A 288,358-nucleotide genomic window follows, 5' to 3' on the forward strand; every position below is an offset into this window, starting at 1 on the left:
CAATTTTGCAGTGAGATTTGATCACATTATCTTTTAAATTCAGGATTAGTCTGCAGAGCTGTGATTCTCAAAGTGGGGTTCTGGGACAGCCAGGAGTTTTTGAATGTTGGAAATCATAATCTTTTACTATTAAAGTTGTTAGAGTTCTTATAGTATGTATTATATATATATAGTTTTCATAGTTTTCACTTACAGACACTTCAGATGGCCTTGTGATTGTGTAATTGCATGATTGTTGTGCTTCTGAAGTTTTTTTATTGGGAAAGTGCAGTCTTGCTCTAATGTTCTTTTTAGACAGCAAAGGCTTTTTCCTGGTACACCTCATGTAGCTCATGCAGCTCATTACATTTCTAATAAATAAGATTAAACTATAGAGCACCGTGTGTATAAGATATTTGGACAAAAAGGTAATTTTTAGATCAGCAGGTCCCAGTTTCATGATAATTAAAAAAGATAACTGTTTCTTAGCCATCCACTGTGACGTGTATCCTGCAGTGGGATTATGTACGCTAAAAATAACCACATCAAAGATGTAAAAAGACAGTGTTTTTTTTTCAATTAAACACAAAAAATATTGGCTACCAACAATAAAAAATATTAACAGTGATAGGTTTGATTGTACAGTCCAGATGATTCATTTACATTACAATTAATTTAATTTACATCACTATATATTGATATCCTACATTATAATACAGATAGCACAAGATTGGCAGTGTGAAGTTCATGGAAAGCACTTTGTGTGTGTGTGTGTGTGTGTGAGAGAGAGAGAGAGAGAGAGTGAGAGCGGACAACCTACATGAAACATAGTATTATCATCATTATAAAAAAGAAAATAAAATCTAGTGGCTTTATTTTCCATTTGATATCAGATACTTTCAGGTTTTTAGTAGAGATGCACTGATACTAAATTTCTCAGCCGATATCGATAACCGATTATTCAGTGATATTGACCGATACCGATAACCGATACCAATAGTTCTGCCTTTTCTGCCTTCTTTTAAATTAATAATAATTAATTCCACAATTCTGAAGGAAATGAAAATAAAAACTTTATTCTCTCCATTTCAACAAGTTGTTTCACAGTAACTGGTCTCATAAACAGAAAACACATTACTCTAATTATCATTAACACATTAACTAAATTCTGGAGATTAAATTAAGATTTCTTAACTTATTATTAAGTTATTATTGTTATTAATTCATATTGACAGAATTAGTTGACTGAATTCTAAAAAACCTCATGTTAGGCTCACATTCACTCACTACAAACAAAAGCATTTATCATTCATCAAACAGAAACTTCATAATTGAACATCAAGTAATATGATTTTATATACTTTTTATATATTAACATTAACTGAATATGAAATACACTACTCTACAAATATATTTTTCTGTGCAATATATACTTTTTTGTCAACTCATCTGCACTTAAATCTTTCAACGGTGTACTGGCCCTTTAGTTCAGCGCGAGCAGCTCGAGCAGCGTGGCAAAAAACTTGACGCCTAAACTCCTGCTTCACTGCTGCTTACTTCCGGTGTAAAATTTTAGCAGTGCAGAGATTACAGAGATTACAAACTGCAGTTTTGTCGTCATTCCACACAAGAGATATCATCTTTACACACAGCACGAAATCGATATGTTTTCCCGTCCTCTTTTGATTGACAGGATATAATTGGCCCTGATCATCTGATGTTTTTAAACTATTGGCCAATGGCCCGTAGCATGAAAAATTGCCTTTATCGGCCGATACGGATTATTGGCTGATACATCGGTGCATCTTTAGTTTTTAATCAAGTTGACCTATGCTATCTGCATCCTTTTCATCACTAAAAGAAGAGAGGAGGAGAGTAGAGAAAACAGGGGAAAGGAGGAGAGAGACAGACAAAGAGAGGCAGCCATACACAAGACATTGTGCCCAGGGGCCTCTGAATTCTTAATCCGGGCCTGGGAAGGACATTACCGTTGTCTTCTCTTATTTGTTGTTTTTATGTTGTAATGAATGTGAAACGTTCTCCAGTATTGATGCAATATTGAAAAAATATTTATATTAAAAAATAGGACATTGCCTTAGCAGACACATGTTACTATTACTATATGACTCAAATGCTGTGGACTAATAATACAGAGGCTGCTGAAAAAAAAGCTCAGATAGTTTATTTTTTTTTAAAATCCTGGGCCATATGCCATATTTCTAATGGCTTTAACATACACCGATCAGCCATAACATTAAAACCACCAAGCAAACATTAGGTCCTCTTTCAAACAGTGTCTATTAATGAAGGTGACACACTCTATCAAATGTATATATATTATATATGTAATATAAGATTTACATTTGGTAGTAATTTTCATAATTTAAATTAGCAAAAAAAAAAAACAATAGCTCAGTCACATGGAAAAAGTAAGTACACCTCTACATTTATCACACCTTCAAATCAATAAAATTAGCATCAGATGTTCAAGATTGGGTGGCAGTGATTAGAACCTGCTGAGAGAATGCAGGTGGAACCTGTCTTATTTAAACCACACACATCTAGTGTCTGGTGTTCCCTTTGTTATTGAGGTGTGTGGCGTCATCATGCCAAGATCTAAAGAGTTCTATAAGGCCTTCAGAAAAGGTTGTGGATGTCTATGAGTCTGGCAAGGGATTTAAAAAGGTCTCCAAATTATTTAACATACGGCATTCCACTGTAAGTAAAATCATCTACAAGTCTTGCCAGACTCATAGGCATTCACAACCTTTTTTCTGAAGGCCCTACAGAACTCTTTAGATCTTGGCATGATGTTACCAAATGCAAAGGGAACACCAGACACTAATTATGAGGTGGGTATAAATAAGACCGGTTCCACCTGTACTCCCTAAGCAGTTTCTAATCACTGGCACCCAATCTTGAACACTTGATTGTATTTTTATGGATATGAAGGTGTGATAAATATAGGGGTGTACTTACTTTTTCCATGTGAGTGATTTTTTTTTCTTCATTTAAATTGTGAAAATTACTACAAAATGTTGATTGTATGTGTCATTTGATAGAGTGTATCAACTTTATTAATAGGCACTGTTTCAAAGAGGATCAAATGTTTGCTTGTCCAAATATGTCAAAATAAATGGGGTGTACTTATTTTTCCACATGACTGTAGCTAGTATACATCAGAATGAAATGTCATTTCTCCAAGACCATGGTGCAACAAAGAACAGTATGCAAGACTACATAAAGTGCACTACACAAAAGTGTGAGATGAGTGCAGGAAAATACAGTGGGGGAAATAAGTATTGGACGCGTCAACATCTTTTTCAGTAAATATATTTCCAATGAGGTTATTCACATGTAATATTCACCAGACATCAGTATTAACTCAAGAAATCTGGAAATATAACAAATTTACAACATTAAAGTCCGTAAATAAAGTTATGTGTAATAAAATGGAATGACACAGGAAAAAAGTAGTGAACACACTGAGAAAAAGCAGTTCTCCAAGGCAAGGTAAGGCAAGGAACCAGCTGAAATCCATCCGTAATTATACCCCCTATCTGTGCAAATTATTATCAGCTAGTTTAGTAAATTGATGGTCTATAAAAAAGGCTTTTCATTACCAAGGTGTCACACAAGAAACATCTCAGGATGGCTAAAAGCAAATAGCTCCCCCAAGACCTTTGCAACCTTATTGTTGCAAAACATATTGATGGAATTGGATACAGACGTATTTCACAATTTCTGAATCCTCCAGTAAGCATCATTGGGGCCATTATCCACAAGTGGAAGCAACGTCACTCCGTCATCAACCGTCCACACTCCTAGCAAGATTTCAGACTAGAGAGTCAGAAGAATAGTCAGAAGAGTAGCCCAAGAGCCAAGAGCTCCAGAAACACTTGGAGGCAGCAGGTGCCATTGTCACTGAGAAAACAATAGGCAATGCACTCCACTGCTCACACTCATCCCGCAAGACTCCATTACAAAAGACAAGGCATGTTGAAGCTTGGTTGAAGTTTGCTACAACTCATTTGGACAAGCCTATGAAATACTGGGAGAGCGTAGTCTGGTCAGACGAGAGCAAAATTGAACTTTTTGGCTGTCATACTATACATCATGTTTGGAGAAGAAATGGCACTGCACATCACCCTTAAAACACTATCCCAACAGTGAAGTTTGGAGGTGGAAGCATCATGGTGTGGGGCTGTTTTTCATCGCATGGTACTGGCAGACTTGAACGATGATGGAACGGTGAATGGAGCCCTTTACCGGGAGATTATTGAGAAGAATCTGATGCCATCCACCAGGATGATGAAGGTTAGACGTGGGTAGACCTTCCAGCAGGACAAGGATCCAAAGCATACAGCAAAGGAAACTCTCAATTGGTGTCAGAGAAAAAAAATCTAAGCATTAGAATGACCCAGTCAATCACCTGACTTGAATCCAATTAAACAAGATTTAAAGACAATATGTTTAGAAGAATGGGCCAAAAATCACACCTGAATACTGCAGCCGATTAATTTTTTCATACAGGAAACATATTGAAGCTTCACTAAGTATTAAATAAGTTTCAGTTTGCATGTTCAATACTTTTTTCCTGTATCATTCCACTTTATTACACAGAACTTTATTTATGGACTTTAATGTTGTTAATTCTTTATATTTCCGGATTTCTTGATTTAATACTGATGTCTGGTGAAAATTTCATGTGAATAGCTGTCATATTGCAGCAAACCAGCGACTCTGTTTCCCAGAATGCACCACCAACGACAAACATGGCCGAAGAGGACTAGACTTCCCATTTACACTTGACATCACACCACACATAAAAGAGACTGTTTGAACACAATGTCTTTGCGAAGTATACGCTCAGTTGCTTTTGTCTCTCTTCTAACCAAGCCTTTCTAAGTGTTGATATTCTGGTTTTTGACTTTGTTTTCTCTTTTGACCTCTATTCTCTGCCTAGCCTAGTTTATGCCTGTTTGCCTGATCTTATGACCCTTGCCAGTTTAACGTTGTGGAATTTGGAATTACCCTTTGGAATTACCCTTTTGGATTAAACTACATAACACTTGCTTCTGTCAGTGCCTCCTTTACGTGACAGAATACTTCGCCTTCTTATGGAAGCAGCAGGTAAGCCGAAGTGGCAACAAGCCTTTGACACCCATGGACGGCTCATGGGCGATCGCCACCAACAACAGAGAGCGGCACCACCGAGAGTTTCGCTGCTTTTACTGCGGAAAAAAGAACCATCACAAACCCCGAGGACTGGTCCAGATTCCTTCCCTGGGCTGAGTACACCCAGAACTACGTCATTCAGCCATGCGCCTCATCCCATTCCAGTGTGTTTTAGGCCGGAATGGGATGAGGCGCATGGCTGAATGACGTAGTTCTGGGTGTACTCAGCCCAGGGAAGGAATCTGGACCAGTCCTCGGGGTTTGTGATGGTTCTTTTTTTCCGCAGTAAAAGCAGCGAAACTCTCGGTGGTGCCGCTCTCTGTTGTTGGTGGCGATCGCCCATGAGCCGTCCATGGGTGTCAAAGGCTTGTTGCCACTTCGGCTTACCTGCTGCTTCCATAAGAAGGCGAAGTATTCTGTCACGTAAAGGAGGCACTGACAGAAGCAAGTGTTATGTAGTTTAATCCAAAAGGGTAATTCCAAAGGGTAATTCCAAATTCCACAACGTTAAACTGGCAAGGGTCATAAGATCAGGCAAACAGGCATAAACTAGGCTAGGCAGAGAATAGAGGTCAAAAGAGAAAACAAAGTCAAAAACCAGAATTCCACAGGAGTGAACAAGTTTGGGCAAGTACACACCAATGTCTTGTACAAACCTCACACAAATACAAACAAAAGACTGATCGTCATCGCAGTGAACAACCCCAATACCAGCCAGGTGACAGAGTCTGGCTCTCCACCAAAGATCTCAAGCAGCCATTTCCTTGCAGGAAGCTCATCCCAAGATACATTGGACCATTCAAAATCATCAAACAGATCAACGAAATCACGTAGAAACTGGACTTGCCTAGATACAGCTGCATAGCTCCGTCATTCCATGTCTCTCATCTTAAATCAGTCATCCCCGGCCCACTAGCCACTGAAGTGCCACTCGATGCCCCTCCTGCTCCGTTAGACATTGATGGTCAGTCGGCATACCTGGTGAAGAACATACTTAACTCCAGGAGCAGAAGGGGTACGCTAGAATACCTCATTGAATGGGAGGGATACGGGCTGGAGGAACAGTACTGGGTGCCTTTTCAAGACATATTAGATCCTAATCTATATAGAGATTTTCATGTCCTACATCCAGAATATCCAGGACCACGACCCGTTGGCAGACCCAGAAAGAACTCTGCTACCAGAGTGAGCCCTTCCAATAGCCTTATTGGAAATATATTACTGAAAAAAATGTTGACGTGTCCAGTACTTATTTCCCCCACTGTAGATACAAAGGGCAGTGAATACACAGAACATGGGCTGTAAACTTTTAACTATATTGTAGTGTATCAGCAATAAGCATAGCAGCAATATTGGCAGCAAAAATTTGTTCCATAATAAAAGTGACTGATGCAGCTTTGTAAGGTGCAGGTGTGCAATGTTTTTGAGTGATACTAGGTTAGGTGTTTGACTAGCCCTGGTAAGCATTGACAGGCAGCAGGGTGTTGAGTAATCTGACTGCATCAGGGAAGAAAGTGTTACAGAGTCTGCTGGTGTGGTATGGATGCTCCTGTAGAGTGCTGTGAAAAAGTATTTGCTGATTTCATCTGTTTTTGTCTATATCTCATAATACATTGTTTCAGAAATTAAACAACCTAAGTAAACATAAAATACAGTTTTTAAATGATAGTGTTATTTATTGAAGCAAAAAAGTTATCCAATATCAACTGGGCCTGTGTGGAATTGTATTTTCCCCCATAGTTACAAATTCCACAAATCTATGAAACTGCATTCATAATAGAGTTCAGCTGGACTGCACACAACCAGGCCTGATTACTGCAAACCCTGTTCAATCAAATCAACACTTAAATACAACTTTTTCAACCGCATGAAGTTGGTTAAAAGGTCTTAGCCAGTAACACACTATGCCAAAGAAATTCCAGAAGTGATGAGGAAGAAGGTGATTAAAATACATCAGTTTGGGAATGGTTACAAAGCTATTTCAAAGGCTCTGAGACTCCAAAGAACCACAGTGAGAGTTATTATCTCCAAATGGAAAAACTCAGCACAGTAGTGACCCTTACCAGACATGGCCAACCTTCCAAAATTCATCCAAGAGCACAGCAACGACTCATCCAAGAAGTCACAAAAGAGTCAAGGACAACATCAAAGGAACTACAGGCCTCTCTTGCATCGATAAAGGTCACTGTTCATGACTCCACTATCAGAAAGACACTGGGCAAAAATGGCATCCATGGAAGAGGTGAAAACCACTGCTAACCCAGAAGAACATTAAGGCTCATCTGAATTTTGCCAAAAACACCTTGATGATACTCAAACCTTTTGGAAGAATGTTCTATGGACTGATGAGTTGAAAGTGGAACTGTTTGGAAGACAGGAGTCCCGTTACATCTGGCATAAACCAAACACAGAATTCCACAAAAAGACCATCATACCTACGGTCAAGCATGGTGGTGGAAGTGTGATGGTGTGGGGATGCTTTGCTGATTCTGGGCCTGGGCAACTTGCAATAATTGAGGGAAACATGAATTCTGCTCTCTACCAGAAAATCCTAAAGGAGAATGTCTGGTCCATAAGTTGACACTCAAGTGCAACTGGATTGTGCAGCAAGACAATGATCCAAAGCATAGGAGTAAATCATAGTTATAGAAGTAAGTTAAAGACTGATCTCCAGTTATTGGAAGTGTTTGGTTGCAGTTATTGGTGGCACAAACAGATTTTAAGTTTAAGTGGGCAATTAGTTTTTAATGGGTGATAGGTGTTGGATAACATTTTTTGCTTTAATAAAAAAATAAATAAAATGAAAACCATATTGTCTGTTTACTTTGCCTTTGTGTTATGTTGTATTTCATTTGAAGATCTAAAACTATTAATATACATTGTTAGGGTACCGCCGGCAGATGGCGCTGTGGCAACAACGTGCACGAGCAGCTTGAGAACGCGCAAATGCACGTGATTGAAGTGCGCATGGACACTAAAGCTAGGTTAAGTGTTGCCAGCTGTCGGCAATCAAGAGACTGTTTACTTAAACCCCTCACGGTGCTGCGCACATCGCGCGGCTTTAAAGTGTTGAAGTATTGAAGTATTGAATTAACATAACGTCCCGTAAAGCAACGTAACGTCAAGCCAAGTAAAGTAAAGAGGAGATGAACTAACAGAGAAGACGACGGAATGTATGATGGTGCCAGTTAAAGGAGAACTGTTTGAGTTAAGTTTCACGATCTTTGCTTGAGTTGGAGTTTTATGTTTAGCTCTGGTTTCCTGCCTCCTCGTGTGTTTGAGTGGCACAATAAAGACTGCTCTCCTGCGCTTACTTCCTGTCTCCAAGTCCTGTTTCGTAACAAAATGCCGTGCCCAAACATGGAAGTAGCAGGAGAGCACCTGGTCGGGAGGCGCTCGGACTACTGGTCGCAGTACAAGTCCGTGCAGTTTCCACAGAGTACGGCTGCCGAACACTGGAAACACCTGGATGGGGAGACTACCCGCTGCTGTTCCTGTTCCACAGCCAGGTGTACTTTACCAGCCTGGTGCCCCCCAAGCCTACCAAGAAACAGTGGCTGGCTTCCTAGCATCCCGGTTTTATGGCCCGGCCCGAGATTGGGCAGAGCAGATGGCCCGTTCAGGGTCCAGTGCCCTCTACGACGTCACCCAGTTCTCTGAACTTTTTCTGAAGGAGTTCTCGCAGCCGGGGCAATCAAACCGCCTGGATGTACTAGAGAGGGGATTCGAAGTAATTGACAAGGATGACTGGCCATTCCACCTCTATTACGCATGGCTGGACTGGACAGAAGCAGCAGCTTCGCTTCAGGTTCTGGTTGACGTGGTGGAGAGGACGTCTAGATGCATGACTGAGGGCTGCGAGAGGGAGACCAAGCTACAACCTGCAAAAAATTGGGTCTCCAGGAAGCATTCTACTGCTCAAACGAATGCTTCAAGAGCATCTGGCGGGAGCATAAGAAACTACACCGGAGAGCCCGTGCGGAGCTCCAGCCCGAGGTTAACCTGGCGACCTCTGGGCCCCTGTCTGAGGTCAACATGGCGGCCTCAGAGCTCCAGCCCGAGACCTGCGGGGAGGTCTCAGCTCCGGAGCCCCAGCCCGAGGTTAACCTGGCGACTTCGGAGCTCCAGCCAGAGAACCGCGGGGAGGTCTCTGCCGCTGAGGAAGCTGTCCCGCTGCCCTGTCCTGCCGAGGAAGCAGTCCCGCTGTCCTGCCCTGCCAAGGAAGCTGTCCCGCTGTCCTGCCCTGCCGAGGAAGCTGTCCCGCTGTCCTGTCCTGCCGAGGAAGCTGTCCCGCTGTCCTACCCTGCTGAGGAAGCTGTCCCGCTGTCCTGTTCTGCCGAGGAAGCTGTCCCGTTGTCCTGTCCCACAGAGGACGTCCCTCCGAGCTCCAGCCCCACAGAGGATGTCTCTTTGCTTTCCTGCACCGCTGAGTAGGCCGCTCTCTTTGACTGCTCCGCTGAGTACGGGATTCCATTTGTCTGCCCCACTGAATACAGTGCTCTGTTTGCCTGCGCCGATGAGGATGTCACTCTGTTTTCTTGCTCCGCAGAGGAAGTCAGTCAGCCTTCCAGTCCCGCTGGGGACGTTGCCCAGCCTTCCAGTCCCACTGAGGATGTCGCCCAGTGTTCCAGTCCCGCTGAAGATGTCGCCCAGCATTCCAGTCCCGCTGAGAACGTCGCCCCGAGCTTCAGTCCCACTGGGGGTGGTGCTCCGCCTGTCTGCTGCCCAGGGCCCAGGACCCCCGTTGGAGGGGGGTTTGCCTTTGGAGAGGGGTTCTGTTACGGTACCGCCGGCAGATGGTGCTGTGGCGACAACGTGCACGTGATTGAAGTGCGCATAGACACTAAAGCTGGGTTAAGTGTCGCCAGCTGTCGACAATCAAGAGACTGTTTACTTAAACCCCTCGCGGTGCTGTGCACATCGCGCGGCATTAAAGTGTTAAAGCGTTAAAGTATTGAAGTAACGTAACGTCCCGTAAAGCAACGTAACGTCAAGCCAAGTAAAGTAAAGAGGAGAATGGACTAACAGAGAGGACGATGGAATGTATAATGGTGCGAGTTAAAGGAGAACTGTTTGAGTTAAGTTTCACACTCTTTGCTTGAGTTGGAGTTTTATGTTTAGCTCTGGTTTCCTGCCTCCTCGTGTGTTTATTTAAGAGGCACAATAAAGACTGCTCTCCTGCGCTTGCTTCCTGTCTCCAAGTCCTGTTTTGTAACATACATAAAAACAGAAGAAATCAGGATGGGGCAAATATATTTTCACTGCACTGTACCTTTGCCAGAGGGTGAAGAGTCCATGACATGGGTGAGATGGGTTGTCTGCAAAAGTGGAAGCTTTGTGGATGCAACGGTTGTTGTGTGAGTTGTCAATACTGGGTAGAGAGACTCCGATGATCTTTTCAGCTGTTCTCATAGTTTTTTGGTCTTTCAGTCTGAGACTGTGCAGTTCCTGTAACACACAGTGAGACAGCTGGTCAGAATGCTCTCTATCATCCCTCTGCAGAAGGTGGTGAGGATGATACTGGGAGTTCAGCCTCTCTTCAGCCTCCATAGGATGTGGTGTTGATGTGCAGTGGTGAGTGTTCTACTCGGGTCCTCCTGAAGTCAATAATTATTTCTTTATTCTTATCAACATTAAGAGAGAGATTATTGTCTCTACACCATGCCATCTGGTTCACCTCCTCTCTGTACGCTGACTCATCATTGTTGCTGATGTGGCCTACAACGCCTTTTCTGTATCTGGAGATGTGGAGTTATAGTTTTTTTTTGTCATTTCCTATTTGAGAGTTTTATTAATTTAAACAGTCTACATTAAACAGTCTCCTTTGATAAATCCAGTTAATTCTTAATGGATTATATGTGGAGTGACTGTTTCAGTTCTGGTAGCCATTGCCTTCATAATTTTGATGTCCATATTGATGAGTGAGAGAGAGTGGTAACTAGAGGGAAGAGTTTTTTCAGGGGGTAGTGGGGGTAGTGGAGGTAGTGCATTTTTTTGTGTAACCTCTGGTGGCATATTAATAAATTGTGGTAAGATTGTCTGACAAATGTTAATAAAAAACATCCAGAAGTCCTGGCATTTTGTTTTTGGCATCTTGGTGTTTGTTTTTTTTTTTTATCAGTGATCAATTTTGGAAGGTCAGTGTTTTCCAGGAACTGTTTATGTTTTTTAAGTTAGGTTAATGGTCTGGAGTGTATAATTTACTACAAAATGCTTGAAATTTTTATTATTTGTTTATTTATTTATTTATTTTTGTGTGGTGAGTATATTGTTTCTCCTTTAGTGTTTTTAATTGCTGGGACTAGTGATTTTTCTTTGTTTCATTTATGAGGTTTTCCAAGTATTTATTTAGATTGGCAAGATTTATTGTTATATATGAAATTATTGCATTTGTAGGCATATTTATTTGAATAGCTTTAATTGTTTTCTTTTTCCTGTTCTTTCTTTTTCTTGAATGTTGAATATTATATGTAAGGTGGTGAGATTTCAGGTGAGTTGTTTGTTTGTAAGAAGTTGGTCCATTCATTTTTATGTATACTTCAAAAAGCCTAAAGCGGATAAGAGGAATTGAATGGACCCAACTAGATGGACGACATGTTACTATGTTGTGCAATATGTTTCTACAAGTCAAATAATGTTCAATGCAGGAAGTAAGTAAAGAGGAGTCACTATTGCTATTACTAAGCTCCAGAAACTGAAAATGGTGAGTGGTCAATACTGTTGTCTGCCTTGTATGCATCTATCCATTGTTAACTTCTTTGAGGCATATAGCTATAGTAACAGGTATATCGTTTGTCAACTTGAGAGCATTTGATACTGCCATTTTGCCTTTTAGGCATCTTAACTGTCTAAACATCTCTGAGTCATATAGCCACTTTAGCTTAATCTCCTCATCACCTACTTCAGCACATACATAATTAGTTGACAGCCTCTGAGGCAAATAGCAATAGCCACATATTTTAATAGAATTGGTTGTGGTTGGCTTTGGCTTTAGCAGGAATTGCACTTCCTTTGAAGAAATGCTGCCCTTCAATCCTTCCTTAGGGCTAAAAACACTGTTGTGTGTTTAAAAGTGACATGCGTTAATGTGAGGATTGTAATGGGATAAGCATCCCAGCTATTTACATGGTCAGGTTGGGAGGTAAAATATATAATTGTAATTTTTAATTTTAAATTAAATTTTTTCATTTGCTATTTTAGTAACATACTGCATTAGAATTATATGCTGCAAAAGACCATATGACTGTAATCAGGGGTTAAATTGGGATTAAGAAATTGGGAGCCCTACATCCTCCACTGGTACAGTTCAGTACCAGTAACAGAACAGTTCAGTTGATGTGTATTGTATGGAGATCCTCACATTGATATTGTAGAAATGTAATTTCAACAAACTGTAAATACACCATCTGTTTCTGAACAAACAGCTTGATTTAAATACAAACAATTGGATGGCCAAACATATTCTGGCCTATTCTGAACAAAGATACAACAAAGATTTTAAAGTGTATATACATAGAACTTAGCAGTTACATTGATTGCACAAATACTTTCTACAAGGCATTCCACTATAAAGCAATGAAACCCTGTATTATGTAATCTTTATTATTACCAACATTATGCCATGCTATGATTTAGACTTCCATCAGCTAATAGTACAGAACAGCTCCACTTGCTGTTCACATCAACTAAAGGTGCAGCTCCATTAACATGATTCCTGTTAATTTAACCCTGGCTATTATGCATTATGCCTTATCTAATTTTGAATAGGGTATTGTGAGAGAAGCAGAAGGCCAGTGAGCAGTTAGCCTGGTCATGAAGCAACAGTCCATGACTAATAAACACCCATAAAGTGACTGCCATCTAATGAACTAAAATCACTACCTAATTGGAATCAGGTAAATGGCTTCACTAAATATATATATATATATATATATATATATATATATATATATATATATATATATATATATATATATATATATATATATTTTTTTTTTTCTGGGAAAACAGTAGCAGTTATTTTTCTCTCTTCTGTTTTATCTCAAGTCAAATTGGTCTGCTTTTTGTCTCTTTCATCATTTTAGCTCTGTCATTGCAACATATATTACATAAGGAAAATGGTATCACTCTCCTTGCTCTCCTGGGCTTAAAAGCATTTATTCCAGGCCACAAAAGCACAGCTCTAGTGTAGTAAAGCACAGCTTTTATTTTTACCTGGAACATTTTGTTGCATGTCACTAGCATCTATGGGCCTTGTAATTGAGTCACTCAGGTACATTGCATTTAATTAAACAGTATAACCAAGCACTCACTCAATCCAGCTGCAACACTAGGCTTTAAAGGTGGTTCATTGAAAACAGTTACAAAAAGGTGACTCATTTCCCCCATACATGAACAAGGTGAAAAGATTTCACAGCAGAAGAAAATATATGGACCATGGTTTTAAACATGTTTAGCTGAGGAGTGGATGAGTTAATTTAAGAGCTACAGTGACACATCAGTTCTTTAGTATGGCTATGTTTGCAGTCTTGGCTACGCCGGGAAAGTATTTGGTTCACATTTGGACTTTGTAGTGTGGCCTAATTATCCATCCGCCCGTCCTTGGCAAAAATATACAAATAAATCTGTAAACATAAGAAAAAAGGCGCATATTGTCCACAGTCCCTCACTGATAAACATCAGGTAATTATCTAAGCAGTCAATAAAGTAAAGCTGAACAAGACACTGAGTTAAGCCACTGCAAGAACTCCCTCAGTACCCTTTCCAGGCATGTTCTCTTCTTTACTGTACATGGCATTTCAGGTTTGAAGTTATTTGAAATTGTTTGACCAACGTTATTATGCCTATATGCATTGCCATATTATAATTGATATTATTGTTTATTAATATTCATATTGTAAGTTGGTCTTTGCCACCTTTTAATATTGTAGTAAAACTGGCTGCTTTGTGACTAGACTTTTTAGCACTGTTGAGTATTACTGAGTATTATTAGTGCTTACTAATTCCTACATGTGTTTCTGGTCATTTGGTAAAACTGTGGCATTGGTATCACTATTCACTTTTCAGCTCCTTTGACAGTCTGTCTAGATTGTACTGTTTCACTTTTTTGGTTAAAATATGTGTAACCTTGTGCTAAACTGATGAATGTAAATGTTTGTACTGGGATCTGAATGTTTGAACAGCAATGGTTATATCTATCCATCCATCCATCTATTTTCTGTACTGCTTATCCTTCACAGTGTTGCAGGGAGCCTGGAGCCTATCCCAGGGAACTCAGGGCATGAGGCAGGGGACACCCTGGACAGGGTGCCAACCCATCACAGGGCACAATCACACACCCATTCACACACTATGGACAATTTGGATATACCAATCAATGTACAACCCAGATCTTTGGACTGAGAAATGAAACTGGAGTACCTCGAGGAAACTCCTGAAGCGTGGGAAGAAAATTCAAACTCTGCGTACACAGGGCGGAGAAAGGAATCAAACCCCAAACCCTGGAGGTGTAAGGCAAAAATGCTAACCACTAAGCCACCATGCCCCTGGTTATTTAATTAAATTAAATAAAATTTTGTATAGTGCTTTTTACAGTGGATATTGGATGTTTTACATAAATATATCAATTTTTAATGTATAAATTGAAATTTAATTTTAAATCTTGTATATATTCTTTTATAAAACTATTAGCCCCATTTGTTAGAAACACATGAAGAGGCACAAACACTAAATGCTTTGTTCTAAACACAATGGTTTCTCATGATTACTTTGACTTTTATTTGAAACCTGCCAATACAGCTACCCTAAGTATTCATATCCTTTTAAATGAAATTAATATGACAAAGAAATTTAATTTAGCAACAATTTGGTGTATATTAATACATTAATATTGAAAAAAAACAAACAACCAAAAATAAAATAAAAATTATTCTGAATATGATATAAATATTCTCTAACTTTACAGCTATTTCATTTAATCTGAACAGTTTCAGACCCTCTCAGTTATAGTAATATTTTTGTGTCTATTTTGCAGTATGTTTTGTTGTCTTATTGCAGGGTTTGCCCATGCATTTTTAACACTGTGGAAAACAATATATAATATAATATACATGAAATAGTGGTACATTTTCATTTTCTCCATTTGAAAACCAGGGGGAATACAAACATTTGCCTGCAGCTGTATACAATATAATTTATGTATATTATCTAATTTCTGAACCATGTGGTTTCTATTAGATACACACACGCTGCATAAACGGAATGCATACAAATGCATTGAGGTGATGGAAGGTTGGCAGCATTTCTTAATTTCGGCTGCAGTATTTACCTCCAGGACTGTGGAAACAGCTGTATACATAAATAGTTTTAATGAATCTAGGGGACAATATAACACAATATTTCTAATGTGACAAGGGAAACTTTTAGAAAAAAAATTGTAGCTGCAAGCAAATTCTGTTGCATTCTTTCATTCTTGCACTCATTGAACTGTCTATCCATCTGCTTATGCTCATGCCTTAAGATTTATATTGTTGACATATGAATTGATTGATTGTCTTTCCTTCACAGTTAATTGCCTTTCCTTCTTAAATCCTAATTTTTCTTTCCATTTGATGTCTAGATTTTATTTCTCATGTCCATTAATAAGCATCTGGCCTTTGTCAGTATTGCAAATATGTGTTATCTGCATTCTTTTAACCCCTCAGACTTCTTAAGGCATATTCAGTACTACGAAATATTTAGTAATAACACTGAAATTAATCTGTAGTTACAGGAGTCAGGACCGTAAATCTGATATGTCCTGGACATTTAAAGGGTTAAAAAGGAAAAATGTCACAGTCATATATCTGTGGGTACAAGTATAAGTGTGTGTGTTTGTTCATTTGTGTGTGTATTTTTGACACCTTGCTTCTCAGCCCACATTCATTAATAGCCTAAATGAAAACTGTGTTTGTGGGGTGTATGAAGATATTAAATAATGCAACAAAATCTACAAATTATTTATTTATTTATTTATTTACCTTTTGTGAATAATTAATAAAGTCAGAGCAGATAAAAGGAAATTATATTTTTGCATTGGCAACAGAGTAACAGACACTCAGTGCATCACTGAGACTGTCCTGTCACTGCTTGGAAAACTTACCCTTCACCTGGACAAATACACAGGGCACTGTGTAGGCAGAGGAGGAGCCTCTTAATGCTGACCACTGCACAACAATTTATTGTGGACTGCACTCGTTTTACACTCAGGACTGTCTTCAGGTGTTATGTTTGCACAATTATTATGATGCTAATGTTGCTCCTGGCTGCTGTACTGTGTACTTACTGTTCTTGCTCAAAATTGTTTGTTGGAATTATTGTTGAAACTGAAGATCAGTCTTACACCTTTGTCTTAAATTTGTTGTAATATATGTTAACCAAGAATTGATTGAAAGGCAGTTATGTTGACTGGACTGGAGTATCCTCTGCCCTTCAACTACATTCAGTGTCATCAAACCATTATGTCAACAAAAAATTTTAAGTCTTCTCTAGTGTAGGTTTGAGAAAGCTATTTTAAGATTTTTCAGTGCCTCCAATATAATCTTGAAAACGTTTCTGTAAAACACGATAGCCCCATTAAATTATGTGAACTTATTTCTTCTCTTTAACTCCAGTTGTCATGACAAGTGTTAATATTATTTTAGACAGTTTTAGATATTGAACTCAAGTTAATAAATTTTCAAAAATGAAAGTAATCCATTGTCTTGACTTTTAAAACTTGTAAAAACGTAACTTTCTGAGTAACATCAAAAAGAATCTTGAGTATCTTCAAGTTGAGTTTACTCATGTTTTTAAGGCAGCGGGTGAACTTTCATTTCCAAGTTTAACCACCTGAAATGTTTTATAGTGTACTGTCATCCAATAGATTTTTTTTATCAGTTCTGTAATCTTTGATTTTTTAAAATAGATTTTTGATCAGTACATGTATTAAATGTATTAAAGCAAGGTGGTGGGTAAAAGGCAGATATGAAATTCTTAGTTAGTGTTTCTCTGAGAACTCACTTTAATCTCCTCCAGTCAGGAATGTACAGTATTACACTACAGCTCTCTTCAAAGATTATGTGGTGGCTTTGAGTGATTTGGATGAAGGACATCATAATATACAGTATTTCACCTCCATTTTCAAGGTGCTATTGATCTCCAATGTGTCATAGAGCCAATGTGGGTTCAATTTATTAAGAATCAATTTGGGAAATGTCATGTCAACTGTACTATTTGTAAGAAAAGTTTGTTTGTTTTTTCTTTCCAAAAGCACTATAATTGATGAGTCTTGATTTCATTTTTGTGCATGTAGGGTTTAGTGGCTTCTGCTGAAAAGATTCTTGTTATTTTATGGGAAATATATTTTTATTAACAACAGGTGGACAAGGTTGGATAATATTATATGATGTGCTATTATGCAAGAGATTGAAAATAGTAGAAAAACTGACACAGACACTCTGAGAGATGAGTATTCCCACAGGGCAACTGACTGTAGGGATGTATATTGAGTGTGATGTATGCCCAGCTGTAGCAGATTTAGTATTAAAGTATGACTATGACTGTATTAGTGCAGAGAGGGATTCATGCTTCTGGTGAAGAAGCGCCTCCGGCAGTGCCGTTATACTACTTAGCCCTGCACACACACACACACACACACACACACACACACACACACACACACACACACACAAAGTCTGTTTACATTTTTGTTATTTTTATTTTATATAGTCTCTAGTGTGTATCTCCATTTTGGGGAAGTGGCCCAAAAATATCTCTGAATGTTAATGCCTGAAAGAGTGTGTGCATTGCCATATGTATAGTATGTGCGTACTCAATTTGTACACCTGTGTGGGTATATGTGTTCCTTTTTGAGTAACTGATCCAAATGGCATAGAAAAATACACCCTCTGCTCCTCTATGGTTAAGCTTCACTACACCTGTCAGTACAGGTCAGGCCCTCTAGCTCAAAGGCAAGACAGTGTGGGCGAGTAGCCAGCCATTACATTGCAGTGCTGGAAGAATAACCTACAAATAGAACTTGCATCTTCTCACTCTGTGCCAACCTGGTTTCCTTAATCAAGCATCCATAAATTTACAAGCTCACTGTTAGGAGGATCATCTCGCAGCTTCTTCTTTTGATCCAATATTCTACATCAATTAATAACCTGTTGACTTAAAATGAAAACCTCAAGTTCCAGGAATGGTTTTACAGCTGATATTGTCAAGGTGACCGAGCAACCAGTATTTTGCTACATCTGCTATGACATATGCCATAGCTATTATTAGCTAAAGAAGAAGCTAAATCTGTCCTAAACTTGACCTGTTATGAGCCAAGTAATGTCATTCACCTCAATTAAATGACCATGCCATTCATACCACATGTCTGTGGAATGATTGGGTGAAAGTCTACTTGATGAAGCATTGGTTCTGTGAAGCACAGCTCAATTACAGGATGGGAATTCTAGGATTGTACTAATATCATTAAATAGATTTGCAAGTCACATTTGATGAAGAATGGCTATTTTTAAAAAATTAGATTTCTATTATATTAGATAATGCAAAAACAACCCCAGAGTAATGTTTGGTCACATGCTTTTAATTAATTTTATAGCTTGATGTTTGTATCTAAGAACTGGGAAACAGGGTGTCTTCAAAGAGAACACATTCATTTTAATATATGATTCTATAGATTTTGTTATGTGTTTTTATTAAGTGGTCAGTTGTAGTAGATTGAAAAATATTGGAGTGAGATTTACTCAAGAAAGGCATGGTAACAATTTCCACACATAGTCTTAGTACATTTAACAGAGCATATTTTTATTCTCATAAAATGTAACTAGCAGCTTTTCTTTTTTTTAATATGTAAATGTTACTCAAATTTCAGTTAGATTGCAGACATGAAACAAGTAAATCAAACATTTTCCCTTTCTTTTAAGAAAATGAGATAATTTAAATAAATAAGAAAATAATTTATTTCATGCAAAAGAGCTCAAATGAACTACATAAATCTCAACACTGTAAAAAGTACACATCATATAAACATTATAATTACTACTTAACAGCCCCTAATACAGCCCCAACCAGGAATTTAGGCCCAAATTTAACCTATTACCCAAAGACGCTTAAAATTCAACATAGAAGCAAATACTCACATCTGTAAACCCAGTTGGAGATAGAAAAAAAGACACCAGCCGTGAGTGAGAAGAAGCAAGGGTCCAGATTTATTGGTTCCATTCCACCACATGAGATCCACACCGATGAGAATTCTCAGAAGTGATCTGACACATGGAGCTCAAGCTCCAGTATTTATACTGTATTTACACAGTAGATAACCAATATATTTTAGAAAGACTATGATATCAATACCAATAGGGTTAAAAAAGAGCTCATCTACATTACCATGATGTTTAAAAAGAGGCTTATCAAATTTACCATTATGTTTTGAAAGAGGACTTTCTGACTACCATTATGTTTTGAAAGAGAACTTTCTGACTACCATTAGGATTGAAAGTGGGAGAGAGAGAAAACAATTATAGAGAGACCTTAGTCTCATGTTGTTATCTCATAATGTTATGTGTGTGCGTTGGGCCTTTGTGTGTGTTATGTCTGCACGCCTGCCCTTGACTATACGAGAGTGTGTGTGTTTCTCAGCCTGCCCTCCTCAGCTCTTATATTTCTCTGTGACTAATAAACCATAGTGTGTTACTCTTAAAGATCTTAAAGTGTGAATCCAACCAGTCCTGTGAATTTTCAATAAAATGACATATTACTCATACTAGGTCTCCCTCCTATTTATTTCATGTCATTTTTATCCACAACATTCCCCCATCTGAGGCTATAAAGCCTCATAAACTACCTTAATTAAGCGGGTATCTGTGGTGAAACTGGTTCTGCTGCACCCCATGGCCGTCCCCCGCTAGCTGTTGGAGGATTACTCTAACGAAGCCATAATTCCTGTGCTCATCCTCGTAATCAAATGGGTCCCTTACAGTAACCACTTCTATGCTACACTGATCAGGATTGGATCTACATGTCCCTATCTTTCTCAACTGGGCCTGTCAGCCCACAGTTTTGTATTTGTCGGGACCTGCAGAGTCTTGCTTCCCCCCAAAAAAACAAACCCCAATCCTTCGCAGTCAGGGGTGGGCGAAAAAACCTCCTATGAGGAAAAATTCCCACCCTGCCAGCACTATGTGCTCGACAGCACCATTATACTTTTCTCGTGCCTGAGTGCGTCACACTTTGTTGCACATCACATGTCACGGGTCATATCACAAACATTTTATAACAATACAACTTGACAGTCTCTGTTGGCAGTATCTCTCTGTATGCTGGTTGTCTTCAGCTCAAGCACTTTACGTACTGTAGAGAGCCACCCTTTGGGGAGAGGTTAGGCTAGCACTTACACCCAGGGTATGGATCATCGCATCTTCTCATCCTGGTCTGCCATTGACTTGAGAGTTCTACGATAGACGAGAGTTCTCTCTCTTGAGGGCAGACCCCCCGTTGACAGCAGCTTCGTACCGGACCTTCACGTGTTCCCCACCACCTCGTCATTGGAGGACCGAGCATCCTCGGGGATCGGGGGTCGCATGTTCTTGTAGTCAGCTGCTGCCTTGTAGTTCTTGTAGTCAGCTTCAGCTCCTGGTCTCCCTCCTCCGGGTGAACACCTCCTCCCGTTGAGGCGGTAACGCCTCACCCATAACAATGCACCGAGCTCTTTTCCTGTGAATAGATAGCTTCATACATAACAGTTAGTTGTCTCATATATGTTTTTTGATCCATCTGCAATTACTCCAGTGGCAGTCCTTCATAAGGAACAGACACAGACATGGGTCGACCCGTAAGCATTTCATGCGGTGTTAGATACATATTGCTGTTAGTCTGCATGCGATAGGTCATTAGTGCAAGAGGTAGAGCATCTACCGAAATATGTTTAGTATCAGCACAAATTACGTTATACTTGAGATGGTATGCCAGATCTAGGACCTATCCCTGGTCAAGGAAAAAATTTTTGAGCACAAATATCACACTCAGATTATCCTCCACCGTTGCCTGTAAGTACAGAGATCATTCCTCTACCTTCCCCCTCGCACACTGGTTAAAATCATGGGCATCTGTAATACATACAGTGCAAAGTGCAGAAGGTACAATTAGAATTCAATTAACTATTTGCTCGGTATGTTAAAGTGGCGTTCCAACTTATTCTAAAACCTCACTGCATTCGCACAACTCCAAACCGATGACACAATCCATGGGCATAAACGTCAGTATTTATCTATATATTTATATATTAGCAATTCTACCCTTAACCAGGTTGCACTCTGTAGTGATAGCTTTTAATTCAGCCAATTGGGCAGATCAGGGTGCTCATAATGTTTGTGAAATTTCAGACTCGAAACTTCAGACTTTTAAGCTCGAGGAAATATGAATTTCGGCTAGGCAATCGTGAGTGTTCTCAGTGACTGGCTCCACAGAATTAATTAGGCAATACAACACTACAGTTGGTGTGTTAGGCACACTAATAGGTTTAAGAGTTTCATTTTGGGTGGCACATAGACTAACCCCATATCCCCATATCCTGTTCTTTCAAAATAGAAATGACCTGGTGTGATGAGTGTAAGATCGATGTGTGAGAGAGCAATTTTCACAGTGATCTGCACTAAGAGAGCATCTCCAGCTGCGGCACGCACCGTGCTGGCAATCCTTGTGCTACCAAATCCAATGTTTTCAATACATAAACTACAGCCCTGCAAGCGCCCCACACTCCTGAGCCGGGACCCCCCCAGCGGTGCCCCCCCTCAGTCACATGTAAGACACAGTCTTTGTTGATGTTTGCCAGCCATAGTACAGGTGCAGAGCATAAGTCCATTCAATGTCAGGCTGGTCCAAAGAACACCCAGATCTCAGGTTTTTGTCATGTAGAGAGCAATCAGTGATCCACTGCAGACCATACTTGATAACGTCCAGGAACATTTGTTGTGCTTTATGGGGCGGAGGATGACCCCAATCATGTCCTGTCGGCCTTGGGAGCATGCAAGGGAGTCTATGACCACAGAGGAGTACACCGCAGGGGAGCCCACAGCCCCCGAAGGAGACGCTCTCAGGTGTACTACTGATCTAGGAATGTTAAGGGGAGTAACGGCCTTGAGCTCTCACATGCAGTCACTTGGAAGAAGCGCTGATCAATAATAATATCATGTGGAATGGAATGGGTTACAGTAGGGACATCTTATATATATATATATATATATATATATATATATATATATATATATATATATATATTCTATATACAACATACTATAAATAATGGAGCTACTGGGATGACTAGTTAGTTGACTGTGCAACTTTTGTGTAAAATACCATCCTCTTCCAGCCATAAACATTGGTTACTGGGTGGGTTGTATTGCAGAAATTATCGCAGTTGTTATCACAGCTTGCTGTAATAATGCTAGACTAAGTGGGCATGTTCCTTCATCCTTTTCTGAGGATTGTTTACAGGACACAGGATGACTATACTTCACTTTAGCTTATTACAGTGTACATGTTACTTGCTGTGCTTCAACCTTATGCAGCCCATAATGTGCCAGGTTTGTTAGCGAGTTCAGGATGAGGGGTGCCATCATCACTGTCCACTTTGGAAACTGGAGACAGACAACTGGGAACACACAACTGCAAAACCCATCATTAAATGTTCAATTTATGCCCCAGATTTGGCCTATTACAAATGGTGAATACTTTTCAAGTGATTCACTGTATACTGATTTTAATAATGCAGAAAGCCATTAAACATTCAAAATGAGGAGACTTCTGATGTTTACAGAGCACACACATTGTTCAATATAAATCAATCACACGGCCCTGACTGTGTGGAGTCTGTATTTCTAAACTTAGCAGCTGATATTATTTCATCTCTTTTGACTTATCTATTTAATCTTTCATTAGACAAAGGGGTTATACCAGAAGTTTGGAAATCAGCTTTTTTGTTTTTTTATTAAACCAGGGAAATCCCACTATATTAGATCATTACAGTCCAATCCCAAAGCCTCCTGTCGTATGTCCCTTTTAGAAAGCCTTTTCAGTGAACCGTTGACATGTTATCAGTTTGCAAAAAAGTCTAAGGTCATATAAACATATCAGCACAACAGATGTTTTGAAAGTCCTAAAACAATGTCACGGTACCTTCTGCACTTCCCTGTCTGTCGATTTATAAAAGGCCTTCGACACAGTGGATCATGAAATATTGCTGCAGAGATTAAATAATGTTGGTCTATCAAATCATTTAAAAATTATTAAAGTAATCTCAACTTCTCTAATCAAACGAATAACACCTCTCATAAAGGGTCTTCCACTCTCATGTTTAGTTAATCTGTAAAAGAGTTCTAGTCTGTTGACTTTAAAAATACAAACCCAATTGGCAAAGATTCATTCTTATCCCTTCCTGATTTCCTTTCTTAATATCCTTCTGGTGCATGAAAAACAAAATCCTTTAGTCTAGGACTATTTGTGATGTACACTAACCTAACATGTTAATATCCCATCTGTGCTAACGAGTGATAATCCCAACAATACAGAACTAAAATAAAGTAAATGAGGTTGAGATCTAGACATGTATTTACAGTTCTCTAGTCACTTTTATCCCACTAATTTTTATTCAAAACAACCTAGTGAATTTGGTTTTATGTGTACAACAATAGTGTTTAGTCTAAATGGTAGACATGCATGCACCCCTTTGTCCCTTATTAACTTATAACTGTACCACACTCAAAATATCACTCAGACCCTTCATACATGACATTTAAATTTTGTTCACTTTATTTTAATATATCTAATTAGGAGTAATGTGAATATGTATTTAACTTAGTCTAAAATAAAATTGATCATCTATGAGCTTTGTTTCAATTTACCACCAATTTGTTTCCCTGGCTGAGCACCCATTTGTGAAAAGGCATAAGATTCCTTCTATAAATGTATCCATTTCATTTAAACTGTATTTGACCATATTAAGGTAGTGTTAAATCTACTCATGTCACAAACCACATTTCCCATCCTGCACTGTGGTCCACAAACATGGTTGCCATGGACTGCAATTCCCAGATCACACACACACCTGCATCCAGTTCACAGCACAGTCACAGCTACCGTATAAAGATTTATCAATTCACTTCACAGATTGTGCAGTATATGCTCCACTCCTCAAGTTTGTGACCACTGCTCTGTATTATTTAAATATTGCAACTCGTATACTTTGTATGACATATCCATAACACACCGTATAATATATATATATATATATATATATATATATATATATATATATATATATATATTTGTATATTTACACAACTACTTTATTCTATTCACCAATCTACGGTTCAGAAAAGAAACAAATCACTTCAAACTACACTGTTGCAAAGAGACTGTAATTAAACTAACTCACAAACTCCCATCAGCACAACATGTCAGCAAAAGGAACCATTATGCAAGGCTGCCTAATCCAGATACTCGTACTCCCTGCAAAACCCGAATTCCACATTAAGTAATCACCACCTTATTCTAATGTTACGGACTCAGATATCACATCTGTAACAGGCGTACAACACCTTACAGAGAGTTCAAAATGTGCAGACTACTACTGCCATCTGATCTTACTAATTATTCATCACTGGACATAGCATTTAAAGAGAAAATATGCAGAAATTATTCATCATTATGCAACATGAATACCACACACCAGAAGAACTCACACTTACACTGCTTAACAATGTATAGACACGTACCCGTATAGGAATCACAGATACACAAATTAGTTATGGTTATTCCAGCTCTTGTTAGTGAGTCAGTTCACTTGACTTACTTACATTTAATACTGCTGTGAAGGTACAGTGCTCTCTAAAACCAAATGTTTAGGCTCAACATTATCTCAACAGGGGGGATGTGACTTAGCCTGATACGGACCACATTGCACATGTCTCACTTCGGTCCTTGTGATTTGGCCTCAGAGTTAGGCAGAGACTGTAACCTCGGGTCTGTTTTACTTTTCAGGGTTTTTTTCATTAATTTGTTAAGTACATCACTCACAAGGAACAGGTTCAAATGTCAGCTGATCAATTTTATCATTAGTCAAGCAAAGATGTCGTTATGCCTGTGCAGAAGAAACAACGTGGCACAACACATAAACTACCATTAAAGTTCTCTCCGGACTGATAACATCAAAAAAAAATAATTTTTACAGAAATATGTTTAAGCATTTATATATATATATATATATATATATATATATATATATATATATATATATATAGAGTCACCTTGACTTTAATATGTAGTGTGAAATTTGATAACTAAAAGATTGTAAAAACGGGAAGAAAAAAAGGAGAAAAAAAAAATCTCTCGCACGCGCTCTCTCCCTCTCTTGCGCGCTCTGTGTTTAGATGAACGTCATCATGGAACTCAAAACACTTTCATTCAGTTTCCAAACAGGGAAACACACGGGATTCAAATTAAAATTAAAAGAATGATTCGGAGCTCCGGCGCGCCTGCTTCTGACCAGCCGTGTACCCAATCTAAATATAGAACTGTATACAATCCGCTCAACACGGTCTCAATCCAGTCTGGTGTCATGCCAGGAGACTGAGGAGCCGGGCTGGACGGAGAGCCTCCCTCATAACTTGGAACACGCACAGTAACACCATAATACTAAACAAACAATAAACACACATAAAACTCTGTCAGGCGAACCACACAGACAGTTTTGCAAAACACCAATCATTTTTGAGTTATGACAACTTTAAATTAATTTCAACCAACGAACCACACTGAGTGGGAGAAATCACCTTTTCCTCTACAGTCAAATGTATTCAATTAAAACTCATTTAATAATCTGTATAATAAACACAAGTTTTTAACTTCATTACTCATAAAAATCATGTTGTTCCAACTAGTTTTTCCACATTATTTAAAAGGAATTTAAGTGTTATGTACTTAATTACCATAATTGTGAACACAATTTTTTATAACTTACTAACTTCAAGTTGTATAACAATAGTTACTAAAATACTACAAATATTATACCTAACATCTCTGCAGGATTTATAGACAAGGCACTGAATGAAACGAGCAATATAGACAAAAAAGAAACACTCTGTGTCGACTACTTTTTATCTCCCATAGAACTATCCACAGTCCAAAGGCTGCTGAAAGAGCAAGCTAACTACAGTTGAGCTATTGAGATTATAAGGCTGTATGTGTAAATGACAAACCAAACCATGTATTCTATAATCTGGGCTAAGACCTCCTTTTAGGCCTACAGAAAACTATTCCTTTTTTTTTTTTATCTCTCTGCTCACACGTCATAAAAGAGAAACCCTTTATTATAACTTAATTTATGGAATATAAATGAAAGGTCCAAATGGACTTTCTCCTCCACATTTCGAGCGTCTGACTCACTCACTTCTCAACAATGGCTTCTGGGGCCTGAAAATGCACACTTTTTTCCACCTTCAGTCTTCCTTTTTCCCTGGATCACACAGTCTGGGAATATGTTTTTATATATTACAGGCCTAGAAGTTCTGATTTACACAACGGGCAATCAGGCAGATGTCTAAAATATTTACAATGTTCTTGACTGCTCCCCAATTTTTAAAACATTCATACAGCAGTTATTGATACCAAAGTAATTATAATACAAACAGTCCCACCCGACTCACACAAAGTCTGTACCAAATTCAAAACATTCATTGAAAAAGCAGAAATATCTCACAATGTTCTGTGTTACCCATCTCAATCTGAAGAGCACACACATAGTGTTGTATTTTTTTTCTTGTTTTTTTTTTTTCCCTTTCACACAGAAACAGGCCTGCACAGAAAAGAACACACACTCACTCACACTTATCTCCAAAACTAATTTTTGGAGTTTATCACACACGCATGCAAGCTCTCACACCAATATTATATTCACACACTGTTATACCTATTTATATTATCACACACACATTTGTTAATACACATTCATACACCGGGCACGCTTCTCTTGACGGGTCCTTTCCCCGAGTTGCGTGACCCGGACCTGGGCCCAGGATTTAACCCCTCTCTATCCAGCCCTGGAATCATTCACCAGCGGTATTAGGGGTCCCCCACCAAAGCAGCCACCACCTCGAGTGGCCGGTATCTGGGGTTTGAGGCCTCATATCCACCTGCTTCCTATCCAGCCCTGGAATTTTTAACCAGCGGTATTGCAGGACTTTCACTCACACAACACATACAATTTCATTAAACAGTCTTATGAACCTTATACATAGCCCTTATACAATTACAATCGGTTTACACTTCTATTACCTCTTCTCACTCACTCAAGGTTCTTTTGGAGAACAACTTTAGTCTTTCTTCCCACCCCAGGGGCTTCCCAATCGTAACAACAGACCACTAAGACAGAGCTTTGAAATAACAGGCGTCTGCAATGCCTTCTTCCTACATGGCCTATCTGTTGCTTAGAGAGTGAAGTCCCACGGGAGAGATTACAGACATATAGATCTTAACCCAGTCCCTTCGTGGTCACCAAATGCTGGCCCAAATTTAGTCTATTACCCAAAGACACTTAAAATTCAACATAGAAGCAAATACTCACATCTGTAAACCCAGTTGGAGATAGAAAAAAAGACACCAGCCGTGAGTGAGAAGAAGCAAGGGTCCAGATTTATTGGTTCCATTCCACCACATGAGATCCACACTGATGAGAATTCTCAGAAGTGATCTGACACATGGAGCTCAAGCTCCAGTATTTATACTGTATTTACACAGTAGATAACCAATATATTTTAGAAAGACTATGATATCAATACCAATAGGGTTAAAAAAGAGCTCATCTACATTACCATGATGTTTAAAAAGAGGCTTATCAAATTTACCATTATGTTTTGAAAGAGGACTTTCTGACTACCATTATGTTTTGAAAGAGGACTTTCTGACTACCATTAGGATTGAAAGTGGGAGAGAGAGAAAACAATTATAGAGAGACCTTAGTCTCATGTTGTTATCTCATAATGTTATGTGTGTGCGTTGGGCCTTTGTGTGTGTTATGTCTGCACGCCTGCCCTTGACTATACGAGAGTGTGTGTGTTTCTCAGCCTGCCCTCCTCAGCTCTTATATTTCTCTGTGACTAATAAACCATAGTGTGTTACTCTTAAAGATCTTAAAGTGTGAATCCAACCAGTCCTGTGAATTTTCAATAAAATGACATATTACTCATACTAGGTCTCCCTCCTGTTTATTTCATGTCATTTTTATCCACAACAGTTCCAGTGAGATAAAAACATTACATCAGCCTCCATAAAGAGATGACGAGTCCAAAATGACTACTTGACAGACTTACTGCACACACACAAACCATACATCTGACTAAGAAACACAAAGAGGGCGAATCAATAAAAATTTACTGAAACTTGATCTTTACATTTACATTTATTCATTTAGCAGACGCTTTTATCCAAAGCGACTTACAAATGAGGAAATACAAGCAAAGCAATATGTCAAGTGGAGAACAAGTACAATACAAGTAGTGCTACCATGCAAGATTTATAATTGAGTTCTAGAGAAGCAAAGTGCGCAGAGTAGAGGTGTAAGACTCAAAGTAAATTAATTTTTTTTAAAAAAATAATGTGTGGTTGGCATTTTAGGGGTTAGTTAAATGCTCACAGAAGAGATCTTTCGAAACATTTCAGAATAGATTAGCCTTAGGCCTTAAAGCCAAAACAAAACAAGGAATATTGACACCAACCCATCCATAACACTCAAAATGAAATCAGTTTAAAGTTCTGCAAATGCATATGCAAATTGAGTTCAAAAACCATGCCCCCTACTTTAGTATACAGTCGGTTCAATTAAACTTTACTTGTGTTTTTCTAATTTTGTGAGTGCTTCAAAATAATATTAAAGTAACGTAAGTAAAAATATACACCTTAGATTTTAGCTGCATATTTACATTAATTAATTTAGTACAAAAATGTAAGTCATTTAGTAATTCTAATAATTTTCTTTTTTGCATAAAAAAAAAAGACATATTTACTGAACCCTTGAATCATTTTTTTTTTTTCAGTGTACTGTACTTCTGGTTACCATAAACCAACAATTTATTTTAGGTTTTATGAAGTTACAGGTTATTCCTTAGCTATTTGATTCAAACACAAAGAAATTAGACGTTTATGTGTTGGTTGAGTCACTTTACTCCAATACTAATTGTATTCTTTGCTACAGACCTAAACATTATATTACATAGGTTTTCCCCCAGCACATAGCCTGCCACTGATTTTAGTTCCAATCTAATTTTACACATAAGGGTGAAGAAAAAAATGAGGATGATTCATCCATCATATTTGCATAAAAGTGCTGACAACATGACAGACTTTTCAATTAATTTCAATTTGATTTTTTACAGAGGCAGGAGAAAAGTCACAGAGGTGCAAAGAAACCTTGGCCTCATACAATTGTTCACTGCAGATGTGTTCCAAAGTAGGGAGTGTCTTAATTAAGGACATATACACACACCCACATATTCATTTTCTCCTCTTGTCTCTGACACCCTTTGTTTCATCTCAAGAAAATTCAAATAAGAAGTCACAAAAATAAATTATTAATTGTTTGCAAAGAAAGCTTCAGGAGAGAAAAAAAGAAGTTGTCCTGTCATGTCCAGGTAAATTGAACTATATTAGAATGTAAGTCTTAATTTTTTCATTTCTCACTGAATCTAAAAATCTAAAAATCTAAAAATCTAACCTTGTAAATTTATTCCACAAAAATAACACAAGTTTTTTTTTTGTTTTTTTTTAAACAAAACAATTTGTCACAATTATTGGCACTTCCAGAAATTCTTATCAACAAAATGTACAGTAACTGAAGTGTGTGCTCATTTTACTTTTTAGGATCAGCCGAGTCTTTAGGAACTCTTAACTGGTCAGCCTTGACTAGGATAAATGACTGTAATTCACTGCAATGGACCAAGGTCCCATGTTGTTACCTGATATCATGATATACTAAAAACCAGACAACTGTCTGCAGGTTATACTGTGAATTTCTCATAACATTGCACACCCAGCACACTCAGCACACACAGCTCTCTCTCTCTCTCTCTCTCTCTCTCTCTCTCTCACACACACACACACACACACACACACACACTACAATAGCAAGAGGGAGGGATGCAGTGCAACCAGTGCCTGTGACATTTGCTTATCAAATCATTTCATATTGGACCAATACATCACAGTCGAGCCATCTACTGTATTATGTGGCAGGAATCAAGAGTGACTTGTGACAGATGTGGGTGTGGAGAGTGAGGGAGCATCAGCCCGATTTATGCCACCACCTCAACCACAATCATTTCCCAAAGATGTTTGCCCTTTTATTCTTATCTCCAAAGCTATCTCTGGGCAGCAGTGTAAGAGATTAACACAGTCTGAGAGTTGTCATGGTGATTTAGACTTGGCTAAAGCACTATCTCCCCAAGGTGAAAAAGGCAGCAAGTAGACAGACAGGGTGCATACATCACTTTCTCAGTGTCGTAATGGCATTTATAGTGTCTGAATTTCCACTTGATTTCTTTGCGTTAGTTCTTTGCTGTGTAAAGTAAATCTATTTGTCACATTAGGATTACAGACATTGGTGCAAAAGCACACTCTCTCTCTCCAAATGAATGCTGCTAGGTGTGTTCTTTTTTGCTGACCTACTCTTTTGATTGATGTCCCTTCTTGCTTACATGCATTATTTGGCACTTGATTTCAATGTTGTCTTTGTCAACTTGTATACAAGAAAACTGCTTCATATTTTGCGACTACTGTTTGTACAACTATAGCTTTCTCTGTGTTTCTCTGATTGGTTGTGAATCTTTCTGTTCTTCTAACAACAAGCTATTATTATTTATGCATTTCTTTCTGGTTAGTTGGTGCAAACTTAGTCTGGTATTGCTGCTGGCTGCTTTAACATGTCTATGCCTGGATTGGATTTTGTCTCACTCGTAAGCCACTTTAGGACAAAAATAAAAATGTAAACAGACTTTGTGTGTGCGTGTGTGTATATGTATATATACACAGTTATGTATACATGTGACAGGGAGTGAAGTACAAGAAGATTACAAAACCTCCAGTCAGTACAAGTGATCTATGTGTCCAGGAAGCGGGGCAGGACATTTATCATCAGTACACAACCCCACAATTCCCAGCAACTGCACAAATCCTATGCATATGGGAATTTTACATGATTCCCAGCGTATGACAGTCTTTTTCATAAATAATCGCCCAGCCATGGTCCAAAGATAATCTTGTAAATGATGACCAATAAATGACAAAGACTGTCTAGAGCTAGTCTGATCTGCTCATGAACACAAATAGCCCATGAGAGTGTCAATCTGGGACAGACTTACGTCTAGTGGGAGAGACCGAGGCATAGCAAAACTTAGGAAGGTGGTAGAAAAAAAACAAATGGTAAGAGCAATAAAGAATATGAAGTTTAGAGACGAAAAAGTAGGTGACAAGAAAAGCAGAGGAGAAGAATGTTATTTTCTAACTGCCAGTGCAATTCTGGGAAGTGTCTATGTATCCAGCTCAGAATGAAACTAATGCATTAGGGATTTCACTCTGAAATTCCTACCAGTCTGAGGAGCTCTAGGTCACAACTCTAGGTTCCCATGTGTAAAGTGGACACAGTTGTTCCACCAAATATTGACAGCATCATTAGCAATGTACGAAAGCATTTAGTTTCCGGCAGTACAATACAATACATACAGATAACATTTCACAACATTTAGCAGATTATACAAATCCTAGTGTAACTATAAGTTTCTAAAGAATACTTGACCTAAAAGGTCTGTGGTCAATATAGTCCACCATTATGTAATAAATAAATTATTACACTGATGAGAAAAAAGAAGGGGAAGTCAAAGAATCATAGACGCCTGGTGGTTTGGACATCACATTTTGTAAAGAATAATTGTAAATTAACAATTAAGACTGACAAAGATTATATGTATATGTATTTCACATATATGTATATATACTATACACAGTGAGTGCACAACTACACATTCACTGCACTTATCTAAACAGCAGAGCTCAATGCAAAAAAACAACAACAACAACATGCAGATACAGATCAAGAGTAGGGCAGCCCTAAGCAGTCATGCATTATAAAAAAAAATTGTTGTTGTTTTCTCGTGATCTCAACTTAATTTTCTTGTGTTTTCGACATAACAGAAATTAAACCAAGTTCACGAGAAAACTACTTTTGTTAGGTCGAGATCACAAGAAAGAAAAAAATATAATGCATGGCTGCTTAGGGCTTCTGTACAAGAGCTTCAGTTAATGTTCACATCAAACATCAGAATGAAGAAAAAGTATGTCTTTGATCATGGCATGGATATTGGTAGCAGAAGGTAATTATTGGTAATCATCAATATAGGTAATCAGAAACTGCTGATCTCACACACCACAGTCTCTAGAGCAGTAATGCTTACGCTTCTATGACAAGAGATCTACTTTTTCATATTATTATTATTATTGTAAGATGCACCATGTAAAGTATGCATGCCCACTCTGAGTTTGGAGCTTGAGAGATTTGTTTCATTTCTTTTAGACAAATTAGCACTCTACCAGCTTCTGCTTCATCTGCCATTTTGAATTTGCCACTGTAATATGCTTTAACTGCTGCGCAGCTGCTGTACTCGTTATTGGTTGTTATGGTAAACATACAACCTCAGAAACGTATGATCACAAGAATATGATGGCAGAGCGTTGGAGATATATTTTATAAATCAATAGGCCTATGGATAGGAATTAAAAGTGATCTTGGAGATTGTTTTATTATAATTAAATGTATGTTTTTAGTTTATTTGTGTGTAGAACCCTGGTGAGTGAGGGCATGGAGGAAGACTAGGGAGACAGGTAGAATTGTTACTGAGCTCCACGCTAACGTTTATTTAGTCCGCACTTTGCAGCGCACTTTCAAAACTCAACAAAAACAACAATACAGTTACAGGAAACCAGTACGTCCTGGTCTCACAACTTTCATTCCATCAGGTTTAAGTTCACGCTAAGTTCATGCTCACGTGTGTGTCTTGCAAGCTCTGCCAAGCAGTCTCTCTCTCTCTCTCTCTCTCTCTCTCTCTCTCTCTCTCTCTCTCTCTAGTTATGGGAGTCACTGAAAGCATGAAGGGACGGGAAGATTGACCAGTGGTTGTCTTGTGATCAATGTAATGAGCACCCCTGTTTTATAATTTACACAGAATGGTGCAAAAAACAAAAATCATTGAGTGAGTGACAGTTCTGTGGATGGAGATGCCTTGTTGATAAGAGAGGTAAGAGGAAAATGGCCAGAATGGTTTGAGCTGCCAGGAAGGAGATAGTAACTCATATAATCACTCTTTACACTCAGGGTAGGCAGAAAAGCATTACAACATGCACAAAACATCAAACATTGTGGTGGATGGGCTACAACAGCAGAAGACCACATTGGGTTTCACTCCTGTCAGCCAAGAACAAGAATTTGAGGCTATCATGAGAGGTAGCACAAAGTATTGACTAAAAAGGTGTCAATAACTGTTGCACACATATATTTAACAAAGTACTTTTTATATATTTTTTTTATAAACCTGTGTTTTGTTTGAAATTGTTTGATAACAGAGTATTTTTGTGAATTTATTGAACAAAAGATTAAAAGGTTAAACAATAAAGACAATTTTTCACAGCTTTCTTTGCTCATATTTACCAGGGGGGCCAATATTAGTGGAGGGCACTGTATATATATGGCGTGTTCAATACTTTTTCCTGTATCATTCCACTTTAATAGACATTACATTATTTATGGACTTTAATGTCGTGAATACTTTATATTTCCAGTGTTTCCAGATTTCTTCAGTTAATAATGATGTCTGGTGAAAATTTCATGTGAATAGCCTCACTGGAAATATATGTACTGAAAAAAATGTTGACATGTCCAATACTTATTTCCCCCATATATATATATATATATACCGGTCAGCAATAACGATAAACCACTGACAGGTGAAGTGAATAACATCGATTATCTCATTACAGTGGCACCTGTCATGGGGTGGGATATATTAGGCAGAAGTGAACAGTCAGTTCTCAAAGTAGGAAAACTGGGCAAGCATAAGGAGCTAAGTGATTTGACAAGGGCCAAAATGTTTTGGCTAGATGACTGGTTTAGATCATCTCCAAAAGGGCAGGTCTTGTGGGGTGTTCCCAGTATACAGTGGTTAGTACCTAACAAAAGTGGTCCAATGAAGGACAACTGGTGAACCAGTGACAAGATCATGGGAGCCCAAGGTTCACTGATTCACTTGAGGAGCGAAGGCTAGCCCATCTTGTTCGATCCCACAGAAGAGCTACTGTAGCACAAATTGCTAAAAATGTTCATCCTGGCCATGATAGACAGGTGTCAGAAAACACAATGCATCACAGCTTGCTATGTATGGGGCTGCATAGCTTCAGTCCGGTCAGAATGCCCATGCTGACCGCTGTCCACCGCCGAAAGCACCTTCAATGGGCACGTGAGCATCAGAACTGGACCATGGAGCAATGAAAGAAGGTGGCCTGGTCTGATGAATCACATTTTCTTTTACATCATGGGGATGGCCGTGTGCATGTGCATCGCTTACCTGGGGAAGAGGATGCATTATGGGAAGAAGACAAGCCGGCGGAGGAAGTGTGATGCTCTGGGCAATGTTCTGCCGGGAAACCTTGAGTTCTGGCATTCATGTGGATGGTACTTTAACAGGTACGAGCTACAGTACCTATACATTGTTGCAGACCAAGTTCACCCCTTCATGGTAATGGTATTCCATAATGGTAGTGGTCTTTTTCAGCAGGATAATGCACCCTGCCACACTGTAAATATTGTTCAGGAATGGTTTGAGGAATATGACAAGATCAAGTTCAAGGTGTTCACTTGGCCTTCAAACTCCCCAGATCCCAATCCACTCAATCATCTCTGGGATGTGCTGGACAAACTGGTCCGATCCATGGGGGCCCCACCTCACAACTTACAGGACTTGAAGGATCTGCTGCTAATGTCTTGGTGCCAGCACACCTTCAGAGGTCTGGTGGAGTCCAAGCCTCAATGGGTTAGAGCTGTTTTGGCAACACAAGGGGAACCTATACAATATTAGGCAGGTGGTGTTAATGTAATGGCTGATCGGTGTACATGCACATGAAATATATCTGCTTTTATACAATTCCAAAAGGTAGAGAAAAGTTCCCTGAATCTTTAACTTAGTCTAGCTGCCATCACACTAAATTATTGCTGTTATTGTGTTCTTAATAATTATTAAACCTGTTTTAGCCTACCTATTTATACCATGCTCATACTGTTGTGTCTCTGTATGACTACACTCATACATACAGACGTTTATTCATTCATTCATTAGTCTGGTGTGTGTGTGTTTGTGTGTGTGTGTGTGTGTGTGTGTGTGTGCGAAACACAATTATGTACGCATGCGTCAGATAGTGACAGAGAAATACAAGAAGCGTACAAAGCCTCAAGTCAGTACAAGTGACCTATGTATCCAGGAAGCGGGGCAGGACATTTATCATCATCAGTACACAACCCCACAATTTCCAGCAACTGCACAAATCCCATATGGGAACTTAACATGATTCCCAGTGTATGACAGTCTTTCTGCCCCCGCAGAAAGAGTCTAGAGACTCTATATGCAGTGTGTATGTATATATATATATATATATATATATATATATATATATATATATATATATATATATATATATAAATAAAGTATAAGCCACTTCCCAGTAGATGGCTCATGACGTCAAATGCTCGTAATGTGTTGCTGCTAGCTTTAGTAGAATACCCAGAGTCAAGGACAATGAATTTCTTCAGTTTACTGTTTATGTCAACGATACCTTTTATACCCAACATGAGCTCAGTCACCATCAGATGGAGGCGTAAGGCCGGGAGCATGTTATATTAAATGCCACGGAGAAGACTGTAACCTGTAAACTTTATAAAGCTGAGCTTGTGTAGCACAGAAGCACGACAGTGATGCACGAGTAGAAATGTCTAATTAAAACACTATTATCAAAAGTAAACACAAGTAAAATAATATGTCTAAAGGCAGGGAGTATCAGAAACCACAAGGAGCAGTGAAAGTCAAATTTTATTATTAATTTAGGACTGTAGTTTAATTATCTGTGCTTTTTTGTGCATCCATTAAAATAATACATAAATACTTATATATAATATAAACGAATACATACATACATACATACATACATACATACATACAGTGGCAAGAAAAAGTATGTGAACCTTTTGGAATTTCATGGTTTTCTGAATAAATTTGTCATAAAATGTGATCTGATCTTCATCTAAGTCAAGTGTATTGACAAATGTAATGTGTCTAAAATAAGAATACAAAAAAAAATCTGATCTTTCATGTCTTTATTGAGAACAACCAAAAAAAACCTCATAGTGCTTGTGGAAAAAGTATGTGAACCCTTGAGTTAATGACCTCAAAAAAGCTAATTGGAGTCAGGTTTTAGCACACCTGGAGTCTCGTTAAAAAAATGAGTTTGGAGGTGTGGACTACAGTTACTTTGACTGATAAAAATCCCTCAAAAATTTGTTTGAACCCACCCATTTTTTCAAGTGATCAAAACTATTGGAGGATGTGACTGGTAGGTGTCACTTGCTGCCCAGGTGTGCCCTGTTAAATTGATTGTTTAAAGAATATATAGTCAAAAGTTCTGGAACCAAGATTAACCTCTATAAAAGTGATGGAAAGGCCAAAGTGTGGAGGAAGAATGGATCTACTCATGATACAAAATTCATCAGAAGCGCATCAGTCAAGCATGGTGGATGGAGTCTCATGACTTGGGCTTGCAATACTGCTTCTGGAATGGGCTCACTAATGTTGATTGAATTTATTGATGAAGTAACTCATGATGGTAACAGCAGAATGAATTTAGAAGTCTACAGAAACAATCTGTCTTCCAATTTACAGAGTAATGCATCCAATCTAATTGGGAGGAACTTCATTATGACGCAAGACATTGACCCAAAATGCATGCTGACACAACAAAGGACTTCATCAGGGGGGGAAAGTGGAAAGTATTAGACTGCCCAAGTCAATCACCAGCTTTTAACCCAGCTGAGCATGCATTTCACCTCCTGAAGAGGAGACTGAAGGGAGAAAAACCCTCAAAACAAACAACTGAAAGGAGCTGCAGTACAAGCTGTTCCTAAATTTTTGCTCACCTAAAAATTTGGTGGTCTACCCCAAAGGTGCCACGATTTAAAGCGCACCTATTATGGTTTTGAAACATGCCTAATTTTGTTTCTCATACAATTGATTTACATGGATCCAAGGTCAAAAACCACTTTAATGTGCTCATAATTTAAACTGCAACATTACCATTTTTTTCCCCAGTGTCACAAATGACTTGTTAAATGATCTGTTGTAAAGGATTCATTATAAACTCCTCCTTTCAGAGCACATACTCTGCTCTGATTGGTCAGATGTCCCAGTCTGTTGTGATTGGTCTACCGCTGTCAGCAAGCAGCCACTGAAGACCAGAGGCGGGGTTTTTAATTTTTTTTACCTACCCAGGTAGGTTTGTACATGAAGTAAGTCTGGTATTACTGACTACTTGTTTCAGCTGTTAGTTCCTTCTTTTGTCGTGCGCTTTGATTTTTGAAACTTTGCAGATTTTTTTACATTCACAAACAGCTCTATAACACAGTACATGAAAGGTAATATTTGAAAAACCATAATATGTGCACTTTAAGTTATTTAACACATCTCGATATTGTCTTATATTCACATTTTGATCTCAAACCCAAATGTCTTCAAATGTCTAGAATTGGGCACTGTATATATTTGCATTTGCACAACTTCAAAAGGTAGAGAAAAGTTCCCCACTTCTAACTGCTGCCACAACACTAAATTATTGTGGTTATTATGTATAAATAATTATAAAACCTGTTTTACTCTTTTCACAACTCCTATTTATGCCATGCTCATTCTGTCATGTCTCTGTATGACTGCACTCATTCACACATCCATTTATTCATTCATTCATCTCCATAAGTGCTTTATCCTGGAATGTGGTGGATCAGGAGTGTTTCGAATTCCCAACCAATATCCCACCCCTCCAAAAAAATTTTGTCAAAATTTTTTTTAGTACATTGTCCATGGTTTGTGCAGTGGAATGTGATGAGTGTAGTTGAGTTGCCACTAGACAAGAAAATAGAAATCAGGATTTCAAAAATGGTAGGAAAAAGGAGAGAGAGAGAGAGAGAGAGAGAGAGAGAGAGAGAGAGAGAGAGAGAGAGAGAGAGTAGTGGTAGTAGTAGTAGTAGTAGTAGTGGGAGTAGTGAAGGGACACAGAGTATTACCATTTTCTTTTTGAAGTGTTTTAAGTGAAATACCTAGAGGTGTAGCTAGCTCCATTAAATAGAAAGAAACTATAATAGTGGTTTGGTAGCTGCTTTTAGTTTGAGTGCTAATCTCCAACTTGTGGAGCATTTTGAGCTTTGTTGCAGATGCTTCACTATTACATAATAATACATAATAATTAAAGGATCTCTTGAAAATGTGGGTTCATGCTATTGGCCCTTTCATGAATGTAAAGGAACAGAAAACAAAGGAAATAAAAACTTAAATTAGTAACAATGAGTTAAATGAGTACATGAATAAGTAATGAAAAAAAAAAGTTACTGCTCAATCATACTCATATGAGAAGGATACAGTTTCAGTTCCAAGTATACATGTCTGGGGTTTCCAGAGGACTCACCAGTCACTTAACTGGGAACTGGGTGGATGGCGGGATGCCACTATTCCTTCATATGCTATGAACCTTTAATTATCCAGTTAACCCCTAAAAAATAGAATATTGACTGGCTTGATGTGTGGTATCAACTTCAACATACGGTTAATTATTTTCTTCTTAATACATGGAATTTAGCTTGGTCTTAGAATTTGGCACACTCATCGAAAAAAGAGAGTTCCTTAAGGGTTCTTTGGATTATTAAGGGAACCATTCCATTTTAGTGCTGTACCTAGAATCTTTAAGGGGATCTTTACAAAGAAACCTCAATTTAATATACATTTATTCATTTAGCAGACGCTTTAATCCAAAGCGACTTACAAATCGGAAATACAAGCAAAGCGATATATCAAGTGGAGAACAATACAAGTAGTGCTACCATGCAAGATTTATAATTGAGTTCTAGAGAAGCAAAGTGCACAGAGTAGAGGTGTAAGAGCCAGAGTAATTATTATTATTATTTTTTTTTTAATATTTTTTTTTGTGTGTGTTTTTTTCTCATGGAAAGAGGTGGGTCTTTAGCTGTTTTTTAAAAAAAATAGTAACAGATTCTGTGGTCAGAATTGAGGTTGGAAGTTCATTCCACCACTGAGGAACAGTTAGTTTGAAGGTTCTGGAAAGGGACCTTGAGCCCCATTGAGTAGTGACTACTAAGCCTCAGTCCTTAACCGATTGCAGATTGCGTGAGGGAACGTAAATCTCAAGGAGAGTGTTGAGGTAGGAGGGTGCTGTTCCAAACAAGGTCTTGTACATGAGCATCAAGGCCTTGAATTTGATAAGGGCGTCCACAGGAAGCCAGTGGAGGGAGATGAAGACGGGTGTTATATGGGTTATTTTGGGCTGGTTGAAGACGAGGCGTGCTGCTGCATTCTGAATCATTTGAAGGGGTTTGATGGAGCTGGTTGGGAGACCCGGTAGTAGTGCGTTGCAGTAGTCCAGTTTTGAGATGACAAGAGCCTGGACTAGTAGCTGTGTAGCTTGTTCAGTGAGATAGGGTCTGATTTTCTTGATGTTATACAGAATGAACCTACAGGATTGTGCAGTTGTTGAAATTAATTTAACAATAAAACACAGACATTGTAAGCTACTTATAAGCTTTATAAGGCGTCACTGTACTGAATCACCGTCTGTTTTAGAGGTGATGGAATGGAAGCCCATAGAGATGGCCAAGAGCCACGTACTGCAGGGTTGCCAGATTTGGCGCATATCCGCCCAACAAAGCATGTTCAAACTGGCATCCCCGAAAGTGGTGGATGAAGGGGAGGAGAACAAGAGCACCGACTCGCTCTGCTGTCAGCCAGAATGTGCTGGATCCCCCAGCAAATAATATATTTTCAGTATAATAACTTAGGGAACAAGCCCACTTGACCGAACTTGGTCACCGCTTTCTTTCAAACCCTCACTGCAGTTCGCCTTCGGTTCCTCAGAGTCCCAGCAAAGACCACATCAAGTGATCTGACACGTATTCAAATGACAGGTAAGCGGTTTGATTTTGGTAACCATGTCTATCCTTTACAATACGTGTTTAGATGAACAGGCTAAGAGATAAATACGAACTCGTTTTCCCGCGCCGAGGACGCTTTCTTGATTTTAGTGATCATTTGGCAGGATGGACATGGGAAATATTATACCTAGGCTGTGTGACTTACAGTTTCATGTACACGTAGTTAAAATATATTTATAGATATTTTCACGTGGAAAGCTGATGGTTGATAGACTGTTTAGTCTATGTCGGATTTTCTGTGCCATAACAATCGATCGATTATATCAAGGTTCAGTACCGAATTTGAGCACATAGCCTATAATTTGTTTGGCATATAGTCACGTGATATTCATTGTATTGGATCACAGTCGCAGTTTAAGTATTAGATAGTTTCTGGTTTGTATAACAAACATCATTTCTACACTGCCACTGGAATTTTCTGTGATCACTCAGGGTTGTATGTATTGAGCTGTTTTGGAGTTTGAGGTGTACAGGTCTTTTTAATGAATGAGTGTGTATTTTTAAACGATTCCTCGAATAACCTTAGGAAATCTTTCCTAAACACGCACACCACATGAAAACAACGGAGCCAGACAGTGCACTAGAGAAAGAGGCGTTCTCCTGCTATAATAAGCCGATTGGCTTGTTGCACGAGTCACGGCCAAATCCTCATACAGCCGAACTAAATAGTATGTTAAAACAATAGCAACAAGTACAGAGCAACACAGCTTTCTGCTTCAATCAGATCTATGTGTAGTTTATAACCTGGAGTCTGAGTAATGTACACTCTTAAAACAGATGTGTTAAAAAAGGACACATCATGTGTAAATTTTGAACGCACCTGTGTGTCTAGTTAAGGACAACACATTTTGTGTTGCTTTCAGCACAGTCATTGTGTCAGTACATTTAGTTAGTTAGATTAGTTCGTACATTTCCACACAAAGATGTGTTAAAAAATCACACAAAATACCACAGTTGAGTTGCTTATATGTTTTCCCCTACAACTATCCTAAAATTCAATTTGTTTGTATGCTAAAATGCTATAAAAAATGCTCACAAAATAAACAAACAATTGCACTCTAAAGAAATGCTGGGTTATTTTTTTCTACCCAAACACTGGGTTGAGCCTTTTGGGTCATTTAATTGGGTTATGTTCTCAGTCTTGGGTAGTTTTTGGGTAGTTTTGTGTAAACCAACCATTGGTTTAGTGGCTGGGTGATTTTTAGTGAAGGTTGAATCAATGCACTCCTCTCCCATCACGACACATCAGCACAGCTCCATGGGTCAAATCAACTCAATTTGACTTCACCTCAGGTGGAGGTCACGGTTTTCACATGGCCATACTGTTAAATTTCTCTGGAGAAACAAGGTTTGTATCAACATATTTATATCCATAAAACCGTTACTGTACTGTTCAATATCAGTCCAGTTTACATGACAATAAATGCACTGCTATCTTCATTAGCTTTGGCTAACTTGTTTGTAATGCCCACTGGATCGTAAGTTGGTTACTCAATTTTTTTGCATGTTTTAAACGTCTCCTTTGATCAAAATCTGACGTTTTCATCTTAAATATATGACTTATTTGAGTCATTTACTTCAAAGTCTATATATAAACACCACTTTAGCAGCTCTCACAATACATTTATGAACACCTTCTTGTGTATAAATAAAGGATATTCACCATGTTTACATATTTGTTTGTAATGTGTTATATTTACATTTATTCATTTAGCAGAGCTTTTATCCAAAGCGACTTACAAATCGGAAATACAAGCAAAGCGATATATCAAGTGGAGAACAATACTAGTAGTGCTACCATGCAGGATTTATAATTGAGTTCTAGAGAAGCAAAGTGCGCAGAGTAGTGGTGCAAGAGCCAGAGTAATTATTATTATTTTTATTTTGTTTTGTGTGGGTTTTTTTTTTTAAAAATGTGGGGTTGGCATTAACCCTGTGGGGTAAAAATAACCCTGAAAATATGAACCCATTTATGAAATAAAATGAACCCAGCGTTTTTGTAAAAATGAAACCATCTTTTGGGTTGAAAAACAACCCATTTGCTGGATTAAAATTAACAACCCAACCTGATGGGTTAGTTTAGCCCAAAATGTGTTCTGTCCTATATATTTACCTAGCCGTTGGGCTAAAAATATCTAAATTTAGGTTGTTTTAACCCAGTGTTATTTATAGTGTGCATGAAATACAAGTGACATTTATTAAAATAATTTAAAAATTTTACAGATGTAAGAATTGGAGTTGCATCTTCTTACAAATCTCACTGCCATCTGGGAAGTCAAGAGTCCCACTCCTGTTCATTTGAAAAGCTTTAAAAGAGCAAAAAGGGTGCTGGTTAGTTGTTAGATACAAAATATGGACAAATGCCTTTTGGCTTTAACTGAGAAATTGCGTTACAGAATCCCGAATTGTGTAATTTTGGAAATGTGACCTCCACTCTCATAAGGAACAAAATTGCGCTGTAGACTCACCATCAAAATTTAGCTAACTTGCGAATATTTATTTTCCAGCCTTCCATCTAATTTATTTTCCAACCTAATTAAGTCAACCAACATTACAGAGATAGTAGAAAGCATTACAATCTAAATCCCATCCACTTTTTTTTGTCACATTAACCTCTTGAAGAACTTTTGGTCTCGACATTATTGCGCTAGATAAGTTCCTTTAGCCACTGACTATCTGCACCTTTTAACCAGCATTAACATTCACCGAATACATGAAGAGACACAACCCTAACCCATCCTACTAATGCTATGAAGTTAATGTTAAGCCACTCTCTCTACATCATGGTAAATGGCTGTAATGCTAGGGTATAGTTAATTTTCAAAAAGGGAATGGGAATGTCTAACATTACCATAAGTTGTATGCTAAAGTAATGTTATCAACTCAGGTGAGCGTCTAGGTTTGCATCACTCATCCCTACTGTGATTGGTGACAGCATCCAACTAGCTAACCCTAACACGGAGCCTCAGATAAGATGCACACCCAGAGAGTTGTAGAATAAACTCTGTCCATATTTCACAGCTAACATAAACACATGACACTAGTAGAGTAACACCAACACTGAGGAAGTAGTACATGGTATTCATTTTGAAGCCTTCAAGGAAGATGAAGTTAATTATCAATCACTGAGTAACTGTTTTCCAGTGAATACATTTTTGAGCGCACCCTGCCTAAATATCACAAACTCAGCCAGGCATTTTCAGCAGCATTAACGGTAAATAGTCTTACTTACCTGTGGTCATGTGGTTTCCTCGCCTAAGTACTCTGACTCTGTCCTCGCCTCAGGAATCCGACGCTGTCACAATCAAAAGTTCAAAGCAACAAACATTCACTTTGAGGTGAGTTCAGAGTTGGATGATAACGTCGGTACCGCAGTCCGCAATGTGACTGGACAATAATTTAACACATGTTGTGTTGGTCACCCGTGTGATTTTTTTTTTCTATTTTTAACACATGTATTGGATAATTTAACACAACATGTGTTGAAATAGTAATAACACAAAACGTGTGTAGGATATTAACACATCCTTTCTGAGAGTGTATTACCTCAGATATTACATTTACATTTGCACTTGCAACTACAAGACATTGAATGAGAACACATTTATTTCAGGCGAAATGTTAAGCCTAAATGGGTAAAAACCCTCAAGGATGTTTTCGGGCTTTATGACCTTCTTTCAAATCCCAAAAATCTGATCCTATAAATGTTATTATTTTGATATAATATAAGTAGTGCAGTACATGGTAATATTAGGTCAAAATAATTAATTCAGTACTGTATTGTATTTAGAACTGTAGCGGCTTTGAATGTACCTACTGAGAAATCAGTACAAATGTGTATTTTCTACAGAATCCCAGCACCAAACATAATGAGATATAAACTGTCAGACATGACGATTTAGGTTAAATAGTTAGGAATGTACTCATCTGTGGAGTGTTCATATCAGTGGATTCAGTGCAGATTCATGCTTCTAGCAAAACAGAGGAAAGACACAGTGCTTACTGCATTGTAGTGCACTGTGGAATAATACAATTATTATATCATAAAAATCTGCATTAGAAAAAAAATCATTGGTTATCTTGGCGATTGACACTCTCTGTCGCTGTACATAAAATAAGGCATACCCTTAGCACCCATGGCAGAGAATAAATGCATCATTAAGATAGCTGGGCATATCCCGGCACTCCTGCACTTTCACACAGCATTTTCTAGTCATAGACTAGCACTTTGAATCAGAAAATGCTTAATTGCCTGAAAGCCTTTCAGCTGATTTGCGGAAGTCGCAGTACCCTCCAAAAACCCATGCTACATCGATATTGTTTCATCTTATCATTTCACCCAGTAATGGTCAATAAGAAGTCAATTCCTCTCTTTTCATTACACCCATAGCACAATTACTATTGATGTCAGAAGGGACTGCAGCCATCAGTTTAGCACAATGTTTAAAAGATAAAAGATGCTGCAGAATTGGCCACTGTGCACCAGTGTGATAAACACACTACACAGTCGTACAATTACAAATGCATCTCAAAGAGTGCATTAGGATAACTTTAAGATGATTATTTCACCTGGACACCTCTGAATCCCTTCCACCTGTGATGAATAACCAAGGAAACATCCTGCAGGGCCATCTAAATCTGAAAACATAAACTGCTTGTATATCGTGACACATTTTTTCACCTGCTCTCCCTTCCAACAGTGCCCACTTTCCTGAAGAGTGGGCAGTGCTAGGTGAAAGCATGTTGGGCTAAGCTTTTTAGGGAGAGGCAATGGCACCCCAGAAGATAGCAAATAAAGGAAGCAAAGGGAGAAATGAAAGGCAGCGTGGCGGTTTTACTCAGTCAGCTTTGGTCAGCTGAGCCAGACAGTCAGAAACTGCTGTTATGACAGTGCAGATCCCCCACTCAGCTTGCTGGGGAAACGTAAAGGTCACGTTTTGGTTAATGCTGTGATGGGAGAATCGGAGACTGGGAAAAACAGATAGAGCAAGACAGTGAAAGAATGTTACCGGTTTCCACCTTCTCCATCTTTGGATGTGTTCCTAAGACTGCTGAATGATGGCATTCAATCTGTTTCTTTCTGTGGTGTGGTGAAGAAGGAGTGAGAGTAGTATTTACAGAAAAGTCCCAGACATTGTAATACGAAGAGGGGGGTGAATGTCATCTGGAAATAGCATTCAAATTATTATTATTATTATTATTATTATTATTATTATTATTATTTCACTGTGAATTATAGTAATCTATTATTATTTGTTCTTTATAATCTATAGGTAAATACAGTCTTAGCCTCACACTTGGGCTGTCAGTCTTGGGCTGAGATCCACTTTTATAAAAGTTTGACACTGTACAAACTAGTCTATATATATATATATATATATATATATATATATATATATATATATATATATATATATATCTTTATTTTAGATGTATTTTATTGGTTGTTTAAAATGTTGACATTGGTTGAAACTGACGTGCAGTAATGCAGTTATGATATTGATTTGTTATAAATGTTTTCTAAAGTGCACCTGTTTTTGGGTGTTGTGATAGAGCAATTAACCTGTGAAACATAAAAACATGCTCTTTAATTTCTATGAACTATGAACCAAAAATAGGTTGCCTCTAATTGCATTTCAGCACAGAGACTGTAATATAATAGTTATAATGCATTAAGTTTTTAAAGCAATTCATCTTTTGGGATTACAAGAAGTGGAGACAGATTGTAAAACATTTCTGTTTAAAACTATCACCTCTGAACCTTCCAGCTGGGGGGTACTGGAAGTGTTTTAGTGTTTTCACACCCTTTCAGAGACCTGGCAAAACTTTTAGTAAAGGCCTGGGCACGTCTATAATTTAATTATAGGAAAACCTAATTACTGGAAATTAGGGCTGCAACTAATGATTATTTTGATAATCGATCAATCTGTTGATTATTTCTTCGATTAATTGGATTAAAAGGTTGTTTTTATTTTATGTATTTCGAAAAAACTTTATTTCACATTCTGCCCAGCATTGTGCTTCAAACACTGTGCAAATTGAAGGCTATGAAAAAGGTATTAAACGTATCTATGTGGGCTATGCTATACACTGTGAAAAGGATTTTTAAAAATATTAACATTATTTTTTGAAAACAAAAAACAACTGATTGTCCACAAGCTTTAAAGCAGAAGTTAAACCACTATATTAAAAATGCGAAAAAAAGAAAAACAAAAGCACAAAGTGTTAACCGGTAAGTGGATGAATGTTCTGCAGTAAGACACACATTCACACATTTGAACACAATAACATGTTACTTTATTCTGTAAATGTATGACACTTCTTACATTTATATTAAATTACATATTATAACCCCATTACAGTTACTGCTCTCATAAAAAATACAATTACTTTTGGTTCTAAATATAGCTAAATATAGCATCAAACAACATATTTAATCAAGATGAAAATTTTAGTCAGAGCTTCCTTTCTATTGTGCGCTGTTTTCTTGACATGCATGTGTGGACTCAACCTCATTCAGTGAAGTTTAATAGAGAATCGTTTGCTGTCAGGACGAGCCTTTACGTAAAATGGAAATACAGGCGTGAATTTCTAAAATTTACAGATAAGGATATAAAGGTAAAAATGTCATTTCTGCACTGAAGAAAACATGTCTGGAACACATTAAACAGTTCACGCATCTGTCGCAGCATCTGACACGACGAGCCACGTTAATACACTTACGAGTTTGTTTAAAGTGCTTAATACAAAACGTTCTCATGTTTTGGACAACTGATATCAATAATTATTGATAATTATCAAAATCATAAAATTTAACTTGAGAAATGGTGTAAAGCCTGCATGTACTGTCACTGCTATGTTAATCAATAAAGTTGTAATCTGATGGGCAGTTAATTTTGTGAGATCATGGACAAAAATTGCATACAGATGAGAGGAATATCATTTCGTCCTCTGGAGAGGGAAATGAACCGGCTCTGAAAATGCTAATGGATTTTTACAAGTATCATCCTTGATGCCTCATCTGGCAGCAGGCATGCATATCGCTGCTGAAATCCATAAAATTCCACTGTCAGTGTGGATTTTCTAATGCCATTGCTTTCAGTGCATGTTTTTCTATGGTATTTGCTTTGACACACTAAAACAGAAGTGCAATTATTAAAGCCATAAAAATGTATTTATCAGACTATCTATCAGACTCTGTCAGACCTTGACCCTGAAAAAAATTAAATACCACTTTCTTCTTAAATAACTGTTTTATAGAAACCAGATATTGATTTTACAATGACAGATATGGTATGTCATCTTTAACTAAACAATATATTCAGCTATAATCGCAAAGGTACACTAAAGGCAACATATATTTATCAGATTGCTCCATATCTCTATTGTATGATTTTTCCTCTCTACATAAATGAATTTTGCTGTGTAAAATATCTTTTGTAACAGGAAATGGGAACATTTTACATTTCTTCAGTTGACAGGTTTTCCCATTGGAAATGTAACTGTTTAAGCAATATGTATGTGAGTAAAAAGAAAGTACAAGAAATGTTCATTGTTATATTTAGCTTTGAGTTATTTAGCTTATCAAGCAGTTCATTTCTATAAGACCAGAGAATTTCATCCACATCACTCAATGTATTTTTGTGAGCAGTGCACCTGGGGAAAAACACAGTGAGCCCACATCTGTGTTGACACAAGCTTCCTCCATGGCCTGTAGAAGTCTTATTCTGTCATATGACTTGATTTTATATGCTTTTTATCTCCAGGAAGAGAGTAAATCAAAGAGTAGAGTTGAATATTTTCTCCAACCACCATTAACAGCCTTAATGCCAGTTGTTCCTGGCCTTATTGATGTGGAATAAGGATGTCATGAGTTCAAAAAAGGAGGAGACTTGGTCTATGGTTCCAATACCATAATAGGCTATCTCTTTCCAGCTTCTCTTAGGGAGAGACCATGGATGTGGACACGATCAATTAGTGTGGGTCTTATCTCATTTTTTTCTTTTTTGTGCTGTTCTTTGATACTCTCTTCCTCCTCTTCTTCTCTCCCCATTACCTGTGCTCTCCATCTTTCTAAATATATTTCTACCTCTTCCACTCTTTCCTTTCATATATCCTCCTTTTCTCCTCCATTTTATTTTCATAATAACCACTTTCTTCAGGCTTTATTTATAGTGTGTTCATAATCTAGGGTGATCAAAGCACATTTTACAATACAAAAGTCTGAGATGTGTGTGAATTTAGTACATGGCACTTCCTGTCTATGCTATACTACTACACCAATCAGCCATAGCATTAAAACCATGTGCCTAATATTGTGTAGGTGCCCCTTGTGCTGCCAAAACAGCTTTCACCCATTGAGGCATGGACTCCACAAGACCTCTGAAGGTGTGCTGTGGTATCTGGCAGCAGATCCTTTAAGTCCTGAAGGTTCCGAGGTGGGGCCTCCATGGATTGGACGTGTTTGTCCAGAACATCCCACAGATGCTCGATCAGATTGAGATCTGGGGAATTTGGAGGCCAAGTCAACACCTTCAACTGTTTGTTACATTCCTCAAACCATTCCTGAACAATTTTTGCAGTGTGGCAGGGCATATTATCCTGTTGAAAGAGGCCACTGCCATTAGGGAATACCATTGCCATAAAGGGGTGTACTTGGTCTGCAACAATGTGTAGGTAGGTGGTACGTGTCAAAGTAAAATCCACATGAATGCCAGGACCCAAGGTTTCCCAGCAGAACATTGCCCAGAGCATCACAGTGCCTCTGCCGGCTTGTCTTCTTCCCATAGTGCATCTTGGTACCATCTTTTCCCCAGGTAAATGAGACATGAACCTGGCCATCCACACAATGTAAAACTGTCTTCACCACTGTAGGCGCTTTCAGCGGTGGGCACTATGACTGGTCTACAGCTACGCAGCCCCATACGGAGCAAGCTGTGAGCCACTGTGTGTTTGGACACCTTTCTATCACAGACAGCATTAACTTTTCCAGCAATTTGTGCTACAGTAGCTCTTCTGTGAGATCATAACAGACAAGCTAGCCTTTGTTCCCTTGCACATCAATGAGCCTTGGGCACCCATGACCCTGTCAACAGTTCACCGGTTGTCCTTCCTTGGACCAATTTTGGTAGGTACTAAACACTGCTGGGAACACCCCACAAGACCTGCCGTTTTGGAGATGATCTAAACCAGTCATCTAGCCAACACAATTTGGCCCTTGTCAAAGTCACTCAGCTCCTTACACTTGCCCATTTTTCTTAATTCGAGAACTGACAGTTCACTTCTGCCTAATATAACCCACCCCTTGAAGGGTGCCACTGTAATGAGATAATCTATGTTATTCACTGCACTTGCCAGTGGTTTTAGTTATGGCTGATCAGTGTATGTGTATACTATACTACTGATATCAACTTGGAGGAAAATATAAATAAGTTCTGTTGAAATAGAATGTAAACTTTATAAAAAGTTTTGTTTGTTGTGCTTGGAAAACTGGAAACTTGGCAATTTTCTTTGTGAAACTGTGAGTGAAAAGTGTAAAAATCACTCTAGGTTTTAATAACTATATTAGGGGTTCTAGGTAGCTTGTATTTCATCCAAGACACCCCAAACCAAGTATCCATGTCATCAAAACATGGACATGTCTACGATTTCACATAAATTTGTAAATTGTGTGCGCACACACACACACACACACACATGCGCGTGCACGCACGTGGATACAGTGAGTTCCAAATATCTGGGTCATCTGATTTCTGTCTACATGTGTTTTAGGGAGGACAAACCACTGGCGTAATCTCTATCACAGAATACCTTAAGTGCCCTATCCTGGAGCCAGGCCAAAAAATGACTTGCCCTTTGTTCAAAAATAGCTGCCTGAAAAGTTCCTGCCAACAGTTATTATGCAACAGTGAGTATGTTGTAATTTATTTCATCAAGTATTTAGCCCATTTGTGCTCTGTGTGTCATGAGGATATTCTGGGAGCCATTAACATAGCAGTGAACAAGTATACAATGCTTTGTCGAATTACATTAAGCGTAAAGTAGCATGAAGCAGGAAAAGTTTTGTGTCAGTGAACACTTCCAGAATTAGAATGATCTGAAAGCTGACGATGATATTGAAAGTATCCAGATGCAAAAATAGTTTATTCAAAACACGCCTTTTTCTTGCATTTCTCAACTACTTCTGATGACCAGCTGTGTCTGATTGTGAAGAATGTAAAAACACTCAAGAGAAATGTACATTTCGTTCCTGCTGTTCTATATTGGACTTTAATGTGTCTGACCCTATTGTACAAGATGTTTAGTTTCCTTTATGTATTTCTGCATATACCGTTAATTTTCCTGAGTTCAGGTAGTTAAAAATCCACTAATTTGAGACATCATGTCATACTGAAAGACCACAACATGTATAATTTCCATTTGTCTCTTAATAGCTTTCAGCTGGAGATCAAAATGTAAATGCGCCGATGCCCTTGGACTGCAGTTAGCTCAGCACCTGACATTTAAAATCATGTTGCGGACCACTGAAAGCAATCTGCAATGATAAGACAAAGTAAATGAGTGAAGTGTGCCTATTCATCAGACCATCACCAAATGCCCAAACATTATGAACACATGATTCCTGTTGGGGAGAACATGAATCCATGGATTCAGAACTGCACAAACTGTAGCCAAGCCCTGGTAATGGAGCTGAACATCACAAAGGCCATTGTTCTGAGCTTTGTGCTATCTGTTTTTGTTATATTTGGAGTACTGGGCAACATCTTGGTCATCCTTTCAGTGGCTTGCCACCACAGCCTTCGAACTGTCACACATTACTTTATTGTAAACCTGGCAGTGGCTGACCTCTTGCTGAGCTCCACTGTGCTTCCATTCTCTGCCATTTTTGAGATGCTGGGCCACTGGGTGTTCGGCAGGGTTTTCTGCGATGTCTGGGCCGCCATGGATGTGCTTTGCTGCACAGCATCCATTATGAGCCTGTGTGTGATCTCTGTGGACCGCTACATTGGGGTTAGTTACCCACTACGCTACCCAGCCATTGTGACTGAGAAGCGGGCATTGTTGGCACTTATGGGAATTTGGGCTCTGTCCATTACCATCTCCATTGGACCACTATTTGGCTGGAAGGAACCAGCACCAGAGGATGAGTACATGTGTAAAATCACAGAGGAACCTGGCTACGCCATTTTTTCTGCAGTGGGCTCTTTCTATCTCCCCCTAGTGGTTATCCTGGTTATGTATTGCCGTGTGTACGTGGTGGCCCGCAGGGAGACATACAGCCTTAGGAAAGGTCACAAGACGGAGAAGGCACACCACGCAGAAGCAGTGACTTTGCGGATACACCGAGGCAACACCACTGTGGTGGAGGATGAAACGTTGAGGAGCCGCACTCACTTCACAATCCGCCTACTTAAGTTCTCCAGAGAGAAAAAGGCTGCGAAAACCCTGGGCATTGTGGTTGGGTGTTTTGTTCTCTGCTGGCTGCCATTCTTCCTGGTTCTGCCTATTGGTGAGTATCAGATTTCTTAGACCTTCAGCATTGGTCAAAATGTTTCAAATTTCCCAGCTTAATATTTAGTTACTCCTGTAAAATGTATCATTTATAATAATAGTATGAATTACAGTATGAATTATTGTGTGGCGAAACTTATAAAGGAACATGTTTATGAGAGTGAAGAATGTAAGTCTGGAAAAGATAGTAGTATTTTTAATTTGTTTTAACACTTGTTGGTCACTGCACATTTCTTGTGTTATGTGTTGTTATGTGTTTTTTAATGTCGTCACTATTATTCTAAAATATGTCTTCTATAAGTAGGTGTGACCATTCTTTTGACTGTATATAAAAATAAGGATCTTTCATGGAAAATGGTAAATAGTTAATTATTTTCTGCAGCATTTTCTGAAAAACACATGCACATTCAGATCCCAAGCGTACAGTACAGTGACTCGGTGCCTCAAAGTGACAAATTAGTTCCTTTTATGAAGGTCCTTGATTTCTCTTGGATAAATGTGTCTCTTGTTTATGCAATAAACTTTGACTGTATTCATTAGGCACTAATAGCCACAACATTTCCCTTGTGCACTAAATAATGGATGTCATACAAAGCAGAGCTCATCTGTATTCTCCACATGTGGAACGTAGCGATTGTTACTCATCAGAAAAACAAGGTCCTCTAAGTCCTTGAAGGCCATTCTGTTCAAGGTTACGGACAGGAGAACCAAAATATATATTAGTAGTCAAACATGGGTAAATGCAGCAAATTAGATTAACCTATGACTGGAAACCTAATGAAAATAAATAAATTGCCTTACAAACATGTATCCAGTATTTTTCTTATATTTGAGGTCAGAAGTATTAGGCCTGGGTGCATAATACCAATCCCAACACAAATATTTCCTTTAATCAGTATGCAAACATATTCGCTAATTAAGATGAAGCATAATGGTAACATAATGGAGCAACTGTTTATTAAAGCCTATGGGATTTGCTATTTGCATGCCTCTCATGGGGTGTTGATCTGTCAGAGTATGACACTAAAATAAATTAAAAAATAAGAAAATATGTTGCAAACTTTGTGTGCATTACCAAGGACCCTTTATCAAAATAAAACTGTTATTAGCAGCTATTGACACTGCTGATAATGAGTCACATATACACTAGAGCACAGTGAAATTGTTTTCTTCGCATACCCCAGCCTGTCAGGAAGCTGGGGACAGAGCACAGGGTCAGCCATGATACAGGGGTTATGATTGTTGATACATTGTTGATACATGATTGTTGGGCCTTGCTCAAGGGCCCAACAATGCTGGGGCTTGAACCCCCAACCTTCCGCTCAGTAACCCAGAGCCTTAACCACCAAGCCACCACTGCCCCATCATTACATAATGATTGATATGTCCTACAAATAAAATTGAGGCTTTTTGTTCTTAAGGAATTCATTCAGGGATCATTACGTGGCACCTTCCCTCTACAAGTAATTGGTAGAGAAATGTAAAGTATATGTATGTTTGTACTGATGCAGCTTACAGTACAGTACAGTTATGTTAGACATCTTTATTTATATGAGAATTTGTCATTTGAGCACAATTCTCAAATCATGTTAATCTTATCAAAACTATGGGTATATTATTATACCAGATACATGAAGCCAAAATTTTATATAATGATATTTGTAATAATAATAATCATCATCATCATCATCATCATCATCGTCATCATCATCCCACTGCTATTATTAATTCCAAGCTAATTCTATACATGCTAATCAAATTTCAATTTAGTAAGAGCTAGTAGGAATTCAATTTAGCATGAGAAGAGTAGCAAGCTGGTTAGATATTTGTAAGGGAATTTTTTTATTTTCATTAGGTTTCCTGTCATAGACACAATTAAGATAGTTAATAATAAGGCTTTCTCTAACACATCTTGTCTATTTATCTGCACTGTTTCAGAATTTTGAAAGCAGGGTATTCTACGTTAATTAATTAATTAATTCATCTTCAGTAAGTGCTTTATCATGGTCATGGTCTTTCCACCCCTACCCTAAAAATATGCACTTTTATAATAATCAGAATAATGCAGACAATACATTCACCTTTTATGCATTTAAAAGTACACTTGCTGCGTTAAAGCAGTGTGGTGAAGGGGCAGATAAGCATTTGGGAGAGCCATCCAGAAGCTTGCAGAAATTGGAAATATAAATTCTGTAGAGCAGAACTTAATGACTTTGTTATGCACTTTGATAAGGAGTTTGATTTTGATGGGTCAGTGGAAGTTCAGTACCACTGGTTGCACTAACAGCAGGTAATTCATTCTCTCTCTCACTCTCTCTCTCACTCTCTCTCTCACTTTCTCTCTCTTGCTCTCTTTCTCTCTCTCTCTCTCTCTCTCACTCTCTCTCTCTCTCTCTCTCTCTCTCTTGCATTAAGCTAGTAAATTTTCACTGACCACTGACTTGAAAAATTAGAAGAAGTGTTTGCCCTCAGTGGATTCAGACATTGAAGAGATCAGTTTAGACCATGAATCAATGTTGCTTTACATTTTGCCATATTAATATACAGTAGTTTAAGTAATATTTATAAACACCGACTCTGAATAAAAATCCTACCTTTCACTCTTTTTTTTTATCCATGAATCACACAGATTTTAATGTGAGAATTTATTTGTAACACCGTTTGATACGCTGGAGACTGTTAATGTCTGTATGCCACATTCAGCCAATCATTCAAGGACAGGATTATGATAATTTATACAGATAATATAATGCTGTAGCAGGATCCTTGTGATTGATTTAGCGGATAGTGTGAAATGGCGGTTTATTTTGATTGGTGCTGCTGCTCTGCAAGGGACCGGAGTCATAAGAGCCCAGCTGAGAAGAACATTTTGATGCTAGGGCTGAATCAGTTGCATTATTACTTTTGTTTTCATGAGAATATTTAATTTGTTCCCTTAACCAAACCCTCCCTCCCCTTCCCCCGAGGGATCTCAGTCTAAAAAACTGTCACTGTTCACCATTTCGTAGTAATTATGTTATGAACAACATTTAATATAATTATATTATGAAATTATGTTATAATGCTATTTTCATTTCTGTTTAATACACCATATCTCCATCCCTGCTATTTGCTCTCCAGCATTTCTCATTTATAGTCCACCAGATAATAATGCAAAAATAGTTGCATTTTTTTGGTCTTAGTAAAACTTTTCTGTTTTCATATATAAATAAATTGGGAGATGATGAGTTTTCAAAAGAGCAATTTCTAAAAATGATAGCCACATGACTTAATTTAGCAGACTGTTTTTGACAGATTGTGTTTGACAGAATTCCAGTCCTTGCTCCCTTGGGCAATAAAATGGCTGAAGCACGCTTGGTTAGACAGAGACTTCCCCGCAACTTTCACTGCTGCGGTCTATTTCCCTCATCTTTTATCCGGCTCACGTACACAACCTCCATGAGAAGTTCTCATAAAGTGTCTTATGAGACAGCGCATAGCCCTTAGCTATAAAGATGGATATTTCATTTCAAGGCTGGGTAGCTTCCTCCAACAGTTCTTTTCTGTTAATGGGCTAGACGATACACCTTTAAAAAGTCAAAAGGTGCTTATAGGTTATGATGAGGTGCAGTTGTACTTTTTCTTTTCCCTCCCTGTTGCAAATATGAATGTCTTCAATGAGTTTCTTTTTTTGTACAACCAGTATGGGTCACATTGAACTATATTTTAAAGTGACGGTTAACCTTGATTAAGAAAGAATGGTGCAAATAATAAAATAGCCTATAACAAGACGGCTTTAATCATGAGCTATGATGTGATAAGCTTTTAGGGCTTCGCATTTTCTTCTCCTCCTACTCTAGTTGTCTTCTATTACCACTTTTCTTACTCTAAATGTAATCAATTAGCAGACAGACACATCCTGCCAATATGAGGATTCAGGTGGTCTCTACTTATCCATCATGCCTTTCATCTCTTTCAACACTTTGCAGCTGTCCTTTAACTACTGGAGACTAGTAGCCAAATCAAAAACATGAATAGTCTTAAAATTGAGTTCCACTTCTTGAGAAAATCTCAATTAAAATCTTATAATAAAAATCTATTAGTGAAATACCTCTCTATTTAAGACATCATCCTAAGAAATCCTTTAATCCAATCCCATGAAAGGGATTAACTGGATATTGTTGTGTTCTGTGGCAGTTGTTTGTATGTATTAGGTGTGAATATAGTTTTCTATATGTAAATATGTATGTGTGTTCCTCAAGGATCCATCTTCCCGGCTTACCGGCCCTCAGACACGGTCTTCAAAATCACCTTCTGGCTTGGGTACTTCAACAGCTGTATCAACCCAATCATCTACCCATGCTCCAGCCAGGAGTTTAAGAAAGCTTTTCTGAGCGTGCTGGGTGTTCACTGTCTGCACCGCAGCACCAGACCCACATACCCGCTGTGCCAGGGCCAAGCTGCCAGCCACACACAGTCACACCTGCTCACATTGGGCTCAGAGAGCCGCAGTGAGCCTTCACATCTCAGCCGGTCATCCTCTGTGGTCCTTTCCCGTACCCCCTCATCTTCCCCAGTGGGGGGGATAGGAGTCAGCGTTGGGGTCAGTGCTGGGGCGAAGGCAGCAGGGGTGTGCAGTAAGAACCTGCTGAGGACATGTTGTTGTGCTGGGGACTACCCAGCACGGACTCAGCCTCCTGCATGCCATTCTCTGCCTGTTATTAAGATTCATCAGCTTTCTCTGTGTGAGAATGGTGAAGCAGTGTGAGCAAGAGAGGCAAAACACTGCTTCAGATAAACACATATGCCTCAGATTATGAGTAAACTCTTATCAAGATCACTATGTAACTTTGGCAAATAATGGAGACAACATTAATTCGGTGTGTCTGTGATGCACCTGACTGTTGTAGTGGGGAGATTTAAAACATGCTGTGTATTAAAGGGAAGGGGTACCTAGAGTCAATTTGACTGATTAGCTTTGCACATTTGCACAGAAAGAAAATCCATATGTTTGTTTTAATGTTGAAATTTCTACAAGTGTGAAAGGATAAAAATATACTGTCTTAATTTTAAAAGGTTTGTAGTTGCCAATGGACCTGAATATACTGGGTATGCTTCAGTGATGGCGGTGAATAATACCGGTTGAATACTTTACCTCAATTCACTTTCATTAGACGCACAAATTGTTATTTATGTGGGGGAAAAAGGTGTAGTAGTTTATACAAATACAAATTATGTGGCCATTAACATGAATGGGATTTTTTTTCTTCAGCTTTACAATGAAAAAGATTCCCATAATTAGATAATGGAATACGAGAAATATTCACCAGTTTTATGTGTATGTTTGGTTCTTAACAAGAACAGTGAATAAGTACTTCTTTATGTCAGAGTCAACATTTTTACCCTATGACTCATGTAAAATGCTTGAACAAATCAGATGAAATTCGACATGCATCTTGGCCCTGATTTACTAAAAGTTTGCAAAAGGTGTTTGGTAACACCTACAAAAACCTTGCAAGTTGATCTTTCACCTGAGGAAAATAACATCTTGTTGATTCTGCATGTTTGGCTTAACAAAAATGCAATTTGGTTCATTTGCATTTGAGGTACAAAATAAAGGAGACTGTCAGTACAAGGTTATGCCATTATAAGATTATTCCTTACCTTCAGGGCAACTCAATGTCCTATAAGAATGTATGATGTAAACAATGAGGCTGTTGATGTCACTTTTGTGTATATTCATTTGTGTGTTTGTGTATGTGCATCTCTTTCTATTCAGAAACATGAAAAATCATATGTGAGGTTTAAATCAGTGAAGAGTGATTATTTAATTACACCAAAGCAAAAACACCCTACGTGTGGTTGCTCTTAAACTGGTGAACTAACAACACTGTCTTTCCATAAATAATGAAAAATTTTGTCTGAAGGTACTTTACGTTCTGTTCATGAAACTAAACATTACCTTTCAAGAAAAAACAGCATAAAACTATAAATTATAAAATGTATAGATTCACTTCTAAAATCTCATTGGCTGTTGTAAAAACCTCTAAATACACATATCAGTGAATGGATCACAATAATTAAATGCTGTATTAATGTGCCAGGTTTTAAAACCAATAAAACTGTAATACTACAGCAATTGTTCTGTCTACAGAATGCCCTAATCTTTATCCATTATGTAGGTTAACTACCAAAGGATACTGTTAACACACTACATTGCATGGCAGAATTGTTTATTGTGAATATTATTAATAATAAAAGAAATTATTTCTTGAACAGTGGCATTGAATCATTTACTTATTGCAATTTATGTCCACCCACTCCTCCTCTATGTGTTTGTATAATTACAAGCAAATTGATTCTACTAGAAAAATCACATTTTTGAATATAAGTGTTACAGAAAGAAAAGGAATGACTGGAATTAATGACTATTATTTTGTTTAGCAGACATTGTATTGTCAGTGCAGCTAGTGTTCACTTTGTGTAAAACTTTTCCTGCTTTCAGATTCAGAATAATGATGTTATGTCAGTCGTGACACTTATTTGGCCTGTCCTCTTTCAAATGTGCACATCAACTGTCATTATTTTGCCAGCAATTCAATAACAGAATCAATATATATTGATAAAATCTTACATATTTATTTCATTTGTCTGCAATAAAAGATTTCAGCGACCACATAGCATTTTGAAAGAAGCCTGTGGCACTAGACTCTTTGGTTCTATTTCATCACTCCTATCCACCAAGAGTAGTGTTTAACACCTGGATATCCTCTTGTTTGTGCACCCTATGCCAAAATAGTCACCAAATTCCTGAAATGACAGTGACATGGAATTTTCTCTACTCGCCAAAGCTCATTGCCAGGACTGCATGTGGCTTTCAGAGCTATTCTTTGCAGTTCGTGTCTTGTATTTTCTTTGTGTTCGAGCTACAGTTTTTCTGCTGTCCAAAGCTGTAAAAGACTCAGATTCTCTTCTGTTTTTCTTCTGTCTCTTCTCCCACTGGAGTGAACGGATCCATTCCTCCAATGCTGTTGGAGCATTGGCTGTGACTTGCTAGCTAGAATTGCTTTTAGCTTAGTTGTTAGCTTACACTCCTGTGTCTGAGATCCTTATTGGCCTTACTCTCAGCTGCTGTTTTTAATGGGAAAGGAATGTGTATCCCACTGTTTTTTCCTACACATAACCAGAGCTAATGGCACTTACAGGGCCAGAGTGTGTCTTTGCCTTGCAGGATATTTTGCTTCTCCAACCTACATTGACTTTGCTAGCTCACGAAGTCAAACTATAAAATTAATCAAGTGATCTGACTTATACTTAAGATAAATAAAACAGCCGAACTCACGAAGACTGGATTCTGATGAGGTAGATTTAGTAGCAGTCAAGCAACACAGCAAACAAACCAGCTGGTACCAGGGATACACGCCACATGAAGATGTAACTTGCACCAAAATACCAGTGGCTTACAATGTTCTTATATACACTTCGTGCATGTTCTTCTTATCCAAATTAACCAATCACACGTTTCCTCTTTTACCCCTCCAATCACAAGTCTCCACACATATCCTCATTATGTAAATTCCTATGATTTCCAAGAAGTCCCATGTTTTCCATTTTAATGCTGCCCTAAATTTTCCCATTATGCCTGGGTCTGTTTCTTATGCCACCATTTACGTCATTATTTTGCATTATTTACGCTGAAGTGTCTATATTTTCTTAGATTTTACCCCCCTGTCTGCACTTGTGCTACTTTCCACTACGGATGAGTGACAGCTTTATCTTCTGTTATGGGTAAGTAAACATTCTAAAGTTTTTATCTATCGTATACATTAGGTCACACCCCTTCTGGGACATTTGATACTTGTTTATCTGGGTCATTTGCTTGTTTATCTTGATCAACATCCTTTACAGTTCTATATCCTATGTGTTTTTTGGTGGTTAGACATAAGGTCAAATATCACCAATCCTGCTCCTTTCAAGAGGAACCCTGGGCCTTTCACAACGGGATCTCCCGAGATGAAAGATGCAACTACATAGATGTATGCCTGCTGCTCTTGTGGAACACAGATGCCCACCTATCCTGTTTCTTTTAAATGCAATCAAACTATCCAGCTTCCTTGGTGTGTGAATAGGAAGACTATGCACCCTGTTAGATATTCAGTAAAACCCTACTCTATGAAAAAGTAATGTTTCTTTTTTCACCTGACTATTTTCCTGTTTGACCACACCTATGTCTCACGTTTTGGATTTGTCTGCCTTCCTGCTCGGTTGAAGACATTGCTCTGCCATCCTGCTCAGCTGAGGACATCGCTCTGCCATCCTATTCGGCTGAGGACATCGCTCTGCCATCCTGTTCGGCTGAGGACATCGCTCTGCCTTCCTGCTCGGCTTAGGACGTCGCTCTGCCTCCATGCTCCGCTGAAGATGTCGCTCCTTTTCTTTACTTCGTACCGTATGTTGCTCCACCTTCCTGCTCCACGGAGGACATTGCTCCCCACTCATGCTCCACGGAGAGCATCGCTCCCCCCTCTGGCCTTGGGGAGAACTTTGTTCCCCCCTCGGACATCACAGAGAGAGTTTCTCCCCCCTCTAGCTTCATGGGGAACATCGCTTCCCCCTCAGGTTCCGCCTTGAGCTTCGGTCATCCAGCTGGCTGTGCCGTAGCCATCGCTCCGCATTCAACTAGGCCGGGGATATCATGTCATCTCTCTGTGGTGCGGAAGAGACTGCCACACACTTGAACCTCAGAGAGCATGCCGAGTTCCTGTCTGAGGTCGACGAGACGGCCTCCCAAGTCAGGTTCCTGTCCGAGGTCGACGAGACGGTCTCTCAAGTCAAGTTCCTGTACAAGATTGATGAGACCGCCTCCCATTTCAAGTTCCTGTCCGAGGTCAACGAGATGGTCTCCAAAGTCAAGGTCCTGCTAGAGGACTACAAGGTGACCTCCTAAACCTGGTTCCAGTCTGAGGTTGAAGAGACAGCCTCCCAAACCCTGTTCCTGTCTGAAGTTGACATCACAACCAACAACGTTATGCTTGCACCTGAGTCTGCTGACATGGTCAACCAATTCTACTCACGCCTGAGTAGGCTGACACTCCCAACCAAGTTCTGCCATCCAGTTCCTCTGAGGACATCGATCTGCCATCCGGTTCTGCTGAGGATGCCTCTCTGCCTTCCTGCTCCACCAAAGCTGTCAATCCAGCTTCCCATGCCTGGGTGCTTCCTAGGGACCCCGGCGAACGTGCCACAGCCTCATGCCTGCTCCTCGGCTTCTTAAGGAACCTGCTATCTGTGGGACAATGCCTGCTTTGGGACCTGAGGGGCTGTGAAGACATTTTGCCCAGAGGGCCAGGACTGCCAGGGGAGGGAGTGTTTTCTGGTGCTCCGGGAGTAGCCCCCTTGAAGGGGAGGGCTCTGTCATGATTTCCGTTTCAGTGACATTGACTTTGTTTACTTTTGACATGTGCATTTGTTATGATATCTGTCCTGTCTCTGCCCCAGTATTGTCACTGGTTGTTCCCTTATGTGTCATCATTAGTCTCAACTGTTTTGTGTTCACCCTTAATTACATTTGTCATTTAAACCACTCATGTTGCATTGTTCGACACAAAGTATTGAGTATTATCACGGTGCCAGACCTTTGTTCCTTGTTTCTGTTTTTGTCCTCATTTTTCGATAGTGTTTTGCCTCGTTTATGCTCGTTTGCCTGACCATTTGTCTTTTTGACCACGCCTATGTCTCAGGTTTTAGATTTGTCTGTCTATCTTCTATAATAATGCTCTTATCTACACTTGCATCCGTCTCAACCTCCATTACGTGACAGTTAATAAACAAGTCCATTCTAAATATCATCCCTGTGTGTGTTTGTGTGTGTGTGTGTGTGTTTCTCCGTCTGTGTTCATTCATTTCCTTATCTCAGAAGAACAGCTGAATGGGGCCCCTCAGCAGAGCAGTTTGTCATGAGGCAACACGCATCTATTTCAGTCAGACTGATATTTTAAGTGTGGGACACAATATTCTAATTCTTTTAAAATTTTCCTTTTTAATATTTTTATTTATCCAAATTTCCTACAGCCTCCATTGACCTTGCACTGCCAACAATCAGACCTCAAACTCAGCTGCTTAGTTTTTACAGGATAGGAGTGCATCCCTCCAGTTTTCCTTCACACATCTGGAGCTAACTGCACTGATATGCCAGAGTGTGTCTATCCCTTCATCACTCAACACCGCCAGCCACATCTTGCTTAACCAGAAACCACTCGTCCATCACCCTTAGCATGCTAACAATTCCAGCAGAACACATTGCACTAAGCTTGAGTCGCTATGGACCTACAGGACCCCTGTGCCCTGCTCCTTATGCCAATGTTAAATAGGCAAATATGACACACACCATAATATAAAGGAGGGAGACTTTTTCAGCTGAAGAAGGAACCAAAAACTAAGTCACACTACTCGGATCCAGTATAGTGTCAAGAGAAGGAGCTGGTTTAACCTCTGCCAGCTTGCTTAGGGTTGGACATGGTAGCACAGCCCACAGTATAGTACATGCGCTTTCATTTGCTGGTTGCCACAGACATCCAGATTTTATCCACACGCAAGGCTCTGTGCTGAGAGACTTGGCTAGTATGTCAGGCGTGGAGTGTCAGGGTTGTTTCGTTCAGTCTGCACTCCTTAAAGTATACACAATGACCCCGCAAGGTCTGCCCTGCATACCTGGGCTACTCCTTGAGAACTATGTCCAAAGAAGCTCTGAAGAGGAGAGCCCAAGTCTCGGAATCACTAATCCAACAGAATAGTACTCATCAGCCAAGTGGCTCCACTAGACTGCTTGGGCCCAAGCCCAATTTCACTCAAGACCACCCAAACGCTCAAGGAAGAAAGGGGTACACCTAGGAGCAGTAGGAGAGAGGTGGTCACCACAGACACCATCCTAATCGGATAGGGAACAGTTTGTTGCAATAGAAGTGCAGATGAACAAATAAACCTACTGGAACTAAGGGTAACTTGGCTAACGCTCAAGTTCTTCTTTCTGTGCTGAAAACTGTCATATCTTGATCCACTTGGACAACATAGTGATGGCCAGATACATAAATCACCAGAGCAGCACAATGTTGAAGAGCATTCTCCAGCTCATACGAACCTCCTCAAGTGGGCTCACCAATGATGAGCCTCACTGAGAGCAATTTACCAGTAAATTATCAGTAAAATGCATATATTAGGTAAATAGCTATTTACTGTACTGTTCAACAACTTGCTGCCTATGTTGCACAGAATCCAGAGTTCTACTAGTGGCCCCAAAATGACCAGCAAGACCCTGGTTTCCTGTGTTTCTTGCACAACAGGCTGACTTAATTTCACGAAAGAGAAAGTGTGGCACCCTGGCCTGCCTATCATTGCTTGTAGGTTTGGCTCCCAGAGCAGTGAACTCCTCATTGACTGCAATGTAGCAGTCCACAAAAAAATCCTGAATGTTATAGCCCCTAGTATTCAGGTTTATACCAGGGTTTTCTAAACTAGGGTCGCAAACCCAGCAGGGGTCGCTTGATTTACAAATTCTCACAAGAGAAACTCCTCTTGTTTTTTATTGTTATTTTACAAATTAATATTATAAATTCAAAGATGGCTTTGGGCGCACGGTGGCTTAGTGGTTAGCACGTTCGCCTCACACCTCCAGGGTTGGGGGTTCAATTCCCACCGTGACCCTGTGTGTGTGTGGAGTTTGCATGTTCTCCCCGTGCTGCGGGGGTTTCCTCTGGGTCCTCTGGTTTCCTCCCCCAGTCCAAAGACATGTATGGTAGGCTGATTGGCATGTCCAAAGTGTCCGTAGTGTATGAATGGGTGTGTGAATGTGTATGTGATTGTGCCCTGCGATGGATTGGCACCCTGTCCAGGGTGTACCCCGCCTCGTGCCCGATGCTCCCTGGGATAGGCTCCAGGTTTCCCCATGACCCTGAAGAGGATAAGTGATATAGAAGGTGGATGGATGGATGGATGGAAAGATAGATTTTGTTTGCTATTATTTTTAATTGTTATTGGGAGTCACATTCAAACAAGCCACATTTAAATAGAGTGAACGTGCTATTTTAGTCTTTTTCACTATCCTGACATGCTGCACCAAGCATAGGAATTCAGCAATAGAAACTTTACAAATAAGAAATAAAAATGTTCCTGTCCATCTACCTTCAGCAAAGAAATTAGCATTGTGTCTCAAATTGCATATGTACTATTCTAGACCATTACTGAGTACTAACACTAACCAGTTTTTTACTGTATATTGCAGATAGTACTTACAGTATATTACAGTTTGGACTTTTTAGTTACTCATGTTACACATACATGTGTTACACAAACAAATGTTCAAATGTTACAGTAGTCTGAAAATCTGGAATAAAAAGAATGTAGTCAAGTTTGGGGATGCAGAAATTTTATCATTTCCATTTTTAGGAACCCCTGCGATACATAGGGGTGGACTGTACCAGAAATGATGAGCACCCCACTGCCAAATGCGTCTACTCTGAGGGTGTATGTAGCAGCCATTTTGGCCCATCATAGCACTGTGCTCATAAGCTCATATCAGCATTACTGAAAGGAGCAAGATGCCTACATCTGTCATGTTGGCCCTCATGTTGGAGTTTCCTCTCTCCAAGGACCCATTCTGGATGTTGATATGAAATGAATCTCATTGAAAACAGCCTTCCTGTGATCAACCTTTGGCGATCACCTCAGCAAGGAAAGATGAGAGAATTGCATGGTGATAGGCTTGCCATGCACGCAGTGGACTACCAGATGACTCCCGAGTGACCTTGTGTATGTCATCCAAATTTGTGAACCAGGTGACTGACCTTGCAGCACTATTTGAAGGTCAATCTGCAGAATGTTCTGTGTCCAGTAGGAGCCTTATGGTACTATTTGAAATGCATGGACCAGTTAGTCATCTGTCACAGTGTGTAGATACCGGGTGCTCCTCTTTCTAAGCAAAGATGTACCTTCTCCAGGTTCCATAAGATCAACATTGCTCTTCCTAACTGGAGTGTGGTGATCATCTCTGAACACCTTCCCAGATGGTCATAGGTGAGTTGGTTCTTCATGAGCTTGTGGCCCAGGGGTATCCATGTGTTAAACACTGACCCTGATGGTTAGGAAGGGTGAAATAGAATGCTAGTTATGAATATTGTATAACTGCATTTCTATGAATGCTAGATATCCGCCAGGGTTCCCTGTCATTCCAGGGAGACTCCAGAAGCGATGGTGCAGAAGGTATAGCAAATATATTATTCCATCCATCTTCTATACCGCTTAATCCTTTTCAGGGTCACGGGGAGCCTGGAGCCTATCCCAGGGATCATCGGGCACAAGGCGGGGTACACCCTGGACAGGGTGCCAATCCATCGCAGGGCACACAATCACACACACACTCACACACCCATTCATACTCTACGGACACTTTAGACATGCCAATCAACCTACCATGCATGTCTTTGGACTGGGGGAGTAAACCGGAGTGAAATATATTATTATTATTATTATTATTATTATTATTATTATTATTATAATACAGTGGGGGAAATAAGTATTGGACATGTCAACATTTTTTCAGTAAATATATTTCCAATGAGGCTATTCACATGAAATTTTCACCAGACATCAGTATTAACTCAAGAAATCTGGAAATATAAAGAATTCACAACATTAAAGTCCATAAATGAAGTTATGTGTAATATAGTGGAATGACACAGGAAAAAAAAGCATTGAACATGCTAAAAAAAAAAAGCAGTTCTCCAAGGTAAGGTAAGGCAAGGAACCAGCTGAAATATGTAAATAATTATATCCCTATCTGTGCAAATTACTATAAGATAGGTTAGTAAATTGATGGTTTATAAAAAGGCTTTTCATTTTCAATATATTTAATGAAAAAATGTTGATGTGTCCAATACTTATTTCCCCCACTGTATAAGTTCACTTTATTCACCATTACATTACATTACATTACATTACAGCAGCATTTGGCAGATGCCTTATCCAGAGTGACTAGCTCATTTATACAACTGAGCAGTTGAGGGTTAAGGGCCTTGCTCTAGGTCCCAACAGTGGCAGCTTGGCAGTACAGGGACTGCCAAACTCATGACTCATGATCAGAAGTCCAACGTCTTAACCACTGAGCTCATCACTGACTTTGCATGTGATATACAGTGGGGTATATAATTCATGCAGTTGCTGGGCAAAAAAAAACAACAACAACAATTGACTCGACACTGCTGCTCACTTCCGGTGTAACATTTTAGCAGTGCAGAGCTTAGAGAGATTACAAACTGCAGTTTTGTCATCATTCCACACAAGAGACATCATCTTTACATGCAGCACGAAATCGATGTGTTTTCCCACTCTCTTTTGATTGACAGGATATAATCGGCCCTGATCATCGGATGTTTTTAAACTATCGGCCGATAGCGTGAAAAACAGCCTAATTGGTATTGGCCGATACATCGGTGCATCTCTAATTAAGAGCACACACAAAATATACAAACTGACACTCATAAATGCAGATACAATAAAGACAGTGTGGAGGGTCTAGAAAGTCAAGGTGACTTGACTCATTATAATCTGGAAGATATTTTGGCTTTCTTATATATGGGTCCATCAATTCACTTATGAGAACCAGACAAATAACACAGGTGACTGAAAATCTTCAAAGCTTCTTTACAGCCAGAGTGTGACTCACACCTAAACAGACCCATCAAACTTTTCAATTCAATTCAATTTTATTTGTATAGCGCTTTTTACAATAGATATTGTCTCAAAGCAGCTTTACAGAAATATCAACATGGTATACAGATATTAAAGGTGCGAATTTATCCCAACTGAGCAAGCCACTGAGTGGCGACGGTGGCAAGGAAAAACTCCCTAAGATGTTTTAAGAGGAAGAAACCTTGAGAGGAACCCGACTCAGAAGGGAACCCATCCTCATCTGGGTAACAACAGATAAACACTTAAATCAAACACTTGGTATTTCATGATAATATCTAATATTGTGATTATTTTTGGAAGCATTGAAATCATAACTATTAATAATAATAATTCTTCCAGTTTAGGGACATTTTACAGTTTAATCATTTATAAATAATCAGAAAACAAAATTAAATGGCATAAACACTTAAAAGAAGGATGCTCCTTTAATGGTGATTTCAATAAAATAATTTTTTAAAATGTTAAATCTAAGCAAATTTAAATAAATAAATAAATAAGCCATGCAGTAACTTTTTTTTCCCTCTTACAGCTCTTCCTGTTTCTTTGGGGACACCACAGTGGATTACCCATCCGTATATTGATTCTGGCAAATGTTTAAAACTGGATGCTCTTCCTGGCGCAACCCTTCCCATTTTCCAGGCTTGGGACTGGCACTGAGAGGGCACAGGCTCGTACAACCCTCCAGTGGCTGGGGTTGGTTCCCTGACCTGGGAATCAACTCAGGCCGCAACAATGAGAGCGCTGGATGCAAGACACTAGTCCACCAGAGAATCAGCCATCCAGCAAAGTATGTAACCAAAATGGCAGTTAAAACATTTAAATGTGGACTGTTATGGCTTGCTCCTGACAATAACAGGAAATGGAGACGGAGACAGGGTTGTCATTTAAGAAAAAACAAACGACGTTTATTAGATCTGTCACATAACGGAGGCTAAGATGGAAGCAAGTGCAGGTTATTTAGTTTAATCCAATATGTTCAAGTTATCAGGCAGAAATCAAGGTACATAGGCAGGCAAGGGTCAATCGATCAGGCAAACAGTCCAAACTAGGCAAGGCAAAGAGACAAGGTCATAAATGAGAACAAAGTCAAAACCAGGATAAATAAACATGGTAACAAGGCTTGGTAACGACAGAGACAGAACGCAACTGAGCGTATACTTCACAAAGAGTGACTGCATAGAAAGTCCTTTTAACCTGTGGTTGTGATTGTGCTGTGAATTGGATGCAGGTGTGAGTGATTAGAATGAAGGCGAGTGTTCTGGTAATTGCGGTCCATGGTGGCCATGTTTGTAGGCTGCAGTGCAGGATGGGAGATGTAGTCACTGGTTTGCTGTGATTTGACAAGATCACAACCATCAATATTTGTGATTTAGAGAAAAGTGGCCTAGAGGAAACGTATGCATAGTGTGATATGCTTCAACTTCCGAGTGAGTGTGGGTACAGGTGGAATGAGAGAGAGGGCCGTTGCAAGTGTGTCCCATATTCACCTCTTCTCAGGTAGGGCAATCATCCAATTAATGATGCAAACACCATCTATCGCTATCATACTGATACCACAAGGCCAGCTGAGGGTGTATCAGGTCATTATAGGATCTTGTGTTTCAGTGTACCAATAAAAGCGTTAACATTCACCAATTATCAAACACTATCTAAGCTCATCAATATCACAGTTATGTTCAATTACTTGAGGTAAACAAAAATTGGTTATCACAAGGAAAATCCAGTTAATTGCGTAGCCCTAAACACTATATACTGTACAAACACACAGCAAAGTGGCCCCTGAGACGTGCTACCAGTAGCTCAGAAAAGTGTTAAGATTCAATTTATTTTGTCAAAGACTGCTGTGATTTATAGCCAAAATTTTTTAAAAGTCTAGTTTATAGAGGTCATCGACAGCAGTTCTTTGTTATTTTACCAGCAGTTCCACTTCGGTATACTTTCATTTAATCTACATCTGACCTTAGAGTACTTCCCTCTCTGTTGTCTACACCAATTTAAGGGTATCCTTCAGGTAGGGAGGGATACAGTGAGAGAATAAAGGGGCTGTCATGAACATTACACTTCAAACAGAGACTGGCATGATATATACCTGTATTCTCTTGGGGATAGTCTTGGATTCTCTGTTTTGACATCAATTCATCAGTATTCAGTACTTCTTCCCTCCCTCTTCCCCTTTATTACCTTTTCTCTTTCTCTTTGACCAGACCCTCACAGGCACTGGGCCAAAAATATATTTAGAAACGCAAATTCATATAGTGTAATGCAATGCCAGCCTATGACACTGTTGAATAGGTAAGTAGCTTCTTCCAAGAAAAGACACAAGAAACAACCTCTCCTACACAAGGATGATGCCATGCCATCTGATAACAAAGTCATATGTATTCTGTTCCTCTCTCATAGAATAAGAGATATAAGTCAGTGTTGGTGAAATTAATGTTTCATCATTGAGTTTAACATCTCCAGGGCTCGCAGGAGTGAAAGACACAGACAAGCCTTTCAGCCATGTGAAAGGAAATTCAGTTGTGCTGTTTCATCAGGGCCTTCCTTTAGTTTGCCATTGGGGTGACACCCCAAGGCTGCACAGCGTTAGAGCATGGGCAAACCAGCATTCTCACGGGACCAGGATATACTTCGTTCAACTCTCTGTGAGATCTGATCCAAACATAGAACACATGAGAAAAAATGCAGGCCACAAAAGCTCAGAAAAATGACTGCTGCTGTGACTAATGTGAACCAACCATCCTGAAAATGGTTTCGGATTATTTACCTAATAGCTAAACAGAAATTCTAGACTGAACATTTGAATCCATTGAGATGTCTTCTCCCATGAATCCCTAATGGCATTGGTCTTAAACCACCAGAATCATTGCTTCATATTTTTCTGAAAAGAATGCTTCAACCCTGGCTTCCCAGTTCCCATGAATCAACAAGAAGACACACAGATGGTTGTCATACATCTACATTTAGTTCCAAATAAACAGAAAACGTTGTATGCCTAGTGGGCAGAAACAATAGAAGGACACTAAACTAAATGCATTTTTCAAGCTGGAGGAAAATTAGTGGACATATCAACCTTAAGCTGCGCTTCTACACTAAGTTATCTGTTCATTGTTCACTTTCACATGGCCTGTACAATCTAACAAGTAGACAGGGAGAGTAGGGATTTTAACATTAGTTTATGCTGAATTTAGCATAGCATTTGATCCCAAACCCAAATGTCTTCAATGTATAGAATAGAATTGGTCTTGCTGTTCCAATACTTCCATAGGGGAATGTATAATGGGGTATATGACTGTGCTCGGAATTAACCAATCACATTCAGACTCATGTTCAAAAGTAATTAACATACACCTGTCCTCAATGAAGTGATTCTGATTAACCCCCAATAATAATCAGCTGTTTTTGTAGGATTTTCTTGACTTTCCTTCTTTCTTCTTGATTTTATCTGACTGCTGAAGCCATGATGCACAAAGAGCCTACAAAGCATGCCCAGTATCTCATTGTTGAAAGGTTTCATTCAGGAGAGTGGTACCATGGAACACCACTATCATCAACTAGTGGAAAAATGGGGCACCAATGACATTACCATGAATGAAGAACCAAGGACTTTTAAGGACAATACCAAGGACATCCCTCAAAAATAGACAAATGTACAAGAAGAAAACTTTTCAGGAAGGCTACTAAGAGCAACATTAAAGGAACTGCAGGAATATCTGGGAAGTACCTGCATGTGACAACATTATCTCTTATTGTTCACATGTCTGGACTATGGGGTGGCTAGACAGAAGCCTTTTCTCATGAAAAGAAAAAAAAAAACAACAACATCCAAGCCTGCCTAAATCACCCCAAACCATGTAGCAAAATGTGTTACCTTGTGAGACCAAGGTAGAAGTTTTGGGCAAAATTCTAAAAGATATATTTGTGGCAAAAACAAGACACATTATCACCCAAAGTGAAGCATGGTGGTGGCAGCGTCATGCTATGGGGCTGCTTCTCTTCAGCTAGGACTGGGGCTCCAGTCAAAATAGAGGGACTCATGGATAGATCTAAATACCAATCTATTTTGTACAAATTTTGCTACTTTAACAGGGGTGTGTGGACTTTTTTTCCCAATGTGTACAAAAATTATATTTACAAAACCAAGACCCAAACAAATAGCTAAACTGAAATGAAATTGAAAAATAAATAGATTTAAATAGACAAGTAAAATAACACGCTTAAAAAGAGAATTTAAAAGGAGAAGCTATTCTCCAAGATGATGATGGCAACAACAACAACAGCAATAATAATAATAATAATAATAATAATAATAATAATAATAATAATAATAATATTGCACTTAAAACAAGAAGCATACAAATGCAACTATGATCATATTTATTCCCTAAATATAAAACCTGCCCCTTTTTGATTTCCTTAACACAAAATCATCAATGATAGGAAATCTGCCCAGAATCCACAAAGTTAATACTGATGACTGCAAGGTTGTTTGCTTTAGCACTGGAATATCCTTTTAATGGTGCATGAAAACACAATGCTATGCCCAACACACAATAAAATCACAGAAAACGTTCATGATGCCAGCCAAGGAAAGTGAACCAAATCACTAATGTGTTCATTTTGCTTATGTTCACTACACACATTATTAAGAAAAAGCTGAGCTTAAATCAGATTCTGTGCCTATGCTATATTAAGAACGGTGTTAAATGTGGTTGCATTTCATTGTGTGCATTTTATTGACCGAATTTAAGCAGGCCTACTGTACAAAGTTAGAGGTACGCTATTGTTAGGACAACCTACCCTTCTCCCACTAGTTTGGAGTTCTATGATGCACTTATCTTTGCAAGAGCAGTAAAGTCTTGTGTCATTTTATATGTTGAAATCCACAGCACAGGACAGATGCTATTCAGTTAACTATGATCAATAATGGTATTTATTGTAGTTCAGAGATTTTTGACTTTTCAGTTCAAATGAGCTGAATGAAACAAGCATTCTTGTATGTTTGAAAACGTTTGATTCAACACAGTGAATAGAGCAGGTCTAGCGTCACAGTGCCATCTATCGGACAGCAGCAGAATCAACACAATAAATGGGTTAACAATGGATAAAATAAAGGATAAAAAATACGTCATAGTTTGCCAATGTCTGGGGGCAGCCCCATGGTTTAGGCATGTACAGCAAGTGGTTTTTGAGTAGTCAAAATGCTGGCTACAGTCATGTGTACTGCCCTTTAAAAATCATCCGCATCCTGGTGAATATCACAAAGCCATTCCTTTCTGACAAGCCTAGTGAGGTACTGGTATAAATAATTTGTGCATTTGGGGACAACACAGTGATTGCGAGCTGTATTTGTTGCCATAGTTCATTATCTCACTGGAAGTCTGCATTAACATTGATATACTTTACATGAAGTATGAAAAAGTAGAAATTTCTCTTTCCTAAACTTTGTATTGCAAAGTGCATCATTGATTTTTTTGGAGTTTATCATTGACAATATAGTTTTGCCCCTGTTAACCCCCCTCCCCACATGGCCATCCAAAATTTTGCATTATGCCACTAAAAACAGGATGCAATAGTCTAAACAAATTGAAGAGCCACAAGAATAAATCATACCTGAATTCAACAATAGTGCACAGAATGTTGCACTATTAAGTTAACTAATAAGTGAATGCACCACTTATTTGACTTTGTATTGGACACATATTATGTCCATATTGGATGTTGATTTGTCACTGAACAAAGAGAAGCTGCCGTTCCAATACATCCAATATGGTTAGGCAAATCCCAAAGTTAATTTCTAGGGATGCACCGAATGCTCGGCAACCGGAATTATTCGGCCGAAAATAGCAAAAAAAAAGCACTTTCGGTGTTCAGCCGAATAAGTGAAAAGGCAGAATAAATTTGACCGAACAATGACGTGTTTGACGACGCGCCAGATAGCCTAGCAACCAGAGTGAGATGCGCGAATTTCACGACCTCCACTTCCGGCAGCACGCTCGGAGCGATGAGGGGGTGCGCATGTTCTTCGGATGTTGACAACCGTGACATTGTTTACTGTGGACACGTGCGTTTGTTTTGTTTCTGTTCCGGAGTATTCTGTCACATCGCGAGACATAAGGGAGTAGAGTACGGAAGCAGGTAAAGACGTATTTATTTAAGGGAACATAACATTAACAATGTATCTAACTATACTATATCTACTATAATACTCCGCGAGGTGTACAGGGACGCGAGCGGTATGTATCCCGAATATAATCGGCCGTATATAACTAATAGAATCATTTTTTGTACTCGTCAATTCACTTTTTAATGCACTTTTTTGTTGTAGGCTTCAGAGTGTTACATTCTTTCAGCAGTCAGTTATAGGCCTAACATAGGTTATTCAAGGGGGGCTCAAAGATGACCAGATTAAAATATTTTTATTTTACTAATTTATTTATTTTAAGTTATATTGTGCCTTGTTGGTAGCCTATGCCTGCTGGAATGAAGAAAAAATGTTCAGTGTTAAATAAATATTTTGAAATTGTAATTTTTGTAATTGATTTTTTTCTTTGAAAAGCAAGACAAAATAGTAAACAGCACATTTTGACTCTTTAATTTATGCAATGGTGAAAAAATGGAAAAATAAATGGAAAAAACGCAAAAAAAAAAAAAAACGTGTTCGGTATTTGACCTTCGGCCGAGTTTTTCATTATATTCGGTTTTGGCTTCGGCCAAGAATTTTCATTTCGGTGCATCCCTATTAATTTCCATCATGCTTATGAGTTGGCATTCACCACTCTGAAATGTTAGTCACACCATTAATAGCTTGTACATCTATTTATTTGTTTGTTTGTTTATCAGCCTCTAGGTTGAGTTTTTTACTTAAGCATATTTTCCAAAATATTTAGTGAAAATACTTCTAATGGGTTCTATGGGTAGTCCCACATAGATATCTAGGTATTGCACTTCTCAAAAATAGTTCATGACTCATTCACAACTTTGCTCATTCAGAATGTGCTCTTAGTAATCATCAACACACACAGTGTTGTTTGTCTTTACTCTTCTACACCCGTATATGTAACTGTAATGATTTAGAATTTGCAGTCACCCAGAAGAGGATGGGTTCTCTTTTGACTTTGGGTCCTCTCAAGATTTCCTCATTGTGTCATCTCAGAGTTTTTCTATTCTGCTGTCACCTATACAGTAGGTTGTTGATTATCTAAATATAAACCTATACCTGGATTTGTGCATTGGGACAATGTCTGTTGTTAAACGAGCTATACAAATCAAATAGCTTTTTAATTGAAAGACTAGCACAACAGTTTTTCACCTTAAATCATTCAGTAATTGATCAACTAATGCACCACTGGCATAAAAATATAATTTCCTATTGTTTATTGCTTAAATCTAGAAAGGCAAAGTGCTACAGGTTTGTGTCAGTATGACAGAATACACAAAAATTGTTTCATTTAATTTCTGAGTAAACTTTTTAGAGTCAGATTTCCTGCAGTGTCTGTTAAATAATATTCACAACCTATTAGGTATTGTAGAAATAAAATGGAAACTGATTATTCAAACACTCCCGTCTATCTGCATCTCTCTGATAGCTGCTGTTTCACCTGTAAACTAATAAATTGGCCAACATGCTACAATCACTTGTTTCTACAGTAAAATTGTACCTTGGATGTTATCAGTTTATTTTGTGTTATAATACCAGTTTATTAATTATGTAGATTTGACAGTTTGGAATATTTTTGCTTATTAGAATTTAAACAATGTCCATGTTGTTAAATACTTGTGGGAGGAAAACAGTGCAATTACTTCTGAACACCAAGGTTTCAACTGAAGGTGTATTTCTACACTGTAATTATATGAGAAACCAATGAGAAGTGCTTATAGTGTTATAAGAAAGAGACATTTGAGACATATTTGTTATACAAAAAAAACTGTCATTTATTGATTATTTCAGATTATTTTTTATTTAACTAATTGCAATAAAGCAATCATTAATGAAAAGTTTATTGTATTTAATAAACATAATAAGAATAGACATCACATACTTTACCACTAATATGTCTAGCCTACACATTTAATACATATACATTTGATAATTATACATGATAGTAATGCATATATCCTAAATACACAATACAAATCCTACTGTAAAAAGCCTATACATTTAACACAGATATTATGTAAGTCTTTAGCCTTTGCAGCAATTGATACATTTAGCCTTTGTAGCAGTTGATATCTTTGTAGATTTTATGACATTACAGATTTGATATATTTTACCATAAGAATCTGAAATCAGGTGTATACAAGCATACAGACTGATTGACAGGAAGTGAATAACATTGAACATCTCATTATAATGGCACCTGTCAAGAGGTGGGATATATTAGACAGCAAGTTGATGTGTTGTTTGTGGGGAGCAAAGTCTAGGCCATTGACTGGGGTCAGCATGGGCACTGAACGGTCTGCGGCAATGTAGCTCTTCTGTGGGTTCGGACCAGACGGCCTAGCCTTTGCTCCCTGTAAGCATCAGTGGGCGCCCATGATCCTGTCGCCAGTTGTTGTCTTTCCATGGACCACTTATTGTAGGCACTAACCACTGCATACTGGGAACACCCCACGAGACCTGCCTTGGAGATGCTCTGACCCAGTCGTCTAGCCATCACAATTTGGCCCTTGTCAAAGTTACTCAGGTCCTTACGCTTGCCCATTTTTCCTGCTTCCAACCTGCTTCCAAACTCGAGAACTGACTGTTAATTTGCTGCCTAATATATCCCACTCCTTGACAGGTGCCACTGTAATGAGATAATCAATGTTATTCACGTCACCTGTTAGTGGTTTTAATTTTATGGCTGATCATTGTAGCTCCTAGGTACTTGAGGGCTGACATCAATAAGGCAAGAACAAGAAAGGCGCAGGGGGATAACAATACATGTATTTGATTAAGTGCGGCAGGCCTCAGAGCGTAGGTGGACGGTCAACTAAGAGACACACACACACACAGATGCCTATGCCGCCACGCACACACATACAGAAGGAAAACAGAACATTATAAGAATAATAAAAGGAGTATTAGGATATTATAAGGATAATATAAGGATTATAAGGATATTATAATGATATTGTGAAGTATGGAGTACAGAAAAGGGGGTAAAATACTTGCAAGCAGTATAACCAGATATAAAACAGAAATGTAGAGCAAATATGAAAAGAAAAAAGCATTATAAAACAGAAATACAGAAAAATGTAAAAGAAACTTACTCATAATGCACTTGAAGGTGTGGAGGATTCTTTTCTCACGAGAAAAAGTCAGGAGTAACACAGACGAAGGCCTTAATTTTTAAGAGAGAACCAAGACGGGCCGTTTATAAGGGTAGTTGAGCCAAGTTGCACCTGTGAGATAACCGTCGATGGGAACGGCTAGGGCCGCAAGATAACCGTCGATGGGAATGGCCAGGGCCGCAAGATAATTGTCGATGGGAACAGCAGACCCCGTGAGACCAAGGTCTCTCCGAAATGTTGAGTCTCGTACCTATTGGTATTATGGGAAGGCTCTTTCGAAAACCTAATGGTGTTCGGGGAAGGCTCTTTCTAAAACATAATGGTATTGTGGGAAGGCTCTTTCTAAAACATATTGATGTCTGGGTCATCCTGACCCTAAGAAAACTGTATAAATAGAAGCGCTTCAGTTCTGGGTTTTTTTAGATCGCATTTTGGGACGTCTCAAACTGTGTGGATCTCGTGTGGTGGAACGGAACGAATAAACCTGGACCCTTGCTTCTTCTCACTCACGGCTGGTGTATTATTTGTCTTTCTCCAGTTGAATATGTGAGTCTATCTGTTATATCTGTTTCTGTGTTAAGTGTCTTCAGGTAATAGGCAAAATTTGGACCTACAAATACTTACCACAGATTTTTAAAAGACTAAGACTGGAGCTTACCTCATGGTAGATTAAAGTAATAACTAGAAAAAGGATGGGAATGGAAATAATTCCAACTGGGCCCAGAATTACGATGGAAATGCTGATAAAGACAAGAAGGACATAAAGCACACCATTTACAATGGGAATGAAGGCAAAAATAAGGGACAAGGAGGATGAGCTCCTGTCCAAATAAGTGAACTCATTCTCATAATTTTCTTGCTCCACAAGCTGCCTTCTTCTATCAGGGGCCTCTTCATCATTGTTCTCTTCATCACTCATCTGTTCCCTCATCCACATCCAGAAATGCTCACTGCTGGAGAGAACATCTACAGTTGGTTAGAACGCCAAAGTAGGGGATGAGCACCACGAAGGGGACAAGCTCCTCTCCAAACTAGTGAAGAAAATCAGCTCATCGTCATCTTCTTCTTGCTCCACCCGCTGCCTTCTACTTGGAGGGACCTCTTCAGTGTTGTCCTCACTCATCTGCTCCCTCCTCCCCAGGTGCACATCCTCACATGTCTCAGTGCAGGGATGATGGTAGAGATGACTTGGTGCATGGATGATGGTAGAGATGACTTGGTGCAGGGATGATGGTATAAGATGACTCGGTGCAGGGATGATGGTAGAGGTGACACGGTGCAGGGATGATGGTAGAGATGACTTGGTGCAGGGATGATGGTATAAGATGACTCGGTGCAGGGATGATGGTAGAGGTGACACGGTGCAAGGATGATGGTATGAGATGACTCGGTGCAGGGATGATGGTATAAGATGACTCAGTGCAGGGATGATGGTAGAGCTGACTCGGTGCAGGGATGATGGTATAAGATGACTCGGTGCAGGGATGATGGTATAAGATGACTCGGTGCAGGGATGATGGTAGAGATGACTCGGTGCAGGGATGATGATAGAGATGCCTGTACTTCAATTAATCTCACACACACACACACACACACACACACACACACACATATACATATATATATATATATATATATATATATATATATATATATATATATACACACACACAGTAGAGAGTTCTTTGCCATGAGGTGCCATGTTGAACTTCCAGTGACCAGTATGAGGGAGTGTGAGAGCGATGACACCAAATTTAACACACCTGCTCCCCATTCACACCTGAGACCTTGTAAAACTAACAAATCACATGACACCGGGGAGGGAAAATGGCTAATTGGGCCAAATTTGGACATTTTCACTTAGTGGTGTATTCACTTTTGTTGCCAGCAGTTTAGACATTAACGGCTGTGTGTTGAGTTATTTTGAGCGGACAGAAAATTTACACTGTTATATATATATATATGATTAATTAAAGTGCAATATATATATGTGTGTGTGTATATATATATATATATATATATATATATATATATATATATATATATATATATACAATTATGAATGATATATACAATGTAATGTTTACAAATAATTTTGAGATATTTGTATTAGAATTTTTCTCTTCTCCATCCATGATCTAGAAGCAGTTTGTTTCTGTCTTTCTCCGTGCAATATAATATAATATAATATAATATAATATAATATAATATGAAACCTCATGTACTGAGAGCCTTTTGTCAGTGTGTAACATTGTCATGTCCATGTTGTTGTTTTAATTTTATACAACCTGCAGTCGAAAAAAGACAGGAACACTGAAGAGTCTGGGTTTTGTGTCAGATCAGAGTTCCCCTTTCCCAAAGCCATGTCTTCCAACAATACTTCTCCTCTTCGTCCATCCTTTTATCCTGCTCTTCCACATACCCCTAACGGCCATTTGGGAAGCTGCTGTCTGATTCATTCCTGTTTCTTTTACATTTTTATGGTTTTTCAGTCAGCCCTCATTAATGGATTTGGTGGTTACTTTTATGCAAAGTGACTATCAGATATCAGAGAATGTAATTATGTAAGGAACAAAGCTCACTTTTATAGGAAAATAATCAAAGATGAGGTGGTGTGATGGCACATCCCAAAGTGTTTAATTCCCCTTGTAGCGTTAGACTGTAACATTACGAACATAAATGTTCTTGGAACATTTCTCACACAACATTCACACAAAAGGTTAGTGAAAATGTCCCTATATACGTAACTAATAATGTTGCAGCAATATTGTATAATGTTTGTAAACGAGATGCCCAGGAAACTCAACAGATTAAATGGTCTCAAGAAAAGTTACTAGAACTGTAACACTCAGAAAATATTCTGTTAACCTACATTTGTTAGCTGACAGGATGCAAGTGTGGCTTTCTTTCAGTCCTGGGGTTTGAACCCAAAACATTTCCATATTAGCATCTAGAAACTATCATTAAGCTACCACCTTATATAAAAATACTAAAAAGTACTATTGCAAGTCTGGACTATTTTTTTTTCCGTCTACAGTCTGAATTTCTACAGCACTGATTGTCTAACCAAATCATTCTGCACATCAACACTAATGCACCACAGAAAGAACCAGTATTGTCCTTTCATTTGTAAAAGTGCATAACTGTGTTGACCTTCCTGTCCATGCCATCTATCATCTACACTGTGATGGCATTTATTTAAATGCTTAGTGGTTATAGCCCTTGTGTTCAGAAACATTTTCTGTTCATAAAAATAAATGTTTTAAACTGCAGATTATGTTGTTTACCATTTCCTATTGAAACTACTGTTATGGAAACTAGCAAAATTATATTTGTAATTATCTAATGACAAATAATTCAATCTAGTACAGTATGAAGTACAGAATAAAAAGCAGTAATTAGAGTATTCCCCTGTACAAATGCAATGTATTGCTGTAAACAACACAGTTTAATATATTAAAATGACGTTTATGTTTTTACTGCAATGTGCCAGTGTACTAATGTTACAAATAAATTCATTTATTTGAATTTGCATTGAGTTTAATTAAATGCATGCTAGCGTACATGCTAGCCTTGATTATCCATATTTATACAGAAAAAACATGACAAGGAAAATAGAATGATTAGAAAGTAATAAACACGATGTCTAAAAAAAATAGCATATACTCAAACAAAAATATCAAGGTAAATATCAAAATTGTTCCACAAACATAAACGTTGTAAATGATGTTTTAATTAAATTAGCATGAATATAAACACAAAATATTTAGATACATATCAAATTTGTAAATATACATTAAGTATGACTACACAAACAGATCACACCAGGAGCTATTTGAATGTGCAGATATAAATATAAGTAGCGCAACACAAAGGGAGGTGTGGTGGATAGTGCTCCCTAAATCTGTCGAGTATGTCGCCGTATTTGTTTGACTCCCAATCGACATTTCCGACCGCCATGGCCGCCTTGTAGTCTTTAGTTACTTCGAGTAACTATTCCACCTCATCATCTGTCCACACAAAGAAGTCCTTGCATTTCCTCACCATCATGCTCATTGTTGTACTTGCCGGTGACTAGCAACCAACTTCCTGTTTACACTTGTACGCGCATGCCCAGTGTGCACGAATGGTCATGTGACATGCCTTTTCGCTCGTGTAGTGTGGACAGGGATCGTTTCTGAAATGCAGTGGAAATGGCAATACGGAAGAGGATCGTTTTTCATTTTAAAACACAGTTTTAAAACGAAAACGCACTAGTGTAAACAGGGCTTAACCCTCTTACCCCTAAGTTCCCACAGTATTATGTCCCATAACCCTATATTCCCCAGAGAAACATCACGCCAACCCTGAGTTCCTGGGACAAAATCAGCATTTTAATTTGAACATTTTTAGGCCTTGAAACAACTTATAATGATGTATTTGTGTAATATTACTTTGAAAATGAAGCCGTTCAGTGTTTTTACTAAACTTACAGCACAATTCTTAACTAGAGAAATTACGAAAAAATGCTCGCTAAAATCCTTCTACTCATTTAGAAGTACCATACGAGCATCAGTGTGGTCAATGCCTTTGAATAAATTCAAGTAAATAATAAATAAATAAATGCATTTTAGCGCCTAAAGTCAAGTTTCTGGTGATAATCAGACCAGCAGGTAGTGTTTTCACGAATGCACAGAAATGGTCCCGTTATGACTCCAGACCCCTGCAGTGTCGGTCGCACTGGTTGATGCTGAAGATGAAGACGGATCAGGGTCTGAATCAGGAGAGATTGCGTCTCTATCAGTTTCGGTTTCGGTTTCAACATCGCCTGAACTTTCACTGCTGTCACTATCTAGAATCCTCGCTCTCGCCTGTGTAACTGTGTATGTTTTCTTTTTTTTCACTGTTTTAGATGTACCTGTGTTCACTGTAGGTGTAACTTTAGCTGGAACACGATTAGCTTTTCGCTTTGGCATTTTTAGTTCACTTCTACTATTAAACCAATATTCACGCTTGGATCAGCTTCGTCGTAATGCCGGCGTAATAACGTAATCACGTCGTGACGTCATCAACCTTCCGGGTCAAAAAATAATAATTAAATAAGTAAGGAATCATAGCAGAGTAATGCCGGTACACCGGCCTTACGGGGATAACGTTTACACTGTAAATCCTCTATATCGGCCTTAGGGGGATTTGGCATAGACGACCAAGCCGGTATGTCGTCCTTACAGGAATAGATCAAAGACGGGCAAGCCGGTTTTTTGGCCATACGGGGTAAGAGGGTTAAGTCTGAAATATGTAAGTCCTTGGCCGAAATAACTGGATGTTTAGATTCTTCAGGCACCTTCGCTTTATCGAGGTGTCCAGCAACCCTGATGATACCCGAGCAAAGAACTGGGTCAAGAGTATAGAGAGGACTACTCTGCTTAACTACTCCATATTTTCGTAGACTTGTTAATTCCTTGGAATCTCTTCTTTTGACAGTGATGGATGATTTGCATTTCAGCCTTCTCTAGTTCCTCTAAGGACATCAACTTTAATGACACATTAGATTTGAACTTCTATATTTCCGTATTAACAATCACTCTCTTGTTGACACTGATCCATACCAGAACACACAAGAGCAGTTCTTCCTTTCTTTACTAAGGTCAATCAGAGTCATTTTCAGTCAGAGGATCCAAGCAACTGCTCTCTTCAGTCATATCCAAGATGAGTAGTGTTTTACAATGCATGATACGCAAGCCGACTCTTCATGAACTTGCAACATATTCACCAGAACACTCCTTTTCATCTCTGGGTCATGAGGAGATATCACGTCAGTATCAACTGGATCCATTGGCCACTCCTCTTGTGGTTGGAGGACCAGGAATCCATATCTGGTTTTTCAGGAATTAATTAACCTTTAGTCCTCTGGATGCCAAATCAACTGGATTACTAGATGAATTCACATACCTCTATTGTGTCACTTCAGAAGTTTTAAGCATCACAGATACACCGTTTGTGACAAAGCATTTGAATCTTGAGGTCTCATTTTGAATGTACTTAAGTACTGAGGTACTGTCACTCCAGAAAATGGAATCTTGAAGTTGTATCTCAATGTCTTTATTCCATACCCTGTCCATGTGACAAGCAAGGGTAGCAGCAATAAGTTCAAGACGAGGTTTGGTGATAGCTCTTAATGGTGTTACTCTTGCTTTACTCACTAAAAGCGTAGCATGAGCAAGTTGTTGGTCATTGTGAAGTAGAAGATAGGATACCATAACCCTTCTCACTGGCAGCTGAGAAATGATGCAGTTGAGCAGATATCACTCCTCCAAAGCCTTCAGGCTTCAAGCAACTGTCATGAAGATCCTCCAACCATTTATTCCATCGCTGAACATACTCTATAGGAATTACATTGTCCAATTTGATTCCTTCTCTGTACAGATCCTGCAGTATTCTCTTGGCAGACAAAATTACAGGAGACAAAAAACCAAGAGGATCAAAGATGTAACTGACAACCGAGAGAATTCCTCTTCTAGTAAGGGGTTTGTCCTTTACTGCCACTTTGAATTTAAAGACATCACATTCAGCACACCACTGTGCACCCAATGCTCTTTCCAATGGTAAAATGTCATGCTCCAAGTCTAGATCCTTGATCTTCCTTTCTCTGTCTGTCTCAAGTATAGTGCTCAACATAGCACAGCTGTTACTTATCCATTTTGTTAAACGAAATCCACCTCTGGCACACATTTCAGTGAGCGTTTGGTACAGCTGGACTGCATCGGAATATGCAGGAACAGACACAAGACAATTGCCCCCATAGAAGTTCTTAAAGACAACATCTACAGTTTTGGGGTCAAAAAGATCCCTTTGGCCTTAAGCACACTTTGTCAGTGCAACACAAGAGCAGCTTGGAGATGATGTTGCTCCAAACAAATGCACCACCATTCTGTATTCCTCCAGATTGCCATTAATGATGGCAATAAACTCCAACCTGAACCGTACAAGAATGCTCATCAGAGAACTAGTTAAATCTGGGCCTTGCAAAAGATGTTCATTCAATGATATTCCCTGGTATGATGCCCTACAATCAAACTCTTATTTTTTGTTTTATTGGGATGATATACCCCATGGTGGGGTACATGCCATAAATGTCCATCACATCTCACCAGTTCTGCTGTAGACACCTTTTCTGCATAACTCCTAGAGATGACATCATCCAGGAAGTTGGTATAATCAGCATGAAATGAGGCATTTCCTCTAAACCTTCTCCTCTGTTCTTTGGCATGACCACTTCTCTGTTTCTCAATGGTAGGCCAATGTAATAATGCCTATCAATCAGTCTTGTTGACTGGGACACAAAATCCATGAACTGATAGTCCTCTTTGGACATTTCTACCTGTTCCTTTTGCACACATTCAGGAAAATCAGCTTTGAATTTCTAGGAGCTACAATAGGATTTTGCTCAATTGCAACAAAAAGTGAGCGTTTCATTATTATTTCTTTTGTTTGTTTGTTTGTTTGTTTGTTTAAAACCGCTAAGATCCTAAGCTAAGCTAAGATAAGCTAATTGACTACTGCAGCAATGGCGCTGCTTCTGCTAGTGAGCAGGGGTGGCTATGGATCATGTGCGCTCTACTGTGTTCACTTCCATTGGTAGTCGCTGCACCTAGTCGCACAAAATTTGCATACAGTTAAACTTTTCTCCACTTTCAAAGTCTATGGACACGCCCACATCCAGTCGTCAATGGTAGCGTTCGCTCATGTCGCTCATGTTCGCTCCAAAATATGTATATGTCTTTCTGCATGAATGGTACCCTCACAGATGTGCAAGTTACCCATGCCATGGGCACTGACACACCCCCATGCCATTACAGAGGCTGACTTTTGGACCTGACGCTGATAACAGCTTGGATGCTCCTTTTCCTCTCTGACCCAAAGATTTGAAGGCATCACTGGAACTGGCTAACATCTCTGTTCATGAGTCTACAATACGTAAAACATTGAACAAGCAGGGTGTTAGATTTTAAGGACTATGACAGTTCGGAATACATCGCACCAGGGAAGAAAGAAAAACACTTACCCTGATACGGAGTATGCCACTTCTGACACCCAATTGTTAGATTTTAAGAAATCTCAGATTATGTCTTTCAGATCTTCTGTCATGCCTTCCAGCCTTTTTTTACTTCTATTAACTCTTAGTTCTGTGCTATGAGCGAGAAAGTGTGATTTACCACAGAGTGTTCAGGCATGCCTGGAGGAGTCTAAATGAACACACACTGACACATGCTATTCACAGAGACTTCCCGTTTATTTTGTCTAGAACAGAAGTATTTATACACATTGATAACAGCATTGCGTAGTAGGCGGGTTTCTGCTTGTGCAGGTGCTAGACAGATTTAGACAAAACACACAGCACACTACGAAAATAAGTCTTTCCAAGATATAGAAAATACATGTGTCAGCTATAATAAAGGATGGCAGCTGATCAGCTTATTCAAAGAGGTAATAAAGTGAATACATTCATCATAGGTATTTGATAGCACAGAGACACACAAACAGAAGCTATAACCCAGTATTCCCCGTATCTAAGGTGTCTTATAACAGCATTTCATGATATAAGAGAGTACATGATATAAGGGAATTCCCATCACAGGGTATCTATGGCAAGACACCACGAAGGAAGCCACTGCTTACTAAAAAGAACATTGCTGCACGCCTGAAGTTTGCAAAAGAGCACATTGACACTCCACAGCGGTATTGGCAAAATGTTTTGTGGACTGATGAAACTAAGATTGAACTATTTGGAAAAACCACACAGCACTACATCTGGTGTAAAAAGGGCATGGCATATCATCATGAAACCATCATCCCAACCGTAAAGTATGGTGGAGGAAACATCATGATTTGGGCCTGCTTTGCTTCATCAGGGCCTGGCCAGCTTGCAATCATTGCGGGGAAGATGAATTCCCAAGGATATCAGACAATTCTTCAGGATAATGTGAGAATGTCTGTACATCAGCTGAAACTGTGTAGAAGTTGGGTGATGCAACAGGACAACGACCCAAAACACCGGAGCAAGTCCAAAACAAAATGGCTTCAGAAAAACAAAATCCACCTTTTGGAGTGGCCAAGTCAGAGCCCAGACCTCAACCCAAAAGAGATGCTATGGAATGACTTGAAGAGAGCCATACACATGAGACGTCCAATGAATATGACAGAACTAAAGCAGTTCTGCCAGGAAGAATGGGCTAAAATTCCTCCTGAACGATGTGCAGGTCTGATCCACAGCTACAGGAAGCGCCTGGTTGAGACTATTGCTGCCAAGGTGGGGTCAACCAGTTAGTAATTGTAAGGGTTCACTTACTTTTTCCACTGCCATTTTGAATGTTGAATGAGTGTGTTCAATAAAGACATGAGGGATCAGAATTTATTTTGTGTTATTATTTTAGGCACATTATATTTGTCAATACCCTTGACTTAGATGAAGATCAGATCACATTTTATGACAAATTTATTCAGAAAACTCTGAAATTCCAAAAGGTTCACATACTTTTTCTTGCCACAGTATTTGAAATGTCGACTCGTCAGACCACAAAATACGATTCCACTGTGTTACTGTCCATCTCAGATGAGACCGAGCACAGAGAAGTGGGCGGCGCTTCTGGACAGTGTTGATGTATGTCTTCTGCTTTGCATAGTAAAGCCTTGACTTGCGTCTGTGGCTGCAGCGGCGAATGCTGTTGACTGACAAAGGTTTACCAAAGTATTCCTGAGCCCATGTCAGGATATCCATGACAGATTCATGACGGTTTATAAGACAGTGACACTCTGAGGGATTGGAGATCACGCGCATTCATAAGTGGTTTTCAGTCTTGTCCTTTATGCACCGAGATTTGACCGGATTCCTTAAATTTTTAATTATATTGTGCACTGTAGAAGATGAAATGCCCAACATCTTACCGATTTGTCTTTGAGGAATGTTGTTCTCAAAGTGTTTGATTATTCGCTGATGCATCGGTTGGCAGATTGGCGAGCCTCGACCCATCCCTGCTCTTGAAGGACTAGGCCTTTTTTGGAGGTTCCTTATATATTATGATTAGACGATTACCTCACCTGTTTCACATCACCTTCTTATTTCAACTTGTCACATCAATAATAGTCCTAAATTGCTCCTGTCCCCACTTTTTCGGAACGTGTTGCATGCATCAATTTCAAAATAAATATTCACCCGTCAAAAAACTATGCAGTTGATTATGTAAAACATCAAATACCTTTTCTTTATGAGTTTGTTTTTTTTTGTTTAAATACAAGTCAAAGTACATTTACAAATCATTCCTCTTGGTTTTTATTAACATTTTCCGTACTATCCCAACTTTTTCAGAATTGGGGCTGTATTTCAGGGGAACAAGATAATTAGCTTAGATTAGATAGTAAGTGTGGGCACAACTTAAAAAGGTGTGTTGGAATGAAAAAAATAAATGCAAACTAATATAGACGTATGTTTTAATGTTACTATATTTTTCCCTTCAAACTAATAGACGTAATAATATGGATGTCACCAGTGTGTCCCCACAGTATAATGAAAAACAAATATGTGATGTTTTTTATTAGTTCATTAGTAAAACTGGTTTAACACTTGATATGTATTAATATTTATAAAAAAGATTAATCAACATAGAAATTCAATAGATATACAATGAATAGTTATGCAAAATATCAGTCTTTATCACTACCATGAATAGAAACTAAAATTATAAGTAAGCATATATAGGTGCATCTCAAAAAAATTGAATATTGTGAAAAAGTTAATTTTTTCCATAATTTAATTCTATATTATAAATTCTTTATTCTAATATTTTGAGATACTGGATTTTTGATTTCCATGAGCTGAAAGCCATAATCATCAAGAATAAAACAAAAAAGGCTTAAAATATATTTCACTTTATGTGTAATGAATCTAGAATAAATGAAAGTTCCACTTTTTGAATTAAAATACAGAAAAAATGAACTTTTCCACGATATTAACAATTTTTGAGATGCACCTGGATACTGTAATTATAACTTCACCATTGCCTTTTTCATAAAATATGGTCATGAACAACAAAAAATATATAAAAAATAAAAATAAGTTATGATTTTTGCAGAGTTATGCTAATAAAAAAATTATACCCTGTAAAATAATTGAGCATTTTTAAAACATGCATATTTAAACTGTTTATGGTTTTTACCTCATTCTGAAGTGCTACTTAAAACTTAATTCAGTTTTTAACTAATGCCATCTTAAGCATAATTTTTTCACCCTTGATCATGATAGACTGCACCCACATCTCTAACACTTACCATGTGTATAAATAAAGTCAATACAAATTTAGCAAACCATATTACATCACTTAAATTCTTCTTGATGAGTTTGCTCACTCCCCAACAAATTTGACCATGACATCTTTCATCTTGTCTTTGTAAACAGTATTAAATTTCTCAGTTTGGGCTTCAGTGAAAAGGTTCTTCCAGTCACCAGCTACTCCTGAAGGAAAACACAAAACATGGGGGCATTTACATAACAATGACTAACAAGCCCAAAGACTTTACTGTTGGAGATTTACATTTATATTTAGTCATTTAGGAGAAAACATACAAAATGTTTCCATTTACCTTTCCTGAGTAACTCAGATTTCTTTTGATTCATGAACTCTTCTGGAACTAGAGAATAGAGAATACTTGTTCTGCTTCATGTTCTTGAACAGACAATTGTCGAATATTTTCTCAATCACGTCTGGGCTCAGAGGCTTTTCAAGAAACTGGGCGATTTTCGTGACACAGCCATTCTAATCCTGCAGCGTGATTATGATTATCATAATTATGATTATGATTATGTCTCAGTGTTTATTGTGTAACAATAGACATCCAAGCATAGGGTTTTATTATGAAAATAAATGAAGGTTAGAATACAGTTCGAAGCTGTAAAACTATACATGTGCAGTATGAGATGTGAAGCAAATGCTTACTTCTATCATCTCCTCATATGAAATGTAGAAAATATGATCTTGATCTTTTGTCTTGAGCCAGCCCTTCACATGGTCAAACCATGAACCAAACATTACTGTGGACAGTGAAAATGTCGGTATGGTTTATCATAGGAGTGACAAAAATAATAAAAACAAGAGGGAACACATGAAATCAGAGCCAACAGACTGATGAAATGTATAAATACGCTGCAATGATCATTTGGCTTATTAATTAAATGATTCATCTTAAATCATATTCTTTAGCAACTGCTATGAATTATTCATTAATTACAGTGTAACTAACAGGAAAGGTATGCAATCCAAAGAGTTAATACTTGTTCATAATTCAGCTTCTAGGTTAATCATTTATTGCATATAAATAAAAAGAATTCATATTAGCTGTAATATCCCATTTTGAAATACATTATAGCATATATTTAAACTTCACATTTTGTGCTTTTTATTACGTTGATAACAGCCTCATAAAAGCCAAGTTAGAAATGTGAAGTGAAAATGATATAATAGTTTTACTTTTGCTGTTTAGAAACTTTTCTGAAACTCATCAGTGCCTGGATTGACCAGGTACGAAGCCATGCCAAAGTAGTGGAAGGAGGATGTAAACACATCGTTAGGATTTCGCATTATGTAAATGACCTGGAAGGTAATTGGAGAGGTGCAGCCTTTGTCAGTTTACTTAAAATATAAATTGACCATGATATTGTTAATAGATGGAATGTACTAAATGGTTGTGTTCCAGTTAGTATATTTTCATTCTTAATACCTGCATACAGTATATACATTATAATGAGTACACTGGCTAGTATATAACATATCTATCAGCATGTCAACACTGAGTGCAGTTCAAACCATTGAAATTAGAAAGCTCACTCATCACTGACTATGTTTACATGCACATCAAATTCCATTTAAGGTCTATATTTGGGTTGCAGCCATATTCTGAATATGATGTTTATATGCGTACAGGCATCGGAATATTCCTGTATACATGGTTGTTGTAAGTATGTCTAAGTTGCCATTCCTAAATACCTAGCCTACAGCTAAGCATCTGTTAGCACCCACATGTCACGATTGAAAGGTGAGACGGGTGCAGGTGCAGAATTTTAAACGGTTTGATAAATAAACCAACACAATACTAAAGACACTATGACTAAGGCAAAACACTGTGGCAAAGAGTAAACATAAAGTAAAGAAACAAAACACAGTAACAGGGACAAAGGTAAAGTAAGACAAACGTGAGACAAAGAGTGCAGTGCAAACTGTGGCTATATACATGAGTGCTCGTTAACAGAAACGTGATTCAGGTGCAGGTGGTCATGTGACTATGGTGCCGTGGCTGCTGGGAACAGTAGTTCAAGTTCCCTCCCTGATTCCATGACGGAATCCCCCCAGGGCACTTCTCCCGGAGCGCCAAAATACACTCCCTCCTTCTGGCGGTCCTGGCCCCCTGGGCAAAATGTCCCCAGCTGAACCAAGAGATTGAGCGGCGCCCTCAGTGGAGCAAGAAAGCAAAGCAACAACCTCAGCGGAACAGGTAAACAGAGCAACGTCCTCAGCGGAACAGGAAAGTCGAGCGACATCCTCAGCAGAACAGGAAAGCAGAACGACGCCCGCAGCTGGGCAGGAAGGCAGAACTTGGTTGTCCGTGTTAGCGGACTCGGGCATGATATCCCCAGCCTGGCTTGAACGCGGAGCGATGGCTACTGCACAGCTAGTGAGAGGAATAAAGCTCAAGGCAGAGCCTGAGGGGGAAGCGACATTCCCCATGACACTAGAAGGGAGAGTTCCGTTCTCCACGAGGTCCGTGGGGGGAGCAAAGTTATCCGCGAGGCCAAAGTGAAGCTCCAAGATTTCCACAAGGCCAGAGAGGGGAGTGAGGTTCTCCGCGAGGCCAGAGCGAGGAACGATGCTCTCTGCGAAACACGAGGGGGGAACAATGCCCTCCGTGGAGCAGGAAGGGGGAGTGACATACAGCATGAAGCAAAGAAAAGGAGCGAAGTCTTCAGCGGAACATGGAGGCACAGCGATGTCCTCAGCGAAGCAGGATGGCAGAGCAACGACCTCAGCTGAGCAGGAAGGCAGAGCGATGTCCTCAGCAGAGCAGGAAGGCAGAGCGACATCCTCAGCGGAGTAGAACAGCCACGCGATGTCCTCAGTGGAGGAGAAAAGCAGAGCGAGGTCCTCAGCAGAGCAGAAAAGCAGAGCGAGGTCCTCAGCGGAGCAGGAAATCAGAGCGAGGTCCTCAGCGGAGCAGGAAAGCACAGCGGCGTTCTTAGCGGAGCAGCAAAACAGAGCGGAGCACTTGGCCATGCCATGATGTGGAGCAACATCTTCAGCGAAACAGGAAAACACAGCGGAGCACTTGGGCATGCCGGGACACGGAGCAACATATTCAGCAAAACAGGGTGACTGAGCGGCGTCCTCAGCTGACCAGGAATGCTGAGTGGTGTCCTCAGACGAACAAGGAGGCTGAATTACGTTCTCCGCCGACTCAGCATGCTGGACAAGATCCACAATTGGGGAGGGAGGGTGGGAGATGGTTCCAGCCTGGTTGGAAGGCTCCCACTTCGGCTTCTCCCTCTCGTACAGGGAAAAATTGCTGAAAATCCTGAAAAATTCCGCTGCATCCATGTTAAGGTCTCACGTTCTGTTATGATTGGGATTTGAGACGGATGCAGGTGCAGAATTTTAAACGGTTTGATAAATAAACCAACACAATACTAAAGACACTATGACTAAGGCAAAACACTGTGGCAAAGAGTAAACATAAACTAAAGAAACAAAACACGGTAACAGGGAGAAAGGTAAAGTAAGACAAACATGAGACAGAGTGCAGTGCAAACTGTGGCTATATACATGAGTGCTGGTTAACAGAAACGTGATTCAGGTGCAGGTGGTCATGTGACTATGGTGCCGTGGCTGCTGGGAACTGTAGTTCCGAGTTCCCTCTCTGATTTCATGACACCACAATTCCTTGCAGAGTAAGCAGGCACATATATCTTCTTTCAGTGGATTTTCTGAATAAGGTGTTTAAACGCAACAAATTTCCAATTAAAACAGGCATACTCCAGGGATGGGAATCAGAATTTGGGGAATCAGAATATTATCTTAATTAGATTAGATTAGATTAGATTAAACTTTATTGTCATTAAGCAGAGTACAAGTACAGAGCTAATGAAATGCAGTTAGCATCTAACCAGAAGTGCAAGATATATCAGAGAATATATTAAAATATTGACAGTAGGTATTGCAGATGAGAGGTATGTACAGTACGGACATCAACATATGTACAGTTGGATGATATATGTACAGAACATAGTTAAATTGTGAGGTTGTACAGGTAATTCAAATATGAATAGTGCAAGGAACTATCCAACAAATAACTGTCCAATAAAATAGTGAGCAGTGCAGTATAGTGCAAGATGTGGAATTTTAGAGTGGAGGGGTTGAGTTTAGCAGGGTCACAGCCTCGGGGAAGAAGCTGTTCCTGAGCCTACTTGTGCGGGAATGTAGACTCCTGCCGGAAGGGAGGAGGGTGAAAAGTCTATTCTTAGGGTGGGAGGCATCCTTAATGCTGTTTTTTGGCCGTCCCAGGCAACGCTTGTGGTAGATGTTATTAATGGTGGGTAGCTGGGCACCGGTTATTTGTTGGGCAGTTTTAACTACCCGCTGGAGTGCTTTGTGATCGGAAGCAGAGCAGTTGCTGTACCAGACTGAGATGCAGTTAGTGCGTATGCTCTCAATGGTACAGCGATAGAAGTCCACCAGGATCCTAGGACACAGGTGTGCTTTCTTGAGGCTCCTTAGGAAGTAAAGACGCAGCTGCGCCTTTTTGACTATGGTGGAGGTGTTAAGATACCAGGTGAGATCACCTGAGATGTGGCTGCCAAGGAACTTGAAACCAGGCACACGCTCCACCACAGCTAAGAGACGCCATCTCTAAGGCACTCCACTATGCATTTACCCATCTATACAGTCGAAACTCATATGTCAGAATGCTGAATCGGGCAATTGGATTGCGGCATTTTCATGACTCCGCGCTAATCAGAATATTGCCAAATTAAGTTTAATATCAGAATATTAATGTGCATGTAAACACATTAAGTTACACAGGGTGAATTTTTCTATTAATTTCCTCTGACTTAATGAAGACAAAACTGAAATAATTGTTTTTGGCCCCCTGAGATAGAGAGATGGTCTCATTAACGAGCTCCATAATCACTTCCCCTCGATTTCTTCCCAGGTTCGGAACCTGGGCTTCATTTTGGACTCAGAATTATGCTTAATCAAGCAGATAAATTTGATCGTTAAGACTAGTTTTTATCAACTGCAGATTATTTCGAAACTCAAAACATTTTTGTCTTTGCAGGATTTGGAGAAGGTTATTCATGCTTTTATTATTTTTCGCTTAGATTATTAATTCATTATACTTGGGTCTTCCTCAGTCATCTCTGGCTCGTCTTCAGATGGTTCAGAATGCAGCTGCATGTCATGATTCCCCCTTGAAGCAGCGTGCTCTAAGTGCGAATGCGCGAGCACCTGCTTTTCCATTGTTGACAGTAGTGACATCTGGACACGTGTGTTTTGTTTATGTTTATGTAATGTCTCCTCCCTGTTCTGTCATTGGCTGGGATTTCACGTGTGTCTGTATTGCCCTCAGCTGCTAGCAGTTTAGACGCTGATCATGTCCCCATATATACCGCGCGCCTCCTAGCACACGGCGCGGAAGGTTATTGTAGAGTTAGAGTAGTTCGTGCCACAGCCACAGCCACAGCCACAGCCACAGCCACAGCCACAGCCACAGCCACAGCCACAGCCACAGCCACAGCGTTTTGTTTATCGACCCTGTTTTCCGTGACCACGACCTTGATTCATGTTTAACCCTGTGTATGCCTGTTTGCCGATCGCCTGACTTTCGCCTGTTTTGGATTACGTTTTTGGATCACGTTTTGGATTTGTCTGCCTGTCTCTCTTTTAAAATAAACAACTGTTCATACTGTACTTGCATCCGTCCTATCTCCGCCCCGTCACGATCCGTGACACTGCAAGGCTGTTGACCAGGGCAAAGAAGTTTGATCGTGTCACCCCAATTTTAGCATCGCTTCATTGGCTCCCAGTCCGTTTTAGGATTCAGTTTAAGGTTCTGATGTTTGATTTTAAAACTCTTAATAATCAAGCTCCTTCCTATCTCGAGGATCTTCTTAAACCACATTCATCAAACAGATGTCTAAGATCTTCTGATCTTCTGTTTCTTTTGCATGTCCCTCGTTCCCGGTTAAAAACAAAGGGGGATAGAGCTTTTGCTGTTGCTGCCCCCCGTCTATGGAATCAACTGCCACTGGACATCCGTCTTGCACCGTCTATTACCACTTTTAAAAATAGGCTTAAAACATATCTCTTCTGCCAGGCTTTTTGATCAAATTTTTAATTGTTTAAACAAATTTTTAATCAATTTTTTCTATTGTCTGTTTTTATTTGGTCTAATTCTGTTTCTATTTTACTTTCCTTACTCTGTTCAGCACTTTGGTCAGCTTTGCTGTGTGAAACGTGCTATATAAATAAATTTGACTTACTTACTTACTTACTGTGTTTGTAGCTTATTGGCTATTAGATGGCTAATACAAGCAAGCTGTTAAATAAATTGGGACAGTGGAAGCATAAGGTTTTAAATGAGAATTCATAAAGTTTTAAACCACAGTTTTGTTTTTGTGAAACTTTTCACACATATAGAGGCATGCAAATAAAACAGAATAATATCAGCAACCAGAACCAATCAGAACCTCATAATTCCAAGGTCTTGAAATAGAAATAGGTAAATATGATGTACATTTCTTTTCTAAAAACAGGACTGGGAATTGTGGAAATGAAAATTCCAGTCACAAGTGCACTTGCTTGTAATCCAAATATGTGAATGTAACAATATGTGGTACTGAAAGCCAGAAAATGAATGCTTTTGGACACACTTGTTTTGCTGGCCAGGTACCTACACACTAACTAATCATTTTAGTCAGAACATAATTGGAAGAGTTCATCCTAATACTTTTGGCTTGACTTGGAAGTAGGACTCGGTCATCATGTCAAAATGAAAGTGGGTCACAAAGACGCATGGAGAGGGCCTTTGCACTGAGTATCTTGGCCCAGTGCTCTTCCAGCCATGGAACCTGGTCCCAGTTTGGTATAGTGTGCACGGAAGTGAGATCTCCCTCACTGTGGATCAGAGGAACAATCTCCTTCATCCATGTTGTACCTACAGAGAATTATTATAGAGTCCAATTATAACCCAATGACACAGATCAGATGGAAACAAGACTAATGCTGCACATCTGGCCAAAGTCACAGTGTTGTAATAAAATCTGTAATGTTGATGCACAATTGAGGTCATAAGTTTACATACGCTGTGCAGAATCTGCTAAATGTTTATAATAATGTTTTTAAATAAGAGGGATCGTAAATATTTCATTTAGTTTTTTTTATTTAGTACTGCCCTGAATAAGCATTACAGATGTTTATAAATAGTCCACAAGACACAATAATAACTGAATTTACACAAATGAACCAGTTCAAAAGTTTACCTAAGCTTGTTTCTTAATACTGAGTGTTGTTACCTTCAGAAAAATCCTCCAGGTCCTGCACATTCGTTGCTTTTCCAGCATCTTCTGCATATTCAACCCCTTTCCAACAGCGGCTATATGATGTTGAGATCCATCGTTTCACAGTGAGGACAACTGAGGGACTTGTACACAGCTATTACAAAAGGTGCAAACATTCACTGATGCTCAAGAATGCAACATGATACTGTACATCAGCCCCTCCAGGATTTCGTGATTTTGTTATCACAGAAATTAATGCAAGATCAAGTAAACTCTGCAATATTCCGAGGAGCTTGCAACTAGTCAAAATTACTGCAGATTTTCTCCAGATTTGGACCAAGATGCGTCATGTAGCATCATCACAACACGCATACAGTCAAAGCCCTCTTCGATTCACGCGCGTTGAACATGAATACAACTAAAAAGTCTCATTTATCAACAAACATCACTGCGAAAGACAGTGCAAAAAAAATTTGTGCAATTTTAATTTCACAAAAAATTCTGCTTTGCATAACAAATTTTTTAAACAGTTGCAGCAATAAGCATTTCTGGTCGCTACAATCACCCAAAAAAAAAAAAAAAAAACCCTCGAAAAATTAAATGTATAAGCTGCTTCATTGAGAGCCAGGAACGTGTAAAAATTTGAACAGGATTATTGGTGTAAATTGTTATTATTTTGTTTAAAGATCTTATTTAAATGATGTACATTCAGTTATTATTGTGTCTTGTGGACTAGATGTAAACACCTGTTATGTGAAATAGCTTATTCAGGGCAGTACTAATTAAAAACTAAATGCAATTTTTATTATCCATCTTTTTTTTCTTATTAACATTTTGCAGATTCTGCAAGGAGTATGTAAACGTTAAACGTATGACCTCAACTGTAAATCCAGCTGGGTGCAGAGGACATTCACTCGAGTGACCAAGACAACGTGTTAAATTATTGTCCAATCACATTGAGGACCGTGCTGCCGACGTCAACATCCAAATTTAAATTCACCTCAAAGTGAATGTTCGTTGCTTTGACCTTTTGATTGTGGCCACAGGGTCGGAGTCCTAAGGCAAGGAACACTGAAGATCTGCAGAGGACATTCCAAGGTTGTCACGTAATGAAGGCTGAGACAGGAACATAGGAGGTCGCCTCATTGACCTCATGCTGGAGCTCTGAAGATGAGACCACCTCGTGGGTCTCGCACTTTAGCTCTGGGGAGGAGGTCACCATGTTGACCTTAGACTGGGGCTCTGGGGAGGAGGTCACCACATTGACCTCTGACGGGAGTTCAGCAGGTGAGACCACCTTGTGGGTCTCATGCTGGAGCCCTGGGGAGGAGGTCACCATGTTGACCTCCAACTGGAGGTCTGGGGAGGAGGTCATCACATTGACCTCCAACTGGAGGCCTGGGGAGGAGATCATCATGTTGACCTCCGGCTGAAGCTCGGCAAGTGAGACCGCCTCTTGGGTCTCCAGCTGGGGCTCTGCAGGGGATACCACCTTGTGGCTCTCAGGCTGGAGCTCTGGGGATGAGCTTGTAGTAAATGGTGAATGGCCTCGCAGGGTCACTCATGAGACTGGCCTTCCTCAAAAACTCAACCAGGTTGGGGGTGTACTGTGGACTCCCAAACACCTTTATCAATAGTCCCACAAACTGAGTTACAATGGATTCCTTGGATTCTTTACTGGCCAGATGATCCGCGGGCTTGGCCAACGAGCTGGGACAGTATGAACCCCAACCACTGCCTCTGGTCAGGCTTGGGGTGTGCCAGGCTCAAAAAATGTAATTGGCAGAAAATACTCAGCGTAGCTGAAAAACCATCGTAAGGCTCTGGGGAATCCATGGTAACCCATTGAGGAAGCATGATAGAATTGAGTCTCAGTATGGTGTTCCTTATAATGCTTCCATGTTAAGGGTGAAGTATTCTGCCACGTAATGGAGGCTGAGACGGAAGCAAGTGCAGGTATGGCACTTTAATAAAATAACAAGTCCAAGGGATCAGGCAGAAATCAATGAACATAAACAGGCATTCATCAAGCGATCAGGCAAATAGTCCAAACAAGGCAAGGCAAAAAGACGAGGTCGAAAACAAGAACAAAGTCAAAACCAGAATAAACCAAACAAGGTATCAAGGCTTGGTAATGGCAGAGACAAAACGTAACTGAGCGCATACTTTGCAAAGAGATTGTGTGTGAACAGTCTCTATAAAGGAGTGGTGTTGGTGAAGGTGCAATTGGCAGCAGGTGTCTCTAATTAGAATTCAGGTTATGGTGAACATGTTTGTGTGTGTGTTTGAGACTTGTAGTCTTCATGGTGCATTCTGGGAAATGGAGTCACAGGTTTGCCATGACATAACAAAGGTTAATGCGATTTATGGCACCTACACACTTTTTGTGTTATTACTATTTTAAAACATGTTGTGTTAAATTATCTAATAAATGTGTTAAAAAAAATTTCACAAGAGTGACCAACACAACGTGTCTTAAATTATTGTCCAATCACATTGAGGACTGTGCTGCTGACATCAACATACAAATCTAAACTCGCCTCAAAACGAATGTCCGTTGCTTTGACCGTCTGATTGTGACCACAGGGTCAGAGTCCTGAGGTGAGGAAACCAAATGATCACAGGTAAGTTAGCGTTCATCATTATTATCATCTTAATCATAATCATATCATCATTATTTAGCGTTAAGCGCTATGGCTTCAATAGTGAATATCATGTACTGCTTCCTCAGTGTTGGCGTTACACTACTAGTGTCATGTGTTTATGTTGTCTGTGAAATATAGACTGAGGTTAAATCTAGAATTCTCTGGGTATGAAAAGGTTAACATGACAAAAAAGAGGATGGGGTTTAGGTTGTAATGCTTTCCACTATCTCTGTAATGTTGGTTGACAATTAGGTTGTGCAAAAAAATTGACAGTGAGGTGTTAAAGGCGGGAAAATAAATATTCGCAAGTTAGCTAGTTAGCACCATTTTGTTCATTATGAGAGTGGAAGTCACATTTCCAGAATTACACAATTTGGGATTCTGTAACACAATTTCTCAGTTAAAGCCCAAAGGCATTTGTCCATATTTTGCAGCTAACAACTAACCAATACTCTTTTTGCAGTTTTACAGCTTTTCAAATGGAAGGGAGTGGGACTCTTGTCTTCCCAGTTGGTAGGGATATTTGTTGGGTGCAAATGTTTTGGCACATACACCCCTTTAGAAATATAAATCTGCTTCTGTCATTTTAGTAAAAGCAAGGAGAGACTGAGACTTTTCCTCCTTTTCCTGAAGTTCTATCATTGTTTTGTCAAGCATGTATCGCTGCACCCCGGAGACCTCCATGTGGGTGGTACTTATGCCGCAAGTAGGCAGAATTTCAGAAATGGGCAGGGAGGTACTTACATCCAAGTGGGAGGTACTTACTCTGAAAGTAGGCGGGATTGAAGAAATGGGCAGGGAGGTACTTACCTCCAAGTCAGAGATAGTTATTCTGCAGATAGGCAGGATTTCAGAAATTGGCAGGGTGGTACTTACCTCCAAGCAGGAGGTACTTATGCCACAAGTATGCGGGATTTCAGAAATGGGTGGGGAGGTACTTACCTCCAGGTGGATGTATTTACGATGCAAGCAGGTGGGATTTAACAAATGGGCGGAATTTAGGCGAAAATCCAGAAGTGATGGCAAGTATGCAGAAATCCTCAATCGTGCCGAGTGCAAAGGTGTGCGGTGATAAATGATAACAAAAACATTGATTAAAAACTAAATATCAACACTTTTTCTTGTAGTTTTAATTTAATTTCTTACAGCTTTATAGTTATTGTATGCATGTCCAATGCCATTCTATTTGAAGATTGAAGTTTATATAATAACTGTGTAATATTAATTATTAATTTAAAAATTCAACAGTATCAAGATGGAAACAAACTTAAAACGAGATATAACTGCACTCAGTGAGGTGAATGTGTAAAAACATTATAACCAACAATTTTATTTTGCTCAATGATTTTGTTTTTAGGTGAACCATTCCTTCACAACAAAATCTACTACAAAATATGTAAGTTACTCAGAAATAAACACAAAATTTGACATATATTTACAGTCCATAGTGATAAAAGGTTCCATGCATTTCCTCTGCATATACAATGACGTTACTCATTAACACAGTTGGATTGCATGCACGACAAACTGCACTATCCTGGGTAAAATGCTTCAGTGTAAATGCCCTGGAGCTCGCCTTGTCTGCCTTTACAATGCGACAGTTATTTACAGGGCACATATTAATCACTGAATGATTACAGGAACATGAGTGGAAGTGTTCTTTGCTTCAGTATACTGCACAGTGTTCAAATCTCAACCCTATCAAGCATCTTTGCAATTCGGTGTCTGTCTAATTTTCACCACAATGCATTAACATTTACATAAATCAGATGCCATTATGACTTATTGAAGTGCTCCTGTAGTTGCTATAAAACAAATCATTTTGCTAGTACACATAGGCCATGTTCCAGTTATAGCATAAAGCTTAAAACAGTTGGTCCTATTAATTGTCTATATTTACTTCTTGCTTGAGTGCTTATGTGTTAAGTGCTTATGCTCATATGTGTATAAAGTGGTATGTGTACAACCAGTGACTCAGCAGTTTGAACAGTCAGGTGAAGTTGATTCCACCACCTTGATGCCAGGACAGAAGAGTTTTGATACATGTCTTTCTAAGCTTCTGTTTTGAGGGAAGGCATGGCATCAAGTCTAACTATGCTTGTGGCCTGAAGAGAACATGGTGCAGAGTGGAGATTGATGTGTGTTTTCAGGTAGGTGGGGGATGCTATATGGATTCTAGTGGAGGGAACAGAGCAATAGGATGATGTGGGAGATGGTGAGGAGATTGAAAACAAGACATGTAGCTGCATTCTGGATCAGTTGCAGAGGCCTGATAGCTAGTTAGATTAGTGCAGTCTCAGTCCAATCATTTCTACATGGTAGAACATTCCTGCATAACACATCCACCACCTTGTAGAATCAATTCCCAGGAAATTCATGCTGTTGTGAAAGCAAGAGAATGTGTAAACTGGTAACTCAGCATATACCAAGCTGTACTTGTGTATTTATTTGAATGGGAGGGAGTTTGCAGGTGTTCACTTGTTCAGGTTAAGTGCCTATCAGAAACAACAATTATGATGTCTCAATTGGCCAATTATGTCTTAATAGAACATTTATTGGCTATTGTTCATAAGGTTATATCCAACACAATTTAATGCATTGACTATTTGTTAGCAAGAGCACATTCTGCTCAAGCCTTGTTCTATCTTAGAAAGCAAGACTAGCCAGTTATTTAACCTGAGATACAAAAAATGTCTTTTCCAGGTACAAAATTAACAGTAAAAGCAATTTAGTTAACACAACAACTTATGGTCTGAAACTAAAGCACATGCTCTGCTGGAAAGGAGCAAGGGTGGAAATGGCCACTGTGATCCTCAAGGCTGAATACTGGGTGTATTACTATATACCAATTATATAACATTGTACATTGCAACCTGCGTTACTATTTATAATGCAGTCAAAATTACATGAAACCTGCTACACATTAGCTTTAAGTAGTGAATTCAGGTAACTGCTTTACACAGTTTTAATCTTTATGCTTTACCTCTAACGGAGATATGTGCCATGCAAAGCATCTTTCTTTCATTTCCAACTGTGAACAGGGCTGCTGCTTATTTTTTATTTAATGCCATCAATAAGTGATCACATTTCCACAGTTCGACAGACGGTGGCCTAAGTCATATATATTAAATTAAATACAAATATATGAAAATATAAATATATTAAATTAAATAACAAATCAGAGTTTCAGAGTGCAGACTTCACCTTTAATTTGAGGGTATTTACATCCAGAAAGGTCAACGGTGTAGGAACTGTAGTGCTTTTTATGTTACCCTCCTATTTCAGAGACCAAAAGTAATTGGACAACTTAACAATTATAAATTATAGCATCATTTTTTATTCGGGAAAAGTTTTCCATGCTTAGCGCTTTTGAAATCGCCTCTTCTCACTGTTAACTTTGCATTTTTGTCTGTAGCCATGACTAAATATAATTCTGTAGATAAATTTTTAGATGTCTTCAGAGATTTTAGCTAACTGTGTTACACATACTACCACCATAAGGTGAAAGGGAAAATTGTAATGCATTGGCTGGCGAACCACCTATCATACACTCTAAGCCATGGGCCAGTTAACATTTGTCTCGAGCTACATTTGGCCTGGACTTTGGACACACCAGGTGTAAACAGTTGTTTACAATTGTTTTTGTTTTTTATTTTGTTTATTAGAATTCAGTCTTGAAATGTTCACAGCTTCTTTCTGTAATACCCCACTGGTTCTTCTCAGAGCAGTATGATGCCAGCAAGAGTCAAAGCATGATACTGCATGTTTATTTCTTTGTAATGTGTGAATCATATAGATACTCGTGCAAATAGTATTTTTGTGCAAATTGTATTATATATTGTATTTCATATAATTTGTTACATTTCCTATAAAATTGTATGGTATATTCCAAATGGATTTGTGTGAAATTGATGTGTATTTGCATTGACTGTTAAAAGAGAGTTTAAATTGCATAAAAGATCAGATTTGTAAAACTAAGTAAATATTTCCTTACCTATATTAAAAAAAAATTATAGTCAAGACAGGATTATTAGACAGAATACAGACAAAATTTTGACTTTTTGTTTAATTTTTAATACTTAAAATCATTTCATTAAACACATATGGAATGCAAAGCTTTCTAATTGAGGAAGAAAACTTTTGCAGATCCCAGTAGCCTATAAAACATACACTGTCAACAGTTGCTTTTTTACCTTCAACAATGCATGACAAAGGGCAACAAGTCAGAAAAATTAAAATAAGAAAGACACTAAAATATTCTTTCTCCTCTGCAATCCACACTTCAAAACTAGTGGAAATTTAGATGCTTCAACAGCAAATCATAGAAGTATTGTATTTGTATGGTACTGGTACCCAACTTGCTCATCTTCCACCACAGTTCTACATTCCCATCACTATAAGAGGACTGTAAACATCAGCAAGTGAGACAATGCTGTACAAAGGTGTTTTAAGGATATTAAGTATTGATCTAGGTCTATTTAGAATTCTATGACCTTTTAATGCTACTGCAGATGAAGGACTCTGCTCAATGTCACATTTGTGGATTAGTTGGCCTTTAACCAGTAACATTTCATACAGTGGATGGAATGAAGCAGAGAGACAAACTCTGTACAATTTTTTTTTTCCATGAGAAATCCTTAGGTCTTTATAACAATACTCACAGACAGTCAATAACCATCTAATAAACAAGCAGGCAAGTGAATGTGACATTAAAGAAAACAGCAGAATTAAAAGTAAAAACATTTTTACCGGGTAAACTGAACCAACACCATATCTCCACAGGATCAATTCTACACATGCCAGATGATATGCAATCACTATGGTCACTAAGAAACCACAAAATGACCATACAGTGAATATTAGAAGGATAAAGAGCTTACAGGAGAGAGGGAGCTTGCTGACTACTGGTGGATAGGTTTTACAGGCTCGGGCATAGTTGGACAAGCAGTCTGGCACATTTCACCAATTAAATAGCACCATAACATGCCTGTCGAAACCAATAAACCATTATTTGAAGGGTTAAAAGGCTGTTGCCAGGATACCTTACTCATGGGCAAATAGAGAGGGGGGCTGGGGGAATTTAAAGGGGGGGGGGGTGATACAAAGGGATACAGATTCTTTTCTTTCATTCAGCCAAGCATTGTTCTTTTTTGAAACCCCCACTATTCAGAGGACATAAATAGTCTAATCCTAAATCTGATGTAATGAACATGACGACCAAAAAGTATAAATGACATTACTGTTTTTAAAATAATGCCAAGAAAGTGCATAAAAACAAAGTGAATTATGCTGGCAGCACAAAAATCCTACCAATCAGAAAGGAAAGACACCAGAACAACACACCTAATTACCCACGTTCCTTAAAAATGAGAAAATATCCCAAAGACTAGAAAAATGTGTTAACAATTGTGTTGAATAAACAAAAATGACTGAAGGGTAATTCTGAACAGGAAGAATTTTTCTGTCATTTACATGGTTTACGTGTAACAATAAAATAATACAAGTTTAGTTTAGATTCACATTACACTTCCTACAAGGGAAAAAAAAACCGAATAGTAGTTTAAAGATAATGCTGGAAAATACACAATAATGCCTTGACCGTGTTTCTTTTTGAGTAAAATACTGAAGAATTTGAGGATGTTGTCATATTGAATTGTACTTTAGGGGTCTCATTGGTAGAAGTGATGACCAGAGCAAGGGCCCTTGGTTCCCTGCCACCCCTTTCTTTCAGGACTGGGCAAGTGGGTTCTTTATCCCAGGCTTGTGATGTTTGCCCTGCCACCAGGGGGAGCTACGATGCGCTGAGTGGTGCGGCGAGGAACATTGTCATCAATTTGAGCTCCTGTGAGATTTAAGAATACGATTAAGATTAAGATTTCCTGTGGGAGAATAAGCAAGACAGGTTAGCAGTTAGAAGAAGGGAGCATTCGTCAACTTGAACTTTTTCTTAACTAAGGGCAGCTGGGTAAATAATTTGTTGACAACATGACGAACTGAAAATTGAGATGTTTCTAGAACAGAGGTAAGAATATTATTGCATGATCTAAACATTTATTTTCATAATTAACAAAAAGGAGTGTGGGAGATTTTTGTTTTGTAGTTGTAGTACAGTATAGTACATGTATTATTTTTACTACTTAACTGGATCACACTCAGTTGAATGGTGAAACTCTAAATTTAGGTCCATGACTTACTGTTAGAAGGTCTTTAAAACAACCTGCATAACTGAAAACCTTAACTGACTTTCAGTAGCAGAATAATATATGCCCAGGACAAAAATCGCACAGAGCTTGTTACTGACCAGACAGACTGAATCCAGACTGATGCAGATTGCGAATGGGTTGTGGGGTGGGTTTGTTTGGAGAAGTCTTGTTAGAGGTCACAGGGGTCATTATTTTAGGTGTCACAGTGACCTCACACACTGGACCATCGTAAAGGCCACGTGGAACGCCACGCAGCTCAGCAAGCTAAGGACAGAAAATACAATGTGAAACCAGTCTACATGATAGGAGAAATAGTACTGCTGTAAAACAGTGGATAGCTTATTTTATTGACCTTCATAAGAATCTCTGTACTAGGATAGCACAATATGGTTAGGCATCATGTTTCAAAACAGGGCTGCATTATTTCTACCAATAAATAATAGATAGTTTTTTTTAAATCCATGTTTTGATTAATCAAAACACCTAAACATTTAGGTTAAAGCCTTTATAGAATAGTATTAAATAGAATAAAACATTGAAGCATTATAGAATAGCATGCAGTTTAATATGTAATGAAGTGAAATTTGTGTTCTCATTAGCCATTAGCAATGGATATAGCTTCAATCCTGATCTCCAAGTATGTGTAAATAAAAGGTATAGATTACAGTTACAATTATTTGCTACAATTATTGGCACCCCTGATAAACATTTAGCATGTTGTGTAGCCTCCCTTTGCCTGAACAACAGCTTTGAGTTATTCCTGTAGTGCCTGATGAGATTGGAGCATTCAGACCAAACAATCTGACTGCTCCTCAATACAGAATCTATCCAGATCCTCAAGGGCACTGCTATCTTGCAAGTCTAGCAAGAGTTCCAAAATTCATGGAGCTGTCTGTATGTGACACTGAATTTAGTTTCAGATTTATGAAAACCCAGCAGGTAGTATTGCTGCCTCAGCTCGAGGGTTCCTGGTTTAATCCTGAGTTTGGGTTACTGTCTGTATGGAGATTTGCATGTTCTCCCCATGTCTGTATGGATTTCTTCCAGGTTCTCTGGCTTCTTCCCATCTCCCAAAAACATGAAATATGTGTGTGTGATGCCCTGAGATGGTCTGGCATCCCATCCAGGGTGTACAGTGGGCTCATAAACCCAGTTTGATGTTGACTGGTGAGGAGAGAGAACTCCAGGGAGAATGGGAGAAACAGCCAAAATTCAGGTGTGCAAAACTTGTAGAGACTTACCCAAGAAGACTCAAAACTGTAATTGCAGCCAATGATGCTTCTACAAAGTACTAAATAAAGGGCCTGAATACTTACTAAATGGGAGATTTTAGTTTTGGATTTTTAATAAATTTGCAAAAAATTTTGCTTTGTCATTTTTATTGTGTGCAGAAGGATGGGCAAAAATGTAAAAGCAATTAACTTTAAATTTAAGAGGTCTGAATACTTTCCAAACTCGCTGCATTCTTGCTTCTACCCTGTGTTCCCGGTAAAGACTCTGGATCCACCGGACCATGACCAGGATAAAGAGGTTACTGAAGATTAATGAATGACGAATGAATATCTGAATTATAACTATGAAAATTAAAAATTATAGTGATTAGAGAATTGAGTCAGGTACCAAAAGCTTTTTAAAAATATGTTTTAGTTTGTTACTCATTTTGTAAAAAAATAAATAATAAAAAAAGTAAAAATGGCTTAAGAAGTGGTATATTGAAGAGACATATAGTATGTTGCAGTACAAAGCCTGGAATGGACACTTACCCTACTGCGAGCCTTTATCCTCTTGTAAACATAGTCAGGGAAGGTTTTGCGGGTTATGTAACGTCCTGATCCCTCAGTAGTGTGGAGGTTTCCATCCTCCAGAACAATCTTACCTTGACTGATCACCACTAAGGGAGCACCACGCACCTCCACACCCTCAAAGATATTATATTCAACTGCCTGTAGAGAGGGAGATAGAAAGTTTATGCTGCTAATTATTTTGCAGTCACATGCAGCATTTGTAGTGAGTCTGCAAAGGTGCCACCTCTTCACCTTGATGTTTTGTGTCAGTGTGTTCAACCTGTTGTTTTGTGTATTGTGTGAACTGTGTTGTTACATGTACGGTCCTGTTTATTGTATTTATTGTACTGTTTTCACTTTCATCCTGTGTTTCATACATTAGTGTGTATATTATTTTGTGTGTAGCAACACATTCCTGGAAGCAGCATTTTTCACCCCACTGTATGTGCATGTAGATAAGGCGACAAAAAAAAAAAAAAAAGATTACTTAAGAAACAATGGCTAATGTGGAAGATTTTGTTTCCCAACCCACATCCATCAGGAAGATGCCGGTTAATTCAAAATTACTGTTGATTTATAATTTGAATCAACATCAACAATTACTGTGATATATAAATTCTATAAAATCTGTAAATTCTATTGCATTGTACAAGGTACTAAAGGCAGTGCCTGTGAAGGATCTCACCAGTTCAGAGAAAATAAAATCACAACAGCTGCTACTGACAGGCTTAATAAGCAGAGACACTGTTACAGGGACATTGAATTAAATCAAACACAATGGAGGACAGAGACAGGCCTGACCTCATTATATTTTTGACAGTTGCTTATACACAATTCAAGAAACAGTGGCTCTACTCACACAAGCCCTGATACATTTCTCAAAAGAATACACACATAAATAAATATATGAATAATCTATTTAAATAATTAATTTAACTGAAATGGAGTGATGTAAAAAATAAACTAACAGGCAGAATAACAGACAAAAACATAAATGTACCATCTTTCTATTGAGAAAAACATACAGAAATAGTATGACAAAGTGTGTTAGTAAGCTGCTGGGTCACCACAAGCCAAAAGAACAGCTGCAATTTGTTGTTTTAGTGGTTTTGATGAGGGTGGTGACCACTCTCTCACGTCACTCTAAAATGTCGCATAGGTGCTAAACTGGGTTGATATCTGGTGACTGCATCAACATACTTATCAAACCATTCAGTAAGCCCTCATGCCATGTAGATGGGGAAATGGCATCCTGGAAGAGACCGCTCTTTGATCTTACTGGTGTATCACAGAGTATGTATATGCATATGTGTGCTCTCACCAGGTTGTGGCTCTTGGCAGAGATAATCTTAGTGACATCAGGGTCCCATAGCACCAAGTCAGCATCAGAGCCCACAGCGATGCGGCCCTTACGTGGGTACAGGTTAAAAATCTTGGCCGCGTTGGTGCTGGTCACAGCCACAAACTGATTCTCATCCATCTTACCAGTCACCTATGGAGAGCAGTGTTAGTTTTATAAAGGGTAAAAGGACTAGGATCGATCACTTCTCTGTATGATAATTAAGCCACCGTTATGCTTTGCCATGTACAATATAAATTTGAAAGACAGCGCTAACTTTCCAGTACTGAAACATAATTTCCAGGTTGCAGTTTGTTAAAAATGATATATATATATATAAAATTTGAATTTCTACATTGGAATTTTAATGACACTCATTCATATCACACAGTCAACAATTCCTAAGCTGTAGAAAAATTCTACAGAAAAATTACAGACAATAATATTTGTTATGAATGAATTCAACAAATAGCAGACCTAGGAGGTATTACACTTTTATTGCCTCAACCAGCTATCCCAAAAAATCCATAATATATCTGGATCCATCTTGGTCCAGGATGGCTCACACTCTGTTTTCACCAGCAGGCCTAGCTTAGGCTGCAAGGCTGAAAAGAAAATGTGGTACACAAGATAGAAAATAAAAATCCGTATTGAATGAATGAATGATCTTTGTCACTGCATACAATGAAATTTGAAGCTCTACTCCTATCAATGTTGATATAACCATACTAAAAATACGATTAAGTAAAAAAATGTTTTAATTGTTGTGGTGAAAGAAAGTGAAAGACAATGTGCTACTCTGACTTGATAAATGTTGCCTAATATTGAGGACAAACCTCAAACCTGAAATCCACCATCTTGTTTGAAATACTAGTAACTAGTCTTACTAAATTGCACAACCTACTGCTGGGAATAGGAAATGCATTCATATAATTCAGCCTGACAAAGCAGGTGTAAAATGTATCCAGCAAAGATAAAAAATAAATGACCAGAGTGGGGGATATCAAAAGCAGAGGCAGGGAAATCCTCCCTCCCTTGCACCCAGTTTCTGAGGACTAGAACACAGTAGCATTACAATCTTTGCTAACTAATGATGACAATATCCATCCATCCATCTTCCACCACTTACTCCTTTTCAGGATCAGGGTCATGGGGAACCTGGAGCCTATCCCAGGGAGCATCAGGCACAAGGCGGGGTACACCCTGGACAGGGTGCCAGTCCATCGCAGGGCACAATCACATACACACTCACACACCCATTCACACACCCATACACTACAGACACTTTAGACATGCCAATCAGCCTACCATGCATGTCTCTGGACTGGGGGAGGAAACCCCTGCAGCTCGGGGAGAACATGCAAACTCCGCACACACATGGCCCCGGCGGGACTTGAACGCCGGACCCTGGAGGTGTGAGGCGAACGTGCTAACCACTAAGCCATGACGAGCATATAATGGAATCAAGATGGAAACATAACACTTATGTAATGTTAAACTTAACAGATACCATTTGATAGTGCATGAATGAGATTTCAGCATACAAGTGAACTATCCAAAGAGGTTATACTGGCAGTATTAAACTGCATAAAATTCAGAATAGGCACAATTCACCAATTGTTGAAATACACCTATGAATGCTCACCACACACTTGTCCCAGATGATGGACATCCTCTCCTCAGTGCCATTGGTGCCCTCTGGGATGAGGGTGAAGTTGTCTTTGCCTACAGCTCGCTGAGAGGTGTTAAAGGTACAGTGAGCACTGCCAGTTACCTGCAGATCACCACTATACATCACACAGACAAGCATCCGACACAGAAGAGTCACTTTAATTTTAATTTTTATTTCATTTAATCACATTTATTGCAAAGTTCAAATGGAATTTGAAAATGTTCTAATATATGTTCGTTAGCATTAACCAAATTATCAGCATTAGCCAACTGTGCAAGGAAACACAGAAATAAATGTAGGGGTTTTTCCCCCCCCCCCTTTAAGCTCAGGAAACATATTGCAGGTTGTCATTTACAATGGTGGCAAGTTGCAAAAAAAAGAATATATAATGTTTTTGTTTCTGAACAGTGGGCCATTTAATGGCTCCCTATAGTGTATAAAATATCTCTACATTTATACCTTTATGCATACAGAGCCCTCCACTAATATTGATACCCTTGGTAAATATGAGCAAAGAAGGCTATGAAAAATTCTCTTTATTGTTTAACCTTTAATCTTTTTGTTTAATCTTTTGTTTAGCATGTAGGCCTGATTGGTGGAGTGCTGCAGAGATGGCTGTTCTTCTGGAAGGTTCTCCTCTCTCCACAGACACACGCTGGAGCTCTGTCAGAGTGACCATCGGGTTTTTGGTCTCCTCCCTGAGTAAGGCCCTTCTCCCGCGATCACTCAGTTTGGCCGGGTGGCCAGCTCTAGGAAGAGTCCTGCTGGTTCCAAACTTCTTCCATTTATGGATGATGGAGGCCACTGTGCTCATTGGGACCTTCAATGCTGCAGAAATGTTTCTGTACCCTTCCCCAGACCTGTGCCTCGATACGATCCTGTCCCGGAGGTTTACAGACAATTCCTTGGATTTCATGGCTTGGTTTGTGCTCTGACATGCATTGTTAACTGTGGGACCTTATACAGACAGGTGTGTGCCTTTCCAAATCATGTCCAATCAACTGAATTTACCACAGGTGGACTCCAATCAAGTTGTAGAAACATCTCAAGGATGATCAGTGGAAACAGGATGCACCTGAGCTCAATTTTGAGTGTCATGGCAAAGGCTGTGAATACTTCTGTACAGGTCTTTTTTTATATATATATATATATATATTTTTAATAAATTTGCAAAGATTTCAAACACACTTCTTTCACATTGTCATTATGCGGTATTGTTTATAGAATTTTGAGGAAAGTCCATCCATCTTCTATACCACGGTGCCAATCCATCGCAGGGCACAATCACATACACATGTCTTTGGACTGGGGGAGGAAACCGGAGTACCCGGAGGAAACCCCCGCAGCACGGGGAGAACATGCAAACTTCGCACACACAGGGCCACCATGGGAATCGAACCCCCAACCCTGGAGGTGTGAGGTGAACATGCTAACCACTAAGCCACCGTGTGCCCATTTTGAGGAAAGTAATGAATTTAATCTATTTTGGAATAAGGCTGTAACATAACAAAATGTGGAAAAAGTGAAGCGCTGTGAATACTTTCTGGATACATTGTATTTACCAATGGTGCCAATATTAGTGGAGGGCACTGTATATGAGTGAGCTCAGAGAAACAGGGCATGTGTGGATGAAATACCAGGAAAGCAGAGAGTTGAGATAGTCAGGGGTGGTGGGGTCCGGGCTCAAAGGAGGAGATGTCACGTAGGCAGCAGCCTTGGCCCAGTTCTTGCTCCAGTAGTGAGTGCCATCAGTGCCCAGACTAGCAGCGATGGGCTCTCCGTACACTACAGTACCTGATGTATAAAGAAGAGAAAGGAAGCTTTAGCATTGACTCAATATTAGGTAAAAAAAAAAAAAAAAAAAAAACAAACAACCAAAAAAAACACATATCTGAACATGCAACCTTACTCTTCATGGCTAGATTTTCAAGGTTTAAAAGGAGATTACATTAAACAGTGAATTTTATGACATGTTCACTTCATAGAAAAATGTGACATGTAGCACACACTGTGAGAAAGGCACTATTTAGTTAAAATACTGTCATGAATCTGCACACACAGTGTCACAGAATAAAATTGTTTCAACAAGCTATAGATCAAAATAACCAAGTGTAATTCACAAGAATGATATCAATCATGTGGTTTCCATTTTTTCACCTTTTTTCCTGGCCTGAGCGATGACATCAGCAGCACTCTTGCTCATCACCTTGGTGATGTACAGGGGGCAGTTGGTTTGATTGGCCACTGTTACTGCACGATTGACTGCCTCAGCTTCCACCTATAAAACAGCACATACTTTCTGCCTGACCTTTATGCTGAAGTATAATGCAACCCTTAAACTTCTAAACTAAATGATAACAGTGCTTTGCTTGGGCCAAGAATCTAATCTAAAATAACAACAAAGTGTCTCAGTACATTCATCAATCAATCTGAAGACAAAAACTGGCTGAAAGGAGAAGAGGGATATTATCTAAAGCATTAATAATTGAAAGAGAAGTTTAGGAATATATTTTAAAACAAAAGAAGCTTGAAACAATTCGTTAACATTTGTTTTCCATGCATTTTTATTTATCAATTATTTTATTTTTTTCTCCTGATTTTATATTTTAATAACCTATATATACACTGATGTAATGTACAATATAAGGTAAAACACATTTTGTTTATTATATTCTAACAATTTAAAGAAAAAAGAGATCCCTCCCATATCCAATTTGATGCAACATGCACTTGCTATACAAAATTAAATAAAACAAATTATTATAAATACCATTACCTCTTCTGGGCGACTGAGAACATGACCCTCTGGGCCAGTGATGCCTAACTCCAGGATTCTTTTCTGCTCCTGAAATTATTTACACCAAGACTATTAGTGCAAAATCCAGCAGACAAAATCAAGATGGCTAATGCATGCAACTAAAGAAGAAGAGGAAAGTTATGTTACCTCAGCAATGATATCCCCGTTCTCAGCATGCACCTGGGCAATGGCTCCCAGGTCTCGGATCACACTGAACACCTCATACATCTGCACAGAAAACAAAAAAATATAATTTAATTTTTTTTTTTTATACTGACGTACTTGATTTCATTACGGATACCAAAATAATAATTTTTTACACCTTTGTTCTAACTGTGAGAATACACAAAGCACAAGTTATTGTAACCACTGCTGATTATATAGCCTATAGTGCTGATAAATCATATAACTAGCTGTCTGCATGTATATGCCTAAAGTTCCAACAGTTGAAAAAGGCTGTGATTCTTTAACAATAAATTTGGTTACAGCTCCGTGACATTACTCCCTCCACTCAACTGACATACTTGCCTTTTCAGCTAGGTGTGGTTTCCCCATGGGTGGCCAGATTAGCTTGAGAAAAATTTCCCTAGCACTGTCAGAAGTCCCATCTAGAACACTAAATCTAAATGTCATAGTCAAAAGATCAATAACTCATTTATGAAACTTGCAAAGAATAAATTAATATGTGTATATATATATATATATATATATATATATATATATATATATATATATATATATATATATATATATATACATACACATATACACACACGGTTTATTACAGTGACCAAATGCTAGCCAACTAGATGGCTAATAAATGCTAGTTTAGGGGCTGGCTGCTGAATCCAAATGTGCACACAGAACACAGAAAGCTTCATGATGTCTTTTTTTTGGTAAATAACAAAAGTTTTCTTCTGTTTATTATTATGTGGAGCATCTGTCATACAAGTCCCTGTGAACAAGTTACTGTAGATATTACCAAAACGATAACACATTAGAATGAGCGCATTAACATAAACTTTCCATTTAAATTACAGCCAGAACTACTTTCAGAGGCATGCTCTTAAAATCAATGCCATCAGATTTGTTAATTTAACAGAGCTGTGGTATATAAAGCATTTTATCACATGCTATACATTTCCCCAGGGACTATACACATTCAACTCTTTCTGCTGCATTAAGAGTCTGTTAAAGTACTTTCAATATGTCAGATCCAATTACAACAATTTCATGAGGAGCCCACAATTTACTGAAACAATAAGCTCCCTTGATAATATTATTTAGTATTAAGGGTTTCTATATATGGACTCATAACAATTGTGTTTTTTTCAAAGCATTATAATCATACCTGGGAATCATTAAGCTGGAAAACATCCTTATAGGCCAAATAGACCAGGAAAGAGTTGACACCTACACAAAGAAAACACAAAATGCATGAACATCAAATTTTAACAAAATTACAAAGATAAACTAAATATGCTCCTTCTGAAAATATACAAATGTACAAGATATTGTTAAAAACAATAGTAATACAAAAGTAATGATAGTTACATCAGTTAAATGGGTGATACTATTTAAGGAGATTATTTGACTGTGAATTTGACGTAGATAATTATAATGCACTGCCTTATAATCATATTGTATTATAATATTGTGCTCTGTTAGTTAACCTATATTAACTTTATGCAGTGTGATTTGATAAGTTTACAGTGAACATCCCCAAGATAAGAGCAAAGTCAAAAAACCAGAACAGCAAAGATAAACAATGGCTTTGTAAGTCAGAGTAAATACAACTGAGCATTACATTAAAAAAGGTGGTGTGTGAGTGTGTGTGTGAGTGATTGGCAACAGCTGATTGTCATTAGTACTCTGGAGACTGAGAGCAGGCTTGTGTGCAGAATTGGGAGTTGTAGTCCATTTCCGCCATGTTTGTAGGCAGCACTGCATTCTGGGAATTGGAGTTCCGAAACAGATTGGACATGACAATTACATTAATTATGCCATTCCATTTTTTTTTAGCACTTAAATGTTGTTAGGAGTGTATCACGATGCAAAACATGTCAGTTCCTGTTGCCAGTAGGTGGCGCTATGATTATAACTGAATATTGAGATGTAATTGTATTCAGGCCAAGACTGTTATCAAACATGTGAAGTTTGGAGCAGATCGGACATTGTATGTATGAGTTATAACAACTTCCTCTTGCATGGCGAAACATAGAAATGTGTCAGACCGCCACAGCCCCCCTGTGCCATGAAAACTCAAAAGCTTTGCAATTTAGCATTGCCAAGGCCTTTCGATGAGACTGACCGAATATGATGTTGATCAGGTGAAATCTCTAGGAGGAGTTTGTTAAAGTATAAGGCCTGGAAATGGCAAAATCTGAGCAAAAAATTTAAAGAAAAATCAAAATGGCTGACTTCCTGTTGGGTTTAAAATATGGCTCACAGCTTTAGCAGAGCTGCAGGATACAGTTTTTTAAATCAACCATTATTAAATCCGATGAGGAGTCAAATCTGACTCTGCGACCTAAACAGCTCACTAGCTACATCCTAACACCTATATCCTTCCTTGACTGATAAGCGTACAAAGAAGCACAGAAAAATGTCCGAGATACTTTCTACGCAAACTAACAACTTGGCAGCAGACATGGTTCATCCGAATCAATGATTCATAAGCCGAGACCACACAACTCAGAGGCACACGTATAGTATTCAGAGAAGAGAGAGGATGCTATGTCAACAGCCATATCCAAGAGGTTCTTCCAAGGTGATAAAGACCTAAAAGCTGAACCTGCATGTTCAAATCTAGCCTCAGCAAAGTCTGACAATGGGTATAGGACAGTCCCTGCTAGCTTGTAAGAACCTTTGACAGGCTCTAAACCAGTGTTGGGGAGTAGTTAACTAGCTTAACTAAATCTTTCAGTAGTGTGACAGTAGCGCTTCTACTTTAAAAATGGTGTAGCTTTTCCAGTAATGAGCTACTGTTTCAAAAGAGCAGTGATGTAGTGCGACCAATCGTTAATTTTTTTGTCCAATTATAATAGTCCTCTTCATTGTATATCTGCAGTGAAGGCTTGCTTCACAGGAATTAAGAGCATTATTGTAGCTCCCATGAATAGGAAGAGACCATCTGATGGACACACAAAGCGACCAACTACAGTTTGCTACTGTACATGATGTATGAGATGGGTAAATGATAATACCATAATAAATTGACACTGGAGTTTATTCTCTGATACACAGAATATTAGTGGCACTTTGTTGTTAATAGGCAACACAACACAATGTTTACATTTACTTACAAATAAAATAAAATTAAATTAAATTAAATAATTCAATAAGTTTATCAGTGCATGCCGAGGGATTTATTTTATGTTCTGAATACAAGAGCCTGAGCAGCAAGAGAAAACGTTCCTATCTTAACTTATTTACTTTTTATTATTATTATTTCCATGATTAATTAATTAATCAGTGGTAAAAAAAAAAATAAAAAAAAAAAAGTTTTAAATTTTTTTAATAAAATTAATTTAAGGGAACTGATTTCCAAGGTGGCACCCTGGGTGGTGAACGTCTTCCCACCTAGCCCCACGGGCAATATTTAGAGGCATGTCGCTCCAGGAAATCTTTGTATGACTGTGCATTATCTTCATGTTCTATATAAATAACACTGCTCCACCCAATGAGAACTTAATGAGAAGGTTCCAGGGAAAGATGTTTTGTATGACAACTGCATCATACATCATTATGTGACTTTGTTGATTGGTCTTGGCATGTGAGTACACAGACACAAAAAGGTAGTCAGTTGATCTTGACTGACGCTGTTGGTTGTCCAGGGTACATGTGTAACTAACATATTTTCAGCCATTTTATGACCTCAGTAAAATTACTGTTTGGGAAAACTGCAAAAGAAAAAAAAAACTGCAAAAAAAAAAAAAAAAAAACTGGGCTGACTCGATTGACCACTGAGATGTTTGGGGTTTTTCCAGGCAGAACTGGCAACCCTAATATAGTGGCAATAGAATATCAGTAATATGTAAAGTGGGTTAGCAGGTAATTGAATGTGAAATGTATATTGGTGTATGTAAATAGTACCATGGTCCTTCACCAGGGTCTCCATCTCCTCTTGCATGCCCTTGTGCCACTCCGTGAGGTCTACATGCAGTGAGTAATCACAGCATGACTTGCTGTCCGCCCATTCCCTCCACTGGTTAAATGCAGCTAGAAGGCTAACGCCTGGCTCTGGCACCACATGGTCAACTGCAAAACACACACACACACACACTTATTCATTTAGCAGACGCTTTTATCCAAAGCGACTTACAAATGAGGAAATACAAGCAAAGCGATATATCAAGCAGAGAACAATACAAGTTGTGCTACCATCTTTTAATTGAGTTCTAGAAAAGCCAAGCGTTGCAGAGTAGAGGTGTAAGTGCCAGAGTAGATGTTGTTTTTATGATAATGTGGGTTGGCATTTTAGGGGTTAGTTAGGTGTTCATGGAAGAGGTGGGTCATTAGCTGTTTTTTGAAGATAGTGAACACGCACACACACACACAGATGAACAGCAGTTTAAATGGTGCTCTTATATTATTTCAGTTAACAATTTATTGACATCGAGGGTCATTTGAAACAAAAGTGTGAGAGAAGAAACAGCAATACTGCACAATATTAAGTACAGGTGAAACAGTACAAAGATATATATATATATATATATTAGATAGATAGATCGATCGATAGATAGATCGATAGATAGGAATGAGATGCGGTATCGGCCGATAAAGGCAATTTTTCACGCTATCGGCCGATGTTTAAAAACATCCGATGATCAGGGCCGATTTTATCCTGTCAATCAAAAGAGGGCGGGAAAACACATCGATTTCATGCTGTGTGTAAAGATGATGTCTCGTGTGGAATGACGACAAAACTCCAGTTTGTAACCTCCGTAATCTCTGCACTGCTAAAATTTTACACCGGAAGTAAGCAGCAGTGAAGCGGGAGTTTGGTTTTATTTTGGCCGTGCTGCTCACACTGAATTAAAGCGCCAGTACACCGTTGAAAGATTTAAATGAAGATGAGTTGACAAAAAGTATATTTTGCACTGAAAATATATTTGTAGAGTAGTGTATTTCATATCCAGTTAATGTTAATATATATAAAAAAGTTTATATTATATATTACCAGTTGATGTTCAGTGATGAAGTAGAAATGCTTTTGTTTGTGGTGAGTTAATGTGAGACTAACATGAGTTTTTTTTTTTTTTTTTAGAATTCAGTCAATATTAATATGAATTAATAACATTCAATAAGTTAAGAAAACTTAGTTTAATCTTCAGAATTTAGTTAATGTGTTCATGTTAATTTAAGTAATGTGTTTGCTGTCTATGAGACCAGTTACTATGAAACAACTTGTTGAAATGGAGAGAATAAAGCTTTTATTTGCAATTCTCTCAGAATTGTAGAATTAATTATTATTAATTTAAAGGAAGACATAAAAGGCAGAAATATCGGTATAGGCCGATATCACAAACACACCACTTTATTATGCATTGACCAAAAATCTCACTATCTAAACATCACACATATAATCAGAATTTAATTATTTGGTTAAAAATAATATTAATTAAAATACACCTGCTAAAATTATTTTATTATGATGAACAGCACACCTGCTATTCATCTTTCTCAGGGAAAGTGCCAACAACTGGTTAATTGACAGCTCAGTTCAAATCCTGTTCATATGCTCTAGCTGAGTTTGGTGATGTGTTCTGCATATGCCTGACAGTCCCAGGCCTGACACACACACACAGAGTCTGGGTCAATTGGCCACCTGTTTTACTGCTGCGCAAATCATTCAACAAATCCAAAGCAAGATGACATTTGCTGTAGGCTCACACATGCTAGGCCAGTGGTTCCCAAACTTTTCCAGGGTAAGGCCCCCCAAATGGCAAAAACATTTGACCGAGGCCCCCCTTTTGCAAGATCTCTTTAAAACACATTAAAAATATAAACTTCTGAATATATACCCCCCTTTTTTTTTTTATTAATAATTACATCTTGCATCTTTACATTACATTAGATTAGGAACTGATTGTGTGTATGTGGTTGTCTGAGAGTGATAAAGAGAAAATCATGTATTTAGTTATTTTTCACACCAAACTGTTTAGGCCCCCGGGTGCCCCCTGGCGGCCCCCACTTTGAAAACCACCGTGCTAGGCAATTCTACAATACTCAGCAAGTGTGTGGAATTAAAGAAGGAGTATGAACTAATCAGTCGAATTGTTTTTTTGTTTTGTTTTTTACTTTGTTTTGGTACTATATAACTCTGTTTGGAAGTTTTCACATTTACATTTTATATTTAAAACCTTTCAAATTTCATGGCCTATCTGAACCACCCAGCCATTGCTAAGTAGTGAACGAAACAGGTGGCTGTTTTTAAGCATTCCATTTTTGCACATACTGATCATAGTGGTGCCTCCAGCGAGAGCAGCACGAGTGCCCTGGTAGAAGTCATCTGCAGCAGTCATGCCCCGGTCAGGCATCTGGAATCGGGTGTGCACATCAATGCCACCAGGGATCAGCATCCTGCCATGGGCATCAATGGTTTTCACCCCACCAGGAACAATGAGGTTCTCCCCAATTTGTCTAAAGAGACATGAAAAAGGATGGTAGAAAGAGGGTACGAGAAAGAAAGAGAGAACAGGAAATAAAAACAAAACAGGGAGCAAAGGTGTATACAAAAAATATGGAAGGGATAAAACTGAGAGTTCCTATGTGTTGATATGCTAATAATCAGTGATAAGCATACAGTCATGTGAAAAATAAGTACACCCCATGTAAATTGTTGGCTTTTTTGACATTACATTTATCAGACACGTTTATCCAAAGTGACTTACAAATGAGGAAATACAAGCAAAGCGATATATTAAGCAGAGAACAATACAAGTAGTGCTACCAAGCAAGATTTATAATTGAGTTCTAGAGAAGCAAAGTGCACAGAGTCGAGGTGTAAACGCCAGAGTAAGTTGTTTTTTTTTAATTAATTTTTTTATTTGATTTTACTTTTTTTTTTAAAAGATAATGTGGGGGATGGCATTTTAGAGGTTAGTTAAGTGCTCATGGAAGAGGTGGGTCTTTAGCTATTTTCTGAAAACAGTAACAGATTGTGCGGTCCAGAATGAGGTTTGAAGTTCATTCCACCACTGAGGAACAGTTAGTTTGAAGGTTCTGGAAAGGGACTTTGAGCCAGGCTGAGTAGCAACTACTAAGCCTCAGTCATTAATCAATCGCAGGTTGCGTGAGGGAACGTAAGCCTCAAGCAGAGCTGAGGTAGGGGTGTGCTGTTCCAAACAAGGTCTTGTACGTGAGCATCAAGGCATTTGATACGGGCAGCTACTGGAAGCCAGTGAAGGGACATATTTGGACAGGCAAACATTTGATCCTCTTTGAAAAATAAAGATGATACAGTCTATCAAATAACATAAATTTACATTTTGTAGTAATTTTTACAATTTAAATTAACAAAAAACAGATCAGTCACATGGAAAAAGTAAGTACAGCCCTACATTTATCACAACTTCAATCCATATAATTAGAATCAGGTGATCAAGATTGGGTGCCAGTGGTTAGAACCTGCTTAAAAAGTGCAGGTGGAACCCATCTTATTTAAAACTCTCACATCTAGTGTCTAGTGTTCCCTTTGTTATTGAGATGTGTGTCATCATGCCAATATCTAAAAAGTTCTATAAGGCCCTCAGAAAAATGGTTGTGGATGCCTAGGAGTCTGGCGAGGGATTTAAAAAGAAATCCAAATTATTTGAAATACATCATTCCACTGTAAGGAAAATTATCTACAAATGGTGCAAATTTCAAACGAGTGCCAATTTGTCCAGAATTGGCCATCCCAGCAAATTCAGCCCAAGAGCAGACTGTCTGATGCAAAAAGAAGCCTCTAAGAACCCCAAAATTTCATCACAGAATCTGCTAGTAAGTCTTGCAAATGTTGGTGTCAAAGTGCATACCTCTACAAAGAGATTGCACAAATTTGATCTGCATGAGGCGTGCCATGAAAAAGCACATTAGAGCAAGACTACAGTTTGCCAATGAGCATATAGGTAAAGACCAGGCTTTTTGGAATAATGTGCTCTGGACAGACCAATCAAAGATAGAGTTGTTTGGCCACAGTAACAGCAGACATGTTTGGCACAGACAGCTTTTCAAGAGAAGCATGTCATACCAACTGTGAAACACAGTGGTGGAAATGTTATGATTTGGGGTTGCTTCGCTGCTTCAGGGACTGGACAGCTTGCATTCATTGATTCAACTATGAATTCTGCATCATATCAAAGAGTAATTGAAAATAATTGTGAGGCCATCTGTCCAAAAGTTGAAGTTGAACCAAAAGTGGGCCTTTCAACAGGATAATAATCCTTAGCACACTAGCAAATCCATCAAGGACTGGCTCAAAAAGAAGAAATGTAGGGTTATGGAATGGCCTAGTCAAAGCCCGGATTTAAATCCCATTAAAATGTTGTGGGGGGATTTGAAATGGGAAGAATATGAAAGAAAACCCTCACACATCTTGCAACTGAAAGAATATTGCATGGAAGAGTGGTCAAAAAATCCAGCAGGCAGATGTCAGAGACTGGTAGAGAATTATACAAAATGCATACAAGAAGTTATTTCTGCTAAAGGGGGCAATACTAACTTCAGAGGCCACAGTTTTGATGAGCCTGTACCCACTGCAGCCTCAGCTTTCTGTTCTTGGCTGATAGAAGTGGAACACAACATGGTCTTCTGCTGTTTTACTTTTCTGCTCACTACAATTGTACAGTTGTTACAGTAGCTTTTCTGTTTGCTCGAACCAGTTTGGCCATTCTCTATTGACTTCTCATCAACAAGGCATTTCGGTCCACAGAACTGATGCTCGCTGGATGTTTTTTTTTTTTCTGTATTGCACCATTCTGAGTAAACTCAAGAGGCTATTGTGTGTGAAAATCACAGGACATCAGCATCTATAGAAATACTCAAACCAGCCCATTTGGCACCAACAATCATGCCACAATCAAAATCACTGAGATCACATTTTTTCCCCATTCTGAGCATTGATATAAACTTTACCCAAAGCTGCTGGCCCATATCTGCATGATTTTATGCATTTCACTGCTGCCACACAATTGGCTGATTAGATAATTGTACTGCAACGTGTAGGTGTATGGGTGTTCCTAATAAAGTGCTAATAAAGTGAGTATATGTCAACCTAAGCATGTTCTTTTTACTGTGCTGTTCCATTTTATATGTGTGTGTATATATATATATATATTATATATATATATAAATAAAATATTGTATATTATATACTTTGCCACTATTAACTCATCATTTAAATGTTATTTCCTAATCTGAAACATTTTATTTCAGTCCTTCCTTAAGATTACCATGAGAAGTGACAATAGATAGGAAGATAACATACTTAATAACACCATCCTCCATATAGATGTCAGAATGGAAGGACTGATCATCATTCACAATCTTCGCCCCTTTGATAAGCAGACGATCACTCTGTAAGAAGAGAAAGATGAAGAGGGTCATGAAACATTTCAGCTTATAGTTGCAGTGATTCACAAGTGTATGCTGTGTAGTCAGCATGACCACAAAACCCCTGATGTATTGTATCACACACAAAGCTTAAATTGGAATCTAAATATCACTTGACTTAAAGAAGTTCTTTACATTTCTTGACTAATAACACAAAACTGTTTCGAAACATCTGTCTAAAATTGATGTGATCAAAATGGTTTTTTGGACACTTTTATCACTTACAGGTGTAAAAATACATTTGAACACATACTGCTTCATTAATGCTTCGGTCACTGAAAATGTAACCATCAATGCAATCGTAAAAAAGCAAATCTCAAATTACATTCCGCAAACTGTTTCCACAAAGTTGGAAGCACACAATTGTCTTGGATGTCTTTGTATGCTGTAGCATTGCAATTTCCCTTCACTAAGAGGAACTAAGAGGCCTAGCACAGACATGTTTAAGCATGACAATGCTCCTATGTATAAAATGAGGTCCATGAAGACATGGCTTGCCATGGTTGGAGTGGAAAAACTCAAGTGGCATACAGAAAGCCAAATTCACCCCAGGCTTTCTTGCCTCAGTGCCTCACCTCACTAATGCGCTTGTGGCTGAATGGACAAATTCCCACAGCCACATTCCAAAATCTTGTGGAAAGCCTTCTCAGAAGAGTGGGAAAGGGGGAACTACATTTGGAATGACATATAGGAGTGATGGTCAGGTGTCCACAAACACTTGGCCCTATAGTGTACTTGCCTTTTGTATCTGTTATTTTCTATTTTTAAAAAAGACCAAGTTCCCAGAAAAAGGCATATCAAGGAATATCTCAATCACATTCTACAGCCCTTCTAGGCTGTTTTCTGTCCATTATAGGTACAAAGAGACAAGCTTATTCATTATTTATTTCAGTAATATCATTCACTATGTGATAATGGTTTGACAGGTTGCATTGGCCATACTACCCAGCTGTGGACAAATGGAAAATGGAGCAGTAATACTTTTACAGCTAATTCCATCATAATTGTTTAAAAATTCACTGTTGTCCCTTTCAGAAAGATCATAAGTTTATTAGCCCCAAAGTGATGCCATCCACAGTGCTGTGACACGCTACAGTTACTGCCCCATACACAATTAGTGTAGGTGGGGACTTGTCTTGCAGTCCCTAAAGAAAGCTTCCATCTAAGAGCATACAAGGAACATGTACTAGGAGCTCTTCAGAAGTGTTTCCTACACTGCTAGGTCATGGTCCTCATTTCATGCTTCATTCCAAGGGGCCAAACCCACAGGCACAGGTGACCTAGCTGGGACTGCAGCAATCGGGACATTCTGACCATAGGGAAGTGGTGGCTCAATGGTTAAGGCTCTGGGATACCGATCAGAAGGCCGGGAAGTTCAAGCCCCATCACTGCCAAGATGCTACTGTTGGGGAACTGAACAAGGCCCTTAACCCTCTCTGCTTCAGCGGCACTGCATCATGGCTGACCCTGCATTCTGACCCCAGCTTCGTAACAAGCTTAAAAATAAAAAAAATCATTTCATTGTGCTGTAATGTATATGTGTCAAATAAAGGCTTCTTCTTTTTCTTTCTCTTCCACTAGCAAAAGTAGTAGTACAAGTAGGACTCTGTTGCCTAGTTCCTAAATTCTGTGCAACATGGGCAGAAAAGTGTACTACAGATGGTGAGGCCGGTTGTGTGTCAGTACACCCTGTCCCAGCAGGCCGTCTGGCTCCACCAGCAAAAACCACAATCGGCAATGAGTTGACTTGGCATCACCAACGTCCACCTGTACCTTGCCAAACCTTTCCCAGATCTGGAAAACCACCTATGTACAGACATTTGGTGATGTTTGTAAACCAAGCTGGCAGAAATTGCGAAGTGTCAATCAGCTCCACCACAGAGGGATCAACAAATGCAGACTGGAGTGATTGTTACAATGCTAGTATGTCACTATCCAATCCTACTCAAGCCCCCCGAATTTTGATGATATTTGTCACAGTTAGTTTAGACCAGTGCATGCAAGCTGGCAGAACCTGATCCAGACGTTGAACCTGGCCATTCAACTGCCAAGCAATTATCAGATTGGGAAAATCTATCTGCTAGATGTGGCTGTAGACATCTTTGTACTCCTTAGAAGTTCATAACATGAAGGAAGACTGGTTATTGAGGTATAATGAGGACTCTTAAGGACAGAAGCTTCCATGCTGCATAGTCTCAGTTCCAGAGTCAATTATTTCAGCTGAGCTATGTCTGATGCCAGGTCGTCCATACAACTAGAAAGTGACTTGAACTACTTTTCTCTGCTTCTTACTATGCAAATCAGTCACTGTCAGACATAAATGCTTACAACTAATAAGTTGTTTAAGCTGCTGCATTTGGGCCAGATTTGAAACAGGGTCTCAATCTGCCATCAGGGTGTGCCATTTCAGCATCAGCATTGCCAGCACATGGGATATCTGAACACTGCATCTTTAAGACGGTCAATTCTGAGGCAGCAAGCACATAGTTGATGCCCATCATGGGTTTCCAGAAGCTCCAGAAACTGGCTGCATGAACACAAGTCTTGCAGAATGTGTCATTTAAAAACTTGTGAGGGAACAGGGGGTTTGTTATACAGAGGGCAACCCAATTCCAGCCCCAAATCTGTGTATTAGCAAAAACTCAGCCAACATCGCAGATTGAACTTAGATGGTTTTATGGGCTATGATGGTGAAAAAAACACTCAAACATGTTAGCAGCATGTAGCCAGATATACCAGTCTGTCAGTAGGTTTGAGATGTGGAAAACTCAGCATAAAAAAGTCAAGGACTCCCTTGACTCAGAGGGGAGAATATGTTGTGAAGGTAAGGAAAGATAGTTCCAGCCCCAGTATTGTGTGTTAGCAATCTGGCTAACGTAGCAGGCTTAGCAGTGAACAGCATGCTGTATGGAGAGGAAAAACTCCTCAATCACATTAGCAGTGCTAATGAGCACCATAGCATTCCCCAGAAAACATAAGAAATGCATGTAAACTTAAGTACACTAATCATGGAAGAAGAGATTAAAGTAGTCCATCACCAGCTTTGGAGGACAGGTTTCTTGTATACCCAACAACAGTCACAATCTCTAAAGCTGATCGCTCCATGTACACATGTGTACAAGGCAAGAAGAACGAAGTCTACATCACAGCCCATAATTAAACATCACCATGATGAGATAATTGCTCTTTAAGTGCTAATCTATGGCTGGTTGGCTGTAAATAAGTAGCTACCATTGCACCATGTACTCCTATTGAAAGGAGCTAAAACCTACGCAAAAGCGTTTTCTCTGAAGGAAGATAGAGTATATAAAGAAAAAGGCAAATTGTAGCAATAGGAGGAGAAAAATCTATTCAGCTAATTTTCTATACGTCAATGACTTCTTTAACAAAGTATTGACCTGACTGATTGGTAAGCCGATTCTGCCGATTGAATGATTACAATTCAAAGCTCAAATTTTGATTTGTCAGGTAGCACAGGTGCTCCCATTTCAGAAACAAATTATACCAAAATTTCTGAAGCATCCTCCAAAGTGCTGCTGTCTGCAATATGTGTGCTGCAGAGTGAAGCGCTGTTTTGTATCAGGATATTTTAGCCCTAAACCAGGAGGTTAAACCCTGTCCATAGATGGACTTATTGACAAGACATTGACCCCAAACATACATTCAAATAAACACAAGTGGTTAAAGGAGCACAGTGGCCATCTCTTATTGAAAATGTGTGGTCTTAATTGTTAGACAAGTCTCTCAGTGTTGCTACTGGCATAACTGGATTTCAAAGGCATAACTATGAAATCTGACTCCATGTTCTTTAATAATGTGTCCTAAAGGTACAAATCACATAAAAGTGGTTTCTTCTAAACGTTTTAAACCACTTTAGGATTTAAGACAATTTTAAAGGCAAGTCATGAGATAACTATGGCTGACTGTGTCAAATGAAGCACTTATACCATACTTTCATGCACACCGACTTTATCATTCACCATCATCACTAATGCTGCCTTTGTGTTATGACCTCATCTGAACCCAGATTGAGACTTTCCAAGAACATTTTTCAGATAAACTACTATCACAATACTTGCTATAGAGATTACAACAACTAGAAGCACACGGGAAAAACTACAGAAGATGGCGACGAGTTTAGCGCCGCCCCGACTCGTTGAGAGGAAAGATGGTAAGAGTCAAATATGTAAATACTTCGCATTCGAGGCAGATGACAACAAACATATAATTGATGCTGTGAAGCCGGTGTGCAACCGATGCCATCATTCATTTCAAACTAAGTGAGGAAACACCTGGAATTTGGCGAGGCACCTGAAAGACGGTTCTATATTATGTCTGTTTGAGGCAGCTGGCATTGTGGCCGTGAAACCAGCTAACGTTATGCTCCATGTAATGTTTGCGATAGACAGTTATTTGTTAATGACGCTAACACATTGCAGTTTTATAAACTACCTCCTCATGAGCCACCATGCATCGCCATTCAGCCCGTGTCCTGTCAGCTAAATGTAGCCTAATGTCACTAATAATTATTCAAATGTTCATGCTTTTAATACATCTTTTTGGCCTGCCACCATATCAGTGAATTTAAACTAATGCTTGCATTCAGAGTATAAGGTGTGTGTGTGTGTGTGCGTCTGTGTGCGCATTTAGGTGTGCACCTCCACTGTAGCCTCCACTCATTGTCAGACAGTGTTTGATAACTAAAAAATCCCTCTCTCTCTTTTTGCCAGTATCAGCCAGAGGAGGATGTCCTCCAGGAGAATTTTTAATTATTTTTTTATTTTATTTTATACTTCACCGTGGCATCGACTTTGGTATCAAGTATCGTGTACTTTTGGTGGTATCGGTACCGACTACTAGATTTTTTGTATCGTGACATCCCTAGGTGGCATGAACAGATTTTAGGTTTAAGGGGCAATTTTTTCACATGGGTGATTTTTTTTTTTTTTTTGCTTCAATAAAAAAAATATATATATATAAATAAAAACTGTGTTGTGTGTTTACTCGGGATGCCTTTGTTTTATGTTGTATTTTGTTTGAAGATCTAAAACTATAAAGTATGAGATGTACAAAAAAACAGAAATCAGGATGGGGCAAATACTTTTGCTGCACTATAGGTTAAACGTACATGTATAGAAACACTCATGTATGTTAACTCCACATCTAAACATATCTAAACCTGTAAATGTGTTCTAATTTAGCCAAGCTATAGAAGTCTCCAATGCACCTATGGCTCAATTTAATAAATCACTATTTAAGACTATAAGACTACTATTTGGATACTATAGTACGATTCACACCATTTGGTGAGTCATTCTGAAGATATTGACATTCTACCTAGCTAAACCACTATTACTTAGTATGCAGTGTGTAATATATGTAAACCAATCAAAGAGACAGTTTCAAAAATGTGACCACTGAAACTGAGCCAAATACATAACAGCCCCAATTAGGCCCTCATGTGTTTGTAATTGTCTCTTGGATGCCTCTTAAAAAGACTGGTTGAAGAGCGTGTTGGTATGTGGAGGCGAAAGATAAAGCCCTAGGACAATAGTTTATGCTTTATCCATCTTCAACTGAATTTACTATGCATCACTATACCTCGGCTGGCCTACGTCACATCCTATCTTTCATAGGCATGACCCCTTAGGGATCATGGTGGTTGCTGCTGCGAGTCCACCCATTCTATACTGAACTCTCTTCTGTGTCCTACTAAATAGAGATCTGTCCTAAAATTCTGAAACCATGCTATTTAACATTTACCAATAGGTTAACACCTATGGAACAAACTAGGTCCTATTTTCCAAGGATGTCAACCTACCAACATATTATTTTTCCTAAATAATGTCAGGCTGACTAACTAAATATGCAACATAAAAAGGTCAGTACATGATGTCAACTTGCCTAATTGTGGAAACATTCCACTGTCCCTTATTGATTAAGCCTTTCCTACAATCATGAGATGTAACTCAAATGATAGCATAGATCAATAACAAATAAGACAATCAATATACTGCTAAATTATCATTGCCGTCAGACATATTTTTAATTCCACTATTTCAAAATAGCAGCACCATGAATCAGTGAATCTGGAATTAAATAACAGCAACAGTTTGATTTGCAGATTTTGACACCCATCATTATTTTTCTGAGTCTCTAATTTTATTTGGCTGTTTTATTAACATAACTGTGGGCTCTTAACCACTGAAACTGCAAGACTCACAGTATTTACTACAATATGAAAGCTCTTGAAAATGTGCTTTATTCCAGTGGTCAAAATTCTTTATAGTGGTCTGCATTTTGCATGTCAAGCAGTAGAGACAATATTATTAGCAAGGACACAGTTTCTAGTCTGGGCACTACAGTGGACTATCCAATGAGTTTAACTGTCTGTCTGAAAACAGAGCTTTCGCTAGAAGTGCCAGGCAGTGTGTGTGGTGAACAATCAAAGCAGTTAAAAAAAAAAAAAAAAAAAACCTCAAGCGTGTACGAGTGTTATGATGAGTGAAGGGCAATGTTCATGGTGCATTTGTTGCAGCATGACAGGGTGACACTGTCAGACACAACTAAGGCAGCTGAGGCGAGAGACAATGAGAAAAAGAGAGAGAGAGTGAAACCGAGACTGACAAAGATGGAGAGAGAGAGAGCCGGAGAGACACCACGTGGGATAAGGAAAACACAGGAAAGAGACCTCAGAAAGAACTCATTCTGCATCAAGGAGAGTGAAGGAGAGACTAATGCATGAAGGAGACCTGAAGACAGACATACAGACAGAACAACTGAAGGTTTAAATAGGTTGGAAATAGAGTTCCATCACAGCAGTACTGTCAACCTTTCACACCAATGCCAGAATCCACTCCACTTCTCAGAATACACCACTACAATACAATCCCCAGCACCTCACTCCACCAGCACGTTCACACTCACCTAACTGCACAACTGTTCCCAATCAACCACACAGCCTTTATAAATGGACTTTGAACACAGCCTCATTGTGAAGTAACGCTCAGTATACACTTACCTGAATTTACCAAGCTTTTTCATTCGATGACTGATATTCTGGTTTTTCATCGTCTTGTTTCTTGGTTTTTGCATTTTCAGATTTTGTCTTTGAATTGTTGTTTGCAGATTGCCTGACCTTTTGCCTGTTCCAGTTTACAATTTTGCTTCATGTTTACAATTTTGCTTCATGTTTTGGATTGGTGTGCCAGTTTTACAAAAAATTCTAAACTGCATTTGCATCCGTCTCTGACTCCGTCGCGTGACAGATTAATTTGCCATCACCATGGATGCAGCAGGAGAATCAAACTGGAGAGACTGTAAACTGAAGGAAAGCTGGTAGGAGAACACCAACAACATCTAGTCGAGGTAGACGACAAGTTAAACATGCTCACCAATGCTATCTCCACCATCTTGGTCTCCCACTGAACCCCGGCTGCAAACGCTCTCTCATTTATCTCCTGTCCTTACTTCCCAGCGCAAAGGATTTCTGCTACAATGATCACTGTACTTCTCTGGCCAAGAGGGTGTCTCGGCGCAACAAAAGATTGCCCAACTGTTCAGCTTACTCATGGGAAAAGCTCTAAAGTGAGATAGTACAATCTGGCATAAAGGTGGGAAATTACCATCATGTGTCCGCTTCGTGGAGCTGTTCCAGCAAGTTTTTGATCACACCCACGAAGGCAAGGAAATTGGTGAGCAACCCTTAATGGTCACACAAGGGAAGAGAAATGTGGCTCAGTATGTTCTGCACTCCTGCTGCAGAAAAGAAAATCTGTGTTTCTACTGCGGTCATTCCAATCACCTCCTCATATTCCTCTCTGGTGAGTCCATCTCAGTTTTTGTCTCACCAATCATTTACACTAAAGGTACAGATAAAACACTCTTCTGTCCACTCCATGCTGATTGACTCCAGAGTGGCAGGGAATTTCATGGACCACAATACCGTCATGAAGCTCAACATAACGATGCAACCACTACAGCATCCCCTAAAGATTTGTGCCATTGATGGAGGACCCATAGAAGATAGACCTGTCATATTATGCATCAAACCCCTTCTGCTACATGTCAGGACTCTCCACCAGGAACATATCTCCTTCCACATTACCATCACTGTCAAACACCCCCTCATCCTTGGATTCCCCTGGATGCACCTTCATGACCCTCAAATATTATAGTATGACAAGGAAATCACGACATGGTCCTCCCATTGCCATAAGCATTGTCTGCAGCTCCCTCACCTTATCCTTGCCTCAACCACTGTGGAGAGACCTGAAGCCCAGTACCAGATAGACATTCCCACAGAATATCATGAGTTCCAAGAGGTCTTTAGCAAGGCCAAAGCTAGTGGCCTACACCATCATAGAACCTATGACTACGCCATAGAACTGCTATCGAGTACTGCAACAAGGTTACATACATCCTTTCACCTCTCCTGCATCTGCTGGATTCTGCTTTGTGGAAAAAAAGGAGGGCGACTTCATCCATGTTTGATTATCAAGGCCTCAACCAGATCACAGTCAAGTACCAATATCCCCTCTCACTGGTCCCCTCACCCTTGGAACAGCTCCATTCAGCTAAAGTATTCACAAAATTTTATCTACACAGTGCTTATAACCTCATCCGGATCAGAGAGGATGATGAATGGAAGACAACACTTACCACCACCTCTGGTCACTTTGAGTATTGTGTTATGCTCTATGGGTTCTCTTGTGCCCCATCAGTCTTCCAATGTCTCATCAACATCATTTTAAGGAACATGCTAGGAAAAATTATGATTGCTTACATTTTGATCTACTCTCCATCTTTGGAAATTTATGTTCAGCACATCAAGCAAGTCCTGCCTCTTAGAAAATCAGCTCTTAAGGGTGAGAAATTCAAGTTCCATGTGACCACCATATGGTTTCTGGGATATATCATTTGCCCTGAGAGGGTGGCCATGGTTCAGGAAAAGGTGGCAGCAGTCACAGAATGGCACACACCCACTATATTCAAAGAGCTTCAAAGATTCCTAAGGTTTGCAAACTTCTATCAAAGGTCCTTCAGGGGCTTTAGTTCCATCGCAACTCCCCTAATGTCCCTACTGAAGAAGGGACCCAAGCATTTGGAGTGGAACACAGCAGGAGATGAGGCCTTCAAGAAGCTCAAGATCACATTCACCACTGCTCCCATCTTTAAACACCCAGTCCCATCCGATCAGACTCCAGAACCCATACTGCCCTTCTCCTGCTTTGTGAGAGCTATAACTTGGAACATTGACGGAAAGATTGCACGCACACCAGCACCAGTCCCCTCCACATGCACCCCAGATCGAATATTTGTGACACCCAACTTGAGAAGTAAGCTCATCATGAGGGCACACACAACTCCAGTTACTGGGCATCCCAGCACACAGAGGACATATCACCTGTTCAGGACAAAGTACTGGTGGCCCAACATGATTAGACATCCACAGATTCATCTCATCATGTACTGCTTTTGCCCAGGCAAAGGTACCACACACCCTCCTAGCAGGGAAACTCTAGCCACATCTCAGCGACCATGGTCCCACATTGCCATAGATTTCATCACAGAATTACCTGAGTCTGATGGTAATACGGTGATTATGGCCACGACAGCAGATTCTTCAAATCCCTATGCCTTGGCACTCTGACTGGCCTGCCCACCTCTTTCAAAACTGCTGAACTAGTCTTATGTTTTGCTACTTTGGAATCCCTGAGGACATTGTAAGTGATCAAGGCACTCAGTTCAGGGTCCAGGGTCTGGGCTAGTTTCATGGAGAAGCTGGAAGTCTTGGTAAGCCTCATGTATGACTACTATCCACAGGCCAAAGGACAAGTGGAATAAGCAAATCAGGAAACTGCATGTGTCCTGAGGACTTTCTGCTCTAAAAACCAAGAGGACTGAACTCACCCGCAATGCGAAAGAATGCACACAGGAGCCTAGAACAGGTGGCTCAAAGAAACAAGGAATTTGCTGACCGACAAACCCCACAGTTTCAGCCTGGTGACCCTGTATGGTCTACCAAAAGACAGCAGAAACACTCAAGGATTCAAGAATGCCACTCCAGAGTCGACTAGCACCCTCCTTCCATGCATCACGTCTCAATCCTGTCACTCCTGGACCACTAGCGGCTGGTGTTCCCCTCACCACACCACCTATACCACTTGACAACGAAAGACAACCAGCTTACCTGGTCAAGAATATCCTGAATTTGTGTGTGCAAAGATGGGAATTTGTAGTCCCTCATCAAGTGGTAGGGCTACGGCTCTGAGGAACAATTTTGGATTCCAGCACACAATGTTCTCGACCGCTTGATCTGCCAAGAATTCCAAGCCAAGCACCAAGAATGACCAGGCCCTCACCCCAGAGGTAGACCAAGAAAGAGTTCAGCGGCTAAGCAACATCAGCGCCGGAATTCACCAGAAACTCAACTTTCCAGAATACACCGCAGCCTGCAACCATGGCTGCTCACTCCACTGGCATGTTCACACTCCCCTAAGTACTAATAATGCATACCTGTTTCCAATAATCCTCAAAGCCTTTATAAATGGGCTTTGAAACCAGTCTCATTGCAAAGTTATGCTCAGTGTACATTTACCTGAACTTACCAGGCCTTTTGATCCTATGAATTATATTCTGGTTTCTTGTTTTTTGCACTCAGATTTTGTCTTTAAACTATTGTTTACTGATTGTCTGACTTCTTGCCTGTTCCTGTTCACAATTTTGCCTCATGTTTTAGATTTCTTAATTGTGCTCCCACTGTTTATCACAGCGCCTACATTGCATGTGAGGAGCAACACAGCCTCGTTACATATAGATTGCTCCAGTTACAATAAACGACAGAATTTACACTGCAAGCATGCAAATACAGCACACGATGACAATAAACTTGAATTAAACTAAACCTTTTGAGCAATAGCACCTGTTTCCCCAAACCCCTGCACACAGTGGAGCATTTTGGATATAAACATAAGTTTGTGCTTGTAAATCACTGTCATGCGTCCATGCTACACAAGCTCCGCTTTGCAAAGTTTGCAGGTTACAATCTAATTTGCGGCGTTTAATATAAAATGCTCCCATGCCATAGAGGACTTGGTCTGCACACCTTTTCCGCTGTCACTTGACAACTACACCTCTGTCTGATGGTGACTGAGGTCATGTCAGGCATGAAAGGTTATGTTGACAAACAGTAAACTGAAGAAATTCATGTTCATTAACCTTGGGTTAATGCTAAAGCTAGCAGCGTCACATTACGTGCATTTGCCATTGACTAGGAAACGGTTTATACTTCCGGTTAGAAAAAAACGCTAGTGTTCCATTTGAGATGATACTACCCATCTAAAATTCATACACTAGATGGTAGAGTACATGGTGCATAGTGTAAGTGTATTGTTCATCATTTGGGACACAACTTTGGTCTGAACTCTGAGATGAGTGTTTTCAGAACTGAAGTAACACAGATTAAATGTGCCCTGATCAACTAATCGATAATGAGATTCCTTGACATAATCGATTATTATCAATTTTAATCAATTAGTTGTTGCAGCTCTACCAACAGTATGTGATTTGTGCCACAGGTAATCGGTAAACAAAATTAATATCAAGTAATTGATGTTTCAGACTTAAAATGGCCAACTCTATCACCGCTGGATAGAGTTGTGTGTTGCCATGCCACGCACAGACTGACTTCCTGTAGTAAGTGTAGCAATGGCTTTAATCTTACAATCTATTGCAAGAAGTGGAATTTTATGTAGCAAACACAGACAAGGGGAATGATAAAAACAGTGAAATGTACTAGTGCCGTCATACTAAACATCAGCACTCTTGGAACACACTTTTCCAATTAAATTAGTGGCCAGGAACTTACTGTTGTATAATGGTATGTATAATCTATTAGGTTTAGTGCAAATAATCAGGATTAAACTTTCATCATATCACACAGCACTTCATATTGTAATGCAGTGAGTTACAATATCACTGGCAGGTCACTGTGAACTCTAGGGCTTACATCTTGCCTTCAGTCACTGGATGCCCAGCTAAGCTTCTGCCATCATTCACCAAAAAGCCTAGAATTCCTTCCATTCCCTCCTTTACCACTCCCTCCTTTTTTCAGACCTGATGATCATTTTAACTAACATACTTCTACTAACTTGCAACAAGAGAAGATGCAGCCTAGGCCATTGACCTACTTTCCGAAACAGGATTTGCATTCAGTTTTCTCTATTTAGCAGATATCAAAAGCAGCACAGGGGTAGGTAGGGAAGCCATTGTGCAGGAGAGCAGCTGAGATGCCTGGATACATGAAGAAAGGTGGATGCTTCAAGCACCTGTTTTCCAGGGCCTTTGTTTTCCAAGATTTTCCAAGGCAATTACATTTTACAATACAAGATAAATGACTCACTCTTTTCTTTAACATTAGGTTGTACAGCCTAGGAGAGCATCAGTGATGAAATTCCTGAAGGCAGTGCATCAAATGAGATTTTAGGTAGCCATGATGTGTACACCAATGGTTTTATTTTTACGTAGGTTGTAGTCTAAATAAGAATGAAAGCGTCTTACAGTATGATTAAACAACATAGTCTTTATCTGACAGTAAGACTAATCCATAGACATTAGACATAACTGGGCCAAAGTGAAACCAAGGGAGGGGGCAGTGTGTCACTATAAGTCAGTCTACTTTCACGTTTTTTTTTTTTTAATAATAACGGGTGATTTTTAGGTCCAGGTTTGGTTACTGTGCTGCCATTTCTATAAATCACCTGCAGCGGGCGAGATTTACTACAGATATTTTTACGTCCTAGGGATAGAGGATTTTAAAGAGTTCGGTCGAAATTGAATCCATAGATACTCACAGTGATGCGAGGGATGTTCTTTTTGCCCTGGTATCCGGACATATCGACGGAGATTGCGGACTGTGTATTGTTTGCCGCTTCTCAACCACAAACCGCTAGATGGATGCTCAAGTCGACGCCCTGCGATTGGACGACACCCGCGGTCTGGTGGCTAACAAAAATTAAAAAATGCGCTGAAAATGTTAAGACAGCTGTGATTCACAGGTGGCGGAACTGGTAAGAGAGAAATATCCGCTTCGTTTTAAATGACAGCTTTTTCCCCGATGTTCCGGCGTTGCGCCAAGACACTTCTGGCTATCGCCGATAAGGGGAGATTTGCGCTGCGAATGCCACTGCGCATGCGCCCCACCCCGCCCAGTTGTCCCACTTAATGGAGCACAAATGCTGAAACGCGACTGAATAAGATAATAATACATAATACCGAATAGATAATACTACCACAGTAAAACCATGGGTAATTTCCCTAAGGGTATTTAGAACCATAGATAGAAGCATATATTTAGAAGTATCTGCGCGCGCGCACACATGTTTTCCTTGCTATCTTTGTGAGGACCATCCATTGACATAATTATTAATGCAACTAATTAATGCTATGCCTACACATAAAGCTAACCCTTGCGGTAACCTCCTTAACCAAAATAAAGTATTTTGTCTCGTTGTTTAAATATCAGTTAGAAGTTAAAATAATAATAAACTGTTTTTCTTGTGGGGGACCAACCAAATGTCCCCACAAGCTCAAAACTATCCTATATTCCTATCGATGTGGGGACATCTTGGTCCTAACCAAGATATAAAAACACACAAACACTTACGAATTTTTAAAAAATCACCAGCTATCATCCAATCAGAGGTCTGAAAGACAACACCCTCCACCTACTGGGCTACAGTGGTTGCTATGGGTTACATGGCATGCTGTAAGTAACTTCTACATCAGGCTCACATAAATCAGCACAACACACAAAACGCAGAGTTTAATGGAAACATGGAATAAAATCGAATTGTTCTAATACACTTGAATTCTTGAACAAAATATGAACAGAATATTATAACAATGTAAACAAAGCATATTGCTCAGTGTAGCTGTTTTAACAACTAATCACATGAAGCAAATGAAACAGTCCTGTTGTGTATTTTATGCTGGAGTACATGAACACAGTCGAACTATATATGTTTAGGAACTTGTGACCATGGTTGGAGCTACAGGTATCCTACCCTCTAAAGCCGGGGATACCTCCTCTTACTCCTTTCTACCTAAGTGAATGCACTTTTCTATTATATTACAAACATTATTTGTGTAGTTGTGACAGACATCATGAAGATGGCTGTGACTCAAGTAGGTTTGGACAGTGCAGTGCAACACATAACAGGGAATGTAGTCAGCACCTGTGATGACAGGGCTTTTACCTGAATTTACTGGCACCTTTCAGAAGGGATTCATGCTAAGCTCTTAGACACCTGGGCTCTGTGGCACGTTATCTGGTTAACAGGATGAATTACAAGCAAGTCGGTTTTTGTGCCATGTTGCTGATGCTCTCACCACAGAAAACAGTATGCTCAGGTGTGCGCTGTCCCAGTACTGAATGCAGACACACGGGTGACTCCCTGGTTGCTAGCACTGAAGGAGTCCCACCAATCTGCTGATGCTAACCCCGCTGTAAGGGAGTTGTTTAACACCTCACTTCTGATAGTGGGGCATCTGGGTCGTGATTGGTACAGTACTCACCAGCGAACCTAGCTTGTGTCACTCTTTGGACATGCTGCCAAACAAACCTCTAGATAGGAGGGTGCAGGTTTAACACGGTAGACCTCACAATTCAAAGTGAGTTGTATTCAACTTCTTTTTCAAAAAGTGTGGAATTTTCTGAGAGTTGAACAAGTTCCTGAAGACCATACCTTTTCATATATTACATGTGACAGATTTAGTTTAAGCCATTCAGCCACAGAATTGGTTTATGTTTGTGTACATGCACAGTGCTTATTTTCATGTAGCCATTGCCAACAACTCAATTCTTAAATCCAAGGGCAGGCATTCCTGTTCAAATTCCTTTCTTTGGCCTCTCCCTAGCACCACAAATGTTTCCAAGATGTAAACAGGTGGTCTCCTCTGATGGCCACTGGCATCAGGATACTGCCATATTTGGATGACTGGCTCCTATCTGTCCCCACTAAGGACTCTTTCAGAGTGAAATACAGAGATAAGCTCTCCTCACCAAAGCAGGTCACATAGTTTATTGGCGTGAATCCAGATTGGGGGTCCCCACTGTATCCCCTAATTTGGTCACCTGCCAATTCCCACCCACCAGCCAGCTCTCGACCCATCATATGACAGCTACCAACCAGGGAGGGTGAATACTAGCACATACTTCCTTTGAGATTTGTGAAGCCAACCACCAAATGTTTTCAAACTAAACTGCTGTCACAGAGTAACTCACCTGGAGGAAAGCACAATCCACCCTCTTCTGCATGCATGAGCTCACAGATGCCCACAATTGGCTAGTAACAATATGAGTGACAGTATGCCATCCCTCCCACCCAGAGAACACTAAGTTTTTGGCATGATTAGGATTCGAACTCGCACCTCCTGACAATAAGGACATGTTTTTCCATCAGTATTCCCCCTAGGCTTGCTAGAACTGTAGGTGTTCCAGAAGTGGGTTATCAGCCTGCAACTGGATCCCAAATGCCCCAGACTGAAATGTGAGTGGTGACCAACCAGAGAGGGATAATCATTTCCCATACAGTAGTGCCACAGGGATACTGGGGGTGTGTGGCCCTCTGATGTAAAGTCAAAACAAATCAACTAACTGAAGTTGAGGGACATCCATCTGGCCCTGATGTTCTTGCCTCTTTCAGATGTTACCTCATGCTAGTCCATAATGATGGTCAGGTGATTATGATGGTCAGGTACTGTATATGAACCATCAGGCATCACAAGGTCATAGCTCTCTCCACCTTGCACAGTATCTCCTCATCAGTATCTAGTAATCATTTCATCTAAAATCAGATGACTGTGGGTGCAACTTTGTGAATCACTTCATCAGCTTATTGAACTGCAGGCCTCAAGGAGTGTTTTTTTTTTTTTTTTTGCTGTGCACAGTACATGCTCTTCAGTTTTATCTGGACTGGGTAGCAGCCATAAGACATGGGGCCCTTGTCTAAGCTGAGAATGGCCCGCTCATTGGTAAACTTAATCACCTTAACCTATAGATACCCCTACTGTGACCGGCCACTTTACAAGACTCATTCTCTTGGCCTTATTTAGAATTCTGTGCTGCTACTACCAAAGCATAGCCACACACTTTATCCAGATTCAACAAAATAATTAATGGCCACCCTAGTAGTGTAAGCATGCTGATAATCTACCTTGGCTTGCACTCATTTCCCTGCATAGGCAATGCTTAAAACATATTTGAAACTTTATGGAGTTTCATTGCTGGAGCATTTATTTGCACAAGCAGACAGTTTCATTAGGTCCTCCATGGTACATTTCAACATTTTAGTCCCATAAATAAAATTGAATAGTTTTTCCTACTATAGCAGTGCTGTCATTTATGGTCGTCTTCTTACAAATGTGAACATGCAAGCAGATACCATAATTTACAAAAAATGTTATGTTGGGTTGTACAGTTATCATACTGTAAATATTTAAAATTTCACAGAATATGTCTGTTGCCAAACCATATATGCTGAGTCATTTAGAAGTTATTATATCTTTAATGCAAACAAAACATGAGAGCAAGACTAAATCGATGTAAAGCATCATTCTTGGTATGTCTTCAAATGATGGGATTAAAATGCTTTAGCTAAAGCAAGTCGCAAGCATCTGGGGATGTTTTCACAGAAAAAGAAAGCCGAGAAACAAACATTACAACCTCAAAAGTAAAAAAAAATAATAATTGTGACCTCTGCACAATTTAGCATAGACCTAAGCAAACAGAACTAAGCTTTCTAGTATCAGCCTAGCATTTGTATGTGCAAATGTTCTCTAATAATTAATACAATTAAGCACTTCTGTAAGATGCTCTGGATAAGGGCTACTGCCAAATGCCATAAATGTAAATGTAATACATTATGTAAAATAATACATTTTGCTATAACACAATATAAATGATTCTCAGCTTATGAACAAATTTCCATTAAGGCAAGCTGATGAAACGAGACATAGGTGCTGGCAGTAAAGGAAAAGAGTAAATATTACTCAATCCATGAATTTAATAATGGCTCATCTGGAACTTGGTAGAAAACCAGACACACAAACAATATACGAAGTCATAATTCTAATCAAAACATTTCACATCCTATATTGTTTCTTTGTCTATTCTGTAATAAAATGGTGTGTAATCGCTTAAATTGCATTTAAACACTGATCTTGCCTGAGCTCTTAAAAAAAACACTGATGCACAATAATGTTTGTAATCTCATGATTGGTAGATTTCCAGTTAGAGTGAAAATTTGTACATAGGACTTTCTTTGCCATGCCACATACTTCTTACCTTTTCCATGCATAAGGACAAATGAGAGCAACACTATACTTCAGAACTCATGCTTGCCTGTTTGCACCAAAAGCACCATCCAATGTCACAGTCCACCACCAAAGTCATGCATTCATACTTAATGGTAAATAATCACATATTCTACACACACCACACACATTCATGCATGCATTTGTTATACATTACCATACAGTTTCTAAGTGGATATTTTGCACTCATCACTATAAACCTTTCTGGATTCTATTTCCCATTAATTAAACATGCAATGAAATGTTGGGGAATGTGACAGGATTTAAGATGGGATGGCCTTTCAATTGCCTTTCTGATATTTATTCTGGTATTTATACTGAAGTAAATTCTATATAGTGAACTAAATTCTGCTCCTGAAATTTGATTCATAAGCTTATACAATAGTTGAACCATTTAGCAATTTAGTAATATGTGCTTGCTTGTTTGTTTGAGTAAAAGTGAATACTATACAGTTAACAGTTAAAAGTGTCTGGATTGCTTGAGTAGAAATGTTTTTACATTGTATCATAATACAGCTTAGAAAAAGCAATAATCTTAACATTTGCTGAGCCCATCCTACAAAAAAATACAACATTCATATAAATAGTGTGAATAATAATAATAATAATAATAATAATAATAATAATCTAGAGAATGTTAGGGTGTATTTGGGATTTTTAATGTCAGTTTTCTTGACTTCCAATATTTGAACGTTAAACAAACTAAATGTTTCTGCTTAATCACTTCCAACACTCAAATGCAAAACAGCCACAAGATGCCAGCCATGAGGGCCCTGCCCTACACAACATATTTCAATCATTCTCTCATGATCAAAGCAAAAAAAAAAAAACAAGAACAAGCAAACAAAAAATGGAAAAACAAACAAAAACCCAAAAGAGTGCAAGTAAAATGCACGTTATGGAAAATCCATCCTTTACAGACAGGGTGGGCTTAGTTTATCTTGCTGTAACATGCTACTTTTTCATTCACAGTTCTTTGTCCCACTCATGGAATAACTCCTCTTCCAAAGCAAATGTTAAATAAAATAAAAAGTATTCATACATTATGGGAAATAACAGGTTCACAATAACCCTTTAGGCATTATATAAAAGCAAACAACTACATGGTGTACTCCCTGCTAAGTGGGAAATGTCTTAGGTAAGATTTCATCTGTGTAAATGTACCCGAAACAAATAAGTAACAATATTCTTCAAAGTAGTCCCTCTCAAATCTCTCAAATGGCCAAATTTTATGTCACGAGTGTCAATACAGTTTTAAGCATCTTCTCAATGAACATTGGTTAGTTTAAAGTTTTAAGAACCATAAAGCAGATAGTTCCACTGACACTATGATATTTAAAGGAGGAAACATATCATAGATTGTACCTTTGAACACTGAAATAAGAGAAAGGGGAAAAAAGCTGTTCCTACTTCACATTATTACATGACAGATGACAACAGAATGTTTCACACTGCACAAATCTAAATTACATGATTATAGTTACAATAAAATGTCTTGCATGGCATATTGTAATGCCAAATGGAGTGTGCAACAGAATAGCACTGATAAGAGACTTTAGATAGAGCTACATCTACTTTTAGATCTAGATTTACTACAGAATGAGTCAGTGTTGGGTCGTACAGATGTAAACATCACAGTGGAGACCCTATGGCACTCAGAAGCATTGTATGTTGTTTCTGTAAGCCTGGTCCAGGACAGAAATGATATGCATCATGGCAAATGAGTGTGCATGTAGTAATCACTGCAGTGTAACCCTCTCTTCAAATTAGGAATCATGCACATGTTCCACTGAGTGCTACCAAAATCAATCAGACCTTTACCTGAGACCTCTATTTATATCTGGAACATAAAGCCAATCATATCTATATCAATCACTGCCTATTTTTGTGAGGTCTGGAAGGATAATTCCTTTTTACATAATGGAAAGCCATATACAATAAGAGAAAATATTTTTTTTTTCCCCAGCGTATATTCCCATATCCTTGGGGTATCTCCTTGTTTATCTATGTATTCCAAAACCATCTATCAAAAGCAGATTTAAAAAATAAAAAAAGGTTTTAGATTGGAAAATCAGAGAGTGTTCCCTACCAAACAAGGGTCACGTCCTGATAACCAGCTAAAAAAGAAAAAGGCTATGTAAGGCAGATAGCTTTCTATGAAACCAAAATGTTCAAGTGTGTGCTATTAACAGTCTATTTAAAACCTTTCTGCCATATTTCAATCTTTAAGGTGCCTTAGAGGTGCCGTGGGAAATTACAAGGGTAACAAAAAATGCAAGTGTCTTTTCATCTTTCCTTCAAGAAACAGCACTGTTAGGATGATCAAATAAAAAAAATTATTTAAGACCACAATACTAGAACTGGAATAATACAAAATGCTGGATGTGGACTTTCTTCAAAGGTTAATTGGGTTCATAAAACAGATTCTCTGTATCTAAATGTGTTTAACTAGAAAAGAAAGGGGAGCAGAAAATTAAATATTCTACTTCTAAATGCACATCAGCCATTTACCATTTCATTTTGTTATATATATATATATATATATATATATATATATATATATATATATATAGCTAAACATAACACTATTGCACCTGTATCACAGATACTGAACACAGTAAGAAGTGATAGCTTGGTAATGTGCTGCTGGCTGTAGTAATTGTACGAGTCTGGCGCATCACAAACGTAACTTCTTTTTGCCTTACATATCAGTGTATAAGGGAAAAAAACTAATAAGAACTTAAAATATGAAAGGGAGATGAAACACCTAAAACCAATCCGTTCAACACAGTGTTAGAGGGCAAGCAAAATATTAACTCAAGATGAAGGCAGCAAAATTACTGCCCAGCATTTTCTGGTAATAGGTCATGATTTCAGCATGACAGCTGAGAACATGGGAAAAATGAGTAGGACAGAGAAAGTCTAACATACAATCAAAGTTAGAGATATTTGGACACAACTGCGTCTTATGGAGATTTCAGGCACTGGTATTTGTTTGGGTTTAAAATGAGCTGGTGGAGGGTGTGCTCAGCCTCTTCCCAATATAGACCCTAGGGGGAGAACAGATCGCCATTAATTATATAAAACATATGATTAGATCATAATACTGAAGAGCATCAAATACAGGATCTCATAAAAGTGAGTACACCCCTCACAGTTTTGTAAATATTTGATTATATCTTTTCATGTCACAACACTGAAGAAATGACACTTTGCTACAATGTAGTGAGTGTACAGCTTGTGTAACAGTGTAAATTTGCTGTCCCCTCAAAATAACTCAACACACAGCCATTAATGTCTAAACCACTGGCAACAAAAGTGAGTACACCCCTCAGTGAAAATGTCCAAATTGAGCCCAATTAGCCATTTTCCCTCCCCGGTGTCATGTGACTTGTTAGTGTTACAAGGTCTCAGGTGTGAATGGGGAGCCGGTGTGTTACATTTGGTGTCATCGCTCTCACACTCCCTCATACTGGTCACTGGAAGTTCAACATGGCACCTCATGGCAAAGAACTCTCTGAGGATCTGAAAAAAAGAATTGTTGCTCTACATAAAGATGGCCTAGCTATAAGAAGATTGCCAAGACCCTGACACTGAGCTGCAGCACAGTGGCCAAGACCATACAGCGGTTTAACAGGACAGGTTCCACTCAGAACAGGCCTCGCCATGGTCGACCAAAGAAGTTGAGTGCACGTGCTTAGCGTCATATCCAGAGGTTGTCTTTGGGAAATAGAGGTATGAGTGCTGCCAGCATTGCTGCAGAGGTTGAAGGGGTGGGGGGGTCAGCCTGTCAGTGCTCAGACCATACGCTGCACACTGCATCAAATTGGTCTGCATGGCTGTCGTCCCAGAAGGAAGCCTCTTCTAAAGATGATGCACAAGAAAGCCCGCAAACAGTTTGCTGAAGACAAGCAGACTAAGGACATGGATTACATGTCCTGTGGTCTGATGAGACCAAGATAAACTTATTTGGTTCAGATGGTGTCAAGCATGTGTGGCGGCAACCAGGTGAGGAGTACAAAGGCAAGTGTGTCTTGCCTACAGTCAAGCATGGTGGTGGGAGTGTCATGGTCTGGGGCTGCATGAGTGCTGCCGGCACTGGGGAGCTACAGTTCATTGAGGAAACCATGAATGCCAACATGTACTGTGACATACTAAAGCAGAGCATGATCCCCTTCCTTCCGAGACTGGGCCGCAGGGCAGTATTCCAGCATGATATCAACCCCAAACACACTTCCAAGATGACCACTGCCTTGCTAAAGAAGCTGAGGGTGAAGGTGATGGACTAAACCCTATTGAGCATCTGTGGGGCATCCTCAAACGGAAAGTGGAGGAGCACAAGGTCTCTAACATCCACCAGCTCCGTGATGTCAACATGGAGGAGTGGAAGAGGACTCCAGTGGCAACCTGTGAAGCTCTGGTGAACTCCATGCCCAAGAGGGTTAAGGCAGTGCTGGAAAATAATGGTGGCCACACAAAATATTGACACTTTGGGCCCAATTTGGACATTTTCACTTAGGGGTGTACTCACTTTTGTTGCCAGCGGTTGACATTAATGGCTGTGTGTTGAGTTACTTTGAGGGGACAGCAAATTTACACTGTTACACAAGCTGTACACTCACTACTTTACATTGTAGCAAAGTGTCATTTCTTCAGTGTTGTCACATGAAAAGATATAATCAAATGTTTACAAAAATGTGAGGGGTGTACTCACTTTTGTGAGATACTGTATATAAATGTGCTTATCTCATAGGTCTCAGTAATTCATCACTGCTTTCTTACATGTGAGTTCGACCTAATAGGCAGCTTTCTAACATGCCATTAGACTTACCCCAATCCCAGGGCGAGGATGTGAGAAAGCAGAAGAGAGGGAATGAACACTTTGAGAAATTCAGCTGAGAACACTCCACCTTTCTTCATAGCACCTGTCTTCCTCATACTCAGAGAAACTGGACCTGAACGTTTTGGGTGCCGAAACTGGAACTCCCTGAGCAAAGCAGGTCATTTAATGCTTTTTTTTGTTTTGTTTTGTTTTACATTGCAACAGAGAACCTTTACTTTACAGTAAAGGTTTAGTGTGTATTGGATGTTTGGTTGCTTATCCCACATGTGTACATCAAACATGCATAAAAAGCACAGCTGTGCTGATGCTAGTATGACAGTATATGCTACTACACTGTAAAAAAAAAAAAAATCTAAAATAGTTGGTATACACTATAAATAAATTGCAATTAAGTGAAGAGAAGGACTGTAAGGATGCTACAGTCATAGATATCAGTTAATCCTCTTGTAAAGTATGTAAAGTAGTAAGCATTCATCGTGTAATACAAAATAAATCAAACATAACATTAGGTTATCTGGCTATTAAACTATGAGACATTCCTTTTACAAACACTGAGAAATAAATACAGTCAGGTCCATTAGTATTTGCAGAGTGACACAATTTTAGTCATTTCGCCTCTGTACAGCACCACAATGGATTTAAAATAAAGTGATTAAAGCTTTAAAAAGCTTAAATGCGTTTAACAAAATTATTGCATTGACCGTTTAGGAATTACAGCCATTTAACAATTTCCCTCGCAGGATTAATAAAGTCAGTCTATCTGTCTGTCTGTCTATCTATCTACAGCCATTTTTACATAGTCCATCCATTTTGACAAGCTCAAACATAATTGGACAAAATAACAATTATAAATCTAAGGATTATTTTTAATACTTAGATGCAAATCCATTGTAGTCAATGACTGAGTGAAGTCTGGAAACCATGGACATCATCAAATGCTGAGTTTCCTCCCTTGAGATGCTTTGCCAGACCTCAACAGCAGCTACCTTCAGTTGCTACTTGTTTGTTGGTCTTTCTGCCTTCAGTTTTGTCTTCAGTAATTGAAAAGCATGCTCAATTGGATTGAGGTCAAGTGACTGACATTGACATTAAAGAACATTCCATTTATTTGCCTTAAGAAGTTCTTGGGTTGCTTTCACAGTATGTTTTGGGTCATTAGCCATCTGTACTGTGAAGCGCTGTCCTATCAGTTTCGCAGTATTTGAATGAATTTGAGCAGAAAGTATAACTCTATGCACTTCACAATTCATCCTGATACGTCTATCAGCAGTCACATCATCAATAAACACCACTGACCCAGTTCCATTGGCAGCAATACAGGCCCATATCATAACACTGCCTCCACCATGTTTGACAGATGATGTGGTATGCTTTGGATCATAAGCCCTTCATTTCCTTCTCTATACTCTTCTCTTCCCATCATTCTCATAAAAATTAATATTGGTTTTATCTGTCTAAAGAATCTTGTTCCATAACCGGGCACGCTTTTTGTATGTGTTTTCTAGCTAAGTGTAATCTGGCCTTTCTGGTCTTTAGTGTTACCAGTGGTAACACTTGAGCATCTTGAGGTAAACCCTCTGTATTTACATTCATGCAGGCGTCTCTTGATTGTAGACTTTAACAATTATATGCCTACCTCCTCTACAGTGTTCTTCGCTAAATGTTGTGAAGGGGTTTTTCTTCACCAAGGAAAGAATTCTGTGATCATCCACTTTAGCTGTCTTCCGTAGTCTTCCAGGCCTTTTGGCGTTGCTGAGCTCGCCAGTGCATTCCTTCTTTTTAATAATGAACCAAATTGTAGATTTGGCCTCTCCTGATGTTTCTGCTATCTTTCTGAGAGGTCCGTTTTGTTTATTTCAGCCTAATGCTGGCCTTCTTCACCTGCATCGACACCTGTTTGGACTGCATCTTCAAAGTTTGCATTAACAGATACCAAATGCAAATTGAACACTTGGACCTTTTATCTCTTTAATCTGTCCTGAAATGAGGAGGAAACAAACCTTGCCATGAAACTGCATATCAGTCAATTGTGAAATTACTTCTGAGCCTGTGAAAATGGAGGGATTATGTAAAATGGCTGTGTTTCCTTTTAGTTAAACCCTGAACTAAAGCTGAATTAAAGCTGAACGTCTACACTTCAATATCATCTTGATTGCTTCATTTCAAATACAATGTGGTGGTGTACAGAGGCAACTAAAATTATATCACTGTCCAAATACTTATGGATTAGACGGATCGGGTCCAAGTACAAGATATTCCTGCTAAATGGTTTAAACTGTCCACTCACTTGGGAGGAATATTTTCAGGTCGACTGGACCAGTCTGCAACCCAGCTTTCCCCTTTAACCATGAGTATGTCATCCTCTTTGTCCTTCTCCAGACTGTCATCCTCTGACTGCAAGAGCACAGGAGGAAAAAAAAGTGTTGGAATAAAATTGTACACAATCTCAAATTAAAATAGTAAATAGTATGGTCTGGAATTAATCCCAATTCATATACTAAAGTCACTGGCAGCATATGCAGTGGATATAAAAAGTCTACACACCCCTGTTAAAAAGGCAGATTTCTGTGATGTAAAAAAAAAAAAAGAAAAAAATGTATGCCCGCCCTCAATGTGAAATTACAACATATTAAAATTGAGTGTAAAACAATCAGAAATATTTCAGGGAAAAAATGGGAAAAATAAAAAAAGTTACAATAACCTTGCTGCATAACTGTGCAAACCCTTTTATAATTGGGGACGTGGCTGTGATCCGAATGAACCAATCACATTCAATCTCATGTTCAAAAGTAATTATCATACAGATGTCATCAATTAAATTATTCTGATTAACCCCAAATAAAGACCAGCTGTTTCTGTAGGATTTTCTTCACATCTTTTTGGTTTCATCCGAATGCTGAAGCCGTGGTCTGCAAAAAGCTTACAAAGCGTACATGGTATCTCACTTGTTGAAAGGTAACGATCAGGAGAGGGGTATAAATGTATTTCCAAAACATTAGATGCAACATGGAACACAGTAAAGACCATCATCAACTAATAGAAAAAAATGGAACGCCACAGTAACAGCACCAAGAACAGGAGGTCCCTCCAAAATGTGTAGAAGGACAAGAGACAAACTTACCAGGGAGGCTACCAAGGACCTACGACAACATTAAAGGAGCTGCAGGAATATCTGTCAAGTACTGATTACTCTCTGCATGTGACGACAATCTCTTGTATTCCTCACATGGCTGGGCTATGGGGTAGGGTGGCTAGACCGAAGCCCTTTCTTACAAAAAACATCCAAGCCCAACTAAATCACCCCATACCATGTGGAAAAATGTGTTATGGTCTGATGAGACCAATTCCAAAACGTATGTTTGGAGCAAAAAAAAAGCACACCATGAAAAGAACACCATACCCACGATGAAGCATGGTAGTGGTAGCATCATGCTTTAGGGCTGCTTTTCTTCAGCCAGAACTGGGCCTTTTATCAAGGTGGAGAGAATCATGAATGGATACAAATACCAGCCGATTTTAGTACAAAACCTTAAGGTGTCTGCTAGTAAGTTAAACAGTGACCCAAAGCATACATCCACATCAACAAAAGAATGGCTTAACCAAAAGAATCAATGTTTTTGAATGACCTAGCCAGAGTCCAGACCTGAATCCAATTAAAAATCTGCGGGGGACCTGAAGCGGGCTGTGCACAGGAGATGCCCCACAATTTGACAGATCTAGAACGTTTTTTAAGAAAGCACTGGGAAATATTGCCAAGTCAAGATGTGCTACACTGATAGACTCTTACCCAAAAAGACTGAGTGATGTAATAAAATCAAAATGTTCTTCAACAAAGTATTAGTTTAAGGGTGTGCACACATATGCAACTAGGTTATTGTAAAGTTTTGTTTTTTTTCCTATTCTCCCGAAAATGTTTGTGATTGTTTTTCACTTAATTTTTATATGTTGTAATTTCACATTGAGGGTGGAAAAATTTCTGACATGATTTATATTGGTTTAATTTTTTTACATAACAAAAACCTGCCATTTTAACAGGGGTGTGTAAACTTTTATATCTACTGCAGGAAATATAAATGTTAATTAAAATGTAAATGCCTTACCTGACAATCTTTCTCACTGGGCATTTCCACATCGAAGGTAATCAGGCCTTCATCATGCTCAGGACTGTGGGGTCTTGGAGGACTTTAGGGCAAGCACACCAAACACAATTAGGGCAAAAAAGGGCAACGCACACCAAACCAAGGACAATGCAAATACCGTGAATTCAAGGAAATTACCAAAGTGAAACGGAACAATAAGAAAACGCTAAGGCCCATGGCTTTCAGGAGTCTATACTAATTAGTTATACTCCATTTACAAATGTCATTATCATCTCAGCCAATCTGCTTTCAGTGTTCATCAGTGTACTTAACAGTGTACTTAACAAGCTAGAACATTGATTCTGTAGTCACAACGAATCATTTCATCCATGGCACCCATAATATACTACGCAAAGATGTCTGTAATACTTGCCACATATTTAGCCGAATGTAAAAGAACGGTCGGTAGCTTAGTCAAAGTATCTTTAGAAATTAGGCACAGAAACAAATGCTAAAAAGTAACCAATTAGTGCTTATGATCTTTAAATAACATCTCAAACAAACTCTTTAAATAGCTTATTTAGTGATTTTTGGTTAATACTACATAGTGCTACTTTAATTACGAGTGAGAAGCTAGAAATTTTCAGTAACAGCAAAAGGGCTGTCCAAAGTACTGACATTGAGCTTTATGCTTCCATTAGCAGCATTTCATTTCAAATTTAAATTGAAATGGCCAGACATATAATTTGCCCTGCCAGTATCTTAACTGGAGAAAACTAGTATAGCTGAAAAACATTGCTACTTATCAGTCTGGGTCCCCTCACATGTCTCTCTTATTGATTTGCCCATATCTCCACTTTCCAATATATTATGTCTTATGACCACATTTACAGTTACAGTGACTTATAGAAGTGCTTTGTATTATCCATCAAAACATTATCATGCTAGTACAAATACTTCAGGGTCTAAGAATAATATCCATCTGAAATGATGTTAGAGAGGAGTTAGGTAGGTACAATGAGTAAGTATAGCAACAAAAATAGTACATGTCATGAAAACAGATTTTCTAAACATGAAACAAAAAGGTACCATTATTTAGAGCTTATGCCATGCATCCTTACCTATGCAAAGAGTCACAAAATACTACGGTCACCTGTTTTTTCCTCAGGCCTCTTACCTATTACAGGACGACCCACTGGGGCTGGACTCATGTTGGGCATCCAGCAGGATCTTTTCCATGTCTCCATTATGGATGGAGGAGGATGAAGGGACATGCTCAAGTCCTCCGACCAGGCTCTCCCCTACTTCCTTCACAGCCTGCAGGGATTGTGGAGGCTCAGTCTCACCCTGGTTCCTATTGGCCACAGAGGCAGCCAGGCTTGGGATCAGCTGCTGCCTCCCAGACGCCATGTTCCCATTCAATTCCAACTCCACCCAGGACCCTGGGGAACCAACCAAGCTATCGATTGCAATGGAACCACTAACATTGAAATTCACAGAATTTTGAATATCTAAGAATATTAAGTCTGTGTGTCTGGGATTGTGTTATAATCTTGAAGCCATTTCATTGTTCTACAGGCTTTATAGTTCTGATGTACTTTGAGTGACTCATTAGGACATCATCAGGGAATGCTTAAGTTCCTTGGATAAGTCATAAAATGTATTAAAGTTTTGATCAGAAGTCCAGTCACCTACAGTCACTACCACACAGCATTTAAACATTGCAGTTTTTTGGCCCATATATAAAACAAGATATTACGTTGTAGTATAAAACTTTGCATGTATTTTACCATTCACAGGAATTTGTCAATTATGGCCTGACATTTTAAATACTGCATTTATTTTAAATACTACATGTAAAAGCTCTTTGAGAAAATACATTTAGTGGTCATTTGTTTCTAAAAATGGGTGTATTCCATTTCCCAAACTAACTCACAATGGCTCCGACTCACCCAGAAGTTCTATTTCAAATAAATCTGCTTGTAAAAAGTTTTTTGACACTGTTGTCCTTGTGTCATTAATTAATATATGATAAACAGATCAACAACAACAGATCACAATTAGAGCTTTAACTTGGTAAACTTCCACTGTCAGTATGGGCCAACACCCACTTCTCAACATCTGGATGTAATCTGTATATAAGACACTGTCCTTCATCTATCTCATCCCTCCATCCCACAAATTCTTTCCTATTTCCCCTTCAACAATGCTGTAGCGCATTTTTGTGTTTGTCCACAGCCACCGACCAGTTGCCATAGAAGTGTTTGAGTCTAGCATTCCACTAGCTTTTCATCTAAGAGGCATCACTTGTCATCTTGCATTAAAACAATAAAATGCTCTGAGATACACTCAACCCACTTACCTAACAAATACCTAGTGAGCCAAACTGTGCTATTCTGCTCTTTTACTGACCTAGGAGTTCCACAATCCACTGTATTCTTACTATGCTATACCCTACAGAGTTTCACTATAATAACATAATATACACTATAATATTGTATTCCAATAACCTTGTTACAAATAATACAACCCACCACCCCGGTTTTGCAGATTAATTGGCACCGTTAACCAACTGCTGGAACAATTTTTTTTAATTTCCCTCTAGGATTATATATACAGTGCCCTCCACTAATATTGGCACCCCTGGTAAATATGAGCAAAGAATATTTGACATTTTTTCAGTACACCTGGTGACTAGGAATAGGAAATTGTTCAACCATGACTTCCTGTTTCACAGGGGTATAAATATGAGGTAACACATAGGCCAAATTCCCTTAGTCATTCATAACAATGGGTAAGGCCAAGAAATATAGCTGTGATGTGCAGCAAAAGGTTGTTGAGCTTCAAAAAATGAGAAGTGGCTATAAGAATTTAGCAAAAGCATTGAACATACCCATTTCCACCATCGGGGCAATAACTAAGAAGTTCCAGACAACTGGAAATGTTATGAATCAACCTGGAATTGGACGTGTCTCTATATTGTCTCAACACACTGTGAAGAGGATGGTTCGAGTGGCCAAAAAATCTCCAAGGATCACAGCTGGAGAAGTGCAGAAGGTAGTTGCATCTTGGGGTCAGAAAGTCTCCAAAACTACAATCCGAAGTCACCTACATCACCACAAGTTGTTTGAAAGGGTATAAAGAAAAAAGCCTCTACTCTCATCCTCATCAACTCGAGCGTCTTCAGTGTGCCAGACACTACTGGAACTTCAATTGGTATCGGGTTATATGGTCAGATGAAACCAAAATAGAGCTTTTCGGCAATAAACACCAGAGGTGGTTTTGGCACACACAGAGAGGTAGCCATATGGAAAAGTACCTCATGCCCATAAATATGGCCCATATTTATATGGTGGTGGATCTTTAATGTTTTGGGGCTGTTTTACTGCTAGAGGATCTGGACATTTTGTTAGGATACATGGCATCATGGACTCTATCAAATATCAACAGATATTAAATGAAAACCTGACTGCCTCTGCCAGAAAGCTTAAAATGGGCCATGGTTGGATGGCTCAGGGTGCCAAATATTGTTGCGCACCTATATTTAACAAAGATATTTGTTTTTGGATAAAACCGTGTTTTGTTTGATATCCATGAGAGCAGAGTATTTTTGTGATTTTTCTTAAACAAAAGCTAAAAAGGTTAAACAATAAAGACAAATTTTCACAGCCTTCTTTGCTCATATTTACCAAGGGTGCCAATATTAGTGGAGGGCACTGTATATATAAACATTACATGCACCATCACTGTGAACACTAATGTCCCTGCATAAACCAATTGCAAATAACTGTGCTAATAAATCCAGTTTGTTCTAACAAACTATCAGGTGCCAAAACACAGATTGAGCATAACAGCACAAGCACAAAGTTATGTTCATATCCAAAATGCTCCACTGTGTGTAAGGGTCAGGGGAAACTGGTGCGAGTTGCTTAAAAGGCTTAGTTTAATTTCAGTTTATTGTTGCATTTGTACGCTTGTAGTGTAAATTCTGTCGTTTATTATAACGGAAGTGATGTGTTAGTGACGAGGCCGCATTGCTGATCATGCGTGGTGTAAACGCACTGATACAGAGTGTAGCGCAATTAAGATCTGTAATGTCTAATTAAAACAATATGATCAAAAATAAACACAAGTAAAATAATATGTCTAAAGGCAGTGAGTAACAGAAATCACAAGGTGCAGTGAAAGTGAGTTTTTATTATTAATTTAGGACTGTAATTTAATTCTGTGATTTTTGTGCATCCATAAAAAAATTATGCATAGAAACTATAAAAAATTGAGATATATATACATACATATACACACACACACACACACATACACATATATATATATATATATATATATATATATATATATATATATATATATATATATAAATCTATAATTTATTTTATTCATTTATTTTAGTTTATATTGTGTATAAGTAATTATGCATTATTTTTATGGATGCCCAAAAAGCACCGAATAAAACTACAGTCCTAAATTAATAATACATATTCTGGTGTGTGTGTGTGTGTGTGTGTGTGTGTGTGTGTTGAGTTATTTTCTGTTTTGGACAAACAGTTGTGTAAATTTTAGTCTGAACTTTATATTTGTAGCACTCAGTTTGTGGATTTTATTTTAAATAAACAAAAAAAAAATTGTACTGAAAGTTTGCCCCGACCCATCCAATTAACCGATTAATGGGGGGGGGGGGTTAAAAATTGGCCAACTTGATTAGCAAAATAATCGTTAGTTGCAGCCCTAGATGCTTTACAGACCAAGCTGGATTTCTTTCTTTCTTTTTTTAAACAGTGACATACCTCTAACAGTATTTAGTTAAATTATTATTTTAAAAAAAATTAATCAGTAATTTACAGGTCTAACCACTGATAATAATGTAGGTCTATGTTGTGAGTAAAAATTAACAGGAGCGCCTGAAGCCATTTCTGGACTTGTCTTTACACAGAGACTCAAAACAAGATACAAAATCTAATTCAACATTCATTACCGAGAAAAACAAACTTTCTGTTATGGTACAAAGACACCTCAAACCCGATTATGTGCTAACTCTGTTAACAGTTTATACGTATACAGTTCTTGCAGAAAGTAAAAACATTATTTGGTGTTATTTTATTTCGCATTGGAAAAAGCGTTTGTCAGCGTTTAACATCAGTAGAATCGCTAATCTAACTAAAAATCTACAATATACTGAGGGTGACTAAGAATGGATATACCATACAACAACAAAAAAATAAACACAAAGCTCAGTTTTAAAGCTTGAATTTTTACAGTTGCCTAGTCAATTACAATTCCTCGCCCCCGCCTCCATTTTTCTGACCCCCCCTGCCTTGTTTTGTTTCAACCTAGCTCCGCCTTTCACAAGATGCTAATACACTACCGCACACAGGATAGGTCTACAGTCTGTCAATCATCACCCGTTACTGCGCAAAGCCACGTGTTTACTGGTTCACGCGTATTTCTATTGGTTACTCTTAAATGACGCAATACATGTTCCCGCCTCTAACCCGCCCTGCCTGAAAGAGGAGGAAATTCTAGCCTATATGAAACAATAGATGTTGCATAATACTGTTTAAAACCGATGGCAAGCAAGGAAGAAGCAAAACAGCATTAAAACGTATACAACGTAAACGGCTTCAGCTACAACAGCGTTTACCAAAAAAAGTTTACCGTTCAGGCCTGGCTCTTCATTATTGTTCTGCTGCACAGCGGCTGTGGCAGACATGTTGCCTCTCCTGCACACTATCGGGTCCGTCAACACAGCGGCTCGTGCGCACCCTCGTGAACGCGCAAATGCCGTGCGAGCCCTCGCGGCCCCAGCTGAACTGCAACGTCATCACAGGGTCGCTGCACCGACATTCATCAAAACACTTCAATGGGCTGGGTCTGTCTGCACGATTAGGAAAAAAAGTGTGTGTGTGTGTGTATGTATATATGTATATATATATATATATATATATATATATATATATATATATATATATATATATATATATATATATGTATATATGTTTCTCTTGCAGTCTTGCACTACACCAATCATGTAAGACTAGGGTTAAACGATTTTATAAACGTCCGTCACCTTCTTTCCCAAATAGCTGATTATGAAAATGCTAGAATATCTCAACAGTTTTCTAACATACTGTATGTTACTGGATCCCAGATATGTTCATTCATCAAAGAAAAAAGGCAGCTATTCTTCTAACAAAAAACAACAAACAACAATCACACAAAACAAAAACAAACATGCAATTTATTACCATCGGATGTTCAGTTTGAAAATATTATGTCAAGTGGAAAATGTCACTACAAATTATGTCAATGTCTTAAGGATTTCTTTCCTTTGAAATTTTTAAGTACCACTTAATTGATTAAATACATTCCATGGTTTGCCAATGGCTCATATGCTTTCATAATTGTTATTTGAGGGACAAACTTTTTTCCTCGTAGAATTGCAAAATGTAATAAACATGCAAACATTAATCCGTAGTAGTCAAGTCCCACACATATGTATGACTATGCAACAACAGATAGAATTATAGAATTGCTGACCTCTAAATATAGATGTTTAAATGCAATTTTTAAAAAAGGGTAATAAATGTATAGTGCACAATACAGAGAAATTGGTGGTATATCACTAACAGATGTACCATTGCGCTGTTCTTGAATTATGATTATATTATGAAGCTGTAGTCCTGGGCTTAGTTTAAATAAGACTGTGCTGACATGAAGTTACTTTAGGAACAAAGCTACCTTAAAATTGTGGCTATCGGGAAACCCCCAGAGATTCACATAGATTCTTTCTTGTTCATTCATGATGCTAGTGTAGGATTTGGAAGACTCACTTATGTGTGTGATAAAACAGTGAGTTGATAGCAGAATGTGACAACCACTTTCAGTTACTGGAGTTAGAACTGGCAATAAATCCATAAACTCACATTTCAGTTAAGCCTGGAATATGTCAAAGTTATTACTGATTGCCACTGTGATCTTTGTTACCAGCTACTGGAAGATTTTCCTGCTCAAGACCAGGCAGTTCTCAACTGATTTTTCTTGTGACCTGTGCACAAGAAAGATATTGTGCTTGTGTCCTTGGCATGGTAAACAGTCAGTATTATAAAACATATTTCAAAATAAAAAATAAACATTTGCCACTTTCCAGTTCATTGCTGGTTTTTGCTTGGCTTTGGCTTTGCATGCACGCTCAACTCACTGGTCACGGAGAGAGACAGAGAGAGATCACATAAAATATATGTGGGACAGCAGCACTCTTGTGTGCCACATTAATCATTACCCCACTAGCTCATTCCCAGACCTCCCTCCCAGTACAGACCCATGTTAAACCATGCCCCTACATGCTATAAGCATGACCTTGTCTTGTAAATCCCATTCATGCAATGGTGTAAACATAACTGTCTCTGTTTTGTCTCTGTCCTTTTACTCTTACTTCTTTGCTCACAATTTCAAACCTTTAAGTTGATTCAATTCAATTCAATTTATATAATGCTTATAACAATGGACATGGTCACAAAGCAGCTTTACAAAAATCTGGCTTTAATTTATCCCTAATGAGTAAGCCAGAGGTGATTGTGGCAACTCCCTGAGATGACAAGCGGAAGAAACCTTGAGAGGAACCAGACTCAAATGGAAACCCATCCTCTTCTGGGTGACACCAGATGGTGTGATTAATTTCTCTTGAATAACTGTATACTATATAGTCAAAAGTGCTAATTTTGTTAACAGGAACTTGAGTATGATCATCATTTTTAACTTGAAGTCTATCATTCCATGGAAGAAAGAAAAGCTATCTTTGGGGAGTCTGTGTGGTACCATTCACAGTAATCTCATGCTGAGCTTTAGCAGTGATTTTCAGGTGTACAAAAGCTCCAAACAGAAGGGGGGCATTAGGATGGTTCAGGCATGTCCTAAGAGGATAAACGCTAACTCGGTAGTAGTAGTATGTGTAGCTCAAAAGAAAAAAGGAGGAGGGGGGACGGGGACAGATTCCAAACATCACAGTTTACCAAAACATTCTAGGCGCGTGAACCCTCCAGATCTGCGCCTTTACCTAAGAGAAAATCAGATTAACAAAAGGTTTGACTAAACATATATGTTTTCAACCTAGACTTAAACACTGAGACTGTGTCTGAGTCCCTAATTGGAAGGCTGTGGGGCTTTATAAGAGAAAGCTCTGCTCCTTGCTGTAGCCTTCATTATTCAAGATACCAACAAAGAGCCTGCTCCTTTTGATCAAAACAGGCAGGGCAGATTGTAAAAGACTAGCAGTTTGCCCATGTACTGCAACATGAGACCATTCAGTGCTTTATAGGTCAATGGTAGTATTTTATAATCAGTGCAAAATTTTATTGGGAGCCAATGCAGTGTGGATAAGACATGATGTGGTCATATCTTCTGGTTTAAGTAAGGACTGAGACTGCTGCATTCTGAACTAACTGGAGCTTGTTAATGGACCTACTGGAACATCCAAACAGTAAGGCATCTCAGCAATCCAACCTAGAGGAAACAAAAGCATGTACTAGTTTTTCTGCATCATATATTGACATTATATTTCTTATCTTTCTTATCAATCTCTCTGAGATAAAAGAAGGCTATCGTAGTAATATTATCTACATGAGCTTCAAATTAGAGATTGGAGTCAGTAATCACACCAAGGTCTTTTACTGCTGCACATGATGTAACTGAAAGGCCATTCAGAGTTAATATGTAATCAGAAAGCTTGCTTCTATTTGCCTGGTCCTGGTATCCAGTGGACTCAGCATCCACTGTCTAATGATCTTTACACATTCCTTAACTTTATTAAGCTAGTGTCTCTCATCTGGCTTTGCTGAAACATATAACTTTGCGTCATTAGCAGAAGCTTGTGGAACACCAAACTTTACCTTTATTATGTATGGAGAAGTCACCATTTACATCTGCAAGCTGATAACAATCAGTCAAATAAGACCTGAGCCAGGAAAGAGACTTTTTTTTTTTCCAACTCCAACTACATTTTATACTCTATCAAGAATAATAACATGATCTCATGTGTTTTCAGAGTGTCTTGTGGATTACTAGAATGAATATTAATGTCTCCAACAATTCATGTTTTGTCTACAGAAACAACCAGGTTCGAGATAAACTCTGCAAATTCATAAAGAAATTCAGAATATGGCCCTGAGGGTCTGTAAATAATAGTTTTGTAGAATCAACTAGGTAGATTTAAATTTTTTTGGCTATTTATCTATGTTAGATTAAAGAATTTAAAATGTATCAAATTACCTCAAAACTACTCAAATTATCAATAATTTCAGAGTCTATTAATTTAGCCCTTCCTGCACTAGTAGAGCAGGATTGGATTTTTTAAAATTCTGTTATTGTTCCACTATTGTGAAACTGTGAAAGAGGACCTGGAATTTAAATACCACATTTAAAGCTGGAAAATAAACATCTTATAATATCTTACTCACTTTCCATTGTACTTGAGATATGACATTAAGTAAATACTATGATGTATTAGATGTGCTAGTAGGTCTAGGTGTGACTGTGTGCACATACAGTACTGTGCAATAGTTTAGGCACATGCAAAGAAATGATGTAAAGCAAATATATCTTCAAAAATAATGATATTTTGAAAAAAGAATAAAAATAATATTTAAAATACTATAAACAGCAGTCAACAGTAATAAACTGAATAAAGTGAATATATTATGTGTTACAATCCTTCGCTGTAAAAAAAAAACAACAATAGTATAAGGTACAATTTTCGCAGTTGTATTAGAAAATTAGCTGGTAACTGAACATCTTGGAGAATCTTGCCACAGTTTCTCTTTTATTGCATGCAAAACCCAACAGCTTTCATTATGTTTTTTTCTTTTTTTTTTATTGACATACAAAAAATTTTCTGTAACATTCCTTTCTTTTTTGTTGGAAAAGTTTGACTCAATAATGCAGAAGTCATAAAATAAACATCTATGTCAAAATTTATAGTAAAAAAAGGGGGAGCCTAAGACTTTTGCTGAGGACTTGCATGTTTCCTTGTATATGGCAGTGAGAGATAAAGGCTACTTTCTGACAGAGTGATTCTGCACATGCTCTGATATGTACAGGGGTACAACATACTAGATTGTACAACAGTACCTCCCCACTTCTAAGGTCTACAACTTCTACAATATTAATACAATATTAATTAATTACACCTCACAGAGTGTATTATACATATGACAGAACACTTTTAGCTAGTAAAATATTTTAAATGGCTTTTCTGATCACCTAGTAATCATTTCTTATTCAAGTTTAGCACATAGCAGTACATAGCAGCACATAGCAGTACAGTGTGAGCGTGTGAATTTTCTGGATGGTGTGTGCATAGAACACAGGAAAGATCAGTTGAGAACTGTCTGGTCTTGCATAGGAAAATCTCCCATAGTACCTGGCAGCAAAATCATAGTGGCAATCATTAATATCCTTTTCATGTTTCAGCTTTAATTGAAATAGGAGTTTATGGATTCACTGGAAGACTGCAAGCCATCTTCATGGTTTTTAAGTGGTACCATCCTCTGTAATCTAATTGATCTTTAGGCTATGTAGCTTGCGGGGGCAGTGGGGCGCATTGTTAGGTATGATTATTGTCACGTAATGGTTAAGGACAGTGTACCTTGTGTGCAGAGTGCAAGCAAGGACTCTGGCATGACTAGCTACAGCATAATTAAAAAGGAGAGCCAGAAGGTAACAAAGACATGAGGATGCCTGGGACATAAAGTGGCCAGCCACAGTTCAGAGCTATGCTGATCTTTATATAACCTTCTCCATCTTTTTTCCTCCTAACAACTTCATCTCAAAGCTTCATGGGCAGTTCCTTGGTGCTCATGATAGCAGGATTGATCTGATCTGATGTTTTAGCTGTGAGAACTCCCAAGGTCAGTGATATTTATTGTACACCCATGCAATTGGATACAGGTGGATTTGAACTTAACACAGATGTACCTTGTTTAACATGTGTAATGTGAGTGCTTAAGAAAATTACATACTAGTCCAAATTTTGACTGTTAAAAGAAAGCATGTTAATAATTATCAATTAAACAGTTATTTTAAAATAATTCTGAGAACATCTAAAATATTTATGTAATTTTATATCTGTTGAGAGAACACTTCAAAAGGAGCAGAAAAAATCCTATTAGGATGGGGGTTGGATATTCCAGGGCTATAGGTGAAATGTAAAAAAGTAAAAGACATCGCCTTCCCAAACTTCAACTGTCCAGTTTCAGTGAGCCTGTGCTGTAACCTCAGATTCCTGCTCTTGGGGTGTAACCCAGTGTGGTCCTCAAGGTTTTATGTGTTGTGTATTCTGAGATGCTTTTCTGCATAACATGGTTGTAAAGATCGGTTACTTGACTTACCATAGCCAAGTTTCCATCCATTTTTTTTATAGACAATGTTTCCATCCAATTGGCCTTTTACCGCTAAAAGGGTGTGCATGATGACGCCATCCTTAAAAAAAAAACAACTAATTGTCACATAAGTTTTGGTGTATCGCAAAAGAAATCTGCCCTTGAGCCGTTTCCATACATAAATTTGTGTATATCACAAATTGTTTACCTTTTGCATTCCACATGTCCTCAAATCTTTGTCAAATGGAGAGAGTATTGAGATTATTAATTCAAATTGGCTGGCTTACTTTCATTTTAATTTCACAAATAATTGCAATTATGTGAAATTTCAGAATGGAGCAGTTGCTTGTCTGATAGGGCTCCAAGTAACTGCCCTTAAACGATGAAGCCCATGGGTCTGGGAGGTAGTGGTGGAGAGCTGCGCCCACATCGCAGGTTGTCACCGACCACCGGTTCCAACCTGAAAGCGGATTGACCTTGGCCTGTACAAGCTGGCAACCTGTACCGCCCTTAGAAAAAAAACCCTACAAGAATCCTGCAGGAATATTGTGCAGATATCCTACAGGATTTTCAGCTCATTTTCCTGTACAAATACCTGCAGGAATTCTATGAAGGAAAAAATTATATGCAGGCAGGTCCGGATTAAGAATTCAGAGCCCCCCGTACACCCACCCACACACACACACACACACACACACAATCAAGGTTTTGAATTATAGGGTACTCTTTGTTGGAAACACCTTTAGCTTATACAGGATTCACACTGACAGGTTACCGCCTATGATCACAACCTGAAGGACAATATCAACACCTGTAGGTATTCTCCATCATACAGGATTTACACCACATGATTGTAACGATGCTTTCCTGGACCAGCAGCAACAATAAAAAGACATTTCCCTGTGCAGTGTAGCCTAACTCACACACAAACACACATACACACAATCGGCAGTCGATCGTTTTGAGTGAATTACTCAACGACGCTCAAAGAGGCTCGTCGACACATCGCCGAAGGCATCACCGACGCCAGACAGATATTTGGCATGCTATATATCTGGAGCTGTCGGGTGACTCCACATCCTGTGGTGTGAAAAGTGTCGTCATTGGCAGTGACTGCTGCGATGAGCTACAGCCAACGAGAGAGCAAGCTATGGGGTGAGGTCACCGTGAGGAAGGGAAACCCAAGAAACATATGGCAGAAGCATAAAGGGAAGAACTGTACAACTTTTTAACATTCAAAGAAAATGACAATGACGAAGAACACACAGCAAGAAAGAAGATGGCAACAAGAAAAGTGTGGATACAAGTCATGGAGCAAAGTTTAATTTAACTTTGGCAGGAGCATGAATGCCTGTATGATGTCTCCCACGAGATACACCACAACCGGCCTAAGAAAGAGAAGAGGTGGACAGAAATCGCAAATGCTCTTCAACAGCCAGATGAGCAAAATATATTGATACAGTAGGAACTAACATAGGGTAATAGTGTTCCGTACACTTTTCCGTATTCCATTTTTGTACTTTTGGGGTTTAAAGCAGCTTACATGTCAGGACAACTGCTCCATATTTGCTTAACACATGCATAACAACTGACAACAATGCATTTTTTTTCTTGTTTTTCTCCTTCAGCTGAAAACGTGTAGACCAGGGCAGTATCCCTGTGAATGCAGGTTTCATGATTGATGAAACCAAAACATAGTGAGATTGGCAGCAAAGCCTTGACACCTAGGCAAAGGTGGAGCCTCCTGGTTAAGGATTTCATCAAAGCCTACATTGTTCACCGTCCATCTCAAACCACTGTAAGTTATACAGTCTATAAAACAGATTGCAAACATGTACTGATGAGGTGCACCCCTGAATTTTACACCGTGCTTGTAAGAGCTATACAAAATGCAACTGTACATTATTACATATGTACTATGCTCTGTAGACTAAATCTGAATTTAAAAGATCATGTGATCAAATGTAACTGCAAAATTGGTTCATTACTATTCCTATATATTATAGGCCTTTGTTATAATACTTAAAGTTCTTTAAAAATATTGTTTTATTATTGAAAATGTTTGTTTTGTTTTTTTCTTTTGAAAGATATTTGTGGTGTGCTGCAACAACAATTATTCATTAAAGATAATTACCACAATATTTGGTTCATTCTCTACATAATATGGATTGCAATAACGTCTGAATATCCATCTATCCATTTTCTGTACCTCTTATTCTACACAGGGTCATGAAGAGTCTGAAACCTATCCCTGGGAATTCAGGGCACAAGGCGGGGGACACCCTGGACGGGGTGCAAATCTATCGCAGGGCACAATCACACCCACACACACACCTACATGCACACACACACACACGCACACACACACACTATGGACAATTTAGAAATGCCAATCAGCCATCACTGCATGTCGTTGGACTGGGGGAGAACATGCCCAAAGCACGGGGAGAACATGCAAACTCCGCACACACAGGGCAGATGCGCGATTAAAACCCCCAACCCCGGAAGTGCAAGAGAAACATGCTAACCACCAAGCCACCCTCATCTGAATATATTAAACATAATTTTTCGTTGTTCATTAATGATAAGGTTTCCATGATACAAAAAAGTTAGCAGCAGTTAGCAGCGTTTAGCAGCAGTGAGCAGTGATTAGCAGCAGTTAGCAGTGATTAGCAGCAGTTAGCAGTGATTAGCAGCAGTTAGCAGTGATTAGCAACGTTTAGCAGCATTAAGCAGCGATTAGCAGCAGTTAGCAGCGATCAGTATTTCTCTTGTACATTACCATCTGTGGTAAGTAGCCTTGTAATAATTTATCAAATAATCTTTTTTCTTATATTTTAATAGTTAAATGGGTATTCTGAACACTTTAGACTGTTTTTTATTTGTTTTTCTGTAATTTTATTATCGTACTGAGTATGGATGCACCGAAATGAAAATTCTTGGCCGAAGCCGAAACCGAATATAATGAAAAACTTGGCCGAAGGCCGAATACCAAGCACGTTTTTTCGTGTTTTTTCCATTTATTTTGCCATTTTTTTCACCATTGCATAAATGAAATAGTCAAAATGTGCTTTTTACTATTTTTCTTGCTTTTCAAAGGAAAAAATCAATTACAAAAACTACAATTTCAAAATATTTATTTAACACTGAACATTTTTTTTCATTCCAGCAGGCATAGGCTACCAACAAGGCACAATATAACTTTAAATAAATAAATGAGTAAAATAAAAATATTTTTATGTGGTCATCTTTGATCCCCCCTTGAATAGTCGATGTTAGGCCTATAACTGACTGCTGAAAGAATGGAACACTCTGTAGTCTACAACAAAAAAGTGCATTAAAAAGTGCATTGACGAGAGTGCAAAAAATGGTTCTATTCGGTTCTATACGGCTGATTATATTCAGGATATATACCGCTCGCGTCCCTGTACACCTCGCGGAGTATTATAGTAGATATATTGTATTTAGATACGTTGTTAATGTTCTGTTCCTTAATAGATTTAGTTAGTTTAAACTATAGATTAGTTAATTTAGTTCACACTGGTTTTTCCGCTCCCAGTCCATAGTACTAGTTCATGTTTCTTGTTTTGTGTTTTGACCCTGTTTTCTGTGATCGTGACTTTGATTCCTGCTTTGCCCCGTTTATGCCTGTTTGCTGATCGCCCGACCCTTTGCCTGTCTTGACTACGTTTTTTGGATTACGATTTGGATTTGTCTGCCTGCCCTTAAATAAATACGTCTTTACCTGCACCTGCTTCCATACTTTACTCCCTTACGTCTCTTGACGTGACAGAATATTCCGGAACAGAAACAAAACAAACACACGTGTCCAGAGTAAACATCCGAAGAGCACGTAGCTTGTGCACGTACCTCATCGAGGTCGTGACATTTGCGCGTCTCACTCTGGTTGCTAGGCTATTTGGTCGCGTCATCAAACATGTCATTATTCGGTCAAATTCATTCTGCCTGTTCACTTATTCGGCCGAACACAGAAAATGCTTTTTTTGCTATTTTCGACCGTATAATTTCGGTTGCCAAACATTCGGTGCATCCCTAGTACTGAGAAATGTAAGAACGTTTAGTCCTTTATGTTTTAAGATTTTTCCGATATCCAAGGAGAAAAGTGTTTTTATTGTACTATACTAATGTTTGTCTATTTAAAACTGTAGGTTTAGTGCTATTGCTTTCCTCCATCACTGAGGGTTTGATTGATTTATTATTTATTTTTTAGGTAGAATGAACCGTAAACTGATGGCCACACTGTATGTGGGTGATCTGCACCCCAATGTGATGGAGCCTATGCTTGCAAAGAAATTCAGCTCTGCAGGCCACATTCACTCTATCCGGCTCTGCAGGAATTGGAAGACCCGCTCCTCACTCGTCTACGCTTGCATCAACTTTCAGCAGCGGGCCGACGGTAATACAAACCACACAGGACACTGGAGATCACTGTTCCATACACTATTTCTACATTTTATACCAGTTTTATAGCCTACTTAAGGCTACGTGTCTAATTTATGTTTTATTTGACTGTTTTATTACACGGATAAGGTCAAGTTATGTGCCTTATAATGACATGAGGTTTTGTTGAAAATTTTTATGAGTTATTAATTTTTACGAGTTATTAGAATAAATACTTCAGTTAAAAGTGCAATTAAGCTAATTAACCAAAGCATTTTCATAACCTTTCTTACCCATCTTTACCAAAGGTGACAATAATTCTGAAAATGACTTTACCTAGCCTTTTTAATTGAAATGAAGGAGCTGTAATTAATTTTGTTCCCTCAGCTGAGCGAGCACTGGAAATGTTTCATCTTGAGCTCCTTATGGGACGGCCCATGCGCTAATGTGGTCTCAGAGGGTTTCATCTCTGAGGAACTCCAGCAATAGATACCTGTTCATCAAGAACTTGGACAAGTTGATTGACACCCTGACCCTTTTTTACACCTTCTCATTCTTTGTGAAGGCCCTGTCTTGCAAGGTTCGGGCTTTGAACTGTTTGGATCTGAATAGCATCTGTATAGCGTGATTAGCATGCTTTTTATACTAAAGTCCTGTATTAGTTCTGTTTATTATAAATTGTGTGTTGACATGACATGTTTCTCCTATGGGTTGTAGGTGATGAGAAGGGGTTTAAAGGGTATGACTACATCCATTTTGAGACTGCTGAGGCAGCGGACTTGGCGATGAAGAGGCTCAACGGCAAACTGTTGAATGGCCGTGCAGTGTAAGCCATGTGTAAATTACTACGTTTTAGCAGCCTGGGTTCTAATGTCAGGGTTCTTTTTACTTTTGCTCTTTTGTGTTTAACTAATTCAATTTGATTTTTATTGAAATCCTTATATTGTTGATATAAAAGTTCTGTTTGGTCATATGAGGTAATTTCAGCCAACATTAGCTTGCAATTTTGGTGGCATAGGCATAAAGACTAACAGCAGTGTTTAGATAAAGACTCTAAGAGCCAGGCCTATGTTGTGTTACAGCTTCATTGAACACTTTAAGTCCTGTGAGGAGCGCGAGGCTGAAGCAGGCTGCTGGGGCAGGAAGCTGGTATACATGGGTGTGGCCTAGCAGACAGAGAAATGTCAGGCTTACCCTGCCCATCAGAACAGGCAGAGGATGGCGAGCATGCATGTCAATAACATACAGAACATCTACCAACCCATGGTGTACACATTAAAAAGATTCAATATATTGATATTGCAGTTAAAGGGGTCACTAGCTGCAAAAGAATGAGAACCACCTCTAGCTACCTCAAGTTACCTCAAGAGGCTACTGCTAACTGGATATAGCTAACTGCTAGCTGTGATGATGATCTGAGAGAAACAAGATGAAATAAAGTGTTTTAACTGCTGTGTGTATCTGTGTGTTACAGGCTCAGAACCTGGTTGTCTCTTACACCCCCAGCCAGAAGGTTGAGCCCCACCCGGATCTGCTCTGGACTGCACAGACCATCCAGCCACAATGTGAGTCACAGCTGTCTGATTGTATATCAGTATTACATTTGTCATACAGTGTGTGTTCCAGTCTCTCCACGGCTGCATAGTAGCTGAATAGTAATACTATAGCAGGATATGGTTTAGGATGAAGCCTGTAATTATGTCTTTGTTTGGTGCTTTTTTCTGTATGCAGATGTCCAGAATATACCTGATGTGGTTCAACCTGCACCGGTGCATCAGCAGACCGGTGGCACTATCACAACAGAAGTGCCATGTTTAAATGAAGAGTGTATAAGCATCACTACATCAACATCTACAGATACTGTTCCAGTGGCAGACACAATGCCAACTGTAGAAACAGTTTCGCCTGTAGATAGTGTCTCAGCTGCAGATGAGGTTCCAGCTCCAACTCAAGCTCCAACATCCATCAGTGAAGTGCAGCAGGACAAGGACACAATGGTAAGAACAAAGCTCTAATTGTGAAATTATAATTTTGAGACATAATAATGTTTGCAGAATGTACCCACATATCCACCAGTTGGGAAACGTCTGACTATCCACATGTTGGAGTCATCTCCTGTAGACGACCAGTTCCAGATGGCGCATGAGACTCATACTCATATATGTATACACACACACAAACACACATAAATATGGCTCATATACACTCCTGCTCTGCAACTCAGTGATTTAATGCACTTTATTTTACTTCCGATTATGGTTTGGGGCGTGTTTACTTGTGTAAAGCTAAAACTCCTACAAACTTTCAACTCCTCTTGCTTCTGTTACACAATAACAGTGTATAGAACGAGTCTGGCATCTAAGCCCCACTCATGTTACATGATTTGGATGGCTGGCACCATTCACTGTTTCTCTCTCTCTCTATCTCTCTCTAGATGATTACATGTTACTTCTGGTTGAGGAAATCCACCCGACTCAGGCTAACAAGATCACCTGGATGCTTTTGGAGGGTGTGAACAATTTTGAGATCATGGACATGATTGGATATCCTGAGCTCCTGCGTACCAGGGTGAGCACAGACGCACATAATATTTTAGCAATTATATTGTTAAGTGCTTGTAGTAACAAATATATATTCAAGCAATATACAAAGTGTTTCATATCTGATTCATACTTCAGGACATGCTCCTGAAGGCCAGGGAAGCTGGTTACAAGCAGGTGAGGATTCTTTATGAAAACTGGACATGTGCTGATAATCGGTTATGTGACACACAAAAATATTTCATATTTAGATTTATCATTACAACAGAGTTTACACAGGGGTAAAAAGTTCCATTAACAAAGCAGACACACACACACAGACACACACACTGTGTAGACTAAAATCACTCTGCATTTCTATTTCAGGAAACCCTGTATATGTTATTTAACAAGAAGAAGAAGAACAAGAACAAGAAAAGAAAGAATCAATAAACACTGCAACTAGTATTGCACATATTATTAAGTAATTTGGGTCTTGATTATTGTCTTTTATTTAGAATTTAAAGATTGTAAATAAATTAGCTCCAGAGTGTTAAAATCTTAAGTATTAACTGAGAAGAATTAACGTCGCAGAGTCAAAACTCAGAGATTAAGTTGTAAAAGGCTGAGTTAGATAAAGAACAGAGGTTTGACCTGATTGCTGAGACTTCGTCAGAAAAGGGGGAATATTCTTCAAATAGTGTCTTGTCAAATCTGAGAATAACTTCTCTAATAGACCATGAGCACCCTAGTTATCTCAGAAATCTCCATCCATCCATCCATCTTCTACCGCTTACTCCTTCTTCAGGGTCGTAGCTCAGAAATCTGAAATGATCTTAAATCTGAATGTACATAACATTATGTTGGGGACTTCACTAGGGATTTATGAATGGGGGGGGGGGGCTACACCTCTTTTAGGGGGGTCTGGGCATACCCCCCCTCCCCCCAAAATATTTCAAACCACCAAAACATTTTTCTATTCATGTATATTTTAGAGTAACAATGGGTGTAAAATCTATAGAGACAAGGTTATTTTTGGTCAAGGTATACCTGTCTCATAATTTGTGTTAGAGACTGATCTGATATGACTTACTTAAATTATATAAAAATAAAGAAATTCCACAAAGAACAAAGAAAGTCCACTTTGTCCCCATCCATTCAACAAAAATGGCAAAAATGGCTGTACTATGTAGTCAAAATACTTTTTGGATTTTATTTAGAGAAAGTGAATGAGACGTTGAGTGAGTAATCAATCTTTGTTAATTATATTAACTACTTTTACATGGGCAGTTATAATCGAGTTACTGTGTAGTCGAGCTACAGTCTTATTTGTCTGTCTGGGTATACAAGACACTATGTGTAATCGAATTATTGATACGGTTTGGTGCGGTCCCTTCCGTTGCACATCACCTCTTGTAATGATCTGGGAGTATGTCCCTTTTAGACCAGGAGGCAGGGGTGCAACTGCACATTTGCTGAGGGGTATGCAAGATCAATGTTGTTTAATGAGATGTGCTGAATAAAGACATGAAAGATTATAATTGTTTCTGTCTTGTTATCTTTAGCACATTGTGTTTGTCTATACTTGTGATGAAATGAAATTTTATGACCAATTAATGCAGAAAACCAATTAATTCCATATAGTTCACATAATTTTTCTTGCCACTGTATATTCTATCCCCTAACGCTAAACTTTATGAATTTCTATGTTTCCTTGAATTTCTATGTAATCCTTCATTTAGTATGTTTTTTAAGCATTTTCTTTTTATAGGTATGCTTAAGTGTTTGTTTATAGCATAATTATATGTGTATAATATAGAATAGGCCTAGTGAATAGTCTTCGTATATAATAATGTGCATATATACTATGAAATACTGGTTAAAAACAACCATATATATATATATATATATATATATATATATATATATATATATATATATATATATATATATATATATATATATATATATATATATATATATTAAAGTCCTTAAAACAATTAAAAACAATTAAACTAAAAGATATGGTAGATCAGGTCTTTAAGACACATCTTTTTTTATGAACAGCCGTATACGGTTTTATTTGCTGAACAGTCAATTATTAATTAAATTTGATCTGCACCATTATTTTCAATAGAAAGAGAAGCAGAAAAAAATGCTTAATTGTTCCAAATGATTGGTTCTAAGCAACCTCTCTATCACAAGCAAGTCAATGACCTCTGGAATTATTCAATTACATCTGGATGAGGTAATAATTTAGTCACACCATCCACATTCACAGGTTTCTGATATCGTGTTTGACTGCGCGCTGCAAGACATAACCAGCTCATCTGCATTAACAGAGGATGAGGCATAAAGCCCAATAACTGGGTTGTGTTTGGTGGGAGGCTCAATTTTAACAATCTCCTCAGTTTCTCTCAAATGTAAATCAAACGCCCATTCACAAACATACCGTAATACTCCGAAATGAACTGATTTTAACTTGAATCACTTTGTCCTCTCAGGCAACAATGTTAAATGTTGATTAACTTCAAGGCTTACAGTGATCAAAATGATAGGTTAAGCTTACCATCTTTGTTTATTCACATGCTAAATATCTGGAGCTGTCAGGCGACTCCACATCCTATGGTCAGGCCTGGATTAAGAACTCAGAAGCCCATGGGCACAATGTCTTGTATGGGGGCGTTTGATTTACATTCGAGAGAAACTGAGGAGATTGTTAAAATTGAGCCTCCCCACCAAACACAACAGGGACGTGCAGAAGGGGGGCCCTGGGGGCACAAGCCCCTGTACCTTTTCTAAATTATTTAAAAGTGCCCCTTTCAAAATTAATTAAACAATTATATTATGTAAAAAGCATTTGAATTCAAATTAACATGAGAGTGTGCACAAAACAAGAGCAAATTAATCACAAGAAAGTCAGAGAATTTTCCTATTTATTTGTCCGACTCGAGTCTGCAGTCATATAGTCTTGATGTCATAATAAAATTAGCCGTATTTGCTAGTAAGCGAGCCAATGTTTGCTAACCGCTGTGTGTAAATAATAAAACTAGCAGTGTTTGCTAGTAAGTGAGCTAACGTTACCCTAACCTCTATGTGAATAATAAAATTAGCCCTGTTTGCTAATAACCAAGCTAATGTTGCACTAACTGCTATGTGAATAATAAAATTAGCCCTGTTTGCTTGTAACCGAGCCAACGTTGCGCTAACCTCTATGTGAATAATAAAATTAGCCGTGTTTGCTAGTAAGCAAGCTAATTTAATAAAACGGGACTATACCTCTACAGACACACAATGGATAGTAACAGTTGAATTTGTGCATTCGATTATCGGCGCAACAATCCCTGTGTGACGTCATCCCTTTGAATGGAATCTTTTCTTGAAATAGATTAATTTACTGTCCCTTTCTGTAAACTACATAGTTACGCCAGTACATGCGAGCATGTGCACTCTGAGCCAAGTAACGTGAGAAAATGGCACTTTTTAATGCATAAGTAACTGATGCGCTGCTTTAAATACAAATGTAGTGTAATTAGTTACTTTAGTTATCAGTCACACAATAATGTAACACATATGCTTTTTCTGAGTGTGTGCGAGATACTGAGAGATAGCAGGTGAGTGGTACTGTACGTCTGCAGACCCAATTTATGAACAGTCCACTGGGAATTCTCCTGATCAGCCACTCTGGTTATGCCCTGATGGATGGATCAATTCACTTTTTTTTTGCATGAATGCCCTATTTAAGTATCTACATAGAACTTATGAAAAAAAAGATCATGTCGACACTTTTTAAAAAAATCAGTTATATATATCATTTGCATTTCCATCAGCTAGATCAGTAAACATCTCAATGCGCTAAACTTTCTATCGCAAAAAAAAAAAAATAAAACCCTTGGATGGAAATGTAGCTAAACAGCTAATAATTTTTGGTTCCCAGAACATACCTTTTTATGGTTTGTTTTTTAGTTAGCCAGGAAAGTTTTCTTTATGGCAATAGAACATTATTTTTAGATTTGAAGAATGGTCCCTTAACATTCTCTTAACGTTCCCCTAACATTCTCTAAACGTTAATCTAACGTCCCGTTAATGTTCCAATAACGTTCTCTTAACATTCCCCTAACTTTCTCTTAATATTCCCCTAACATTCTCTTAATGTTGCCCTACATTCTCTAAATGTTCCCCTGACATTCTCTTAACATTCTCCTACATTCTCTAAACATTCCCATAACAGTCTCTTAACGTTCCCCTAACATTCTTTTAACGTTCCCCTAACATTCTCTTAAGGTTCCCCTACATTCCCTTAACATCCCCCTACATTCTCTTGATGTTCTGCTAACATTCTCCTAATGTTCCCCTAACATCCTCTCAACGGTCCCTCTACAATCTCTTAACGTTCCCCTACATTCTCTTGATGTTCTCCTAACATTCTCCTAACATTCCCCTAACATTCTCCTAATGTTCCCCTAACATTCTCTTAACGTTCCCCTACATTCTCTTAATGTTCCCCTAACATTCTCTTGATGTTCTCCTAACGTTCTCCTAACATTCTCCTAACATTCTCGTAACATTCCCCTACATTCTCTTAACGTTCCCCTAACATTCTCTTAACGTTCCCCTAACATTCTCTTAACATTCCCCTACAGTCTCTTAACGTTCCCCTACATTCTCTTAATGTTTCCCTAACATTCTCTTAACGTTCCCCTAACATTCTCTTAACGTTCCCCTAACATTCTCTTAACGTTCCCCTACAATCTCTTAACGTTCCCCTACATTCTCTTAATGTTCCCCTACAATCTCTTAATGTTCCCCTACATTCTCTTAATGTTCCCCTAACATTCTCCTAACATTCTCTTGATGTTCTCCTAATGTTCTCCTAACATTCTCCTAACATTCCCCTAACATTTTCTTAATGTTCCCCTAACATTCTCCAAACATTCTCTTGTTCTCCTAACGTTCTCCTAACATTCTCCTAACATTCCCCTAACATTCTCGTAACGTTCCCCTACATTCTCTTAACGTGCCCCTAACATTCCCCTAACATTCCCCTACATTCTCTTAACGTGCCCCTAACATTCCCCTAACATTCCCCTAACATTCTCTTAACATTCTCCTACATTCTCGTAACGTTCCCCTACATTCTCTTAATGTGCCCCTAACATTCTCCAAACGTTCCCCTACATTCTCTTAACTTTCCCCTACCATTCTCTTAATGTGCCCCTACATTCTCTAAACGGTCCCGTACATTCTCTTAACTTTCCCCTAACATTCTCTTAATGTGCCCCTACATTCTCTTAACATTCCCCTACATTCTCTTAACGTTCCCCTACAATCTCAACGTTCCCCTACATTCTCTTAATGTTCCCCTACATTCTCTTAACGTGCCCCTAACATTCTCTTGATGTTCTCCTAACATTCTCCTAATGTTCCCCTAACATTCTCTTAACATTCCCCTAACAGTCTCTTGATGTTCTCCTAACGTTCTCCTAACATTCTCCTAACATTCTCGTAACGTTCCCCTAACATTCTCTTAACGTTCCCCTAACATTCTCTTAACATTCCCCTACATTCTCTTAACGTTCCCCTACATTCTCTTAACGTTCCCCTAACATTCTCTTAACGTTCCCCTAACATTCTCTTAACGTTCCCCTACATTCTCTTAATGTTCCCCTACAATCTCAATGTTCCCCTACAATCTCTTAACGTTCCCCTACATTCTCTTAACGTTCCCCTAACATTCTCCTAACATTCTCTTGATCTTCTCCTAACGTTCTCCTAACATTCTCCTAACATTCCCCTAACATTCTCGTAACGTTCCCCTACATTCTCTTAACGTGCCCCTAACATTCCCCTAACATTCCCCTACATTCTCTTAACGTGCCCCTAACATTCCCCTAACATTCCCCTAACATTCTCTTAACATTCTCCTACATTCTCGTAACGTTCCCCTACATTCTCTTAATGTGCCCCTAACATTCTCCAAACGTTCCCCTACATTCTCTTAACTTTCCCCTACCATTCTCTTAATGTGCCCCTACATTCTCTAAACGGTCCCGTACATTCTCTTAACTTTCCCCTAACATTCTCTTAATGTGCCCCTACATTCTCTTAACATTCCCCTACATTCTCTTAACGTTCCCCTACAATCTCAACGTTCCCCTACATTCTCTTAATGTTCCCCTACATTCTCTTAATGTTCCCCTAACATTCTCCTAACGTTCCCCTAACATTCTCTTGATGTTCTCCTAACGTTCTCCTAACATTCTCCTAACATTCTCTTAACGTTCTGCTAACATTTTCTTAACGTTCCCGTACATTCTCTTAACGCTCCCCTAACATTCTCCTAACGTTCCCCTAACATTCTCCTAACGTTCCTCTAACATTCTCCTAATGTTCCCCTAACATTATCTTAATGTTCTCCTACATTCATTTAACGTTCCCCTACATTCTCTTAGCGTTCCGCTAACATTCTCTTAATGTTCCCCTACATTCTGTTAACATTCCAATAAGATTCTCTTAACTTTCCCCTAACATTCTCTTAACGTGCCCCTACAGTCTCTAAACGGTCCCCTACATACTCTTAACGTTCCCGTAACATTCTCTTAGCGTTCCGTTAACATTCTCTTAACGTTCCGCTAACATTCTCTTAATGTTCCCCTACATTCACTTAACGTTCCCCTAACATTCTCTTAATGTTCTCCTACACTCTCTTAATGTTCCCCTACATTCATGCATCATTCATAAATAAAACAAATTATTCCAAATAAATAAATAAATAAATAATCTGCACACAATGTTTTTGTTGGTCCATTGTTTACATAACATAACAAGTCATGAATCTGGGGACATTCATAAAAGTAACTATGATTTAATTTTTTTTTTTTTTAAACATTAAAACCTTTTTGTATATATAAATTTGCAAGAACTGTATCATTAAAAAATAAATTGTAACTATACTAAACCAATCAATTTTTCAACTTCTGATCAACTCTCCACTTGAAAAAACAGGTTCACTTCTTCCACCACCATGTAAGTTAGACCTAAATGTAGCTACATTAGATTAAACAATCAGAATTAGATTAACAATTAAATAAATAAATTAACTTTACTATATAGGCCTTTAATATCATGAAGTTTGCGCATGGTCGTGTCTTTGGTCTGATGTTACACATGCAACCGCAAAAAAAATCGAAATCTTCTTAAAAAAATAATTCTTAAAAAATTGTGGACACATAAATTGTGACATAATTCAAATGAAAATGCAAATCATGTATTATTGTTTGCATTTTCATTTACACAAACTTACAGTGTATGCCAAATTTCAAATGGAGACTTAAAATCAATTTGCAATTGCATTTCCCTCATGTTATGCATTTTGACCCTGTCATATTGAAATAGCAATAGCAATTTCCACGTTTGCTATTTCACTTCCTCAGTGTCGTGTACTGAGCCTACCAAATTTGGAATCACAAGTCCTTTCGCATTTGCATTTCTTATGCCTTGCAAAGAAACCTGCCAATCAGTGTTGGGGGCAGGGGCGTTAGCTCAAGTATTAATCATCCGGGGCTGAGTCCAGATTCTTCTCCATCAAATTTTTTTTTTAATGTACTTCTAAAAAATTTGAAAATTGGACAAAAAAGTTGAATTTATCATAAAACTTGCCTCAGATGTTATCACTGTTTGCAGGACTACCAGACTGATAAAATGTAAAACTTTTTGGCTATCTAACACAAGACTGGCTAGTTTGGTGTCGCTAGCCAAGGGAAGGCACAACTAAGCTATTATTGTATGGGTTTAGCTGCTACAGTTCCATGCAAAGTACATTTTCTGTCATTATGTTCTTCTCATATCATGTTCATGTAACTTATTCATGAATTCATATAGACATTCACACACCTTGTTTTCCTGCTCAGCATGAGAGGATGTTAGTGTTTCAGTTTCAACCCATTTACTGGTTTAAAAAAATCGACGTATTTCCACTTTTCCTCAAACTGACTGACTGACTGTAAACTAGGGTTTGGCAGAATTGAGAGCTGTCAGCGAATAAGACACGAGTATTTCCATGTATTTTCCTGTAAATGCTGTCTGATTGGTCTCGCCTCCATTCACTGAAGATACAAAATTACAGGCGGTCTTCTTTTACTGACGTTTAGTTACGTCGTGACAAACAGCTTCAAGAAGAGAATTATTCGGGGCTAAAGAAAAAATATTCGGGGCTACAACCTTGAATGCTTAAGCCAGGTTACGCCCCTGATTGGGGGTGGAAGTATACTATGGGCGTTTTTGTATTTGGAAGTGACGTCACTCACAGTCGACCACATTTTAGACTGCCTTGCGGTCACCAGACATTTACTGCACATTTGAGATTCTCTCTTTTATTTCTCAAAAAATAAACTCAGAAAGGATCAAATGTGTATTGTCTTAACCTGGAGTGGAACGAGAACAATGTACAACTGAATATATTTTTCATTTTCTTCCCGATAAATCCCCCTGAAGCTAATCTCTCAGAAACCCAGCTCGCCAGCACTTTATAGTAATAGAGTCAGTAAGGGACCATCTAAAAATTGCATGACGTGGGCAACTGTGTTACATTAGGGCTGCTGGAGTTAAGGAACTTTCAGAAATGGGACATTAGCCTACAGCATACATGTCAAACCCAAGGCTACCTTGTTTTATTTGGCCCACAAGAACTTGCAAATAATATTAAAATGGCCCACAGTATAACTACTATTCAACACAGCAAAGCTGTAGCCTAGCCACTGTATAGTGCACACGGGCTCATGTCTCATAGAGACCTGCTGTGTTTGATGCAAATTTGACTAGGCAGCCTCAGCCAGGGTACCTGCAGCTATTAGTATGACCTCTCAGAGGGAAGTGCAGGTTAAGCACTGAGACCAGTACATGGAACATTATTAAATGCAAGCTCCCTTAGTACATGGACATGGACATTTCAAATGGAAATAAATGGTATGAACAAGTGTTTAGCAGATGGTGTGCACTCCATCATATGAATGCAGTGCACTGTCTGGTACCTAATGAATTAACCATTCTGCAGTCACTGCCAGACAAGGGAAAATCTTCAGATACATTGAAAGTATACTGTATGTAGCAGCACCATTGATGGTATGTCACTAGGCTCTCATAAACTTGTCACGAGTCCAGCCTTGGACCTCACCCTTGTATTAGAGACCTTGAGGTCCTTCCCTCACTTCAGCAATTAGACTCGGAGAGCTGCAAGCTTAAGCAATAAGCCCACCCTGCGTATGCTGGTGGCCAGACGATGCAGTAACTTTGTGGCCAAACCCAAGGTCATGCCTGAGTTTTATCATCCACATTTTTAAACCTGTCAGTTGACCTTGCAACATTCCATTAGCAAGGGTGGGCAATCTTATCCGGAAAGGGCTGGTGTGGGTGCAGATTTTCATTCCAACCAAGCAGGAGCCACACCTGATTCCACCTGTTTAATCAGTTGATCTTGGCTTTCAATAGATTCAGGTGTGGCTTCTGCTTGGTTGGATTGAAAACCTGCACCCACACCAGCCCTTTCCAGATAAGACTGCCCACCCCTGCATTAGGGGGACCTGGGTGGATGATCCTTGCTATGTCCAGTGGGTTCCTTAGATTACTATGTCAACCGGATTGCAAGGATTTGATCAGGGGTGTGTTTCCCAAAAGCATCGTTAACCAACAATGGTTGCAAGTTCTGTCGTTATTAACATAGTTCAACAATGTGATGTTTCCCAAAACCATAGTTCCCAATGAACATTTGCAAACTGCATCGCAATTTGTGTGGTTGGAACTACAGCTCTCCTCTCTCTACACCTCAGATCAGTTGTTCATCTGTTATGGCAGAAAGATGGGTGGACCTCCCCTGTCTACGATTGGCTCACCTCAGCCAACAGGCAGGTCATTGAATCCATTCATCCCGCTACCAGTGAAATGCTCCCTGTGCAATTTGTGCAAGTGTTGTTGCACAGTAGAGCACTGCACCACCACTCCAGAGTCTGGTAAATCTTTCTGAAGGTCTTTTGCATTTGCCTTTTGATTTGCCTTTCTAGCAATCCTACAAGCAGTTCTCTCAAAAGTTTTCTTGGTCTTCCAGACCTCAACCTGACCTCCCTCATTCTTGTTAACTGCCATTTCTTAATTTCATTACAAACTGAGGAAACCGCTATCTGAAAATACTTTGCTATCATCATATAGACTTCTTCTGCTATGTGGGCATCAATTATTTACATTTTCAGAGGCTAGGCAGCTGCTTAGAGGAGCCCATGGCTGCTGATTGTTAGAACAAGGTTTGAGGAAAGTATTTATAAAGATCTGAAATCTGCATCACCTGGCCGTTTTGAACAATGATTGACAGGGTGTCTGCGGGTCCTTAAAAAGTCTTAAAATGTCTTAAATTCCTTAATGTAAAAACAAGGCCTTAATTAGCATTAAAATGTCTTAAATTCACATTTCAAAAGGTCTTAAAATGCAACTGAACCGACACCCTAAAGAAGATTTAGATGTTATTTTTGGCTGGTTGCTGTTTGAGATGGTAAACCCATGTGACTGTGTTGCACTCAGAGTGTGTGTGCGGCTCATCAGTGTTTTAGAGCAGCTCGATCCACAGTAACTGCCGCTCCACACCAATGTCATCTCTGTCTGTGCTGTGAGTTTGAGTCGCTTATAACCTGCATTTAGACAAAACACGTGCCAGATTCACTTTGGTTATGCGTTAGCGTAATCTCAAACATTTTTGTGAGCAGAGGTTTACAGCATTTCACCTGATTGGTAATGAGAACTCAATTTTTTTAAAAAAAACTTTTGCTAACTAAAAGGAGGTCTTCGTGTGTGTTTCCACCAAAATAAAATTCACAAGGTCTAAGGCATAAAAGTGAATTAAGTCAGAAATATATTACTATTGTTATATTACTATTTGTACCCCTAAATAAAAATTTATTATTATTATTATTATTATTATTATTATTATTATTATTATTAAGTATCATTCAGTGTAATAGTAATATTACAAAATAGCTAAGGTTTTTTAATATATATATATATATATATTTTCTTCTATACAAAAAAGTATGTACATTTATAACACTACTTGTTACATTACCCTGGCATTAAATTACAAAAAAAAAAGTAAACACTGCTGCGAGGGGATTTCTAATACAGCTGCTGAGGGAGAGATGGTAAATTTGACATCTTTTTCTCTCCTGACTGCCGTAATCCTTCTCTCTATATTTTTCCCTCTCTTGGAAAGTCATGGGAAGGAAATACTGGATTTTTTTTTTCACTGTTGGAGCAAATGGTAATGCAAAAAAGGATATTTGCTCTGGTCTCCCATCTACCATCTACCTCTATAGAAATTTACCCTATTATAGTTTACTTAAACCCAGAAATGGATGTATATGCATGAACACAATCCATTATAGCTGATGTATCGTGTAGCATGATTGAAGTGACGTGCAGGTCTTAAATTATTTTAGAACTGTCTTGAATATGGTTTTAAAAGTATTAAATTTGAAGTGCTGATACCTGCAGATACCCTGGATTGAACAAGCCATAGCTTTAACAAGCTCTAACAAGGTCTTGTACAAAACAAAAAGATCAGTTAAACTTCTACTTACTTAACTATTAATAGTAACAGAATTTTTTAATAAAGATTAGTGAGCCGGTTCCAGAACCAGCCATTTAAGCCCAAGTCATGACACTACCTCCACCATGTTACACAGATGAGCTTGTATGCTTTGGATTATGAGCAGATCCTATCTTTCTCCACAAGTTGGCCTTTTCATCACTTTGGTAGAGGTTAATCTTGGTTCCAGAACTTTTGTGGTTCATAACACCCATTATTAGAATGGTCCTAATAAATTCCATCCATCCATTTTCTATACCGCTTATCCTACAGGGTCACGGAGAACCTGCAGCCTAGACACAAGGCAGGGTACACCCTGAACGGGGTGCCAATCCATCGCAGGGCACAATTCACACACCCATTCATAAACTACATACACTTTGGACATGCCAGTCAGCCTACCGTGCATGTCTTTGGACTGGGGGAGGAAATCAGAGTACCCAGAAGAACCCCCTAAAGCACGGGGAGAACATGCAAGCTCCGCACACACAGGGCCGTGGTGGGAATCGAACCTCCAACCCTGGAGGTGTGAGGGTTAATTAATAAAAGTAATTAAAGAATTAAAGAAGTAGTTGAGTCATACAATGTAGTTTTCTCTTGATAAAACGTTCTCTTGATAACCTGTACATATTTTAACAATAATCAGAATAGTGATGCGTGCTGTGTTGAATGTAGACGTGTTTTTTCTCCTGCTCAGTGGCGCCATCTGGCTTTGACTTACAGCATCAACCTGTTCATGTCCAGCTTTGTGTCGATCAGTCCGCTGCTCTCCGTCTTTGTCCTTAAGGCAACTGCGCGCTCTGCCTTGAATGTAACGTTAGCTAGTTTTTATTTCTAGTCGAGTATTTTGAGCCATCTATTTAAAGACTGTTAAACGATCAGAAGAATTCAAAGATGGTGTTAGTACACGTTGGATACCTGGTTCTACCCGTTTTCGGCTCAGTAAGAAATAGAGGTATTTACAACATTTATTTATCTTAAGCCATTAACATTAGCTGTGTATGAAATCTTCCAAAAAAAAAACAACAACAACAACAAAAAAAAACACTTGCTTGCTAATATAGCTAGCTACGACCACTTCCCTAGATAAATCAGACGTCGACCTTGGTGGTAATTCCGCTCAGGCTGTAAACTAGCGATAAACATATTCGTCGTGGCTGTTTGCCCTCCTTGCTGGTTAGTAAGCAAGCGAGGCGACAAGGGAGGATTTCTAATAATCGTTGCATGACCGATTTCTGTTTTAGGGCAAGCTAATCTGTTAGCTAGCCAGCTAGCAGCTGAATGTTTTTGGAAAACATATTTGATCGTCTAGCGAGACACATACCGTAAATCTGGGTTATTGTTTTGTCTTTAGTAACAAAATGGTCCCCAATTTCCCCCAAGCGTTAATATCTGTGCGCGGCTAGCTAGTTAGCTAGAGCCGCTAATAGACAATGAAGGCCTGAAACAGTGGCTGAGGAATTGGGATTGTGCGGCAATTTGGTGTAGCTGTGACCACGTCTCTTATTTTACACTGCAGTCCAATTAGTGCAAGCATACAAATATTATCCGTAATCATAAGCTATGAGTTAAAACATGAATCTTGTGTTTGGGGGATCCGCATGCGAGCTGCAATTCTTTGTTGAGTGAGTAACTAGGTGCTCAGTTAGTTGTTTGCAGCAAATATTATTACACACGTTAGATAATTAGAGGGTCTGGCAACCACGAAGTGTATGAGCACAGGGGCACTTGGTTATTGGACGCGAATATTTCCATATTTATTCTTATGCTTGCATTTGAGCACGGGTCTCACAGGGTGCTCGCTAATTAGCTGTCTAGCTAACTACGCTTAGCTTGCTCACATCGTCTACTAGCTGCCCGACTGACTAGCTAGCTAGCTGAGCGAATGTAGCTAGCTGGTTAACTAAGCTAGCGTGGCACTGATTTTTTTTTTCTTTCTCCATGGAGTGGCATCAACGATTTCATTGTGCTTTTATTTCTGTTTCTTATTTCCTGTCTCATAGTATCGAGGCTGGCTCTACATTCTGCATTATCCGATCTTTGTCGTCCCCCCTCCATTGTGTAGCTAATGATCATCTGCTGCTGTGTGGTGTGGCCTCTGCCTGTTCTCTGCATTTAGCTGTTTTGTGATCCCCCTTCTTCATTTCCTCTTTCCATCCGAAGACGACATTGGTATTTGAACACCCAAGAACAGTGCTCCCCTATGTTAAAGACTAAAAATAACAATAATAACATTGAGCTAAAATGTGTTTCTCTATGTTAAGTTGACACAGTTAACCCGTATACAGTAGCATTAGAGAAGTTGACTCATGTACATCCCTTCCAGCCTTGGTAGTCAACATGTGTAAATTCCTGTAAAGTGGATGCATTTTGCAGTTCATACCTCCTACACGAAGTGCCCTTCGGACTAGCAAAGGTGCATTGTACCCATCCAATGTGTTGGCTTTATTTATTTACTTATGTTTTGCAATCAGGCATATTTATAATTATTTTACTCCCTGTATCACAGGTTCCCATCCTTGCTCCTGGAGTATCTCCTGTCGTGCATATTTTAGTGTTTTCCCTGCTCTCAATACACCTGATTCATTTCATCTGGCAAACAAGAACCCTTCCTGAGCTGAAATGGGTGTGTTCAAGCAGAGAAAACACAAAAAATGTGCAGGACCAGGATTGGGAACCTGTGCCCGTTCTGGCTATAAAGACACATCCTGTTAAAATAATCCTCTAACGAACAAGAACGTAATGGCCACACAGATATGTTACACTGCACCTGTGTTGATCACCCAAACATGTGCAACATGGCTTTAACAACTGCCTAAATAAGGCTTATCAATACAAATGATGCTAATTAATTAAGCCCTTGACTTGATCTCTGCACTAACAAATTCCAAAATGCTATCCATTTCACAGGGATGTTTAATTTCCTGCACTGCTACAAATATCCTCTATTAGAGTGAAAATGTCTATTGTTTGGTTGTGGTTTCTCTACCTTTTGTTCTGGTAATAGACTTCAATTGCATGAATCACATTATTCATATTATTTTTATTCAACATTGATTAGACTCCAATGTAATCTTTCTGTAGAAAAGATGTACCCTGCTGTACTGTAATGTGCTGTAGCCAACACATCTGCTCATTGGATGCCGCTTTTGTTCTGTTTAACCCTGTACGGAGCATGGTGGGCCTTGCCTTTGGTCAATGTTGTTTTATTTGTTGCATGGTATTATTATGACACAAATCCACCTATACTAATATTTTTCAATAAAGAATATAGTATTTTTCCTAACCTCCAGTGTGCTTCTTGCTGATTTCCATTTATTGCCCCCTCCCCACCTCCTCCCCCCTGCTGTGACAAAGATAGATTCCTTGCTTTCTTCATCATGAGAGCTCAATGAGTTTTTATGTGGCCATTTATGTTGATTATTTAGGCACTTGAAGGTGCAGTGGGAACCCAGTGGTCCTTTAGACTGGACATTGTTTGAAAGATATTAGGAAATCAATTCACTACTGCTTTATTGTATTGTAATTTTTTTTTTGTAAATTGCAAACCATAGAATTTTAAAATGGTGTTGGCTATTGACATTTAAAACTGCAGCTTTTAAGTCTTTTCTTAGACAATGATCCTGACACAATGTCCCTATGCTGTGGTGTGTGGAGGTAGCCAAACATTCCATCACTGTGATTGATTATTCTTTCTTCCACTAACACATGGAAGACATTTTGGCAGATGGGGGGATTTCTTTGCACATGTAATAAATGTAAAACACACTCTGGTCTCAGATTTTTAAATAAAGAATTAATTTAGTTTGCCGTTTACCAAAGGACCTAATTTTATTTAGCACTTGAACATAAAATCTTTATAATACAATCAGGTTTCAGTCATTCAAGTTGTAAATAGAGTTTTTTTTTAACCTACTCATATATTGGCTTTGACCGAACAGAAGCAGTAGCAATAAAACCATGGGGTTTCAGACTTAAAGTACAGTGCTGTGAAAACCCTTGGTTTTGTGTATCTCATATTAAATAGTTTTAGATCTTCAAAAGAAATACAACATAAAACAAAGCCAAAGTAAACACAATACAGTATTTATTTCTTTATTTTTTTATTGAAGCAAAAAAGTTATCCCCCAAGTGAAAACACTAATTGCCCACTTAAACTTAGAATCTGTTTGTGCCACCTTTAGCAGCAATAACTGCAACCAAACGCTTCCAATAACTGGAGATCAGTCTTTAACATACATCTAGGACTAGGAGTTACTCCTATGATTTGGATCATTGTCGCTGCATAATCCAGTTGCGCTTGAGTTTCTTACGGACTGAAGACCTGACATTCTCCTTTAGGATTTTCTGGTAGAGCGCAAAAGTCATGTTTCCCTCAATTATTGCAAGTTGCCCAGGCCCTGAAGCAGCAAAGCATCCCCACACCATCACATTTCCACCACCATGCTTTACTGTTGGTATGATGTTCTTTTTGTGTAGTTATGTGTTAGGATTATGCCAAATGTAACGGGACCCCTGTCTTCCAAACAGTTCCACTTTTGACTCATCAGTCCAAGGAACATTCTTCCAAAAGGGTTGAGGATCATCATGGTGTTTTTTGGCAAAATTCAGATGAGCCTTAATGTTCTTCCGGGTTAGCAGTGGTTTTCACCTCGCCACTCTTCCATTGATGTCATTTTTGTCCAGTGTCTTGTCTTTCTGATAGTGGTGTCATGACCAGTGACCTTTATTGATGCAAGAGAGGCCTGTAGGTCATTCGATATTGTCCTTGGCTCTTTTGCGATTTGCTGGATGAGTCGTTGCTGTGCTCTTGGAGGAATTTTGGAAGGTCGGCCACTTCTAAGAAGGTTCACTATTGTGCTGAGTTTTTCCGTTTGGAAATAATGCCTCTCGCTGTGGTCTTATGGAGTCCCAGAGCCTTTGCAGTGCAGTGCCCTCCACTAATATTGGCACTTGTGGTAAATATGAGCAAAGAAGGCTGTGAAAAATTATCTTTATTGTTTAATTTTTTGATCTTTTGTTTAAAAATACAAATATACTCTGTTCTCATGGATATCAAACAATTGCAAACAGAACAGGTTTATAAAAAAAACTTTGTTAAATGTAGGTGTGCAACAATTATTGAGACCCTTTTAGTCAATACTTTGTGCTACCTCCCTTTTCCAAGATAACAGCTGTGAGTCTTCTCCTATAATGCCTGATGAGGTTGGAGAATACATGACAAAGGATCTGAGACCATTCACAGATTCTCTTAAGATCCTTCAAATTTCGAGGTCCACACTCCTCTTCAGTTCAGCCCACAGTCAGGGGACTGGGATGGCCATGGCAGGACCTTGATTTAAACCATTTTTGTGTTGATTTTGATGTATGTTTTGGATCCTTGTCCTGCTGGAAGATCCAATCACGACCCATTTTAATCTTTCTGGCAGAGGCAGTCAGGTTTTCATGTAATATCTGTTCATATTTGATAGAGTCCATGATGTCATGTATCCTAACAAAATGTCTAGGTCCTCTGGCAGAAAAACAGCTCCAAAACATTAAAGAGCCACCACCATATTTAACCATGGGCATGAGGTACTTTTCCATATGGCTACCTCTCTGTGTGCGCCAAAACCACCTCTGGCGTTTACTGCCAAAAAACTCTATTTTGGTTTCATCTGACCATATAATCTGATACCAATTGAAGTTCCAGTAGTGTCTGGCAAACTGAAGACGCTTGAGTTTGTTTTTGGATGAGAGTAGAGTCTTTTTTCTTGAAACCCTTCCAAACAACTTGTGGTGATGTAGGTGACTTCAGATTGTAATTTTGGAGACTTTCTGACCACAAGACGCGACTAACTTCTGCACTTCTCCATCTGTGATCCTTGGAGATTTTTTGGCCACTCGAACCATCATCTTCACAGTGTGTTGAGACAATATAGACACACGTCCAATTTCAGGTTAATTCATAACATTTCCAGTTGACTGGAACTTCTTAATTATTGCCCTGATGCTGGAAATGGGCATTTTCAGTTCTTGTGCTATTTTCTTATAGCCACTTCCCATTTTCTGAAGCTCAAAACATTTTGCTGCACATCACAGCTATATTCCTTGGTCTTACCCATTGTTATGAAAGTCTAAGGGAAATTGGCCTGTGTGTTACCTCATATTTATACTTACATATATACATATATAAGTCATGGTTGAACAATTTCCTGTTCCTAGTCACTAGGTGTACTAAAAATATTTTTAATATCAATGTGAACATACTTCAAATATATTTTTCTCATATGAATTCATAGGACACATATTTAACGAAGATTTTTTTGGGCGGGGGAGGGGGCTAAACCTGTGTTTTGTTTGCAGTTGTTTGATATCCACGAGAGCAGAGTATTTTTGTGACTTTTTTTAAAATAAAATATCAAAAGTTTAAACAAAGATAATTTTCCATAGCCTTCTTGGCTCATATTTACCAACGGTACCAATATTAGTGGCGGGCACTGTAGCTTTGTAACCCTTCCCAGACTGATGCATCACCTTCTTCCACCTCATTTCTTGAATTACTGGGTAAGATCTTTTAACCGACTTCATGCTGTTGAAAAAGTTCTATTTAAGTGTTGATTTGATTGAACAGGGTTTGCAGTAACCAGGCCTGGTAACATCTAGTCCAGCTGAACCCCATTATGAATGCAGCTTCATAGATTTGGGGAAATGGTAACTACGGGGGCAAATACATTTCCACACAGTCCCAGTTGGTATTTGATAACTTTTTTGCTTCAATAAATAACATTATCATTTAAAAACTGCATTTTGTGTTTATTCAGGTTGCCTTTGTTTTATCGTAAATTTTGTTTTAATTTCTGAAACAATTTAGTATGAGAGATACACAAAAATGAAGAAATCAGGATGAGGCAAATACTTCTTCATAGCACTGTATCTAATTTGGAGTCAAAATCTCATTACGGAGAATGAGCAGTTTGTCTAAAATGTCATTTTAAATGTTCTGAATCTAGTGTTTATAATCCCAAGAACAGGTACAGGTAATCAACTGGTTATATGCATAGGTTACCTAATTCAGGTGTTTTCATAGATGGCACAAAGCAGAATAATGACTGGTTGTAAAATCCTTAAGAGCCAGTGAGGAACCAAGGGCGATCATTTTCAATGAGCAGAAAACATAGCATATAGTGCTAAAAAGTCCTATATTTTCACAAATATGCTGGGAATTTCCGGTGCACAGGAAGCTCCTTAATAAGCTGTGGGAAAACAGATGTTCCATAGCTTGCCAATTGCTGTTTAAGGTTTTGGAGGTTCTCATGCTTTTGTAATTAAGTGTAGACATATTCTCCATATGACATTCACCCTTTTTACATCATTATGGAAGATGCCTAGAAATGATCAGCCACGTGTCTTGTCTGGGTCCATGACTGTTACTTTTTAATTTCATGTCCGTTCAATTAAGAACTTTATTTTTTCCTCCACATGCACTCAGAACAAATCATTAAATCATTCTCACTGTTTTATTTCTTGTGCACTTATGTAATGAGAATTTTTTTTTGCTGTGGTATTTTCCTGCATGCTTTGCCAGGACAACTGTACAAGCCTCTTAGTGAATCCTTCATCTGAGCCAAAGCCCATAGATTTTCCAGGGTCTTTGAGACAGCAGGTGTGGCCAAGGAACTCCCTCTGAGAGGCTCAGCTAGCTGCTTGGAATAGTCAGTGAATAATAGTAGACTTGCTCGCATCTGTCGTTGAAGTGTCAGCTGCTGAGAGGTGAGAAGTGACCGTGAGAACCAAAAAGAAACTGCACGCTGCTGCTGACTACCACCGAGATGCCCTGGTAGTATTACGAGCCAGTGAATATGTACAAAACACTCAAATATCACTCTGCGTTCTTCAAACCTGCAGAGACGTTTGGGGAGCTTAGGAGAGGTGGTCAACAAGAGTTGTATATTAATTTAAAAACCAGCATCTCTTTGCCCAACATTAGTTGATGTGGTGTCATTGTTCTTGCAGGATCTCAGTTTAACAGGCATCAGCATAGCCATGCTACCTCTTGCCGGCATTTCCAAGTAGGGCCCCAGGCCCAGATCCCTGTTGACTTCCCAATGCCCCATCCAGGACAATCTCAGGCGGGCATGAACCCGCACCTTGGCCCAACGCACCAGCCAGCTGCCCCGTTGCATCCTCCCCTCGGCCACATACCAGCACCACAGTTCCAGGACATCCAAGGCCCCCCCTTCCTACCTCAGGCTTTACACCAGCAATACCTCATCCAGCAGCAGATCCTGGAGGCACAGCACAGGAGGTTCCTTCCACAGCCCAGGTCAGATAATGGAAAATCCATACTCTGACACATATTATATATTATTTGGATGTCATAAAATACTGACAGAAAAAAACCCTAAAATGACAAAAGCACAAATGTCTTGATTAGCTGATCAAACCTTGGTTCTTTCAAGCAGACATGCCCAAGAGAGAACAGCACACCATCCCCAGACGATCCGTGCCCCCTATGAATACACCCCCTCCATACATGTTCCTCCCCCTCCACCTGTGCCACAGCAGCCACGCTATCTTGCAGAAGGAACAGACTGGTAATGTTAAAAATGCTAATTTATAAAACATGTTTTGGCTACTTCATAGAGTCAGAGATTATTGCTGATTATTTAATTGCTGTTCTTAGTAAATTATTGTAGCGCATGTATATTAATAGCTATGTTAAGTACAACCGCACACCAACATTAAGAAGAGATGTTTCACAAAAAAGTTGCTTCTCTACTTATGATTCATTTCAGTATTTATTTTATTGAAATGTAAAGTACATCTGGACTAAACAGCAGACTTCCAGTAAATTTACATGGAAAAATATATTGGTGTTAACGAGGCTTTCATGCAAAAGGTGAATATCTGTGAACCCATGCTTGCATGGTCCTCCTTCTCAGGGACTTGAGTGTGGACCCTGGTCTACCTCATTCACACTACCACGTCCCTCAGCTCCCACAGCACTATCAGCACTACCTGGCCTCTCCGCGGCTGCACCACTTTCCCAGAAATGCATCCTCAGCACAAGTGGTATGTCTGCCACATGTATTCTTTTCAGTAAAATGATATGCATCAGTTTATGGATGGATTATGGAAGTTGACTGTTGTTAGTTCTGTTTTGTTAGTCCAACTCACTGTCAGTGAAATTTATCCTTTAGCTTATGTATTATACCATACTGAGAAGAACATACACTCACTGTCCACTTTATTATGAACACCGGCACACTCATACAGTTATCTAATCAGCCAATCATGTGACAGCATCGCAATGCAAAAATTTTGTGCAGACACAAGAGCTTCAGTTAATGTTCACATCAAACATCAGAATGAAGAAAAAGTATTACCTCTGTGACTTTGAACGTGGCATGGATGTTGGTACCAGATGGGCTGGTCTGAGTATTTCAGAAAGTGACGATCTCCTGTGATTTTCACACACAACAGTCTCTAGGGTTTGCACAGAATGGTGCAAAAAACACGTGCAACAGTGTTAATGTGAACAGTAACTGAAGCTCTTGACCTGTATCTACATGGTTTTTTGCATTAGGTTGCTGCCACATGATTGGATGATTCTGCATGAATGTAAAGGTGTTCCAAATAAAGTGGACAGTAAGTGTATGGTACTGATAATTAGTGACACTGTAATTTCTAAACTGGGTAAACATTATGTTTAATAGTTTACTATTATGTAATACTTATTATGTATGCAAATAGGAACATTTGTCTTTTTCCCACAACAAGCAATTTACATTGGAAATTATCTTGATTCAGATCAGATAATGGTCTTGTTTTTCACAGGTTGTGCATGAGATCAGAAACTACCCCTATCCACAGTTACATCTACTGACCCTGCAGAGCCTCAATCCCTCCCGCCATGCCACCGCTGTGAGGGAAAGCTATGAGGTAGTGTCTAATCCTGTTCTGACCAGGAGAAGTAATTATTAATGAATCAGCTAATTTACAAAATACAAAAAAGGCCTCACTTGTTAAACATTTTTGACAAAATAGTACTAGTTAATTAGTACTTCAGTTATTACAAGTTATTACTTGTGTAGATGGTAAAAAGCACAGCTTCACAAATGCATACGTTTTGAATTACAGGAACTCTTACAGCTGGAAGACAGGCTTGGCAACGTGAATCGAGGGGCTATGCAGACCACCATTGAGAGGTTTACATTTCCTCATAAATACAAAAAGGTGAGCTGAACTGAACTATATCTTTATATCCTAATAAGCAATCCAGAAACAATAGTTTATCATTAACATTATTGGGTATTGTGAAAATGTCACACAAAATGTTCCAGGTATAATGCATCTCTCCAAACACACAGATAAAGAGGGTGGTATAATTCTTAAGCTTCAGAAATATCCACTGAACATTCCTACTTTCTTGATTAACTACTGACAAAGGGTAAACCTCATAGCTGGGCATGCTTTCCTTCCAGTAGCCCTTTACTTAACAATAATACAGTGCTGTGAAAAAGTATTGATTTCTTCATTTTTGTGTATATCTCATACTAAATTGTTTCAGAAATTAAACAAAAAAATCTAACATAAAACAAAGGCAACGTGAGTAAACACAAAATACAGTTTTTTAATGATTGTTATTTATCGAAGCAAAAAAAATTATCCAATACCAACTGGGCCTGTGTGAAAATGTATTTGCCCCTGTAGTTACTAATTCCACAAATCTATGAAAATGCATTCATAATGTAGTTCAGCTGGACTAGACACAACCAGACCTGATTACTGCAAACCCTGTTCAATCAAATCAGCACTTAAATAGAAATTTTTCAACAGCATGAAGTTGGTTAAAAGGTCTTACCCAGTAACACACTATGCCAAAGTTCAAAGAAATTCCAGAAATGATGAGGAAGAAAGTGATTGAAATTAGGGATGCACTGAATGTTCGGCAACCAAAATTATTCGGCCGAAAATAGCAAAAAAAAAGCACTTTCGGTGTTCAGTGAAAAGGCCGAATAAATTTGACCAAACAATGACATTTTTGATGACGTGACCAAATAGCCTAGCAACCAGAATGATATGTGCGAATGTCATGACCTCCACTTCCAGCAGTGGCTCGGAGAGATGAGGGGCACGCACATGCACGATCTACATGCACGATCTACATGCACGAGTGCTCAGCGAGCACATGCTCTTCGGATGTTGACAACCGTGACATTGTTTACTGTGGACACGTGCGTTTGTTTTGTTTCTGTTCTGGAGTATTTTGTCACGTCGCGAGACGTAAGGGAGTAAAGTATGGAAGCAGGTTCAGGTAAAGACGTATTTATTTAAGGGCAGGCAGACAAATCCTAATCGTAATCCAAAAAACGTAGTCAAGATAGGAAAATCGTCGGGCAATCGGCAAACAGGCATAAACGGGGCAAAGCAGGAATCAAAGTCGTGGTCACAGAAAACAGGGTCAAAACACAAAACAAGAAACATGAACTAGTACTATGTACTGGGAGCGGAAAAACCAGCAGGGACTAAATGAACTAATCTATAGTTTAACCCTCTTACCCCGTATGGCCGAAAACCCGGCTTGCCCGTCTTTGATCTATTCCCGTAAGGACGATAGATCGGCTTGGTCGTCTATGCCAAATCCCCGTAAGGCCGATATAGCGGATTTACAGTGTAAACGTTATCCCCGTAAGGCCGGTGTACCAGCATTGCTCTGCTATGATTCCTTACTTATTTAATTATTATTTTTTGACCCGGAAGGTTGATGACGTCACGTGATTACGTTATTACGCCGGCATTACGATGAAGATGATCCAAGCGTGAATATTGGTGTAATAGTAGAAGTGAACTAAAAATGCCAAAGCGAAAAGCTAATCGTGTTCCAGCTAAAGTTACACCTACAGTGAACACAGGTACATCTAAAACAGTGAAAAAAAGAGAAAACATACACAGTTACACAGGCGAGAGCGAGGATTCTAGATAGTGACAGCAGTGAAAGTTCAGGCGATGTTGAAACCGAAACCAAAACTGATACGCAAACTCTCCTGATTCAGACCCTGATCTGTCTTCATCTTCAGCATCAACCAGTGCGACCGACACTGCAGGGGTCTGGAGTCATAACGGGACTATTTCTGTGCATTCGTGAAAACACTACCTGCTGGTCTGATTATCACCAGAAACTTGACTTTTGGCGCTAAAATGCATTTATTTATTATAAATGATAATAAATATAAATAAAATAAATATTTATAAATTATTATTTATAAAGGCATTGACCACGCTGATGCTCGTATGGTACTTCTAAATGAGTATAAGGATTTCAGCAAGCATTTTTTTCGTAATTTCTCTAGTTAAGAATTGTGCTCTAAGTTTAGTAAAAACACTGAACTGCTTCATTTTCAAAGTAATATTACACAAATACATTATTATAAGTTGTTTCAAGGCCTAAAAATGTTCAAATTAAAATGTTGATTTTGGCCCAGGAACTCAGGGTTGGCGTGCTGTTTCTCTGGGGAATATAGGGTTATGGGACATAATACTGTGGGAACTTAGGGGTAAGAGGGTTAAACTAATAAATCTATCAAGGAACATAACATTAACAACATATCTAACTATACTATATCTACTATAATACTCCGCAAGGTGTACAGGGACGCGAGCAGTATATATCCTGAATATAATCAGCCGTATATAACCGAATATAACCATTTTTTGCACTCTTGTTAATGCACTTTTTAATGCACATTTTTGTTGTAGGCTACAGAGTGTTCCATTCTTTCAGCAGTCAGTTATAGGCCTAACATCGACTATTCAAGGGGGGCTCAAAGATGACCACATCAAAATATTTTTATTTTACTAATTTATTTATTTAAAGTTATTTTGTGCCTTTTTGGTAGCCTATGCCTGCTGGAATAAAAAAAAATGTTCAGTGTTAAATAAATATTTTGAAATTGTAGTTTTTTTAATTGATTTTTTTCTTTGAAAAGCAAGACAAAATAGTAAAAAGCACATTTTGACTATTTAATTTATGCAGTTGTGAAAAAAATGGCAAAATAAATGGAAAAAACACGACAAAAACGTGTTCAGTATTTGGCCTACAGCCTTCGGCCAAGTTTTTCATTATATTCGGCTTCAGCCAAGAATTTTCATTTCGGTGCATCCCTAATTGAAATACATCAGTCTGGGAATGGTTACAAAGCTATTTCAAAGGCTCTGGGACTCCAAAAGACAGCGAACAAATCACAGTAAGAGCCATTATCTCCAAACAGAAAAACTCAGCACAGCAGTGAACTTTCCCAGAACTTGCCGACCTTCCAAAATTCCTCCAAGAGCACAGCAACTACTCATCCAGGAAGTCACAAAAGAGCTAAGAACAATATTGATGGAACTACAGGCCTCTCTTGCATCAATAAAGGTCACTGTTCATGACTCCACTATCAGAAAGACACTGGACAAAAATGGCATTCATGGAAGAGTGGCGAGGTGAAAACCACTGCCAACCCAGAAGAACATTAAGCTCATCTGAATTTTGCCAAAACACACCTTGATGATCCTCAAACCGTTTGGAAGAATGCTCTGTGGACTGATGAGTTGAAAGTGGAACTGATTGAAAGACAGGGGTTCCGTTTCATCTCGCATAAACCAAACACAGAATTACATGAAAAGAACATCATACCTACAGTAAAGCATGGTGGTGGAAGTGTGATGGTGTGGGGATGCTTTGCTGCTTCAGGGCCTGGGCAACTTGCAATAACTGAGGGAAACATGAATTCTGCTCTCTACCAGAAAATCCTAAAGGAGACTGTTCAGTCTTCAGTCCGTAACTAGATTATGTAGCAAGACAATGATCCAAAGCATAGGGAGTAAGTCCACCTCTGAAAGGCTCAAACAAAGCTAAATTAAAGTTTTGGAGTGGCCTAGTCAAAATCCTGACTTGAACCCAATTGAGATGCTGTGGCAGGACCTTAAATGGGCAGTTCATGCTTGAAAACCCTCCAATGGGGCTGAACTATCGGAAGCATTTGGTTGCAGTTATTGCTGCTAAAGGTGGCACAACCAGATTTTAAGTTTAAGGGGCCAAGTAGTTTTTCACATGGGTGACAGGTGTTGGATAACTTTATTTATTTAATATTTTTTTGCTTCAATAAAAAACATTTTAAAAAACTGTATTGTGTGTTTACTCAGGTTGCCTTTGTTTTTAGTATGAGATATAAAAAAAACCCAAAAGAAATCAGCAAATACTTTTTCACAGCACTCTATATTCAGCCCAGGAACTGATTCTGCATAAAGTTGTCTATATCCTGCCACAAAACAAACCTGCTGTTGATTGTGTATTTCAGGCTGAAAGAAACTATGGTGTTTTGTTTAAGAATAAGTACTCAGTATGCAGAGAATGTAGAAAAGCTATCATAGATTATGGTTAACCAAATTTACATACACACAGGTGGCATTTTTCTTTTTGTCAATCTTGTACTTCCCAGAGACTTGGGAGTATGAGGGTATGGTAAAGTTTTTTTGCTGATCCTTGGATTACCATCTTCCGAACATCTGAATCAATTATGCCATATCTTTGAGACAGTTTGAAAGATCTTGGAGAAACTTTTGTTCCACTTATGAGGGCTTCTATTACCAGTAGGGACACTGTGTTTTTCACTTCCCACATTCTTTCTTGTTCCTATTTAAATTCCTGGTATTCCTCCATCTTGTACCCATTTGTGACCTGATCCAACATTCTGAGTCACTTAAAAAAAACATTTTGTGCTTTAAACATTACATTAAATTATACATTACATTTATATATGTAGGCAGCACTGTGTCGCAACAGGCAGATTTGTTGCTATGCTAGGGTTACTGTCTGTGTGAAGTTTCTCATGATCCCCCTGCGTGGGTTTCCTCCGGGTTCTCCGGTTTCCTCCCACATACAGTGAATAAAAAAGTCTACATACCACTGATAAAATTGCAGGTGTGCACACCCTTTTATAATGGGGTATGTGTCTGTGCTCAGAATTAACCAATCACATTCAAACTCATGTTTAAAAGTAATTATTATACACCTGTTGTCAATGAAGTGATTCTGATTAACCCCAAATAAAGATCAACTGTTCTTTTCTTGTTATTTTCTTGGTTTCATCCAATTCCTGAAGCCATGGTCCTCAAAGATGTTGCAAAGAATTTATAGTATCTCATTGTCGAAAGGTATTGATAAGGAGCGGGGTACAAAATTTTTTCCAAAACATTACACATATCACGGAATGCCATGAAGGACATATATCCACTGTATCAACTGGATTGGTTATGCTAAATTGTCTGGTGATACCAATTATATTTCTACCCCAAGTATGCAAGTTTAAATGTATATGCAAATTGGCTTGATGAAGTGTTATTTACTTTCTGACTATCTGTTCCAATACTTATGCTTACCTAAAAATTGTGTGGTCTGCCACGAAAGGTGCCATGTTCTAAGTGGTTTAACACATCTACATGTAAATATCAGGAAATGAAAGTTGAAATTTTGATCTATCGTCTCATTTTCCTCTTTTAATCTCAAACTCAAACATCTTCAATTTATAGCAAATAAAAAAAGAATTGGCCTTGCCTTTCCAGTACTTTCAAAGGGGACTGAAAATAGTTGTTCATTTAAGTTTTTTTGTTGTTGTTGTTTTGTTTTTTGCCACAACCCATAAAATAGGAGATGGCAGAGGAGGAAAAAGAGAAAGAAATAGACAGTTTTGGTACCCAGTTTAAAAGTCATAAATATACCGGGCAGGCCAATGGTGACTAAACCCCCAAGTAGGCATCTATACATTTATCTTAGTGATAAAATCAGAAACAGAATTATTGTACATCTGATAGTCACATTGGCACTGATGCTGATATCTTGATGAAGGTTCTTAACATCTTTTTGAGTCTGTATAATGCTGGTCTTTCAAATATTAATTTATTATGCACGTTCTAGTAATTGGTTTTGGAGTCTTTGTGAATGCCTCTCCAAACAGTAACTGGTGCTCTGATCCTCTGGTGTTGTTTTTAGTTTGTGTAAAGGTTTTTGTACTTAAACACATATTCGATTACGCTTGCTATGATTCCTGACAGGAATGTCTATGAACTGGATTTTCATAGTGATATGCTTATGCCTTATCAATGTTGTTTTTTCCATTGTTGACATCATCGTGTATATTTTTGCATTCCTGTAACAGAGAAGACCACTGGAGCTGAAAATAGGGATGGATGAAGATGAGCTGGACACAGATGAAAAGTGTACAATTTGCCTGTCCATGCTTGAGGATGGAGAGGATGTGAGGTAGTATGCAATTTCAAATGTTCTGTTAATCAACTTGGTTATAATTCTGACTACACTTTGATGTATAATTGATTCTGTCTCTACTTCAGTTTCAGCTAATGTGTGTGTGTGTGTGTGTGTGTGTGTGTGTGTGTGTATATATATATATATATATATATATATATATATATATATATATTTTTTTTTCCATCAGGAGATTACCCTGCATGCACCTCTTCCATCAGGTGTGTGTTGACCAGTGGCTTGCAACCAATAAGAAGTGTCCAATTTGCAGGGTGGACATTGAGACCCAGCTGACGCCAGACAGCTGATGTCTTCTGTAGCGTTGGTGAAAGGTCTGCCATTTTTCCCTGTCCCTTTTTTGGGTACTTTGCCAAATGTCTGTCTCTCCATCACCTCTCACCTTTGACCTTGCCTTCTGAGCCAATTCGAAACGCAAATCTTTAATCCACGTAGGATTAAAGGTGAATAGCAAAGTGAGCAAAATGGAAAGGAGTCTGAGGATTCATGGAGAAGAATGTTCAGATCTGTGCGAGTGTCCAGGGCAGGTTTCAATGTGACTTTTTGCAGAGTCTGTCATTAAGATGGTTCCTATCAAAGTCCCCTGCATGGACATTTAGTCTGTTTAGGACAGTAAGTGCATCCCCTGGATGATCTCAACTGCAGATAACCTAAAGCTTTTCCTCTGTCACAATGTTTCATAATGCATTATAACAAAACTTTATGAAGCTTTCAAATTTCCAAATGTTAGTAGTAGTCAGTCATGTATTTCAGATGTTCTGCATTCTTCTATAGTGCAGGTAATCAACTCAAAAAAATATTCAAAACAATTATGTACTATGTGGGAACAATATGTGAATGGAGATAGTAAATTAGTATGAAATGTATGAGTAGTTAAAAAAGTTAAATGGATTTAAAACAAAATCCTAATAAGGAATGTGTAAGGAAAACATTATTCTCACAAATCAAGTAATCCAACGGTATGAAATGACACTAACAATTATTAACTGTAATTATCAGAAGTGATATATAATATACTTTCTGTAACCATGGTGACAGCAAGACCAGGCTTGATTTAAGCTGTGACAGTATGTATTTGTGCTTGTGAAATCTCCATGCTTAGAAAAGTATCCTCAAAATGCATGTTCTGTGAGAGGCTGAGGCTTATTTTCAGGAACATAATGGAAAGACGGGCAGTTTGTGCATGACAGATATCTTACTAATTCTGAAGACACTGTGTTCTTAACATGTCACTGAAGAAACCAGGAGTGAGATGTATACCTTAATGCCTGTAGGACAAGCACACATTCTAATAACAGCCTACTTCTCAGTGTTTCCATTAGCAATGTAAAGTTTGTGGTATCGCTTGAAAGTACAGCATATGTAGAGTATGAAGCTAACTAAGAAAGCAGTCATATTGTGCATGAAAACTGTTGCTGCCATTTCTGGGGGAGATGAAAAGGGAGAAAAGCCATTGTTTTATAGATACCAAACATAACTTTTCTAAACTGTATTTTGAGTTAATTTCATTCTTTCCATTCTGTTCATGTCGTCCCCCCCCCCTCCTAATATTGATGAATATGCCAACCTAGTCGTGGGGCTGTTTCAGCTTCTCACCATTTTAAATAAGTAGCTGCAATGCTGGAATAATATTTATTGTTGTCTTAATGTAGCTAGCTGTTATTTTTGTAAATGCACTATATTATGAGGTTGCCTGACTTTGATGTGATTGTGAATGTTTCTCTTGTCCCTGCTTATGCATTTGCACTCAGTGACCTGTCTCTTTGAACGTGTACACTGCGGTTGCTCCTGACAGTATACTCCATCCAAAAAATAGTAGCGTGGCCTAACATTAGTCATTAGCTCCACTTGTATTACTTAAATTATTTGAACCCTCGCTTAAATGTATGTGACTTCATGGCTTAGTAGCAATTTCTGACACTAATTAATTGCAATGCAGTAATGCATTGATTAATGCAACTTGCTTGTTTTTTGCCTTTCCCCAAGATTAGAGTCAATTTAAAGCATTGTGGTAAATTGTACTTGACAAACAAAGAACTGGAGAAGTTTCAATTTCCGTTACATCTTAAATTGGCTTTATTATTATCATGATTGTCTCAGTGAGAGTTTAGTGTAACTAACCCTTACTGGCCTTTCTGTGTGTGAGCAGTGTTAATGTCTGTTGAGATTCCTTTTGTAACTTCAATGAAAATTTTCCTTCCGAAGGTACAGAGCAGTCTTTTCTCACTTCCTGTGTGCAGCATTCAATAGTTTACACAGGATTTTGTGCAGTAAAAATGCCTTAAGTATTTAACAATCATAATTTATGACTAACTTTAGCTACTATGGGTGCATATTTAAGTTTTGATTTAGTTTAGCGATTGAATCGGTTTTATTTATTTACATAGGCATAACGTGTATAAATACCTCATTGTGCATACTTTAATGGGAGTGCTTTGCATGCATTTGTTATTTAAAGGAGAAAAAGAGAAACAAAACAAGAAAAAAATTTCTCAAGGGTCTGCTGAATCGTGTCAGTGTGTGGTGCTGTGGATTTGGTTACATTCCATTAATGCGATTTCAAAGAATACTTTAGCTGTGAACTAGTAGACAAACTGCTATAGACTGGAAATGTTTTGCATGTATCTCCTATTTTGCACTCTCAGCTTTGCTACCCTCTCACTGGCATTTGGAAAATGTGCACCATACTCTTTTTATTTGAATTTTTCTAACTTGGTTAGTATCTAACATTTTTTTTTTTTTTTTTTTAAAGTATTACAACACAGCTTAGTGCAGCGTGAGATGTACTGTGATTAGCCACTTGTCCAAAATGCTTTACATTAGCTGGATTTCTATTACATAGAGACCGGTCATTTTTAACCTTCTGTTTGCATATGTTTTCCCTACTTCTTAATCTTTTTTTAATACTTAGTAACAGGGTCTGAAGCTAAATGTCTGTCTGAGGATATATCTATCACTAAATGTAATGTGGCCATTATTTATTCTTTTGATATGTTTTGATGAAGAAATGGACAAAACAGCAAATGTAAAAAAATAATAATAATAATCCTATAAAATATATTTAGCTCTCAGCTAGACCATGCACTGATATTTTTAGAGGTGCAACTTTGAAACAATATGGCATGGTACATAATTTAGAATAGATTCAGCCAAAAAGGGCATAAATTCCTCCTACTTGATCATGATTGTGTCAAACAGGATTTTGACATGCCCCAGCGGAAAATAATTTTCTTGGTTGAATTGATAAACACATTGGAATTCCCTATTTATTTGCAGACGCCTGATATGATTGACAAATGATATAAGACATGCCTTGTCATATGATTTGTCCCACCAGCCTTAAGGTCTTTTTCCTTGCTCCACCACACTAGAAAAATTTTGGACATACAGCAATAGTATTATGTTTCGCAAACAGAATGAACAGTAGATCCTAAAGCACAAGCTCTATAATGCATGTCTTTCTCAGGTTTTAATATACGTATGAGAATGGATAGATATGTTAAAATATTTTACCATAAATCTTTCTGATGTTTTTTCTGCTGCTGATGTTAAAAAATATTGAATAACCTGCCAGTGAAAGGGAAGTGGCTATCTTTGTATAAGACACTGCTGTTGCTGTTACTGCGCAATGTTTTCTGACATTAATATTTTATAGTCGAGTAGAAAAAAATATGTATTGACAATATTTAAGCAATAGCTCGATGATCATCATGTACGATAATTAGATTAAGTGTATATTGCGTTAAAAAAAAAAAGGAAAAAAAATTAGATTCACTTTTGGTGGATTTTGTACTGTATTTATTACTAATGATGCAAAAAGTTGCATAGCTTAACCCAAACTGTTCTTTCTTTTTTAATTTCTTGTCTTGTATATGACCTTTTTGTATGTGTTTTTCAAATAAAATTTTAAAAATGCTTTACGATGGCTCCATGTCAAATCCATTATTTCATTTAGATAAAATATTGGATCAAACTGCTATTCAAAAACAGTACTAAATAGTTTGAGCATTTAAAAAATTCATTTAAAAAAACAATTAAGAAACTAATGAAAAATGTAAATTAAAATGGAAAACTAGTTCATAAAAAAAGTGTCAGTATCTGGGGAACAAGACTCTTTCAATTTTTCCATCTGCTTTTGTTTTATCCATCCACTTTCCACAAACGAAGATTGTGGTCACCCAGTTGGCAGTGTTTGTAATCTCTACACACTCCAGGTACCAGCCTGGTGCTTGGCCAGTGTTGTCATGCTCCAACTTTACTCTCTGGAGATCACCCAAGTCCAGCATCTCCAAAATGAAGCGGTCAGTACGGCCCCTTTCAAACAGGTTTCTAAACTTCTGCTTCAGTGGACGCTTCCCCGAGTCTCCGTTCACACCATAGATAGTAATGAAGACATTGGCATCAGTCCCAGCTCCCTTTACATCACCTGTGATGATAATAATCTCATATTTGATGGGAACCAAGTTGCGCACTTTGCTGGCGAAGCTCTCGACGCACTTAATGCACTCAAATGCCACAAACTCGCCTTTCTTCGTAGTGAGAGGGATCTGGGCATCACAATGGAAAAAGTACCTGGAGAGGTGTGAGGGATGGACACAGAAGAACTTAAAAATGCTATTAAAAATAAATGTTATTCGCATACTAATGATATATAAATTGTACATATAGCTTACTTGTTCCCCAGCTCTTGTTCTGTCACCACCACCTCCTCAACATGCCAGTAAGCCTCATTCTTCACTTTTTTATCTTTTGTTATATGGCCCAAAGAGATGCTAACAATATCTCCCAGAAGTTTGCTGGAAAACTCAAACGAGTCAGTTGCACCCCTAAATTATCAAGAAAAAAAAATAGATCATTTACAATTAAAATAATTTTATAGCATGCTAAACTATGTGCCACATGAAACCATGAGGATGGAAAACAGAATACAGTAAATAAATAAATAAATGGTCAGTGGAACAATGAGTAAGGTGATATGATTTATATGCTGAGTTTATCTTTGGGTTAAACCCATTCAATTCATTTCAATTCAATTCACCACTGGTCAGAGAACCTAGATACCACGTTGAGAACTACTGCTCTGGGTCATGCTAACTGTGCAAGTTCATACCACACAAATCTCTTTTTCTTTGAAGAATTTTCCATCATAAACTCCTTTGAACGTGCTCTTTTCCCCTCAAGCACTATGCACACACTCTCCTTGGTCCCTGCACCTTCATAGTTGGCTGTAGTAATGTCGATACTATATTCTAAAATGAACATAAAAATGTAAATATATTTAGTGTAGGTTTAAAAATCACATCAAAATACAAATACAAAATCAAATCAATATATGAAACTAAAGTGTAAAGTGTAAATCCTGTGTCATACTGGTCTTTTCACTGAGGTCCAGGATATCATTGTTGGCACAGGCCAGTTCCCGAATAATCTGGCCATCATCTTCACTTTTGGCCAGCCAGCGGTCACAAGGGAATCGAAAGGTTTGGCTCATGAACTCATCTTTTACATCAATGCTTTCTACGTGCCAACCAGGAGCAGGACCTTAAGGCAAGAAGACAAAAACGAACCAGAATTTTGACAATATTAGTCCAACATCATAGATACTGGGCAGGTATTATGCTAGAGATTGTAATCAGTCTGAAGTGACTTAGCCTGAATGAAAATTTTTTGTTTTTCTTACCCTTATTGTCATGCCATACTCGGACCTTGCAAAGCTCTCCCAAGCTGAGGATGTCTGAAAAGTGGAACACATCCACTTGATTGCGCTCAAATTTGTTCCTGTTGCTGCTTTCTTTCAGTGCTAGAGTGCCCGTGTCCCCATTCTCCCCAAACACAATCATGAACACGTTAGCATCTGTGCCTGCACCTGGAAAATAATATATGTATAATGTTATCCTTTATTCATTTGTGTATTTTTCCTTTATATTGATATTGATAAGTGAGCTCACATTTCTATTTGCATACATTAAATGCATGTTATTATCTAATAAGGCCTTAGAAAATTGCTTATATAATTTTGCCTTATTACAATATGCTTAAACTGTAGGTTCATCTAATTTCATTATTACATAGCCATTTAAAAAAAGTGACAGCATGCATGACTCCTGTAACAACTGTAGTTCTATGGATAACCTGAAGAGAGGAGTGTAGTCACATAAAATGTAGATTTAAGTGCCACTATATCACTGGTGAAAAACGTCAATATTTCAGTTACATTTATGCAATAATCCAAACTACATGCAAAAACAAAAACAAAAAAACATGCATGTGTGACCTACCAGCAACATCACTGGTTTTAACCTGAATGATATAGGTGGTTTTCTCCACCATCTCCTCATCATCCACCACTGCAGGGAGCTCACAAACCTTTGTCCTCTTTGGTCCTTTCGTTTTGGATAGCCAGTCCTCATAGGTGAAAACCGACACTTCCTCAGTGATTGGGTTTCGCATGATAATCTAGGTCATGTAACATGACAAGAAGACAATGACAACAATGCAACATAAACCCCAAACACTGTTTATCATCCGCTATCTCCAACCAGATTACAATATCCAGCAGGTGACTCATTGTACTGTCAAACAATAAAAAAACAATTGGCTTCTGTGTAATTGTAACCAGCAATCCCAATGAAGACTCACTCAACACGTTAATGTCAGTCTGATATTTAAACTAACCTTGTCTAGGAACCAATCGGGTCGGCATCCTGTCCCATCAATGCGAACTCTTAACTTTTTAAGTGGAGCAATGTCATCTATCTCCAAATTAAAAGTGTCCTCCTGATCTCTCTCAAACCTAGGATAAGTGAATAGCAGTAGGATGTCATCTTAAAAGATAATTTTGTGATCAGCTCATCTGTGGCTATTTGCGGAAATGAGGACCCAAATAATAAATATCTGTCACCTGTTCTCATTCTTTGGTAACAAGATCTCCTCTGTGCTCCCATTGGCCCCAAATACAGATATAAATATGTTGGTGTCTGTCCCTGCATACTGGGTGTCTCCTGTAACAACTGTAATCTCATAGACAACCTGAAGAAAGAAGTTTAAGGGTTTGGGTATCTAGATATCAGTGGTCAGGTAAGATCAAAAGTGTGAACAGCGTGTATTCCTGCCTAGAACCCATTGAAAGACCCTAGATTCACCACCACCCTGACCAGTATAAAGTGCTTACTGAGGATGAATGAATGAATAATTTATTTATATTTATATTATAGTCTATCATGCTGTGTTCATACAATGCTAGACCAACAGAAAAAAATGTGTGTTTCTCATTAAAAAACACTGAATTTCCAGCTAATCACCACAAACGTGCATGCATCATTGTGCAGCATTTAGTGAATATTGTATAGACATTTAGAAAGCACAGTAACACAATGATGTAATATAAAAACAACAACAATTAACCTTTTGAATTATATTAATAGTGATGGCATCAAGTATATTGAACACTCTTGATGTGAGACCATCTCCTCTATCCTTGGCAAGCCAGCAGTTACACTGGAATATATACTTGATGCCTTTAGTAGGCACTGCCACAGCCAGTTCCTCCACCAGCCAGCAGCTTTCTGGAGTAGCACCATTATGCCCTAACTGCAGAAAGGAAATAAAGAAAGAAAGAAAGAAAAAAATAGGTAGCAAAGAAGATATGTAAAGCTTTTCAATTACATGTGCAATACAATTTCTGACTGAAGCTCTTCACACTGTTTTAAAAAAACATGTGATTGCATTAGATTTAAAGAAATTTAAATTGCTGAATTTAAAGAACAATCTGCATCAATGGTGCATTTGTCTTGCTTGCCTCGACTCTTCTGATTTCTCCTACATCCAACCCATAACATTCAAAGTGTTCCATAGTTTCAGCAGCAAAGCATTTCCTTCCTTCAGGAAGGTCGAGCCAGAGTCTGTCTGTTTCAAGATCATTTGCACCTATGATGATCACAAATACTCGACTGGTGGTACTAGCATCACGGTCCGATCCTGTCGACACCGTAAAGTGATATGGGATCACTGTGGTTTAGAAAATAACAAATAATTATTCAGATGACACAGTGGAAAAACTCTTGGCTAATATAATGCAATCATAATGCAAGTGTTTAGAGTGAACACAATATAGTTTCATTTAACATCTATTTTAAGTTATAATACACACTTACTGTAAATTAATATATAAATTAAACCTTACCAGCACTCTCCTCTACAGGTGTTGATTTTTTCTTCTTTTTCTTCTTGTTCATGTTGCTGTCTAGGCTCGGTTTAGAATTCTGTGGATTCCTTTCACCTTCATATCCCTGGTAGAATGGCAAGTACCTCAGGTAGATAATTCAGTATCGAAAAACAATAATTACTTTAGTTTATTGTATTTAAAAATCATAAAACTGCATACAAAAACTATATAGTGGAAGTAATTTAAACTTTCTCACCTTGACATAAAACGTTCTCTCAATCTTTTTATCTTCTTTCTTTTTTGAGAGCCACCTTTCACATAAGAACATGGAGATTTCCTCTGTGTCTATATCCACAATTTCCACCTGCTCTAGGAACCAGTCTGCTCCTATCATAGAATTGTCATGCCGTATTTTGATCTTAAAAACCTGCCCAAGGTCCACAGCCTCAATGCTGAATTTATCAACCTAGAATGAATAATCAGTGAACAATTGAAAGGATTGTAAAAAATGGTTAAACACAAAACAGATGCAGAATTCCCACGGACCAGGCTTGTGAAATACTGCTTTTGAAATATTAATCAAGAAAAGACATACTGCTCCTCTCTTAAACTTATTTTTGTTGGTCTCTGATTTGCTGAGTTTGCGTTCTCCTGTGTCTCCAAGTTCTCCATAGATGGTCAGGAACACATTGGCATCTGTACCTGCTCCATACATATCACCTGTTCTTACAGACACTTCATATGTGTGAGCTGAAGAATATGAGAAAAAACAGGAAACTGTGTTTAGCAGAAATGTCCTTCTGATACATAACTGATTTCTTTTTTATAGTAGGCATAGTAATTTAACTAAAGGCTAATTCAACACTCTCCATTCAATACCTAAATATGAATGTCTTTTGTCACCATATAACAGTGTCTATCACTTCACAGATATACGTATACTATATTGCCAAAAGTCTGTTGATAGCTGACAAATCACAGCCATATGTGCTTGTGGAACACCCCATTATAGATTTAGTCCCCCTTTGTTGTTATTAGGGATGCACTGAAATGAAAATTCTTAGCCGAAGCCGAAGGCCAAATACCGAACACGTTTTTTCACGTTTTTTCCATTTATTTTGCCATTTTTTTCACCATTGCATAAATGAAATAGTCAAAATGTGCTTTTTACTATTTTGTCTTGCTTTTCAAAGAAAAAAACTTTACATTACAAAAACTACAATTTCAAAATATTTATTTAACACTGAACATTTTTTTTCATTCCAGCAGGCATAGGCTACCAACAAGGCACAATATAACTTTAAATAAATAAATTAGTAAAATAAAAATATTTTGATGTGGTCATCTTTGAGCCCCCCCTTGAATAGTCGATGTTAGGCCTATAACTGACTGCTGAAAGAATGGAACACTCTGTAGCCTACAACAAAAAAGTGCATTAAAAAGTGCATTGACGAGAGTGCAAAAAATGGTTATATCCGGTTATATACGGCTGATTATATTGGGGATATATACCGCTCGCGTCCCTGTACACCTCGCGGAGTATTATAGTAGATAAAGTGTAGTTAGATACGTTGTTAATGTTCTGTTCCTTGATAGATTTAGTTAGTTTAAACTATAGATTAGTTCATTTAGTCCCCGCTGGTTTTTCCGCTCCCAGTCATTAGTACTAGTTCATGTTTCTTGTTTTGTGTTGTGACCCTGTTTTCTGTGACCGCGACTTTGATTCCCTTTACCTGTCTTGACTAAGTTTTTTGGATTACGATTTGGATTTGTCTGCCTGCCCTTAAATAAATACGTCTTTACCCGCTTCCGTACTCTACTCCCTTACATCTTGCGACGTGACAGAATATTCCGGAACAGAAACAAAAAAGTAAACATCCGAAGAGTACGTAGCTCGTGCACGTAGCTCGTGCATGCGCGCGCCCCTCATCGAGGTCGTGACATTCGCGCATCTCACTCTGGTTGCTAGGCTATTTTGTCGCGTCATCAAACATGTCACTGTTCGGTCAAATTTATTCGGCCTTTTCACTTATTCGGCCGAACACCGAAAATGCTTTTTTTGCTAAATGCATCGAACATTCGGTGCATCCCTAGTTGTTATAATAACCTCCAACCTCTTTTGGGAAGGCTTTCTATTAGATTTGGATATATATATTATTTTTGGAGGGTGACTGTTGGGATTTGTGCCCATTTAGCCATAAGAGCATTAGTGAAGTTGGGAACTGATGTCAGACGAATAGGCCTGGCAGACAGGCAGTGTTCCAGTTCATCCCAAAAGTGTTCAGTGGGGTTGAGGTCAGGGCTCTGTGCAGGCCACTCGAGTTCTTCCACACCACCTGGGGTAAACAATGTCTGCATGGAACAGAGCATTGCACAGGGGCATTGTCATGTTGGAACATGGCCCCTTAGTTCTCTTATGGGAATTATGCTGCAGCATAGATATTCTACACAACTGTGTGCTTCAAACTTTGTGGCAACAGTTTGGGGAAGACCCACATATGGGTGTGATGGTCCACATATTTTTGGCCATATAGTGTACTACGTAGTATGTAACATTTAGTCAGAAACAAGTGCTCAATGGGGAACATACTTTCCAATGCATCTTCCACTTCGGTCTCAGTGCATTTCAGGGTGCCGTCTCTCAGAAGCCTCTCTATGATGATGTCTGAGGGTACAAGCTCTCTCACTGTCTCGCCATCATCTTCAGACTTTGCCAGCCATCTCTCACATGGGAAGATGGTAGTCTCAGATCCCTTAAGAGGAATACAAACTAAATTGCAAATATTTCTGGAAATTTATGTCTGGAAAGAAAACAGCATAAAAATATACTACCTTTCCTTTCCTTAAAAGTCTTCTAATCTCTACTCGGTCAAGATGCCACCCAGGGTTTATGCCTTTGTTGTCATGTCCAATGCGAATCTTCTCAATGACATCGCCTACATCTTCCAGCTACACATGAACAAAATATAAATTTGTCATCCACACCAAAGCTGAGGAAATGTAAATAAAGGCCAATTGTAAGTTTTTAAATTAGCAGTAGTTTGTAATGTACTGTGCTCACCTCCACAATGAACATGTCCTCTGCTCCCCTCTCAAAGTACATGCGCCTTTCTCTCTTATTCACACACAGATACTTTTGGTGGGTGCAGACTCCATTTTCACCATAGAGAACAATGAAGACATCTGCATCCGTTCCTGCTCCAAAGATATCACTAGTAAAGGTTTTAATCTCATAGGGCACAACTGTAGATAGAACAGACAAAAAGACCAATGATATACATCATCATACAAGGTTTTTTGTTTTTTTGTTGTTGTTTGTTTACATTATATAGTCAGACCCCGGTGACAAGCATTGAGTTGAACAAATTAAGTTTCAGATTAATTAACTGTGAATTACACTGAGGTTTGAATTGAGCTTTGCAAGAGAGTAATTATCCAGAAGAATATGGGATATAAAGAGGAAGCTGAATATAGTGTAAAATCAATCGTCCCTTACATGGAGTATACACCTCAGTCTGCAGTTCCGCTGGGTACAAATCTCTTGCTAATGCCCCATCATCTTCTCCCTTATCCAGCCAGCGGCCAGATGGGAAACAGAGTTTTAAACCCTGAGAAGGTGCATTAATCTCCACCCAATCCAAAAACCAACCTGAACCCCCTGAATGAGAGGCAATGGAATGTGTTAACATCATGTTTGCTAAAGTGTTGGCACTGATATTCAGACTTATATTACCGATCATATTTAACAAATCTCAATCATACAACAAACCATGCTCCTCAAGATCAGGTTCATTTTGCACTTGACTGCTGTGATACACATTGCTGAATAAATGTAGTCTTTAGGATACAGATAGCTAGTCTTTGCTAACAGCTTTTAGAAGCAGTCAGTGACATCCAGCTAGAATAAGCCTTGGTCAGGCACAACTGTAAATCTTCCTTAGATTAGCATTAATATGACATTTACTTTCAACAAAATTCTGTTAAAATTAACCAGGTTCCTTCCTATTTTAGATAGGTTAATACTCCAAAAACTTACCTGCATTGTCATGCCCAATTCTGATCCTTTTAAGCTCTCCAAGATTAACAGCTTCCACAATGAACTCATCGATGAATCCTTGCTCAAACTTATTCTTGTGAGTTTTGCTGGCCTTCAGGTTAATAATTCCTGTAGAATTAATGAAGAATCACAGAAAGAAAAGTAAGAGCAGATGATGTCCGCACAAAGCCCCCAAGAAGGTGGCAATCATTTACACAAATTGAAAATATGATATTTGAGGAATGCTTTTAGGAAAGCGTTTAAAAACTGCTTCGTCTTTAAGTTTTTTCTAATTCCATTGCTTTATGATGTTTAACCTGTATCATCATACTCTCCATAAAGAACTGCAAACACATTGGCATCTGTTCCAGCATATTTCTTCTCCCCAGTCTTAATCCTCAGTGTGTATGTTGTTGACATGGCTGTGAAAAAATATCAATGAATCTTTGTATCTTTGTATCTTTTTATGCATAGTTTTTAAAACACAACATGTGTCAACCTTTTCTTTACCTTTCTGCTCAAGCCCTAAGGTGGCTCCTAACTCTTCCTCATCCTCATTCTTCTTCATGAAAGCCTCATCTACAGGCACCAGCTCTCTGACAATCTGGCCATCATCCTCATCAACAGCCAACCAGCGGTTACAGGGGAAGTAGTACCTGCATTAGCATCCAATTTGAACATCATTGCATCGAAATGTATTTGCTTTCCATGAAGCTTACTAAATCAAAGTTAGCAGTAAAATTATAATTGACTTTTGTTGTTAAAATAGTAAAATTGCTTAGAATTAACTCATGTCTTCAAAATTTCTTATCAAAGGCACACTCACGTGGTGTCATCTTTCGTATCTATAATCTCAACTCGGTCCAGGTACCAGGCTGAGTTGGCATGTTTGTTGTCATGATGGATTCTTAGCTTCTTCAAAGGCCCCAGTTCAACTGCTTTTATTGTGAACACGTCTTCCTGCAACACATACAGATGCAGCTGACTTCAAAATTTTGTTATCAAAATAAGTGAAAATTAGCAGAATTAGTTAATTGCCTACATAACAAAATGAACATTTTCATTGCCTTCAACACTTCAAAAGTTATAAGAACATGGTGTGTTGTGTTACCTCAGGCATGATAATGAAGGTATGGCATAAATTATATATGATCAGCTAGCATTAAGAGCTACAGTACACCAGCATCTATTCATAATAATGGGTGGCACTATATCAGATCTCTTAACGTTAGAGGACAGTCTCAGAGTGATAATCGAGTCTTACTCACCTGACCACGTTCAAATTTGTTAAGGTTGTTAGATTTCTTCAGGGGACGCTCCCCAGTGTCACCATTCTCGCCATAGATATTGATGTAAACGTTGGCATCGGTTCCCGCACCCCACATGCTCCCCGTAAAGACACTGACTTCATATGTATTTTCTATGAATGGATATGGTCAAATGGTTATTTCCCTTCATGAATGTCATTAATATTTATGGTGATTAGTGTTTTGATAGTCAGTAATACACTGTAAAGCCGATTTACATGATGGTACAATAAAGTAAGCAGCCTGTGTGTATAGATTAATGAACAAATAAAGAGATGTTATTTGAGATGATGATAAAAGTTCTGATGCATTTCTTTACCCTCTAGTTCCTCATTGTCCTCAGGGAGAAGCTCCACTATCAATTCCCCATCCTCCTCATCCTCAGCCAGCCAGCGATCACAGGGAAAAGTTAATGTCTTCACTACTTCCTGCATCACTTCCTCAACCTCATCATCCTCTTCTTCCTCCTTCTTTTTCTTCTTTTTGTTTTTCTTCTTGTCTTCTTTCTTCTCTTTCCTCACCATGGCCATGACCAGGTACTTCAGGTCCACCTTTTCTAAGTGCCATCCAGCACCAATTCCTGATCCATCATGGCCAATGCGGATTTTGAAGATATTTCCCACGTCTTTAGCTTCAATCTGTTTCAAACAAAAACCAAAAAGTGTCTCAGGGTTGATGTTCTATTCAGAGCATTCTCATAAATTGAAACTGTTATTAGATGTTTGGAAATTCTCCTGTGATGTCAGTGTTTGAACAAGATGTATTATAAAACTGAAATAATTAGTATTGGATAAATACAGTATAGTTAAAGTTTGATTAAATTTCTAAATAGAATGTGGGGACTGTTCATTACTATTTACATGAACTAAAGCAAACTACTATTTTCAACATTCTGTAAACTTTATTTTTCAAGATGTTTTTATCCTTGATTTTCTACTTTCTGACCAAAGAAATTAATAAACTACTAAGGATTATTTGGTGAGATGACAAATTATGTTTACAATACCCATTGCCACTAGATACAATATTACATTAGTGCCAATCTGCAGGTTTCCAATACTTTTTCTTTGGTGGTCCTTGAAAAAACTGATAGGTGCACTACTTAAGAATGTTAAGCAGACCATTGCCACCTTAAGGATCATCAAGTAATTTGTATAAACCTTTTTATAGGAAATGATTGGCTGTCAAGCAGAAATTGAATGAAATATTTCAAATTAGACAAATGGCATAAGTATATAAAACACCATAAATGTTAGTTATGACCTTGAATATATCAGTGGTTCCCCTTTCAAAGTTGTTTGACCTGCTCTTCAAGGTGATAAGTTCTGTTTTTCCTTGATCTCCATATATTTGGATGAAAACACTGGCATTAGTTCCTCCAGCCCAAACATCACCCGTTACCACAGTAACCTCATAGTTTATTACTGTGTGGAAAAAGAGGGAGCTGAGAATTCTAATTAAGAACAAACAAATATATATATATATATATATATATATATATATATATATATATATATATATATATATATCACACACAACCCGAATTCCGAAAAGTTGGGACAGTATGGAAAATTGCAACAAAACAAAAAAATCTGGTTTGATGTTTTACTTTGTGAATGTGATTTATATTTGAAAATATATACTCATTTAAAATCTGATGACTGCAACACACTAAAAAAATATGACAGTCGACTGTTTACTACTGTGTAACATCGTATTTTCTTTTAATAACACTTATTAAGCGTTTGGGCACTGAAGTTTAGGCACTTAAGTTTAGCAAGTGGAATTTTCCCCCATTCATCCATTATGCATTTCTTCACCTGCCCAACTGTACAGGGCGTTCGTTGCCTTATTTTGCGCTTCATAATGCGCCACACATTCTCAACCGGAGACAGGTCAGGACTGCAGACAGGCCATGTTAGCACCCGCACTCTCCAGGCAGAATGTGGTTTGGCATTGTCCTACTGGAAAATGCAGGGACATCCCTGGAAAATACGAAGTCTGGATGGCAGCATATGTTGCTCCAAAATATGTACATATATTTCTGCATTAATGGTGCCCTCAAGGATGTGCAAGTTACCCATGCTATGGGCATTGACATACCTGCTGGCTTTTGGACCTGACACTGATAACAGCGTGGATGGTCCTTTTCCTCTTTGGCCCGGAGAACACGATGACTGTTTTATCCAAAAACTATTTGAAATGTTGACTTGTCGGACCACAAAACACAATTTTACTGTTTTACTGTCCATCTCAGATGAGACCGAGCCCAGAGAAATCGGTGGTGCTTCTGGATAGTGTTGATGTATGGCTTCTTCTTTGCCTAGTAAAGCCTTAACTTGCATCTGTGGATGCAGCGGCAAATGGTGTTGACTAACAAAGGTTTACCAAAGTATTCCCGAGCCCATATCAGGATATCCATTACAGACTCATGATGGTTTTTAAGACAGTGATGTCTGAGGGATCGGAGATCATGCGCATTCAGAAGTGGTTTTCGGATTTGCCCTTTACGCACGGAGATTTGACCGGATTCCTTAAATCTTTTAATTATATTGTGTACTGTAGAAGGTTGAAATGCCCAAAATCCCACAAATTTGTCTTTGGGGAATGTTGTTCTCAAAGTGTTGGATTATTCGTTGACGCATCTGTTGGCCTTGAAGGATTAGGCCTTTTTTGGAGGCTCCTTATATAGTAGGATTAGACAATTGCCTCACCTGTTTCACATCACCTTCTTATACCTTCAATATTAGTCCTAAATTGCCCCTGTCCTAAGTTTTTTGGAATGTGTTGCATGCATCAATTTCAATATAAATGTTTAACTTCAAAAAAACTATGCAGTTGATTATGTAAAACATCAAATACCTTGTCTTTTTGTGTTTTTGTTTACAGGTCAAAGTACATTTTCAAATCACTCCTCTTTGTTTTTATCATTTTCCATACTGTCCAAAAGTTTTCGGAATTGGGGTGGTACATATAATGAATTGTCTTTACATATTATACAGTGTGAAATGAGTACATTTTTCAATATCAAGTATTTCACTTGGGTAGAGCTCCACTTCAGTTTTGCCATCAGCCTCATCTTCAGAGAGCCAACGATGGCTGGGGAACATGTAGCGTTTGCCCTGGTTGGGCACCATGATCTGTACACTGTCCAGAAACCAGCCTGCCCTCATGCCTTCGTTGGTGTGGCCAATCAGCAGACGGTTGATCTGGATTAAGTTCAGCGACATCAGTTTACAGTTTAAAGTAGGCATTTCTCATATAAGAAATCGGAGAGTAAAAGTTACAGCCATTAAGCCATACGCACTTGTCCAATGTCAAACGTCTCAATGGTAAAGATATCAACCCGACCAGTTTCAAAGTAGTTCCGCAGGTCATTAGACGAAACAACCAGCATCATTTTACTAGTGTCACCTTTCTCACCATAAAGCTTCACAAAGACCTTGGAGTCTGAGCTGGCACCATTGATGTCTCCTGTCTTTACTTCAATATGAAAGCTGGTGTCTAAAAATCAAAAGTTTAAAAGTTTATAAGCAAATTTCATGTACTGAACAGACAAAATCAGTACGATTGATTAAAATGTCTAATCAAACAGGTTTGCTTGAGGTTTGTCTGGTTCTGAGTGTAGGACCCAAACTGCATACAGTACCATCAGTATCAGATGCCTCCTCCTATGGTCATTAACCTCTCAATGCCACTGACTACATGAATGAGATTCTGCTACACAATCTTGTAGATGCTCCCTTAAATTTACTTAGCAAAAGGAAGGGCAGAAACCCTGGCAACCTCTTCATGAGAAGATTGCAATCTGAGACCTTGGAATTATAAGGTTCTGCCTGATATTGAACCATAACCATGATCATCAATAAGGTCAAAGCAGATACAAATGTTCAACTTTTTAAATACTTTTAGTAATATTTTAATGTAAACCTTTACAGTATGTAAGGTAATATTTTCAGTAGCATGTAAATAACCATTCTAGCCTCAAAGGTCTCAAATTGCTTTCAGTTGTATTATTGAGGACATGTGTGGCATTTAAATCTGAACTCTATTATTCTAGTTATGTAATCCAATAAACTTAAGCACACACAATATGAAGACGTACCAGGAGAAACTTACTAAAGAGTTTTTGTCCATCAGCAAATGGAACTAACTCCCGAACAATCTGGCCATCATCCTCATTACGGTCAAGCCATCTGAATTGGTAAAGAGATACTGTACCACGAGCAACTGAAACATTATCATTTCAACTACCAACATTAATAAGAAATTAAAACATCACTAACCTATTACATGGGAACTCTACAGCCTCAGACTCAGCCTGTCCTTCTTCTCTGACCGTCACTTTGTCTAGGAACCAGCCACAGCCTCCCCCTCGCCCATCATGGCCAATCCGTACCCTGCGTACCTGCCCTATCGACACAGCCTCAATTATGAATTCATCACCCTGTGAATGAACACAAATGCAAAGTCTAAAGTGCAAGGGCACAAATCAAGCCATAAGGTATATTATGTCTGCATTCCACAAAGGTCTGGCTTGATAATTCTACTTACATTGCCTTTCTCAAACTTGTTGACATTATTCTTGCAGTTTACTAAGATGCGGTCACCTGTGTCTCCTAAATCTCCTACCAGGCATAGGAAGACTGTAGCATCTGTCCCACTTCCACTGACAGTTCCAGTGTAGACTGTGACTCTGTATTTTATAACTGCAAATAAATTAAGAGCTTTGTTGTAGGGTTGTAAAACATAGGCCACCTTAATATCAAATAATATGCTGAAGACAATCTAGTGGTAGTACAAAAGCTTTGAAACCAAATTTGCCATTACAGCATTTACACTCAAGGTCTGTGAAGGCACTCTTGAAAATGATTTAGCCTCTTGCCTGGCAGTGGCTCCTGGATAAGATCTCCAGTTGCTGGGAGCTCCCTTACTACTTCGTTGTCATCTTCACTTGTATCTAGCCAGCGATTACAGGGAAATTTGTATTTCTCTTTTGTTAATGTTTTCATAAGCGTCACCTTTGGAGGCATAAATAAATAATTACACACAAGCCAAAAGCCTAATTCTTGGAAAAGTTAAAACATACACATAAACTTTGCATTTGTATTTACCTGGTTTAAATGCCATCCTGCAAATGGATTTCTCTTCTCATGAAATATTCTCAATTTTTTCATCATTCCAAGATCAGGTAGTTCAATCTAAAGGCATTAATAGAAATTCAACCCATCGTTTGAGACTTATGGGTTTCTATTAGTTAGGAAATAAAACAAAAAATATTTTGACTCTAAAAACACTAATTACCATAAATTTATCAACCTGACCCTGCTCAAAATTGTCTGTCTTGTTGTCCAACTTCATCTCATCAGACTTGCCCATCTCTCCATAGATCTGTAGTATAATAGATGCATCTGTGCCTGCCCCAGAAAGATCAGACGTCCAAATCCACAGAGACCATGGATACTCTGATGGACAGGAGAACATGTAGAACAACAGGACATCAATCATCTCAGCCACAGCACTGTAAGGACAGTCTGGTGACACATGAAATCTCTCACTTTCTGGTTAGATTATTTCATGACTATTTTTCTTGAATTAAAAACTTGTCTCAGAGCTATAAGACTGCTCACTCTTTTGTCTTTTTTGTCGCAGTGAGACCATTTCATAAATCTCTCTCTCTATTAGGCCATCGCCCTCATCCTCATCCAGCCACTTAGAACAGGGGAATGTCTGCTCAAGCCCAGTGAAAGGGCAGTAGATTACTACCTGAAAGAAACAGGCATGATCAATAGTGTTTCAAGCAGTCAATACTGCTTCAAAAAGCCCATAGTGCTTTAAACAGTGAGGAATGCTGTGGAAAAACATTGGACAAATATAAATGGCCACTAAACTATTATGGCAGAAATGTAAGAAGAATTAACAATGCTTCACTTGGGAAAAGATGTAGGCACCATTAACCTGCACTAGAAACATTCCTCCAGTCTCTTTTCTAATGAGAGTCTAATGTAGAATGATTGCTTCAGTAATTATTTGTCACATGATATTAGTCTGTAACTCACCTTATCACAGTACCAGCCTGCACTGACTCCATCATTATCATGACCAATAGTTATGCGACCAAGAGGGCTTAGCAAAGCTGCAATTTCTATGTTAAAGATGTCAGTGAGTCCACGTTCAAATTTGCCACCTTCCAGAAAGATCTTTCCACTGTTCTTTGTGCCCTTGGAGCCATGCATGACTATGTGGATTTTGGAGTTTGTCCCTGCTCCCCTGATGTTTCCTGTAACCACCTGTATGTTGTAAACAATGCCTGCAAGATAGGATTACATGCAATGGAGTTAGATTCTCTTGAGGCTGCGCTTACTCTCCAGAAACACCAAAAAGTCTGACCTAAAACAGAGAATGACTGGTTGAATGTCTACAGTTGGAGACTGACAATTGTTCACACAATTAGTCCAGACCTTGTTTCTAAGATGATATGAAACATTAAAACAGTAATGTTAAGATTGTCAATAAACTCTTCTCAAAAGGTTTTTGCTAAAAAAGATCAACTTTAAGCACAATCAATGATTACAAAAAAGGTTGTACCTAATACGGTTGCATCTGGGGCATTTTCTTTTAACTAGGTACTTCACCTTGCTTAGTCTGCATAAATATAATCAAAATCAAAAAAATCACTTTCCTACCCGTGGGCTGACTTCCTCCCACCAGAATATCCCTTTGAATCTTTCCATCATCCTCATCTATGGCAAACCAGCGGCCAACAGGGAACTCATACACTGCCTTGTTTCCCAGGTCATCCACTATCACCTAAACACAAGCAAAATCAAGTCAAATAAAATAATATTGAAAGAAAAAAATATGCATCTCCTTTTATTTGAGTTCAACTACATAATGTGTGTAATCTACTCATACAGGATGTTTGGAATAAATAGATTTAATGTGTATAATCTATGTGCAAATCTATGTGCTCAGTAGTGCACCTCTTCAATAGGAAAAACAATCCTTTAAGTAGAGTGGTGTTTCCTTTCAACACAGATAAGGTGACTACAGTCCAGGAGAATGACCTCATCTCAAAGTGTGTGAGTGACACAGATGCAGAGGAAGCTACAGAGTCAAACTCCAAGGTCTGAGGTGCATTACCAAGGAAAAAACCATGGTAAAACAACCTATAGTTAGATTTTTTACCAGTAATTTCCTACACATTCTTTCATATTCACACTTGTTAGATATGGATTGTGCATACCTAATAAGAAACCATTAAATTATCATTTAGGAGTCTGGTAATGTATAAGATAGGGATGCAAATGTTATGAAACAAATAGCTGTATAACTGTACAATAACATTTTTATACAACCTACTTCAGCAAACAAGTGAATGAAAACCAAAGAGCAGCAATGGAAGTAACAAACAAATGTGATATTGTTATACTCATTTCATCATCATAATTTTCTGTAGTTTAATAACAAAAACATTTTAAATGGTCATTAAGCTGTTATAGATTTTGAAGTAATAAAAGACTAAACTTGTACCTTGTCTACAAACCATCCAGCAGAGGACCCTTTGTTGTTGTGGCCAATGGTGATCTTCCTTAATTTACCCAAGTTTGGTGCATCAATAGTAAACTTGTCTTCTGCTCCTCTCTCAAAGTTGTTTTTCTCACTGTCGAGTCTCCTTTCCCCTGTACAAAACACAATGTATAGGACAGCCAAATAACGACATAACATTATAAATTAGTTGTACAATATAAAGCAGCATTCTATTATGATTGATACATTGTAAAGAGCATGCTGGTTACCAGTATCTCCATTTTCCCCAAAAATATTAAGGAATACATCTGCGTCTGTTCCACTACCTTTGACATCTGCAGTGAAGACACTCACCACATACTTATTATCTGCAAAACAAGAAATATGTGACCACATAGCAAATGCAGTCAAGTTAAGAATTAGTCAAAATGAGAAATGTCTCTGTGTATGTCCAGCTGTATTATCAAATGTCCGACATATGAAAGAATGACCCACATTTTGGCATGTCAGATGGATCTATAGTTCCCAGTAGATCTCGTGCAATGAGTCCATCGCCCTCCTTCCTGCTGAGCCAGTTGTTGCAGGCAAAGTAATATCGCTGATGGGGTCTGTTCATGTCAGTCACCATCACACGGTCCAAGAACCAGCTAGCGCTTAGGCCTGTATTATCATGCTCAATCCTTAAAAAAGCAAAAGAAACTCTTCTGTTGAATAATTATACTCACATTGACGATACATATGGAGTTCATGAAGGAATTGTTTGTTATTTTAGAATACCTAATCTTTTTTAAAGTACCAACATTGTGAGTTTTTATCCGGAAAACATCTGTTTTGCCTTTCTCAAAAGCAGTCCGATTTCTGTAAGGAAGATAAATATAATACAAGCTCTTAGTTCTAGGAAAGTAATAGAATAAAGTGGGTGTAAAGACTAAAAAGAGTTTAAAGACTAAAAAGCCTTAGTCAATTAAGCTAGCTAAGTATAAGTTCTCACTGATAATGAATTAATAAGATAAACCATATTAGCTAAGTAGCAGTAAACAAATATGTAATTATTGTAGGTAATGACCAGCCCTGCATCTACTTGAAAGAGCTACTCAGCTGTACATAAGGCTTTGTGAATTCTTACTAATTGTATAGCACAATGTGCAAAGAAATGTAATTTAGTTACACCACTTCATTACATTTCATTAATTATCTTTTCCACAAATAGAAACATTCAGATTAAATGGTATCTTTAAAATTGGTCTTCACATAGTGCTACATAATTATTCTTAAAATAGGTTCAATGTTGTTCACTAAATAAAATCGAACAGATACATAGCTGATATCTTCTACCTTGTCCAAATCATGCATGCTAAAGACAAGTGTTCTGTATTCTCTTCTTAGTAAAAAAAACAAACAAACAAACAAAAAACCTGATTTTCATCTGGAAGTAGAATAATGTCTTTTGTTTCCTATTAAACTGAAAAAAGAAGGCACAGTACCAAACCATACATTCAAGCAGGTCCTTTATAATAATTTACAGCACATGGATATTCTATACTTTATCATGAGAACCAAGTCCATTTGCCTCTCAAATTTCCAAAAACTTTCACATGCTTTAGATTTATTAATCACACCTTCACCTTGCACCATTTGGCAACATTTAAAGTAGTTACAGCTCGACACTCTTAGAAAAAAAAATCAATCTAAAATCCTAAAGGGTTTTTTGGATCGTCTCTCTGGGGGAACCCTTAAAGGTTCTATGCAGAACAACATAGTGTTTCCCGATCAGAGAGACTTCTAAGTAGACTCTGAAGTGAAGAACCTTCAACTATCCAACAAAACCCTTGCGGAACCCTTTTTCTAAGAGTATACATTAGAAGAACAATTGCACATTGGTCCTTGATAAAAAAAAATAAGGCTATAGAATATCATGTGTGTACAGACACCCCCACACAATTTTAAGCAGCGTTCAACTGGCTTTTCTGTCATTTTAATCAGAGAGAAAATGCCAGTCAGATACCTCTTTTCAGTGCTGTGGATTTGGGGGAAAATGAAAAGCACAAATTGCTGTCAATATCATCAGTATAATGATATAAAAAAATTTTACAAATCAGTTAATCAACTATATGGAAACCCTCAGTCTGAACAATCACAATTGAGTCTGATTTTCCAATAATTACCTTTTATACATAAAAAAAAATATGTATATATACAGATATATATAGATATATACTCACTTGCTGGCAAGATGCACCTTTGGAGTTATGCCATAATCACCAAAAATAGTAACAAATACGTTGGCATCCGTCCCTGCCCCAGCTATTTCCCCAGTGATGGTAACCACCTCATAAACTACAGGTGTAGGTATTGACAAGAAATCAGATGATTCAAATAGACATTCTACAGAGTACTTATGCAAAGACAATCAAGGGATACATATTGATGGAAAATATAAAGTATCAAATGTGTAATACTACAACTAAAATGGAATAAGAATACTCTATAGCAGTGTGCTAATAAACCAAAACCACAGCAGAATCCATACCTTTCTTTTTATGGTATTCATCTTCATAGTTTTCTATTTTTTCTGGTTCATAGTTCCTTAACTCATTCTCATAGATCTCAACATAGTCAACAGTTTTTTTCTTTTTCTTGCCTTTGCCTTTTTTACCCTCATCATCACTGTCTGTGGAACCTTTTTTGGCCTTCTTCTTCTTTTTCTTCTTTTGAGAGTCGTCATCTTCTTCTTCGTCTTCTTCTTCTTGCTCTTCCTTCTCGGCTTTCTTCTTTTTCTTACCTTCCTCTTTGGACTTCTTATCTTTTGACCCCATTATCCCCCCTGCGTACTCCTTATGTTGGCTTTGCTAATTCTCACCGTCTCATCATCTGCTTCATCTTCCAATGAAGTTTTCTTATCCTTCTTCTTGCTTTTTAGGCAATTTCACCCTTTTTCTTGCTCTTCCTCACATCAGTTGTTGTTCAGTCTATCTTAGGTTCTCCTGCTTCATTCTACATTTATCGAAATCTGTACCGTTGCTCTTTCATTTCCTTCTTAGCTGTGACTGCTGCTTCTCTTCTTTGGTTTCTTGCCCCTGCCGCGTTCCACCCCCCTTCGAGGGCATCTTTAATTTATTTACTGCCTTGTAACTTTAACTGTCGTCTTTGCGTTCACGTAAAGGACACCTCGGCTGACCTGTGATGCTAGGGAGACCTGCCAACAGGAAGGGTCATGGAGAGAGCGCAAGGGCTCTTGGGTACAAGTAAGCTGTAACATCAGGGCCTTCCTCATCACAAACAACAACAGTTACTGGCCTCATTAAAATTTACCATGTCTTAGTCATGTGGACACTCACTAGACAGGGCTACTGTTAAAGGGCATGTTCCTAGTCAAACTGACTGGTAAGGAAAGTCCTGTGTTTTTAGCATTAAGAAGCAAATTTATAGACCTCACATTAGTAATAATAATAATTATTATTATTATTGTTATCATTATTATTTGCATATTGCTTTTCACAGTTTTGTTAAAATAATTATGGAGCTATAACTTATAAAAAGATCAATTTAAATTCAAAAACATTAAATAGGTGACTAATAATTTTGTGTATAATAATTCTTCATTAATATACAGATAAATAAAGTTACTTGAGAGAAAGATATTTCATAGTCTCGGCAAGGGCTGTGATTTTATCATGGCAGTTATACCCACATTTTCCCAGTTGGTGGAGACATTCACCCATGATTATGTTTGTGAACCCATTATTGCTGCATTTCAAGCACTAATAAAAAGCTTACAGAAGTAAGATTATCTTTTAACATGTAGTTTCTACCATACTCCTAAGTAACTGTGAAGTATAACTGTAATCCACTTCAGACAGTTCATACATTAAAAAGTCAGATCTCTTGGATATGCTGACCATACTTCAAACTAACTCAAATGTCTCTGATCAAAATTATGATACTATTTCCCTATGACTATAGTACATATATGATACTGATGTTATGTTATCTAATATGCAAGGGATAGCCTATTGACCCAGGCAATTTATTTAGATTTTAGATCTACTATTTACTTATAAAACAGTGTTTATGGAAAAAGATGCACAAAATTCCCTCATATATTTGACTGATATGTTGTGCAGGTGGAGGAAACTAAAATTATAAAAATGTATTAAATTATATAAATGTATATATTTTTTATTATTATTATTTAAGATTTATTATATTTATTTACTCTCAGCTCAAAATAATCTAAACATTATCTACATAAAACTACATGATATTTAAAATATTTAGCTGAAAAAGTGAGCCACATGCTAGTTTCATGTTGGAAAATAATCCAGTGTTGTGTCTGTGGCTCAGGTGGTAGAGCGGGTTGTCCACTAACCATAGGGTTGGCGGTTCAATTCCCAGCCTGCATGACTCCACATGCCAAAGTCTCCTTGGGCGAGACACTGAACCCCAAGTTGCTACCAATGGCAAGCCAGCACCTTGCATGGCAGCTCTGCTAAAATTGGTGTGTGAGTGTGTGTGTGTGAATGGGTGAATGAGAAACAGCGTAAAGCGCTTTATTGAGCCACTAAGTTTAAAAAAGAGGCTATATAAGTGCAGACCATTTCTCATAGTACATACGTAGGTGAAAAAGGGTTCTTCCCTTACAAATGAAGTACTAATTGAAATGAGTTTTCATTCTTAGCTTCCAAAAAAAGGGTTCTACTTGGAATCCTTTCTAACAGGGAAACACTGTTCTAGAGTACTATAGTACATAGAACCTTTAATAGTTCCTGGGACAACCAAAGAACCCTTAAGAGTTCAGTATTTTCTAGGCATGTACTAGCAAGTATAGTTTGTTAATAGACACAAAAATGCCTTTGAGTGTTTGGGTGTACCCTTGGATGGATGGATGGATGGATGAAGTTATAGTTTGTTATAAGACCAGGCTGTCCATTCTGCTTTATTAGTCTTCAGCTATTTGTGTTCGCTTGTTCGATGTGCTTGTCCATTGTCCTCTGTGCTTATTTTCTACACAAATCCAAGAGGATATTAATCTAAACAACTATGTCCTTTCTCACATTGAAAATAAGGAAAAATACAAATAAACAGAGCACAAGGAAATCAATTATGTGTAAAGAAAAACAAATCCACAACAGAAAAGGAAGAGGCTTTGACTGTTATCCTGAAATTCACTAACCACCCTGACTGAACTTGTTCTCTGACCTCAGCTTCCTTTCAAACTGGGATATATGAGGACAAATATTTCCTGTAATGAGCAAATGTGTAATTGTATAATAATAATAATTAAATATTATTAATAGGAATATTATTAATAGCTAGTGTGGAGTCACTACATGTACTATGGAACATATTGAGATGTGTGGAGATATATTACTTATTTCTGAATGGTTTGAAAATAAAACCTTTATAAAAAGTAAAATATCAAACAAGAATCATGCATCTTGTGTTGCACAAGATTAATTTAGAAGTGCTAATTTAGAAGAAGCATTCATTTGGAAATAAACCTTTGCAAAGTAGCCATACTATTAAATATTCACATTACTACAAATAGGCAGCTTAGATACAATGCTATAACACAGGCTGCCAGGCCAGTTCTATTTTAGTACCTAAATTTCTTAATCCATTTCACTGATAACATTTAAAGGGATAACAAGGATGTTGTTAAATATGTAACCTGAAGACAACATTTTCCTGAAGTGCAAAATCAAAGGCAATTACATTTGAATGTTCAAGACCTAAACCGCATTATACTGGTGACCCATTTCTTCAGTTTTCATTTCTTCAGACCCATTTATTCAGTTTGCAAATCAACACAATCACTGTTGATTTTCAGGACTCAGAATTAGACATGACACAAACCCATTTATTATACCTGTGATAAAGAATTGGATCATGCAACATGTGAGAATTTATTCAAAACAAGGGCCAAAGAGCATTCTTTCTTTCTTTTTTTTTTTTTTACAAAATCACAAAGATGAACTACCTAAGAATCTCTGTTTTAAGCACCTTGCACAAATATCCTTTCTTAAATTTTATTTTCACAAATTAGAAATTCACCTATTACAAATACATACAATTAGAGTAGAATGAATAAATAATCAGCTTGTATCTTAATAACATCCATGATGTTTGGGCTCTCATGAGCGTCCCTTATTAAACTTGATATTTGTCTTAAAATTTTATTAAAACGTAAAACTTTTATTAACTTTATTAGCTCTGTCGACATTCCATGCGCACACTTTGCTGGTAAACATTTGGCTATTTTGTGGCTAAGTATATATATATATATATATATATATATATATATATATATATATATATATATATATATATATATATATATATATATACATACACACACATATATACACTTATATATTTGATATATTATACAAAAATTAAGAGACCACTGCAAAGTTTTCATAAATCAGCATCTCTACATGTATGGCAGCCATTCCATTCCAGTGTCTTTTGAATTCCAACACAGGCACATGTCATTCTACTAAATGAGGTACTGATTAGGTGATCACATAAACCAAATCTTATATAACAAGGAAAAGTATAAAATCCACTGCTGTGTTCATCACTATACTCTTGCAATAGGACCAGCTGGGTGGCAAAGACAGTGCTAATAGTACCTCAAAAGTAACTGGAATTAAAAAAATAACTATTGACCATGCCAAAAGAGTTGAAAAGGAAAGTTTTGAGTGAGGAAAAGAAGGGTTAAATTCTGGCTTTACTGGCAGAGAGATACAATGAGCATCGGGTTGCTTCCATCCTTAAAATTTCAAAAACGGCAGTTTATAAGAACAACGTCAAGCAGCAGACACTGGGGACAACAAATCCACAGACCAGCAGAGGGCAAAAACAACTCTCCACTGATTGGGATGACCGCCAACTCATTCGAATGTCACTCAACAACAGTAGGATGACATCAAGTGACCTACAGAAAGAATGGCAGCTGGGGTGAAGTGCAAAGCCCTTCATCAATGAGAAGCAAAGAAGAGCCAAGCTGAGGTTTGCAAAAGACCATTGGACTGGATTGGACTGTAGAGGACCGGAGTAAGGTCATCTTCTCTGATGAGTCCAATTTTCAGCTTTGCCCAACACCTGGTCATCTAATGGTTAGACGGAGACCTGGAGATGCCTACAAGCCACAGTGTCTCGCACCCACTGTGACATTTGGTGGAGGATCGGTGATGATCTTGGGGTGTTTGGAGGTGCTTCAGCAAGGCTGGAATCAGGCAGATTTGTCTTTGTGAAGGACACATGAATCAAGCCATGTACAAGGCTGTCCTGGAAGAAAACTTGTTTCCTTCTACTCTGACAGTGTTCCCCAACTCTGAGGATTGGTTTTTCCTGCAGCACAATGCTCCATGCCACACAGCCAGGTCAATCAAGGTGTGGATGGAGGACCATCAGATCAAGACCCCGTCATGGCCATACAAATCTCCATACCTGAACCACATACCTCTGGAATGTGATCAAGAGGAAGATGAATGGTCACAAGCCATCAAACAAAGCCGAGCTGCTTGAATTTTTGCACCAGGAGTGGCATAAAGTCACCCAACATCAATATGAAAGACTGTTGAAGAACATGCCAAGATGCATGTAAGCTGTGATTGAAAATCAGGGTTATTCCACCAAATATCGATTTGTGAACTCTTCATATAGTTAAAACATTAGTATTATGTTGTTTAAAAATGAATACAAACTTATTTTCTTTGCATTATTCGAGGTCTGAGAACGTAGCATCTTTTTGTTATTTTGACCAATTGTCAATTTCTATAAATAAACGCCCTAAATGACAATATTTTTATTTGGAATTTGGGAGAAATGTTGTCATTAGTTTATAGAATAAAACAAAAATGTTAATTTTACCCAAACACATATCTAATAATAATAGTAAAACCACATAATAGTAAAACCAGGAAACTGGAAAAAAAAAATTCCAGACCCATATATATATATATATATATATATATATATATATATATATATATATATATATATATATATATATATACACACACACACACACACACACACACACACACACACACACACACACACAGCCTTAGCCCAGACTTCAACCCGATTGAACATCTCTGGAGAGATCTGAAAATGGCTGTGCACCGACGCTACCCATCCAACCTGATGGAGTTTGAGAGGTCTTGCAAAGAAGAATGGGAGAAACTGCCCAAAAATAGGTGTGCCAAGCTTGTAGCATCATACTCAAAAAGACCTGAGGCTGTAATTGGTGCCAAAGGTGCTTCAACAAAGTATTGAGCAAAGGCTGTGAATACTTATGTGCATGTGCTTTTTTGTTTTTTATTTTTAATAAATTTGCAAATATTTCAAACAAACTTCTTTCATGTTGTCATTATGGGGTATTGTTTGTAGAATTTTGAGGAAAATAATGAATTGAATCCATTTTGGAATAAGGCTATAACATAACAAAATGTGGAAAAAGTGAAGCGCTGTGAATACTTTCCGGATGCACTGTATATTATATATATATATATATATATATATATATATATATATATATATATATATATATATATATATATATATTAAGTCTTTTGACTTTGTACCAATGACTAAAAATATGTTCTGCCTAGTGCAAATGTAAAGACCTGATTTCTTTTTTTTTTTTTTCCGGAAATCACAAACCACCACTATTAAAGTTTTCATATTTATCATTGCATTCTTATAGTCATTAGCCTGTTTGAATTGAGTAGGTTTAATCCAAACCTACATAACAAGTAGCCTACAAATTATAAAGTTAACATGAACCTAATCTGTTCTGTAAGTAGAAAGGTCAGGAATAAAAACCTCTATGGTGCTAATAAATAGACAAAATATTATTATATGCATTTAAGTAATGTTTATGAAATAGATTTGTACTAAGGGGATCAGTTGAGTTAATTTTACTGTTAAAGGTGTATCTGGCAATACACTTTTAAGAATATTTGATAAAGCTTGCAGACATGGGGCTTTAACTGTTCTGCAGGCAAACTGTTATAAACAGATTTAGAAAATATCGTGTCTGACAAAGAAACTCAACTTTCAACACGTTAAACACATGTTTATTTGTACTGTGTTCATACAGAATTATGCAGTGACCAGTAAGTATTCATTCATTCATTTATCTTCGGTAACCACTTTATCCTGTTTAGGGTCACGATGGATCTGGCATCTATCCTGGGAACACTGGGCATGTGGCAGAAATACACCCTGGCTTGGATGCTAGTGGGATTTGGGTGTTTATCATGCTTTGGGGAAAAAGGTTATAAAGGATTAAATACAGGTATAGACTGCACATGAATATTGTATTTTATAGTGTTTAAAGAAGGAAATCATATCTATGGGAAAAATGTGCCCTTTGTGACCACAGTGCTTGGTTGATGAACTCTGTCTATATTTGACCTTCTGCATGTTTTCTCTTCAATAGCTTTTGATCTCTGTGTTAGCCTGTATATATATATACACACACATCCATATTTAACCCTTGTCATTATTCCAAATACTTGTGGATTTTGGACTCTTCCAAATAAAAATACACACACTTGTATTAAGTCACCAATTCTATTACAACCACTAAAATATCAACACAAATAATATAGTGATAGATAAAACAAACACAAAATACTCATATTATATATATATATATATATATATATATATATATATATATATATATATATATATATATATATATATATATATATATATATACACACACACACACACACACACACACACACACACACAGTACAAATACACATTATACAAATACACATTATTGCGGAGGAGATCAGTATGGACCAGGGAGTGGTGAGTTAGACTATTGGGATAGTTGATTAGTATTGTTAGCCTTCTTCTGGTAAAATATACAGTATCGCACAAAAGTGAGCACACCCCTCACAGTTTTGTAAATATTTGATTATATCTTTTAATGTGACAAGACTGAAGAAATGACACTTTGCTACAATGTAAAGTAGTGAGTGTACAGCTTGTATAACAGTGTACATTTGCTGTCCCCTCAAAATAAAAATAAAATCAACACACAGCCATTAATGTCTAAACCACTGGCAACAAAAGTGAGTACACCCCTAAGTGAAAATGTCCAAATTGGAGCCAATTAGCCATTTTCCCTCCCCGGTGTCATGTGACTTGTTAGTGTTACAAGGTCTCAGGTGTGAATGTGGAGCAGGTGTGTTAAATTTGGTGTCATCGCTCTCACACTCCCTCATACTGGTCACTGGAAGTTCAACATGGCACCTCATGGCAAAGAACTCTCTGAGGATCTGAAAAAAAAGAATTGTTGCTCTACATATAGATGGCCTAGGCTATAAGAAGATTGCCAAGACCCTGACACTGAGCTTGCCAGCATTGCTGCAGAGGTTGAAGGGGTGGGGGGTCAGCCTGTCAGTGCTCAGACCATACCATGACCACTGCCTTTCTAAAGAAGCGGAGGGTGAAGGTGATGGACTGGCCAAACATGTCTCCAGACCTAAACCCTATTGAGCATCTGTGGGGCATCCTCAAACGGAAGGTGGAGGAGCACAAGGTCTCTAACATCCACCAGCTCCGTGATGTCGTCATGGAGGAGTGAAAGAGGACCCCAGTGGCAACCTGTGAAGCTCTGGTGAACTCCATGCCCAAGAGGGTTAAGGCGGTGATGGAAAATAATGGTAGCCACACTAAATATTGACACTTAGGGCCCAATTTGGACATTTTCACTTAGGGGTGTACTCACTTTTGTTGCCAGTGGTTTAGACATTAATGGCTGTGTGTTGAGTTATTTTAAGGGGACAGCAAATTTACACTGTTATACAAGCTGTACACTCACTACTTTACATTGTAGCAAAGTGTCATTTCTTCAGTGTGTACTCACTTTTGTGAGATACTGTGTGTGTGTGTGTGTGTGTGTGTGTGTGTATATATATATTAGTAATTTCAGTCAGCTGGCTGGTTATGACTATCATTAAAAATGTATATAAACTCTGTATGTGACATCACTGTGTTGCAAAGGAAACAGCAGGAGCTCATATAATTGGATATCACAGCAGCAGTCTTAACCATACCTCTTAGTAATGTATTCATTCAAACTACTTTTTACATTTGTGCCACTCTACGCTGGTAGTCACAAAGACACCAAAATTTGCAATTCAAAATCTTATATCTTGCTTATGCCTTATTTTGCTATGGTCACAGGAATAGATCCCTAAACATTTCTGTCTCCACATGGCAAAAGTATTGCTAAAACAATTGCAAATACAGTTGCAATCAAAATTATTCAACCCCCCCATTGCAAATCAGGTTTACTGTCAAAATGTACAGACTTTCAGCTGTTTGTAATGAACAAATCAAACAAAAGCAATTTAAATAGTTCAGCACAATGAATGCCTGGTGGTTTTGCCAAATTCAACTAAAAATGCAACTTATAATGACTTCTATTTTTATTGTAAATTTTGATAATAAACCTGATTTGCAGTGGGGGTTGAATAATTTTGATTGCAACTGTAATCAAAAAGTGAGTAATGAAATGTTACATTTGTGGATGGAAAGCATAATGAAAAGATTCAGGAGATTAAGGAGAAACGTTTGCTTCGGCACAGTATTTTAAAGTACACTATATGACATGTGGACGCCTAACCATCACACCCAGCAGTTATATTTTTGTTTTCCTGCATCCCAATTCAAAACTAAAAACCAAGTACCTTAAATAGTCTCATTTGGGTTAACCTAAATTGTGTACATAAACATAATTATTAAAACATGTTTAATAATGGTAATGATATTTATTAATACTACAAGTCATGGTAGTAATTACAAGGGTCATAACATGATTTTGAGTGTTTTCCTTCTGTTTGGGAGTGTAATGCATCTGTTTGTGCATGTATAAGCTCTGCAAAGTTCCAAAACTCATATTTTCCCACAAATGGATTTATTGTATATAACAGAGAACACGCCTCTAGACCTGCCCAAAACGCACCGTTTGAAGTCCAGATTTACTTCTGTAATTTCTCTACGTCACGGCATACACTATCAGCATAAACCTACCCAAAGGCAGCCACAGAGAAAGAAGGCATGAATTCAGACACCATGTCGCGGAGACGCTGTGTGTTTATCCTTCCAAAAACAGACGAAATTAGGAATCAGTGGTTACTGTTTATTTATAACGCTGTTCCTGGGCAGTACAACCCAACCGTTTGCTTGTGCACAGTGCATTTTACAGAGGACAGCTTCCTGAACCTGGGTGAGTACAAGGCTGGCTATACATAAAGGCTACTCCTGAAAAGTGGGGCGATTCTCACTTTGCTCTGACAATTTTGTGCTTCTGAATCAGAACCTGTAAGTGTGTTTGATTATTTTATGAAGTATCTGCAACTGATTGTTCAAATGTGGAGTTTTGTGTTGTGGCTCAGTTGTAGACCTCTATTAATGTGCTAGCTAAAGTTTGCTAAGTTGCCTCAGTTTTGTAAGTGTTTGTTTGTATGTCGGTGGTCTGACAGAGACGTTGATTGTAGCTGCTGTTGTGATTGTATCTAGAATCACAGCTTTCCAATTGTATATCACATGACTGCCTATATAGACACAGATGTGTACAGCATAGTTAGATACATAGTTACAGCATAGAAATCGGAGCATTTTATGCAGCCTGGGAATAGAGGTACTTCAATAATGTCCAGTAATTGACAAATAATGGGTTTTTTGAACATTAAAGCATGCTAACCTATTCTCTTACAACCAATAAACAACATAATAAATGTTTAAAAATGTTTAAAAATCATGATATGACTCCTTTACTACAATGAGTTAACAAAATCTTAATACTTAAGTATTTCCATTCTTAATTACTATTCATATATTACTCAGAGACTGTTACTGTATGCACTTCATTATTTCCTGATGCATAACTGATAACTTGCTTTGATAACTTGTTTGATAACTTGCGCTAACAAGTATTAACTCATCATTATGAAAGCACTAGTTAAGTATTAAAACATTTGGAGTGTGTTTGTGGGAATTCTTGCCCATTCATTCAAAAGAGCACTTGTGAGGTCAGACACTGATGTTGAATGAGAAGGCCTGGCTTGCAATAAACCAATTCATCCAAAAGGTGTTCAATGATCTCAAGCAGGCTACTGGAATTCCTCCACACCAAACCTGTCAAACCATGTCTTTATTGACTTGGCTTTGTGCACGGGGGCACAGTCATGCTGGAACAAGAAAGGGCCTTCTCCAAACTATTGCCACAAAGCTGAAAGCAAATGATTGACTAAAATGTCTTTGTACTGTATGCTGTAGCATTAACATTGGCATTACCCATCACTGGAACTAAGGGCCCTAGAGCAAACCCTGAAAAACAGCCCCAGACCATTATCTCTCCTTCACCAAACTTTACTGTTGGCACTATGAATTCAGGTAGTTAGTGTTCTCCTGGCATCTGCCAAACCCAGGCCAGACTGCCAGATAGTAAAGCGTAATTCACCACACCAAAGAACAAGTTTCCACTGCTCCAGGTGGAAGTGTACTTTACACCACTCAAGCTGACATTTGGCATTGTGCATAGTGATCTTAGGCTTGTGTGTAGCTACCTGGTTACATACACTATAGAACCAAAACTGGGCCATAAAAACCTTGGCCCCTTAGCTCCAGTGAAAGTAAATTTGAATGCTACAGCATACAAAGACATTCTAGAAAATGTACTTCAAACTGGCAACAGTTTGGGAAAGGCCCATATATGGCTGAGAGTCTGAGGTGTCCACATACTTTTTGGCCAAAATTTACTGTGAAATAAACTTGTAAATAATGATCAAAATATCTTTAGCATGGGAATGTGGCCTTAAAAAAATTTCCAGGGCTTGAAAACTGTCTGCATCATGAACCTTAAGAATGTTTGTTTTTAGAATTAGTATCATCATGCATCTCAGCATGTGTAGCCTTACTGGAGTACAGTCTGCATATTCTCAAAGTCAGTCACAAGAGTGCTGTGTGCCAGTTTTCCTGCTGAAAATATGATTCATTCATTCATCTTCAGTAACCCCTTTATCTTGGTCAGGGCAAAAGGGTGGAAAATTCACCCTGGATGAGATGCCAGTCCATAACAGGGCACCATGAACACAGACACATTTACACACTTACTTACATCAAGCATCTAGGAAATGTAGCATTGTACCACACTCCAGAAATGAGGATCATTTTGTGGATTCATTGTGTATAATCACAGTTATGTTATATCCATTTCTGTTCAAGGTTGTAACACTAGGACTACAACTGCTATGATAGCTTTAGGACTGCAATTGCCACAAACAGTTTTGCACTCAAGTCTCCTTCTGTGAACAGTGGAGAAGTTCAACAAAACAGACTTCATGTAAAACTGTAATGGATTTTCCTGGTTACACAATTGTACTATTTGACCATGTAGTATTAGCACATTTATAGAAGGGATTTGGTGGTATCTGGTATCACCCAAATGAGGATGGGTTCCCTTCTGAGTCTGGTTCCTCTCCAGGTTTCTTCCTCATAGCGTCTCAGGGAGATTTTCCTTGCCACCATTTCCAGTGGCTTGCACATTAGGGATAAATTCTACATTTAATCTAAATACTGAGTTTATATATTTCTGTAAAGCTGCTTTTGGGACAATGTCCATTGTTAAAAGCGCTATACAAATAAAACTGAATTGAATATTTCAAGGGGGTAAATACTTCTGAAAGACCTATATCATTTATATTGCACCCAAAGAATTTAAATTCTGTGTATTCAATCATTTTCTTTGAGTATTTGAGCAGTTGAAAAGACCAAATTGCATATCCCTGTCAGAAAGAAGGACAATACTGCTCTACATGCATGGCATTGATACTGCAACTGCTAATGTAAGCCATATTGAAATTTTAAAGAAATAAGTGCAATGATTAAAGAGTATTATATGAACTTATCGACTCCTAAAGATTCAGACAATGGGAAAAAATACAAGCAGCCTATACAAATAGGAGCAAACATTGCATGAAGGCAGCAATTCAGGTAGCAAAAACATCTTACCCCATGTAAACTCTAGTGTGGTCCTTTATATGGGTCATGGGTCATGTAAAAATCTGAAATTCTCATTTGTACCATTATGAAATGTGATATATATCAGCTAAATACAGGCTGCTAATTTATACTTGAATAGTGCATGGCCTATGCTGACCCTACACTCTGACCCCAACCTCCTAACATGCTGGGAATATGAAAAGAAAAAAAGAATTTCACTGTGCTGTAATGTATATGTGACCAATAGACTCATTATCATTATCATTATGGCCTCATTTGCCACAAATAACAACGATAAATGTGATAAGCTAAAACAGAATTACCAAACATATTTCAGTAGTTGCAGTTCAAAGATGCAGTGCCCTGCATGAAGGAGCAAGCTTTTCAAGCTTCTCTCTACCAAAGTCCTTACAGCACTCCTGATAGATGAGCCTCTGGAAATAAATACCTGTTTAAGTTTTGTCCAGCAGGAGGAAAACTCTCTTCACCAACATTTAATATACCCTACCAAAGGGTGCAAATGTTAATAAGAGTACAAAATATTTTTCTTGGTGTTATTCATTTTACATCCACTTCACTGGGAGCCTATGACTATACACACATATCATCATAGGGCAGCTTAACAGATCTAAAAAATAATAATAATAATAATTTTTAAAAAACCCAGAATTAATTATATTTACTCATTTCCCCTACGCTTACTCAGGCCATATTTCATGGGTCTGAACACTTCAGTTTAGCAAACTCAGCAAGAGTGGGAGTAAGAAAAGTTTGGGGAAACAAATGTTTTACTTCCTTATACATGCAGTGTGACTAGTGCACAGATTGTTAGGCAACTTTAACCTTGTAAGAACAGTGCACATTATTGCGGAGGAGATCAGTATGGACCAGGGAGTGGTGGGTTAGACTATTGGGATAGTTGATTAGTATTGTTAGCCTTCTTCTGGTAAAATATACAGTATCTCACAAAAGTGAGTACACCCCTCACATTTTTGTGAATATTTGATTATATCTTTTCATGTGACAACACTGAAGGGTGAAAGTGATGGACTAAACCCTATTGAGCATCTGTGGGGCATCCTCAAACGGAAGGTGGAGGAGCACAAGGTCTCTAACATCCACCAGCTCCGTGATGTCATCATGGAGGAGTGGAACAGGACTCCAGTGGCAACCTGTGAAGCTCTGGTGAACTCCATGCCCAAGAAGGTTAAGGCAGTGCTGGAAAATAATGGTGCCACACAAAATATAGACACAATTTGGACATATTCACTTAGGGGTGTACTCACTTTTATTGCCAGCGGTTTAGACATTAATGGCTGTGTGTTGAGTTATTTCGAGGGGACAGCAAATTTACACTGTTATACAAGCTGTACACTCACTACTTTACATTGTAGCAAAGTGTCATTTCTTCAGTGTTGTCACATTAAAATATATAATCAAATATTTACAAAAATGTGAGGGGTGTAGTCACTTTTGTGAGATACTGTACATAAAATAGTTTGAAAATACAAATAAATCATGAAAATGTTCTTTTTTCTATTTTTATTATTGAAAATTTACAATATATAGTATGACAAGAGCAAGGAATACAATCATAAATTTTATTTACACATATTCTATTAATATGAGCCTCTCATTCTCATGACATTGACACACTCTTTTGATGGATGTTTTGAGCTCATCAACATGCTTACTGGGGCTTAAATTAGTCACACTGCAGCTCACATTTATTTATGCAAGAATATAACATTTCTTTGGGAAGTGGAATGCTCAAAAACTAGCAAACATTTTTGTTAGGTTCGTCTGTGCACAGTTTATTTCATGATCATGCTGTGACCAGTTTGAACCCTGCTGGAAAAATAAGTGTATCACTATTGTATGTAGCTAGTTATGGGATTTTTAGAGCATTTCAGTGTTTTATTTGTAGTATAGAACATGACTGGTTCTAAATATCCTTTGTTAAAAATTCATGTTACAGCTGCCATTAAAATGGTACAAATGAAAATAACAAAAATACTTATAAATGCCAATAGGCTTACAGATGTCACCGCACCTGACTTTTAGCACTAAATACTTTTTTCCTTGAAATTCACAAATTTAATGTCATTTGAGGATCCGGTTCTTTTAAGCATGAAGGATGACTTGTGTGGTTAATAGGGCATGGTTCTGCCTCACTCTCTGAACTGTTCCTGTTGGAGAACTCTGTGCCAAGGTGTTTGGAGGAATATGGAGAGGACCCAATGCGACTTGAACTGCATGTGTCTTTGTAGGGCTCAGTGATTGCAGAGAGATAAAGAAAAGTCTGCGAGGTGCTTCTGACCTCCCGCATATTCCGAGATACAAGTGATAGCGAGTCTTTGGAGATAATGGAGGACACTCGCTGACGCTCCAGCCAGTGGAAACTGGCCTGTGTCTGCTGCCCACGAGCAATGATCTTGCAGAACAGATAATTGATGTTTTTTGTGAGTTTGATTAGGACTGTTTTCCGGAGTAGTATGTAGATCCATGGATCTAGAATAGGGTTGGTTGAAGCAAACCGTATAGCCAAAAGATCTGGGTTTTTGTCCAACCGTTTCTCCACTGGAGTCTTATATATTTGGTTGATGAACACCTGCACCTATAGACAAGATGTTGGAGGATTACATGGGATTATGTGGGAAAGGAAGAATAAACATAAAGCCATGAAAATGTAATTAGCATCACTATTTGCTCTGTTCTACATACAGACACCAAAAACCACTAAAATTTGACATTTTCTGGCCTCTACTCACCAAAAAAGAGCTAAATGTTTAGGGGTTCTTAAACTTTAGTCCTGGAGAGTCTGGCTAGTACAGTTTGATATGCCTGATCCAATTGACTGGCCCATTATTAATCCGTTAACGAGTTGGAACATGTGTGTCGCAGTAGGGCAACTGCACAGTGTGGGTGTCCACAGAACTGGAATTGAGATGTTTTGAAATTGCCAGTTCATCCTATGGAGACTGTTGAGGCTAAGAGACATACTGTTGTACCTTGCCTTTACTGTTTAGTGTAAAATATTAGTATTCAATTTTAGACATTACTACTTTACAGAGGTACTCCATAATACAATATTGTGCATAGTATGAAATTTGGGAAATAGCTTTTGCTCTGAAGAACTTATTGTTTGCAATTTGCCTTACCCCTATCTGTAGCACATCCATGTTTGTGATTTTGATCACATGGTGTCACTACTATGGAGGGGCAATTATTCTAATACATGCATTTAAAATACACATTTGAATGATATATTTTGTCATTTGTATTTGATTTCCAAAATGATTTGTGTTTCAAAATTTCAAAATACAGAAAATACTTTGCATAGTGAAATCATGTGAGGGATTTTAGATCCCTTGATTTCGATTATTTGATTTTCTTTTCTTTTTTTTAATGTTATTTGTATAAAATAATGTGTCCTCTATTTTCAAAATACAGAAAATAATTTTGTTATGGTTTGATCTAAGTGATTTTAGACCTGGCAACTGCCCTAGAGCTGTCCGGCAGCTACCGGTGGCACCACAGACTTGTGAAAGTCTGCACCTACAATTTGTGAACAGTTTATGAACAGTGCATCGGCTTCCCTACCAACAAACTTGCCATTGATGGAAACGGAGATGGAGCAGTGTGTTTCCTGACTAATTTCTCTTCAGCATGTGGCCGATACCAAGACTGATGTTACTGGATATTTAAAAGGTGTTTCATGTAAACTGAAATGTCTTTTATTATTTGTAATATTATTTTATTATAGTATTATCGTTTATCATATTTAGCTAGAATCATTAAAATAACTCACAAAAAAATAAAACATTAAATTGTGACACTGTTAAGGCTGTGCTCGGATGAAGATAAAACATCACCTTGTTTTTAAAGAGGTGTTTCATCTGATCCATAATGTCTTTTATTATCTATCTTCCTCTGGCTAACAAGATGGATGCTAGCTGGAGATAAGAGATAATAAGTCAAGAATATTCAGTAATACTTCTGAAACCAATGTAACAATACAATATAATGCTTGATACTTTCTAATTTACTGCATAGCACTAGTAGATTATTGGGGGATAGCTATTTTTAGCCACCGTCCACCAGCATCCTACCCTTAACATCTTAAGTGGAATTATTACACCATGTAATTTCAAAATGACAAAATAATGTATTGCTTTTTAATTTAAAAAAAATTGTTTGCAGTCTTTACTTGTGGATTATTTTGCATCACAAATTGATGTATTTGACTTTCTCTGGTCACTGCTTAGTAACAGCAATGTTGACTTTCAATTGCAAAGTATAAACACAAGAAAAAGTTTGTGTGTTCTGAGATTACCCTGCTTGATAGTTCAGTCACCATGATTAGGGAAGCCTGCACACAGTTGCAATGGGAGGGCAGGTGTAAATATCTTCTTTTGTTATGCAGGCCTAAACTGTCATATTCACTGTGCATATGCTGGATATTGTTCTCTTTGACCATGGGAAAGTTCAACCATGCACATCTCCACTCCAAACATAGCTTATCAAGAAAAATCTGAGGAGCAAAGTAGCCTATGTAAATGAAACCTTGTTTGCATTTTGAATACTCTACTTCACCAAAAAATTAAATGCGCATTTTCCAATACCTGATCTGTCCATGGATAAAGATGCTGCATAAAATATTTCTTTTTAAAATGTTATGATCATACACTACAAACTGATTTCAAAAGGTAGGTCCACTCTTAGAAAAGGGTGTTCTTCCAGGGACTCCTCGAACATTACTTGAATAGTTAATAGTTCTGAGTTTATTTTTTTTTTTTAATTTCTAATAAGGTTCTACATATAACCTTCTAGGGTTCCACCAGTGGAAGAACTGAAGAAAGTGTTTAAGAGTTCCAGATTTAACCTTACGGACCGTATGGTTACTAATAAATCGGCTTTTCTTTACACACTATACTGTGGAGAATATGGAACAGGTATATATGTTTGGTTTACCAAACATATATACCTGTTATATATATGTTGGTCAGTAGACTTATAAAATAAACACTGAGGCGAAAAATAAAGTTTGTTTGCAGTTTTTCTGTTGATCCAGAAAGCAATAAAAAGGTATATTTGTCTACACTCTTAGAAAGCAAGAAAAAAGATTAAATCTACTGTAAGATCCTAAATAAAGGAAAATCTAAGTGGTTTTTCAGCTGTTCTCTCTGTGGTTTATAGTTTTTTTTTTCCTATTAGAACCCTTTTAGGAAACAAAGAACACTTAACTATCCAAAGTACCCTAAAGGGGTCTCTTTTTTTTCCCAAGGTGTGCCATGAAGTGCAATGATAGGCTGATGGATGAAAAACTCACGACGAGAGGAATGGAGCAAACGAGCACCACGGCAGATGTGGCGATGAGCAGCACGACCATGTGGATCTCGGCTCCTGCAAGGCGCCTACAGCTGCGCTTCCTGCCGACCTCCGTGGCTCTCCCCTGATCGCTGCTCAGCGACATCCTCCGTACAAACCTGCGGTGCATCCGCATCAGTGCGCCACACACCGCCACATTGCAGACGACCGTGGCCAGGATGAGGGCGAAGCTGACACCGGCGTACATGTACGAGAAGGCAGCATGTACATTCTTCTCGGTCCTCCAATCTAGGAAGCACCATGTCTCCGGATACTGCATGGTGACCCGGCCGAAACCCACGCTCGGAAGGGCGCAGAAAACACCGTTGGAGACGTAAATGGCGAGAAGCGTGGCGCCCGCCAGCCTCTGGTTAACATAGTCGTTGTAGAAGTATGCGTGGTTTATGGCCACGTACCTCTCCACAGACATGGCACAGATGATGCTGAGGCCGGCCAAAGAGAAGAAGAGCAGGACGAATCCGAAATACTGGCACAGAGGCTCTCCAGCCGGCCACGAGCCCTTCACGTACGTGACAATAGTGACAGGACTCGCGAGCACCGTGCCCAAAAGATCCGTGACCGCGAGGCCGCACACCAGCGTGTAAAATATCGTCTCCTTCTGCTCTTTTCTGGATTTACACAGCACGACGATGGCGATCAGGTTGCTCATCACCCCGAATATGAACATGACCACCGGGACCGTGGGTTCCATCCTTAATTGAGAAATAGTGCCGTTGTACATTTTGGACGCGCCCGTTCTGGTTCCCGAAATTTCTTTCAAAAGTACATAGATTTTGCGCGCGACAAAAAAAATGGCCTTTGCGTAATCGGAATATTGAGTATATTGACTTGAACTGTGTAAAAAAAAAAGTAGAAAACTCACAAAAGAAGACAGTATAAATATCCTACTTTCTTTTCTTTTCTGCGACGCACGGGTCTTAATTTGGCGCAGGCGCGTTGGAGGAGTGTATAAGTTTTACAGGTTTGCCCCGCCTCTGCTTTCCTTACTCTAATGCAGAAAATAATATAGCAAGAATTATAAGCTTTTTATAGTTTCAATAGAAAATAAATTAAATCGAAGTACGTCTGGCGTTGTTAAAGATAACCACGAATTCACGATTTCACATTATGACCTTCGTATTATGACTTGAATGAAGCTACAGTGATAAATGATGCCTAAGGTCAGGAGGGCACGTAGTTTGCGGTGATTCTGTTGTCGTAAATAGGAGTCGTAAGTGAATAAACTTTTTCTCCTGATACCAAAAACGACACGCATATTTTTTTGAATGAATTTCATTGATGTAGTTTGTAGCTGTTATTATTATTATTATTATTATTATTATTATTATTATTATTATTATTTACACTTTCTAACAAGTTAGCAAAAAGCATGTCTGACTGGTCAGATGATGTGGTAGGCCTAAAGGCAGAGTATAAAGTGCAGAACACAATAAGTGGAAAAATGGCAGTAGTGTCTCAACGGTTAAGGTTCTGGGTTACTGATCAAAAGGTGGGAGGTTCAAACCCCAGCACCACCAAACTGCCATTGTTGGGCACTTGAGCAAGGCCCTTAACCCCATCTGCTACTTCCTAACAAGCTGTTATATGAAGAGGGAAAAAAAAGAATTTCACTGTAGTGTCTATGTGACAAGTAAAGGCTTCTTTTCAAAAAAGAAACAATAATAATAACTCATTCATTCATTCATTAAATGTAACATTTGGGATAGCCTATTTAGCCTAATAAGTTTCCTAATATGCAATAATGTGCAAAAGTCTTAAGCACATGCAGAGAAATACTATAGAGCAAAGATGCCTTCAAAATAATGAAATTAAATGTTTCTCCATTTTAAAAAACATAAAGAGCAGTAAACAGTAATAAATGAAACAAATGCAATATTTGCTTTAAAAAAAAGTAGTCTCATAGAATTAGTGCAGTTTTATAAGGAAATGAGCTGTAAGTTTTATTGAGCACCTTGCAGAACCAGCCACAGTTCTTCTGGAGATTTTGACTGTCGCACTTGCTTTTTATATTTGCAGCAAAACCCAGCAGCCTTCATTGTGTTTTTTGTCTGAAAAGTGTTTCTTACTACTTAATATGCTGCTTTCTTTACTGAGATACAAACATGTTTTCTGTAACATTTCATTTTGTGCTAGAAAACTGTTTGGGAATCTAAAATGTTTTTGTACTGACTCAGTAATGTTGAAGTCATAAAATAAAAATCTAATAAAAATTATTACATTTACAAAATATTACTCTTTCTGAGCATTATATATGTACAGCTTGTAGCATGGGTAACCTGCCATTAAGAGATACATCTTCACTGTCCAATAATAGTGAGATCCTATCTGAAAATGTAGACTGAGTTATGACTAGCAAATCTGTTTGTGAATAGAAAAGGAAAAAAGAAACATTTGACTACAGCCCTGGGGTGTTCCTGTTATGAGTAGCAGGGCGTGAGAGTTTGTACTAGTATCCTTGGCAAGCTTTATATTACTTGCAGTAGAAAGTATCAGGTACAAGTGCCAGGTTTAACTTTGTTCTGAAGTCTAGTAAGACATTTAATGATGTTAATTGTGTTAAATGTTGAAGTGAAGTTTATGAAAATCATGCATAGGCATAATCTGTTCATATTCAGATTTGACACAATAATAAAAAAAATAGGATACTTTATTGCCACACAGCAAGATGATATTCATAGTTGATACATCTATGCATACATACCAACTAATATTACATAAAGTGTAATATATGGAAAATAAGGAGAGAATAAAACACAAGACTGGCATCACAGAGTGAAAGGTGCTAGTCTGGGAAATATTAATGTTGAATTGAAGTCTATGATGAGTACGCAGGTACTGAGATGTTGAGAAGACTGTTTAGATACTGACAAATGGGGTAAAGTCCCAGAATGACTATCACAACAACAGGCCTGTTAGTTTGTTATATGCACTGCAGTGGTTCCATATGTGCATACTTCCAAATGAGCAAGAATTAGGTGCTCAAAAAACCTTTATAGCCACGCATGTGCGAGCACTGGCTTGAGTTGTTCAGGCATGTTGTCTTTGCTTACTCTGGACCAGGCATGATAACGTGGTTCTTAAAACACTGTGCAGTTGAATATTATTTAAAAGAGGTGTCAAAGAGAAGCCTGAGCTCCAGGATAAACACAGTGCTAGTAGGAACAGACAAGACAAACCATGAAATGAGTGCCACTGACACAATTAACTGTAGTGCCAAAAACACAATCCTCTCATGCCTGAAAAAAAAATCATACATCAAGTTGACTTAAAAAAATTCCAAGAAAGTACTGCAGTGCTATGACATGGCGCAGCATGCATACTGCCTGAATTCACTCTCAGTAAAGTGTTTAATTACTGAGGTATGCTAGTCAACCTGAATGCTGTGTGTTTGGCATCACATATTGTTGTTCTGTCAACCCTCAATTATGTAAGAAAGGTAGCAAGGGGATAAGTCCTCCATAAACCTGCCTATACAGAACATGCATGCATGTGAAACCTCTAGCTAACAGACTCTTGTCAGACAGCCAGATATGGATTTACTAATAATTTGTTCCACATTATTTAGCTAGTGTATGGTGTAAATGTCAGGGGAATATGTAGGAAAATACAGAAAAACATCTGAAAACCACAATTATGAAGCCTTTTGAATGTTTATTGCTGTGGATATGCACCTTAACAGTGAGCCAAGCTTTATTTCAAAGGGTAAGAGGTTTCAGTTTATCATATGGGGCTTCTTGAATTTTGCCAGTGGCTATTCTATTTATAAGCATAACAACTACTAAGAACAGGGAACAATTATTTCTTTGTAGTAGTCAACATGTGGAGACACATTTGTTGGCTGGTTGGCAAAGTGCATAATAATAGTTCCCATTCCTGTTTTCAACCTGTGGTCTTCGAGATTATCATCTATTTTTATGCCTTTATGCATTAGAATATATTTATGATGCATTTTTAAAGATAAATGTAACTTTCATTTAACTTTACTGAAATATTATAGCTTATATACATGTCATTGGGAATAATTGTATTCCAATTTATGTATACAGCCTTACACTGAGCATGCTCAGTAATTAGTTCTTTAAAACTCACAAAGCTGGTTTCGGAATTACAGATTAAGAGGCACACTGGTTGGAAATAAGAAAATGGAACAAAATGTTTTAAAATAAAAAATAATCCAGACTAAATATTGCCTATTAGGGGAGTATGATGTGGAGCTTTGTCATCAGCAAGGCTGGAGGTATGAAACAACAAAGCATTTCATCATTGTGATTTATTCACTTTTACTGTAAGTGCATATGGCATTAAAAAGAAAACACAGTAGTTATTCCTGATAACCCATCATAGTTGTGAAATACAAAGCGTTTTGTATTTCAATATACATGATGAATCATTTCTGGTCATTAAAAGCTACACTGTATTAAAAAGAGCTTAATTTATAGTAACTTATTGGCTCCCAAGTTGATGTGGCAAATCAGGGACAGGCAATTTAAACTGGAAATTAAAAGTGATGTATTTTATTGTAAACTGGGTGGTAGTAGATGATAATAGACCCTAAATCATAATGGTAAAAAAAAAAAATGCATTTAAAAAAAAAAAGCACTGGTTATTCCAACCTATAAATCAAGTATTTGCCCTTGTGGGTCTAATCAGAAGGTTTTTATTTGCCACAATGCCAAAAACAAGCTTCTATCATTTTCAAACGAAGGCTACAGAAATTAATGCATATAAGCAACATTTTAAAAAGCAGTAAAAACAGCAAGATTTAACCAGGAAGTAAACACAAACATCTTTAAAATAGTAAGTGATTTTTTTTTTGGTGAAGATGGTGGTGCGTGCTGGGTTGCATTTTCTAGCCTACAGTTGGTTCTGGCATTGTGTAGCACAAATAAAGCCATGAGAAAGCAACATGTTTATTCAGTGTCTTCTGTAGGGGAACAGATTTTAGTTGAACTCTTTTATTACCAATAAAGATCTTAAATACAGAAATTTGAAAGAGTTAAAAATATGTAAGAACAGACTACACAAAGAACTTCCATCAATCCACCCATCTTCTATACCGCTTATCCTTCATACAGGGTCACGGGGAAACCTGGAGCCTATCCCAGGGAGCATCGGGCATGAGGCGGGGTACACCCTGGACAGGGTGCCAATCCATCGCAGGGCACACACTACACACAGAACTTGTTAAAATTAAAACAAAGAAAGAAAGAAAGAAAAAGAAAAATATTTTCCCAGTGTACCAGACGGCTGTAGCAGCTGTAAAATGTCTAAAGTATTATATCTTATTATAGAAATGACAGAAATTCATTTGGTACAATGTCAAACTAAACTACTTCATTTTCAAAGCCATCAATGTCAATATCAGAAAGGCTACAGAAGGCTATGTGCACTTTTTCATCCAGAAATCACCATTTTAATCATGATGGACAACGTACTATTTCCAGTGACACCAAATACTGTCACTGATTTAAAACTCACACTGTTTTCACATCATAGTGTGATTACTGGATGAAAAGGCCCATATTTAATCAAATTAATTTAGAATCTGTCAGCTGGGGAAAGGGTGGATATGAACCCACTAACTGCGGAATATGAGTAACATCACATTTAATAGACCATAAATCAGATTAAGTGTAAATGCTCTTAAATATTCCTTTAATTGACCTAAATGGCTCCTTCTCATCCATCCCTAATGTTTCTGGTCTTCTCTTCATTTTGTAACTAAATTGTGAGTCTCCACTGACAGATCAAAATAAGCCTGGGACAAATATGCACTGTGTGCAGAAAAGAGGTCTTGTGACTTACAGTTAACTCTAGAACTGTTGACACCCTTCAGGAAATTGAAAAAAAACGACGATGAGTTTGGAGTTGTCAAGTTTTAGAATTAATTTTCAGATGCCACCCCCATGCAAACAAGCTGTTTGGAAGTTTGCAAAAAAAGGTCTTCCCTTCCTCATAAAAATGCAGCATCTGAACTTCACCAAACATCATTGGAACTACAATTGGAATCATCTGTTGTGGTCAAATGAGACCAAAACATTTCTGGCCATATGAACACCATCAGCATGTTTGGTGGAAAAAAGGGACTGGATACATGAAGAAAAAACATACCCAGTGTAAAATATGTGTGGCCAAACATAGATTCTTTAGGATTGCTTGGTGGGAATATTTGATCCCTTCTGGTTGTTCCTGGTAGGTGAATAAGAAATGGCAGAAGGTGGATTAACAAACAGATAATGACCCCAAAAAACTTAAATCGTCAATACTGAAATGATAATGGGAGCACAAAAGCAACAGCCATTTCAGTCTCTATATTTGAACATGATTCAAAACTTGTGGCCTGAATTCACATGCACCAACCTAAGAATGTAAAGGAACTTTAAATGTTGCGTGGAGGAGTGTCCCAAGATGCCTCTACAAATGTCTCCCACTTCCTTATACATCAGAGGAAGAGGTTTAATGCTGTTATTCTATCAAGGGAAGGCTTCTCCAAATATTAGTTGTGAGGGTTCATTGTCTGAACCCTCAGTCTTCATTGCTCAATCTCATGCAGTATTCCAAGAATACTGGAGATGACTGTTAATATACTGTAATATTACATAATCTGAAAAAGGGATGCAAAGATGAAGCAATATGAAATATGAAGCAAACCTGTAGTGTGGATCAACTGATGGCCAGATGTTTTCTTTGATTAGGAATTTTAACATGCACTTATTATGCGCTTGGCTGTGCTTCAGCTATGTTGCGAAGGATCCACTTTGAGGTCTGTCTTTTCTAATTAGAATGTAAAATACATTATAATCAAATATTTTACTAAAGTTTAAAAACTATGCAGTCCATAGGAACATGTACAAATACAAAAATAAACATGAATGTCTGAAAACAGACCATCTGGGAAGGAGCTAAATATCAACTGTAGAGGAATCTATACCATGCATTCAGCTTTAAATGAGTCAGATGTTCCTGATGTATTGATGTCAGGTGAGAAGGCCTGGTGTGCAGGTATTCGAGTTCATCCCAAAGGTGTTCAGTGGGGTTGAGTTTCTGTGCAGGTTACTGTAGTGCTTCCAAACCAACTTTGGCAAACTGTGTCTTTATGGAGCTCACTTTGTGCTCAGGGGCACTGTCATGCCTGAATGGGTTTGGTTTACTCTCCTTAATTCATGTGAGGGGAAATTGTAATGCAAAGATATTCTAGAAATTCGTGTGCCTCCAACAATGTGGCTAAGTTTGGAGAAGGCCCAATAAGGGCACAAAAGGGGTTATGGTCAGGCAACCATATACTTTTGGCCATATAGTGTACGGTCAGGTACATACAACCCCAATTCCAAAAAAGTTGGGACACTGTGTAAAATGTAAATAAAAATACAATGCAATGATTTGCAAATCTCATAAACCCATGTTATTCACAATAGAACATAGAAACCATATCAAATGTTTAAACTGAATAAATGTACCATTTTAAGAAAAAAAAATAGGGTAATTTTGAATTTAATGGCCACTACACATCTCAAAAAAGTTGGGACAGGGCAACAAAAGGCTGAAAAAGTGTTACTATAAAGAAACACGAAAGAGAAGACAGCTTAGGTCCACACTTCTCACTGAATCACTAGAGAGTCATGGAGACTACTGGAACATTTCAAGTCATCAGCCATACCCCAAATGCCAGACAAATTGTAACCTATACAGTGATTTATTTATTTAACATTCCTCACAGAAATATATGGTTCTATGTAAGTCTCCTGCCTCATGGTTAGAAGAGTCTATGCTTCAGGGTTAGGTTTTCATTAATAACTATTGTAAGAATCATCATAGCCGACTAGCAATCACTCAAGTGTTACCAAATCCTTCAGAAGGAATCACTAATTATTTGGAACTGTATACTAAAGTGAAGATTTTAAGAAGAAAATAATTCTTTTTAGAGACCAATGGCTTTTTCCTGGCAAGCGTCCTGTGCAGGTCAAATTTGTACAATCTCTTTCTGATTGTAGAGGCATGCACTTTGATACCAGCAGTTGCAGGACTTAGTAGCCGATCCTGTGATTAAATTTTGGGGTTCTTGGTAATTTCTGCTGATGGTCTGCTCTTATGCTGAATTTGCTGGGGTGTCTAGTCCTGATCAAATTGGCAGTGGTTGAAATCTGCACCACTTGTAGATGATTTTCCTTACAGTGAATGGTGTATTTCCAATAATTTGGAGATCTTTTTAAATCCCTTGACAGATTCATACTGTAGGCATCCACAACCTTTTTTTCTGAAGGCCTTACAGAACACTTTAGCTCTTGGCATGATGACACCACACATGTCAATAACAAAGGGAACACCAGACACTACATGTGAGAGGTATAAATAAGACAGGTTCCACCTGCACTCCCTAAACAGGTTCTAATCACTGGCACGCAATCATGAACACCTGATTCTAATTTTATGGATTGGTGTGATATAATACATTTTTCTGCGTGACTGGCCTTGGGTTTTTTTTTGGTTAGTTTAAATTGTGAAAATTACTACAAAATGTCAATTTTATGTAATATGATACAGTGTAACACCTTCATTAATAGGCACTCTTTCAAAGAGGATCAAATGTTTGCTTGTCCAAATATGTAAACAAACAAAAAAATAATTTCCATAGGGTGTACTTATTTTTTCACATGACTGTGTATATATATTTAGATATTCTGTATTGAGGAATAGTTTCATATGTTTTATTCTGAATCATATAGAGCACTACAGAAGAAGATTCACTGCTAACCCTAGGAAGTCTGTAGTAACTCAAAGAGTCACCCTCTTTACAACCGTGGTGAGCAGAAAAGCATCTCAGAAAGGAGAATACATCAAATCTTGAGATTATTATGTTCACAGACTCACCCAAACTGGACAATTGTGGACTGGAAAAAGACTAGGAACTGAAAATGTCCAGTTTGGGTGAGTCTATGTCCATGATAGCCTCAGATTCCTGTTCTTGGCCGACAGGAGTAGAACCCATATGCTTCCATGTTTTGTGCATGCTGAGATGCTTTTCTGCTCTTCTGATCAACACGGTTGTAAAGAGTGATTATTTGAGTTACTATATCCTTCCTGGAAGCTCAAACCAATCTGGCAATTTTCCTCTGAACTCTATCACCAAGCTGTTTGATACTGATACCGCAGAACTGGCAGTCACTGTTTTTCTGTTTAGTTTAGTTTTGTTTTTGCACAATTCTGTGTAAACTCCAGAAACTGTTGTGTGTGAAATTCCCAGGAGATCAACAGACTCCCTTATCAAACTTTGAACTAATCAAACTGGCCCATGTGGTACCAACAACCATGCCACAGTTAAAGTCACAGAGATCACACTTAAAGCATTACAGGAGAAGATTCACTGTTGTATGATGGCAAAGAGAGATTGCACAAATGCAGTGGTGCTGCTCATTTTGGCACATAAAATACTGTCAGATCCATGGCAGGTACAGCACTTTGGACTTGAGAGTGAACAGCAACAAATTCCAAATGCAAACGCCATATATGAAAATCAACTCTAGCACTTTTATCTACTTGTAAGTGAAATATGAAAAGAATATGAGGGGAAATTAGGGCAATAACACACCTGGCTATGGAACATCTGATCAGCCAAAATTCTGATTACTTTTGGTCCCTTAAAAAAGGAGGGGACCACATATTAAAATTGCTGCAATTCCTACATCATTCACCCGATTTGGATGTAATCAAATTAAAAGCTGAAAGTCTGCACTTTGAGCTTATATGCATTTAATTTCAACTCAATTATATTGTGTTAGACAACTAAAATAACGGCAAGGCCAATGTCCAAATAGTTATGGAACTGACTTATTAATATGGGTTATGTCCTTATATAAATGTATATATTTTTTATCAATTAAAGGTTAGATGTCTCATATTTTCAGTGTGAGATTAAGCCAATTAAACACAAACAATTTTCCTTAACCGTTTTGAATCCATCTTTACCAAGAGTGCTAATAATTCTAAAGTTGACTGCATAAACTTAATTTTTGTTTTCTTTTCTCTTGAGCATGCAATTTAGCACATAAATGAATGAAAACTAAGTGTAATAGTTGATAAATTCTGGTTTATTTATTATTGTTGTTTAGGCTTTGACAGAGTGTGGAAAAAAAACCAACAGAAAACTATTTTAATGTTGTGGCTATTTAAAATAAACATGAAATAACAATATCTCTTCTCTCCTCCCAGGCTGAGAGTGTTACTGAACTGCCTGGGCTGTTTTTGTGGCCAAATGTTCCTCTTCTGCTTTTCTTCGCATCACTTCCTCTCTCTGGACAAGTTGTATGCGCTCTGCTTCCCAGGCCTGCATGTTCTTCTCGTACTGAGCCACATCTAGCTCCTCACAGGTCTTCAGTTTCTCTTCAGCCAGGATGGACACAAGTGTATCTAGACTGCGCATCTCAACTTTCCCCTGTGTGTGTAGCTGCTCGTTCAACTCCTGCCCAGCAGACCAGCAAAAGAAATAATCCAGTCAAATGTTAAACTCCAGCCAAAATTGCTATTATTTTTTCCATTTTTAACAAAAACAATAATAAAAAATAATACTAAAAACAGATGTCCAACATGCAATTTGGCTTGTTTTAACTAACCAACATGAAAAAATATTTTAAGCATTATTTATGGCAGTTATGTCAGGACTCTCAGGTCTCTATGTTCAAACACTTCTTTTTATTGAGATTTTGTCCATTAACTATTGTTCTAGGTAAATTTTATCAAACATTTTTATGGATAACAGATCATGATCTAAATTTGAGAATGTGTGTATGAACAGCACATACACTAACCTTGAACCTAGCCATGTACTGTGGTAGTTGGGCTCGTTCAAGCTCATCTTCCTCATCTATGGTAATAGTCTGGTTTTCTGCAGCTTCCTGTCCTGCTGCTTCAGAAGCAAGTGTTGCCACAAGTTCCTGCAGAATCATCTGCATGTAGTCAAGCTGAAAAATACAAATATCACATAGTAATAGTGGTGATGTACACACCTATGTATTTGGTTGTAAAATTCATATACACTCAACGCCCACTTGAATAGGAACACCTGCTAATTTGTGTACTTATCTAATTAGCCAATCATGTGGCAGTAGCACAATGCATAAAATCATTCAAATGGGGTGAAAAAAAATTGTGATCTGTGTGACTTTAACTGTGGCATGGATGTTGGTGCCAGATGGGCTGGTTTGAGTATTTCAGAAACTGCTGATCTCCTGGTATTTTCACAGTTTACACGGAATGGTGCGAAAAACAAAAAAACATCCTGTGTGCAGAGGGTCTGCAGGCTGAAACACCTTGTTGATGAGAGAGATCTGAGGAAAATGACCAGACTGGTCTGAGCTGATAGGAAGGATATAGTAACTCAAATAGTCACTCTCTTTACAACCCTGGTGAGTAGAAAAGCATTATGTTTATTTATTAGGTTATTATGTTCACAAACTCACCCAAACTGGACAGTTGTGGACTGGAAAAAGACCAGGAACTGAACTGTCGGTAAGTCTGTGTCCATGATATCTTCAGATTCTTGTTCTTGGCTGATAGGAGTGGAACCCATGTGGTCTTCCTCTGTTGAAGCCCATCCACCTCAAGTTTCAAAGTGTTGTGCTTTCTGAGATGCTTTTCTGCTCAACACAGTTGTAAAGAGTGATTATTTGAGTTACTATATCCTTCCTGGAAGCTCAAACCAATCTGGCAATTTTCCTCTGAACTCCATCACCAAGGTGTTTGATACTGATACCGCAGAACTGTCATTCATTCAATGTTTTTTTTGTTTTTTTTTGCACAATTCTGTGTAAACACTAGAGACTGCTGTGTGTGAAATTCCCAGAAGACCAGCAGTTTCTGAAATACTCAAACCAGCCCATCTGGCACCAAGAACTATGCCACAGTTAAAGTCACAGAGATCGCACTTCTTCCCTCATTCTGATGTTTGACGAACATTAACTGAAGCGTTCAACCTGTATCAGCATGATTTGTTGTGCTGTGGCTGACTGAATAACTGCATAAATGATCCTATTAAAGTGGACGGTGAGTGTACAAGTGAAATAGAATACAATATAAGTACACATCTGTTAAAGCAGATAAAGGCAACACAGGCAAAAGAGAGCTACAAATAAACTTAAGGATTGCACCAAATGTAGTAATGATGAGTGCAATAACCAGTCAAAATAGAACCAAATACATGTGACATTCAAACTGGCCACAAAGAGGAACATTTTGTGTGCATGAGGGTTTGAATGCAAAATATTAAGAGTGGAACAGAAAGGCTAAGAAACGCCTTATGGTTATGATTGCTTGTAAGTAAGGCTGTCATTTATCTCGCTTGTCAATCAGTATGAGTGAGGCAGGAACACTTAAATTCATATGGTCTCTGGAAGATTACTTTGAGGGGTAGCGCCTAATTATCTATAAACATTATACAAATATATAGGACTGCAACTAACGATTATTTTCATAATTGATTAGTTAGCCGATTATTTTTTTCCAGATTAACCGATTAATCGGACAGAAGGGCAAACCTTCAGTACTATGTTTTTGTTTATTTAAAATAAAATCCACAAACTGAGTGTTACAAATATAAACTTCAGACTAAAACTTTACACAACTGTTTATCCAAAACAGAAAAAGCCCAACACACACACAAGAATATATATATTATTAATTTACGACTGTAGTTTAACTCAGTACTTTTTGTGCATCCATAAAAAATAATGCATAAATACTTATAATATAAACTAAATAAAAAATTTATAATATATATATATATATATATATATATATATATATATATATATATATATTTTAGTTTACATTATAAAATAGTATTTTGCATTACTTTTTATGGATGCAAAAAAAGTACTGAATTAAACTACAGTCGTAAATTAATAATAAAAAATCCCTTTCACTGCACCTTGTGGTTTCTGTTACTCACTGCCTTTAGACATATTTTATGTGTTTACTTTTGATCATAATGTTTTAATTAGACATTACAGATCTTACTCGCACTCCCATTGTGTATCAGCGCATCTACACTGCGAGCGATCAGAACCGCTGCCTCGTTACTAACACATCACTTCCCTTATAATAAATGACAGAATTTACACTGCAAGCACAAATACAGCATATAATGACAATAAACTGGAATTAAACTAAACCCTTTAAGCAACTCGCACCAGTTTCCCCTGCCCCTTACACACAGTGGAGCATTTTGGATATAAACATAACTTTGTGCTCGTAGAAGTAGAACTGAAGAAAGTCATTATCGGTGACTCTGGGTATTAGGCTAAAGCTAGTGGCATCGCACTACATGCGTATGACGTCTTGTGCCATTGACTAGGAAGCGGCATAAACTTCCGGTTAGTAAAAAAACGCCAGTGATACATTTGAGATATTACCTTTCTAAAATCCACACACTAGACGGTAGAGTGCATAGTGTAAGAGTATAGTACGTCATTTGGGACACAACTTTAGTATTTACTCTCTGATGCGTGTTTTCAGAACAGAAGTAACGTAATGAGCAAATGCACCCCATGCCGCGCGCAAACCAACTAATCGATAATGAGATGCGGTGACAACGATCATTGATAATGATTATCGATTTTATTGATTAGTTGTTGCAGCTCTACAAATATAAGGTCTTGACAATTACTTTCCAATCTTCAACCCATATTTCCTCTAACACAGTTTCCATAATGTAAAATATACTTTTTTTTTTACTCTAAGGCCTTATATATACACTTGCAATCCTTACTTTGTCCCACAGATGTGAGCAATTTGAGCAGTCTTCAGGAAACCTTACTACATACTCACAATTTCCTTGCATAGTTTCAAATCTCCAGCATCACTGCACACTCGCTCCATAACAACCAGGCCTTTACTGAGATAACCAGGGGTCCACATCAAGGGCATGTTGTGAAACACTGCATGGATTCCTCTGACCATCTCCACCTTACCTGATGAAAGGATGATAATTATACAATTTATAGAAGTAAATAGCATGGGCTATTCATACCAAAATACATGAATGCAACAAATAAACACAACCACATGCTGCTTTTACTGGAGCTGTTGCTTGGTGCACTTTTCTGAGTTCTACAGCACATTCTTAACATGACTAAAGCAAAAGTTTTTATAAAGCTTATACAGGCCCTTAACTACTCAGGCAGGATTATGCTCCACCTGACTTGTAGTTCCATTTGCATAAAACAGCTACCCAATGTATACATTTAGATGTACATGAAACAGTCCAACAGCTGTGGCAGAAGTGCCCTTTTATAAAAATAAAGCACATACAAAGCTTGTGCAAAAGTCAGATTATGCAACCCTTGATCGTGTTTCATTTTTATCAAGTTCTTTAACAGGAAAACTAAAATTATACATTTAATAAAGATAATCATAATATTTATTGTAACATTGGATACATACCGATGAGTGCATGACCAAGTAACTGAGCACTAAAGCCAACAGAATTTTCCTGCTTCAGTCCAGCCAGCAGAAGAGCTGCTCCTATGTTCCTCTCCTCCTGCCACTGCACAAATTATACAATGAAGAGAAAAAAAAAAGAAATCTTCAGAATAAGTGAAAGTAGCTAAAATTCTAACATCAAGAAATTGACGTACTCTTTACAAAAGCTAACATATTATATACTTGAAAAATGGGACCCTCCAAAAATAACACCTCCTCTTCATGATCTCCAAGACACATCTTGTTAACGAGCAACCTCTTATTTCAAATTATGTTTTCGGTCAGAAGTGCGATATTTTAAAGATCATTGCGTTAAAATGGATTTTCCTCATTCTAGTTGGATGTAATCATTGTGAAAGCTGCAAAGCCAAATTTCCTGATTAGTCTATATAGTACACACAGGGAAGGTATTACAGAAAACACTGACTATTGTGGAAAGCCTACCTGTTTAAATTATCTTTTTATATTCTATTTTAATTAATTGCCAAGTGTGATGTTTCTTTACTCTAAATAGTGAATGCCAGATAAACATGCTATAGAACATTATAACTGTAAGCATTAACTATCAGCAATTTGTTGCCCTTTGTTTTTCTGCTGTGGCCATATCACTATTTATATATTTATTTCATCATAAATCATATAACCCATTACTCTGATGATGGAAAAAAAAAATTGCTACATGTGCTTTTTGAAGTGAATGCCCACAATCCTGACTCAGGATATCTTTTTTTTTTTTGGAAGCTGCAAATTCACTGATGGGGTCTGGCTAGTTCAACTCGAGTGCCATCTGATCCAGACTTTGAGTCAATGCAAACGCAAACCTACAGTGCATCCAGAAAGTATTCACAGCGCTTCACTTTTTCCACGTTTTGTTATGTTATAGCCTTATTCCAAAATGGATTAAATTCATTATTTTCCTCAAAATTCTATAAACAATATCCTATAATGACAGCATGAAAGAAGTTTGTTTGAAATCTTTGCAAATTTATTAAAAATAAAAAACAAAACAAGCACATGTACATAAGTATTCACAGCCTTTGCCATGACACTCAAAATTGAGCTCAGGTGCATCCTGTTTCCACTGATCATCCTTGAGATGTTTCTATAACTTGATTGGAGTCCACCTGTGGTAAATTCAGTTGATTGGACATGATTTGGAAAGGCACACACCTGTCTATATAAGTTCCCACAGTTAACAATGTCAGAGCACAAACCAAGCCATGAAGTCCAAGGAATTGTCTGTAAACCTCCGGGACAGGATCGTATCGAGGCACAGGTCTGGGGAAGGGTACAGAAACATTTCTGCAGCATTGAAGGTCCCAATGAGCACAGTGGCCTCCATCATCCATAAATGGAAGAAGTTTGGAACCACCAGGACTCTTCCTAGAGCTGGCCACCCGGCCAAACTGAGTGATTGCGGGAGAAGGGCCTTACTCAGGGAGGTGACCAAAAACCCGATGGTCACTCTGACAGAGCTCCAGCATGTCTCTGTGGAGAGAGGAGAACCTTCCAGAAGAACAGCCATCTCTGCAGCACTCCACCAATCAGGCCTGTATGGTAGAGTGGCCAGACGGAAGCCACTCCTCAGTAAAAGGCACATGACAGCCCACCTGGAGTTTGCCAAAAGGCACCTGAAGGACTCTCAGACCAAGACCAAGACAAAGATTGAACTCTTTGGCCTGAATGGCAAGCGTCATGTCTGCAGGAAACCAGGCACCAGTCATCACCTGGCCAATACCATCCCTACAGTGAAGCATGATGGTGGCATCACCACGCTGTGGGATGTTTTTCAGCGGCAGGAACTGGGAGACTAGTCAGGATCGAGGGAAAGATGAATGCAGCAATGTACAGAGACATCCTTGATGAAAACCTGCTCCAGAGCGCTCTGGACCTCAGACTGGGGCGAAGGTTCATCTTCCAACAGGACAACGACCCTAAGCACACAGCCAAGATAACAAAGGAGTGGCTAGAGGACAACTCTGTGAATGTTCTTGAGTGGCCCAGCCAGAGCCCAGACTTGAACCCGATTGAACATCTCTGGAAAGATCTGAAAATGGCTGTGCACCGACGCTCCCCATCCAACCTAATGGAGCTTGAGAGGTCCTGTAAAGTGGAATGGGAGACAGTGCCCAAAAATTGGTGTGCCAAGCTTGTAGCATCATACTCAAAAAGACCTGAGGCTGTAATTGGTGCCAAAGGTGCTTCAACAAAGTATTGAGCAAAGGCTGTGAATACTTATGTACATGTGCTTTTTTCATTTCTTATTTTTAATAAATTTGCAAAGATTTCAAACAAACTTCTTTCACATTGTCATTATGGGGTATTGTTTGTAGAATTTTGAGGAAAATAATGAATTTAATCCATTTTGGAATAAGTCTGTAACATAACAAAATGTGGAAAACGTGAAGCGCTGTGAATACTTTCCGGATGCACTGTATTAAGCAGTCTGTTTTACTCAAGTCTTAACTGTTAATGACAACTCTTTATAAAGACTGAACAAACTAGCACTACAAGACTGTCGCAAAGATTATTTGCTTTGAAGGTCAGCTGACATGTAATGTGGATGTAACCAAAGGCTATGCTTTTTAGAAAACTAAAAACAATATGTTTGAAATACCCGATATTAGCAAGAAATTTGTATGTGGTTTCAAATCTGATACAAATCTGCACATGCATCATATCAGCTACTGTGTCTATTTCTGAGATGTCAAAATTTACTTGCAATACATACGCTAAAGTCCGGCTTGGTTGCTAAATACTTGCTCAGAGCAAACAGGGATAAGATCTGTGTCGTGGGGAGGTCAAAAGCTTCCTGAAGCATCACCTCCACAACAACTGAGCAGGCTTCTGTGATGATAAAAGCAACAAAAAACAGTCGTTAAAAGATCCGACATAGATTACGGAGTAACGTTCTAAATTAAACAGTAAAGCAATAACTGAGTCAAATCTCCAACTTGTCATTATTGCTCATACCCTTGTATTCTTCATCTTTTAGGTAAGAGTCAATCAGGATATTAAATGTGAACTCATCTGGAAACATTCCAAATTGTACCTAAATGCAGGGAAGTTAACGTCAGATTTTTGTACAGTGTGTAAGTGCCTAGCCATAATACACCAAATAATTAACCAACACACGATGAAAAAAAAAAAAAAGTTCTATTACATAAACTCAGTTTTCTGAAAAACTCCTACCTTATTCTTGAGTGTGTACAGGGCTCTGTCTCTGGCTCCATATTTAACACACTGTCGAAACCAGCTATGAATGGTCCAGTCACGGATATACCAGCAGTTCGGACTGTGTCGAAACCTCAAAACACAGAAGAGGGAGAAACTACTTAGAGCTAGAGATTTACTTTTCTAATAAAATGTTGGTGCAACATATTTCAGTCTATGGTTGACTGAAAAATGGCTAAAATGAAAAAGGTTTGTACTTACTTATACAAGTAATATTCTGCTTGATCAACTTCCTCTCTAGACGATATATTGTCTACAAACTTTATAAAAATAAATAAATAAATAAAAAAAAAACAGAGGTCAGTTGATTTACGCATACATTAATGCCTTCAATTTTCTGAAATGCAAAAGAAGGGTACAAGTAAAAAATAATCATGTAGGATTAGTTGTAAAATAATCTTGTACAAAACAGAAAATTAATCATCAATGTAAATAACTGATAACACAGTGCTTAGAACAAAAAGCAAAAACAACAACAAAAAAAAATGGCCAATATCATAACATAAGTACATGATATCCACTCACTGAGCAGTTTATTAGGAACACCTGTACATTCATGCAATTACCTAACCTACCAACCATGTGGCAGCTGTGCAATGCATAAAATGATGCAGATACAGGCCAGCAGCATTGGGTAATGTTCACATCAAACATCAGAATGTGGGAGAAATCACACATTCAGTCAGTGATTCTGTCATTGAGTCAGACTGTGTCATGGGTGTTAGTGCCAGATGGGCTGATTTGAGTATTTCTATAACTGCTGACCTTTTCATGCAAAGCAGTCTCTAGAGTTACTCAGAGTGGTGAAATAAATAAAATAAAATAAATTTTTTAAAAAAACCCATCCAGTGAGCAGCAGTTCTGCAGACAGAAACACCTTGTTGATGAGAGAGGTCAAGGGAGAATGGCTAGACTGTTTCGAGCAGACAGAAAGGATACAGTAACTAAGACAACCATTCTATTACAATTGAAGTGAGCAGAAAAGCATCTCAGAACACATCAAACGTTGAGGCGGATGAGCTATAACAATAGAAGACCATGTTGTGTTCCACTTCTGTCAGCCAAGAACAGAAAGCTAACGCAGCATTGGGCACAGGCTCAACATAACTGGACAGATCAAGACTGGAAAAACATAGCCTGGTCTGATGAATCTTGATTTCTGCTGGTGCACACAGATGGTAGAGTCAGGATTTTGTGCCAACAGCATGAATCCATGGACCCAACCTGCTTTGTGTAAACAGTCCAGGCTGGTGTAGATGGTGTAATGGTGTGGGGAATGTTTTCTTGGCACACTTTGGGCCTGTTAATACCAAACAAACAATCATCACTTGAATGCCACAAACTATTTGAGTATTGTAGCTGACCATGTGCATCCCTTCATGGCCACAATTTATCATCTTCTAATGGCTAATTCCAGTATGATAATACACCACGTCACGACGCATTAGTCACCTCAAACTGGTTTCAGGAACATGACAATGAGATCAGTGTTCTTCAGTGGTCTTCCCAGACACCAGATCTGAATCCAATAGAACACCTTTGGGATGTTGTAGAACAGGAGATTCACAACATGAAAGTGCACCTGAAAAATCTGCACAAACTGCGTGATGCAATCATGTCAACATGGACCAGAATCTCAAAGGAATGTTTCCAACATCTTATGGAATCCAAGCCATGAAGAACTGAAGCAGTTTTGAGAGCAAAGGGAGGCCCTAACCAGTATTAGTATAGTGTTCCTAATAAAGTGCTTGGTGAATGTGCACAATTTCAGTCAGGGCCAGTCACCAGCTACAAGTTAACTGCAACCAAGCATAAGCACACCAACTATTAAGCCTGCATTATGATTTTAGCATTATGTGCCCCTGCAATAAAATATCATTTACACATATTCCAACACTTTTAAAATAATGGTATTCCCCTAATAGGCGATGTGTGCAAGGGCAGGGTCAAATTGGAGAAGAGTAACTGCTTATTAGAAAATGGCTTTCTGTTGATGATCTGTTGCTTGAGGAATTGGAATCAAGGCGTACATGGCTACTTTTACAGGCTAAACAGAAGAAGCGGTGATCTGTTAGACCAATTAACAAAGGGAAGGGAGACAAGGAAGAACATAACTTTCTCATAATGTCAGCCTGTCGAATAGATTGTTGTTCTAGACTCTCGCAGACGCCTGAATTTGCACAGCTTTGCAAAATTCTCTATTTCTACTCTGCGCTGTCCACATCCACACAGCCATCTAGTTTATAAAAATCCCATGGGCGTTGTGGTGACCTGCTTGTGCTTGGTTTTAATGAAAACTTAGCCCTGTTTGTAGAAGGTCCGGGTAAACAGTGTTACTCCCTCACCCGTGATATCGTCAAAGAGCTAACCGGAAGCTTTTTCTCATAAGTCTTGTCCATAAGAGAGGCCAGTGTAGCTGAAAAGGATAAATGAAAACAGTGAAGATGAACAGCATGACACACATTCAACATACAATACAAGTTAAGCTCAAAGAACACCTCCAAAAAGTGAGGACTAAAGTTAAAGCCTTAGTGTCTGCAATGACATGAGAAAAGACGGCTAACGTTAACACTGTTAAACACTATTGCATGGATGACTGCAGTTGAATGTGGAAAAAGAGCTTACCTAGGTTTTGGGGGTCGTGTTGTCTTTGCTCCCACACTCTGGTGTCTGTGTAAGCCGCTGAGAGCAGACATCTTCTGCCTGTAACATACACACAGACTCATTCCCAAATGCATAATCATACATAGCTGGAACGCCATTATTAAAACCCACGTTTTAAACAGGGATTTAGGAACATTTGGGACCTAACGACATTGTGGCCTGATACAGCCAGCAACTGCGTCTCTAGCGGACAAGAACGACCGAAAATTACTCTTTGGCTAATATCAACGCCTCATGTTTTCTTATTCTAGCACTTATCAGATTTATCTGGCTGTTCTTCACTTGAGGTGTTTGATTAACTCCTTATCTTCTCAGTAGTAATGCCATATTCTAGCATAACGTTACTAGCTAGCTGGCAACCTTGGCAACTATACCATACACTATCAAGGTATTTACAATGAATAAACGCTTACAAATGCAAAGAGAGAAAAGCCAGTTTATAATAATTCAACTAAATGCTGAATTAAAAACCCACCACTTAAGCTGGAAGTCACATATTTCGACGTAGTCCTGACAGATAGGAGAAAGCGTTGCAGGATGGAGGCAGCCATGTTTGGGTTGTACCATTTCAGGCTTAGTGGGCGGGGGGGTGTAAAGCTGTACGCTGTTTTTATATTTCTTAGCCTTTCTCTTTGTGCACCTAATTTCTCATCGTATCTCATCACAGACAGCAAAGTACATAAAGCCAAGAACGACTTTAGGTATAGATTTAAATCTTTGGGGAATTGCGCTTTGTCCAGGTTTTTATTTTAAAAGTAAAATATTACAGTGTGTCAGCAGAGGGCGCTATTAGCCCGTATTCGTAGCTTCAGACACGGAGGTATTCGTGTGGCGCCCTAGGAAAACTGTGGAGTTAAATTTGTGCCAAAACTAAACAAATAAATGTAGCATTCCGCAGACAAACACGATCTGCTTTGCAAAGGAAAACTCTGACTCTCAAACAAACAGAAAGCGATTTTCTCACAAATGCAGAGCTCGGAGTCAGCTCCAAATATGAGGGTCAAATGGGGGGATCAGCTTCCAATGGGAGGATCAGCTCCAAATGGGAGGGTCAGCTCTAAATGGGAGGATCAGCTTCAAATGGGTGGATCAGTTTCAAATGGGAGGGTCAGCTCTAAATGGGAGGATCAGCTTCAAATGGGAGGATCAACTTCAAATGGGAGGATCAGCTCCAAATGGGTGGGTCAGCTTTAAATGGGCGGATCAGCTCCAAATGGGAGGATCAGCTTCAAATGGGAGGATCAGCTTCAAATGGGTGGGTCAGCTCCAAATGGGTGGGACTTTAGCTCCAAGTGGGCTGTACAAGCCTTCAGAAGACTTTGATTGGTTACTGTAGTGTCATGTAAATTAAGCTGCCAGGGTTTTTTTTTTTTTTTTTTCCAAGGGCAATACAGTTTAACGAAGTTAAACCGGTAATCTTGCAGTTTTTAAATTTTAAATATTGACACACTGAATTCCCAGATTATATAGAATCAACAAAAGGAATCGTATTTTATTTGTTAAATTACTTTTTTTTAATCCATTTTATAATGTGCTTTCTGTGCATCCACCAGGTTAACTGCAGACGAGGTGAGCTCCAGGGCATTTACACCAAAGCATTTTACCCAAGATAGTGCAGTTTGTCGTCCATGCAATCCAACTGTGTTAATGAATAATGTCATTGTATAAGCAAAGGAAATGCATGGAACCTTTTATCACTATGGACTGTAAATATATGTCAAATTTTATTTTTATTTCTGAGTAACTTACATATTTTGTAGTAGATTTTGTTGTGAAGGAATGGTTCACCTAAAAACAAAATCATTGAGCAATAAAAAAATTGTTGGTTATATGTTGTTACACATTCACCTCCTTGGGTGCAGTTAATATCTCGTTTTAAGTTTGTTTCCATCTTGATACTGTGGAATTTTAAAATTAATATTAATATGAATATTTATATTAATATAAATATTGATTTTTAAATATTAATATTAATTAATATTTAATATTAGACAGTTATTATTATACACTTCAATCTTCAAATAGAATGGCATTGGACATGCATACAATAACGACAAAGCTGTAAGAAATTAAACTACAAGAAAAAGTGTTGATATTTAGTTTTAAATCGATGTTTTTGTTATCATTTATCACCGCGCACCTTTTGGGGATTGGGCATTTCCGCATACTTGCCATCACTTCTGGATTCTCGCCTAAATTCCGCCCATTTCTAAAACCCCGCCTACTTGCGGTGTAAGTACCTCCCACTTGGATACAAGTACCTCCCACTTGGAGGTAAATACCGCCTACTTGGAGGTAAGTACCTCCCACTTGGAGGTCTCCGGGCAGCAGCAATACATATTTGGAGTTTCTCACAAACGCAGTTAAGCAATTCCTCTTCCAAACCAACAGATGGTACTATCATTCAAATTACACTACTCTCCTGGGAGAAGCGTTACAACACGCATTACATTACACCACAATAGTGTAGTGTGTATATATATATATATATATATATATATATATATATATATATATATATATATATATATATATAAAATTAAGGAAGTGTACAATTGCTTGGAATTATATGTATTGTATGTGTATGATTGAAAGCTGCATCTATTGTTATTTCTTTGCATAAAATGTAATTGATTAAAAAAAACCTTTTTGCTGCACTCTATTGTTGTGTAATGTAATGTGTGTTGTAACGCTTCTCCCGGGAGACTAATGTAAATTGACTGATAGCGCCATCTGTTGGATTGGAAGAAGAAGTTGCTTAGCTGCATCCGTGAGAAGATCTGCGCCGACACATTTGTGAGAAAATCCCTTTTTGTTTGTTTGAGAGTCGAGTTTCCCTTTGCAAAAGCAGATTGTATTTATTTGCGAAATTGTATATTTATTTGTTTAGTTTTGGCACAAATTTAACTCCATAGAAAACCCTTTACATGGTGAACACTACTAATGTTGCAGCATTTTAAAGTAGAAATGGAAAACATTTAAAGATTCCAACTCCACTGAAAGTGCCAGCATATTAATTGTATTTATTTGATTAACAAAAGCATGCACTATTTATTCATTTAAATTAATAGTATTTTTTAAGTACCAACCATTCTTCATAACCTACAGACTAATATGTTATTCAGAGCTCCAGGTCATTTGGTAATTATTCCATTTTAATAACAACATCCTTTAATTTAATATTTTGTTTTTAAAATGAACTAATAATCACAATATATTATTAAAATTGACTGTATTTACATTATAAAGTAGATTTTGAGTCCTAAATTACTCTGAATTAGTTGAGATTGTGTTTACCTGATTTAATCTTATCCTGAGAACACAGATTCAAGAAAACACCCTGACCATTGTGGGATTTCCCATTTTTCAATCAGCATTCAGATGTTACAACTTTGTCTGCTTCAATCTCCACAGTATAAATATTACGTCTAATTTAATAGCTGTTATTTATGCCGTTTACAAACCGAATCTATTACGTTTATGTTCATTTCACTATAGTACAGTATCCAAGTAACCAGTGTATCTAAAAACATGATAAAAGCATGACATTCAGTGCATAAAGAAAGCACACTGAGCAAGCAAGCTAGCAATTTAAACATCTTTATGCAGATTGACCATTTTTGCAGCCACATTTGTTAAACTGTCTCCTTATCTACCAAAGGTGATGGACGGCCGTAGCACTACAGATATCTGTTTTCATTCCTCTAACACACCAAATTTAGCCCATGAAAGGATAGGAAACTAATTGATGATTTGATAGTTTAAACTGTGCTGTGTTTTGGGCCCCCAAGAGACTGCCAACATGTTTTTAACCTGTTTTCTTTGATTTAATAATCTAATTTAGCAAGAATTTTATCAGTGAAAAAATGGTAAACATTAATTCAATACTTTGACAATATCAAATAGGATTCAATTACATTCAGTGGTATATAAAATAAAGTGTTCCACTTGTTTAAATGAAATACTGTAACTGCCCCATACAAGAAATACAGTTATTCATGGTTTAGGTATTGTGTTCTGCAGAGTGGAATGGAACATTACAATTTACTTGAAGTAAGAAAGTGTGAACGGTCAACTGTTTTGACAAGCATTCTCACAACCGTTCTCGTTGGTCTCGTTAAGACATGTACATTTCCTGTGTTCGCACGATTATTATTATTGTTTTTTTTATTATTATAGAAGCCTCATAAACTAGTCAAGTATAACAAAATGAAATAAAATCTTTACTGCATGGTGAATAAGGCCAGTGGACACTGTCAGCGTAAACAAGTAACAACAGCTTAGAATGAACAGGGATATAAATAGTATGATACAAATAGAAAATATTCGATACATAATGAAAATAAGACATCAGATACACTACACAATATACTGTAAATTCCTATGCAAAACAATTGAGCAGTAATACATTTTAACTGTAATTCTTGTCTGCTATTTTGTTTGTGTTCAGCTGTTATGTTCGTGAAGCCTCTCATGTACCTTCCCACCTATGTAGCAGAAGTGGAACTAGTAGGAGGAGAAAAAAACAACAGTGGTTTTATTTTCTGCATTTTTGCACCTTTCTCATGATAAAGACAGTTATAGATTCTCCTTTGTCCTGACTCATCCAGAGGTTTCACTTCAGCAGACCTGAGTCGCAGTACCTGATTCTGCAGCACCGCGTGCTTCCCGTTAGTCTTGGGACTGAAACACTGAGGTGGATGGAAGAGAGGATGAGGATATGAGTACTTCCTTTCCAGGTTCATGGTTTCACAAAGGTCCACCACCTGATAGAGGTGTGTGAATGGCCTGAAAAGGCTGAAAAACACATACAAAAAAGGATATTCAAGTCTGTGAAAAATAGTTGCATGTGGTTTTAAAACAAAACTGGCGTGAGACTGTAAGGTGTTCCTGAGGTTTCTGATGAGAAAGAACACAGAAAAAAAGTTCCTTTTCTTGTTTTGTTTTACATAGTTATTTAATGTTATTACATTGGTGTTGTCTACGCTCTAATACGCCATCACACATACAGATAACACACTTCTGTGTGTGTTATCTGTTCCACCAACAACACCCAAATAAGATCAATTTAAATATTTAATTAGTTAATAGCTTTAATTATTGATCCAGAATTAGTTATGCTTTGACATTCATGGATTCTATATTTCTTTGGTTATGGTGAATTATGTCTTCTCCTTCATGAAGACTTTGCCCCATGTGTTCATTTGAGTGTTGCTGAATTTTTGATACTGCATTTTGAACCAGAAAAACTGTGGCAGAAGTTTAGCTACTTGTGAGGTGAGATTTTGGCCTGCTCACTTATTTCCCCTGCAGTGCCACCAAGTGACCTACAAAACCTGCAGTTCCCAGAAAATCTGGTCCATATAGTCAGACGTGATTGATTAATAAATCATGAATTCACAGTCATGCAACACTATTGGTCATCATTCACCTCATCTCTGTCCGGCTTCTGTAAACAGTAATGTGAAACAGCAATGTAGACACCCTGAAGAAAGAACAAGAAACAGCCATGTGGAACACACAATGAAAGGTCATGAAAAAAGAAAAGCCCTCCAAGAGGATGCTGCAAAATGCAGCAAAATAACAGACAAGTAACTCAAAGAGCAGTTACCTCTGATCTGCAAACACAACCTGAGTATCACTATCTAGCAAGTAAAGATGGAACTGGCTGCATAATTCACATTATTAGGCTATACAGATATACACATTTTTGTTACAATTTAATATTGTCTATTAGAAACCTTGATATACAAATGAAGCTCTTTCATAAGTAGCAAAGAACTGTCACATCCCCATATAGCCCTATATATCTATCTAAACCGAAAACAGTAGGCAGCATTGATTGTCAGGGAGTAGTTAGCTAGAGGGAAGCTAGCTAGCTGTGACAGAATGATCAGCCAAGAACAGGAAGTGAAATTACAGGTACAGAACAGACAGACAAACAAACAAACTAACTAAATTTTAAGTTATTTAAACTTAACTCTCACTGAGCCAATATTATAATAGTGATCTTGCACTAAAGAAATTTCATGATTTGATTTAGTAATGTAGCTTACAACCTCATTTGCATGGTGTTGTGGCTTCTGTAAACTGTAGTACTGGTGTTATCGGTTAGATAAATGTGGGGAGCTAAACAGTGCTTCAAGTGAAAAAAAAGTGCCAGTACTTCCCTTATTCACATGTTGGTGTGTGTATCGGCCGGTATCAGCTAATCATTAAGTGTTGCATTCTGAATTTTTACAGTGAATAAAAGATACTAAGAGATATTGCTGACGTTCACAACATAAATTTATTTACTCAAAGGGACAACCTATTGCCAAACTATTAATTTGATAATATAGAATAATGATATATAATAATTTAATAAGGTAATATCTGTATTTTACTGTAATAATATAATAATGCAATATCTGTATGATACTATATACTATTAGTTGTATTATTATATTATGTATGTGTGTGTTTTAATTGGAAATTTGTTGCATGTAAATACCTTATTCAGAAAATCTACTGAAAGGAGATATACTGTATGCACATGCTCAGTTCACAAGGAATTGTTGGTGCTAGCAGATGCTTAGCTGTAGGCTAGTTATTTAGGAATGGCAACTCAGGCATACTTACAGGAACCATGTATACAGGAATATTCTGATGCCTGTACGCATGTAAACATCATATTCGGAATATGGCTGCAACCAAACATAGACCTTAAACGGAATTTGACGTGCATGTAAACATAGTCATTGTCTGACTCACGCTTTAGCTTTGTGCCCTTTTGGAGCCAGGTCAACATTATAGACATTTAAAGTTACTTAATATCAATGTTACATTACTTATACTAGCATTAACGTTACATTACATAATGATAGACTAGCATTAACGTTATTTATCTTGAGACTTGTCGAGAGAACAGGAACAGGTGAGTTTCACGTAGTGCCCCCGGGTAATGTAGTTTATGTAGGGTAATTATGAATCTGCCAGAACCTGATATGGAGAAGGCAGGGAAGAGTATCGGTAGCTTGTGAGAAGTGCCAGTACGCAAGAAAAGGCCATGGTATGCCAAAGAGTAAATGCAGTAGTGCTGGTACTGTGTTCCAGTGAGTACTGGCCAACTTTGAGCACTGGAGCAAAGATATAGAATAGTATTTTTTTTTTAAATGGTGCATTCTGAGATGCTTTTCTACTCACTCTATTAAAGAGTAGATATTTGAGCTACTGTAGCTTTCCTGTCATCTCGAACCAGTCTGTCCATATACTGTCCATAAACTCTATAGTCTAATGTGTATGAAGATCCCAAGAGTTCTGAAATACTCAAACTGCCCATCTAGTACCAACATCTATGCCATGGTCACTGAGATCACATTTCCCCCCATTTTGATATTTGAACAAAATGAACATTAACTAAGCTCTAAGCTCTGGTTAGGAAGGGTGAGATATAACAATAGCTATGTATGTAACTGTGGTTTTATGAGCACAACATAATTGTCAGGGTTCCTTGTCATTCAGAAATGTGCCAGCTCCGTGAGAAGGTTCAAGGGAATGGTAGTTGCATGATGGGTGTATTTAATGTATTGTCATATGCCACTACATGACTTTAGGTCTCAGCAAGCATATGCATGTGTACAAGTGTTTCACACTGTCCCATGTTGTTCTCTGGGGTTAATATAACAAGAGTTACATATGTATCTAGTGACTAATGTATAAAAAGATGATAAAATGCATTTTTCAAATAAGTAATTGTGAAATCAATGCACTCTATTAGCTTAATAGACTTCTGATGACAAACAGTGTGATGAATTGCAATGACAAGTGTTACAGTTATCTTTATATGGTCAAGAATTGCATATTTTCTTTCCCATAAGAGCATCAATTATGGTAAACAGTGGCAGATACCACATATTACATAAATAACACTGAATGCCTGTGATCTAGACCTCCCACAGAGTTCAGACAAGGCTTGTTTGATCAGGTTACGTGATGCATTCTGTTGTACTTCCTTTCCTTTTCTGAGAAGCTAAATATGTTTCAAGAAAGTTAGAGAACTATTAATAATAATATACAGAATTAGAAAGACTGTTAAAAAGACTTGTCATCTTAATTTTTTTATGATTTAGACAAAGAATGAAGCATGTATCACCTTTATTACACCTAAATTACACAGCTAATGCTGTTCTCAGATATTAACTAAACTTTTTTTTCTCCATACAAAATTTACAGGAGTTTATTCAAAATTAATAGGCTGGTTTATAATGTCTTGAATTGAAACTACATGCATGTAAATGAAAATTGATGGCAGAGCTAGACAGTATTTTTTTTTAAATCATATTTATTATTTATAAATACAGATTTGGATTTATGTTGACATTTCACACAAAAAAAACCACAATCAGAACAGCTTACTTTCAGAATTATTTACGATATTTCTCAAAAAAAACATGTTATCAAATGTTATGAAAATATCAGTACATGAAAAATTGATTTATCATTCATTTCTGAAGTCACTTTTTCCTTACATCAAAAATTATATCTCCTTCTTACAAAATATACAATAGGTTAAAGCATGCACACTGTTAGAAATTATGTATTAAGTAACATTTGGGGGGAAAATTATATTAATTATTTTAAATAATATGCTGTTTTATTAGCAGATTCATTCATGCTACAATATTACTGGAAATGAAGACTGTTTCACAGATTTATTTCACTTTTTTAAAAGATATTTTTATAAGGCTTCATTCACAGCTTAATTTTCTATCCCGGTATGTTCTACTACAGTAGAGCTCTCCATCAGAGACTGAGCCTTGCTGACTCGCTCTGTAACTTCTTCTCTCTTCTTCGTCATGGACCATCCCATCCTCTTCCTCCTCATCTTCATCGTCTGCCTCTCTGGCTCCACCCAGTTCTGTCTGGTAACGATCAGGGCTGTACTGGCTCATCCTGTACAAACTGTCCTCATCTTCCTCACGGCTCTCACCATCTGACTGAGAAAGGCGGAGTTGGGGGTGGCTCTTCTGGGACAAATCGAAAGGCTTGTCCTGACTGAAGCGAGACAGGAGACGTAGAGGGCTGGAAAGACATAACCGTCCTCTGCGCCTGAATACTTCAGAGAGAAGACGATATTGGATGCATGCTGATAATAATTTTTAAAAACATTCTTAATTTGTAATGAAAAAAATAGGTAGATTAAAATGACCCAAACTTTGTTGACTGATAATACTCTGTACCTCGGGCATCTAGTCCTCGGTCCATGATGCCGTGTTTGACCTTCATGTGGCGGGTCAGGTTCCCTTTCAGAGTGAACTTGCTGGGGCAATACAGGCACTTGAAAGGTTTGCTGTCTGAATGCAAGTGCATGTGGCCCATCAGATTATGCATTCTGTTGAACTCCTTCCCACATAGCTGAAAAGAGTATATAACCATTCTTACTGCAGATAATTAATAAAACTAGAATTTTATAGACATAATAGTAACAAAGCTGTTATGTCTTCATTGTACATTTAAAGGAACACCCAGAAATTCCACCTACCTTTCGCTCCACTTGAGTTACAAACTTAAGTAGAGTTCAAGGAAACACAGAGAAAACAGTGTAGTAAATTTAGCTGTTATCAAACACACTTAGAGCTGAGAGTAATCATGAATGGGTGAGCAGAGCAGCAAAAGGAAGAGGCCAGCAGAAAGGGCCAGAAACCTACTGGGAAGGGCACTCCCGTGCTGTCCTTCCTCTACATTATTTTTTTCATTAGGGTGGGCCTTTCCTTCAGGAGGAGAGAGGGACTGTAAACTGTCCAAAAGGACCGTGAGAAAACAGGAAGTGCTCCCAAGCACAAGAGAAAGCGAGATGAAATCTATTTGCGTGGCCTTTTCTCATGGGACAAGAGCGCTATTGTTACAGGGGCAGTTTGTGAGGAGATATCCTTCCTATGGACAAGGAGACATAAGGTTGCCAAAAACTAAGCTATCTGGTCATCTCCTCAAGCCTCCCATCTTAGCCTAAGGTCACAAGCGTTCCAAAACAGCAAGGACCCCAAAATGACTTGTTTTGGTATTACCTGTTTAAGGATTATCATCTCTGCAAGTATGTCATATTCAATATATTACCAATGCATGTCCATTTGCTTTCAGCTCAATGAAAATGGAAGAAGATAGTTCCATCAGTCAATAAGAGCAGGTAGAAATTTAACCCAAACTGAAACGTATTCAATTCCTAACACATTTATGATGTCATCTGAAATGACAAGATTCATGTTTTAATAACCAGATACAGTCCCATCTGGGAGCTTAGGATTTTATCTGATCTTGGCCTTTACTAATTGTCTTTCTTCCCCATGTTATGAGAGTCAGACTCGCATAATAATACCTCACTTTGGGTTTTACTGGGTTATCATAATGGAAGTCATGCTGTGACTCACCTTGCATTTGTAAGGCTTGATGTCTGAGTGGACAATCATGTGAGCCTTGAGGGTCTGCTTCTGGACAAAGCTCTTGTAGCACAGGTGGCACTGGTAGGCTCGGATGTTGGTGTGGATCAAAATGTGGCGCTTCATGTTGGCCAGCAGGGTGAACTCCCGGCCACAGATGCGACACTTATGCTCCTTCACTCCCTGCAAAACATGGTGAAATTACTTCATGAAAAGGGGAGTAGGATATGTTAAAGGTCCTTATAGGATCATGCAGTTGATGTGATATTATAATGAATGCCATTAATATTTAAATGCAAAATGTTGATTCTAGTAATACCTCGATCCAAGTTTTAAGACTGCAAGGTTCTCAGTCTGCACATTATAAGACTTACTCAGTTTATACAAGGTCTGATACAGCTAAACTGCAACATTTTGTTTGTTGTTGTATTCTGCAACTACTTCATCTTGCCCTTATCTCCCCAAGAATATTCACACTTACCTTGTGGGTCAGGGTGTGTTGCTTGAGGTGATGGGACTGCACAAACTCCATACCACACTCACTACAGATGAACGGCCGTATGTCCTTGTGCTTCATCATGTGGTTTTGCAACTGACTTGGGTACTGGAAGCTCTTGCCACACTCACTGCAGTTGTACTGTGCTGGTCCGCGGTGGACTGTCAAATGTCGTTTCAGCTGTGCAAGTGTTGGAAAATCAAGGCCGCACTCCACACACACATTTTCTTGGCCCCTCTCATGCTTAAGCTCATGGGCCTTAAGCTCACTAGGGTAGGCGAAGCCTCGAGCACACACACTGCAACTGTATGGCTTGATATCACTGTGTTGCATCATGTGTCTCTTCAGGTGACTTGTCTGAGTGAATGCCTTGTGGCACACCTGGCACTTATGGGGACGGGCACCTTGGTGGGTGAGCATGTGTGTGTGCAGGTGGCTCAGCTGCTTGAAAAGCTTCCCACAGAGGCCACAGCCATGTGGCTTGATGCCACTATGGCCCAGGATGTGCGTGACAAGGTTGTACTTAGAAGTGTAGGACTTCTCACACATGCGGCACTTCCAGCGCTTCTGTTCACCTCCTACATCCACATAGTAGCTGTCATCTATGTGGATGTTCAGGCCAAACTTTTCAGCACTGCTCAGCCCAGCTCTGGTGCCGTCTGTGCCTCTTCTGTAGTATCTTGGCACTTCGTGTTGGTAGAAGGAATTGGCAGAAAGGTGCATGACTGGGCCTGGCATGAGGAATGGGAAAGGGACCAAACTTGGACGGAGGGGTGGGAAGTATGGAGAAGGAGGGTGCAGGAGAAGATGGGATGAAGGCCATATTGGCATGGGTTTTACTGTTTCTTGTTTGACCTGCACTGTATCATATCTGCCCAGGACTCTATGAAACTGAAGCTTGTTGAGATCAATCATCTCCGGGATATATTTGTGTGGTAGAGGTTTGGTAGGGACAGGTTGAGCAATAGGGTAGGGAAGATGGGAGAGGTCAACAGTTCTGGTAATGGAATCATCTGCCCTTTTGGGCTTGTAACCATTGGGGTCCATATTGAGAGGGTTGAATAGCTGATCTGCAAATAAAAGAACCTCTCAGGTAGAAAGCTGTTGTGGTTATGGGTCTGGACAAGTCCTCAGATTTGTGTCAGTTGGGTTCTTTCTTTCACCATAAATTATGGATTTGTCCATCACGTGCCTGGGAAGATAAACAGCAAGTCATACATGTAAATGTATATTCATAGTAGATTACATGAAGAAGAGAATAATTGTATTTGATATTGACAATAAATTTTTAAAAAATATATCTAAAAATGCTAAAGACAGACTGTAATAAGAAAGAATCAATGCTCATGACCAATATTTAAACAGGAAGTGTATACAGATTGATGAATCACTTTTGTCACTTTTTTGTCACTTTTTTCGCTTCTCCATGTTGGTTTACTGAACTCATCTTTCACTTTGGCACAGCAAGCACTTCTCTCTTTGCACCAGCCTACACAACAATCATCTGTTTGAATTAGTTTAGGTGAAATGTAAATGTAACCCTCTTTTCAACAGGGTGTAATAGTATTCCTTTGGCTAACATTGCTAAATATGGGGAAAGTAAATGGGGAAGATTAAACATAAAAGAGAAATACCGGAACTTCAGCAGTTCTTCTCCGTTTCGGTATTTTGGGTTTGTGACATTGTTATTGCTCTGAAAAGAATTTCCCAAAAATACCATAATTCGTTTTAAACCCATGATCTTAACTGTAAAATTAAAGCTCAAAAATCTTTAGGAAAAATGGCCCAAGTTGAGCAAAAAATGATATACATGTAAAGAACACCTTTTGTCCCATAAATAGGTGGTTATAATGTGAAACACATGTGGTCCACCTTATGTCCAACATTCACGAAATGTAGAAGGGGGTAAATAAAATTTTCCTTATTTTGTGGCTAGCATTAAGTAGATGACATGAAGAGTAAGACCCTTTACTAAAACACAGAGAAATTCTACATTCATGCATAGCATACAGTATATTGCATGGCCAAACAAAAATGAGCAACGACTCACAACTCAGAATGCACCCAACAACACCCATATAAACACCTGTAAAAACTAAACAGACTCACTTCAGTGACTCAGTGACAAGGACTCTGCCCAGCTCGCTGTCCCTGATGGATTCAGGTAATAAACTCAAGCTCCTCCTCGCTCAGTGCTCCCCAATTAATTAATACCTTAGCCTTTGCTTGTGTGAGTGTGTTAGTAAACCATGCGCTTACCTGTCGCTTGCCCCGTGCTCTGGACAATGAGTCTCCAACACAGCAGACAGCATTTGAAGTGACTTAAGAAAGAGAACAGGAACAATCACTTTGTTCCCATTTTTCAGATGAGTACCTTCGGAGAGAAGGAAGGAAGGGAGGGGAGAGGAAGTCAACAAGCCTGTGCCTTCCTGTCGAAAAATAAGGAAACATTAGATAGACATCTCCATTTCTCTTCAAACTTTTACACTTGTGTTGCTTAGAAAAAACTAAATGTGTTCATTATTTACAGATGAATAGATTTAGAGCTGGTCGTCATAGGTATGCTGTATTGTGGATGCTTTAGACAAGCACTGAACACTGCAAGGAAGAACCTCATAGTGCATAGGGGTTTAAGTCCTCTATCGACTGTCTATTTTGGTGGGAATGTAGAAAGCCTCAGAGTTCCTGCAAAGATACAGTGAAGGAAATGTTATACTCTCTGCCTTGAGTGCAGTATCCTCACAGTGTTATTCAGGAGGTACAACATGTACAAAACCTGACAAGTCATTTAAGACTGAAAGCTGTACACAAGAGTAGTGTGTAAACCATATAAGCTTACAGCTGAATTATATACAGTATTTTATCACAATACAAGCTCTTTTACAATACATTCTCCCCTTCTGTTTACTTCTGGGCTCAGCAGATTTTTTTTTATCATGGTTTGCTAACTGTACAACCAAAAGTCCTGATTTTGGTATATCACTAAAATGTGATATATCTGCTGACAGCTTCATATTTTTCAAAGAAAAAATTTAATGAGATACACCAAGGGTGTCCAAAGTCCAGCCCAAGAGGCAAATGTAGCTCATGGACAGATGTTAATTGGCCTGGGCTTCTTTATTAGAATGTATGATAGAGGGCCCACCGTCCATGTTGTGATTTTTCCTTTCACCTGACAGTGGCAGTAAACTGTAGTATTTTTCTCTGACTCCACCTGCAAATTAATTTAGCAAATGCATGTACAAATGCGTGTGCCTTGTATGTCAAGAGACTATTGTGGCAACTAAGGAATTTAATACCATGAGAAATTATAAAATATATTCATGGGCATTGCAAAAAAATATTCAGAGGATGAGTGGGCAGAGAAACTGCAACAGCTGGAAGCTCTACTGGCAGAAGTAATTTTTTATCAGAGCAAACGGGACACAAAACATTACTGGAGCTAATAAATGGAGATGCTTTCAACCACTAAGCGTGGATAACACTAGGTGTTACTTAGAAATAGTACTTTAAAAATGTACTAGAATTAATTTTATTGTTCTAAAACATTACTATTGTTCTTCAGAAGTTAAAATAGTAAATCAGGATTTAAATTCAGTTGTATTATTGCCTTCTATTATTGCTCTTAAAAAGTAGAGGCTTCTGTTTTAAAGTGCTTGTCATGTTGAAGAATGTGCTAATGATATAACATCAATAAGTATATTGGTATGAACTAACGTTATTGGTATAGCTGTTTCAGATTTCCTTATCATAGCCATACTGGTTTATCAGTATACCTGTATTCTGGAATATTTGACTATGATTATCTACATTCAGGCATTTTATTCAGTAGAAGAAGCCAACTGAGTAAATCAAATGGTAGATGAAATATCTTTAATTTTTATGATTATTATTATCATCAGTACATCATGTCAAAACTTTTATTACACCAGTTAACCTGCTGACCTGACAGATGAACAATAATTTTCATTAAAGATTTGGGGTGGAGGTGGGTGACTCTGTGTGTGTGTGTGTGTGTGTGTGTGTGTGCGTGAGTGAGTGAATGTTCATAGGTTTACAGTGGGATTAATAGGTAAAGGGTTCAGTGACACCCATGTTTTAAGTAGGCGCATGTGCATTTATTCCACATACATGTAAATATGATTGGTAGGTTAAGAGTTGCATTCTGGGTGCCTTTTTCAAGAACATTATTTTGTACAGCAGATTCACAGAACTTTTTGTAATTGTGTTCGGCTATAAATTACCATTAAGCAATTATGTTCAGATGTGATGAAAGATCAATAATGAACTAAACAGCTTTTCCCCAGTTAGTCTCCTTGAATCTGAGAATTCAGGCATGGCAAAAAATAGCAGACAATTCATGTCTGCAAATAACACACTTTGAAAGAGAAGAGTGAAACTACATGAAGTCTGTTTTTCATTTGACTAAGTGTTCCTTTCTCGTAATTACGCTGGTCCCCTCCTGTGGTAAATGCATGATCATGCACAGTCTGTAGTGACCCTCTGCTTGACATTAGACCATGGGGCCTAATGCTTCAAATTATTCACCTAATTAGATTATTAACTGCTGTGATTAAGATTAAATCATTAGATGTAGACGTGCACATGTGGCACTTGCTTTACTCAATAAGTGAGTATAAAAATACTCTCTTTGTCCTCTAACACCTCTAACATCTCTTCTGCTCTCTTTCTCAACTGTCAGCATCAGAGGCTCCTCAAGCAGTAAGTAACTATATTTTGCTGGATATGCTGCTAATAATTTAAATATGAGGTAGTTTATGTGTCTCTAATTGTTTATTGTCTTGTCTTCCATTGTAGTTTATGTTTATATGTTTACACTTTCTTCTAATTTCTACAGCTATGTCTGGGGCCGCACTGTATGTGTCTTTGCTGTGCTTTCTTTCTATCTGCTCAGCCTGTTACATCTCTAACTGCCCAATAGGTGGCAAAAGATCCCTGATAGATGCACCAGCTCACAAGGTATATATATAGTACATATACTTTATGTACTTTATACTTTATTTATCTTAAATGTGTCACCTGAGGTACCATGAAAACACATAATGATTTAATAGAGATGATGATTTTTTTATTACACTTGTATTGGTTATGGTGAAAATATCCCACTTAACGGTTACTACCATGCATTTCTTTATTTTTCTCATTTTGTAGTGTATGGCGTGTGGTCCCAGGGACAGGGGCCGCTGCTTTGGTCCCAATATTTGCTGTCTAGCAGGTTTAGGCTGCTCTGTGGGCTCTCCTGAAGCAGCAAGCTGCATGGAGGAGAACTACATTCCCAGTCCATGTGAGAATGGAGGGAGTGCATGTGGATCTGAGGGGGGACGCTGTGCTGCTCCAGGTGTCTGCTGTAACTCAGGTAAAAAAAAATGTTTAAAAAAGAATGCTTTGATTTTAAATGTCTCAGATGTTTATTTTATGACTTTGTCTGAGTCTGTAAAACAGTTTCGATTTCCAAACATGGCTTTTACAACAACAAATGTAATGTTACAGAAAACTTAACATTAAATTAACATATTACATAATAGACTTTTTTTTTGACAAAAAGGCTGTCAAGTTTTATCTTCAAAAACAGAAGTAGTTTGATAGCCAGACTCTCCACAAGAACTGTGGCAGATTCACCAAGGTGCTTAGTAAACCTTACCAGCCAATTTCCTTAGAAAACTGCACATAATAAGTTACAAAAAGTGTTCCTGATGTCTTTTTAAAAATCACACCAAATACTGACTTATAGTTTTTTTTTTACTGTTTACTGATGAGATCACTCACAGTTTATATATAGCAATTACTGAAGAATATCTATAATATCACTATGGACTAAGCTAGCTCTGGGTTAAAACACTTATCATGAAAATGATTCAACTGTAGGATCTCAATTTATGGTGACAAAAAATTGTTAGTCTTGTTAAGGGCCAAGGTTGAGACAAAAAGGGCTTGAGACAGAGAGCAGAACAAAATCATGGTGCAGTGATCTTAACAATCCTCTTATGACCTTGTCAGAAACCAACATAGACATGAGGTCAGTGTGGCTTTTGGTGCTTAACTGAGTCATCAACAGAGATAAGGTCAACTTTATTTTACAACTCCTCATAAACTGTGCTTTGGTTTGCAACATCGGATACATAATTGGTTTGCTAACACATAAAGTGTACGCTGTATATGATTGGGTAAATTTCCTATACTTGAGCAATAATTGTGCTGCTAAAATTTCATGTGAAAGTGTAATTAAAATACACTTTTAGGAGATGGGCTGTGATTTGCTTACTATGCTTATCTATTGTTTTGATGCTCTGGTAGATAGATAGTTTACATACATTTTCTTTTACAGAGAGCTGCAGCACTGATCTGTCATGTCTAGCTGATGATGAATCTGATCCAGAGAGCAGTTATGGCCCTGGTGCAGATCTCCTCATGAAACTGCTGCATCTGTCCACACAGCATTTGTCCAACAGAATTCACCAGTGAGCCTCTGTGAAACCAGCACTGTATTTGCTTGATTTTTATATTACTGGAGCTCTTCACTGGCTCTTATACACTATAATGCACTCCAATTTGAAATGGCTTTAGGTCGAATATAATTATGGTATCATTTACAGATTAACATATAGTGGCTATGGTGGTTACTGACTTATTACAGTTATGTTGATAATAAATGTAGTGAAAATATGTTCTGTGTCACTTGTGCAACTATGTTTATTGGAGGCTGATGTCATTTGGATTTGATGTCTATAAAAATAAGCATGTTGTAAAAGTACACAATCAATTGATGAGGCCAATATGTTCACGTGTTATCTTCCTTAACACTGTTATCTGGGTTAATGAATTTGGTACAGGCAGCTCACTTTAAATGGTATTACTATATTATATATGTGATTTTTTATTTTATTTTTTTTTTACATATGCTTAGGTGGGATGTTTTAGATGCATTTAATGTACATCTCATGATCACTTTTCAATCTGCACATTCATGTGTGCACTAATTTATATAAGAAAAAAGACTTCTGTGATTTGTTTCTGATAAGACAAAGTAATGGTGAAATAACTGATAACCTTTGACTGAGAGGAGAAGCTTTAAGTTCAGAGTCCACCGGTGTCACCAATTAAAGAATACAGATTTAAGATCTGAATCTAGTTACAAGTTACTACAGGCTGACCCCTAAAATATGCTTTAAAGTGATTAACAGAATAATAATAATAATTTTATAAAAATAATTTTAAGGGTAAATATAGAACTGTGGTGTAATTAAAAGTAAAAAAAAAATACTTTGTATGAAGATTGAGGAAACCATTTTGTATGGGTTACCATATACTTACAAAAAATCCTGAAGATAGGTAAAATAGAAAAAGTATTAATTTATGTGTGATTAGATTAGTTTAACAGTGAAAAGTTTTGGGAAAATAGTAGGATTTATTAATTGTGGTGTCCATGTTGGTGAAATAGTAGTATTTCTTAAGCTTTCCTGAAGAGGTGAAAATGGGTAAAATGAGTGCCTCTTTCATCGAACAAAATGGAGAAAGCTGTAAAGTGACAGTTACTATGGGGAGCAAAGTTATGATTAAGTTCTTCATTAGGATAAGAGTGGGAAGTGGAGACACTGATTGGAGAAAAAAGGAGATAATATAGTCAAAAGCACTTACCGTAATGCTGAACCATAATAGTATTTAAACTCAATTGTTTTTGCCATTAAAATGGTGTCAAATTGGTGGATAAGTTGGTATAATGCACTACAATTAAACCAATTGTATTTAAATGCTTTGATCATCATGAGCTGAGAGATATGCTGAGCAAAGTTTTAAGTGAATACTGGGCCAAAGGTCAACATTGCATCTACGGAAGGCCTTGGCCAATCTGACCAGAGAGCCACATTTACTCTACAAACACTAATATGCATTGTGTGTACAAACATGTTAACCAATAAGAGTGAGTGTATGACAAACATCAGACGGAATCTCCACCCTCTTCTGTTAATCATTACAGTACTGTATGTAAATATAAAAAGTCTCAGAAGTTGGAAATTCTCCTCATTACTCCTGTCCTGTCATGTCTTTCTCCGGAAAATATCAACTGGAAAGCCAAGAGGGCTTTGTGCCTTTCATGAAGGCTGTTGGTAGGTGTGCCGAGGAAAATATTTCACAACTTGCAAGGTTTACCCTTGATAGATGTGATTTATTAGATGATATACTTCATGTCTGTTCTATTTTTCATAATATTTCTATCAAACAAACTAAACGGAATAGTTTTTTTTTTTTTTTTGATTAAGAAAAACTGAGCATGCTAGATTTTGCGTTTAGAATGAGATTTGCTGGACTGAATTACTGTTGAAACAAAACCTCTTCTTCTAGGTCTTTCTGATGACCTCATCGAGAAAGGCAAAGACATCAAAAGTGTCTCCGAGATCGAACAGAATGGCAACAGCTTCAAAGTAACAGTTACCACAGGGAGCAAAGTTATGGTTCACTCCTTCACTATAGGACAAGAATGTGAAGTGGAGACAATAACTGGAGAAAAAGTGAAGGCAAGGCTATCATATTTCTGTAGCTCTGTGTCTCTATGCATGCATTCAGTGCTTCATGCTATAAAAGATCAGATTTTGCACTTATCCATGCGTTAGGATTTTGGTTCAAGCACTTAGTGCTTTTCATACAGCCTTACATAATGAGCTTATTAAACATGGCTTGGTCTGAATGGTATTAATGGCATTAAACATGTCTTGCTATCTTATAGACCGTTGTGACACAAGAGGGCAACAAGCTGAAGACAAATCTGAAGGGTATTGACTCAGTCACAGAGCTTTTGGATGCCGACACAATTGTGCATGTGAGTACAGACTGGAGATCTCTCTTCATATCTCCTTCCATTATCAAAGTTTATTTTCTGTAAATGTCCACTTACATTTACTTGGTGTACTTGATTATTTACCAGTCATCTGACCAAACCGTGGTACTTTTTCCCTTTCAGACCATGACTCTGGGCAGCATTGTCTTCAAGAGAACCAGCAAACGCTTGTCATGAAAAACACTGTTCTTGTTAAACATGATTACACTGATTGTATTAAACATGAGTACATTTTCCCACAGTTGTCATGATGCTCTTTCATTTATAATTGTGCTGTGACACTAAATTAACCACTGGACATTTCAACCGCATTCAAGGGCGTAACCATGGTATGGACATGGGGGGTCCAAGCCCCCACCACCACATCCAAAGTTTGATACTGAAAATTCGCATATTTAGAACATAGTTTTTAGGATTACAGTTACCGTTTGAATTCACGTGATTTCTGAGTGATAGAAGCTCCCACAGCATGGGGAAATTGTAGGGCGCTGTGGACGTCCTGTGGGTAGATATATTCTCTGCTCCATAACCTACCATGAAACCTACCACACCAAGTACAGGCGAGCTAAGATGTGTGCTGGCAAACCACACACGCTAACATTTAAACATGCAATCACGACTTTTAAACAAACTCAGAAAGGATGGCTAACTATGAAACTAAATTCAACACTATATATGTTGTAAATACAATTTCCCCACGTATGCTTCCAAGCAATGCTGTGCTGCCTGCATTGTGACCAGGTACCATTATTTTCCCAGAAGAGCAATGACTGACTTAGATGATCAATTTAATTTGATAAACTGAATATTATGTTTGTGTAACTGGTGTCATTTATTATGTTAATGTCATCATGCTGTTTAGCTTGCTATGTAATAAGTGTACAAAGTGTACAACAATATATAGTGGTAACCTGAAACATTAGCTATGTAAAGGGTACTGGAGTTTTCTTTTCTTAATTCTAAAGACAAACTGCCATAACTAGTTCTGAATGTTTAACTACAATATGGCCACAACTCAGACGTTAGTTCCATATCTCTCGTTGACAAGCTAGCACATCTCAGCATTATGCTGAGCCTTATATTTGAGGTCAAAAACTGGAACTGGCGTTAACCTAGCCTACTTCGTGGGTGTGCAAATATCAAAAGTTAATTGACATTCTTAAGAACAAACCAAGCCATGGTATGATGCCTTCTATACTAAGCTAAGGTTACCTACTATTTAGGTATCTAGTTACTTACTGTCTGAAAAAAAGCTTGTATGCTCTGCTGCACTTTTCTGCACTTGGCTGCTGTCTCCATTTCTTACAGACTGAGCTGCTAAAATATATCAACGAACTTGCGTTGAGTATGGGTGAAACCAAGTGTACTATTGGAGGTGGGGCACACACCTATTTTCCTTAACAAACGGAAATATATTAAAAAGGAATAGACATAAATAAATAGAATAGATGAAGAAAAGACAGATCCGTTGGCAGGGTTAAAGGGGGACATATAGAAAATATTTTCTACTGTATATTGGGGGGGACAGATTGGTATTTCCTCATCATTGGGGGGGACAGCATTAGACAAATTGAAAGTGACATTTGGGTTCTTAGAAAAATACACTTTAAACATAAATCTTTCAGCTGGTGATGACTCTTTATTTACAAAATACACAATTCAAAATGTGTAGGCTATTAAATCAAAAAGAAATACATGACCTATAAAATACAACCTAAAAACCTTTTGATTTTATTTTGATTATATTATCTAAGAAATTACCGAAAAGTACTGCAAGTGGTTTTAAATAGCTGTCAGTTATACTGATAACTGGTATGAGTATCTTAAGTCACAGTGATGAAATCCATACAAGTAATCATAAGGATGGCAGTGTGTGAGCTGTTTGAGGTCACTTCTTGCGGAAGAGACTCTTGATACCCTCCTCAATTGGTTCTGACATCATCTGTACGGGCTGGTTTTTAAGCGCTGCCTCACGCATGGTGTGGTAAATGTACTCATTCTGCTTAAACATTCGCAGCTCCATCTCTGTCTGCATGCGCATAGCCTTTAGAGGAAAAGCAGAGGACTTAGCTGCACCAAGATGATTATAAAGATGGAAAGTTTTCAGTTTCATGGGTTTTTACACATGTAGCATGTTGCATCAACAAATAAATTAAACAAAATTTAATGTTTTAAATACAAATTTAAATATTGTTGGGCTAAATTTTATTTTAACCTTAAGTTATGGTTAAAATCTTAACCTCCAATTAAAACTGGGGGTATTGATAATTCTGATTGGCCATTATGAAGAATTTGCCCGTCTAAATATGTAAACCCACAATGTTACCTCTATGCATTATCGTTATTGATACCAGTCTTTCCTTTTGAGTGAAATGGGGGAAAACATGTATTTTGAGAAGTTCTTTTTCTGTAATCAATCTAAAATATGCTGACATTTTTAAAGTTTAAACTACAGATGCTGCAATATTACTAACTGAATTTTAAAGTAATATAGTAAAAGGATTAAAGTTAATCTACATTTACTGCAAAACTACGTAAAACCAGAATTCATAATTGCATATATAATAAGTGCATAATAATATAAATGCATATATAAAGTGCTATATAAATAAGTAAATCCTGTTTATTTTAAACAAGGCTTTAAGTTTGGTGCAATGGTTTTATAGATAATCTTTGATTTAATCCAAATTAAAGCCTAATCTATCTTGGAGCAACCCAATCATGGAATACTGATTTATCTATTATAGGGTATTGTGTATAACACAGGATATACATTTACCTCTAAGTCCTTAGTAATGGGATGTGTGGGCCCATGAGTCACCATGAGAATGGCATATGCTTTGCAGATCATGCTATGTGCCACCTCTATTTGCCCAGCCTGCCAGTGAGTCACTCCTGCTCTCATTGTAGCCATGCCTAGTTGGGCATTGTTTGGATTGTATAGTTTCCTATTTTGGGGTCACAAGAAAAAGATGGTCAAAGGTTCGAGAATATCAAGTACATACACTATTTGTGTTTATCATGGACTTCCATTTGATTCCCAAAAGTCTGTACTTACATGTATCCATCCACCATCTTGCGCGAATAGATAGCTGCCTCCTCAAAGAACTGCAAGTAGGAAAGGACCTCACTGAGCGTACTCCACATCTTTAGCTGGTAGATGTGGGTATCAGCAAGGACGTTTTCCTGCTTTTCCGTACATTCTCGGCAGATCTTTACCACCTACCGAGAGCAGATAAAGCATAAAAGTGATGCTCATAGCTAAATTAATGCATCTTCATAAAAAATAACCATGTTTTGTGATGGCTAGTTCCTTATAGAGTCATTAATTTTAAGTTAATGAAATAAGGAAAGCTTACTACATGTTGTGGTGAAGTTGCACAGAGACCAACTATGCCATTCAATTTAAAATAGATGTGATTTTTTTAAAAATAAAAATTGAGAACCTATTAAACAGAACCTTTATGCAGTGATGTAATACATGTGTGTATGTTGGCTAGATCTAACATACCTCATTGTAGTTTGCATCTATACGGGCCTTCTCCATTTTCTTCAGCATCTCCTGACTATATTCTGTTATTTCCTTCACCTTCTCATCTGGTACCTTTGACAAAGTGAGGTATTGATTGTACCAAATCAGTCAAAATGGAACATATTGAGACCCTTGAATAATAAGGTTCCATCAGTCAATCCTGTGATATAATATATTGGGCCATAAAGTTATGACCCCAATAAAGTCAAAAACTTGATATTTGTCTATACTTTTAAGGAATATTTTGGTGTAAAACATCTTACATATATTCAGTGGTATGTACACAACATATTTATAACAGTAACAAGCCAAATAATACCTGATAATTCCAAGTTCTCAATATGACAAAAATATTTACTCATGAGAATTACTCATTGGGTTCTTGTGATATTCTCCAGCGCATTGCATGTACTAGTTATTTAAGTGTACAGCTCAACTACATCTCAAAACTCATTTAAAAAAACTTGATATTAGCCCAAATTTTGTATTTGATGTTTCTGCAATATGCCTAGTACAAACATCCACAGACATAATCTTTCTTTCACACAATCTTTACAATATATTGTACAGAAATGGTTCGATATATCAAAGATGTCTGCACCTTGGTCCCTTTGCTTGCCATAGCCTATGTTTGCAGAAACTGGACAGATTTAATTCTGATTATTTACTTTTAACCAAGATCTTTGTGACCACAGACTACATTTTATAAAATAGCCACACACAAACTAGCCCAATTTGGTGTTAAAAACAACAACAACAACAACAACAACAACAACAAAAACAACAAGGCCCTGGTAACTATGCTTGTACTGGTCCAGCATAATAAAGATAGAGAGTCTAAATATAGCACAAATGTGCCTGGACATCAGGTCCTTAGGTCTACAGATATCTACTGATACTAAGGCTATTTTCTCATCTCTCACGTCTTGGAACCTTAAAGAATGGGAAGCCCTAGGGCCTAGGCCATACACTAATGAGTGCAATTTCGTTCAGATTGACTTTTTTTAAATAACACAAATATCTGTAGAGTCAAGCACACACTAGCCTTTATTAACTGATTAAATAAACCTATAAATCAATCTATAAAAAAAAGTGTGAAAACTCACCTTAACTCCATCCACTTCTGCACCAGCCATCTTCAGGTCATCATTAGTTTTGTTGGTGCAATGATCACAGGTGCAGTCAAAGAAGTATTGCTGCTTTAGCATGCGTTTGCGGTCCTCAGACAGATTCAGGTAGTCCACATATGCCACAGTCAATTCCTCCCCCACAGTGATCTTACCCAGGGCCCGTAGTTCAATTCTGAGACAAGAAACAAGTCTGTTGAAATCCAAAAGCTTTTACTGCAAACAGTGCATATTTGGAGTGTTTTTTAATCCTGTATTGTCATTACAGAAAGTGTTAAATCTCTCACAATTCAGCATCAGTCATCAAACACACAGCTTACTCCATATACCAGGGGTTCTCAAAGATTTTGCAGCCATGAACCCTTTTAATTATTAAAAAAAAAGTTCTGCTGACCCCCTCAGTACAGATTTATTTTATCTATATAATCTAGCCATTCAAATATTGGGCTCATTGTTTAGTGTACAAAAATGATTTTAGTTATTTATTGAAGCCATTATTGAATAGCTTTTATTTCAGAACTTTTCTACTCAAAGATCTTTTGACCAGATTGACATTATTTATAGGCAAATGAACATAGGCTGATGACTATAATAACTCAATAATATATAATGAAAACATTGATAATTACTTTTTGTGGTGATATTTACCACTGTAACAAAATATAAAATGGCAGACCCCCTGGCTCTGCTTCATGGACCCTAGATCATATTTTGAGAACCATGGCCATATGTCATTTAATGAAGTTCCCCAGATATTTTCTACAGTAAAATACAAAATCTCAAACAGCAGAGATGTGAGTTCTGCATGTCAGTAAAAATTGTATATTGATCATATACAATGTGTGACTTTGATTTGAAAGTAGTTGTAAGTAGACATAAGGAGTAGCTTTCAGTTACTTTGAAACAAGTAATGGAACATATAGAAATGCAGAAAGAACGTTACAGTAAGTATAGTAACAAAGGATGAAGACAGGAGATATAAATATGCAGTTTTGCAAAAAGCCAAGACATCTATATGTTGACAAAATCTGGAATCAAGTGAAGGTTAAGAGCATGGTGGAAACAAATGATGGAAAAATTGGACCAACCACCCAACAGCATCAGCCATCTTTGTTTAAAAAAATAAAAAAAGGATTACTAGCTTTGTAAGTTTGGTTAAAACAAAATCAACTGCATATAAACTAGAATAGCTTTTTGTGTTAAACCATACTTTCCAAAAAATAGTTTTTAGGCTAATCCTGATCTGAAAATTTAAGCGTTTTCATGTTATGTTGTTGGTTATTTGAAGATAGCTGTATTTGGGTAGCTAATCATCAAATAGTGTGATTAAGGACATTATAGTAAAAGGAATATAACAAGAAACAAAGAGCTTGGCTGATGAATTGTGGCCAAGCAGACCCACCTCTTCTGAGTATGATACATAGTACTGATGGCAGAGTGACTGAAAGACAAAGTGAGAAGCAAATTGCAGAACCCGGCTATTTCAGAGTGCTCATTCTGAATACCCTCACTCACTCAGAGACTGAACTGACTAAACTTAGGCTCAACTAAACTGCAAAAAAAGAAATGTACTGTAAAAATTTATTTAAATGAGTAATAGTACAAGTCAACATATACATGAATCAATAATACCACAGCTTTTATGTAAAGGAGCAGTTGGTGATCACTTGGCTACATGTTTCACATAACTTCAGTGGACCACAGGATATCAGTGATACATAATGTATACTTCATGATTAAGCTACTACATCACATGAGCAATTTTGTTATCATTAAAACTACTGTAGATTTGTTTCAATCTTGCCCTAAATTTGCTTCCTGTCTCTTTCACTTCACGTTCTTACTTCCTTTAACCATCCACAGCCTCATCCATTATCCGCTTCCACTGACTTGTATGTGCTTCTTTATACTGACCACTAATGTTAGTTTGGGATGCACACTTTCAGAGACAGTGAGCACTGAGTGTACTTACTTTCCGTTGTTGAGGATAACTGTGCAGTTTGGCCAGCAGTCATGGTTGACCAGACAGAGGTTGGGGAAGAGACCAACACCCACCGCCTGCAGGCCTTTATGATCACTTATCATGAAGCCATTGCAATTGATCTAGTGTAAAACATGTTCGTTAGTGGGGAGAGTGTTATTTGTGGATCTAGTAAGTAATAGCAATTGAAAAGGAATTGGCGTTTTGAAACCAAGAGTCCACATTCTTACATACCAATCCAAAGATGTGTGAGATGCTGTCAACAGTGTGTTGCTTGCATGTTCTGGGCCAGTAATCCAAGAAGTTGTGAATATCTACTTTGAGCTCCTTCAGATCAATTTCAGGGATGTCTGAGATATGGTCTTCCAGGTCATCCAGTGTAATGAGCTGAAGGTCTGAGATCACACCACCATCCTTATCAAGACGCCACATAATACGAGCAGCAAGACTAGCCAAAGACAACAAAGAAGGGCATTCGATATTGCTGTTTTTTCTTTCTATTTCTAATCAACCTGAACCAGGTTGTGTATGCACATTTGTATTAAAGTCAGATCTTTCACTAAATAGTGATTAAGTAATGCAAGTTTGTATACTACTGATTTAATATTGGTGTTATTCACACCCTTCTCGAAATGTCCAGACTCTCACCGGATGTTTTCATTGGGCACTTTGCCATGGCTCTTAATGGCAGCGCACTCATTTTTGTGCTCTTCCCAGGCTGCACGCTGACATGTGCGATCGCAGTACTGTGCAAACCGACACTGGCCACAACGCTGCAGCTTCTGCTGCCGACGGAAGCAGTTGTGACACACATGAGCTGCAAAACTGGAGAGGCCAGAAAAGACAGAGAAAGACCATAATTGAGGCAGAGAGAGAGAGAGAGAGAGAGAGAGAGAGAGATTATTTATTTAATTTCCTGACAAGATGACAAGAGTCTAGCAACCTTTATTATGCACTGTTAGGAGTCTTTCTATCTCATTAACTGAGCTGAATGATAATAGCTACAAGTCATGGGAAAAGCACATTGGGTGGAAGGCAGAAAAACCTCTCACTATGTGCTAGCCCATCACATGACACCATGAACACACATTCACACATTCATTCAAACATAGAGGCAATTTAGAGTAGCCAGTCTACCTACTGGCATGTTCTTGGGAGGAAACCAGAGAACTCAGAGGAAACCCACATGGACATGGATAAAACTGGCAAAATTCCACACAGACAGTAACCAATGATCAAACCAGGAGCTGTGAGGCAGGTGCTACTTGCTGCATCATTGTGCAAACACCCACCATAAACTTCTTATCAGTTTCACTGTGGTTCCTGATAAATGCATAATATTTAGTAATGCTGAAATACATAACATCATCTGTGTATAACATTGCAGTGCGGTGTTGATTGTGTGATAAACAATTAATAATTAATTCATAAATCTTTCTTCCATTTTGAAATTTGAATACTATTTATTTATTATTAATTTCACATACATTCTGAATATGAATATTTTACAATATTCATCCAAAAAGAATTAGTTTTATTTCCCATGATACAGTGGGAAATTAAACTTGTATATCCCAGCATTACTTTTCAATATACTGTAACCAGGAATAAAGCTGGAAATAGGCTGATGTTAGAATGAAAAAATGCCACTATGACATCATACTATATCCAATCACCACACATTTGTTTCTGTCCTTATATTAAAGCCTGATGTGGGTGGTGCGCTGCTACACCCATTCTGAACTGAGTAGAACTAAATCTACTTTTAAAAGATTTCCTTTAATACAACATGTAAAACTACTTACCTATCAAAGACAACAGAAGCAAAGCAAGGTTCTGCAAAAAGAACATCCCCAGCCCATACTTCCTTTGTGGCCCTTAAACCACGTCCCTTTCCTGGTGAGTCAAACACTTCCACGTTTTCCATGATGTAGCTGTGCAGTCACTGTAGCTCTACACTATCTGTTACACTGGCAGAGTGTCCTGTAGGTCATCAGCTTAACAGCTGGACATTCCACTACCACCTTCTAAAATAGCCTGCACCCTCAAGTCATACCATCTTGTGCTCAGAAAGGTGGGGCTGGGTTTGTGGTCAGTCTTCATGAGAGTATTCTAATGCCAGCAAAGACCATCTACTGAAAAAGATCACTAGATTATTACAAATCTAATCTATTAATCTATGTAAAAAGACAGTGTATCCTGACTCTACCGATTCGTGTGTTGGTTTCTGTTATGTTAAACAACCTCCCATGATGTTGCAAAATGGAACATCTCTATAAGCGTGAATGGCCATTCAGGATCCTGGTTGATATTTTAGTCTCTCAGTTGGCCCTGTCAGTCATAGATTGAGTGTAGAGACGAAAGACAGCTGCTCCCACCTGGGCACACACTTTGCTTCATGTGATTGGTATTTATTTCCAGCACTTTCCCAAGTCCTCCTTCTTGTTTCTCGACACTTCTTGACATCCTACAAACCTTGTACAGCAAATGTCCTGTGTTGCTATTTGTATATCTTTTTCATTATAACTCCCATTTATTTCTTCTCCCTCAACTGAAATTGTAGGACGTTAACATCGTACAAAATACAGAACTTGGCCTTTTTTTTAAATATATAAATGTAATCCTAGTTAATCAATAAATATAATACTGCAAACCTTAACACAGAGTCTGAATTTAGAATAGTCTGAATTCACCTTTTTGAAATTCAAGTCTTAACATTTCAAGTTTAAATATTTAAGCAGTGGAAATTTCAACACTGCTATGAAAACTCAATTTGTAAACGCTGAAAAGTTCCGAAGTACTCAAAAAGAACAAACAAACCTGGATTTAATTAAAACAACCACAACATTACAGTTCATAATTATGTAAATGAATAGGAAGACTATCACTACTATACTATGATCTGTGAGTAGGTGAGAGTGGGGCACAACCTAACACATTTTGGTTTTCTCTAAGTAATGTAACAAATAGTTAAGTTAGAATAATCGTGTTTTATACAATAAATATATACATCTCTGCCACATGAAAATATTTTGCTCATGGGTGGAATTAGCTTTATAAACTTTCAAGAAAAGTCTGATCAATTAGTGCCAACAAAATTGATGAAATATAATTCTGTGTTTTATATATGTATTGTAAATGTAAATACATTTTGTAATAAAAAAAAAACATTATGCCTATGAACGCGATGGGCTCATTTCAGCATCCATTCATTTCAGTGTAACATACAGTCAAGTTAATCAATTTAGAAACAACGCATATGACCAGGCAAAATAGTGACGGTGCTTTAAAATAAAATTCTGTTTTAGAATAGTAATAAAAGCTACTTTTCACATGAAAATATGGCATTCACTTTTTTTTATCGGTTAAAAACTTTTGCTTTTTCATTTTTTAATACTTGAGTACATATAAAAGTAGATTTTTTTTTTTAACTTTGACTTGAGTAAATTTTTGGATACTTCCACTTTTAATTGAGTAGATCTCGATACATTATCTATACTTTGGCCAAAATGTCAATATCACTGCTCAGTTAAAACACTCAGTTATGTTTAAATAAATTTGAATATGGGCTTACAACATAAAAAATAAAAAAAAAATAAAAAACCTTCATGAAAATCCTAACTAAATACAATACTTGTGAGTGTATAGACACGTGGTAATAAACCTTTGATCTCAGAGTGTTCAGAGTCATGTGATAAAGTAAGTAGCACTAGGGTGTGCTGTGGAGTTAAGCCAACGATGAGAGAGCAGTACCTACTAGTAAAAACAATCTCACTGCCATAATGATATAATGATAGTTCTGTTATATTAGTCACCAATATACTGTATGAAAAATTCCAAATATTACATTGTGGTGGTTTGTACTAATTGTGAAGTTTTAATTGTACATTGTAAACTGATCGGCTCCAATATAGGGAACAACCTAACATGGTTGTAATATGGACTTTATATGTTTTTACATGAGAAGGGTGGGCACATAAACTGTGCAATAAGGTCTATAAACACTAAAAGTAGAACTGTGTTGACCTATTTGTTGTATCGTTAAAACACTGGTCAGGCAATTTTACATTTCTGCCAGTGCACAGGTAATTTATTTCCCATATGTTGGCAAAGATTTAAAATAGAATGATCAATTGATAGCTACTATAGCTACTATCCATGCCAAATTATATATAATACTGAAATAAGACTATGTCAAACACTGGCATGATTTTTTATAACAATGTAGGGCAGCAAATAAAAAGCATGTCTTTAGATGTTTTCTCTTTTCCTTTTTAAATCTTTGGGAAGTAAATTAGCTCTGCACTGGCAGCAATGTAAAATTTCCTGACCAGTGTTTTTAACAATATAACGAACAGGTCAACACAATTCTACTTTTCCTTACAAATATATACACTTTATTGCACAGTTTATGTGCCCACTCCTCTTGTGTAAAAACATAAAAAGTCCTTGTTACATTTTGCCCCATGTAGTTCCCGTGCTCCCCTACTGGAGCTGATCGGTTTACAGTATACAATTTAGACTTCATAATTAGTACAGACCACCACAATGCAATATTTGTAATTTATCATACAGTATATTGGTGACTAATAGAACAGACCTACTTTTAATATGGACAGTGAGATTGTGTTTTAGTAGGTACTGCTCTCTCATCTCATCCTTCCCTAGTTCTACTAAATGTCCCTTGCTTAATCACATGACACTGAACACTCAGAGATCAAAGGTTTATACAGTAAGCATGTGTCTACACTTACAATTTTTCTGTTTAGTTAAGGTTTTCATGAAGTTTGTTCATGTTGTAATCCCGTATTCAAATTTCTTAAAGCATAATTGACTGTTTTAGATGAGTAGTGATATTATGCCATTTTGGCCAAAGTATGATGTATCAAAATCTATTCAATTAAAAAGGGATTCATTTGATATATAGACATTGGCTGTATGAGAGAAGAAGAGACCTTTGTGAATTGAGTACTTTGAAGGTGTAAATAAAAATGCAAGGAATAAAAAGTATGTTCTGTTCTTGGAAATGTAATTAAGTAACAGTACATTCTTTCAATTTAAATTATATTTAAGTAAAGTATAAATACACCAAAATAAGTACTTCGGCTAAGTATACTAATGAAGTACAATTACTCAAAATATTTTCCATGACACCGTAGTTCATAGCATGTTGGGAAACGATGTATGTAAACATGTAGTATTTCAGCAAAATGAGATGATAATTATTATTGTATTAAAACTTTTTTCTTAAGTAGTTGCTTTTTCCTAGTCGGGGCAGCAATGGATATGCAGATCACTTTTCATGCCTAGATAAGGAATAGTAATTAAAACAGACCCTTCTGAAACTGGCCTTTGGAAACATCTCTGGTACTTTAAAATTAACTTCAGTGGAGCTGGTTCTAGATTTATGTGAGTATCAAAGGTTGTTTGATTTACAGTTAAGCCTTCTCAAGCAGTAGCTATAGACCACAATGAACAAATATTGCATTTCATATCTTGGTAATATCTAAGTAGAAATCTACTATGATACAACTAACAAATATTTCACTATCAGGTTATTTTACTGCCTCAACAGCACACCCTGGTGCCGTTATAGCTCCTTTGTGTCACATGACATTGTACGCCCTGAATTTGATGGAGCCCGTTTCCATGGTAACTGCTACGTGTTGATGTCACCAGTGAATTTGTGAATGGAGTCTGATACCTGTTAAGTGACATTGTCTGTGTGTATGCATCAGTCCATACTAGATGTGTAGAAATGCACAAATAAGGCTTTTTATAGTTGAAAATCATTGATAATATAAGCCAAAGCATGTAAACCGTGGTAAAGATTTCATATCAATATGGCTGTCTCCCCCCTGAAATTCTAAAACATTTTTATTTAAATATTGCTTCTGGTTTGCAAAAATATTTGACTAGGCTTGACGGCGTTTCAGATCACGCTGGAGTTCATCTTTTATTCTCAATACCTTGTGCATAGACCTATTTCTCATCAAAACCAGGAGGTCTGTTATAACTTTATCATAACAGGTGTCGAGTGTCTCGGACCCCACTGTTCGTCGTCAATGTTTTACTTCTCTCTAAACTCAACAGTTAATTACCAGAAGGTAGGCTAGATCTCTCCATCGATCGTGCCTTAAGAAGAACGCCAGCTGGATGGTAGCCACCTGGCCGCGGGTGATCTACTACTCACAAGCGCGTCGCCTATCACTGCCTCCAAGGGGCGTTTCCAGCGTGCGACAGAGGGGCGGGGTCGAGGTGGGCGTGTGGCCCAGCTGATACGCGCGTCCGCCGCTTCCATCATCCGATTCAAAGCCAAAGGCGATAATAAGATATTTTTTCATCTCGGTGAGTCTCCGATGTCCATGAATAATTCGCTCTGAACAGTAAGTACGGCGGCACACGAGCATCGCTTGAGACAGAACCGGTAAACCTCACACGGAGAATCACAGCTACGTACCTACGTGTCACGCATAGCCTATCGCTCTCTTCGCGCATCCGTATTTTAATGTCCGGAACGGCATCGCGTGTAGACGAACCGTTGCGATTTTAGTCGCTATTGTTACAGGGACACGCGGGCAAGAAGAAGTGGAGCCTTTACAGTCGCTGAGACTCATTGGAGTGGCAGTGAAGCAGGCTAAGGAGCGCGAGAATGGCACAGAAACGCTCCGAGGAGAAAGAGCCAACGATGCGCCCTTTCTCTCCCATATAATCCTACTGAGGACGGATCCCGACGCGCATTATGTAATGCACATGCAAGCGGCGAAGAGAATAAAGAAACAGAGAGTGTTAAGGGCCAGGTTATCGCTCGTGATGCTCCTGTAAGTGTTTTGAGCTCACCATTGTGAGCACTGCTGTGTATCTGTGTGTGATGGCAACAAAGTGATATCACAGTATCACTAGATCGGACATGGAGG

The 288,358-nt window shown here is 38.2% G+C and overlaps 11 protein-coding genes, 2 long non-coding RNA genes and 2 pseudogenes across 22 annotated transcripts; 7 read left to right on the forward strand and 8 right to left on the reverse strand.

Annotated features, from left to right (window-relative positions):
* The first annotated feature begins 38,960 nt into the window (after positions 1–38,960).
* adra1aa (adrenoceptor alpha 1Aa) lies at positions 38,961–58,410 on the forward strand. Its single transcript, XM_053624907.1, has 4 exons — positions 38,961–40,507; positions 50,306–50,441; positions 50,968–52,043; positions 56,287–58,410. Exons 3-4 carry the CDS (start codon positions 51,128–51,130, stop codon positions 56,790–56,792), a joined length of 1,422 nt encoding a protein of 473 aa, XP_053480882.1. The 5' UTR covers positions 38,961–40,507; positions 50,306–50,441; positions 50,968–51,127; the 3' UTR covers positions 56,793–58,410.
* Positions 58,411–87,406: 28,996 nt separating this feature from the next.
* LOC128607762 (sulfotransferase 2B1-like) lies at positions 87,407–94,391 on the reverse strand (annotated as a pseudogene).
* An 8,081-nt stretch (positions 94,392–102,472) lies between these two features.
* On the reverse strand, positions 102,473–133,599 carry dpysl2a (dihydropyrimidinase like 2a). 3 transcript variants are annotated; one of them, XM_053624908.1, is made up of 14 exons: positions 133,511–133,599; positions 120,532–120,620; positions 117,520–117,704; positions 115,155–115,319; positions 112,411–112,472; positions 111,207–111,287; positions 111,039–111,107; positions 110,420–110,540; positions 109,900–110,056; positions 108,236–108,377; positions 106,573–106,743; positions 105,231–105,410; positions 103,566–103,731; positions 102,473–103,106 (listed from the first exon to the last, which is right to left on the reverse strand). In XM_053624908.1, exons 1-14 carry the CDS (start codon positions 133,550–133,552, stop codon positions 103,015–103,017), a joined length of 1,722 nt encoding a protein of 573 aa, XP_053480883.1. In that variant the 5' UTR covers positions 133,553–133,599; the 3' UTR covers positions 102,473–103,014. The 3 variants fall into 3 exon arrangements, 2 of the variants coding, with proteins under 2 accessions (XP_053480883.1, XP_053480884.1); XR_008385961.1 differs by lacking the exon at positions 102,473–103,106 and adding an exon at positions 104,914–105,001 and having other exon boundaries at positions 103,673–103,731; XM_053624909.1 differs by lacking the exons at positions 102,473–103,106; positions 103,566–103,731 and adding an exon at positions 104,153–105,001.
* A 5,070-nt stretch (positions 133,600–138,669) lies between these two features.
* bnip3la (BCL2 interacting protein 3 like a) lies at positions 138,670–152,765 on the reverse strand. Its single transcript, XM_053624918.1, has 6 exons — positions 152,628–152,765; positions 148,132–148,396; positions 146,976–147,057; positions 145,163–145,269; positions 142,864–143,019; positions 138,670–141,082 (listed from the first exon to the last, which is right to left on the reverse strand). Exons 1-6 carry the CDS (start codon positions 152,680–152,682, stop codon positions 141,034–141,036), a joined length of 714 nt encoding a protein of 237 aa, XP_053480893.1. The 5' UTR covers positions 152,683–152,765; the 3' UTR covers positions 138,670–141,033.
* Positions 152,766–156,959: 4,194 nt separating this feature from the next.
* Positions 156,960–160,706, forward strand: LOC128607771 (uncharacterized). Its single transcript, XR_008385963.1, has 3 exons — positions 156,960–157,873; positions 159,973–160,142; positions 160,570–160,706. It is a non-coding gene; the product is annotated as an uncharacterized LOC128607771 (long non-coding RNA).
* Positions 160,707–161,785: 1,079 nt separating this feature from the next.
* LOC128607769 (polyadenylate-binding protein 1-like 2) lies at positions 161,786–164,429 on the forward strand (annotated as a pseudogene).
* Positions 164,430–164,431: 2 nt separating this feature from the next.
* Positions 164,432–166,126, forward strand: LOC128607770 (uncharacterized). Its single transcript, XR_008385962.1, has 4 exons — positions 164,432–164,742; positions 165,180–165,313; positions 165,424–165,462; positions 165,652–166,126. It is a non-coding gene; the product is annotated as an uncharacterized LOC128607770 (long non-coding RNA).
* An 11,487-nt stretch (positions 166,127–177,613) lies between these two features.
* On the forward strand, positions 177,614–197,114 carry rnf165b (ring finger protein 165b). The gene is made up of 8 exons (XM_053624917.1): positions 177,614–177,845; positions 184,886–185,195; positions 185,335–185,466; positions 185,815–185,944; positions 186,710–186,814; positions 187,013–187,108; positions 193,072–193,175; positions 193,369–197,114. Exons 1-8 carry the CDS (start codon positions 177,785–177,787, stop codon positions 193,484–193,486), a joined length of 1,056 nt encoding a protein of 351 aa, XP_053480892.1. The 5' UTR covers positions 177,614–177,784; the 3' UTR covers positions 193,487–197,114.
* Positions 197,109–217,429, reverse strand: loxhd1b (lipoxygenase homology PLAT domains 1b). 4 transcript variants are annotated; one of them, XM_053624913.1, is made up of 41 exons: positions 216,764–217,429; positions 216,456–216,570; positions 215,011–215,091; positions 214,729–214,913; positions 214,503–214,601; positions 214,237–214,385; positions 213,390–213,513; positions 212,763–213,013; positions 212,334–212,469; positions 212,008–212,168; positions 211,818–211,904; positions 211,589–211,724; positions 211,258–211,412; positions 210,990–211,150; positions 210,823–210,899; positions 210,011–210,207; positions 209,720–209,912; positions 207,967–208,127; positions 207,023–207,341; positions 206,665–206,816; positions 206,223–206,356; positions 205,907–206,052; positions 205,714–205,818; positions 205,397–205,525; positions 204,857–205,018; positions 204,422–204,603; positions 204,193–204,309; positions 203,951–204,113; positions 201,956–202,110; positions 201,617–201,826; positions 201,379–201,484; positions 200,995–201,203; positions 200,601–200,786; positions 200,098–200,225; positions 199,872–199,989; positions 199,475–199,652; positions 198,877–199,062; positions 198,567–198,737; positions 198,307–198,445; positions 197,870–198,022; positions 197,109–197,768 (listed from the first exon to the last, which is right to left on the reverse strand). In XM_053624913.1, the coding sequence occupies exons 1-41, from the start codon at positions 217,047–217,049 to the stop codon at positions 197,288–197,290; spliced, it is 6,783 nt and encodes a 2,260-aa protein (XP_053480888.1). In that variant the 5' UTR covers positions 217,050–217,429; the 3' UTR covers positions 197,109–197,287. The 4 variants fall into 4 exon arrangements, with proteins under 4 accessions (XP_053480888.1, XP_053480885.1, XP_053480886.1 ...); XM_053624910.1 differs by lacking the exons at positions 209,720–209,912; positions 210,011–210,207; positions 210,823–210,899; ... (12 more) ...; positions 216,456–216,570; positions 216,764–217,429 and having other exon boundaries at positions 208,007–208,114; XM_053624911.1 differs by lacking the exons at positions 206,223–206,356; positions 206,665–206,816; positions 207,023–207,341; ... (16 more) ...; positions 216,456–216,570; positions 216,764–217,429 and having other exon boundaries at positions 205,728–205,818; positions 205,907–206,046.
* A 13,434-nt stretch (positions 217,430–230,863) lies between these two features.
* Positions 230,864–235,844, reverse strand: ptger4a (prostaglandin E receptor 4 (subtype EP4) a). 2 transcript variants are annotated; one of them, XM_053624916.1, is made up of 3 exons: positions 234,608–235,844; positions 233,151–233,231; positions 231,808–231,892 (listed from the first exon to the last, which is right to left on the reverse strand). In XM_053624916.1, the coding sequence occupies exons 1-2, from the start codon at positions 235,385–235,387 to the stop codon at positions 233,199–233,201; spliced, it is 813 nt and encodes a 270-aa protein (XP_053480891.1). In that variant the 5' UTR covers positions 235,388–235,844; the 3' UTR covers positions 231,808–231,892; positions 233,151–233,198. The 2 variants fall into 2 exon arrangements, with proteins under 2 accessions (XP_053480890.1, XP_053480891.1); XM_053624915.1 differs by lacking the exon at positions 233,151–233,231 and having other exon boundaries at positions 230,864–231,892.
* Positions 235,845–244,667: 8,823 nt separating this feature from the next.
* On the reverse strand, positions 244,668–255,714 carry mrps27 (mitochondrial ribosomal protein S27). Its single transcript, XM_053624923.1, has 11 exons — positions 255,512–255,714; positions 254,998–255,075; positions 254,718–254,788; positions 252,574–252,632; positions 252,331–252,445; positions 252,112–252,190; positions 251,870–251,985; positions 249,100–249,202; positions 248,485–248,627; positions 245,469–245,621; positions 244,668–245,122 (listed from the first exon to the last, which is right to left on the reverse strand). The coding sequence occupies exons 1-11, from the start codon at positions 255,696–255,698 to the stop codon at positions 244,883–244,885; spliced, it is 1,344 nt and encodes a 447-aa protein (XP_053480898.1). The 5' UTR covers positions 255,699–255,714; the 3' UTR covers positions 244,668–244,882.
* A 7,630-nt stretch (positions 255,715–263,344) lies between these two features.
* znf366 (zinc finger protein 366) lies at positions 263,345–268,318 on the reverse strand. Of its 3 annotated transcripts, none has more exons than XM_053624919.1 (6): positions 268,207–268,318; positions 265,933–267,139; positions 265,443–265,634; positions 264,560–264,583; positions 264,258–264,432; positions 263,345–264,133 (listed from the first exon to the last, which is right to left on the reverse strand). In XM_053624919.1, exons 2-6 carry the CDS (start codon positions 266,992–266,994, stop codon positions 263,766–263,768), a joined length of 1,821 nt encoding a protein of 606 aa, XP_053480894.1. In that variant the 5' UTR covers positions 266,995–267,139; positions 268,207–268,318; the 3' UTR covers positions 263,345–263,765. The 3 variants fall into 3 exon arrangements, with proteins under 3 accessions (XP_053480894.1, XP_053480896.1, XP_053480897.1); XM_053624921.1 differs by lacking the exon at positions 268,207–268,318 and adding an exon at positions 268,057–268,159; XM_053624922.1 differs by lacking the exon at positions 264,560–264,583 and having other exon boundaries at positions 268,207–268,313.
* A 2,293-nt stretch (positions 268,319–270,611) lies between these two features.
* Positions 270,612–273,851, forward strand: LOC128607774 (isotocin-neurophysin IT 2-like). Its single transcript, XM_053624924.1, has 3 exons — positions 270,612–270,927; positions 271,120–271,324; positions 272,294–273,851. Exons 1-3 carry the CDS (start codon positions 270,769–270,771, stop codon positions 272,428–272,430), a joined length of 501 nt encoding a protein of 166 aa, XP_053480899.1. The 5' UTR covers positions 270,612–270,768; the 3' UTR covers positions 272,431–273,851.
* Positions 273,852–273,953: 102 nt separating this feature from the next.
* On the forward strand, positions 273,954–275,037 carry LOC128607775 (fatty acid binding protein 1-B.1). Its single transcript, XM_053624925.1, has 4 exons — positions 273,954–274,073; positions 274,309–274,481; positions 274,691–274,783; positions 274,925–275,037. Exons 1-4 carry the CDS (start codon positions 274,007–274,009, stop codon positions 274,976–274,978), a joined length of 387 nt encoding a protein of 128 aa, XP_053480900.1. The 5' UTR covers positions 273,954–274,006; the 3' UTR covers positions 274,979–275,037.
* A 1,129-nt stretch (positions 275,038–276,166) lies between these two features.
* Positions 276,167–283,966, reverse strand: smyd1b (SET and MYND domain containing 1b). 2 transcript variants are annotated; one of them, XM_053624926.1, is made up of 10 exons: positions 283,247–283,966; positions 282,090–282,266; positions 281,676–281,889; positions 281,433–281,563; positions 280,863–280,901; positions 279,440–279,635; positions 278,313–278,405; positions 277,860–278,023; positions 277,581–277,749; positions 276,167–276,845 (listed from the first exon to the last, which is right to left on the reverse strand). In XM_053624926.1, the coding sequence occupies exons 1-10, from the start codon at positions 283,366–283,368 to the stop codon at positions 276,690–276,692; spliced, it is 1,461 nt and encodes a 486-aa protein (XP_053480901.1). In that variant the 5' UTR covers positions 283,369–283,966; the 3' UTR covers positions 276,167–276,689. The 2 variants fall into 2 exon arrangements, with proteins under 2 accessions (XP_053480901.1, XP_053480902.1); XM_053624927.1 differs by lacking the exon at positions 280,863–280,901.
* Between the last annotated feature and the right edge of the window lie 4,392 nt (positions 283,967–288,358).

Source organism: Ictalurus furcatus, chromosome 5, assembly GCF_023375685.1.
Source record: "Ictalurus furcatus strain D&B chromosome 5, Billie_1.0, whole genome shotgun sequence".
NCBI classification, from domain to species: Eukaryota; Metazoa; Chordata; class Actinopteri; order Siluriformes; family Ictaluridae; genus Ictalurus; species Ictalurus furcatus.

Coding starts and splice junctions, on each gene's coding strand:
- bnip3la (XM_053624918.1), bottom strand. CDS start 152,682: ATGTCTGCCACAGCCGCTGTGCAGCAGAACAATAATGAAGAGCCAGGC. Junction 145,270..146,975: donor CCAGTGAGAAAGATTGTCAG/GTAAGGCATTTA, acceptor GTGCTCTTGCAG/TCAGAGGATGACAGTCTGGA. Junction 141,083..142,863: donor ATCCTCGCCCTGGGATTGGG/GTAAGTCTAATG, acceptor TTCTCCCCCTAG/GGTCTATATTGGGAAGAGGC.
- LOC128607774 (XM_053624924.1), top strand. CDS start 270,769: ATGTTTATATGTTTACACTTTCTTCTAATTTCTACAGCTATGTCTGGG. Junction 270,928..271,119: donor TAGATGCACCAGCTCACAAG/GTATATATATAG, acceptor CTCATTTTGTAG/TGTATGGCGTGTGGTCCCAG. Junction 271,325..272,293: donor AGGTGTCTGCTGTAACTCAG/GTAAAAAAAAAT, acceptor TTTCTTTTACAG/AGAGCTGCAGCACTGATCTG.
- smyd1b (XM_053624926.1), bottom strand. CDS start 283,368: ATGGAAAACGTGGAAGTGTTTGACTCACCAGGAAAGGGACGTGGTTTA. Junction 279,636..280,862: donor ATGTATCATACTCAGAAGAG/GTGGGTCTGCTT, acceptor TTCTTGTCTCAG/AATTGAACTACGGGCCCTGG. Junction 276,846..277,580: donor CCATTACTAAGGACTTAGAG/GTAAATGTATAT, acceptor TTTCCTCTAAAG/GCTATGCGCATGCAGACAGA.
- znf366 (XM_053624919.1), bottom strand. CDS start 266,994: ATGGACCCCAATGGTTACAAGCCCAAAAGGGCAGATGATTCCATTACC. Junction 264,584..265,442: donor TCAAGCCTTACAAATGCAAG/GTGAGTCACAGC, acceptor ACTCTACTTAAG/TTTGTAACTCAAGTGGAGCG. Junction 264,134..264,257: donor CCGAGGACTAGATGCCCGAG/GTACAGAGTATT, acceptor TTCTCTCTGAAG/TATTCAGGCGCAGAGGACGG.
- dpysl2a (XM_053624908.1), bottom strand. CDS start 133,552: ATGTCCGGATACCAGGGCAAAAAGAACATCCCTCGCATCACT. Junction 106,744..108,235: donor TCATCTGGGACAAGTGTGTG/GTGAGCATTCAT, acceptor TGCTCTCCATAG/GTGACTGGTAAGATGGATGA. Junction 103,732..105,230: donor GGATAAAGGCTCGCAGTAGG/GTAAGTGTCCAT, acceptor TTCTGTCCTTAG/CTTGCTGAGCTGCGTGGCGT.
- ptger4a (XM_053624915.1), bottom strand. CDS start 235,387: ATGTACAACGGCACTATTTCTCAATTAAGGATGGAACCCACGGTCCCG. Junction 231,893..234,607: donor TTTGCTCCATTCCTCTCGTC/GTGAGTTTTTCA, acceptor TCTTGTCTATAG/GTGCAGGTGTTCATCAACCA.
- adra1aa (XM_053624907.1), top strand. CDS start 51,128: ATGCCCAAACATTATGAACACATGATTCCTGTTGGGGAGAACATGAAT. Junction 52,044..56,286: donor CTTCCTGGTTCTGCCTATTG/GTGAGTATCAGA, acceptor GTGTTCCTCAAG/GATCCATCTTCCCGGCTTAC.
- mrps27 (XM_053624923.1), bottom strand. CDS start 255,698: ATGAGATACGATGAGAAATTAGGTGCACAAAGAGAAAGGCTAAGAAAT. Junction 252,633..254,717: donor GCTCTTTGACGATATCACGG/GTGAGGGAGTAA, acceptor ATTTTTATAAAG/TTTGTAGACAATATATCGTC. Junction 245,622..248,484: donor TGAAACTATGCAAGGAAATT/GTGAGTATGTAG, acceptor TGTATTTTTCAG/CTTGACTACATGCAGATGAT.
- LOC128607775 (XM_053624925.1), top strand. CDS start 274,007: ATGTCTTTCTCCGGAAAATATCAACTGGAAAGCCAAGAGGGCTTTGTG. Junction 274,074..274,308: donor GCCTTTCATGAAGGCTGTTG/GTAGGTGTGCCG, acceptor CTCTTCTTCTAG/GTCTTTCTGATGACCTCATC. Junction 274,784..274,924: donor ATGCCGACACAATTGTGCAT/GTGAGTACAGAC, acceptor TTTCCCTTTCAG/ACCATGACTCTGGGCAGCAT.
- loxhd1b (XM_053624913.1), bottom strand. CDS start 217,049: ATGGGGTCAAAAGATAAGAAGTCCAAAGAGGAAGGTAAGAAAAAGAAG. Junction 216,571..216,763: donor TGAATACCATAAAAAGAAAG/GTATGGATTCTG, acceptor CTACACCTGTAG/TTTATGAGGTGGTTACCATC. Junction 198,446..198,566: donor GGACCTCAGTGAAAAGACCA/GTATGACACAGG, acceptor TGTTCATTTTAG/AATATAGTATCGACATTACT.
- rnf165b (XM_053624917.1), top strand. CDS start 177,785: ATGGTGTTAGTACACGTTGGATACCTGGTTCTACCCGTTTTCGGCTCA. Junction 177,846..184,885: donor CGGCTCAGTAAGAAATAGAG/GTATTTACAACA, acceptor TTGTTCTTGCAG/GATCTCAGTTTAACAGGCAT. Junction 185,945..186,709: donor ATGCATCCTCAGCACAAGTG/GTATGTCTGCCA, acceptor TGTTTTTCACAG/GTTGTGCATGAGATCAGAAA.